This window comes from Phaethon aethereus, assembly GCF_964289735.1.
Source record: "Phaethon aethereus genome assembly, chromosome: 1".
NCBI classification, from domain to species: Eukaryota; Metazoa; Chordata; class Aves; order Phaethontiformes; family Phaethontidae; genus Phaethon; species Phaethon aethereus.
The window spans coordinates 55,875,100-56,163,457 of NC_138575.1; the positions used below are offsets into that span (position 1 = coordinate 55,875,100).

Here is a 288,358-nt window from a genome sequence, read left to right on the forward strand (position 1 = left end):
AAGCCTTCCTAATTTGAGAATAATGAAGACCGAAGGGTTCACATCCCGCAGGCCAGTCAAGCAAGAGGGCAGCCCAAGATAGTAGAGGTTGAGGAGGACACTAATATGTTTTAATTGCTTGCTAAAATTTTGCTTGTCCTCCTGGGACAGAAAGGGGCCCTCTTGCTCTGTGAATTTCACTGACAGCACATGACTGAGTGGTTTCATCCCCAACACAGGAGAACGTGGCATCTGGCACAGGACCTTTACTGGAGCAACCGTATTTCTGCATGCCTTGGGATTAATGTTGAAAAGATCTGAGTAGATGGTGCTCATGGAGCTGGAAGGCAGTGCACCCAGTTGCAATGAGGGAAGGAGTTGGGAAACCTGCCCACTCCTGGTGGGTTGAGTCCATTTGCCAGCGTTTTCTGAGGGACACCCCAAAGAGGTGGTGCACTCAGCAGAGGAGAGCAGCAGAAGAGAGCTGGTCCCCAGGGCAGGTGCAGAAGCAAAGCTCCTTCTCAGCTACAGCTGCACTGACTGTGCTGTGGGGAGTGTCAGGAATTAGGTCCTGAAGGACGGCAGAGTGGTCGTGTTTTGGGACAGGCGTGCAGGGATCTACTTGCTGTATTGAAGGCAATGATGTCAGCCACGACACTCGTAAGTACCTTTGAATCTAGCTACATTTTTTTCCCCAAACACACATTATTTTCTGACTCCTTTTGCTGCATATTGATCTGCCATTGAGTACAGGCTGCCAAGAGATGCCTCAGACAGTAGAGCTCATTACACTTCATTCTGCTCCCATTTTACATCACTCAGCCCTCCCCTCCTTTGTGCCTGACATTTTCAGCTACCCAGAAGCAGAGAACTTGGCCCAGAAGGGAATCCAAATCCCACCTCTCTCCTCAGGGCCTGGCACTCGGTGCAACTCACCCGTAAGGGAGGCATTTATCCCCCAATCATCCCTGCCATCTTACCTGAAACACAAGCAGTGGGCCTTAGTTGACCTACCCATAGCTGTCTTCCAGTGAATATGTCTATGGGTCCAGACTCCCAGCAGAGACCTGCCCAGGCAGTGAGTTTGGTGGGAGATTTGTCTGGGACAAAAGAGGTATCTATTTGGAGGTGGTGTAAATACTTCTCTAGAGTCCATTGACTGGACTGAGTCTAGATGCCAGTGAAAACCTAAGGATATAGCTGAGATTTCAATCCCTAAAGCTTAGGTGAGCCCCTACACACACACAGATGTGTGTGTATATATATATATACACACACATATATACACACACACTCACATATATACACACACACCAGCACCAATCATCTGGACAATTATCAAGAGAAATGCTCATCCAAGGGCAATTGTGCCCCGGACACTGGCTTTAGGACAGAATAGCTTATGTTTGAGAAACACCTCCTGCTGTGCCATGACCAAGGAAAGAGGCTTGGAGATGCCCGCTGTTAGACACCTAATGTTAGGGAGGTGCATCCCCACCTACATGGCAAGAGTAGCAGACCCTGGATGGAGCAGTGAATACCTCTTTTCTACCACTGTCTTCCTCTGTGTTTAAAGGCTTTTCTGTAAACCTTGGCTCTTCAAAGAACCAAAGGAGTCAGTGAGTGCTGATAACATCAGAATAAACCTATACGTGTCAAGCTTGAGTATCATAAGACTAGTGATAATGTGATTATTTCCCCCCATACTTTTACTTATTTTTTCATAGTTAGTCCCGGGACACCAGATTCTGGCTGAGGTGAAGTAAAAAAAACTCTACAGAGGAAAATGAATCAATCTCTTTGCAGTCCCAGCCTCTTGTTGTGCATCTGGGAGATTCAGAGAGAGAACTCAATTTTTTTGGTCATTATCTCATTCACTGATAGCATCTCCAGACTTCTTTAAAATCATCCGCTTCAGCTAAAGTGCTGTCAGTGAGCCATTTGAAAACTTCTGGTTGGATTTTATTTTAGTGAAATTCATAGAAATAAAAAACTCCTGAGAAGTATTTTTCCACTGCTTGAATACTTTTTTACTCCCTTTTGATGATTCTCTTCGTTTTTCACTCACATACTCCATTTAGTTTCCTGTTTCAATTGTTTTTACTCGATTAGCAGTTTTTAAGTGTGCAGCGTGTCCAAAAGGTGAATATTTTCAAACCTGAAACTAAATTGGCAGACATTTCTTTTTGCAAAACAGAACTTGTCAATTAGCAATTTCAGTAACAAAAGAAGGAGGAAATGCTATGAACGGTACTGAAGAGGTAGAAAATCTTCCTGTTTTGAAAAGGTAAAAGCATGAAACTGAAACTTTCAAACTCTTCACATTTCCCCTGCAGCTCCAGCCAAGACTTAGTTCTGGCTAGCAAGAGAAGTCTGGTGAAATACCCCCCTTCCTTTGGCAGATGAACCTGGGGCAAGAGCTAAAGTTTGAACAACCTATACAATATGTCAGGTATGTGTTGGAAGTTAGCCAGTTTTGATGACAGTGTCCTGCATTTGAGTGAGAATTAATGCAACTCTGTCCCAGACCTGGAAAAGAGATTTTTATTCTCTTAACAAAAAAATATCAGGTGCTGCTGGAATTGGCCCAAAACAATCACCTTTCATTTTTGCACTAAGCCACAGTAAAAAAAAAAAACCTACACCAAAAAATTGATTCTCCATCAAAACGGTGCTGTTTTGAACTCTGAAATCCAATGGTGAGTCCCTTTGCCTTGGTAGATAAAGCACATAGGTTGAGACTGAAAAATAAAACCCCGATATCCATCTTTTTTGTGGTTTTTTTTTTTCCTTCTGGTATCACTAAGGTCACTATTGCATTGGTGAATTTTGAGGTTGGGAAGAACCACTGTCACAAGACCATCCACATGAGCAGCTGAGTCATTTCACTGCAGCAAGCCCAGTGACTTACAGCTGATAAGGGACGTACCGCAAGGGACGCAGAGCTATGACAGTGGAGGCCCGGAGCTGATGTACCCTGCTGCACCCCCCAGAAAGGCACCCAGTTGGGTCTTAGGTAACGTCCCACTTCCTCTGGTGATGAATGGCAGTGCTGACATTACCCACTGTCCCTCCAGCTTCATATCAAAACTGAGTATTAAGCCTTTCAGTCTCTCCTGTGCTATTATTGACTTACCTTTCAGAGTTAGTGCTTAACATCGATTTTTAGGATTCTCAATAAACACATATTTATGTGTTTATGTATCTAAAATCTACTTTTACATCTACTAGCCAGAGATTTTCTTTCCCTGGCTCATAATCTTGCTCCCTTAACAATTATCTGCATTTACTAATGTTTAATTTCTGTCAGCTGTTATGATCTTCCTTGGCTGAACACTGCTTTTCCTATTCTGAATCTGGCTTGCTGCATCTGAGTGTTTCTGCTGTGTTCCATCCTTTTAATTGCACCCCACAGGTAGTCTAGCATCCTCTGACTAGCTCAGCTAGTCCAATTTCTTTATTTTTAGCTCCCCTAAAAATAACTGACTGCCCTCTCACCATTAAAGGTGACCCACTGGTCCGTGTTTCCAAAACCTGTCACTTCTTAGCACTTCTTTATAAATACCCTCTTTGGCCTTTTCCGCTGGATGGTCCACGGTAACCTCTGCAAAGATGAACTTCTTCCCTCAACCTCCCTGTAGTCTTGGGGGTCATGACTAATGGCTGGTGCCAAGATGAATTGACATCATTGGAGACTTCCCTACCACCTTTGTCCTCTTCTATAGCCCAAATCTGGGCTTTGTTTTATGAAGAAAATGTGCCAATGCCTTCATGCTTGCAGGCCTGACAGGAGCAATTCAAGACAGCTCCAAAATCCCACCGGCTGTTCAGCAGTGTTATCAGCAGCTTCATAGTGGCCTTCAGCATGCAGCCCTCGACAGTTTCCAAGCGACGTAAGGGGAGACTGAACCCATGGAGACAGTCTCCCATCTATGCCTCTGCCTCAGTATGTGCTTGTGCTTCTTGAATGTGAACCATGCCGGAAGCTATTTCTTCATCCACTCTTCCCATGTAACCCCAAGACACTAGCCTCAGCACACATCTACTAGTGAACACTAGGGCAAGAGCTCCTCTCACCTAGAATTGTGTACTCCTAATTTCAACTCATCCCCATTTTGCGTTTATAAAGCATCATACATGCAGCAAAATTGCCAGGCATTCTCCAAGTTAAGAACAAAATGAACAAAGACAACCAAGAAAATGTTCTGATTATGGGTTCCAATTTTTTTTTAACCCTGATATTCTGTGTTAGGTTTCTTTATTTTTGAATATAAAGTGACAGAAATAATTTGTTGTTAGAAAAGAGAAAGTATCTTTGACTATTTACAGGTTTTGTACATCACAAAGGTTTTCATGTTTTTGTTGATTTTTCTTCTTTTTTTTTCCCTCCACATCCTTTAAACAATGTTGAACTGGAAATCTCAACAGTTCACAAAAGCCCTCTTCCCCAAAAAACAAACCCCAATGAGAAACAAGAGAAATCAAAGGGGAGAAAATCAATTCCCTTCATAGTTGTCCAGGAAATCCATTTGCTTAAATATATATATTTATATATTTGTATATATTATTTTTTCTAGTTCAAACACCAAAATTCAAGAGAGAAAGGAAAAAACCAAACCAAAACAAGTGTCTTCCCTGCCCCCCTCCAGAATCTGTTGATCCCTGCTTGTCCAAAATCAGAAAGAGTTATTTACAGAAAGAAGAACCGGAGGGGGGTGAGGGTGTAGGGAAGAGGAGGATGAAGTCATGACTGGTGGAGGAAAGATAGTAGGATTAGGGCCTCAGAGAGATGAGGCAAGCCTGAGTTCAACTGCTTGAAGACTGAGTTCGTCTTCCCTTAGGAAGACACTACACTGGGGAAGTATCCACAGTGTCCCCTTGCCCCCGTGGTCAGTGCAAGGGTGCTGCCTTTCTGGGTCCCTGTCTCAGCCCCACACCAGGTGCTCTTCTCGTGGCTCTTCTCCCCTGCACTCTGCAGTGGTCCTCCCCATGCCAACCAGCCCTGAACATCCCCAGCAAAAAGTACTACAGGGAGCAGAGCAGAGTCTCCACTGCAGCCAGCTGAGCCCCTTCATGAGGATCATTGCCAAGGTAACCAGGCCGTGACTGGCAGCAATGGTTGTTGGCCGTTCACTCCCACTGGCTCCTTTTGCTTTTCACCCCTTTCACTCCAAGCCTAAAGTCACTGAGCACGCAACTAAACTGCCTGTTCATGGGAGCCTGACCCCAGGGCCACAGCATTAAATGAAATGCATCCTGTTGCCAGCTATCCTTGGCATCCTCTTCTTCTCTTTCATGGCTGCAGGGTATTGGCAAGCAACAGGCGCTAAGGAAAGACTTCTCTGCAGAAAATCCACCTCTCATCCCTGTTCTTCCTTCCCTCGCTGCCATATCCTGACTTCAGCTGCAACCTGCTAGAAAAGTTCTGCCAGACAAGTCAAATATTACATAGCACAAAATGAAGTTTATGTTGCAGATGTGAGCCTGAAGTTTAAACGTTTTGTGTGCATTATAACGTATTAATCAGGAAACACTATGTAAATGTGTGTAAATGCAAACCACGATCTTAAATCAGTTTTGCATAATGCAAGTAAACAAATTAATCTCCCAATACACTTGTAAATGTTAATAAAAACTTGACATTAACCATTAAGTTTAGATAATGTTACTGGATGAGAAAGCAGTGTTGTATGTCACATGTGCCTTTGAAATGCAAATGAGTAAAATTTACATGTCCAAGACATGCATGTTCTTGAGAACTCAAATTGCTCTTTGCTGCAAGTCATGTAAGCTCCACTTTTTCCATCTGCAATTTCTTTTTAAAACATTGCCTCCTCCCATGACTAAACCATGCAAAATTAAATGTAAGGAACCATTGAATATTTGAAGAGTGGCAGTGCCTTAAGCAGGAGTATGCATAACTTAAAGGGGTACTGGCAAGTCAGACCTAAAATTTTGGAGCAATTATGAGGCTGTAACTTGAATTAAGCTGAACTATAACCCTAGGAAAACTGGTTTTATCATCCTAGCCTTTTGAGGACAAAAGGAATCTAGATCAGCCTCCATCCAGTTGCATGTTTGTTTGCACTCCCAAGCATCCTGCAAGGTTTGGAAGCAAAGCCCAAGAAGAACCTGGCCAGGAAGTTCAGTTACTATTCACAGACCAGGATGTTTTGGATGAACTTCATCAAGAGATGCCAAGTTGGATGAACACTTTGCCTGGTACAAAAAGGTTCTTGATGAAGCCTCTCTGATGTGACAGCCTGAGGTGTTACTGCACACTGGTGGAACCGTAAAAGGAAATAATTTTCTATACAATGTTTTGACAGCCTCCCTGTAAAGGCTGAAAGTTTGTAGCAGCCTGACAAAAGCAGCAGAGGGATGCTCAAGACTACTTGTGAGGAGTACAGTAAGACCTTGATGTACAAGTTTCCAAGGAAGGGAAATTAGTTATATTTTGAATTCTAGTAGAGCCTCCATGGTCAGCTCAGAGGATTCATGGCAGAGCCGCGGCAGAGACTGAACCCCATGCACTGCGTGCATCCTAAGAGAGCCTGTAGAGCCCAGCACCTCTCTGGATCAGGCCCATACGTGCACTTCCTCATGGTACCTGCAAAAGTAGAACTAATTAAAAATGCACAGAGAAAACTACCACAATTTGTGGTTCAGGTTCTCTTTGTCCAAGGCTGGGATGAAGTATAGCATCCTCAAGGCTTTGCCCAATGGAAGAAGTGAAATAAAGCTGGACAACCAGAGCACTGTCAGAAGATTTCTCACCAAATTCACCTGAAGCAGAAGGTGATTGCCCTGGGCATAGCTTTGCAAATAGCTGTCATACCTTCATCACCTCCAGAGGGGGAAGAAGAAGACATCCCACCAGATACTGAAGTGTTGACAGGCAAGTCTGGGGTCTGGTGGCCTGCTCCTGTATGGATCACAGCTTCGCCTCCTCACCATTCCCCCACCTGTGTAGGAAATTCTCATGCCCTTACCAGGTGGGGGAGCTCAACTGGATGACGTTTGCACAGTGCTGCAGAGAGGGGAGTGTTTCTTTCTCAAATCTCAAAAAAATAACAGGCTGAGACCCTGACTGGCCCTTCAGTTTGAGGTCCCAACATCCCAAATCATGTCTCCCAGCACAAGCTTCCTGCACTACTTCTGACCACATCCCAGAGAGATTCCTGCACTGCTTTCTCCAAACAGCAAACACGAACACAACATTTTTGCATATGAAAATGACGTATTTTCTTTTCCTCTGCCCCCTGGCTTTACCACAAGTTCAAATCACAAGCCACACCAAGTCACCTAGCTTATCATATGTCTGGATGTCTCAATTATTTCCCCTATAAAGTGTACATCTCATTTAATCTCAAGAAAATTGAGATGTGCATGCAAGATTTTTTTATTATTTGCATTACATAAACTATGGCATCTGTCAGTTTATTTGTTAATGTAAATGCTGATATTAACGTATTTCAGTTTAGCATCAAAAGTAATTTTCAAGAGTAGTTGGTAGTTGAGATTACTATCACAATATCTAAGGCTCAGGAGAGTTCAGCTAGTTTACCTCACTAATAAATACTCCAGCCCCTTCATAAAGATATTTTTTAAAAGAATAAACATTCCCAGATTTTGTAGTGGAAATTTCTAAAATCACCTGAGCATCTAAGCCCTATTGGCTTTCAGTGAGATGGGGTTTGTTTTAATAAATCTCTCAGGCGCTCCTAAAAATCCTTGCCTACTTGAGGTAAATATGGCACAAGCATTAACTAAAAATTAATGCTTCCCAGCACTCGGTGTTGCCAGCCCCCAGGCACCCCCAGCTATCCAGGATGTGTAGTAGGGTGACTTGAATAGAGCCATGGAAGAACCAAGCGCCTCAGACTCTGAACTCATGGCTCATCCCTTTCTCAAGGTGGCAGAGAAAGTTGCCCTGCCCTTTCTAGCAGAAGCTATGCTGTACCCTCAGAAAAAGGATGTAGAAACACACCCAGAGGCTGTATCTGGGCACTAGCCAAAGATCCATCTTATTCTACCACTGCAAAACAATACTCTACAGGCAGAGACAATAGTCTGAGTGTCAAGTGAGGGAAGAACCTTCTCTTTCCTCTTTTTCAGGAAATTTCCCCCTGGGAGCAGGGGAAATAGACAAGGAGAAAGCCAATACCTTCTTTTCTGCTTAGATGCTAGTCTACACACCAATCTTGAAAGAGTGGCGAGTGTGTGGTGTTTGTCACTTAGCATTCCAGTGCGTGTCCCCTCTGCTAACAGCTCAGCAGCCAACGAGCGATCGCTTACCCAAAGCTTAACCTTGCGGCTGGCAGGCCTCGGTCTCTTGCCTCCTCGGCAAGGATAACTAATCAGAGAGCCACAGACAGGTCCAAAACGTCATGCTTCTCCAATTTTAATCTAACGCCTCAGATAAGAAAGTGGCCATGATGTCCTTACTCTCTGCTTATAAAGAAGGGCAAGGTTAGCAGGGACAGCAAACCGGGCTGCCACTGCAGCACAGAGCGAGCCCTGGAACGGCTTAGAGAGGAAGGAGAACATCTGAACGGTTAGTCCCTAAGCAATATGAAGTTGCAAAGCTAGTAGAAGTGGTTGGTTCATTACAACTAGCTCTCTGGTCCCAAATGGGATGCTTTAACCTGTGTCTTAGCACAGCAAGGTTCAGCTCCCAGTGCTGGAAAAGGAGCATCTGTGTGCAGAAAAGGGCCACCAGAGCCAGTGGAAGTGCATTTATCACTTGGAAAAGTCCCTACCTGTGGGAGGCCAAAGAGGAGCCTTGAAATTCTTTACTCCAAGAAATGAAGAACATCAGCTAATATCCTGCAGGTACAGGATATGCATCTTTGCAGATGCCTTTTCTGTAACTACAATCCTAGTCCCTTGTTCAAAAATTGAAAAGCCACATTGAATAGCTCCTCTTCACTGACAGAATCTTGGCTTCCTGATGGACCATGCAAATCATCTGTGAGGGCAAACAAACCCAACAACACTCACGTTAACAAAGACACAGAGGTGTTTCAAGGAAAGCATCTAGGGCTTGTGTGCTCAAAAACTCCAGACTCCTGCCCTTGTTGTACATGTGTACTGGAAGGACTTCCGCCAGACCTTGAAAGATCTAAGATCTGAGCAGTGAGGTGCAGAGACAAGGTGGGCAAAATGCAAGCTGTTCCACTTTGTCATTACGCCCGCTGGGTCTGAGGAAAGACATGAACTTTCCGCTTCACCCCAGGGAAGGTGAGTGAACACGGAGGCTAGAGTAGAAGAATGGCCCCTGGCTGAACTTCCAGCTAGCATAACACATGGCTAGAGCCCCAGTTCCAGGCTCTGAGATATTATGCTTGGAAATCTGAATTTTCAGAGCATTTGCCAAGTTTCTGCTGTAGCTCTCTTCCCCTCTACTTCCAGAGAGTTGCTTTCAAAATCTATTCCACTCAGACCCACATTTCTACACCAAGTTTTTCCTCCTCCTAACACCCTGTGTGGCAAATTTATCTATTCTTCTCCACTATACTCATTCCTCTGCAGGCATTTCCTGAAGAGAGGCAAAGCCCCCAGAGCTGAGGTTTTCACTGTGACTTTTCCTTCCTGGAGGCAGCACTTGCGCTGTAAGGTCAGATGCCTGGGCTCTGATGTGCACCACGCACTTTCAGCACTGAAAGTGTCCCTGCAGGTGCTCAGTCCCTTGCCCTGTCCCCTGCCTTACGTCCTCCATGGGGCATCCTGCTGCCCAGGGAAGAGAAAGAGAGACCACCTCTCAGATGGAGGAGACAAGACCTGGGAGTCATAAAGTCACACTGCTGCTGTTGCTCCATGCCACGTTCTCTAGCTGGTGAGCACACGCTGCGCACCAGCACAGCATTACATGGCCACCCACACATCACCCTCTCCCTGATTCCCCTTTTCCTACACTTCCCTGCTGCTGCTGCCTTGATCCCTGACTCAGCTAAGTGGACGCATATAAATAAGAGGCTGCTGGTAGAGCACCAGTCACAGGGTGATTGTCCAGGCTAAAGACAAGAGGCTCCTTGTGATTCTCCATATTGTCTTTGCGGGAGCAAATGCCAGGCAATAACATAAACATAGAGCTAACCCACAATGGTCACAGATGTAAGATACTATGTTGTTTGTAAGGAAGGCAGCTGGAATATCCAAGTCACTGGAGGAAAGTAAAGTAAACAATACCCCTAAGTTGTGTGTAATGACTTCTCAGCCCTCATGGTTCGTTGAAGGACATAGAATGGTGCTATCTTCCTCCCATAAGGGAGCAAGGGCCCCTTTTCTTAACGTGCAAGGACAGGAGGCCACAGAGGCATACTGTTCCTCACAGCAAGACAACCTTGCTGACAAGATTTGATGGTGAGAGGAATGGACTAGGAGACAGAAAAAGTGGGAAGAACAGTAAACAACCAGATACTTGCTGGAGGAACAACCTAGATTTATAACTAATAATGACAAAAGCTTCACAAGGAAGAAGAAAGTCCCTTTCTTCTTCCCTGTAGGAGTCAAAAAGCAAAACCAGATAGTGCATGGGATAGGGATTGGCAACAGGCAGAAACAATCTCACTCAGACCTAGATAAGCCAAGAAGTTGCTTCAGGATTTGGTCTCTCTTACACTAAAAGGACTCTCCCTCTCTTTTCTCCACCAAGAGGCAATGTTCCCATGGATCCTCCTTCACACCTGTATCTGGGGCTCAAAATTCAAGAACCCACCAAAAAAGTTGGTCTACACCACTGCTGCCTCCAGGTCCTCCCTGTCCACTCCACCCAAGTCTATTCTGACTTGAGCAGAAGACAGTATTTTGACCCGCGGTTCTTTTTCTGCACACTGCCAGAGAAGTCTAGGCTGATCTTGAATCTTTACTGATTTTCATTCTTCTTGGTCAATGCTGAACCCGTATTTTAAGGCACATGTGCTATCTGCCTCCTCCTTTTTAGCCTACCATGTAGAAGACACTCAGACAGCAAGGACAGAAGCAACAGGGAAGGTCCCCTGCTAGAAGATGGGACAGTGTTTTAATGATCACGTGGGAGATGACAGCATGAGGGAGGGAAGATGAAATGCATATGCCGGAGGTCTGATTCACTCAGGCACAAGGAATATTTTCAAGACAGAACAGACAGAGCAACCTACCAACTTCCCTGTGACAGTCCAGAAATCATAATCTCCTGTCCTCTGATAATTCAAGGGTGCAACACCTTGATCCACAGCAGGGTGGGATGGGTGCTACTACCTTCTCAGAGGCAATCTAGCACTCCAGTACCTAGTGTCAGAGCCACCAAAGGAGCAAAGAGCACTGACACTCCACTTCCTTCAGGGGAGCAGAGAATTGCCACCGTCATTTCTCAGAAGGACTGGAGTGCTGAGATGACATACTATTTTGTCTGGAACTGGGAGAGGCAGTCTGCTTCCTTTAAGAAACCTGTCATTTTCTTGTTTTGTTTTTTTTTAAAGGAATGAAGAGTGGTGCCAACGTAACCTGCAAAAGCACACTACCTTGTTCCCTTACTCAGGAGGAGAAGTGAAGAGACCCTGGTTTAACTCCTGTTCCTCACGTAACAAAAAACAACTTTGTCAGACCTTTGTTACCAAAATGTCTTTGTTACCAAATGTCTTACCTCCTTCACATCTGCCTCCCCAGTACCGCAGCCTCAACTGCTCAGAAATCATAAATCAAGCAGAAAAAATTCATGATCACTGTTAACACTCAAAAGCAATTCATGGCCATTTTCAATTTTCCTTTTGTTTTTTGAGTCTTTGGGGTTCATTCTGTTCTTATTTTCAAGATTTTCCCCGCAGCAATCAGAGATAAAAACATCTTTTCATATAAAATATGAGTTGTGTTTTTTTCTTTTTTCTTTTTTCATAATCACAAGAGTCCAGTTACCAAGATTGAAGGAGAACATCATGTATTGTGAAACAGTAAAAGCCATGGCAGTAGCATCCCTCTCTCATACACCACTGCTTCTCTCTTCCTCCTTTTCCCTCAATGACTAAACAAAAACACCCTCTGCACAGCTTTTATTCTTGATCATTTTATTTTGGTGGTTTTCATGCTACATAAAAATTAGTTTTTATATCAAAAAATTATTCACAATATTTCCAAAATAGTTCAAGGTTTTTTTTTTCCTTTTTGTGTTTTTTAAATATTTTTTAATGTATTTTTATTTCTTTTTTTTTTACTGCAGCTAGGGTTACAAAACATCCCATTTCCTCTCGCCACCACCAATTCGCTGTCGGTTCCCTTTTACATTTGCATATGTAAAAAAAAAAAAAAGGAACAAAACTCTTTTTATCATTTACTTGAGAAATAAAAAGTCATTTGGCACTCATGTCTCTGTGGCTCTGATTTTCACCAGTGGAGTGGCTGGAGGTGGGCATGTGCATGTGGGTGTGTGTGCGCGCGCGCGCACGTATGTGCCTGCATAAAGGGGATGAGAAGGAGGCAAAATTTAGGCAAAGATGGTCTCAGAAGTGGATAGGATATATCTGCTGTGTGCAACAGCCTGATGGGTGGCCAGGTTCACCGCAAGATACCAACAGCTCAAGAGAAGAGGAGGTAGCAGTGTTGGGCAGTAGAAGACTTACACTAGAGGTGAGTATTTCTTTTTCTTTTGGTTGATAGACTGAGCTCATCAAACGTGCTCTCCAAAGTAAATGTACATTAGTTAGAAAGCAAATACAGCTGAAGATGACCTGTGCCAGCTCTAGAGATGCTACCTCCCCCAACCCTAGTAGACATGGCAGTCCTCCACTACTGCTCCCAGCCATTTCCAAGTGCCAAAGGATGAAGGTGCTGGGCTTTCCCTTAGGTGTCATGACATCAAGAGCTGGCCAGCTACTCATGCACCACCTTTAACCCCTACTTCATGGTCTGTGAGACTCTGCTCAGCCTTGAATGACGTTGTCTGAGTTGAGGATCAGCCCTACCCACTTACAAATAGCTAAGGAGAGGTGAGGCTGAACCCCTCTGGCCTGTTTAGGGTCATTCACTTGTCCCTGTTGCAGACCTATGCACCCCACTCCTGCTCCAGCGTGGGAAGGGCTGTGCAGAGGTCGGTGAGCCATCTTTCCCTGCCTGCCTCCCTCCAGCCTGACCCAAGATCCACAGAAGCCAGAGGATGATCTCCTGTGGATGCTCATTCCCTTTAGGTCAGGCTCCTCAGCAGCCACAGGGTCCTTGTCCCAGGAATGGCTGTGGAAACCACCAAAAAGGGCCTTGCTCCCTCCTCACCCAGGCAATCCTGCATAGCTTCAGAAGGGCAGGACCCAGGGGTCAGACACCCTCCCTGCCTGCTACCCACCTTGCAGCAGCCTTTGGGGCGACAGCCAAAGCTTGCTGGAGAAACTTTTTTTTTTAAGAGAAAAAAAAAGAAAAAGAAACAAAGGAAGGAAAGGAGAGGGAGTACCAAAAAAACCAACCCCCAAACCCACCTGTGCAACAGTTAAATAGTTTGCCTTCCGTGACTCCGCAGGGAAGTCAGTGGAAAGCTACTTCCCGAAAGGCTGCTGCCTCCTCTATATACCACCCCTCACCTCCAATTACAGATGGTGCTTTGGTCACTGGCAAAGAGATGTTTCAAGATAGCCCTGCCATTCAGGAAAAATACGTACAAAGGAAAAACCCCAAACACAGCTGAACCATACAAACAATAACTGCACAGAACTGAGGTCTCGGAAAGTTGTATTGCTGAAAACACCTCCCTGCTCCCACTAAAAGGACTGCATAAACAAAGAAATGAACAAAAGAAATCAACAGCTAATCAACAAACTTTTTTTTTTTCCCCATGTTAGAATTTTTGAAAATGCAAAGCTAAAAAGAGCAGTTTGCTGCATTTCTGACCACATGTGAGAGAGAGCCTGCTCCAAAGATAAGAAAAGCAACCAGACAGGCAAAGAGGCCTCCAAAGCTAGCAGCTTTCTGTGCTAACCTCCACACTAACCGCTGTCTAGTGGGAAGGTCATTTCCTACAGCACCTCTTGAAGGCTCCATCTTGCTAGGAGCTTTTAGGTGTATAGCATGTTGATTATAGTAATAATACTTAAAATACACACACACACGTGTACACGCACTCACACACATGTATCTTCTCTTAGATAAAAGACAAGCCTGGCAGAGCACAGGATACAATTTGATGGAGAGGAAAGAGCGGCTGAACATGGAATAAAGCGGAGGAGGTGGACGGATGTGGTCTGGCAGAAGGAGTCACCGGAGGCCACAGATTATTCCGTTATATTTTATATATAAACAAAAAGAAGCCATCAAAGAGGCCTGGTGACACCAGCACTAAACAGCTGGTGTGTAGATTATGAGGGTCCTAGCCCCGAAATGTTGCTCCTTCCTTATCTGACTAGTCATGGCATCTCTTCATCGGGTCCTGATTGTCTTTTCTGGCTGCTGACAGAAGACAGCAATATCTTGTTCAGCAGTTTGGCCAGTTAAAGTGCTGTGCCAGTTGGCACTGTAGGGCCTTCGCAGCAGGTCATCCTCTCTGGTGCTAGCAGTGTAGCGACGTCTCCTGGAAATGAATGGGATGAAGAACGGCTGCAGAAAGCTCATTCCCTCCCACCCTCTCTAGTTACTGTCCCCTCTGAAAAAACTGAACCTGTCCAGAGCTTGGGATTTGCAAGCTCCCTACCCAGCTCCAAGCAGCAATGGTGAGGTTCTTTCTTCCAACTAGCAGGAACGGGAGATAAATCCACCACAGCTCAGCTTTTGCCTGTGTCTGTCTGACACAAGAGCAAGAAAGGACAGGCTAGTGCTCGCTTGCAAGTGGAATTTCAGCGCTTGCATTCCCCTAGGAGGCAGCAAAAAGAATAGCAAGGGAGCCTCTTCCTCCAGTCACAGGACAGCTTGGCCAGATCTGTCCCAAAAGACCTTACCGGGTCCGTGCGTGACTGTCTTCCTGCTCCACCTGCCAGTTAAGGCCGAAGTAGGTAATGAGTGTGGCACAGTGGTTTGAAAATGTGGCACAGCGGATTCAGCACAGAAGTGAATGAATGCATGGAATGGGTTTCTGGTGCTGTATTCAACCCATCTCCAGGAGGAGCCTCTGTCCCAGCCTTGTCACTGGTTCAGAGCTGGTCCCCCCGAGTCCAAACAAAGCAGCTGTGCCAGGGCCTACCAGGTAGGCAAGAGCAACAACAGGGTTGCCAAGGTACCTAAAGGTACTCGTCACCTGGCTTTAGCAGCATACAGCTTCAAACCCTTTTCTCTCAGCTCAAACGCATGCGTTCAAACACCTAAGCACACATACAGACTGTAGTGCCGCACATACAGACGTGTGCAGGCTGCATAAATACACATACCAATATGAACCCACCCCTGCCCCCCACAAGTAACACGTGCAAGAAATACAGACAAGTAGCAGTAGGCATGCAACATACACATGGTGATCCCGAGCGGAGGGAACCCCTCCAAGCTATGTTCAAGCACGGTGAGCTCCTGGGAGATGAATCCTGGCAAAACGCATTGCGGGAGGAGGCCCACACAAGCAAGAGAACCCACAAAAGGCACGCTAGGCATCTAAACCCCTAAGCAGCTGTTCCAAAAGCTCCTTGAATTTCACAGGAGTTCAGCTGCCTGTGTTGATGGATCTAGTACCAAGGCCTGGAAGGAAAGCAGAGGGAGAAAGCACAAAACTCTCACCTTAGCCCCTTGACTGATGTTTGTCTGTTCAGGGGCAAGTGTAATCTTTCTCCAGCTGACATGGGAGTTAGCAGCCAGTGCCCGTGGGCCCAGATAGAAGTCTCATGAGATGGATGCATTCTCTCTGGACACCCTGCAGATGTTGCAGGTATGTCATGCTTATGGCACATTGAATAAGCAAGGGAAACACAGCAAGGAGCCTGGTGACGCTCAGAAAGGTAACTCACTATTTTGGCCAAAAGCTAATCTATGGGATGTACTCCCAAGGAAATGCCTGCCATACAGGCACATCATTGGGGTAGCACCAAATGGGCCAGCACTTTCTGACTTCACTTATGTTTAATATTCTGCCAGGAGTCACTCGAATGCACAAACATACGCCTCCTCCCAGACTGACAGGTATTTGCAGCCATGTAGTCACAAGTACACAGGCCACTGTTGACCATGCTGGGACAGCCACGCCAAGGTCATAGCAAGGGTAGATGAGAGGGATGTCTACCCTGCTCACGCCTTTAAGCAGAGCTCCATTCCCATCTAGCTGTAGCGGTTTCTCCCACTCAAAAATCAGAGATGCAGGCCTGCAATGGCAGGTTGAGCAAGAGTTAGCTGCAGCTGGCAGAAGACTGCTATTCTGGATAACTTCTGGTCATGCTGACCCTTTCCATTGCTCCCTGCACTGGCCATATGCTTTCATACAGTACAAGTCAAACCCCCAGAGACCATGACACATGGCATGACACATGCACACACACAGAGGCTGACTGGACCTTTTTCAGACTGTGACCAGCAGACTCAGATGTCTTCAGGGATGATCAGCCAGTGCCGTGGTTGTGGAGGATGGAGGGTTGATGGATGTTCATTAAGGAACAATGCAAGTTGTCCAAAAGGTGGTGTCTTGGCATCTGCCTAGAGCCCTACCAGTTTCACATTGGCTCTGTCTCGGCTTATTCATCACGTCACACGCTGTCACTCTCCTCCCTTACTGACATGACACTAGACCACAAACCCTAGGCAGATAGAGCCAAGCACCAGCTTATATTGACTTGTCACACAGAAAGGGACCAAATACTACCAGTCATCCACTCCCAGGTTTGCAACACAGCAGAACATCTTGTAGGTGTTTACAAGCCTATGGCCTCTAGGCAATAAAAGAAGGTAGCCCTGTGCTCCTAAAAGATAGCATGCTTCTCTCCAGCAGTCTTGCTTTATTCACATAGAATAAAAGCAAAGAAACTCTACTGACCCTGACATGGGTCAACCTGGAGTGGATAAAAACTGTATCTGCCCCTGCTCTAAATTCACCAGTCAGCCATCAACGACAGAAATTATGTTCTTTCTCTCGGCTTTCTCAGAAAAGACAATTTCACTGCTTCCTTGCACTGGCTAATTTGCCAGACTGATCATTTCTTATTTCTTGAGTGGGCAAGAGCAGAACAGCACCTCAGTGAAAGTGACAGAGAAGTCAAAAATAGCTACCAGATATCATCTTCTAAAAATCTGGTCAGGGCTAGAATTTTCCAGGAGAGGAGAAGTAGAGGTCTGCCCTTCACTCATCTTCTGCACAGCATTGCACAGTCTGATGAAGACAACAGAGCAACACGACAGTAATAAGAGGAGCAGAGTGGGCAAACAGCCAGCATAAGGCATTCTGAGGGTAGATATGAAATTGAAGAATCAGTGTGAGTAAGATGGGAAGTAAGTATAAGAGGCCAGGGGGATGAGGCAGTAAACTGCTGGAAACATCAAAACACGTGAAAATTATGTTCTGCTTAGAGGAAGGACAGAGAGGGTCTAAAAGAGAGGAAGCAAACTGGACAAGAATGGCACAGAGGGTCTGAGACCACGCCACCTCCCCTCCTACTGGAAGGCCACACAAAGAGGGAGATGGATGAGTTGGTCAGGAGATAAAGGCCCAGAGAGAGATCCCTGTAATCCACAGTAACAAATGTACTCTGCTGACATCCCAGGAAGAAGACAACGGGGACCAAGGAAGAGAAAGTAATCAAAGAGCAAAGCACAAAGAGAAGAAAACAGCCCTGTGCCTCACACAAACAGTCCCTAGCAATCAACACGGCTTTTATTACAGGAAATTATTAACACCCTCTGCTACCCACCACCCCTCACCAATCCCAAACCTCCCCTGTTTGGGGACCCTTTCTTGGCACACACATATAACATCCAGATAAACTTTCCGAACCAGCAAAAGCAACCACTGAAACAACTTCAAACACCACAGACCAATAAAACCACAATTTTGAAGTTAACTTTCCCAACCCCCCCCATGCCATTATTTAATAAGGAAATACTGTACAGATATAAAACCCACCCTTTTCCCAACCTGAATATAATTGCTTGAGTTAGTTTCTGTACATATATACACACATATTTACACAGTAATGCTGCAGTCAAGAAAGCAGATGATGTAAAAGTCACAAAGTGAATACATAAATTAAATAACTACCAGCAGAACATTAGGAAAGATCACGTTGTTCCTACTTGGCAAAAATGCATCGTGGGACAGAGTCATTAAGCATACTGCAATGTACCGTTGCGTGTGTCTGTGTGTGCGTGTGCGCGTGCGCGCGTACAGCCACGCAGGCCTCACAGCTTCCTGCTGTGTGGGGTTTGTTCATGTGTGTTTCACTTCCCCAGTACGCCTCGTATGTGTGCGCGTGCCCAGAGGAATCCCTGTCCCACCGCGTGGAATTTTTTTCTGACCTGTTGGAGCGTGTAGCGGTGCTTGCTGTGAACCTTGCATGGCAGGAGGCCAGCTGGCCAAGAGATCTGTAACTACCAACACATCACAGAGATCCTCCGTTACCTCAGCACCCAGGGGACTCTACCCTTGGCGTCAGCAGACGTGAGTCCTGCTCTCTGCGATACGGTTTCGCTGCCATTTCCTATACACAAGCAGATTCATGCTGTGTCAGTTTTGTTGTCAGCAATGACAGAAGGGTGCCAGAATTCACTCAAATGGCATGGCTAGGAGAGGAATCTGGGAATGCTCAAGAGATGAAGAAAGAACTCAAAGCCAATTGCAAAGTGGTTTTTGTTGTTGCTGTTGTTGCCGTTCTAATGGCAGACACCCAGGTCTGTCCGCAGTCAGCCCCAGGGAGGTCCGGAGAGCCTGTGATGAAGATGAAGCAATAGTATTCGTATTGCCAGTGAGACAGTCCAGCGCCCCAGTTTGCCTTGGAGGGGAGAGGAGGGAGGGAGCCACAGGGAAGCATAGGTGAGTGAATGCAGCGAGGGTCTATGGCTTGGAAATCTATTTGGCTGCAAATTGAAAATAAGCCCTTGTGGGGACAACGATCAGGTCCCACTAGTTACTATCTCAATGTGCCCTGCAGCATCCAGCAGCATGGTAGGTGTGTTCCAGGTGGACACGCCAGGTGTGTTCAGCAGCAGGGAAGCACTTATGGGAAAGACTGGGTACAGGATGGGGATCGTGGCTTGGAGTCCGTCCCCGTTTGTTGCCAGCAATCCAGTTCCTTTCTCGCACACAGCTCCCAGGGGCTCCTGTGGTGAGCCAGGCATATGCCATGGAGAGGCAGCGTAATTGGACGCTACTCTTTGCCAGCTTGGACTGAGCAGGAAGGGTGAAGTGTAATTCCTTAGAGCAATGGTGCAGAAAGACAGCACAAAGTCCTTTCATCAACACTTACCATCTTTATCCCCTCCCCTTTTGTTTTTTCTTTTTGGCAATCAAAAATACGTGGGGAAGTGCAACCTCCCACCCTTCTCCATGGGAAGGGCTTATCAAAGGTTGCTTGACTGGAGTGGAGGATGTGTGAAAGGCCCAAGTCTGATCATTGGCTGTGTTCCCAGGCTTGCTCCCATCTGTTGATAAGCAATGGAGGTGGGAGGATATGCCACATTTGATAGAAAGCTCTAAAGCAAACACTTGCCTATAAAGATCCCTGAGGTATCTCTGATCACTCTAACCTTTCACCACCATCATATTAATTCTCTGTCTCCCCCTCTCTCTTTTGCTGGCAAAGTTGCTGTGAGAAACAACCCTGATTAGAAGGTACAAAGGAGTTTTACTCAAGATAGATGCTACCGTCTTCTTGGACTGAGGAGCTCAACATCAGCATGTGTTGCTGAAGAAGTCAGAAGCAAAGAGGCCCATCCTGGCAACTCTTAACTCCTCCACCAAATCCTTCAGGACATCACAAAGGAACCTTCCTCGCCCCCATGCACTGGAAATTGAAATACCAATTCCCTACAGGAAAGTTCATACTTGCATATTGCTGAGCATTTTGAACCCACTTGGGCTTTTGCCTGGGGAGCTCTGACAACGCATGCTGGATTTCAGAGAGAAATGGATGTGTTTTTGCTGAGGAGGTGGGGCCGGTGTGCTTCATTGTCTCAACTGACAACAAGTCCTGACTGCAGCTTTTCTTTCCTATTCATGATGTGACACAGCAAGTTCTGATATTGCCCTCACTGGGAGTCATGATGGGAGACAGAGAACTACTACACCAGCCTGTGTTGTGTTGCGCTATGGTAAAAAGCTGGTGCGAATACTCCAAGAAAGTTTGGGATGTGGAGATCCATGACTGCAAGTTCTACCTGCCAGCTGCTTTCCACTGTGCATGGCACATTTCTGATATTTTTTGAATATTTCCTCCATCTTCTTCATACACATCCTCCTTCAGCTGAGTATATACACTCCAGTACCACTTCAGAAGAACATGGCTCATGAAAATACCTCTCAGAGAGCCATGCCTGGGGCTAGAGTGAAGAGGCAAATGTCAGAAACATTGCCAAAGGAGCCTAATCTTTCCCGGGAGGCTGGCTGCAAATATACAGTAGAGGTCACCAAACTGTAGAGGACGCAATGGTTTTTGCTTGGTATTCTTGTGTGCAGAAACCTTCAAAGAGGGGAAATGTTCCCAGCCACTGCCCCAGAAAATACTGGTGTTTCTACAGAAGAAAGAGAGAAATGGCAAGGGAGGGGATGTGGAGTTTTGTCAGGCTCTGGTATGAAATCCCATTCTTTTCTGGACAGGTAATAAACAGCACATGGGTGGTTTTCTAGTATAGACAACACCTGCTGCTAATATTACCTGATTGATTCACTTGAATACCTAGAATGAAAATACACCAAATCTAAAATTCTAAATATATAATCAGAGTTTAATAACATCATTGATTTATTTTCTGGGTTATGAAATACACCCTCCCACCTCCCACTCCCTCCCCTTCTTCTCTGTCCCAAAACTTGTTGACCTGTCAGAACTAAAATAAACAACGCAACCAGAAAAGATCACTTAAAGGAGAAAGGATCAACCTGATGGACACGTGGCCTAATCTGTTACGGGAGAAGGCAAAATACCAGGCTCCTGTGGTTAGACCAGTGGTTCAGTCCAGAATTTCCAGTTCTTCTTTTCTGGTTGCCCTAGAGCATTCATTTGAGTGGTTTGTGGCACAGTTAATATTTGCAGAGCACTCGGAGTGTTAACAGTGCTACAACAGTATCAACAGTAGATAATGATTTTGGCAAACTATCATTTGCCGATCAGTGGAACAAGAGACAGAGCAGTTCGGAGAAAATACGAACCAACTTTCACCCCGGAACACAAAAATCAGAACCTTTAAGAAGAGATTTGAAAAAAGTTCCGTTAACTTCTTTTTGGTTTGTTTTCGGCTTAATTTCCCTGCAGAGCCACCCTTCAAGTTTCCTCGTTCCAGGTGGGGAGGGACAGAAAAGTACCGAGATAACCGCCAAAGAGATTAGCTGCCCTCGCCAGCTGTCAAGCTCCCCCCCCAAGCCCTTAGGAAATACCAGAAATTATCATGAGCTTTCCCAGGTCCAAGATTTCTAAACCAAAGTAGCATCGGAGAAGTCTCTTAATGTCAAAGTGATGGTCCAACCTGAGCGGCCAACTTGATGGTTCACCCCACCGCTATCAAGACAGTGTAGTGCCTTGAGGCCCAAACTCCACAGAGAGATGCTGGTACAGAGAGTTTATATGCAAAAAGGAATTGGGGGTGTTCCCATCAAAACATGAAACCCTGCTGGCAAGGCTTGAAGTGACGTTCCGGCGTCTTCCATTCATGAAGATAAAGGTGACAGGGCAATACGGGGGGCCTCAGGGGGACACAACACACATGGCGCTCGCGCTCTCTCTCGCTCGCTCTCTCTCCCTCATTCATACGGCCTCGACCCGCGTAAACCGCTTCCAAAAACGCAGCCTGAAAAGTCGTAGAAAACAAACAGAACGGAAGCAAACTTCCCCTCCCTCCCACCCCACGACCTGAATATTCACGAGAAGAGAAACACCAATTTATACAAAAACGCAATAAAAAAGAAATATTTACAAATGAAAGGAACGCCTTCTCGGTGGCTGCTGTCAGAGGTGTCTGACAAGCTGCCGTGTGTTCTGGATTGCAGATCGCTCTGTTAATTTGTTTGGTTTCTTTTTTTTTTTTTTTTCTTTTTTCTTTTTCTTTTGTCCTTGTAATGAGAGAAGAGGGAAATAATATGAAGTTCCCTTACCCCAAAGACTAAGGGGTGGCATTACAAAGACTCTCCCCCTCTTTTCTCCTTAATTTCCTCAGTGAAATATAAGAAAATATTCCCCTCACCAACCCTGCCACCCTATCCTCACACTCTTTGACTTTACAGGCAAATCCCACCCTCCCTCTGCCCCAGTTCTAAAAAATAAATAAAATAAATAGGTAAATAAATAAAAGGCCTTCTGTTGGCTTAAAAAGAGAAAGGTAAGATAAAATCAACCAGGGTGCGATGAGGAATGTGAGAGAGATGGCCTTCAGCTCCAAGAAATGTGGCTCATAAAGAGGGGGTTGCCATCTCCTTCCAGAGTCAGTCCTCAGCAGTGTCCCCATGCCCTCAGCACAGGGCTCTCTCAACCCTTCGCCTGGAGAGCCACGGTCATCGAGACACCGGGACAGACCCAGGATAAGCAGGAGAGCCTTTGCCATGTCCCTCAGGACAGGAGAGGTCGGCCCACACCCCCACCTCAGGAGAAAGAAAACACATGAAAGGGGAGTTCAGCTTCTCACTCCTACCATTGCTCCCTTTCCTTTAGTTTAACTTGCATCTAAAATGATACAATGGAAAGAAAAAAACACTCTTATCGATACTAGGTGCACCAGGAAAGCTGTCACTACAACTACAGGGATGGGAAACCCTAGGCTATTCCAGCTTTGCACCTGTGCTAGTATCTCTCTCACACACAGAGGCACACATACATCTACACACGCATTTCAGCCTTGCACGTCTTGTCTTCAACCCTTGGTACAAGTTTCTGTGCTCTCTGGCATTTATTCAAGCACACCCCTTCCCGGGAAGACAAGCCATGTACTTCCCCTGTACATTCAATAGTAAATATACATATGTATTTCCCATGGGTGCACACACCCTCCTCCCATTTCCACATGTGCAAGGAGGCATTGAAACAGTCCACCGGCACCACCGCCACCACACGCACACTTTCATGGCATTTTTTTTCCTCTCCGGCACCATGCCAGCGCTGGCAGACGGCACCCTATTCTTTTTGTTCCAACCTGCTAGCCAAATGGTAGGGAGGGCAGAAGGATGAAAACCCTTTTTCCCTGCCCTCCTCGCTGAAAGGACATGCCAAAACAGACTTGGTGTCCCCTGAAGTGACAGTGACAAAACTCCCCACCCTTCCCTACTCTTTAGCTCTGTTCCACTGTGTTTGTTATCCAGACACCTTATAGGATCATGGGTTTATTTTGCTTTCTCCACAGATATTTCAAGTATAAAGCTATCGTATATACTCGCGTATAGGCTAACCCATACTATACACTTCTCCCACCCTTGAAGTATGTCACAACTAGTGAGCAACTCACAGCTAATGACCCAACCCTGCGCCCCCTTCCCCAAACTCCCCTCATTCAGTGCAAACCAGCATCCTCTGTCAGAGATCCCAGCAGCCTCCCTGACGCCATGGTTGCTTTCCCAAACTCAGACCCCACTTCCTTTCCATCTCTCCTACTGGTCTGCTACAGATTCAACAGCTGCAATAGCCATAGTGAAACCACTAGCCAGACCTGCACACAAGCTTTCTCTCCCTCTCCCCACAACCCAGCACACAATTCAAAATTTTAGCGTAAAATTTCTCAGCATATACGCAAATATATATATATATTTCAGCCCTAAACCCCCATAGTCTTCACAAAATAATGTAACGAGAACCTCAGTATAGCTAACATATAAGTGCATCATCAAGTTAGTTGTGTTATTCCCCCTTCACTTTCTCCACATCTTCAAACACTACTCTTTTCTAGGCAGTTTTAGGAAGAGTTGCCTGAGCAAGCATATTTTCCTGCATGTCCATTACACTGCTTCTGCTGTCTCCTCCTGCCACACACACGTGTGTGTGCACATGCCTTTCTCTGCTGGGAGCCAGCAAAAGTGAAATGCTAGAGTCACTGCCGCTCCCCCTCAGCCCACCCCTTCCCTGCTTTTTTCTCTGCTTCCTGAAATCACAAGCAAGGATATCCAACTCCGATGTCACTGTAAAGTGCAATGGCCAGGAATGGAGGAGAATGGGAGGAGCGAGAACATGGAAAAAGAGTTAAAAGGGGAGGGGTGGGAAAGAGGAGGAGGAAGAGGGGAAACCAAAGAGGTGGCACTTGTCACCAGTGCTGCACTACTCAGAACTCCAGTATCCCACAAACTAAGGACAACCCAGGAGAGTAGCCGATGGGATTGATCCCACCCGACCCTCCCACCCTCCACATATACCCCCAGTCCCTCCCCGTGCTCTTCCCCTCTCACTCAAACGTCAGACTCAATACTGGAGAGTTTCTCATAAACATGCCCGTTGCTGGAGCCATTGAAAGCCCTGGGGTTTTTGTTGTTAGGCACACAGGGGTTGGACTGGTTCCCTATACAGATGTCCTTCTGGAAACGGGCTGGCACAGCCCCATGAAGGGCTGAGACCACCGGCTTGTTGGTGGTGACGATGGCTCGGAAGTCTGGCCTGGCTTTGGGCCCTCCTGCCACCACAGGCTGCCTGAAGAAATAAGATTTGCTGCCGTGGAGCAAGCATTGGTCATCCCCAAAAGTGGGGATGAAAGGGTTTTGGGTGACCCGGTCGGGGTAGAGCGACTTGCTGAGCATGTAGCCCCCGCTGCTGCCGGGGTTGTTGTGGTGGTGGTAGCTGGTGGCGGGCACTGAGGACTTGTTGTTGGCAAAGGTGGTCTCACTGGCTGGCATCTCAAACATGTGGGCGTAGGGGCTCCCCTCCAAAAAGCGGCCCTTGTCCTTGAGGCTGACGCTGCGGGGGGCCAGGGCTGAGTCGTCCTTCTGCAGGTCCACAAAGGTGTCATAGGAGTGCTGCCGGCGGAGCTTGTTGCGGTTCTTCTTCTGCACCTTGGAGGCAGAATTGGAAGGGCTCTGAGGATATTTGGAGGAGGAGGTGGCACTGGTGGCCACGGGCACGGGGGCAGGCGGCTGATCCAGCTCTTGGAGCGAGTTGTCCTCACTGATGTCGTACAGGTTGCCTGCTTTCTTGCAGGCCTCACAGCGGATGCAGGCCTGGCGGGTGGAGTTCTGCCCCACCACCGATGGCGTGTAGTTGTGCAGCTTAGAAGGGCAACCGCGACAGAAATTAGCCCCTGGCCGGTCCTCCCAGTCTAAGTTGGTCAGGTTCTTCTCCCACGGCGCTGGGACCCCGCTCACAACGCCATGCTTGTGCTCGTTGCCTCCACCAAACTCGCCCGAGCCATGCTTGTGGTGGGCCCTGTTAGTGCAGGATCCACCCCCTCCTCCTCCTGTGTCACGCTTGAACTCATCTCCCCGCTCTTTGTAGATATCCGTCAGGTCCACGTGTTCCCAGTGCGGTGAATTCTCCTTGGCCCGAAATTGGTCCAGGTAGAAGTCCCGTAGCCCTTCCTTGTCCCTGAAGTAGCGCTTGTGGTCAGGTGAGCGGGGTGGGCGTCGGCGGTAGGCCAGCTCTATCTCGTCAAACTCCCGTCGGGACTTGGCAGAGGCCGGGCGCTTCTTCAGGCTGTCCTTGTATTGCTGCTTCCTCCGCTTGGCTGCATTGCCCTCAATGTTGCCATAGGTGACCGTGTGAGTGGAAATGTCAGAGACGTCTGAGCGGATCAGGTCGTCATGGGCCCCACTGCCCCCGTAGCGGTCACTCTTGAAGGAGAACTTGCCGTAAAGGTCACCCAGCTGGCTGTGCTTGGCAGGGGGTAACCCCAGGTCCAAGGGCTTCTTCCCGATGGACCGTGACTGGGCATTGAAGGGCGGGTTGTCACAGTCGTATAGCCCGTCAATGGAGCTGGTGCTGCCAATGCTGTGGGGGCGGTGGTGGTGGTGGTAGTGGTCCTGATACACATTGCTGTCCTTCAGCTGGAGGTTGCCAAAGGTCCTTTCCACCTCACTAATATAGTCACTAAAGAGGTTCTCCTCGCAGGGGGGGTTGTTGTAGGACTTGCAGTCTGAGTGGGTGAAGCTGCGGCGGTGCTCAGAGATATCGTAGACCGATGACTCACGGCGGATAAAGTCCAGGGCACTCTGCGGTGAGCCATTGACCCCTGACAGGTTGGCCATGTTCTTGGCTGTCCGAAGCAGGCGGAGGATGTTGGAATGGGTGTTGTTCATAGTCGCCGTGGGGGAGTTCATTGCTGACTGGCGTTCCTCAATGGCCACGCCATGGATGCAGCTGTAGATACCCTGAAATGAGAGAAAGCAGGAAGGTGAGTGGTCCTGCAAAGAATACATGAAAGGGTACCTGGACTGGGAAGCATCCTGTGCAGCAACAGCGTGTTCCTGTAGGACAGCAAGGCCTGTCACAGCCTTCCATCATGAAGCACAATCAAATCAAATTAAATCAGACCCGCTCTACCAACCCTTGCTGTTCTGCCCCTCTTTCTTGCCCTTCACATTTTTTTCCTTCCCCTCATTCCTCTTTCTCTGATTTGCTTCATGTCATATCTGTAGGATGCAGGAAGAACTGCTTGCAGCTGTAAGAATTACTCAAATCTAGTAGGTGTAACATGGAACTGAAAATGGGGAAAATAATTTCCTTGGGAACAAAAGCATCAAGACAAATGATTCTGTGTGGATGAGAGGAAGAAAGTCTGTTTCGGCCCTTGAAATTCATCTGGACATCAGTGAATCAACAAGATACGAGCCATCTTAAAAAGGGAACAACTTCATTTGTCATAAACTTAGCTACATTAATCACCAGTACAGATTAGAAAAGGAAACAGAGAAAGAGCAGGACTGCCAAAGAGGTATTTAGGTCTTTTGCATCTGGTTGAGTGAGGTACAATAGAATTTTTAATTGCATTCTGTTAAATTTAACAGTGATAACAGGCTCCAAATTGACAACCCTGAAAGCAAATGTCCTCTGTTCAACCTCAAATCAGACAGAAGAAGTGTCCAATTCCTCCACATTCCCTGCTAGCTTGTTTCATCCATGACATGGGCTGTTTTCAAGGGCTACCCCTAGGAGCAGAAGGGGCCCATTTATTCCCTGGCCTGCCAAATGGTGCCTGCTGACTAATGTCAACTGTGAAATGGACACCATCACAGCATGTTACCATGGTTTCTCAGCAGCTAGCAGATGATTAACACTTTTCAGACTTTTCACCAACCTGGCCCAGGTCTAACAGATAACCCCAGAATGAAAGAATCTGCACTTATTGAAAGGATCACAAAACACAATCCCCCATCTCATCTCCAGACTAAGCCAGGTCAGAAACTAACAATATAGAAGAGAGGCTGTGCCCCTGCATTCAAAAGGCTTTGTCATTTCTCCTCAACAATATGTTATGTAGCAATTATATACTCCTTGAACAATCAAAGTTAATTCAGTTACATCGGACACTGAGATGAAAAATGCCGAGATTTGACCTCACTTCGGAATGGATCAGGAGATCAGGAATGGCTTGAAAGAAGGGAAAAAAGCTCCAAATGGGACACTGCTAGCTACACTAATAGCATAAAGATGACTCAGAAATTACTAGAATCTGCTTTAAATGTAAATATTATACCCTAAGGCAGATTTGCATAAAGCAATTGCTAAGTTCATGTGGTCGTCCTCTCTGGAAAGATTTCTGCATGGTTTATGGCATGGCTTTTGGTTAGAGACTTCTGACTGTCCATGATAGCACATTTCTAGTTAACATAAGGTCAGCTGAACAGCTGCAATATAGAGGACAATGAAAAACTCCTGAATTTCTAATCATGTTATCCACCATTACTTGACTTATTGTCCCCAAATTTGGCCTCCTCACAACTCATTTGGAGGAGCAGACAGTTACAGTTAACTTCTCTTTATACTACATTTTAATTTCCACGTGAAATTTCTATTTCCATGACCATAATCCAGCAGAGACCAGAGATGTCACAGAAAAACATTAGGTGCTCTTGCAACATTAATGGTGAAAAGATGCTAGCCTTTATCCTGCAGACCACCATTCCATGCCACCTGTGTGTTAGACAGTCTTGGTAGCTTTCCCCATCTCCAGCACCTAGGACTGTCTGAATAAATCCTCTGTTCCTCCCCGCTAGCTAGTGGCACTCACCCTGCTGATGGAGAAGACCACACCAGGCTTGCCAGAGCAGACGCCCATGAAGCAGTGGCGGAATTGCCAGTAGAAGAGATGCTCACAGATGAAGGTGATGAGGCTGAGGGCCATGGCTGCTCCCAGCATGTAGAAGACACCTGCCATGTTATCTATATCCAGCTGGCTGCTCATAACCTCGTTCTTCTCATTGTGACAAATGCCAGTGAGCCACAGTGCTTCCAGTTCCTCCATCTCCCCTAGAAAGACAGAGAAGGAAAGATACAGGTTAGACAGCCCTGCAATGGCTGAAGAGCTCAAGCTGGGGCAGACTGAAAGCAAGAAGCTGATCTAAGGTCATTTGTAGTGGCCATACTCTTTTTCCACATCTATTACATCCATGAAATATCCTGACTGCCCTTCTGATAGGGGCAGGTGCAATTTGTCACAGGGAAGGCAACAGGATTTCTCCACAGCTCGATATTAGCCACAAAAAGCTGTACCACAGGACACAGCTATAACACTTGCCAAATGTCTACAGTGAAAATGTTGTCCACCAGATGACTGAAGATCTGGCCTCACAAACTGCCACTTTCATATCAGGTCAATGAAGGGAAAAATCAGGGACTGATACTGATGACACAAAAATGTGTCACTTCTAAACATTGTATGTTTCCAGCTCAAAATTAAAAATGTTGATTTTAAAAAATCAAAATGTTTTATTTTGAATTTGTTTCCATCATATCCATAGCTCATTAAAACAAGGTGCAATGTTCCCTAAAATATTTGTGCATTTTTACCTTCCCTTCAATTTTGTCCAAATTCAACACTTCCAAGTCCTTTGACCAATCAAAAATATTACTAAATTCTATCAGCTAGGAACAAATGTTCTGTAGTCTAATTTTATACCCCACTTACTCCCATTACAGTATTTTCATAAGGGGAGAGAGAGAGATAAACACATACATACACTGAGACATTCAGAAACAAACTAATTTTGCAGGTTGGCAATTCTTTTCATGCTGTTAGGAAAGTTAGTTTTTCACATTTTCCAACTCCAGTCCAGTGACGGGGAAAAAAAATCCGTATATTTATGTGTCACCATAGCATAGTCTTTAAAGCTTTACGGAGAACTTATGTGTTTTTCTGAAAAAATACATATTAGGCTGTTTAGGAGACAGAACACACTATCTGTCAGGTGGCCAATTTTCTGCTGAAGTCTCTCAGAGCTATGTTCTTTCTATATTTATTATACCATATGTTATTTTCAGTTTTCAGAAAAAAAGAAATACTTATAAAGAAAATAACCTGTGAATCTTATTTATTCAAAAAAAGGACATGGCAAGATGTAATATGGAATGGAAAGGAAAGCCAGGAAAATATTTTTTAAGAAGGAATTCCTTATCCCACAAATAATTTTTTTTTAATAATAGCAATTTCTCTTTAAAAGATGAGATGAAGTAAGTAACTATAATGTTCTGATTAGAAACTGACTCCAAAATATGCTTATAAGTCTTAAGTCCTTCCTTGGTTTTTTTGAGGTTTTGGAAGATCTGAGTTAACTCTTTCATCCAGAAGTATTTATCCTTTAATTTTGTAAACTCTGCATGTCTTGATCCTGTCTAGAACTATAAAGCATGGGGTGACCACGAAATGTCCAGTATAATTAATGGGTTTGGTCATGGCAAAACCTTAAAGGTAGTGAAAAGTTCACAACAGAAATCTTGTTTTTACAAGACATTCTTCGCACAAGATATTTTCAAGCACACAGCTGAGTTGGTTCTATGAGACCCTTAGTTTGACATTGCTTTTGATGATACTGATACCCTGCATCAACAATGTAAAAGGAGTGACATCCTCACATTTTTGGTGTAATGCCTCTAACAAACCCGTGTTAATAATTTCCTATTCTCAATTCAATTCTGAAGCATCAGAGCCAGGAACTTCTATTTCTTACATGCACAACTTGGTATTTCTTAGGAAAACTCCAACTCCTCTTTTTCTTGTTGCTTACCATCTCCAAAAAGCTGCAGAATGGCAAGATCAACCTGGCGTTTCCAGCCTGAGTCCTTCTGGATAGCAATGCCATAGCCGGTGGAGGCAAACACTTTACCACTCCCAATCGTCACCAGTTTGCAGCCTTCATCTCTGCCAGCCATGTAGTTTAGCACTGCTGCATCATAAATGAAAGCATCCAACTTCCTGCACAGGTGCAAGAAACAAGAGGGGTATAGTACAGAAAAGATAGAATCTGTATGAGTTCAAAAGTGTTCTCTGGTAATTAAGGCAGAAACAAACCTCTTTCAGATAGACTACAATAGGTTGCATCTTTACCTTCATCAGAGTGCACTAAAGTCCGAGCCTAGAACCTGTTTACAGATGAAGCTAGATTATAAATTTTTATGATATAGATTATATTTGACATATAAATGTTGATTTCTTTCTGACTCTTTGCTACTCATAATTTCTGATCTGAAAGAAAATTTGGAATACAAACATACTGCAACTAAAGATGAATGAAGAGGAATTCAAGGGGATCTATAGTCCTAAGAATAGTTTATATTTCTGTACTGCCTTTCATCTCAAAGGAACCTAAAATACTTTATAAAATGTATCAATACTAGATAGCAAAGTAGGGGTTGGATTAAGGAAAAGATTATCTCAGATTCAAACTGCTGGCATGACTTAGCTGAGCAAAATGTAATTTTTTCAAATTAGATATAGTCAGGACATCATGTTTAACTCCTCGGTTACTGTGAAAAGCACTACTGGATCTTTACCAATGTCAAGTGGCCACGATAGCAGCTTTATGGTTCACCATGCTGAGTAGCTCTTTGGTAAAGAGTGCTTAGCTGAAAACCACAAGAATAATTCTGTTTCAACACAGAGAAATCCCCATTATGGCATTATGGGCTGGGATGGGTAGACAGCACAACAGACTGATGAGAGCTTTCCTCTCACTACAACAAATTGATTGGGGTGTGGAGGGCAGTCTCAGGGGGCTGCATCTTCTATATAACCAAAGACTGCCGATGAGTAAATCCTCCCACTAGATCTGAAATGAAGCACTTTCGGATAAAAGATGAAAGACCTTCCACCTTGCACATTCTCACACCCACACTATCGTTTCAATCCACCTCCTGCACATATATTTCCACTATGGTGACTATCTCAGTTCAAGTGTGTATCTGTGGGGAAGTCTGTCCAAGGGTGGATATGAAGCCAGGATGACATCTACCGCAAGTGATGAGCTCTGTTTCACCATATATTTCCAGGACAGAGCATATTTATTTCCTGGATGATGACTCTCCTGGCAAATGTACGTTCCCAGGATGGCATCCAACAATGGTACAATCATTTATAATGGGCTGTGTGCCTCTGAACCTGGCAAACAGGTTTAGGAATATTTAGTCAATCTGGTAATTAAATTGGCTGAACATCTTCATTCGTGCTTTGGAATGAACTTTCTCATAAGAGTGCAACATAAGTGTAAGCAAGAATGTTTTTTTTCACTGGGGCTAGGCTCTGACAACCAAAATGGTCAGCTCTGGGAAAAGGTCTTTAATTATAAAGGACAAAGGCTTGCAAAATGGTGTTTTAAGTTAGCTCCTTTACAGATTCACTGCTATTAAAATAGGATGAGCTGTTCAAACATACTTCTTGCTAATGATTTTTCCCACGTTTCCCAAATTACCCAAGGAAATGCTCCCGTTTTATATACTTCCTTATTATTCAAACAACATTTTGTTCAGCTCTTGATACTAAAATATTCCAGAGAGAAGGGCTACTTCCAAACTATTTGCTTCAATCACACCTTCCATTACACTATATTAGCTAGTGATACACTGGGGTGGGATTAGTCTGACAAGGATTGTTTCAGCTTCCTGATTAACATAATCTTTTATACACAGAAGGAGGGAAAACAAAGGAATTTCCAGAGGACAGTATAAATGCTCTGAAAAAAACTTCATCCACAGAGGTCTGTGAGCTTTTCCTGTGTATGCATATGTCCTGGTTTCAGCCAGGGTAGAGTTAATTTTCTTCATAGAAGCTAGCGTGAGGCTATGTTTTGGATTTGGGATGAGAAAATGTTGATAACGTGCTGATGTTTTGAGTTGTTGCTAAGTACTCAAGGACAGTCCAGCTTCTCATGCTGGCCTGCAGCGAGCAGGCTGGGGGTGCACGGGAAGCTGGGAGGGGACACAGCTGGGACAGCTGACCCAGGCTGGCCAAAGAGATATTCCATACCATATAACGTCATGCTCAGTATATAAAGCTGGGACAAAGAAGAAGGAAGGGGTGGAGGGACGTTTGGAGTTATGGCGTCTGTCTTCCCAAGAAACCATTACGCGTGACGGAGCCCTGCTTCCCTGGAGATGGCTGAACACCTGCCTGCCCACGGGGAGTGGTGAACAAATTCCTTGTTTTGCTTTGCTTGCGTGAGCGGCTTTTGCTTTACTTATTAAACTGTCTTTATCTCAAACCATGAGTTTCCTCACTTTTACTCTTCCGATTCTCTCCCCTGTCCCACCGTGGGGGAGTGAGCGAGCGGCTGCGTGGTGCTTAGTTGCTGGCTGGGGCTAAACCACGACAGCATAGGGACTCAACAGCATGAAACATCTTGATGAAGCAAGGTCTTTGGACTAATATACACAAGGCTAACATACACAAGGATACAGAAGACCCTCTTATTTAAAAAATAGCTTATAAACACAGCAAAACCAGAAACTCCTATAGACATGTCAATAGAAAAACCTGGCTAAGAGAACCACAGAATTATTCTCCTGTTCTGTGTGTGGTCTTGCTATACTTTTAACCATGGAATGATAATGGCGGCTCATTTTCCAAACCCCGCAAAGGATTTTCCAGACAAGCATGCAAAGAAGTCAGGTTTCTGTGGTGAGTAAGTGTGGAAGAAGAAAGCCTCACCCAGTCTTCAGCGAGAACAGTGCATCATCCACCCCCCTCTGATTGAACTTCACCATGTAGCTGTGCATTTCAGGGTAGTTGTTGCGAATGTTCCTTTCTGTGCTGCCATTGGGAACTGTCCCGAAGCGGAAAGGAGGTGAGAAGTCATTGGGTTTCTGGAACTGGAGAGAGACAGAAAAAGAACATTTCTCACAATCTTTCAGCAAGAAGCAGTCATCTGAATGGGAGAACACACTCTCCTCGGAAGGTAGTTCTCATTTTATTTTACTATCGTGTAGAAAACATTATTAAGAAGATATTATATTCCACTGTTTTCAAACACAAACATCTCCTGTTAGTGCCTAAGAACCTTGAAGAGAAGCCAATCAACCTGGTATTTTTTGCCACTCTGGATTAAGTGCATAAAATAGCCAGTGATCAAAGATTAAAAGGAGGTTAGATAAAAGGAAAAAGGAAAGGGAAAAGGTAACAGCAGCTTTGGAACACAGTCAAGGAAAGATGTTCAATAAAATCTATGTGCATTTTATCCACAAAGTGTCATTTAGTTTCTAAGAAGTATCTTTTTCAGCTCTGTGGATGCTTTTGCACTTCCTGATTCTGACTGAAGTAGAGAAGTAATTAACAAGGAGAGATGCCTCTCAGAACACCCACTTCACCAAACGAATGATCAGCTTTCAAACTTTTGGGCGAATGTCCCAAATGAAATGCTATTAGTGGCAGCAAGTCACTAGTAACGTTTGATGCCCAGAACAGAGCTGGCAAAATACTCCAAACCTTTTGCTGCTCACAAGAAATACATTCATCATAACATTCCCCTACGGCTGCAAGACTGTGAGATTTTCTATGTCAGTTGCTTAACTCAAGTCATAATCAATGCTCTCTGGGGTTTTATGAGCAGTAAAATTTAGACTGTCAATTATCAAGACTGCTTAAAACCCCTAGAACCATCAGACGGGAAGGAGCACAGAATTGTAAGCCAGGAACTGAATAAGTAGTAAAGATGCAAAGGTAGGTTAGATGGAGGGAAGCCCCCTCCTCTCTTGATATATGAAGCAGTAGCTTGCCTGGTGCTAATTCTTGACTCCCAGCTGTGACTGTATATTTGGATGATCCCGAGAAGCATGCTAAGAACATGCTAACGGTCAGATCAAACCCATTTAACAGCAACAGTTCAGCTGGTACATGAATATATGCAGTCATGTACTTCCACCTTCTATAGTGGAAATGTGGCTGCAGTCTATAGCTATAGCTTAAAAAACATGCAGATGAGCCTTGTTTTTGAGTTCTGCTCAAAGCCAGTTTGGAACCTGGTCAACTCAGCTGAGGAGGCCAAAGCCACTAAAGCAGTATATCTCATTCACAACACCTCAGCAATAAGGCCAACCAAGAGCTGTGTCTGTGGGTAGATGAATGCACCGTTCACATCACCTGTTCCCGTGTACCAGCCAATTCATCCGGCTGTGCAAGCAATCATCTCTCCAGTTTGGATGGCGAGATGGGCTGGCTTGTATGTGCACACATGAGCGTGTGAGAGAGAGCATGTCCTACTGCTTTAAGCAAATAGAAAATATCAGGGCTGTTTTTTGAAACACAGCTTGGCACATCACCAGAAAAAAGCGGTTTCACATAGCATAAAACAGGCAGTAAGGTGGCTCTTAGAACCTTGTCACACCCCCTAGGGATGAAGACAAACTCGTAGCTATCAAAACCTGTAATGAAAGCAAACTTTGATGGGAGAAAAATCACTGCAGCATGCTAAAATTATTCTTTTTTACCAAGCTGATTATAGCAGCAGCTTAGGGGACCCATCACAAGAAAGGCATTGCCATACCAAGTACAACAGAACACAGTCTCTCCCCCAACATGCTAAAACAGGAGTTTGCAAAGTGGGCAACTTGCTTCCCCAGAGGCTGCAGAACCCAGCCTTGAGGCAGATAGGGCACGCCCCATCCCTACAGAGACCCCCCAGCAGAGTAACGTCAGCAGGGCAGGCAGCAGGCAGGGCTGACCAACATTGGTGTGACCTCAGCTTCAGCATGCCCTTTGGAGGGGCAGCAGCTATGAGAGCCTCTCTCTGGGCCCAAAGAGTGTTAAGAGAAAAAGAAGCCCCATCCAATGTCCATTTTATACATTCACCTTCCATTCCCAGTGATACAATCTCTAGTTTTGTCTGCTTCCATCACCGTGCCTATGAACTGGAGTAAGAAGTATTATAGAGTCAGGCAGGGCTGTGATAAGGGAAACAATCCCACCCCTGAACTATCCTTTGTCACACCTGTGTTCAAGGGCCCATATTAGCAGCCAGAGGTGGAAGGGCCCATATTTAATTTTTAACCTCTTGGGCAAAGAATAACTAAATGAAAACATTCCTTTTGAAGGAAATTACTATTTTTGGCAACTGGAAAAGCATGTTTCTAGAGAAGGAAGCCAGGCTGATGGCTTCTACAAAACCACATACCGCGCATTCACTCATCATCCCTTACCCCCTGGTCATTCCTCAGTCAGAACAGATCTGAAAATGCACATTATTCTCCACACATCCATATGCACACACACTTCAGTCATAGCCTGGTGGACAATGAGACAGGAAACAGCCTGTGAGACCCATACCAGAGATCTTTAGCTTGAATGCCTAAGAGGAATGCACATCACCAGCCACCTGGTTTGGTGTTTGCAAAGCTGAAAGCAATTGATGCCCATCTCACTCTACAGTCCACGGAGCCAGAGATAAGCAGTTAACTTCTCCACACTTAAGAAGTAATAGTGGTATAGGCATGCAGCTTTCTGGCAGGAGATGGCAGCTGAAAAATCCCCGTTTGTTGCTCAGCAGTAGGTGGGCATAGCTCAGTCCAGGAATGGAGGGATCTCCAAAGAGCTCTCCAGAGCCAAAAACTGATGCATATTTCTGAGCTCACTTCTGCCCCACACAGCTCATACTGAAGGAGCAAGGAGACATAAAAGCCCTTCCAGAAAATATAGGGGACAGATGGGGAAGGAGTGTGTCCTCTCCTGGCAACATCATGGAGGAACAAATAATTGTTTAGGTTGGAAAAGACCTTTAAGATCATCAAGTCCAACTGTTAACCTACCACTACCAAGTCCACCACTAAACCATGTCCCTAAGCACCACATCTACACATCTTTTAAATACCTCCAGGAATGGTGACTCAAGCACGGCCCTGGGCAGCCTGTTCCAGTGCTTGATAACCCTTTCAGTGAATAAATTTCTCCTAATATCCAATTGAAACTTCCCCTGGTGCAACTTGAGGCCATTTCCTCTCATCCTATCACTTGTCACTTGGGAGGAGAGACTGACAACCACCTTGCCACAACCCGCTTTCAGGTAATTGTAGAGAGCGATAAGGTCTCCCTTTTCTCCAGACTAAATGACCCCATTTCCCTCAGACGCTCCTCATCAGACTTGTGCTCTAAATCCTTCACCAGCTTCGTTGCCCTTCTTTGGAAACACTCCAGCAACTCAATGTCCTTCTTGTAGTGAGGGGCCCCAAACTGAACACGGTATTCAAGGTGTGGCCTCACCAGTGCTGAGTACAGGGGGACAATCACTTCCCTGCTCCGGCTGGCCATACTATTTCTGATAGAGGCCTAGATGCTGTTGGCCGCCTTGGCCACCTGGGCACACTGCTGGCTCATGTTCAGACAGCTGTCAACCAGCACCCCCAGGTCCTTTTCCACCAGGCAGCTTTCCAGCCACTCTTCCCCAAGCCTGTAGTGTTGCATGGGGTTGCTGTGACCCAAGTGCAGGACTCAGCACTTGGCCTTGTTGAACCTCATACACCTGGCCTTGGTCCATCAATCCAGCCTGTCCAGATCCCTCTGTAGAGCCTTCCTACCCTCACACAGATCAACACTCCCACTCAACTTGGTGTTGCCTGCAAACTTACTGAGGGTGCACTCGATCCCCTCGTCCAGATCATTGATAAAGATATTAAACAGAACCGCCCCCAGTTTGGAGCCCTGGGGAACACCACTTGTGACTGGCTGCTAATTCCATTTAACTCCATTCACTACACCTCTTTGGGCCATCCAGCCAGTTTTTTTACCCAGCGAAGAGTACGCCTATCCAAGCCATGAGCAGCCACCTTCTCGGGGAGAATGCTGTGGGAAACAGTGTCAAAAACATGTGTGGAGGGAAGTTAATGGACACTGTTGTCAAAGAGTTCAGTAAGGATGGCCACTTGTTTGGCTTCTCCCAAGGGCTGGGAGAGTGGGCCTGGATGAGAAGTGCTAGCCTCAGGGAAGCAGGGCACTTTGGCAGGCTGGTCTAGAAGGAGCCTGAGAGACATGAGACAGGAGCTGAGGCACAATGCAGGAGCCATTACATGGAGGCAGCCTGTGCAGAAGTAATCTCAATGCCTCAGTAAATATCGACAAAGGAATTAACCACAGGTATTGACAGAAAGGGTCAGAATTTAGATTAATGAGAGAACTCTCCCATCATTTAATGTAAATGTTTCTCCTGCCAGAACCCTAAGTCACAACTACTCCACCCCAGGCATCTGCAAAGAGGGGTCCTGTGAAGCTCTGGCAAGAAATGTGGTCATAACAGGGGAGGGGAAGATAAGCAACTGCACCAGTTGCTGAGCAAACCCAGCTGCAGAGAGTCATAGGGAATGGCAAACAGGGCTGTACAGGGTCCACAACTGTAGGAGCTCCATCTCACACCTCCCTGCAGCAGGAGTCCTGTCCTGCTGCCCAAGTCTACCTACCTTGAGGGGTGACTGCTTGGTAGGGAACCCACAGGGCTCAGCTGCAGCCCTGTACCCAAATTGTCTGGGGCAGAGGTGTACCGCACCTGCAGCCTCCCGCTCGCTCATTGTGGGGCCTTGGTCATGAGATGCTCCACTTGTAGCCAAGGTGATGTGACACACTCTCACCCATGAGCGAAATCTCTTACAGAGCTGGCTTCACATCAAATGGTGGTGGTGGGGGGGTGGATACTAGAGATGAGAGTGGGAAGCAGACACCAAGCGTGCCTGAAGTGCTGGGGTAGCTTTGGGACATGAGACATCCGTGTTGAGAGCCCAGCGGCTGCCTACCTCTTCAACCCCTCACTCCACAAATTGAAATCAAGAAGCATTAAGTCCAAATCAGACCATGGCTTTGGGAAAGTAACCTCTCGGAGCCAGCGAGCAGAAAGCCTCCTGCTCTGGAGAGCGATAAACACGCAGGCTGGGGGCTATTAGCACATTCAGAGTGGAGAGTCCCTTTCCTGCTCCCCCCCGCAACTCGCCACGAGAGCTGTCGGCAGCAGCAGAGAAAGAAGGTTTAAGTGACTTGTCTGGCAGAGCTGTTTCATTAGCAATTTGGAGCCGTGCTGTGCAGAAAGCAGCATTGTTCTCAGACGTTCGAATATCAATCTGCATAATGAAACAGGTGATAGGAGCTCTTCCCATTCAGGCAGCCTCAACTGCAGGGGATTCAGAGATGAGGGGAAGGGGTTATGTCTAATTGGCCACAATTAATTTGATGAGAATTTTTTTTTTCAATATATTGCCTATCACCAAATGGTTCCTACAGAAAAGCACATTTGCACTTATTTATCTGCCTGATGTAGGCCCTGTTTACACTTGTAAAGTGTTTGCCAATAGCATTGAAAGCAGTTTCCCAAACTCAGCAAGCTCCCACAACAAAAAGGCTCTTTTTTACCAGTCGATCTACTTTTATACAGCTATAAAAAAAAATAATCCCCTGCTGCATAACATAATGAGCTGGCAAAACTTGGTGTCTGGGTGTGTGTATGTGTGTAGTGCCTTACCCTTACACAGCTTCTCTGGGAGGTCTCCTTTCACTTTGTAAGGCCCAGACCCTTAGTTTAAATTTTCTACTACAGGAAGTTCCACACCTCTGACCCACCAAAATACCTACCACCCTAATTTTCTGTTATCTTCACCATGGACAGGGAAATCGGAATAGTGTTTTCTTCTCTGAAGGTGCATTTCATGTTTTTGAAGACCGTTGAGCTGTTTCTTCTCCATATTCTTACATTGGGACTAAAGAGGCACAGTTTCCTCAGTCTTTCTTTGCAAGCTGTATTATCTAGACCTGCAACCATTCTTGCTACTGTCCTTTGGTTGCATCCAGTAGGTCTTTCCATGACTTGCGTTTGGTTGGTGGACATGTTCTCCACCTCCACTGTACCAAGAACAATCTGACCAGGACCCCAAGATGCTGAGAGCTTTTTTACACTAAAAAAGCAAGACAATAAAAGCATTGGTAGCAAGAGTTAATGCTCATTATTACTCTTCTCAGAGCCTCTCTATGTTATACCCTTTTCCCTCTGTCCTTTAGTCTTGTCATCTGCAGCTTGCAAGTTCTTCAAAGCTGTAACTCTGTCCTGATCTGCATTCAGGTGGTGACCAGTTTGTTTCTGGAATGTCAATCAATCATCACTGCCAGTACCATCTTCAGGGCTTTTACTGTATTCTTTTCTTTATCCAGCTTGATCGTGCACATAGGCACATCCACACAACTGTGCCCCATCACCTGTCCTGGTAGAGAAAGCGCTCTACAGATTCCCAGCATAGACCCTGCTCTATTGGTATGTTGGTGTGGGGCACTTTTACATTGCTACAATAGCATCCCAGCTATGAGTGTGCCAGCCCAACAGCGTAGGCAGAAAATCATACTGCAAACCTAAATCATAGCACTGGTACAATAATCCGTGAGGAGAGCAGACTAAAGAGACTGCTGCATATTCCTCTACTACTCATGAATCTCTTGTGCAGATACTTCTGAAGATTCATTCTTAAAACATTCCTTCTCCCCTCTGTACATTTGACATTACAGACATTTTTTTACTCCCAAGGTGGAACTCACAGCCATTTCTAAGTGACTATAGTTTTCAGATCCTCCTTTTACCCTAGGTCCAGTTTCCTCTCTCCTTCTGCATTCCCTCACAATATCACCCTCCACCTCCTCAGCAGCAGCTGGGACTCCTCACAGCTCAGAATCCAGCTGCCACATCAACTCTTCCTGATTGTTGGGCCCAGCCACAGAAATCAGCCCTAAGATTGCAGTTGCAAAAACCTATTTTCTCATCTTTAGCAGTCAAACAATACATTCCTTTATTTATAAATATAAAAAAATTAAAAAGGGAATGAACAGCATCAAATCCAGTATAAGTCAGTTTTGGGAGGGCATAAAAATACCTTGTGATCCCTCAGACTTTGACTTTGTGGTTTATCTTATTCAATACCTGGTGATGTTTCAAATTATCTGGTCTTGCTTTGCATAGTGCTTTCACTTATTAATTCCTCTAGATAAGTCTGAGAAAGGAGTTATCAGTTAGTGCAGATGACTGCAGCAAAGTTGGCAAAGAATTAGATTAAAGTCACTTTTAAAGGAAGATGTAGGGTGGGTCAGACCCACAAACAAGAAGGAAAATATGAATGTCTGGTGGTGAAATAGGGACACGTGTGGGTCAGGGAAGAGAATGGAGCAACCTAGGGACAATGCGGGGGGGGGGGGGGCAGTTTAAAGCAAAAGAAAGGAGTTCAAATATAGTAACTTTAAAAATAGTTGCCCTTGTAAAATAACTGAGATGAAAGCAGAGATCCAATTGGTGGAAGAAGCCACCATCACATGCAGTTATTGCCAGAGCAATGCACACAGCAGGATTGTGCAGCCTCTTTGCAAGCTGGATTGCTATCTGCAGACTTGCTCTGTGCTGCTTCTGCACAGAGCACAAGACTGAAAACCTTGGGCAGCGCAGCCATCGCCCTGAACAGATGACATTTCAGGGGTCCCATGTCTTCCATAGCCAGACCTACACGTGCATACTGGGACCACACTGCCTTTCTGCTGACACAGGCGTTATGGATACAACAGACCTGTGGGGCCACTCTAGGATCAAGCCATCGCACGTGGACACAGTCCATCCACCACAAATAAACCAGGTGTCTTCTGGCTCTGCCAAGTGTGTGAGCGTTATGCAGACTCTGTGCAGCTCCTCCACCTAAAAGGTAACACTAAGGCTTTAAAACTTCCTCAGGACACATTACACAGGCTATAGGCTTCAAGACACTGTTAGGTGTCCCTCAGGCTTGACCAGAGAACAATATCTGTTGTGGAATCACTGAGCTTCACCAGTCAGAGCTGAAAGCTCCTTCCACAGCTCTAATATTCGTAGGTGTGGTATCAGATTAGCACAGTGACATCTATTGCAATTAAGTGGGCTATGGGATCTTAGCCACAGTACACTTAACTTTTGCTTGCATGCATGTAGGGGATTGAGACCATCTGTTTATTCCAGTATCAAATCACGCCATGTATTCCACCCTTGGAAGTCAGTTTCCTTGGAAGCTAAACACAATGGGGCAAAAGGCACCTAATGAATAACCCCAGGCAAGCACAAAACAGAAATTAGTGAGGCAGAAAGATCCTGGTTAGTACCATCATGTTAATATCATCAGAAGTTTAGATGCTCATTCAGAGGGAGACAATTAACTGATGAAAAAGTCCTTGAGAGGTGGCAGCTAAGTACAGAGGAGTTTGAAATCTTCTTTGCACATGAGACAGCTGGTTAACAAATTGTGAAACACTCTGAGAAATTCAGAGGATGTAGTTTGGTGGGGGAGCAATTCCATTTTTCATCCGTTTTCATGACGAAAGGCAGGTCAGAGCCTCCTATCTTCTGAGCACTAATAGTAGCCAACCTGCTTCAGCACCTTGTATGTGGATACCAACACTGGGCAGTAGGGTGAAACCCTGTGTGCAAGTCCAGCAAACCTCCCAAAGACTTCACTGGGGCCAGAATTTTCATCCAACTAATTAGAAAAGCCTACTCATCACATTAGTGTATTTTCTTAAGCACCTCTGTAGGCAGGGAGGCAAAGGAAAAAGCAGGGCACTTGAGGCAGGGCAGCTGGGGCATCCCGGCACCATCCCAGAGGTGGGAGATAACACCTTCCTTTAGCCTTCTGCAGAAAGCTGCCTCCCAGCTGCAAGCGGACGACAGCAGAGAGATTAAAGCCATGTCACTCCCTTGTGAGTCCCGGGGCACGGGAGCAGGTCCACCTGAGGCAAGCAAGCCTGCTGGGCCACCAAGACTCAGGGAAAGTTTGACCTTGAATAGCCAAAGGCCTGGGAGAAGCAGGGCTCCTTTCCACCAGGTGAAGTAAAAATGCCTGGGAAGATACAACCTGCCAAATATTTATCAAGTATATGTATGTACATATAACTTCAAATGTCATAGTCACTAGGCATAAGCAATGAAGGGGCGGGGGGGGTGCCTGTTGTATTTTTTTTTAATCATGCAGACCTCATCCTCCCATCCCCTCCCCACCAGCAGTTCAGCTCTGATCATTCACACGAAGGAGGCCAGCTCTCACCTCTCAGGCTGCCAAATCCTGGCGGCAGGGCCATTGTCTTTTATTTGACTGCGGAGTGCCAAGTACATTTATGGCACCGTATAAATAATAAATAAAAATATTCATTGCTTCCCTCTCCGCTGACTTATGCTGGTGCGAGAAGCAGGACAATCCTTTGCTCTCCCCCTCCCTCCCCCCCTTACGTAACTCCCAAGACAGCTTTTTCCAGACTGCCAAACAATTAGCACAGAAGCGATCAAATTTGCCCAGAGCATCCAAAGGGTTAGCTCCAAGAGACGACTTAAAAGGCATTTGAAGAAGAAGAGTCAGGGCAGTGGCCGAGGCCTGGGAGAGGTCGGAGCGGCGCGGGGGGGCAACGAGAAGCTCTTCCAGCGGCTCCCACCCATGCCGCCGGCAAAGCCCAAGGGGCTGTGCTTCTCTACGGTCTGACCTTGAGTATCCCTTCCCCTTGTACCTTACCTGCCTAAGTTCCCCAAAAAACTGCATTTTAACTGGCATTAATCCTGAAGAGTTCCATTACAAGTTTTTACTGCCGTTAAATCCCTCCAGATCAACAGAAAAGAGAGAATCCGGAGAGACTGAGTCAAGGCTAAAGCGTATCGCAGCCTCCTCACCGCTCTGCGCTACGCAGCGCCGAGCTTACAAAAGGAGGGAGGATGACAAAGAAACTAGGACTGAAGCAGGGGGGAGAAAAAGTATGCTTGAAAACCCACTGACTTTAAACATTTATAGCCTTAAAACTACTGAATCACTTTTTAGCACACAGGCACAGAGGTTTGTTCCAAGGATCTCAGAAAGCATAAAAATCGTGCCAATCCAAAGAATGCAGAATGACTAAACCTATGATAAATGTACCCATCTACAACTGTAAAAAATTATCTGAGACCATATTTATGTACACAATAAATGTAAGTCACCAGCTAAAAAGATCTATCACTAAATACGATATGCTGCAGCTATTTTAATAGCTATTTATTAATATGAAGACTTTAGCATAATATGTAATTACACAGATATATACTGCACTATTATAGAATTTGTAAATAGCTCATACTATAGTAACTGATGATTTACAAAGAGCTGCAGAGAAATCATCATATTTTAAGCCATAAAATTTCAGACTATCCAAGCACTGAGTTTTCTACACTTCACTATGAACCAATGTTTGTTACATTAAGCACTAGTCTGTACCACTGATGTTATATATAAAGATCATATTTAAGCAAAAGACTGAACACAGTTCAACTTATTGACGGGAAAATGTCCCCCCAGAGAAGCACTGTGGAAATAAATTCAACTCTACCCCATGACATAAGGTTAGGGGGTTTGGGGACTTCCTTATTTTTTTGTTTTTTGGTCAAGTAAGGTGCATCAGACTCTAAGCATTTTAAAAAAGGTTCTGATTTATCACAAGAGGACAGAGTTGGAAGTGGCACGGTCTTACTTCTGTCTAGCTAACTCATATCTCCACAAAGGTCTCCTGACAACAAAAGTCATACTGCTGTTGAAAGGACTGCATATTTTCTGCTTTTGGACACCGCCACATAAAACTTCCTTTGTATCGTGCAGAAATGTGTAAAAGTACCACAAATGTCTGTTAATAGTAAAAGTGCAATCCCATGGAAGGTCTGTTCTGCCTCCAAGCCATCTGGTTAGACAATCTTCCCCTTAGAGGCCTTGCAAGGTACAAGACTGACCCCCACTTTTGGTCCCCTTGGAAAATTTCTAGCTGACAGATACACCCGCTCTGTGTTTGTCCTAGACTTCTCCAGAACAGGTATTTGTTGTACAAAAGCTGCAAACTCAGAAAAGCATTTAACTTCAATCATGTGAATAATAGCCCATTGACTTTAATGTCGCCACTCATGAGCACAAAGTTAAGCACATGCTTAAGTGTTCTGCATATCTGGGACCCTTGTATAATTTAGATTTAATGTGCCGCAGAGTACAATGTGGGAAATAATTCATTTTTCAGTCTCATGGCCAAGCATCTATTACTGCAGAAATACAGCAGATCCTTTTTTGCAGGTTTTTCAGTGAGACTTTTGCTTTGTGTCAACCTGAAATGTTTCATTCACCTCAGAATACTGTGTGTTGTTTTGTCTTCCAATTATCTCCTTCTGTCCCTTGTTACAGAAAAAAATCTTTATTTTCCTTTTTTTTTAAATGTAGGTCAATTTTCTGAGTAGCGCCTTTAGAAAATGACAAGTCAAAAGTACATGTCAGAAATATCAAAGTATTTTGTTTCAAGTGTACTAGAATGAGCTACTTTGGCAAATACCAGATTTTCCCTTTGCCTTCTTATGCTCTCCCCGGACTTTTTTCCAGTAAAAATATTGTCCAGTTTTAACTGCAAAACTTATTTTTTTTGAAAAAAAGCATATCTGTTGAAAAAAATAGCTGACCTATGCTGCATAGAAACAGGCCTTTTGTCTCAACATTTCATTAACATCTTAAAAAGCAAATAAGTCAAATACGTGTGAAATTTCAGCAATCTATATTAATTTGCAGGCATGCAGAAATCTGTTTCTCTCCTTTCTATGTCAATTACAAAATTACCATTTTGATACTTTATTAGCTTCTTTGGCATTTCCAACTAATTTATAGGCATGGATACTATTTTTTTTATCATTATTATTATTAACCTACTGCATTCTGAATTATTTTATTTAAATGCCCTGCTGGCTGTCCACATTTGCTTTTATCCTGTTACCACTGTATATGAATGGAAATTACGTATAGCTATTAGATTATTTCACACATTAGTTCATTTTATATAATCTTTCCTGTATTTACTGCCTTCGTTAGACTGAAACACCGCAGGCACTTGTGTCTCTAACGCGTCTGAAGCTCTCCGGTTATTGGAAATAGGGCTGTACCTCCCGACTACAGTCAAGATGAAATCCAGACCCAGAGCCGACTGCAGCGTTCCACGACAGGCCGCCTTACCCGCGGGGCTTTCGCAGGGGCTCGGGGCCATCGCAGCCCCCCAGATGGACCCCGGAGGGACGCAGCCTGGCGGCTCTACCCTGCCTGGGACCACATCCCGCCGCCCCACCGCGCCCGCTGCGGGTGCCGGCCTGGCACCCGTGCGGGAGGAGAGCGGCTCGGCGTGCCGTGAGCGCAGGGAGCTGGAAGGGAGATGCTGTCAGAGCAGCTCGTTGCCTGCGGGACTCGCGGGGCCAGCGCTGCTCTCGGGGAGGTGCGGGTTCATCCTCCCTCAAACTGCTCGCGGCTGCACCGGCGTTAAGAGCCGCAGCTTGAGGTACGACCTAGCAGCTGCAAGGGCGAACATGAGGTGGGTTCCGGAGCCAGCTCTGGCAGCAGTTTTGGGCCAGCTGAGCACAAAGGGGTGGCACTCAGCAGGATGAGCGTCGCCTGGGCCAGAGAGAGAGCGGCAGAGGTCCCTGGGCTGGGTGCAGGGAGCCTCCAGCCACCCTCAGCCCAGCATACTGCCCTGGCACAGAGGTGTCTGCTCCAGCCCAGCTCAGCCAGGCCTGCTAAAGCGTCCACACAGCACAGCAGGGACATGGCATTAGGAAGCCAATGCTGGGGCACAGCCAAGACACCGTCCAAGTCCTTAGACAGCTGGAGCGGTTCGGCCTGCTTTTGTGGGGAAGCGGCCGGTCAGCAGCCGCAGGCACCTCTCGGAGTGGCTGTTCCCAGGCAAGGCCGAAGGCAGAGGGTCCAAAGAGACCCTCAGGGTGGCTGTCACAGGGTGTTGCCAGCCTGACCTTGACAAGCATCCTCCAGCCAGGCACAGTAATGGATTTTGTGAGTGCATCTGGCATTTTGGCTGCTGTACACACCTTCCCCAGGTACTGTCATGCTATACAGGCATTTGCAAGCAGATCTGGGTCTAGGCAAGTAGGAACAGTACCCCTTAAAATAACCAGTCCTCTGCCTGTAGGATTACACCTTCTGCTGACTCCTTGTGCTGGACCCAGCTGCCCTTGCCAGCTGATGTAGCGGGCCAGGAGGTTGATCTGCCTCCCTTCTGCTGTGGACAGCAGATCACTCCCTGGAGATAAAAGAGACTGGAAGCTACCGTTGTTCCTCTTGGCCACCTGGCATTGGTCGGTGACTGCCTACTCTGAAAATCTGAACCGGCTAATTTAATGTAAGGAGGCGGGAAAAGAGAGGAAGAGCACAGGACACTTCCATCTCCCCTGCACGTGGCTGCAACCCTGCATCCTGGCCACGCAGTGCATTGAGGGGGTGAGCGAACTGCAAGCAGTATGTGGGCTTTGGAAGAGGGAAAAGAGGCGATTCAGAAGATTGAATTCTTCCCAAACCAGGGCATCGTGAAGCAGCATGACAGATGCCTGGATGGCTGCTCTTAAATTCTGCAGGGCCCTCTGCACATCCAGAGAGTGGAAATCCATGAGCCCAGTAGATCAAACTCATTCACTCAAATCTTTTGGATTGTGATATTCCCACCTGTCTCTATTCTCCAGAGGCAGCAGTTGGCCTTCAGTTTTTACCAGCCAATTTTCATCTGATTCCAGATGCTCTGGTAGATCATAATTTTATCCAAATGTTGCACTTGCACTAGCAGCTGTGTTTGAGGCATACTGCAATAATCTGAATATGTACTGTGTCCTTTGTCTTCCCCAAGAAACAAAGCACATAGTCTTTAGGATAGCAAAAACAAACACAGGTATGTTGGCAAAGAAAAGTAGAAGAAAATGACATCAAGCCAATACACACAGGCGGCCCTACAGCGAAATTGACTAAAATACACCCAGAGACCTGTATCCAAAGGCTCTATGAAGCTCCAGGAGTCACCGCTTTCAATTGATATTTCATGCACATATCTCTGCAGGTATGAAGAATATCTTGAAAAACATGAGAATGAAAGCGTGGAGCTCTTCATGAGCCTCGGCACAGCCTGAAACAATAGATCATAGGTATGAACTATCCCATTTAGCTCAGACAGTTGAAAACCTAATGATGACAAACTAATGTTAACGCTGATAGGGCTGGCTGGTTTTGAACAGCGCCTTTCAGTCTGAGGGAGTCCACAGCTTCTAAGGAGCCTCCGCAACAACCTCCACCTGGCAGAAAAGCATCCTCCCCCCCTCCCCAATACAGCACATTGCAAATGTGGAGACAGCATGAAACAAATTGAGGTAGAAATTAAAACAAATAACAGGAGCACTTTTGCACGGATTGTATTATTCAGTGTCGTATTTCATGCCAGGAAAAAACAACAAAAGGGAAAAAAAAGCTCTTAAAAATTAATTCGCCACAGAATTTCCAGCCTGCTGCACAGGACACTGTATACACAGGGGGCCTGGCCACAATTTATTTCTAGACTATCATGGGGGACACAAGAGACAGTAATGATAACCAGCCCAGCAGTACAAACTGACACTTGCAGTCCTCTTCTTTCTGCTATCCCGAATAGCAGTTTGTGTGACTATTGCTATTTGGTTGCCCTACAATGGCAGGACCCCTTAAGCAGCCCCAGTGACTGAGTTAACAAATTCAGCATGGGCAGTCGAGCCTCACAACACTCAATTCCTTGTGAGTAATCTTTCCACGAAACAAAAATAAAGCTGTGTGCAAAGCTTCAGACCCTCATGCACCAAACAGTGTTACCCTGCATGCATGAGTGATCTCCTCAGTGTGCAGAGCCCAGCAAAAGCAAATGCTCTGTGAGGACAAAATGCAGCACATGTAAACAAGGCAGCAAAGCACACTCTGAACAGGAAATTATTTCTTGTGCTAAGCTTCCGAAGGCCTCGAAAAAATGACAGTATAACTTCAAATGCAAACAATAGTAAATCATCAAAGTCACTCTGATTTACTCCCACGGGCAGAACCTTTCCCTCTAATAAACTAACAGATCATATTTGCTAGCCTAATGGCCAGCGTTCCCGCACCGACAATTATTTCATTCTGAAAATACAGGTTACATATCCATTATACACATCATCTCCAAAGCTCCATTAATTCATTTCTTGCTGAAAATCAAGGTGTGGTTTGGGATCATGCAAGCAAGCACAGTTCAGTTCTGTTTCTAATTCATTCTTGAAGTGCTTAAAACATGTAAAAATGCAACTGAATACCAACAAAGAGCAATTGTGGTATTTAAGCTAGGGACTAAAGATATGATGTGACGCTGAAAAAAACCTGAACACCTTCCCAGTAAAAGCAAAGAAGAGAGGGTAGAGCAGCCTCTTCTGTGGAAAAGGCTGCTTTGGGGGTTTGGTTGGATCCATTACCTTTTTGTCGCTCAAGCCAGACACCTGGTCCACGTATTCCTCTTGGATCATGAAGGCAGCCAGGTTGGCAGTGTAGCTGGCCAGAAAGATGACAGCAAAGAAGGCCCACACCGACACCATGATCTTGCTAGTGGTACCCTTGGGATTCTGCACTGGCACAGAGTTGTTGAACACCAGCCCCCACAGCAACCAGATAGCTTTGCCAATGGTGAAAGAGGGACCTCCGGGCTCTGGAGTGATGGAGAAACATCATCCCACAGTGAGCATCTCAGAGTAAGTGGTCTGCATTTCTATTCACATACACATCTTGACTTCAGAGTTAAAAGCAGTATCTATTCTCACATGCGAGATCAATGACCGCAGCTGCGGTCCCCTATGTTCATGGCACCATAATTCAGCAAAGTACGACCCTGAAAAATTATTTTTTTAAAATGTCCTCAGGCTTCCATATTTATTCTGTCTCAAAGATTTCCACTGAAACCTTATACAACGGCTTTTTTTGTATCTGATTGGAGCAGCTAAAAGCCCAAACATTACATTTTGGTTCAAGTGTTGTCACCATAAATAGAGTTTGCTCAGAAAAATTCTATCCTCGTTTCTAGCAATACAACAGCGATGTTGTCCTTGAACTCCCAGCATACACCTGTGAAAAACATGGTCTTCACTGTACTTGTATCGGTGCAAGGAAGAGCACCATCTGAAAAAACAAGGCTCTACAAATACCTCTGCAAGAGGGTTTTATTACTCAATCTGCTGCAGACACACAAGCCAGAGAAGAACACAGATCCCTCTCCCCATGTTCGGTGCCTAAAGTACGTAACAAGTGACATAAACTCTGGTCTATCTCAGGAAAATAGCAGCTCTGCCCCAGACAGTCAAGGAGCAGATCCAGTGTTTTAAAAGCTGCTATTTTCCCCTTATGCAATTTTCAGCATGGAAGCTCCCTCATACCCCAAAAGCCATGTGTGCTCATGAAACACTGAGCCTGAGAACTTGTGAAATCCTGCCTGTCTCCCAGCAGTCTCATATCCCTGGCATATGCTGGGTCCCTTAGTGGGACCAAAACTTGCTCAGCTTGAGCACAAAGAGGAGCTGTCAGGGAGACTGCAGATAGAATTACTCCAAGGATCCTGCTTCAGACACGAAGAAGACCCTCTTAGGACAAGAGCCCTCTGGCACAGTTCAAGGGTCTGTCACTTTTCCAATGGTGCCAACCGGGTTCTGCAGCCTTTTGGGTTAGCATCCCATGTTTTATCTTCTCCCTTGGGTAGGCTGACTGGTGCCTAGTGCTGCTGCCAGTGGTTAAGGTTGGCTCCAGCAGAGGAACAAAAGGAAAGAAAACTTTGACACTCCTCTCCAAAGCCCTGAGCCAGGAATAACATAGATCATCTGAAAGCACTAACTGTGTTACTCTAAATACAAATGAAAGGTACAAGGGACTCATTTTGCACCCTGGGAACAGCACACCAAGTTCAAAGCAAAATCATCACCTGGCAAAACTGGAGTCTCTAGATGCCAGGGAGACAAAGTTGCTGTAAGAAGCATAGTTTGGCAGTCCTTGTCTTTTTACATGCTGAAGTAGTAGCTTTATATCCCTCTGTACGTAATAAGCCCCAAGACACACAGGTGCAAGGCCTACATCACCCCATGTGCCTTCACAGTTACTTTGTCAGCCACAAACCAAGACAGCAATGGGAGCCTCCAATCCAAACCAGGGACCCAGAATCCTTCTGAGGTCTCCAACTCTGAGTGCCCCAAAACCAACCCAACATCATTTAGGGGCTAGATGAGGGCATGCCCACCTGACCCTGGAAAGAAAATCTCGGTGTCCATAAAGAGAAAATGAAGGTGTGGGAGGCAGGGGTATGCTGTCGTAGACTAGTTCAAATGCAGCTAAGGTAACATTAGCCAGAGCGTTCATTACCAAACAAGCATTGCAGTCTCTGCAGCAGATTTCTCCATCTTCATGTTATATCTGTCGGGGATAATATCTGCCTGATCATGCAGCACTGTTCATAATTACTCAGAAATACTGGTACTTGCAGCTGCAGTTCAGCTAACTTAATACCTGTGCAACTGCACACCTGTACTAAGAACTGCTTCCAGTTCCACAGCTGTATTAATATCTCTCCAGAGAGAGTCACAGATTTAACAGTATTTACTTGTGTCCACAGATCCATGTGGTTATGATCAGCTGCCATAAAGGCCTTCCACAGGTCCCTGTTAAGAGAGAAGTTCTCCACTTCCCCATATATGTGGTTCTGCCTGCATTCTTATTAACACTTTTTTTTCCACTCCCCTCTAATTTGATGGCATAAATTCACTCAAAGCACTAGACTGGGGAGCAAATGAGTGCATTTTCCAATAGCTGTCTCTCTCCCATTATTCTGAACAGACCAATAAACCCAGAAAGGTTTGAAGGGATGATTCAATATGGGGTGAAGATATGGAGATGACAGAAGGCTCAACTTTCTAACTGCCTTCATGCCAACAAGGCAAAAAAGGTTGTCTCTTAGGCTGTCTGTCCACCCTCTTTTCAGGCTGTCTTCTGAAGACCAGAACCACAGAGATGGGTCACTAACTTGTTCCTATCTTTCCTGCTGCCCTTGCAAAATAATCCATCACTCACTCCCGGGAGAATGAGCTTTCCACTTTCTCAGTTGGCCTTAGCAAGCTAGAGAGCCAAGTGGGGGATGGGCATGCCCAGGTGACAGGAATCTGGAGGACATAACACTACACTGGGAGGCCAGCAGAGCGGCTTGCTCTCCAGGGAGACATAGCACTGACCGGATAGATTGACAGCACTGAGCCCTCTGATTGCCTCAGAGCATGCAGCACTGTGGGCACTGCCTGCACTGGCTACCAGGACCCAGTTTCCCTCAATGAGAAACAAGTTGGAGCTGGTGCGTGCTTTAGAGATGAAAGGCGACACAGCTCTGTCTCCCGAGCCAAGCAAATTATCCATTCTACACATCTGCTCTCTTCAGAGCCTTTTTTCTGCCTCCATCCCTGCCCTCTTCTGAATGCAGAGCTCAGGGTGGGCTAGATCCATATCATGTTCAAGGCAAAGGAAACACCGTGATGAAGGAACCGGGATTGAAAGCAAGAGAGGATCATGGCAAGGCGGGACCCCCCTTACCTCTGCCATCAGCAAGGCACCGATTATAGCCCACAGGGCTGAAGTACTCAAAGACAAAGACGGCCACCGCAGAGATGATAAGCAGCATCACAAACATCATCACCCATACGTCAGCACTGAAAGGCTCTGGAGAGGAAGAGAAAACCATGGTGAAAGACCTGATACACCACCTCACCCCTCCCTCATCTCCTTTGCTCTCCAGAGCACCCCAGTGAGAGCTTGGGGCAAACTGGGCTGGGAAAAACCAGAAGTTACAACAAAGCCTTCGACTTGAGTCTGAAAAACTTCTTGAACTGGGATACATGTAGTTTCTGTCACAGTAATGACTGCATTCCTTCTTACTGTTACATTTGTGACACACGGCTCCATCTGGAACTACATGCAGCCATTGTGGCATGCATTGATAAAATAAAATGCATTGATAAAAGATTGTTTCCAGGAAGTTCTCCAGCACCATCTGGAGAGAGTGGGGAAAATCAAGCAGAACTGGCAGAGTTTCAGACAAGCATCCAACTTTCAAGATGCTATTGAGCCAAAAAGCATCTCCACATTTCTGAGGTTCAGACATAATGATAGTAGTTTTTTCAGCTGCTCCATTCCTGTAGCAATGGGAATGCTGGCTCATTCTAGAAATGTTAGCATTCATATCCTGCACTGGATCTCTGCCAGGTTTTCTCCTTCTCCAAGCCTGAGCAGATAAAGATGGGACTGAACCAGATCAAAGAAACTTAGAACTTTGCTCCAGACTATAGCTAATATTGCAGCCTCAGATGAATTGCAATTTAACATTTTGGAGTTAACTTTATCATTGCTTTTACATACCACAGCAATATTGGTGGGCTTGGCTAAAGGCAAAAACTCCTGAAGAGGTAGTAGTCATGAAACTCCTACTTAAAGAGGTTTGGAAAAATTTCTTTACCCATAGAAAGTTATTTCTGTTTGTAAATGTTGTCAGGATGCTGGCAGAGAGCAGACAGTAATTATATAACTCATATATTGTGTTTCCTGCATCATAAAGCATTTTATAAAGCCAAATAGTAGATACTAGGAAGGCATGGGTGTCTTGGGGAAATGCAGTATTATTTCTGCATTCTCTGATCACCCTCCACCATCAAAGGACATTAGAAATCACTTTATTGGAAAACACGGTGTCAGCGCAGAACTGATGGCTCAGCTCTTCTTGAAAAAGCTCTATTAGATCTCTTAACTTCTACCAGTTACTCTGTCAAGGGAGGGTCAAATTAATACCTTTTTTACAAACCGTGTCTCTCAAAGTGCAACAGTTTCTCGCTAAGTGTTATCACTAAGTGCTATGGCATACCAGCTATAAGGTTTGAATCAATTTTCTTCTGGCCTACACTCCTTGAACATGCTATTAATTGAGTCACTGAGAAACCACATGCTGCAGAGTAGGTGACAACTCTGAGTGAGGCCATTCTTTGCTGGGATTTGGCATACAATTGCTGAGAAATGTCTTGGGACTCCTCAGCAGTGCCTGTTTGCATTTGCCTGAATTTTGCTTGCTTGGGATTTAGAACTAAAACATCACAGTTTATTTTTATATGCCTGTACCACAGGTACTCCCAAAAAGGGACCTTCAGGCTAAGAATCACAAGCAACCTTCACCTACTTTTTGAGGAACACTGGGTGAAGCTTTAATTTTAGATTAAAATGATACCTAAGAAGGCAGAAGGTGAGACAGTTCCATTGCTACGTGACACCATGACGCTGATTCCCGTCTCAATGAAGGGCACAGAGAAATCCACCACTTCTGAACGTTCCTCATTAATGGTGAGGGATCCCACAGCCATATAGGCCCGTTTGGTGACGACCTGAAGGAAGGAAAGGAAGAGATCATACACAGACCCGAGGCACCTCTCAAACACCGCAGCCAAGACCCTTCTCACGTTCCTGCCTTTCCACAGTCCTTTTATTCCTGTAATCCCATTCCCTATATTGTTTCTATCATCTCTCCTTCCTAATCTTTCATCAGGACACCTTCTTCTTTCAGGAAATCTATAGACATTAATCTTCCCCTCAAAGCTGGTATATGTATAAAAAATAAATCCGCAGAGGTTTTAGGATAAACACATCATCCACTGAGAAGACGTCTTATCTCATTTTTCTGTCCTTGCTTTCTCCTCCCTCTAACACTGCAAAGTCTTATTTCATTCTTTATGCACCTTATATACCATCTAAGTATAATCTAGGTTGCAGCCTCTGTGGTGCATGGATATCACCCTCTTTCTTTGACTGTGAAGGCCAAATTTATGACACTATAGAGAATAATAATTAATCATCGAACAGGAAAGGTAGTCATGGTCAGAGTGTCAGAGCAGATTAATTCACTCAATGCCCAGAAAGAATCCAGACCAATCATTTCTACAGAGTCACCTCCGTCCCTGCCCCAGAAGGGGATCTAACAATGACGGGAGACCAGACCTGACCCATGTCACCCAGCCCGGGGATGAAGCCCACCATGCCCTCCTTTTGCTGCTGACCTCTCCAATCATTCCATTCCACGTCCCATTGATCTTTTTCCCGTGCTTGCCGTTAGTCACCAAGTAGAGGTCATAGGTGAACTTGACAGACTTTGAGATTTTCTTGAGGATGTCAATGCAGAAACCCTTGCAACATTTCTTCATGTAATCTGGCTCCTCATCAGTTTTGTTCCTGAATCATCACAACAATAATGGGTTAAAAGACTGGGGAAAACTCCCTTGATTCTCTTCTGTTGTCAGTATGCAATCCCCCTCCCACAATATAATGTGAAGAATTTCACTCGTGCTATCCGTGCTGGAGGGTGAAGGGACACACTATGATGATTTGCCCAAAGGGGCCAGTCATGAATGGACACAGGCCAGGCTGGGCAAACAGGTGACTTTTCTAAAAAGGATTATCAGGGTGTGATGATATTGGCCCAACAGACTCTCTACATTCTGCTGAGAAGGGAGAGCCCAATAGGAGGAGAAAAACCTAGGGGTGCATACTCGGTCACTATGCGTTTTTGGCACGGGACTGTGTTCCTCATGCAGGTGCCACTTAGAGGGTCCACATTCTCCACAATGACGAACGGTGCCTCTTCCAAGGTCACAATACTCAGGTGATCGTCTTCACGTTCCTCAGAGTCGGGATACAGCTCAAAGCGGGGCCACACATAATACTTCATCTGCAACTTTTTTTCCTTCCATTTGCCCACCTGTGGAGACACAAACCACAGAAGATAGACATATAGCTGCCCCATCCCTCTGCATCAACCACAGCTCCCACAGGCCTTGGCAGGAGGACCACTCTGGAGTACCCAAGCTCACGGCTCATGTAAGATGAGGACATTTCTGGGGAGAAGGCTCTGAGTAAGTGGGTTCAAACCAGGGGGAAGTGGAGGACAAGAAAGGTGTCTGGGTTGTCTCATCTCTGTGATGGTCTCACCCTCTGGGAGAGTGAGTGGATTACCAGGGGAATACCATAACCATGGTGTCTCATCATAACCACGATGTCTTTCAACTTTCTCAGCCAAACAACAGGAACAGAGCTTGTTGCCTCCTGAGATGTTGACTTCAGCCTACTAGCCACAATAAAAATGGGTTTTCTCCTGCGAAAAAAGAGGAGAAATATATACAAATGCTGAAACGAATGTAATTTTGAAACAGAGAAATTGAAATAATATTTTCACTTGAAAAAGTCAAAACAGAACTTCTTTATGTTTTGAAAATTTTGTCTTCATTTGTTTTCAGTGAAATTCATCAAAAAGATTCATTTTAGCCAAACTTGATTTTGTCCAGAAATAACTCCTCCTTCTGGAAAAAGGTTGCCCATTCCTAGTCAGGATTGAGTTCATCCAAGAGACAGGCAACTGAAGAGGGAAATGTTCTGCATTTTCAGGAGTGTCTTCACAGGAGAACATAAACAGAGATGCTTGCTAACAGTAGTTCTTGCTATGTCTTGCTAAGGCCTTACTGAAGTACCTGCTTTTGTCCTTTCACAATGACTTTGTTACATACCTTAGCTGGAAAGAAGGAATTGCTTTGTGTTTCTGACACAATAAAAATAAAATCAAAAAGCATCTATGATTTTTTAATCTTGCTATTTTTCCATATGTATATATTGCAATTTTAGATCTTTTAATTTCCCATTTCTTAAGCCAACAAAGATCATATCTTCAGCAGTCAGAAAAGGTGGGGGGGAACTCAGTTGCCTTATACCTACTGCCACAAATAAGAGTTGTTTTGAAGCCACTCCAGTCCCTGAAGAGATAATAGGTGTAGCACATCCACTGCCCATGGTAGACCATTACTTGCAAAAATCCCAGGAAAAGAAAAAACCTGAACATCAACTATGCTTTCAACTATCAAAGTCTTGCCTTATTCTCAATTCCCCCCATCACCGTTGACACTAATTAACACCTTGGCTGGCAGCTGAAGCTGAGAGGGCAAGAAATTAAATGGGCTTTAGAAGTTCCTGCATGATCCTCAAGGACAGCCCTCCAGGCCAGGGTTGAGACACGTTGACTTGATGGCCAGGGCAGCGTGGGTGTGTGGGAAGCTCGCACAACTGCTCTTAGTGGTGTACCTGCTTGGTGGGTAAACAGAAAAGCTTAATTCCACTGCAATCCAACACCCCTCCCACCACCTCCAAATTTCAGTCATTTATGTATTTAAATGACAGGACAGGAGGGAGAAGCACTTATTAGAGGCTCATTAGGTGCCAGCAGTTATTCTGTGAAACTCAAAGCCCAGCTGGGGTTTGGCATTTGAGAGCAGCTAGAATTCACATAAAACACTTGTCACCTTCAAAACAAAAAAACAAACGCTTCATCTGGCCATGAAAGAAAAATCCACTCTGGGGGCTTGAAGAGGGGGGAGAGGAAAGAAGGCAGAAGAAATCAGCCAGAGACAGCAGCCGCCCCATCCATCCCTGCAGCATGAACACAGCACCCCCGTGAGGGCAAGGCAGTGCGTTTTGTAAGAAGGGTGTGAAGTGGCTGGGAAGCTGGTCTTACCTTCCCAAGGTAAAAAGAACTTACCACCAGCAACTGGTAAAAAATGCCAAGGAGAGCTTGCCCCTAATGTTCTCTCCACCCATGGAGTCACACTGTTTGGACCAGCAAGTGGGGTACACAGCTATTTTTCTTCTGTCTCTCTCTTTATTTTGTTGTTGTTGGTTTTTTTTATTGTTGTTGTTACTTGAGTGGGCGGGGAGGAGTTGTTTTAATTTTTAAATACACTTTGAGCAGTAGGTGAAAGCTGGCAGCCTGGTAGCTAGCCCCGGGAACTAGTGTTGGCCGGTGGCCCGTTTTGTCCACAAAAGACAGGTAATGTTGTCTAGGGCAGCAGATGGCCTGTACTCATGCTAATATCTAAGCCAGGATGAGGAGAGTCCATTTCTGAGGGAATAAAGAGCATATACTCACATGCTCACCCAGGGTCTGCTCAACCCTGGACTTCCCACTCGTTGACCAAGCAGGTCAATTCATCATCATCTGCGCCAGAGATTTCTGCAGTGCAACTTTAGCCCTCAAGTAACTGAGCTCAAATCCCCAAAACCAGTTCAGTGAAGCAACCAGACAAACAGAGTAACTGCACATACGGGGCTCAGCAAGGACCAGTGATTAAGATGCTGCACAGAACAGCCCAGACTTCAGCTCAGTAACATTAACTTATCACAGGAATAAGTGGTTGATGAAAGAGACATCTTGCAGTATCTCAGCAGCACTTAGATATCACAGTAATAGGCATGATACAAACCCCTAAGTGATAAATTAGATCAGATAGGCAAACCCAACTTGTAATTACCCAGAAGTTCTCTGGGACAGAAAGGGGAGTTCATAAGGCTGTCTGCCAGGCACGTTTCACAGTATTGTACTACACGGACAACATTATGAAATTAGGATAACAATGACAGTCTTGCCACAGCCTCCTGTGCACTGAAGAACCTAACCTGCAAATACAATAGTACACATCCTTTCCTTATTATCCCAATAAAATTGTTATAAATTGTCCAAAAAGGAGGAAAAACAGGATGTAAGGGAATGTTCTGACATAAATTTTCAAATTAACTATGGAGTGTCTCAAGAATACGTGCAAATACTATGTTTCATTGCTAACCTGAATGATCAGGCATGTCATATACTTGCAGACATGTACAGATATGAATAAGCAAAGTCAGAAAAGCTTTGTGAATTAAGAGGGGGCAGACTTCTTTACATGCTCATGCATGCAAGGGTCAAATGCATGTGCATGTAGTTAGAGTGGGCTTAAGCAACCTGTGGGCAAGGACAGTGAGGATAATAAGAAACACCACATGTGCAGAGGATGGAGACATTGTAAGAGAGAGAAAACACAAATGTGCATTGTATGCTAGATAATCTGCCATGAAAGGGAAGGAGCAATTCACTGTGGGGACAGAGGTTAGCCACAACAGAATTAAATGTCACAGATTTGTCTAGGTAATGATCCCTGCTCTTAAAGAATATAACCTGCCAAGCTGTGCAGAGCAGAGCAAGGCACTTCTGAAGTATCAGGGTATTTGGTATTAACAGCTTGTGAACTGTTATTACTTAGATTTTGCTCAGTGCTTGCCTCAGCAAAAACAGGAAAAATAAACCGTCCCAGACATCCTACATATTTGTCACCCTGCAGTTTCAAGACCCACTGGGCGTTCTCAATCAGAGTCTAGTCATTCAGACTCCCACCAGGAGCCCTGGAGGGACGTAGAATCACAGCAAAAGTAAGGGTGCCAGGGATCTTTAAAACCCCCTTTCTAATAGTATTCTCCAATCCCTAGGTATGTTCCTGCATGCCAGGGCAGGGCTCCTAAGAGCCAGAATTTCACCTTAACTTCCCCTTGCTCTGTCTGTACCACATCTGAACTTATCAAGAAAAGAAAGTCACTTCTGTTTGGGCATGAATTTGGAGGTGTTGACGGCAGGGAGCAGCTACCTTTTACCTTAAATATAAGATCCCACTTTGCATAACAAGCTGATGGAAGTAGAAGTCCAATACCTTTGCAAAGAAAGAAAGTGAGGGCTACTGTAAAAAAAAAGTCAACCATATATGCTATTGGTTTGTCTCAGTATATAAGCTATCCCATGCAGACAAAAGGCAAGATTGCCTATGCAAGGGGAAAATAAGTGAGAGCCTTCCGAAAGCCTTCCAGCAGGCTGGCAAATTGCCTTAACCGCGGTATAATGCAGACAGAATAAAAGTGTTCTGCAGTATGTTAATGCGCATCTTTAATGAAAGGTGTATCATATTAGCTCCCTGAAACTAATCCTTAACAGAGGCTTTTCTCTCCTTCCAAGGGAAGCTAAGGCTTGTGACAGCCATTTGTGGCAGATGTTTGTCTAACCTGTCCTCACACTGACAGAGAGCCCACGGTCTCTGTGGGCAGTCTATTCCAGTGCTTAACTATCCTTCCCATTAAAAGTTTTTTTTTTCCTGATATCTAACCTAAATCTTCTTGCTGCAATTTATACCAGGAGAGTATATTTCCTTATTCTTCTAAATGTGCTCTTTTCAGTGTTACCAGGTCAGTAAGATATTTATAACACAGAGGAGTTGGTAGTCTCATTCAATGGATATGCTACAGTGGCAAAAGCAACTGCCCGTGCAGATGACCAGCACCCGGTCTCACCATTTACAAAATCCTCACCTGGATGGATAGTACGGATAAGTACAAGCTACTCCCATGAACTTCCAAAATTGTCTGTTCTAGCCAGGGCAGAAGCCAATCTCGGAGGTCCTCATAGTATGTGCCAAGGCAGGACTTCAAAATACAAGAGCATCTGGAGAAACCTCTAGCTAATGTCAACAGATGGAAAACCAAAACCTCCTAGAAATCTGGCTTTCAAGGACTACGTAGCAGAATGCAATTCTGGATAAAAACAGAAATGTTCAGATACACTTCTTAGGCAAGAAAATGCCATCTCAGAGGCACTGTATTCATATTTGGGGTGAAGGTTCAGGGGAAAGCCTGAACCTTCAGGTACTTTTTTTTCAACAGGCTGCAGAAGAACTATGTCTGGGCAAAGTCTTCAGATAGTTTTTATTTCATTCAGGCTCCAATTTGCACTATGCCTTGCACCACTCTCTTTTCATTTAAAATCTTCTCTCGCTTCCTGCCACTCCTGAAAAGCGAAAGGAACAAAAGAAATTTGGTTTCCTTTGCAGAACAAAAGAAAGACCATTCCAAACTCACTTGGGACTTGAACTGCTTTCTGCATTTCTCCAAAAGTACAATGTTTCCTCCCTTATTACGTTGGGTTTTTTTCCAGGAGCTGAGGGGCTTGTTCATTCCAGTGGAGAAGGCAACATCACAGAGCATGGGTTAGGAGGCAGAAATTCCCTATTCCACCAGGGACCTCTGGAATCTGATTTGCACCCTTGTGCCTCCACTCCACATTGTGTAAAATGGAGACAATGGTCTGTTTTCACCTCTGGAGTGCACTGGGTAGATAAATGCAGAAAAGGCCAGGAGGCTCACAAATAGATACACACATATGTCTAGAGCAAGATGAACGAACATACACAGCATGTATTTGTGGATGGTGTAAATGTGAAAAAATCCTGTCTTTTATCTTTGCTGTCAGACAGTTAACTGGAAAAAGCTTATGTAACTTCTACACCTGATTTTAATGCATGAAAAAGGGAAGATCAAATATAGAGAAGGTAAAGGTAGGATGTTGGGCAGCAGGCAGAAAATAGCAGTGTTATTGGTAATATAGCTGATGGAAAAGCATACCTTACCCCTCTGGGAAGCAGAGAGAGTCCAGAGAGAAATGAGAGTCTTGTCAGTACAGTTTGTACAGATCCTGAATGAGGACATGGGAAAACCAGAATAACTGGGCAGGACCTGAAAAGGGCTACTGTAGGAATAATAGAAACACCATAGAAATAGCAGTTTTAACTGGGACACTGCCAATGGAAGTATGCACTGCTCAGGGTACATAAAAGTAAAGGTAAACCTGGCGGATGCTTTTGTAACCTTAATGCTGCAATTAGTTGTGAAGAAATAAAGCATGCATAAATAAAGTGTAATCATTTGGAATTGAGATAGTTTTTGGAAGGCTGGTGCAAGATATTCCACCAGGTCTTAACTACAGAGATCTACTGTAGCTCCACAGGCTTGGCTTTCAGTCTGGATAGAGAGGTCATTACTGTTATTAAAGAGAAATTATATCCGGAACTAAATTATTATGGGAAACTTTAGCTTCGTAGAGATAAGGTGGAGAACAAATGCAAATTTAGCAGCAGCACCTTGATGTCTTTTTTTTCTGTATCTGATAGTTGACACATTTCTTCACCCCAAAATTACTCAACAGGCAATAGGTCATGCTGTTTTACACTCACTTTGGGCAAAGCAGTGAGGAACCTTACAGAAAAGCTAGTTATCAGAAATAACCTTGGATTGAGCGATTAGGGGAACAGAGAGCCTGCCTTAAAGGAGGAGATTAAAAAGCTTGTTTAACCTAGATAAATGAAAGCCAAGAGGGGATATGACGGCTCTGTATAAATAAAGGGGGGACAGATACACAAGGGAGGAAGAAAAGGTTTTTTTAAGCAGAAAAAAAAAAGTTGGTACAAGAACAACTGGTTGTGAGGAAATTGCCTTGAAAAAAAATATGGATTTTAACTATCAGAGGAGGGACGTTCTGGAATAGCTGCCCAAAAGGAGCTGTGAAAACAAATAAAATAGGGTTAGGAAGAAGCACAACTGGTTTGTATAGGGCTATATGATGTTGCCTAGAGCAGCAGGGATGGAGCCAGATGAGCCTTTCCAGTCCAGTGGCCTTAAGTAAGCAGAAGCAAGAGGATGAATTTCTTTGTGGAAAAGCTTTTCTCCTTGACTTTTCAGCCTGCAGATGTCAAGACTCAGTCTTAATCATTACACCCCTGTCCTACAGGTAACCTACATGAACACAAAGACTTGTTAATTGTTATCTCTACCTCCTAGGCTCATACTTCCCTCATTCAGCAGCAAAACCTTCTCCAGTGCCCTGAGAATAGAACATTCCTCTTAGCCTTCAGCCAAGCTGGTTAAGTCATGACACTCACACTTACAGTTCTGACATCACAGCCATTACCAAATGTATAATTCCTGTGATGCTACAGGTCTGTATCCTCACATAGATTGGTTTACAGCAGGTGGGGAAGAGATGCCACGGAGAGCAAAAATCTCATGTTTACAGACACTTAGGGTGATTAATTAGCCACATCAGCCAAAGCAGACAAGAAATGGTTGTGAATGCTCCACATGCAAAATTAATTAACACAGAAACAACACTCCTTCCTGAACTTCAAGTTCACCTTCCACAACCACCTGGGGAAGGATGCTTTCTTCACTGCACCTGCAGAAGCAGGAATTGCTTCTAACAGCCTTTCAGTTAAACAGGTAGGCTGCAGGAGATAGTGGAATTTTCTTCCCTCTATATTTATATAGCACCTAGCATATACCAGAGAGAAGCTCAGCTTAGAATACAGACAGGGTGAAGTACTTGCTCTTGCTTTACACCTCATTCAGGGAATAAAAGCTCTTTGCAGAAACACAGTCCCCCAGCTCACTGAGGTCTGGCATTTACACAGCTCTTGCCATTTTTGCTGAAACATTTCCTTCCTGGTGCATTTATATGCTTTTTGCAGTTGCTGAGGTTCTGTCCCCTGCCATGATTAGCTTGAGAAGGTTAATGAGATATACTTTGACCACTTCTGACTTCTGCAAAGTCAGTGAACCATGGAGCTCCACTGGTGTCACAGAAAGGTCAGAGCTGTGAGAATGCAAAGTGTTTGCCTTGGTAAATCATTCCTCCAAATCAGAAGGTAGCAAGAGATCATTACAGGCATAAAACCAGCTGGGATCACCTGATAGCTCACTCTGGAAGATGGTGGTGTTCTTGGTGGTGATGTTAACTTGGTAGCCCAGGAAGTGGTTCATCCAGGCAAGGCTGGGTCATGCAGGAGCAGCATGGTTTCCAGGGGGACATACTTGTTCAAGGTCCTCAGTGCAGCCTGATGTACACCAAACCATGATTTATGGAAATGCAGACTGCAATCAGCACAGGCACAATTAGGAGACATGAGGGGAGAGGTTAGAGGAAGCTGTTCATGGTGGTGTGGGCTGTGATCTGAGTAGGCTGGAGATGTAACTCAGCAAAGCCATAGCTTCTGGCGGGGGGCAAATCAGGTGTTAGGATTTTGGAAGAAGAATTAGAAAAAAATTTGTATCTTATCATACACTGCAGACTGACTGTTCCATCCAACCTAACCCACCTCTAGCTAACAGGCAGTGACAGCACCTGACTCAGGCTCTTCAGTAAAGTTGCATCCTTAGAGCCATTGCACCGTTCTGAAATGACTCTGTGAGGAGAGGGGAGCTTAATATAATGTCCTGCCCTCCAGCAACATCAGTCTATTCTGAATCTGGTCTGAGAAATAGAATATAAATCCAGGGAGCTTATATTGCCCCTATCCTTGCTCATCTAAGGTGAAAGGTTTCATCTTGAGCATCTCTACTGCTCTCCTCTGCAGAACCGTGGGGCAGGCGCACATGTAGCAGGGATACTGGTAAGGTAGCATGTTTTGTGTCACAGGGGGCTTAGGAATCACAAACATGTAAAGAAAAATGTGTTTTTATGTGCACATATAGGCATCTAAATGCTTTATGAAAGCATTTCGCGGTCTCTAGGAGTGCATCCGCATTGTGCAGGTGTGTGTCTGTATCCAGTACGTGTCCATGCATGTAATGCCCTGTCTAACGATTTTTCCCCTTGGTTTTCCCTGTTGAGTGCTGGGCTTGGGTTTGCATTTTGCTGAGCTTTCATTTCTTTCACTCAGACTTTTTTTTCCCCCTAGAACACGTTAGCGGGAGGGATGGGCTTGCCAATTCATACTGCAGTCTGGGAGATGGTTTAGAGTTTCGGCTGGTAAATGGGTCCTGTACAGCGGTGTACAGAACCCTGACGTGTGTTCCCCTGTGCAGTAACACCTACTCCTTACGCAGGGCGCATAACTCTCCCGGCATCCCTTGGGACCTGAGGCTGAAGGAATGTTTAAAAATGCAGATCCAGAGGAAGGCCAAAAATGTTTCCTTGTGCTGAGAAAAGCTGAATGTCGAAGCAGACCCCGGCAGGCTTAGGAGAGGAGGCAACACAAAGAGAGGCGGTGGGTTGCCTAAACCTCACTGGTTTCTGAGCTGCGCAAGCACGACCAAAGGCACCGCTTAGAAAAGCATCTCCGAGAATATCAGAGAGATCCTTTCACTTTCCCCCGGGGGATGTCGCAGCGGGTGAAACATCCCCAGTACACCAGCCAGAGCCCCTGCCACCTGCACGGCAGCCCCCCACCGCCCCGGCGCAGAGGTGCACGCTTGCCGAGAGGCACTGGCGGCACGGCGGCGGGCACACCCCGCCACAGACAGACGCAGTGTGCTCAGCTCTTCTCTCGCTGGTGAAAAGGGGAGGAACACGCCTCCTCCAGAGGAATTACTGCACGTGTTGGGAGCAAGATTTCGGGGAAGGCAGTCACAGAGCTGCATGCTCTTGTTCCTTTCTTCTCCCACCACAACGAGATCTGGGCAGGCAATTGCAAGTGCTGTCCCCACCCGTCGCACACCTTTGCCCAGATCCTGGCCCTGGATTCACACTGGCATAGCCACCGCCAGCCCCACCGCCTCCGCACCTTCAAGGTGCACAGCTGCATCCCCCCCCAAGCTGGCACATGGCAGAGGGCCTCGTGCACTGCACCGCGGCTATCCCAAGGGGTAGCCAACCGAGCCACTGCTCCAAGTTGTCACCAGATCTCCAAACTGAGTACAAACACCAGCTCCGCTCTGCACCCTGGCTCTCTGCCAGGTCTCTTCACTTGGCTTCGCAAAGGGGCCAGACGGTAAGCAAAACTGTGGGATAGGGGCACCCAGGGACACCCTTGCTGCATTCCCTCTAACCCGTGTGTGGTTAAGGGGGCTGCTCTCTGGCATCCCTGCACCTTTTCTTATCCACAGTCTCCCTTGACTGTCTCTGTGGAGAAGGCATGGAGATAACCTCATGCCCCGACTCAGTTTTCCCCTCCCTCCTCCTTTCTTTTATTCACTCAGGTGCTCCCCAACAAACAGGGAACAGGGGATGGGTGCTGGGGAAGCAGAAGCAGCAGACAGCCTCTGCCTCACTTGTGTGAGCAGAAAGGGACAGTGGTCCCTCATGCCCCGGCTCACCAGCACCCCACATCCCGCCCACCCATGGTCCTGCCTCCCGTCACTGGTGTGCACCCATGGACATGGTCCCCACTGCACAGACTGTCTCCTCACTGCTGTCTCCATCATGTCTTCAGTCTGCTGCCCTGCTGACCCCGTGCCAGGACCGGCCACAGGAGTGAGACCACTGCAAGCGGTGGAGAAACCCGCACGGACGGGGGAATAACTTATGGTGTGATTTCCCCTCCATCTCAGCTCCGACTGACTTAGAGCAGAGCTGGGTGGCTTGTCCCCAACCCAACACTGCCCAAATAATAGCCTCACCTCTCTCCTGAAATTAAGTGCTGGTCCAAACGGCAGCAGTGTCAGCGCTGCGTGCCTCCGCCAGCAGCGAGCATTGCCAGGGTACTTCTGTCCATGCTGCTGCAGACCAACTCATCATACGGTGGGGCTGCCAGGCTGCCCGGAGCTGGGGTGGGCTGTACGCCCCAGCTGGAGACTCCTGCCTTAGGAGCTCATGCTCCAGCCTCTCTAGTGGATGAGAGCTCCAGAAAGAGAGCCCATGAGCTTCAGGACCCCCACCTGACCCACTGCTACAGCCAAGCACTGCGCTTTACTTGAAAACCATGGCACTCTGCAGTGAGAGCTCTGTGAGCAGCAGGGAGCGGCTCTGCCGGAGGTTTTGCTCCTTTCCCATCCCATACACAGGCGCAGACACACACACACAGAGGTACCCCCAGCAGCAGTTATGCTAAGCTGATCTGGGCTTGGAGTCCAGGCAGAACTGCCAAGGGCCCAGCAGAGGCCATCTGGGCTGCAAGTCATCTCCATGCAAAAGGAGCACAATCAGACCTGAGTACGGATAGAGAGAGAGGTAACCTTGAAATCAGCGATTTGGGAAGGAGAGAGGAAGCTATGTATTTGCCAACCCCAGCTAGCAAAGAAGGGTTAAGCCAAGGACGGCTTTCTTGGGAGTATGGCCTTAGGGAGATAAAATCCTCCCCTTCTCTCAGCCCTGATGGACGTTGGGCGCACCTATTTTTCAAAGATTTGTCTGCCATTTTATGCCTAAACATGTCAACACAAAGCAGATCTTGTGCCATTCCCTTTCTGCAGCCTAAAAGTAGGCAGTCTTGGAGACATAAGATGAAGCTAAGGCTCTCAGCAGGTTGCAAAAGGTCTTTTGTGGCATATGTAAGTCCACATGTGGAATGATTTCTTGCAGTCTGGAATTAGCTGAATGACTTCATGAGTGTATTTAAATGTGTGTGTACTGTGTAGTTACCTCTATTATAAAGGGAATAAGTAGTAAGCCTGTAATTAGGTTCTCTGACACTTGCCATTACAAGACTCTTCAGGCAGGTTTGGTGAGAAAGCCAACATCTCTATGTTTTGCAACAGGCGTTTGAAAGTCAGCAGGGAAAAAACCCTGAGGCTAAGGACATGAATTTTACTTTGGCCCATCAAATTTCATTCACTCTTAACTGCATTATAAACTGTTAAATAATCATAATTTCTTTTCTGTCCCTTTCTTGCAGAAATCCTGGCAGACAGCCCAAACAGCATCTGAGCATAAACATTTCAAGAGCTAAGCCCATCAATCCAGTAAATCAGTGGGGCCATCCCCACCAGTACCACAGCCAGTACAAGGAACACCTCAGCTTCTGCAGAGCAATGGAAAGGCAAAAGCTTGATCAGACTGACTACAAAATGTGGACAAGCCACCCAGGTTCTCCTCTATCTTTTAAATGGGCCCCACTGTGAAAAGGTCACTTGCACTCCACTAGGATGCAGAAGAAAGGCAAACCAGTTTGAGCTGTCATGACTGCCCATGGAACAAGTACAGGTTAGTCACTGGGTTGAGCAGTCAGACTTGGTGCTGAAGGCTCAGCATGCATGAGAATGAACAATATATTTCTACAGAAAAGATATTGGGTTTTCCCCTTAAAAACAAAACATACACACACACAAAAACATAAGTACAGTACACTAAAGGAACTTTATTTAGGTTGAAATATTAGGAAATGGCAGGTTTACGGTTTCCTTTTCAGCCTTTCTTCCATCCCACTTGTGTGTGCACATTTTTGTTCAAGTTTTAATTAATGAGTACCTGCAACTCTCTCCATGGGGTCCCTGCTTCAATCCTTGTACTGCAAAGAAACTTGAAGGAGCAGAATTAAGGTGGCCTGGGAAACAAGACTGGCATTTCCTAGCTTGACTTCACAAGCTAAAAATGAAATCACTGTTCTTTTATTTTCTGTATGCAATTGCTTATACAGCTTGAATGTGCATGAGCTCTTACAAAACCAATAAATGGGCCAAGAAAGTATCAGTGAAGATGGAAAAAGAGCTATCCATGAATCACCAAGCATTGGCAGAGGAGAGAAGAATAAAGAAACGGCGATGGACAGCAAACCAATCAACCAATGTAGAGATTATGCAATCCCATTTTATGACGAAAGAAACAGCACTGACCTTGCCAAGGCGTTGAACAAGGCAAAGTAGAAGCCAGATTGGAAGGGAGCATTGGAGAGAGGTGGAAGAGGGTGAAGCTGGCAGGTCCTTCGTGGCCGTGGTGCCCAGAAGATGAGGAAAGGAAGGCACTAATCAGGCAGATTATGCTGCAGGCAGGTTTCTCACATTGCAGCAATATCCTTGCAACAGGCTCAGGGAGAGAGAGGGCTGGTGTGCACAGAAGGTATGGACAGGACCAAGCTGGTCTGGTCTCTGTAATCTTAGAGTAGAAGCACAAGGGTGGGGGTAGATGGCATGGGGACACCAAGCCAGTTACAGTCTAGATGCTGTCTAGCCATGTTAGCCCAGCAGGGCTAAGCTGAGAGCCGAGGCGGCTTGCCAGGCTCACGCAGCTGCCTTGCACCACGCCGTGCTGCTGCGTCCCCGTGGCGCTGCGCTGCACGGTGTGGATTTACCATCACAAGCCTATGTCAGCACGGGCAACGCGTAGCTGGGTTTCACAGGGAAAATGCCCTAAGCAGCTGCAGCAGCTGTGCAGAGAGCAGATGCTTTCTCCCCAAATGCCCGGGAGTGAAGGGACCCAAGTGCTGGCTGTAATCTTGTCCTGTGCTTACTCTGTGACCTTAAGCAAGCCACTGAAGCTTTCTGAAGCTCAGTTTTCCCTCTATAAAAGGCTCTTAATAATCCATCCCACCTTGCAAGGGGGGTGAACAGGGACCTAACAGCTGGGAGCAAATGACAGAAGTCAGTAATGGTAAGGAGATGCCTCAGCTCATCCATTCCAGAGGAGATCGTGCAGCTCAGGGCTGCACCTACAGCGCCCTCACACCCCACGTCAGAGGAAGGAGCTTCACCATAGAAGTGCGACGGTTACTGCAGAGCGGCCACGCGCGCCAGCAGTCAGCAATGGAGATCGTGCTGATTAATGATGGAGTGGCAGCACCACAGGCATGTGGATCGACAGCTGTAAGAGGAACGGCAGGACTTTATACGGTACTCACTAAGGACTAGTTTGGGATCAGGAGATTAGCTAAAGCTCAAGAGCACATTCTTGGGTTCTCTCCAGCTGCTCTGGAAGCTGAAGTGGCACAAGTGACCAGGCAGCTGTCTTTTCTGGCTCTCTGAAGATACCTTTGCTGGAAGACGAAGCACAGTGATGCTCGAGCTGGCACAGCGGTGCTCAGCCCTGCCCCTTCCAGCCTTCAGGAAGCAGACCCACCTCACCTCCCATGTTCAACATAAAGCTCAATCAGCTGAGGCCCCAGGCCACAGCTCTCCCTCGTGGCTCTGAAGCAACCTCTCTTCCACCCCAGGACCCCATGAAGTAGGTCTCCATACACTGCGGAGATGTGGAGATGTGTTTGGGAGGGAGGCTGCAACGCCCTCGGAGGGCAGGATCATTTCTCCTGTCCTGCCCTTCTCAGATCCCTCCTCCAAAGACTCTCCTCAGCTGCATCTGAGAGCTGTGGCTAACCAACATGGTGCTGTCTTGCACAAGGAAATGGACGGAGCTTCTAAGACCTGAACAGGAGAAAGAGCCTTGGAGAAGGACCAACTGATCAGCAGTCCTCAGTGATGAGACAGTCACTGTGGGGGGTGGCCTGCCAGGTGCAGAGCAGTCCCACGGCCAGCCCAAGGCACATACAAGTGCAAATTTGCCTCAGTGCCAACTTTAGCCCTGCTTGCTTTTCTGCTCTTCCAAGAATAGCCAGTAAGCCAGGCCTTACCCTTCTTGCGACAGAAAAGATCATGCTTACGACTGAACATTTATCCCTTCCAGTCTACTGATTATTTCACCAGGCAACCTTAACATTCCATTAATATCAGTCTTTGTGGAGCTAAATATATACACTAAGCACATATACAAATACATATAAATACGTCTCTATCTAGCAGAGGATCCAATTAAGTGAATATGTTACGCCTTAGCAATTAATGAATTCAACAAGCTGAGTTGCCTCTTGCATATGATTAAAGTTCAAGCAATATCAATTACAACAGCAAAAAGATTCCAGATTTTCCTACGTGCTATCTACAAAGAGATTGTTAACACTTAAATCGATGGGCAAATTCAAGTGTGCTTGCAAACCTTGGGAAACTCATCTTCCCAATGACATACAGCCTGTCCTTCAACTCATGGTAGCCTGTTCTTGCCTGCAGTATCTCAGACCATTCCTGACTTCTCATATATCTTTCTGCAGCATTTTCTGGATGGCAGGTCTGTAAAAATACTGGTGGTGTATAGGTCAAAAGAAAATTCCACAACTGAACAGAGCTAGCTCTCTAAACACTTGACTGGTGCAAATGCTTTCTTTGTATTCAGTTGACAATTTTTTGTTTGCATTTATATGTGTGTAAGTGTGCGTTTGTGTGCACACATGTGTGTGTGTTCTTTTGTACATTAATCTTTTTCCAGGACAAGGCTTTTTCATGCAGTTTCTGCCTCTCAGCAATAGACAAAACCAAGCCCTCCAGGGACTGCTCGTTCCCTCCTTCTCTCACAGTACCCCTCCTCTGTGTTCATAAGACATTCCCCAGGGGCAAGTTCTACATAAATAAATATTTACGTAGCCACTAAACCACACGGAAGATGCAGAAAAGCACACGAGGGACTTGGCTGCACTATTCAGGGCACAGAGGGGAAAGAACAGAGGCATGGCTTGGAGGGTTGGGAAAAGACAAATGGTGATGAGATTCTGAACTGGAAACACAGCCGTCCCCTTCTCTTCCCTGACCCAGCCGGCACAGCAGGTTGGTTTTCACCCTGAGACCAGAGCTGATATAATACAAGTCTGTGTTAATACAGCTGCACAAATCCAAAAAACAAGAATGTGCCTTATTAGGAGGCTAGTAGAGGAAAGAGCCTTTGACTGAGACACCAAAGACACAGCTAAATAACTGTACTTCTAATGTTGAGTCTTTTTTATTTTAGCTGTTCCATTTTTCTCCTCGTTTGTTGTCACACTCCAGAAAGAGGCCTTGAATACCCAGGAGCAAGTTGGAGGCTCCTTTCTGGGCACTGGTTGGGTCTGGCGCAGACAGAGGCCAGTCCTGGTTGCCGCTGAGCTGGGTATGAGGAGGGACAGCTGGCCACCCTCCAAAACCCTGCAGCCACTCGCCCACCGCCATCCCTGCTATGTGGGTCAGCAGAGGCTGCTAAATCGATGGTTCCTTCCAGGCTCACCAGCTTGTGGATCCTATACCCATGCAGAATTATTTGTGTCTACACCCCACAGCACTACAGATTTCACAATTCTCCATGAGATATCCAAGAATAAAGTTTGGATCTTTTCTAGACTACTTGAGAAACACTGGTTTGAAAGTGGGTATTATAGGGAATAGGGTATAAAATTGGCCACTTACACCTCAAACTACCATCTTCCATGGGTGACATAAGTAATAGCCATATAAAATATGCCATACCCCAGGAAACCACACACCATTTGTATGCTTCCCAACATATCCAGAAGAGCTAAAAAGCCCTTAGAAAATCCAGTCAAGAGCCAGTTTCTTGTAGAGCTCTGGGAGCACACTCTGGCATACACACAGAGCCCACAGCAGGCACCAGCAGACTTGAAGGACCACTTGTATGGTCAGAGTAGGACATTTTTTGCACACTGGCATGCAGCTGTCAGAGGATGATGCTTCAGAGAGATTTGGAAATCTTTCCTTCAGGAGTATGTCCTAGATTTTTCACTTCCCCAGAGAGCTGAAAAGGTCAAGAAAGGCTCCCTTTCAGGTTCATTAGTTTTATTTTCTCCTCTAGGTACAAAGATGCTGGCTGCTATTTGAGTTGTGGTAGGGAGCAAGCCGTCAATAAGAGCTTTGGGTCCAAAGTGAATGCAACCAGCCAAAGCCGATTCGTCCCTCTGTTTCAGCAATTTCTGCAGGTTTTCTTCTGCCTCAGCAGAGTGTTTTTATCACCATTTCACCCTGCTCCACATCAGTGTCCTTTGGGGAAGGGAGACACTTTGGGGAAGAAGTTCCTTATTGATAATGAGAAAATAACGTACCCACTCTGCATATAGACATCAAAAAATGCAGCCTTTGCACATACACAAACAAGTGTGCTCAACAGGAATGAGAGGGGATGGTTTCTTACCTGAACCCTGTGCAATAGGCATAAAGAAATGTACATCCTTCCCTAGGCAGCCTTCTTGCATCACAGGGAAAAGCGACCTGCCTCTCAGAAATTTGGAGAGTGAGAAGAGCCAGCAGTATCCACCAGAGCAGTAGGTGGAGGTGGCCTGTCAGTGTGGTGTGTACCACTGAACATGAGAGACTGGCCCATTCCTTCCATCCATTCCCACTTCTCTGTAAGCAGAGTGGAAAATGAAAACACCCTTACTACAAATAGTCATCCAGATGTCAAAGCATAACTGCATTTGCGCAGTTGGGATCCCTTGGGATTTTTCACCCCACACAGCCGTCACAGCTGATGATTCCCCAAAGTGGCTGCTGCATTGTCAGGCTCCTTGCAGTTTGCTTTCTCTGTGGCATCAAGCCCTTTCCACCCATCACCTTCTCCCTGTCTGTGATTACCACTGCCTGTCAGCACTGCAGTAAATATGTGTATATTTCTCTCCTAAAAAATGCAGACTTTCTGATCAGAGCAGACACTAATGTAGAGAACAAACAGGACTTTTTGACAGGCTCACCTGCTCCACTTACTATGCATGAAATTACCTGCGTCTAAGAACTTTTTTCTGCTTCCTGCAGGAGGTTATTGCACTTCTACAACTGTGACATTGTAAAGCTGCTGTTATATGTGCCCATGATCTTACAGGTTAGGAAAAAGTCAGGTATCATATGAGAACTGAACAAGATATCTCCAAAAAACACAAGTCCGATGACATACAGCAAGCAGCGCAGCAGGACTGAGTGAAGGAGAGCTCTGTGCTCCAACTCCTGGGCGTAGGTAAGCAAACTACTGCCGGAAAGACTGGCTTTTTGGGGAGGAACACAGCCAGGTTCCTGACTCCACTTTGTCATCAGCAATGCAGGTCTGAGGTATGGGATTAGGACCCAGGTCTGTTGACCTTCATGGACTATCATGGTCCTGCTCTCTGCCTTACTCTAACGTCTTTTCACTTTGGCTGTGACAACGCCTCTCAGACCTCCACCCCCTGCACATCCATTCAAAAGGCTATTTCAGAGATCATTTCCCTGATACCATTTTTCCCCTTTCTTTTCAGTCTTCCTGTGCCTCCCTTCTTAGCTGCCTCTTTTCCAAGCCACTTGATGCCTCTAATCCCTCAGTCAGTAAGAAAATGTGAATGCTGACCTGCTCCACTTTCTTCAGCAGCTTTTCGGAGACCCACGTAGCTTTCTTCAGTTTTGGCCTTCTTCTTGAGAGAGGTCCCATGAATACCAGTGATGTCAAACCTTCACCCATTTTCCCCTCATATTCCCCTAGCATGTCAGTGTAAAAATATTCACTGCCATCAGTGGATAAAACATGCCACCTCTTTACAGACGTTCCTTAAAGCAGCAAGAAAATCCTGGATATTTACTACTGTTCTTAACTTGCCTGTGTTCCCTGTGCATTGACTCTCTCACCTGTCTACATGACCACGTTTTATCAGCGGATACTTACACAGTAAGTGTTTAGTGGCTACAGCCATCATCTTGGTCTCTCTGTGCAGCTCCCAGCACAATGGGGCACTGGTTAATGGCAGGCCTTTTCAGAGACTACAGTAATACAAATAATGAAAATAACCATAAGCTTGTTCTGCACAGTTCATGAATCAAACTAACCAGGGCTGCTTTTTTGCAAGACAGAGAATGATAGCCATATTGCAACCTGAGTGCTATTCATTACAGTCTTTGTCTCTCTAATTACCCCTCCATTTTCACCTGTTCCCTAAACTGCCAGTTAGAATGGCTTTGCACTGACGAACAGCTGCTGCGTCTGGTCCCAAGGAGGTACGGCTGCATCTCTGCAGCGGGCAAAGTGATCTCTGCGAACGGAGCTCATTCAGGGGAACCCAGGGACCCCCAGGCGAAGGGAAAGTAGGTCTGCAGTGTCACAGATTTGCCTCTGCCTGACCACCGCAAGATCATAGAGATGTGCAAAGTCTGTCCTGAATTTATATGTCATTTATATATTTAATTGCAAATGAAAAAATGGCAGAAACTCAAGAAATGAACCTCTATTTTCTTCCATTCATACCTCAAAAGCCTCTCTCCCCCCTGTCCCAGCACCAAAAACACCCTTTAAGACACTAGCTGCTCACTCCATGTATTTGACAGACTCTGATTAAACTCCCAGATAATAACCTTGCAAGGCAGAGCCAAACTTGCATCAGTACACGGTGTTCTCATCATTGGCTCCCAAAAATAGTTCCTTGCCAATAAAAGTCAATCAGCTCAGGCTTTGCCAACCTGCACTTCTACTGTCCCCCCCATTCCAGGGGCTGCTGACACAACTTGTCCCCTCCAGAAGGGCTGTGAGGCTCTAAATACAGCCAAGAGTTGTGTATTGGTTGCTGAAAATACCTCAGGTTTGTAATAGTAATGTAAACCAGGCGTCCACGGGTCCTCCCTGTCTCCACTCCCTGGTATAAGGGAGGTTTGGGAGTCCCGGACTGCAATAGCGGCAAGACAGCATTCATGGACTTTGGTCTACATCCTCCACAACCTCCTAAGACCTAGTGGCAATGATCATCCTGGGATAGGTATTTTAGCTTTGTCTCAACAACGCCTGTTGCAAGGACTCAGCGCAACAGGCTGCAAAGAGGGAGCAGAGGGTGGGGAACATGCAGTTTGATTGCATGTTGTATAATTGATTTCAGACAAGCAGACCTAAAGGGATTTGGAAGGAAGACAACAGGGAGGACAAGAGAATGTCCCAGGACAGAAGCAAACAGAAAAGCGGGCTCTTAATATGCAAGGATGGAGTGCCGCACTGTCAACAGGCCAAACCAAGCCCAAGAATGGGTCATTTTTGGGACAGAAACCACTCCATTATGCCTCAGTACTGCTCATTTTTGATACCTACTTTGCAAAAGTTTACCCCTGACGTCAAGCAGTGAACCTGCTCTGAAGTCAATGGAATTGCAGCCACTTATGCCAGAGGTGAATTTGGCTTCCAAAGGACTTTTCTATGCAATGATTTAGATAATGACCCTTCAAAGCTTATGTTGCAGCCATAGCATGAGAGAAGGAGAAAAAGGGCCAAAAAAAGCTGCAACAGAATGGCCATCTGTCATACTCAGGTCTAGAGCTCAGCTAAGCCAGGATGGCATTAAATAAGGGCAAGAAAGAATGGAAGTTAATAAGCACCCCTGCAGGAAATCTTACCCCCATCTAACAGTATGAAACAGTACAGATGTGTTAATACAGGCGCCTTCATGCAAATTGCATCTCAGAATATTTTGCAAAGTTAAATACAAGACAGCAAATGGCATGCAGCATAAAGAATAGCTGGTGCACTGAGCAATCAAGAGGCAGTGCAAATGGCCATATAATTTCGCCTTTTAAAAGCAACAGCATAAAAGCTCATTCATCCATAAAAATGCTGCGTTTCTGTTTTCTGCCTTCCTAGGAGCTTTCTTGCCTGCCCACTTTATCGCCAACTAAAGACTTCAGATCTTCTCAAAAGAGTAAGAACAAACACCCCTCCTTCCATGCCCAAATATTGCCTCCGCATTTCAAGGCTGTCTTATATAGCTCCTAAGTATTACCAGGCAGGGCTAGTCAAAGAGTTCACAGGGCCTCAGACTCATAATATATTTTAAAAGTACTGCACATGATAATAGGCTATGAATATACCCAACAAAAAAAAAGTTGGGTATATTCATAGCCTATTATCATCATTCATAGCCTAAGATGTCAAAGCATTATGTGGTGAATACATTTGGAATTTGAAAATTAGGAATGAATGGGATACAGTTTCAGGTATGGAAGGATAAATTCATTTCCCAGTTCCTTTGAGAAGGCAAAATCTGTCATTCTAGCATCCAATAAAATCTAGACATCATTTTAAACACCATGAGATTCAGCCTTCAAACTCTCTTCAGCCATGATGTCCACAAGAACTGCCAGCCCATCTTACAACAGCTAGTCAGACAGCAAGTTACAAGCACCATTGTGTATGCTATAATAATACATGTATTCCACTTCCTGATTGCCCCCAGGATCTCCCACTTTCGCCATATGCATGTTTCGTTTATCTACTCATAGTGTGCAACGTATTCTTTAAACACTTTGAGAGACTGACCTCTGGAAAGTGTTTTTGCGGTGCCTAATACAAGACACCAAAATACTAACATGAAAGATGAGAGAGTTGAGATCTGGAAGTCCAAGGGAATTACAGTAGCCCAGACGGAAGAGGACAGAAGACATGTACAAGAAGCCCAGGAGAGTAAAAATATCACAGACAAGCTAAATCACTGTGGATGTACACTGGTGATAGATAGGTAGATAGACAGACAGACACAGACAGATATATATATATACAGAAGAGGTAGATGAAAGAAAAAGGCAAGGTCAGTGACAAGGCCAAGTAAGGCAACAAAGAGCAAAGCCTGGCTTAAAGAAAGAAAGAAGTAGAAGAGATAATATGAAGCCTTTATCCCTCTTCCAGGGTTACAGATGCTGTACAGAAGATGGCCTGACAACCTTTCAACCTCACCTTGAAGACATCAGCTGACATGCAGTACACATTGTGAATGGTTCTAACAACTCTTGGGCCCAGGCAGCCCCTTAGCATAGGTGCACCTATTTGTTTCAAGTAGGAGAGATTCCTCATGAGCCCTGCTCACTTGTCCATTTCCACCTTCTTTCCTGTGACAGCCTCCAGTGCCACTGTGTTGACCATGGTCCAAAGGAACTGTTCAAACAGACAGGAACCACACGAACTTCCAACCACACAAATGCCATCATAGATATGCTTCCTCCATCAGGGACCAGATAAGAGCACTGACAGTCACTGATGCTGTCACTTAGTACTGTCAAAAGAATTGCTGCAAATGGGAAAGCTTTGAGATTCAGAGTTTGTTGCCTGTTGTCCACTCTCTTCCCCTTTCTCCCCAGTCCTCTAAGTTTACAAGTAAACAATCCCAATTCATCAAATCACTGCTTGTATGTCTTATTTTCTACACCCCTGATTATTCTCATTGCTTCCCCCAGCCTCGTTCCAGTTTGTCCAGATCTTTCTTGAAGTGCTATCCACAGAACTGCATAGAGTTTTTCATCCTTACTATCACCCAGCAGAGCACAGAGATTACATCATGCGCCTTGCAGGCTAAACTCCTATTTATACATCCAAGTACAGCATTTGCCTCCTTCTCAACAACACACAATCATGTTCAGCTTGTGATCCTCTTTTATCCTCCCCCCAATCCTTTTCTGCAGAACTGTGATCTAGTTGATCTTTCTCTGCACTGTATTTATGTAGCCCATTATTCCTGCCAAGGTACAATAGTTTGTACTTGTCTCTATTGAATTACATCCCACTTTTTCAGAGTGTATCTCCAATTTGCCAAGATCATTATGAATTCTAACCCTGTTCTCCAACAAATTCACAGTCCCCCCAGCTTGCTGTCATCTTCAAATTTGATATGCAAATTCTCCATCCATCACCAAAGCTGTTAAAGAAAACATTGAACTGAACTGAGCACAGCAGAGACCCTCACAGAACCTCAGTCCATGCTCTCTTCTATTTTGACATTCTTATTCATTTGGCGTGCATTTGTTATTAGCTCTCCTCTAGACCTTGCTCCTCTAGATTGCTAACACAGTGTGATGAGAGAGATGGTAAAAACCTTACTGGAGTCAAAGCAGATGAAACCTTCAGTTTCACCTCTGTCCACAATGCCTGTTACCCTGTCACAGAAAGATATTAGATTGGTCTGACATGACTTGTTCTCAACAAATCCCTGTGGACTTTTACACATCTCCTTGTTATTGTTCAGGTGCTGACAAGGATTTTGGTTGATAATTCATTTCATATTTTTCCTGACGATCAGGGTAAAGCAACAGTGATTCCATAAATCTGTAATTCCCAAGCTTCTTTCACCTCTGCCCCCCCCTGCTCTTTTTTTAAAGACAGGCATTCATGTTTCTCCAGTATCTGGCAGATACTTCCTAGGTCAGCTTTACAGGTACAGATCCAATACAGTGCATTCACAGAACACCCTTTACATAAATTTTCTGTGGAAAAAGGGGCAGGATGGGTATGTAATGTGTTGTTGCAACAGGAGAAAGGAGTTTGTTACCTTGTCTTGGGAATCACACACCCTTGCCCTTGTGCAAGTCTCCCTTGTCACGCTGACAGCAGAATAGGGAGTGGTATTAACATGCACCAGACCTCCTGTCCTGCAGCACATCCTACCATTTCATCCGTTGACAGCAATCAGCAATTCATCCAGTGCACCCTAGACCCCATCCGTAGCACTTGAACTATTTTAGTCCTTCCTCCCACTCCACACTTAATTTTGTCAGTATGCCTCTGTCCTGCTCAGCAGCATCCCCAGCTACTCACATCCTGCTTACCCTATCCCACCCATGTGCTCAGCAGGGACTGATGTTAAGCCAATGGCTTGCACCTTCCCTGACATGACAGTTCTCACTCACTCTTCCTCCTTCTCCAGCTCTTCTGAGACATTTCAACCCTGACTTCCCGCTCCCTCCTGCACCCACAGCTGTGTCAGTGCATTTTCCACCTCAATAAAGAGCAGTTAATCCCAGGCAGGCAACAAGTTGTATAATGTTTCAAGATGATAATCCAGGCCACGGAAACCCAGGAGATGACCTGAGGCCTGCTGCACTTGTTTCACTTGTAGCAGAGGATGGGCTGGACAACAGTGGTCAGGAAGCAACCCATTGGAGGAAGAAGGAGTCTGAACTGGTGCCAAGTGGAATTCAACAGCTGTGTGCTGGGAGAAGGCACAAGCTCTAGGCTGGAAGAAGTCAAGCAGCTGAGACCATCGGAGAAAGGAAGATCCTCTATAATTACCAGGAGAACAATTAACTGGTATCCTAGGGAAATGGTGCTGTTCCAGGGATGAGCTCTGATGGGCAAAATAGCTTTTTCATGTACTAAATACCATGTACACTCTTCCGTGCAGACAAGGACCCAGGTGCTCATCAATTATTGAGCTTGCTTGAAAAGGCATTTAGAGGAGCGCACAAGACACCAGTCTGTAGCTCTACCTCAGTCCCAGCTGGGCTGCTCTTAGAAACCCAGCCAGTGAGAAGGGAAGAGAAAGAGAAGGGGGAGGGGCGGGGGGGGAGAGAAGTAGAGAGAGAGAAAAGGGAAGAATCTAGTAGAGCCTTCCCCTTGCCAAAGGAAATCATGCACGGTACAAGAAACTCGGTACTCCTTTGCTGCCTTGTAGTATCATTCCTGTAGTATCACGCTCTTCCTTCATACTTTCTGGGATGAAAACAGCATCTCCTTTTTTCCTCAGAGTGCAGCCCATACCTTCTGAGGCCAGGTACTAGACTGCAGAGAAGACCTTGGTTTGGAGTCAGGTCAAAGCAAGAACACACTGTTGCCCCAGCAGCACTGTTACCACATCCTGACCACTTTACTGCCCCGACCTCAATGGATTTTACAGCTTCATTAGGAGTTGCCATGTTTACCCAGTTCAATGGACTATGAAACATCCTAGGCTCTTCTGTGTCAACTCCCATTTAGGGAAAGATAGGCTAGATACAACTATAGCAGACAATACAAGATGTCTGGAGAGTCAAATTGCTTACAATCCAGGAAAGTCAGTCAGTCATATTGTTTTAATCCAGAGTCTTTAAAAGGTAGCTACAAGTTTCATTTTCTCATTAGTGTCTCCATTTAGAATCATACGTACACAGTTTTGGGACCTAGGAAATACTTTTCCCCACACTGGAGCATCACGTTATGGAACTTGCTGTCATAGCGCAACAGTGGGGGACATGGCTTGATGCCAATGAAGAAAGGACCGAGCATTCCCAGGATCAGGAACCATTCCCAAAGTTGCAATGGCAATGATTAGAAAGAAGCAAAGACGAAGAAACTTTGAGTTATGGGAGTGGTAAAAATTCTTTTGATATGGGTTATCAGTCAAGACTGAAAGAAGCAAAGGTGGCATTAGGCAGTGCACATACACACATAGAGAAAGAGGCAGTGCTCCACACACACTGCAAGGACCGGTATCTCTAACTCACACGTAGAAATACATGCAGGATCAGTACACTTCCATATGTACCCTGTTAAGCACAAGTACCCATATGCACATCTACAGCTTTCTGCAGACACCAACCACCACTTACCTGTCCCCCTCATAGAATAACATGTGCCAAGTTTTGTCTGCCCTGCAGGCACCTCACTGAAGTGTGCATCTCCTGGAAATACTGGGGAAACAGGACTAGATTCCCACCCAGTACAAATCACTGCCTGTTCACAGCCATGTTGAGGATTGTTTCTGGGCTTACATTTGGTGTATTGGTGCAGCAGCAGGCAAAAACCAGAGGCTAGCCTGGATGGTGAGAAGTGTCAAGTAGGACACAAGATTGCTGCATCGGGATTTTCACACCTGGCATTTTGTCTGCCTGAGATCATTGGCCATTGAACATAAGTCCTAGACAGCAGCTAAAACAAGATGGTAAAGAGCGTGGAAAAAAACATCACCCCAAAACTAAAAACTTGTGTTATTTTCCCTAAAGGCATAATACTGATGGGGAGACTAGCCCATGTAATTATGTTTAAGCCGTCCTGCAAGCAAATCTGCCTCTGCTGACTGCCCTGGCCTAAGGGAAACTCTGAAAGAACAAAGCTTTCAACACAAAATTCTGCCAGAAAAGTGCTTGTCTCTAGCACAAGTTTTCTTTTTTTTCTGGCACCCCATGGGACCACACACTTAAAATATCCGAGGGAAGAGGCCTTGTCCAAATCACTGGACACTTAAATGACACCACCAGCATTTTTAACTGTTCTCAGCACCTGTGGAGGAGTCTGGAATGACAGCCTAGAGATCAAATTCACTTTGCTCTCCAGAGAGCATAAGCAAAAGCAGTCCTACCTTTTTACTGAGAAAATGGGACATTATGTCTTGAGCCACTCTGAAGTCTCCCACACCACTTACCGCCAATATTAAAACACAATGAACTCATAACCTGCTGTGGAGATGCTGCACTCCTAGCCACGGACAGAAAAGCCTGTAGCATAAAGCAGAGGCTTCTTAGCAGCTGCAGGAAAAAAAAAGCTATTTCTAATCACCAGTGAAAGCCCCGTGACCAACGTTCACCATGAAGTTGAGTGGCAGAGGCACTGGACTGAAGGAGAGCTTTTAGGATTTAACACGTTCTTTCAAAAAGAACTTCTTCCTCTCACCCCTTTCTCTTGCCGCAGTTTAATTCAGCTGCCGTTCCCCCAAGTGCCTCTTTCTCAGCAGCCAGGAAAGCTGGCTTCGGGGCCCGCTGTGAAGGGGAAGGAAGCGAAATTGTCACAAGGACAGCTCCACCTCTCCTCCCTCAGCTTCTCATGGGGAGTTTGTGCAGGGGTTAAAGATGAAGGAGAAGTGAATTGGTCTAGACCACATGCCACCCACCACAGACTGCAGGGGCAGGTAGTACCAGAAGGACCTACAGCATTCAAGCATCACCTTTGCAGAGGCAGCTGCACCTTACAATGTTGCATTAAAAATTGCTGCAGCAAAACGCGTAATAAGCAAAGGACAATTGCCCAAGGCCACAGGTCAGAAGATCATTGATATGCAGCATGGCTTCAGGACAGAGAATTACGAAATGTCAAGACTTTCCTTTTCTCAAGTAAATAAATTTGCTGGGAATGGGGGTACAGAGGAAATTGTCATTCTTGAACAATAAGTCTTGAACTGATTTATGCCAGAAATATACCCCTTTGTAAACTATATTGTCAAAAGACTGAGGGTGGAGATCAAAGTAAATAAAATTTTGTCTCCTTCAGGTGGATTTAGAAAAGGGATCATCAAAGAACGTTTTAGTGAACTGCATCAAAACAGTTTAGGGATTTCCTCTGGCTGTGGCAAACTGCAAGATGTAAGGGACATAGTTGTGAGCTTTGGTCTGAACTCTTCTTCCACACTCATGGCTACCTAACTGCAAGTATCTCCAGATGACCATGATATCAATGGGAAGGAAAGTGTTGTCTCCACAATGTGAAGCACCCCTTTCAACAAGTGCTGACAAAAGCAGTCTGTGTAGATCAGTCCACCCACAGGCCAGAAGGTTCCTCTTTCTGCTGGTGCAGCTGCAGAAAGAGGAAACTCGACCTCATGCGTTGCTGCAGCGCAAGGGCTTGAGGAGCTCCCCAGGCTGCTGTGCTGCTGCTCCCTTATCAATCAAGTCCCATTTCCTGGGACTTCTCCTGGAACAACCTGTCCACAGCCCATCAGTCATCTTGCTAAGGAAATTAGAGGCATTGCCCTAACCCAGATGAAGGCCACTTTTTCTGATTGATCCCCCATCTCTTGACTTCTTGATTAACAAAGGAGTGAACAAATCCCTCAACTTTGATCTGTCACTTTGTACATTCCACATTTCACTGTTCCCTACCTCCCTGCATCCCCTCCAGTTGAAGTGTGTCTCCCCTGTTCACTGCCCTACGTCCCATTCCTCAGGATTTCTGGTGCTAGCTGTGTGTAAGTGAGAGATCCTGTGAGAACACTTTCTCCAGAAGAGAAGCCAGAGAAAGAAAGACAAATAGTTTATTAGCCAACAAGAAGGCTCCAGACACCACAGACGTAAGATTTGCCAAACCTCATAAGATCATTGGTTTTATTTATTTCCCGTTCCGTATTGTGTATTATTTCAATCTCTCCAAGTGCAATAGCAATAAAATTGAAAAACATCCATGGAAACACTTCCAATTAACACAAGGTCAGAAAATGACATTAGAGACCTCCACAGCCCATAAAGAAGAAACACACCCAACACCTCCCTGTACTACCATTCTCCTCAGAAAGAGCCTCAGCAAACAGGCAGGCAGTGCAACTTCTCTTAAAGGTCAGCAACCTTTGCCTGCTTTTTACCAAGGGTGTGGAAGAAAGTATCAATGTCTAGCACCCTGTGCCAAGATCAGACCGCTGGTAAATCACATATACAAAACTACAGATTTTTTGCTCAATTAATCTAGCTAATTTCAATCCAGGCTGAAGCATAAAGCTACAAAATACTGAGGATGCAAAGCCACAGAGGGCTCAGGACCTTCAGCTGCACCAGGAACACAAAAGAAGGTAGAGCCACCACTGAAAAAGTGATATACTGTAGGGTCAGTGCCTGAGCATTACTCAATGAAATGGCTTAACCTCACTATGACTTCGGCACAGGCTCCTGTACAGTGCTCTGTGGCACCCAGTAGCAAGACAGATAATGACTGCAACAAGAAGGGCACAAAACTCAACAAATAAATTCAAAACAAAGATGTTTTTAAACAGCTACCATGCTATTTCTTGTCCATATGTTCAACACAAAATAGATGGGACACTCTGGTAACTGGAGTCAGCCATCCAGCTCCTTTCATAGGTAAATTGGAACATTCTCTAGTGCTTTCCTGAGCCCTTGTGGCCTCTTCCAGCCAAGCCTCAGCCTCCAAAACTACCAGAAAGTTGCCCCTCACATGGAGGTCTTATGCTTCAGACGAAGAGCCCTTGTGTAGATAAGCGATTACTTCAAACTACCTTGTAGCTGACGGGAGCAGAACAGAGGTGTTGATAGAAGGTGTGTGTCTGACTCAGCAACTGAACCCTTGGTTATTACAACCTTCACAGCTTCCTTGTTCCCAAGCCTAGGCTGAAACAGGTGAAGAAAATCAGAGGTCTTCAGATCTGCTTCTGCACAGGCAACTCTGCAACCATCTTGCCCTGCAAGGCAGCCCTTGGGAGAGCTCATCTGCTTTGGAAGACAGATGCTTGCAGTGTCCCTTAGACACAGAAGGCTGGTAACCTGTCTCCTCCTCTTTCTACAGAGGTCAGGGTGATGTCAGAAAATCCTTGAAGCCAGTTCCAGTTTCCAGTGCTGCCAGTATTGTGCTGCAGACAGATAGTTGACTGGCCACGTGGCAGCATTCAGTTCACTGCTCTGCAAAGTGCTGCAGATAAGGATGACCAGTAGCAGCAAAATTCTAAGCACAAATAACCTTGGTTTAGTCTCTTCCCCAAAATAAGAGTTTGTAATCAAGGATGCAGTCAATCTGCTTTCAACACAGACCTCATAATAGTTACTCATTTTAACCCTTCCCCTTCCAGTCCCTTCTCCCTTTTCTTGGCTATCTTCATGTTCTGGCTTTGCTGAGCTTTGCACCACTGTTCTGTCCAGCACTGTCCGGAAGGGACAATGTTGGGAGAGCATGAAAAGACTTCCTGGGCATGTGTACCTTGCACGAAGAACCAGGCAAGGAGTGCCATCCCAATCCACCAGAGGACAAAGATTCTGCTCAGGCCCCAGAAAGAGAGGCTGGATCAGGAGCTGCATACCAATTTTACAGCATCGCTGTAACTCAGAATAGTCTGGTTTCCGGCAGCAAAGCAGCTTCTGGAGTAAGGATGTGGGAGAGAGAGAGGCTGCAAGGCAGCAATGAAGAGGCACAAGCTTTGCATAACACTATTGAGGATGGTGTCTAGGTGGCCTGTGAGAGAAGCCTTTCAATAATAGAACATCTCTCTTTTCCTTTAATTTTTAGAAACCATTTTGCGAAGTTGCGATGCTGTCTAAATATTTATCGTTAATTCTTATACCTCGTTCCAATAATTTCTATGTTTTTCCTGCCACACAGCTGTGTCCATGCTCACCATACCTTTCATAAACCCTCAACAGGGAAAGAGATTGCAGCTTCAGATTTGTCCAGGATCTCGACCTTGAACTGGTATCCATCCCTAGCTGTTTCCTCAGAGATCAAGGTTCGGTTATTCCCTCAGCATCTGCACAGCTTTGCATTTATCATTGCAGAACCTTCTGGAGCAGAGAGAAATGGTAATTTCCTCTGAAGGAGGTACACTGGCTAAGAGTATGTTCTTTTTTTAATACCAGAATCATCTGGTTTGTGTTTCTGGCTTCCTGAAACACACAGAAATATCCATTTGAATATAAATGAGAGGAGGTCCCTGACATTGCTTCTTTTGCTGAAAATTTCAAAACAATATTCAAAAATTTGAGAATAAAAAACCAAAACCAGTTTGGATCCATTTGTAGCAATAAAAGATTCTGGGGTGTCTCTTTTCAAATGTCTCAGCCTTCTCACAAAAAGTTGGAGTATCACAAGAAAAACAAGCACCTCATATGAAAAATGTGTTTCAACTGAAAAACTGATTTTCTACCAAAAAACCTTTCAGAGGATTTTCTGCAAGTTAACTCAGTGCGAGCTGCTTTGAGGCAGAGTCACTCAAACAGATATGTTTGTATATGTAGGCCGCTTTCCCAAGGCCTGCACTTAAGTATTGTAACACATCAGCATCAACGGCCCTTCAGATTACATAACACTGAGACAAGCCCCAATGAGCATGATAGACAAATGAGTCTTAACCAGTGCTTCTTCCAGGATAACAGTCACACTTTCATAATATAAATATCTTCTCTATATCCCTTTTGGTGCATTTCTCTAAATGAAACGATACTAAGACCTTGCCTTCAGGGGACAATTTACCCATAGAAGCTATATCAATTGACAAGTCTTCAGCTTGTAGTCTTATGCTGACCTTCCATCATCCCTTTAGAAAACCCCCACTGCCTTTCACTTCACCTCTGCACAGATGTAATTGTTTCGGAGCTGGCAACTGAGGTGGGACACAGCACCCAGCATAAGGGCAGAAAGGTAGCACACATCATCTTAGGGGTTTGAGACATGGGCTTCATCTTCACCTTGCATCCTTGTCTATCATCTGCTGTGACCATAGCTGTATTGTAGGCCAAATCAAATAGCAACCCCCCATAACATCCTTCTCCTGCTGCTGGGGTCTACAGAAAGGTTCAATAGTGCCCAAGGCTTCCTCTCCTAGGTGCCACCAGCCTGATGCTAGAACTGACATCTAATGTCCTCAAATTCTATTTTTGCCCACTGCTCCCCAGTTCTGCCCTCCATGGTTCCCACGGTGCCCCTTCACATGTGCCACTTAGTCTCTGAGGGCTTCTCCTAAACCATGTTCTCACCACCACACAGGTCTCCTACTTGGCCCTTGAGCTTCTTCTAAAAGCCCCCTCGCAGTGCCTTCTCTGCTGCAGCAGCCCCCAGGGAATGTGCTCACCTGGGGGACAGGTCATCGCTGCAGCTGGCTCTGTGCTGCCAGGAGGAGTCTTGGCTGTGGACACATACAGCCTACGCAGGACCTCTGGACTGCAGTGCCAACAGAGCGACAGCACTTCTGCAGCAGAGAGGAGTCGTTGCTGGGATCCAGGCTTGTCCTCGCTTGAGCCCACTGAGGTTGGACTTTTCCTCCCTCTGTATCAGGGGAAGCAAACGTGCTTTTGATCAGGGGTCTGGCTTTCAGCCACTCTGAATTGCCTCCTGGATCAGTCAGTCTCACCACTGGTCAAAGGTCCAACATTATAAATTTTGCCTCCCTTTCCCCTGTGGTCCCAAGCTCTGAGCCTGCTCAGCAAAAGTGGGGCCAAGCAGCACCTCAGCTGCCAGTGAGGCTTTGTGCTAAGGTCCCCCTTGTCCTGTAAGTCTACGCTCGGAAGCCCTGTCTTCCTCAGATTCCCTCACCATCCTCCACATCCTTCTCCCATAGCCAATGCAACAGAAAAGACAAAGGTCCCCCTTTCTGGAGCAGGACTTGAAAACATCTAATCCTCTGCTCACATCTCCTTCATTTCAGATCTTAACTGAAATCATAGGGGACTTTTTTCTCCCTTACCTACTCCTCTCACTGCCCTCTATCAGAATTATTCAGCTCTCTGAAGCACTACCAGATACTATGTAGGAAAGACATAGCAGAAGAAATTAAATGGTATTGTTAGGTATCTATAATTACCCCAAGTCATTTTTTCCACAGTGCAGCAATTTTGAATCTCTCACAGCACTCTCTTTGGAAACCAGATGTTGACCATGTCAGCTGTGTACTAAGAATGCATTTTCATGAGTTGCGTTTCTTGGAGTTTGCAAAGCGACGTTGGTGGCAGAGGGGGATGCTCCCAGAAAATTCCAACCGTGCAGGCACAGAGTGGGCAGCGCAGAGACCCGCCGGGCTCCTCAGGGCATGGGGGGCTTCTCAGCCCTCTCCCTCTGTCATGGCACATACTGGGCCCCCTCCCCTCAAGCAGAAAGCAAAGGAAATTTCTTCCATGCTCCTGCTTGTAGTAGGGCGGACAGGGTGGCTGCGGGGACAGCGTATCTGGGAGAGTGAGGATTTCCCCTGGGGATGCTGTGCTGCTCGCCCTCCAGAGCAACACACAGACAGACATGGAACAATGAAAACTAAAAATTTGGTGGATGTCTCTCTGGTCAGTTCCTCTCCACCTCCCTCCCATTTGGTCTGTCCCATCCATAGTCAACAGCCGCAGCAGCCAGGCTCTCAACATGTTCATAAGACAACTGTTTTGCATCTTCTAAAAGAACCCACTGATCCCTGATATTCAATCTAAATGCACCTTTGCTCTACCTCCTGCCTCCCCATTACCCTTTAATTACACTCACTTGGATTGTCCTAAAGAAGTCCTTCATTCCCTTATTGATTATTCCCTTCAAACACTTGCAGAAAATTATCGTACTCCCTGTCTGGCAAAAATACATACTTGGGAAAATCTACCCTCAGCAACCAGGCAAGGGTCCAGTAAGACACGGGCTACCCAAAGAAAGAGGTTTTAAGTAATGTTCAAGTAAAATTGCACGGTAAACCCTGGGAATACTTCAGGGTGTTTATTTGAGACAGGGGACTTCTTAATGGGGAAAGTCCTTACTGCAGATTTCACTAGACTGTACTCTTTTAATCTTTATTTGTAAGACAGTGTCTCCATTAGTCCCGGCCTGGAGCAAGGTGTCTGAGCAATGAGCAGGAAAATACATACACACACAGGACTTATTCTGGGACGAAAAACCGGAGGCAGAGCACGGGTGAGAACAACTATTCAAATATAGACACACACAGCTCTCTATGGGTCTGTTCCTCAGCCATCCTGAACGCCAAGACCTCAAATAGAAGCCATCTGTAAGAAAAGGGACAAGGCATGAAGCTAGTGGAAACTACAAACGCAGGCTGATCTATACAGAGAAGCTCAAGGAAAGCAGCTGTCCACAGGTAGCCCCTGTCAGAGGCAGAAAAGCTACAGAAATTAGATGCTGCCATAATCCCAGCAGTCTTTACAAAGCAAACACAATTAAATGCAGCGATACAAAGAACTCTGGCCCCAGTGAAAATGAGCACACATCTAAGAAGGAAAGCAAATAGCTCCCACTTCTAAAAAAGAACAAAAGTAAAGCACTGGCCTGAAAGTGACCTGAGCAATCCTGAATTCTTAAAACACCCTGGTGATGCTTAGAGCAAACAGTTAAACTCGGCATGCAGGAGCTGATCTCAGGCAGCAGACCACAGAAAAAGGGACTCTTTCTATTATTCCCAGATCTCCCAGCTTGGACGGTGAGACTGTCGTATGACGCTGCTTAGGCTGGAAAACTTGCAGCACACCTCTGCTGTCCAGTGCTGCACCCAGGATAAGTTCATTTACCAGAAAACACTATTTCTTCTCAAAAACTACAGGATCACATAGTACCAGGGTGGATCTACTGGGAGAACAAAAAGGATGTGCCGCACCTATTAGCATTAACATTGCAGTGGGCACCCCATGTCATGTGGTGGGTGGCAAGCTGCCCTGCTGAACAGTTTCCCCAGTCTCGTAAGGGCCAGCCCTGCATGCTCCAACACTGACCAAAATGGTGTTCTGATTAAGCTGTGCAGAAGATGGTTTTTCAAAGCAAGGCCTGAGCAATACAGAAAAAAAAAAGTAAATAATTAAAGGTATTGCTTCAATCTAAACCCAGGTTTGTTTGCTTTTTTGAATTTTCCATTAATCAAACTCATCCATTCAACATACACAAAAAAGTAATGTTCTTTATCAGACATGATTAATAAAAGTGATGGAACTTTGGATCCAAACATCTGCAAAGACATTCAAGCACCCATGACAAAAGAATTTCAGCTAAAAAATAAAAAAATAAATTAAAAAATCCCGGTCCCAAGGGCTAAACCTCTCTCCTGAGAGGTGACAGAGACCACAGTTTAAAACTCCATTCTGAGTCAGGCGGAAGGGATTTGAGTGCAGTTGTCCCATTGCCTAGGAGCCTGTCCTCACCGTCTGGCTAGCAAGGCTCTGGGATTGGGGGGGAAGATGCTGCCATCTCCTCCTCCATGTTGCCTCTGTGAATGGTATCTAAAGGCTTTTGTTAGTATACATGAAAACACCAAAATGTCAGTTTTCATTTACAGCAATAAAACTTCCAAAATAAATCCTCCATATCTGACCAAAATTAATGAATATTTTAGTTGATCCCGAACTATGTTTTTTCACAGACTCGTTTGTTCCTCCCACCATATTTCTGAGGCTCGGGCATTACCATCTCCAAAGGGAAGGACACGGGCCTTATGACTCCTGATCTTTAACGATCTGTGTCGTTTTACCCCAAAACAGACTTTGGGAAGAAAACTGGCCAGAGTCCAATTAAAAATTCCTCACCCCCTTCCGTCTGAGACTCCTCTTTCTTACGCTACACGGCTGTGCAGGGCTGTTTTGCATCATTAAACAGCCTAACCCCATTCCACCACATGAGCGGCTGAACGTTACTCATAGTGAAATGTTGCCTGTATGTTAATTTTGCAAAGTGCTTAGGATCCTTCTCGAAGGAAGGAACAATAGCAATGTAAGTCATTATCGTGTACAGGAATGGAGGAAATAAACCTAAGGGATACAAGCAGCAGAAACTGTCACACAAAATGCAGACTAAGTCGAAAGCTTAAACAGGAGCAAGAAAAAGGCTGCCAAACAATCTTCCAGGCTTGGCATGGTGGGAGACATTGCAGAATGCAGCTAGCCCAGCAGAAAGAAATTAAATAAGCCTGGCAAACTGCTGACTCAGCAGAAGACAGCACAACCCCCAGCACATTTCAGAAATAAACCCAGGTCAGTAAATGCCAGAGCCTTTCGCAAGGAAGAAAGGCCAAAGGATAGTGACAGAAACTCAGGCACCACTACGAAGCAATGAAAGAGAGAGTGCCGGGATCTAAAGGCAGCCCGAAAAAATTACAGACTCGGGGAAAACACAGCTCAGGCAGAGGGAAAACAAATGACGCTGAACATATTGTATGCTCAAATCGATGACACTAAACGCATGCCAGAGTTCATGAGCAGTGAGAGTAACTCAAGCACACAGTAGTTCCAGTGATAACCACGGTTTTAACACTGAGATACCTTTGAAAAGCAGCAGAGAAGTTAACACATAACAGTGCAGAGAAACCCACAGGGGAAAAGACTGTCCTGGTCTAGTAAAAAATACTGACAAGATGCAGGTCAGCATCAAGCCAAGTCAACCATGCACAATCAGGATTCAAACCTAAAGCAAGGAGCATGTGAGAACCAAGCACAGAAACGCTGGCCAGAACCAACACCAGAGGAGAGAAACCAAGACAAAGACACAACAAACAAGCTATTCCTTACTGAAAAAAAGTCTGGGAAATTTTGTATTAAGAAAAATTATTTCAAATGCATTCAGATGCGAATGTGGCCAGACTGCTACTCCAGGAAAAGCAAACTGACAAAACCCTGGCAAAAAAAAAAAAAAAAAAAAACACGGGGGGAACAGGAAGAGAAAGAAAAACAAAACCAAAAGAAAAAGGCAAAAGAAAGAAAAACACAGGGTCCTATGAACATGCAGATGAGGGCACAGCAGCACCTCCCTCCTCTCAAGCCCCATGGAAGGAAAACAGAGCCTCCAGTTAATAACGTTCAGGAAATGTAAAAATAGGAAAAGCAAAGGATTCACAGGCCAAGCAAAGACGTTGTCGACATGAGACAGAGTCTCAAGCAAATGCAACCGAACAGATGAAAACACACCCTCAGGCACGTTCACTCACTGTGAGCCTCCTTCAGCAGACGCTATGCTAGCACTTTCTCCAGGCTCAGTTTGGTTGGCTGCTTCCTCTCTGCCCTCATCTCTCCCTGAATTTCAAATCTTAGAGCCACCCAAATTCCCATGCTTTCCTCATCTCTCTTTTCGTTGCATAGGCTGGCCATCAAAAGCAATGGGAAATAAATGCCTCTTCCAATGGCACTGGGGCAGCCTGTGTGGTTTCTGGCTGCCGGAGTCCCTGAAGTGATTTCCAGCATGTGGCTGGGGACAAAGCAGTGGAAAGTGAAGTTTGCTGTGCTGTGTATCCACCCGGTGTTACAGGACACACAACCTGCCTGGGCCACTCCTGAGCGAAGTACAGCTGAAGCAGTTACTGTTGGGCTGATAAATAGTCAGTTCACTCGTAAATGGACTTCAGGGAAAAAGTCATTCTTGTGCTTAGATTGAAATTAGAGAAGAGTTTTGGCCTGAAGAGGGGGCAGGGGAGAGGATTCTTAGAGTGCAGGCATATATCATTTAGACTTTCCACAAGACATCCTTTGCTTTAAAATGGCAATGCACAAAATGAAAGCTTTAGAAAATTTCATTCTCACATGACATTTTTATGTCAAAACTGATCTATGTTACAAAATGTTTTTACTACATTTAAATGACCTGAATTTCTTTCTTCAGGTCAAAAAAACATTTTGTGTGGACTCAAAAAGAAATATGAATTTGTTTTCATTCACCAAAAAATACAAAACAACAGCTATGTTTCTTTCTTCCATTTCTAACCAAATCAAACCCCCCTTCCTTTTCTTTTGAGGATTTTGTGGGCTGATCAGGGATGACAGGATGGATCCTTGATACTGTATTGTGATAGGAGTATTTAATTACTGTTACCCATGCTTGAAAGCTCATCTTCCCACAGCAGCTCAGCTGTCACCTGAATTAAGATATGGATGTTTATTGTCAACATGCTGGGATAACACATTCCCACAGTCAATGAAATGCTCATGATGAAAGGGACACAGCAACATCTGACATGCCATGGAAACCTCCAAGCTGGTGGCAAGCAGGAGGTTTTTTGACCAGAAGCAATGTGGCCCTGGCACTAGTGCAGCGTCCCTGCAATGAGAGGTGGTGCTGCATCGCAAGACGTAGCCTTACCACAGGTCTTTTTTGCCTCTCTGTAAAGTTAGGATTATCCTCTCAGATGTTAAGAAGACCAGCAATTTTCCAGCAGCACTGGGTATTTTTGAGTTGCTGCACCTTCCCAGCTGCAGCTCTCCAAGCATGCAAAAGCACTGCTTTTTCCCATCTGCCCTGCACGCTCTCGATGAGGCCCTCACAAGCTTGCACAAAGCCAGTTATAATTCTCCGCTGCCTATCAAAGCCTTCACAAGAGTTAGGCAGTTGGTGTGTAAAGCCTGCTGCCTACCATGCTGACTAATGTTGTCTGATTGTTCCCTTGTACTCCCCCGTTGGTCCATCTGTACCCATCTGCTGCCTTTTGTCTTCTAATTAAAGTGTAACCACTTTGGGGTAGGAGCTAGGAGCCACTTTTCTGGTTAGCATTCACACGGCTCCCTGCAGAGCAGAGTCCCAAGTCCGTAAGTGGGTGCTGGGTTCAGCTGTGATGATGCACAAAGGTGACAGCATGTACATGAGGCAAGGGGAACAGTGATCCCTCTCACAAATGTGACAGCATGTACATGAGGCAAGGGGAACAGTGATCCCTCTCACTGTGTGGCACGGGCGAGTCAGCTGGAAGAAAGCCCCAGACTAGAGCTCTCATCCAGAACGCAACCAAGGCAAGAGCAGTCTTCACCCGTGGCTGGGTGGTGGCACCACGTTTGTAGGCTGGGCACAGTCCCGAGGGTAGCCCTGTCCGAGGAGTCAGGTTGGCAACCTCAGTAGAGGTCAGAGGGCTACTATCACCCTCATCAGCTACACCAGCACAGAAATGGTAGGAGGCATTCTAACTACAGCCTGGGCTTAATAAAGATCTCCAGATTTTCCAATATCTGATTTGCATTAGAGGACAAGGTCTCTCTAAGAAGCTGTCATTGTTTCAATGTAAGAATTCCCTCTGGTAGCCAAGGAGTAGGGCCTGATGGAGAAGAGCCAGAATATTTTTCTGCAGGCTCATGAATCATACAAATACACTCCAAAATTCAAGCAAACAAAGTCAGGAACTGCTTCAGTGAGAGGCAAAGAGAGCAAACCGCTTATACTGACATGATATACGGTGGTTAGGAGGAGACACCCAGCTAGTGTCCTCTTTGGTCAAAGAGATGGACTATCTCATTATTGCAGGATGCAGTAATCTAATCTAATGGTCTGATACCATCAGTCAGCAAAGATACCATTTGATCAGCATGTCCACAAGATTTACGTAGGAGACTTTTTCAGAAAGATTGTTCTATTTATCGCCTGATAAGGGAAGCTTTGTGTGGCACTTGCATCTGCCCTTCTCCTTAGGAGTCAGTGTAAGATCAACATGGCCATAATTAGCCACAAATACATACAGTTACATCCTGGACAACTGTGAGAAGCCAGGCCAAATCCTGACAGTGGATGCAGCATAGGTGCACAACTAAAGCCATATGGTTGTCTGATTGAATCAGGGTCATCAACAGAGCCATCAGATGTGACCTAGATCAGGTATCTAAGGGACACTCACTTGGGAGTGGCGTATCCATAAAATATGTATTATTTGATGCAAATCTGTTATCTAATGAGAAGCAAGGGATTCAGGAAATTATGGTCTCTCAAAAGGAATGTCCAGAAAGAACACTTTACAAATGGGGGGGGGGGGGGGGGCGGAGAAATGCATTTACAGACTCCCATTCTAATTTCATCCATATGTGCTTAAATCCAGAATGGTTCTTCTGCCCTAAATGAAGATATATCCTTCTAAAAACTGGTTCTATGGGAACAGAATCAGTCACTAACTCTGAGTAAGTTTAAACAAACTCCTATGCCATTTCTCCTCAGGGACAATGAGTCATAAATCCCCATGTACAACAGGGAAATTAGCAAAACAAGACTGATTGGCAAAAACAATCCAATCTTTTCTCACCATAAAAGGAGCCGGTGGGATAAAAAACATTTCCTCTCTGAAGTCCCTGGACATGCTGTCAAGGTGCCAAAACTCTACACACAGAGCAGAATCTGACCAAAGGCAATAAATTCCACTCCAGGGATGCAAGCATACCTGTGCATGTATGTGTAAGTCATCAGAAAGGCTTGCTCAGGTGAGCACCAGACCACACAAGGAAGAAACTGTCTCAAACAATCTAGTCATCTTTCCAAAGGCAGGGGAGGAACTTCAGAGAAGATGCTTGGGTTTGTACGGCTTCAGATTTCACCTCACAACCTGACATTCTTGTTCCTCTCTTAAAGAACCTTCTTCAGAAAATTAATTAAATAAATAAATCTAAATTCTTCCTCCTGCTGGCAAACATAACAGGTACATGATTCATATTGGTACTTATGGAGTGGCCAGTACCACACAGACCCTTACTAAAAGCCAAGAACACTGATCAGATTTTCAGTCTTTTTCTCCCCTCCCCTGTTATTTCTGCCACTGGGACATTGAAGCACACAAAGAAGTGACAGCAAATATTTCTTTTAATACACAGAAAGACTTGAGACCAGGCCTGAAGGCTGCATCATTATCAAAAGCTACAGCCCCTTCAGTGTCTCTGTGGTGTTCATCAGCTCTCCAAAGCTGCAGACTGCAGGAGGTGACAAGTGCCTCCGTAAGGGCTTTTGTTTGCAGCCATCTACAATAGCCTTCCTGTGCCAACTGCCTGCTCAGACAAAAGGTGCATGGTAGAAGCTTGCAAAAATTATGTCCTCACTGGACCAGGCTTGAAGTTTTCGCTGATCAGCTTGTCCATAACCCAGTTTTTCTTTCCTATCAAATAAACGATCTCTTGTGAGACACTCTTCAGGTTCATCTTGTTCATCTAATCACAGAAATGTAGGCTGGCAGAGAACCACAAGAGATCACTTACTGAATCCACCAGTTCTGAGGCAGGCCAAGATAGATTTAGACCCCATGCTGCTGGATATTTTTCTATGTGTCGTCCAGCAAATGAGCCTCACCATGTCTCACCATGCTAACAATTAGATAGCTCCCTACACATCTAACCAAAATCTTTCTGCTTGAAAATTTAGCAAGTTTTCTTCTTCTTTCTGCTTAGTGTGGACATGAAAAGCAACTGAACATAATGTCTTTTTTTCAACAATGATTTACATGTCCGAAGCCTTCTCTTTTTCCCCTTTCTCTTTTTTTAGATAAAACAAACCTTGTTTTTCTACTTTTCTTTTCTAAATCCTTCTTTCCTTTCTGTAGCTCCTTCCCACATCCCAAGGGAACCTTTCCAAGCACAGATGGGCATGACACTGCTCTGTCCCAAGCAGGGGACAGCGTCACACAAGTTTGCTAACTCACCTTATGTGGACTACGATCGAGGCTGAATACACCTCTGGAAAGCCCATGCAGCAGAGAGTAGTGGGACCATTTTTCACCCTATTTCAGCATTAGGGAGTCCTGGAAGTCTACAGTCACTGAGGCAGCTGACAGCATGTCACCGCAAATGGCCCCATTCCCAGGGACCATTAATGTGTGCAGTGGTGTAGGGGAACAGGCTAAGAGCAGCCTGCCCGCGAATTTGTAATCACGGCCACACCGATGGCTAGAGGAAGCAGAACAGATGCTAATTGATTTTCAACAGTTCAAAAGTCAAACACTGATAATTACAGGAGCAGCAGCAGGCAAACATTTTATCTGCTGAGGGAGGTGAGAGTTGATAGGGGCAGAGGATTAGCACATGCAGCAGGGAGAGTGAATCTTTCAACATAAGTTTCCCATCATCTTTCCTCCTCTAAGATGGCTTGTAGTGGCACCCTGACCAAACCCATCACCTGGGGCTTTGGTCGTCCAGCCAGGAGCAGGAATTATTGCAGCATGTGTGGTAAGAGATGCCCCAGGGAGCCTGCAACCAAAGGGCTCTGTGGGGTGGCACGAGAGGTTACTGTCATGAGCTGCGTGGAAAGGTGCTCTGAATTCCCAGTGACTCACCTAAGGGAAGAGGCAGAGAAGCATCAGCAGAAGGGAGAGGCTGAGAACAACCTAGTGATAGAATTAATGCAAAACTCACTAGAAATTGAAGAAATTAAAGAGAAAGATTCCCAAAGAGGGCCTCAGAGATAGTAACATTTGTGTCATCCCCAGGTTTGCTGGGGGAAAGTGAGGCAGCAGACAGGAGGAGCTGGGAGCTAATGGGACAGGACTGCTGTGCCCTGCCTCAGCAGGGAACGTGGACGTGAACAAGTGCTGGAGAGACGTGCTTGCCAGCTCTCACAAAGCGATCGTGAACCCAGAAATAAGTCCTCATGATATGTGCGATGATAGCAGAGCAGAGGAGAAGGGCAATCAGTAAAGCAAAGAAAAAGCCTGGGTAAAAACTCATCCCACACAAAACATCACAACCCACAGACACAAAACCTAGTGTACCACCGATCCTTGTCTCACCTTGCGAGACCTCTGACCACAGCTTATCACTGCATTGAGGCAGGGCCCTTCATGGGACGTAAGGGTGGACCTCCTTCACCACCTCCATCTACATACCTGCCCCTCTATGACACAATAGGGGGATCTGGGCACCCGAAACACACCTAGGCTGACTGGCCAGTGAAGTAAAGAGCTCTACTAACTAGCTAATTAAAAGGTAGTGAGGAAAGGCATGTAGCCTTCTGCCCCTAAGGAGCACAGAACAGAGAAGTGAATGAAATGCAGCACATTTGCTTATCACAAAAGGAATCATTACTCTTGGCTACAAGAGCAGAGCTCAGATTACTGCCCCTTTCCAGAAACTGGTTGCTCTACATGCTCTTTGATGACTGTCAGCCCTATGAGGCTTCAGTCTGTCTGAAGGATGCAGGAGGAGATTTATCATCATCAGTCTGGGGACAGTTGTAGCTCTTCTGGAAAATTAATTCCTGTTCTGAAATAACTGGTGAGGTTTTGAAGATATTTCTTCCCAAATTGGGATGAAAAAATCAAAATCACAAAAAATTTCACAGACCTGAAAACCTGAAACAGTTCAGTCCCTGTCTGCATCTTTGCTGCGCAGAAAGTGGAAGGCTTCACACCTGTTTTAAAACATTTCTTTATATATATATACACCCCATGAGATGTAGTCCTCACAATCTGTTTGCCATCTTTCAAGAATCAACTGCACCAAGCTGTACAGAGCAGCAAACTGTGTCACTAAATCCAGAGGAGAGTAATAAAAATGATCAGAAGACTAGAAAACATGACCCACCAAGAGAGAATGAACAAATTCTTGTTTAATCTACAGCAGAGATGACTGGGAGACAACTTGATAGAAGCCTTCAAACATACACAGGGAAGATAAAAAGAGGAAAAGAATAAACAATTCTCTATGTCCACTAGGGAGATGCCAAGCAGTAATGGGCTTAAACTGCAGTCAGGGAAATCTAGGTTAGACATTAGAAAAACTTTCCAGAGTAAGGAGAAAGAAGCCATGGAAGAGAGTGCCTCAGGATTTCATGGAGTTTCTAGCATCTAAGGACTCTCAGAACAGGTGAGACAAACATCTGTCTGGAATAATTTCATTCTAGTTGATCCGTCTCTTGGGCAAAGGGAAGGGACTAAATGACCTCTTGATGTTCCTTCCAGGCACAGCATCTGATTATGGATAAAAGTGTGCAGCAATGTAATTAAAGACTGAGCTATAGTGAACACAGACAAGTGGACTGAATCAGTGTTTCCCATGGAGCCTTTCATCTCTCGTCTCCTCCTGCCCGAGTGTTTGACTTGGAAGCTCTCCTGCTCTTTGCGCAGTTTCTTCTATATATTGCCTAGATGTTGCCAGGACAAAGCACCTTGCTAATTTAGCAAAAATTAGTGAGAGTTTGGATGATTTTACACTGCAAAGCAATGCACTTACAAAGGTATTGGGATTGTGTGCTAGTAATATATGAATAATTTATGGCTTGTATTGTGGCATTGCCTGGGAGCTGCTGTTAACGGGCAGCACTCTGCTTTGCCTGACTCTCTGCAAACACGGAACAAAATTATGACCTTTGCCACAAAGAGCTCTGCTTCACCCTTGTATTTTAATGTTTGCATTTCTGCTGAATGGAGAAAACTAAGAAAAAGAGTATGAGTTTTCAGGTGTGAAAGGTGTTTGTCTGTGATCAGAGTATGCTGGAGGTGACTTCTGTGTTTTCGAGGAAGAACCTGCCAGTATAAAATCCAAACAGCTCGGAGTTTCATTATAATAATCTGATCTTCCCACTGAGCAAGACACCCACTTCAAGGTAAAACATTTGTGTTCAGGAAGCACTATGGGCTTTTCATACCACTAATACCATACTTCATCATAGTCTCATTTCAGTCCAGCCTCAGCTCCTATGAAATGAAAAACTGGTCTGGTTTAATGGACACCAAGTAGTCCCCACAGAAGCAAGGCTCAGGCAGGTCCCAGGTCTAACCCCAACACTCCAGCTCACCATCATCCCTTCCACTAATTATCTGGTTCATCTGAGAGACCACAGATATGCTCTCAGAGACTGATCAGCCCCTCTTACCACTCATGGAAGTCCCCCAAGATCTTACTGAGGGTGCAACAGGGTAATTAATGTGACAAGCAGAATCAAAACAGGACTGCATTTAATTGTGCCTCCCCAGAGCCTGCAAAGCATTCCAGCAACAGATTCCCCACAGCCAGCCCTGCTAACAATCCCTAGCAGGATTCATGCTGCTACTGCCTCTTTTTCCTGCTCTGACGATTGACTTCTCTGTGAGAACAGATTTGGTGCCAGCTAGGAACAAATCCTCCTGGACTTTGCCTGGTGGGCTTTAGTGAAGTTGTGTGATGGACAGAGCCTGACACGAGGTCTCTGCAGCCTCTGCCTTGCTTGCCCACTCCCTGTTCAGTATCCAGCCAGCCTGCCTCCAGACACATCCAAGAGTTGTCCACACATGCTGATGCCATACCACACGTTTCCTCACACTCCTCTCCCACTGAGACCTCTGCTGACTCTCCCAGACCATGCACTCTCATCTGGTCTGCACAGTGCCAAGACCATGAGGTAGACAGGTCTTCCTGGAAACCAGGCACAAACTCCTGCAACTACTGAGAGACCTTAGTGCCTCCCAGGAACTAATGCAATGGCTCTTCTGCCTCCTTCAAAAGTTGTTCCTCCAGCCCTTTTCTGAATGCACTTCTGACAGCTCCCTATTTCATTCTCATTTCCCCATGAATTTCTTGCTGGCTTTGGCCCTGCAGGCCACTTGCAAGTCCATGCAGAGAGCAAGCAGCCAAGGAGAGGCGGCTTTCTATGCCTGGTAGGGCAAAGGGGCATTTTTCTAAGCCACACACATGATCACATCCACACCAAGCTCTGCTTCATATCTATTGAGTGCTCTGCTGAATATCCTTGCTTTCACTCTGACTTCTCACCCCCATACCTTTTTTATATTTTATTTTCTTAGCCCTCAAACTACCCCCTCTACTTCAATTCAAACCCTTTGGGAATTTGTTCTGAGCCTGGGCCACTGACATTTATGTGGGAGGTGAAATGAACCAAAGCTTTGCACTAAAACAAATCCACACCATTTCTAAAATGGTGCTGTGGGTTACATGCAAATTATTCAGAAATATGCAAATTCGGATCTTTGAACAAAACTTGATATGATTTCATGTACACATCGTACTTAATGCACCATCCCATTGCAAATGACACTGGCCAGATATATCAAGCACAGTTAACACTGGCATTTATTACTAAGTGTGGCTGTAGCTCAATCACAGTCATTTAGCATACAGAAATTCGCTGCCTCCAAGCCATGCAGAGAAATATTTTCTGTCTCTGCCATTGAAACCCATGGCACAGAGGAGGCCTCTTCTCTGAAAGGCAGGAAAACTTATGTTTAGAGGTTACAGAAGGGAAGCTGATGAATTTTTTATGCACACTAATGGAAGAATGTAATGGCATCCTGCATGGAGAAGACAGCAGCCTGGGTATTGGAGATACCAGCGGCCCAGGATGCAAGCAGGAGACTGCCAGCCCTTGATAAGAAGTACAGAAAGGTGGGGGGGATTATTTGCCTGGAGCCCTCCTCCATCCTCCTCCCTGACGCAGTTTGAGAATTACCAAACATGTCCTACCCTTTCCCACTTCCTCTCCTTGGTCAGAAGGATGATCACCAGCTTGGGATGCATCTGGTATCCGTCTTCACTGAATGACAAATTCCTGCCTTCAAAGGTGACATTGATCAGGTACCTGAAGGAGAGAGAAAAGAGCAAGGAGAGTGTTAACGTTTGGGAACCGAACCCAAAATGGAAGCCTGCTTCCCCCGGGCAGCTCACAGCAGGACGGTAGGAGCTCAGTGCAAAGAGTGGAAATTCTAAGAGGAAGCGGGTAGGAGAAACAGGACAAGTACTCCAGCAATTGGTACAGTCAGGCAAGGCAAGGCAATTGCCTCTGTTTTGTGACTGGGATAGGGAAGCGATGTCTCTCCCAAGGGGATTTCACCTGCCATTTGAGGACAGCGATGGCCTACAGGTGAAGCCTCCCCCCAGCCCAAACGTCGAGGCAACAATAATGGAAGCCGCAGAGAGCAGAGTAAGGAGCTGTGCACCTGAGAGAAGCTCCATCCCCATCAGAGCCAGCACGCCTCGCGGGACCCAAAGCAATCATCTGAAGCAGCTTAGGAACAGGGACAGTGGATATTGAAATAGCCCAGTGAAAGTCCTTATCCCTAGGGACGGAGTCATGCCTTAGACCCGGCAAGATCAAACTAAAGGGTGATCAGCCCTGCAAATCCCCGCAGCCAACATTAATGATTCTCTTTGTCTGGAAAGGCCCCGTCAATTCTGCACAAGGCAACCCCCTCTGGGGCATCTCATGTCAGCTGTACAAATGGACTATTAAACAGTCCGGGCTTCAGTCTTATTTATCCTAAGGCCTCTTCACTCAGCTCTGGCAGCGGGGAAGACCTTTAAGTGGACCGAGATTACAGCTACACTCATTTCAAGGCCTTTGCTGCATCATGAGAGCATGTTAAAGTGGTGTTGCTGTAAATGAGAATCAGGTCTACTGTTTTCTTAACTGTCAGACCATCCAGAATGACACTGTGGTGAAGAGGAGGGGGCAAATACACATTTCACAGTTCAGTGGCTTATATGACATCTCCGCGGCACTCCCCTGTTCATATATTTCACTTCAGTTCACAATCCTGTTGCATGAAGTAGATTTTGCCTTTATACACCTGCTTTCTCACCAGTAGCATCACGTCACTGTGAGAGGCAGAGGTGACCAAGCTGCCTGCAGGGCTAGCCCCAGGACTCTGCCCTCCCATGCTTTGCCCAGTTCTATAAATTACACAAGCAATATTTCCATTACAGACATGAGAGGTTCTTCTGCTCTATTACACCATGACACCGGGAAACATTTCCTGATATTCAGCTTCAGTTTGTTGCTTCCGAACTTGATTTGAACCAATTTCAAGAAAAAAAGAAAAAAAAAAAAATCTGTTCTTTCAGTGGGTTCCCACTTTCCCACTATCCGCACACAGAGAACTCCCTACTAATTTAATAAAAGCATTGGTAACAGGGAAACTTCTTCAAACAAATAAAAAAGCAGGTAATGATTTTAGCTTCTTCCTTTTCCCAAACTTTTCTGTCCTAACTCCATTAATCAACAAAACTCATCTACTAACTCCCCACTACCAAGTGCAATCAGCAATCATGTTTACTTCTAAAGGAAATGCTATACTTGCTCCATGTTGTGACCTTCAGGGGACATACACAGCATAGGAAACACAGCCATAAGGGAGCCCAGCGTGAAACATTTGCGACAGGATGTCTTTCAAAGGCAGACTATTCGTTCTTTTCCAAAAGCTGGACCCATTCAGCACCCAAACACTGAGAGAACCCCAAAACATCAGCCACATGGAAAATCTTAACCACACGATTGTTTGTAATGGTGTAAAACATCCCACGTCAGGACCACACATGCTTTTTTTCTGGCATTTCCCTCCCATCCGTTTGCATTACTCTGGTACTGAGGAATGCTAGGCACAGACCATCGCTGGCTATGTGCAGCCTACCAGACCTACATAAGGCTCTGGTGGTAGGAAAGACCTTCCAGTGTACCAAGATTACAGCTAGACCCATTTCATTACTTGTCTGCACTGGCCACCAGAGTAAAGACAAAGCAAGGCTCGAAGAAGATGAGGATGCTGTTAGCCTGATGGGAGCTGCAGTTTTATATGTCAGTAGTTAGAAAGCAGTGCCAATATCTAATTAAACAAACAGCAATATTAAACAGTTCTCAGCCCGCTTTCCCTTCCCACCCAAGAACGATGCCACTATAGGAGTCTCCCTTGCACAGCCTGACAAGAAGAGTTCACAGAAAGCAGCAACAGATATGACACAAGAGGGTGTCATTTCTGTTCGTTTTCCACCAGAAAGATTAAAACCACTAATAATAATCAAGGAGGGATCATCAGCGACTCCAATCCTTGGAGCTGCCTTGAGATTTACACTTAAAGCGGCACTAAAATCCCTTGCTTCGCACCTTAATGACTGAAATTAGTCTCCAAATTTGGCACAATAACTCTTCAGAGGGTTTTCTCTCGAACCCATTAGCAACACGTTTACAAAAGTTTGCAGGAGGAGTGCAGAAGCAGCGGCTCCCTCCGCAGCTTTCCCCGCACTCCTGTGGCTCGCTGGGTCCCGTCACTGAGGCGGGGATGCAGGGCGAGAGGGGCACACGGGGAGCTGCGGGGCTTGCTCGGGTGCGCCGAGCAAGGGGACACCCGCACGACAAAAGCACCAGGGCTTGAAGGGCTCCCCGGCAGGCCAAATCGGCGGCGTGCTGCCAGGCAGCCGCACTCGAGCGGCTCTGCCCTCCATCACTGCCGCAGCAAGAGTCGTCCCCTTCGGCAGCAGCGCTGCCCTGGCACAGCAGCACCGCTGCTGCCGTGCTCTGGCCGGGGGGATTTGTCTCCTCCCTACAGCCCACGCACACTCCAGTCCCCAAACAGGCGGCCGGGGGGCTGGGACACCCTGGCACATCTGCACTGAGCCCCGACCTGAACAGGAGCGCGGCACGAGGGCAGCAGGCTGTGCGCGCAGGCGGGGTAGCCCAAGGTGAAACTGTGCCTGTAAAGGGCTTAATCCATGATCCCCTGGATGTTTTGGTCTCCAAGACGGGGGGAGAAAGAGAAAAGGGGTGTGGGGGGCAGACAGGGGCGATTTAATTTAATTTGCCAGAAACACGTTTCAGCGAGGAATTTTGCTTGTCTGGGTATTTCTGAAGCGGCTCGATACAAGCGCAGAAGGGTCGAGCTCTTTGCCAGCCTGGTGGAGATGCAGCGGCTGCAATGCTCAAACTTAGCCGGGTGGGAGCAAAACACACGCGACACTGTGGAAACACTCTGACATTGTGATCCCTGTGGTATGGACGAGCAGGCAGGAATAAAGAAGGAAGGGACATGTCCTTGGGCACTGTCCTGGTTTCAGCTGGGATAGAGTTGGTTTTTCTTCCCGATAGCTGGTATAGTGCTGTGTTTTGGATTTGTTATGAGAATAATGTTGATAAAACACTAATGTTTTTAGTTGTTGCTAAGTAGTTGTAGTGTTTGTACTAACTCAGGGACTTTTCAGCTTCCCATGCTCTGCCCGCAGGGAGGTGCACAAGAAGCTGGGAGCGGGCACAGCCAGGACAGCTGACCCAGCCTGGCCAAAGGGATATTCCATACCATATAACGCCAGGCTCAGTACATCAACTGGACTTGGCCGGGGGGTGGGAATCACTGCTGGGGTACATTGCTTACCAGGTGGTGAGCAATTGCTGCATTGCATATCACTTGTTCTTGTACATTCCTTTATCAGCAATATTATTATTATTGTTATCATTGTTGTTTCCTCTTCTTTTGCTGTCCTATTAAGCTGGTTTTATCTCAACCCACAAGTGTTTTTCCCAATTCTGTCCCCTGTCCCACCCCGGGAGGACGAGGTGAGCAAATGGCTGCGTGGTGCTTAGCTGCTGGCTGGGGTTAAACCACGGCAGGCACAAAGCAAATCAGGCTTGGGGGGACCCGACTCCCCATCCTGTGCTCTGGCCATTAGGTAATATCACCGGCCCTAGATGTGAGGTTGTCAGCCCTGCAAGCTAATGGAAAGTGTTTCAAAGGCTGGTTGGCTTAGGAAATAGAGCATTAAAACCACATCAGATGGCCAATTTAGGACCAGCAGAGAGATGATGACATTTTAAATGGTTTCAGCCAGTGATGGAGAAAGCCTGGAGAGGCAAATGTGGCAGGCGGAGGGGGCTTGGGGGGAGACAGGGAAGGTGTTAACAAAATTTTTCTCTGCCTAGAGACAGCTCTGAAGGAGATGCATTTGAAATCAGCACTAACCACTCCTGCCTACAGTGCCTTGCCGGGAATCAGCTCCTCCTGAACCTGTTGACTGGGTGGGCAAATTTGGACATTGCCTCGGTTCAGTCTATCGCACTCCCCACCTCACACGTGTGCACACACACGCACAGTGCCCCGTGCCCTGTCAGTGCTTGTTACGCTCCAATGAGACAAGCAGGCTCTCTGAAACGGCATGATTATCCTGGCATCGACTGCTCCCCTGAATAAGGCAGGCCATATAAATGAAACAGCCTCTCCACCATCAGCGTTTGGGAGTTATCTCAACAGTCCAGCACACAAGGGAAAAACAGGATGTAGGTGGAGGCTGGGTAAAGAAAGGCTATGGGATACCTCTGCCAGAGATGATTTGCAGGGTAAAAGGCAGGTGGAGTGTGATGCAGGATGAGGGGATGGGGATGCAGACCATTATCAGACTCTTTGGAAGCTCACTGTAACGTGAAACACTGAGGCCAAACATGACAGCAGCGAGGTGAAGGCAATGAAAGGCCTTTACCCTGTGGAATCTGCATGGTGAAATAGCCTTCTTTTTTTCCCACTAGAAACAGCATTAAAATCCCACCAGCCAGAGGTACCAGGGACAGGCATAGCTGCTTGCCCAGACCCACTTCATGGCCAGGAAAGAGCAAAGTCGAGCGCGTTACTGCATTTCAGCACAAGTGCCTGCAGCTCCAAACCATGTTCCCTCTCCCAGCACCAGCAAGACCCACCCAGCCTAGGTTGATGCAAACAGCCCTGGCATCAGTCATGCCCTGCAGCAGTCATGCCCCCCATGCCTGCTCCTGGATGAGGATGGACAGAACAGTGGGTGGACTCAAAGGACAGGGAAAAGGGAGTTTAGGACCAGTGTATTTATCTACAAATGGGAGTTCTGACCTTCAGGTGGCAAGTGATTGACAAATAAAGATTTAACCAGCAACTAACTATGCTGTTCATAGCTTCTGCTCTCGTCTGAGAGACCGAAATAGTGTACATTTTTCTTAACGAGAAAACTGCAACTGATTCCTTTGACTTCTGATTTAAACCTCCATTCTCCAAAGCCACGGAAAGCTTAAAATAATACAGATATTTTTTCTCCATACCATTGCTCGACATTTCCATGGCTGCCTCTGCCTCAGAGGACAGCCTATACATGCACAACAGCCATTCAGACCCAGCTGTGAGTGCGTGAGGTCTCTTGAGATAAGGCAGTCTCCACAGGATATCAAACCCAATTGCTCACCCCCAAAAAAGTGAGGATGGGCTCCGCCTGGGCTTCATCAAACTTCCCGGTGGCTGGTACTGACCCCGGCGGAGCCTTTCAGCAGCTCTCCCATGGCTCACTGCCCTGCGCTGCCTCAGCCTCCTGCCCTGCCTCCCGCTGCTGCCGTTGCGGTGCCAGTGGCTTGTGGAGTTGGGGAAGGCAGGCACATCTGGCTGCGTCTGCGTAACATCTGTCCGGTGTCAGGTACGATTTACAGCGAAAGGATTCCACGAGAAGGACACGAGTGCAGCTGATTTTACATAACAAGGGGCACGGGCTCTGTTCTTTCTGTTACCATGAAGAACAAAACCAAAACAAGATAGGACAAACAATAGAAGCAACCATTGACTAGGAAAACTAAATCTCAAAGGAACGGTATCTCAGTCTTCTGCATTTGCTCCTTTCACTGTCAGTCTTACCACTGAATCTGGGGAAGTACACTGCAAGAAAGACAGCAAGTGTAGAAAAGAGACCAACCAAATTCCAAACTGTGCAGGCATCCCGCACAAGAAAATCTGCCCAGGCTACAGCCATTTTATACCACGGGGAGCCAACCTGACCAGCAGGCTTAGCGAAACACCCAGAGCTCGAGACTGTTTTCATTAAGCAAAGGGGTTAGGAGAGTATCTAGATGAGGAAATATCCCTCAGGCTACAAGATAACAGAGATAAGAGATTAATTTGGTTTCTCCCTGCTGTCCACACTTTTTTAAAAGACAAGAGGGCAGATACTGGGCTGGAATAAATAGGTGGTATTCAGCTGAAATCTATAGAGTGATACTGTTTGATCTGCTGAGATTCTGGCCCCTCACCTCTCGGAAGATGAACTTCCTTGGTGTTTGACCCTGACCTGTGAAATATCCATTTCTGGTGGAAGACAAATTTCTACTGATCTGTCCTTGCTGTTTCTCTATCATATTCAGCAAAGTTTTTTTGAAAACAATGTACGTGTGTGCTGAGGCTTCCAAGTGACAGCTCCTATATATGGTCGAAGGACAAATCTTTTCCATCACTCCCTCTCTTAATCATAAAAAAAAGGTACTTCCACTTTATTTCCCATTTCTCCTATTTATCTACCATGAATTTGTCATTTCAGAAAGACTCTGAGCTGACAGTTCCTGGGGACTGAGAATATATCTACCCTTAGAGTATGCAGGGAGCCAGAGCAATGGCAGGGCTGCTTTCCTACATGCATTGCTTGATCCTAATGAGACGGGACCATTCCTGAGAACAAGCAGCGAAGCTCACTTTCCACAGCGTGTGCAGTCCCCAGCCTCCCTCCTGAAAATGTGAGAAGAAACTCAAGCACTGCAGCACCAGGTTTTGCAGCACACAAAGATGTCTGTCAGGGAGTGGATAGAAGGGGGGACTCATCGCGCGGGGTCACCGAATTACCCCACAACAGGTACGTGGGGTCAGCTCCAACCTGGGGCAGTAATGGCACCTAGGTGAAAGGCGGCTTCTCCAACTGCTTAGCGAGCTCCAGAGTTTCCACGATAACTTTTTCTTGCATGTACCTAATACCATCTAGGACCTGATCTCCATTTGCTTTTCATCCTATGCAGTCATTGGCTTTGACAGAAAGGGGGAAAGAGGTGCTGCCATTCAGATCTGGTGGCATTTTGCACTCCCTTTTGCCAGGGTGCTGCTGGCAGTACCAAGGCCAGACTGAGAGCACTAGGTCACTTGGAGGAAACACAGGTATATATTAGGACGAGGTGACCCTTTATGGAAAAAAGGGCAGGATAAATCTTCATTTTGCCCCATCTGCTATGTCCGTCACAGCAGTATCTTGAAAACCCAACCAAAGCCAAATTTTTCTCATACACACCCTGACTGACCTATTTTCACAAATGCCAGAGCCGGGAAAAATTACCTACCAAAACCACTTTTTTAAATGGGAAAGGGGGATAAGAACTTGGCAACAACATTTTCTCATGAGGGGGTGAACATTTTGTCAGAAAGGAAGAACGATAAGATCTGAAAACTGTAATGACATTGGACAGAAAATGAACCTTCTGGCACAGTCATGCTCCCACACAGTCTGGTCTGTTGTGTGACACCTTCTGCCCTTTCTTTTACGGACAAGAGCCCCAGTTAAAATACATCTGTATTGTACCACCCTGAAAGAGTCCGACGAGGAACAGCGGAAGGGATATCATTGGAGATTTAGTCCATCCAAGTTTCATGAAGGAGAAGGAGGAATATAAAATCCCCATGCTCCTAATCACAAGAGGCAGCAAATAGAATTTCCATGTCAAAATATTCCATTTTAAACACCAAATATTTGTTTTACAACTTTTCTCCAAAAATTATCTTTTTTGCTGAGAAAATGACACAGTCCTAAGTAGCTTGAGAATATACCTCTGCACCTTCTGGCCTCACTGGGAATAGAACAGACAAGGAAAAGTGTTTTAAGAACATACTCTTGTTAAAGCTGGAAATATCTATGAATCTCATAGGAAATCAGTCCATTCTCAGAATTCTTTTTTTAATCCAAAAGCTCTGATAAAAACAAATGCACTTCTGAATTGACTCTCCAAACCTTTAAGTAATAGGAAATAGCTAATAGAAAAATAGCTTTAAGTTTAGAATTGTTACAGTGACTGGATAAAATAAAACCTAAATGTTCAGTCCAAAATTGGAGCAAGCTGCAAAGCTTTACTGAGTTAATAAATTCCTGCCAATTACTTTTTTAAAGTATTAGTTTTTATTGCTATGTCTTTCCAGCCTTCCTTATTCATTAGGAACATATCACTTTACTCCAAAGTAAAACTAGTCTTCAAGGTATTTCTCCCATTTGAAAGGACTAAAAATCTGCTTACATGGGGCAGTAAAAGCATGGAAAATTACATGTGTCAGAACAGCTGACAATGGGTCATAATTATGTCTTGGCATCCACCTAACAGGTCACTGATGGAAGCCATGCCACTAGGAACAGGCAAATACTGAAAGGTTAAGCAATGTCCTTCAGATCTGTTTATCTGTCTTGGGGCACATTGATAGGACAAGCAGTCACAGAACAGAAGTCAAGTGAGGCTCTTCACCATGATTTTTCACCCAGGATGATGTTTTTCAAGCTCTATCAATTTGCAGAGCTGTAAAAAATATTCCAGTTGAACTACTGTCCCCATACAGTGAATTTAATCCCACTGACACCAGCCTTACTTTTCGTAATCATTTTTGCACGTCCCTTTGAAATCTCCCGTGGACCTACATTGCTGTGGACCACAGCTTAAAACAACTGGCCAAGTAGATATGCATGTCAACAGCCCCTTTGGTCTTCTGAAGGTGGCTGGTGTGTTGGGAGTCAACCATCAGGGCATCTCAGTATTTACTCAGAGCTCATTCCTGTTTCTGCCCGGGGATTCAAGACCAGCAAGCAGGTGAGCACATCAATCTTCCTCTAGAGCTTTCAGGACTTTCTTGCTTGTGGAAAACCACTCAAATCTGCCAGAAAGGTCCCTCTTACCACTGCCAGAAGCCAAACAAGGCTAAACTAGCTGGAGAGATTGAAATAAATCCTTTCATTACGTTCGCTGAAACAGCAGACTACCTTAACTTTTTTGACCCACCAAGAAACCACAAGCGATTCGGGGGTTATTCAACGTTTATCAAGTGTTGAAAGCATTCCTGCATTTGCAAGGGCAGCGAATTCACAGTGCTCGCAGGAGCAGAGCCATCGCCCGCAAGGAGACTCGGTCCGAAGGAGTGACTGGGTTTTCCTGGGTCTGTAGCGGTTCGGCCAAGATGGCACCCCATCACTTTCTTCCCTATCACACCTCCCGGGGGAATCGATTCAAACAAACAAACAAACAAACAAACAATCACTCCTGTCAGGAACTGTGTGGGGGTCTGGAGGCTGCTCCTCCTTTGCCAGAGGAGCCGCTCGCTGCTGTGCTCCCTCTCCCTTCTCCCTCTTTCTCTCCCTCCGTGGGTTGACGTTTCCATGGAAACGTGTTCTTTAGTGCCGCTGAAATTACATTGCATTTTAAGCATTAACCCTTCCTTGGGCTGAGGAAGGTCTCAGAACAATTAGTGTTCGGTTTTTTTTTTTTTTTTTCCTCCTCCCGTTTAAACTTCCTTGTGATTTTTTTTCCTTGCAGCATTAGGAAAGCCTTGTTCTTCCCAAGACCTCCCAGCTAGCATTTGTCTGACAAGGGCTGCAGGATGCATCACCAGTGGGGTTGTGTCAAATTTAGGATTTTTTTTTTTCTTTTTTTTTTTTCCTACATGAAACCATTAACACATTTCTCTCCACACCACATGCAAACAGGGAAAATGCTGCAGTAGCAAAGAAAGTGAAGAGTGAGATAGAAGGAGAAGGAAGCAAGCCACGAGCTGGCACATGTGGAGAACGTGGCTTCAGTTAAACCAGAGCTGTATTCACAGCTCCCCTCTTAGCCCCGCACTCAGGAGCAGCTTCTTCATCGCAAGTGCCACAACTGCAGACCTCACCGCTCCCCCCTGAGCCTGCCTTCTCTTCCTCTTCACAACCATGCCTGTAATTAGCCACCCTTGCCTTCACTTGCAGTTAGCACTCCCAATGCTACTGTAACACTTGCTGCCATCAGCACCCTCCTCACCACCAGCACCCTTCCCCGTGCCACTGCTTCTCCACCCAAACTGCCACCTCTGCCCACTTCCCCTTGGCTCTCTCCTGCCAGCCACCACCTCCATCAGCACTTTCAACGCAGCCCTTGCTGCGGCACTGCTGCCTTCAGCCAGCTCAACTGTATGACCACTGTCACTTTCTGTGCTCCCACTGTGGGCCAACAAGGCTCTGAAAGCCAAGATGTCCCCATCCGGGTGCTCCCTGGACCCCAGGTCCCAACTCAAAAATTACTCTGCAAATCCTCAACCCCCAGCCTTTGCTTATCCCACCCCGGTCACAGCCGTAACCCCTCTGTGCTCTTCTTCCACTGACATCATCCCTTTTTCAAACACTGGGAAAATATAAAAGGGAGATAAATACCAAGACTCTCCTTCCAGTCTTACACCTGGGTTCCTACACTCAGGCATGCCTCCTTTCTGCCCCAAAGTCGCATGACTTGACAGCTTGCAAACCCCTTTCATTACCTCTACCTGCATAGCTACAGAGTCCATATTCCCTTGCAACGTCTATTTTGGGTTTCCCAACACTTACTGAACGCTTCAAGCATATCTCACCATTCTCAACTCTTGCCCCAAAAGTCAGAGTGTGAAGCCTCCTGCTTTGAGCTGGGTGCATATGTAGTGCTGTGAGGATGGATCAGTGTGGGAGGAAGACACTATTCTGAAATGAATGATAAATATGGATAATAAACTCAACCTAAGTCTTTTCTGCCTGTCTCTAGTGGGTTCCCAATATGGGAGATAGATAGAAATATCATGGCTACATTTTGAACACGGCTGGGAACACTGCCAAAGTCCTACTCAGAGTTCACACGTTTACATCATTTATATCACATCCGACTTGTGCCTTGTATTATTAACTTTGTAGAGTGTTTTGTGATGTAGTTTGTAGTCCAGGATCTATTAAATAAAGTTACATACCCTCTCTCTCTCCCCCTTTTGGTAAAAGAGAGGGTCATGTCTGGGGCTACACAAGGTCTTGCTAAGCACAAGGAGGTTACGCTTACAATATGGTTAGCACACTCCTGGATTCTCACACAGTACTCTGGAAAACCTTTTGGGATCCATTCCTGGGGCCTGAAAGGTGCAAAAAGAAGGGAAATATTTGCCTTCTGGTCAACAATTCAACTCATAGACCAGATTCGTAGCGACTGAAGATTTTTTTCTCTGCTGATGCACGTTCAGGAGCTTCTGTGAAACATACAGATGGGGTCCACCTTACAGGTGCCCACCATGACACTGTGACGACTCAGGCTTCTTCCTCAGCAGTGTCAGAAAAGGGGTCAAAGACAGAAGGAGACAAACAGCCCAGGGCATGGGACTGAAGAAATTATGTTCATCTGGAACAGAGTAAAGGCATATCGGCAAGGAAAGGGGTAGAGCGTTGCTGACAGATCAGGCTTTTTGCTTTCTACAGGACAGACCACAGCCTGTGGCAGCTGAAAACCCATCACCTTCCAGGAATCCATGCAAAAGAAGAGGAGCTACAGTGACCCAGCACTGTGACTTTATGGTTTTGTAAATCGGTAATTTTTCCAACAGCCTGAAAAGACTCCAGGTTATACTCCATCACCTACTCCACATGCCCAATTTAGACTCTGTGACTATTACGGCATCTGGGCCAGGCGAGCAGCAAGTGACTCAGATGCCTGGTGCACACAGGCAATGGGGAGCGGTAGCCACAATGCATAGGTTAGGTGTCTGCAGCAGGTCGCCTGAATGTAGTTGTCTGTATAATAAAGAAACAAAACGTGCATCCTCAATGTTTCCTGAACAAGAAAAGAGAGAGAAAGAGCCAACTTCAGCCTCTGTTGTTGCATCTCCAGTGAAGTAAATGTGCCCTTTTACTCTAGAGCTGCATTTGATCTTGAATTACTCCTCTGCTTCTTCTCTGGGAAAAGGTCAGTTTAAAGAAGCCTCAGGCATGATGCTAACATGGCATCCAATAAAAGACTCTCAGGAGGTCTGAAATAAGTACAAGGTCCAAATTTGGGATATATTGTTTGAATCCTTTCTCTTCTCCCTCCTGAACAGTCAGAGTGGGAAATCTCCCAAGAATAATTCTTTGCTCAGGAGACTTCCAGGACTCCTTGGACCTAGAAATACCATGAATAAGGTTTTCCAACATGCATCCGAGGATCCCAGGCCACAGTGCCCACTGTGGGAAGCCTGAACACAGCACAGATGGAAACAGGAGTGAGAAAACATGTTGGGAGTGAGACCAGAACATTTCCATGGAGAATGCAGCAGAGGGTCAATTCCCACATCTAGTACCATACCACAGCTCCCTCCAGTTCCATCAGCCTTGCTACCTGGAGCAGCAAAGCTATCAGAGTACCCCAGTGCTTTTCAGAGATACCTAGGCAAGTTTGTTTAATTTGAGCAGAAACTTAACTGATTTCAGCTTCAATTGGTGCTTAAGCTAACAAACATAACCCACAAACCTCACACAAAAGTCCTGACAGAGTGTGGACGTACCCTGGAAGCTTGGGGTTTCACATGAGCACCAGGTGGGATAATGCAGGCTCTAGTTCTGGTCTCATTCAGTACCGTCGGCTGCATCATTTCTGCAGCTCTTGCTGTGCCCATATTGTGGCAGTGTATGAGTTGTCTGCACCCTTTTCTGTTGGCAGCAGTCACTATGATCGCTTCAGAAAAAGCAGCCTCCAGAGGAGGCACCTTTCAGAAATCTCTCACTCCTTTTTCTCCAACATGTCTTGGGTGCTTAAACGTCATTGATTCAGATTTCAGACTCCAAACAACATGGTCCCTTCAAAAAAACAGTCGTAACCTCCAGTGTCATGTAAACGCTTCTCAAAGCCATAACCTTGCTGGGGTACCCATCAGCCGGAGCTTCCCTCTGCAGCTTCCGACCACCCTCCATCCAGGAGGATGGATGACCTCCAACTCCAAGACAGAGACTTACCCAGCGACAAGGTTTCGAAGAGGCAGACGGAGCCTCTGCTACCCACACATTAAACTGAAAAGAAAACTTTTAACACCAAAAAAAAAAAAAAAAACACCCCACAAGGGGCAGGGGGGATCTGAAATTCTTTGTGGATTACGACTTCTCCATGGCAACAGGCTTGAGAAACAGGAGGGCTGGGGAGGGGGGCGAGGAGAGGGAGAGGAAAGGAAGGCAAAGCGCTGGGGAGGGAGTGTGCAGCACTGGTACATTGCCATGGAAACCCTCTTGCATCGGCAGCCAACTGCCAAAGTCAGTCAGGATCCCAGATATGGGCTTGGAGGGGAGCCCGGAAGGGGCTGGGAGGGTGGGAGCCATCACCTGGCCAGTCCCAAGGGTACCCCATCCCTGTGAACCCCAGCCCCGCTCCTCTCCCCCTTCCCCACCAGCCATGACACTCCTGGTGCCCTCGCCTCTGTCAGACAGAGCCAAATTTGGCCCAGCTGAAGAGTGGGAGGAAATACGGATCAGCAAACGAAACAACTGGGGCGGGCGGGAAGGAGCGAGGCAGAGAGGGATAATTTTTCTGATAGTCGTTGGTTTGCTTTCCACCTTTCTGGATCGATTTGGACCACACAGATGTATTTGTTTTCACACCCCAGATGGCTGTAGAAAGAGGATGTCACTCCTAATCACTGAAATCGAGATGGAAATGTTACTTTCCTGCAAACTTAGCTACTGAGGCAAGAAAAAGGGCTGTGTCTGACTAAAAGTTGCCAGGTCCACGTTTGCATAGGACCACATCCCTTTTGACTTTCTCTATCCCACTCAGTACAGCAAATGTCCCAACCTATCTCTAAGACATGACAGATGCCACCATGTTGTGGCCAAGTGAAAAATTAGAGGAGATTCTGTTAATGGAAATGAAGCACACTGTGAAAATGAGTTAATACTGCCTTCTAACCCTCTTCTGCAATGCTCAGTGAAATGAACGATCAGCCATTCACACCCCTTTTTACACTGTATTTCATCAGAAGCCTTTTGCTGCCATAAGAAGTACTCAAAGACAGATTTTGGAGAAAGAGCTTAAAAAGGGATGGCAACTTCTGTGAACCCTTTCTAGTATTTATAGTTGTACCCCTAGGATGGTAAGGGATGGATGAGTCGTTTCAGGCTGCAGACGGCTGCAGACGGCAGGAAGGAATTGACTCCTACTCCAACCACACAACTGGCTAAGCAAATTGTGGAGGAAGATTCCCTTCTCCTGAAGCATCTGTTATCACCCATCTGATTGCACAATGAATCAGTAGTATGAGGACAGGCTGCTGTGAGGGTGGGGGAAGAGGGAGAGAAAGACTGCAAATCAGACAGTTATAAAGCAAGGAGATGCCAGTTTCCACTTTGTCACAGGAAAGGATACGGACCAAACAGAAAGGGCCTGGTTTGTACACTTTTAAGCTATGTGTTTGGATTATGACTGATAGTAAAGCTCCAGTGAAGTAGCTTAACTTCTAATGCAACAGTAGCTTGGTTTTCCCACATATCTTTCAGAGCAGGGGATCCCAAAATGCTCTGCAGTCTGACCATTCATCTCTCTAAATCACCTGCACTAATGAAATAAAGCTGCCAGTCTGCACTGACAGTGCTACAGCAGAAGCAAAATCCTTACCCTCTGTGCTGCCAACCACAGCTCTGCTGGACCACCAAGTGATTCATCTGCACTGCTCTGCTTATTACTGCAATTGGAGCACAAGCCCAGCCCACCAGACCACTTCAAAGATATTCTCACCGCTGGTCATGTTACCTGGGATAAAGGGAATGAGCACGGACGGTGGCAGAATTTTTCCGAACTTTCCTGATGAGGGAAGAGCAGCTGACTGACCCTTTTGAGCTCCGTAACTTTCTAGGTGTCTGGTACAAAGCTACCACAATGATGCCTTCATAAGGTCAGCATCAGCGTGAAAATTGTCAATATTGTCCCAGGCTCTTACCTAAACTGTTGGTGGGACCTGAAACCAGTCTGCATTCTGGAGGAAGAGAAAAGAAATTATAACAATGACCTGTTATGGACTTAAGTAGTAAACTGGTCAATGTGGAAAAAAGCACGGGATTAGTATTTTTCACATGGGCTTTGCTTGGACAACCACCAATAAATCAAGTCCAGCTCAGTGCTGATTCCCAAATCTATATTGAGAAGATCCTGGTAACCCTGTTCAGTTGGGACCAGCTTCAAACAGGTGAGCTTACAAGGGATGTTTCTATTCAGGCTGAGCCCATTTAAAAGCATAAAGTAAGGTAATGGGTGCCATTCTGTAGACCAACATGAGGGATGATATTGGGGCAAGGTACTAGGCCCAGATGAGTTCAAGTTTGGGTCACAGCTAGCTGTGAGGTGTGGTCTGGTGTGGAGTATGGTATCATGTGCCCATGGGCAGGAGAAAGCTGAGAGGGCTCCCTCTCTGCCTTAATTCTGACCCACTAGTTGAGACAACACTGTGATCCCTACCCAAAGGACACAAGTTCCCTTCTCCAGCAAAGCTGCATCTTCAACTTCATCCAAGGTGAGGGCAGTACTCAAAGGGCACTGCTCTCCTGAGAGGACAGTTCTCAGCCCAGAACCCTTCACTGTGCATACAACAACTAACCACGCACGAATGAAAGGAGCCAATCCCAAATATTTTCCTCCTGACCTCACCATTGCAATTACTCTTAGCACACTGCAATACAGGATGCATGAGTCAAAAGGGGAAAGAACAATGTCTTGTGGCCCAAAGTCTGGTTGCAGAGACCACCTACTTCTGCGCTCAGCGGGGGTCTCACAGCCAGCTCACCCCCAGTTATTTACTAGTCAGAGACAGTGCCAAACAGGAGCCTGCCCCTGGAAGCTGGACTCCTGTGGGCTACTTTGTGCCTGGCACTTAACTTTTCTTATCCCTGTATCTCCCGCAGCTGTATCTGCCTTCACAGAAATAGATAGGCTATTAAATATGGACTTGTATCACTTACGAGAGCTTTGCTGGCCCATTTGTGAAATTGCTGTCTGTCTGTTGAAGGCGTGTGCAAGAGACGTTCTCTTCCCCTACCCCCTCCTCATCCTCCATTGACGGATTGGGTCTGTCAGCTTGTCAGCTCTCATTGGGCACTGTTTGACATCAGTCCACATCAGGGCAGTGAAAATCTGTTTGCAGTCAGCTCTTCCAATAGCTCCTGTGGAAGAGGGGAGGCTGACCCACTCCAAAATACGCTGCCTCAGCTGGCTACAAAACGGCCACGGATGATAGTGGTGTTAGAAAACAGCTTGAGCCAAAGTGGCAACGCTACAGGTTTCTTTAGGGTCTGCTGGGCAGGGCAGGGGGGAGGCTGAGCGCTGCATTGGGGACCTCATGGCTCCTGGATCCCAGGCACAGACATTGCCACCAAGGCCAGTAGCCAGTGACTGAAGAAGAGGAAGTTTGCGTGTTGGAGGTTGTGCAGGGACGTAGCTTGGTGGCATGTGCCCTGGAATAATGTTCTGAGCATCCCTGGCCCCTCAAGTTGTAAATGTCATCTGTCAATCCCAGGCTCAGTCCTTCTGGAGCAGTTCTGACAGGGGTAGCTGAGAAGGGCCATCAGAGGCTAGCTAGGCCTGCAGTGCCTCCAGAGGGTCAATTGCCATGGTACATCAAATAGCCAGTCACTCAAAATAGGGTTTCTTGACCCTACTTCTTAATGTCTAAAAAAATTACACTGTTTGCTATCACTGAGAATCCTTCTCAGAGTCTTTACAGAAAGCCAGAATCAAGGCTATTGTGGCTATCACAGTGTCTTGGAAGGAAAATATTAAATGATTAGGAACATTGAGGTTGCCATCATGACCCTCTCCTCTCCGATTCATTTTATTCTGACATGGGAAAAAACATGTGAGCATAGCTGGGTTTCTAGGAAGGAGCTGAGGTACTATGATGGATGGTTCAGAGCTTAAGACCGAGTGCAGCCCACAGAGATTCTTAAAGGGAACCATTGTGATAGGGAAAGAGGGAACTATGCTGAAAAATTCATGTATGGGTCCAGTTTCAGCCTTGCAGTTCCACTTCCAGCTGCAAGCCTTTATTTAGCAAACACTCACTCCAAAAACATAAAGACTTTGACCCCATTTGGCATTTCAACCCTTGATTGGCAAAACACTTAAACAGATGAGCTCTTCAAATTGTAATTTTGTGCTTTCCTGCAAAGTAAGGTATGTTTAGGCTGTGAAAGGAGAAACACTCAATTGGATTTCTGTGCCTAGACTACAAGATTCCAGATACTGTCCAGTCCCACCATGCCATGCACTGTGAGACAAGCAAATAAAAACACACCTCAGGATGAAAATATCACTACAGCAAACCAGATTTTTAGAGTTATAAAGAAATTCAGGTTAGAAGGGACCTCTGGAAGCAATCTGGTACAGCCCTCCACTCAAAGGAGGACCAGCTTAGGTAATTTTTTCACATCCATTTTCCAATGAAATAACCAAACATCAAACTATCATCATTAACTTACTTGTCATCTATTGTTTCATGTCACAGTCACCCGTTCTTACACACCTACACAACAAAAACACATGGAGTTTTTTAGCTCCAACTTCAAACAAGTGTGAATAGAAGCCACTGGTCTTTCCAGCTATTCTAATAAATAATGTAATAAAAAACAACTAAACAAACAAAACCACTAAATCACCCTGAGTCAGGTTTGATGGGAAGGGAGCAGGAAGGAGGCTGGACCAACAAAGGAAAGAGTGAAGGGGAAAAAAATGTCACTGTAGAAAGGGGTGGATGGAGAGGTGGAATGTTGTGGCAAGGGGAACCTTTGGAACTGTTTTAGCAGTAGTGAGAAACATGAAAAAACCTACAAGCAAGGTTTAGTTTTTCTGACTTTCCCAGCCCAACACCTCAGAGCCAATGCATGTGGACAGTTGAGCTAAGTAGCCATGTTTTAGGTACCGAAGGGAGCCTCCTTGCTTTCAGAGTCTCCTTCCTCAGAGCCTCAGTGGGTTCCAGCTGCCCGTTGGGGTCCCTGACCACAGTATCTGCTCTCCCACCACTTCAGTCAGGAGCTACCCTAGGTGTAGGCAGAGGGATCCACGGCAGAAACGGCCCAGCTGAACAGCTATAAGGGTGAAAGCAAGCTGATGATGACATTGGAGAGGCAGCTGCAGTTCCCTTCCTTGTACCAGGACACACAGTAGAAAACAAAAAGAGATGAAAGTCCCAGGGTGAGCGGTAAGCATATGGCCAGGCTGAGTCACTTAAAAATGAGCCTGTTCACCTCACAGCCCTGCCCTGTGAATGAGTTTCATCATTATCTATGACAATGGTGACAGAGGATTCCCACCCTGGAACAGAGCTATGAGAGCATCTGCAACTCCCTCCCATCACTGCCCAAATGAATTTCTTCCTGTCTCTGCAGAGTTGATGCATGAGCCTTTATTGCTCCTACCAAGCCCTGTGTAATAGCTGGGGCTAGTCCTATTCAGAAAGCTGGCTAATCCATTCTGGTATCTTTTTAAGCTATTTGCCATAATATTCCCTTAAAGCAGCTATTTCCATACTTTAATTAGACACTGTATTTTTAAGTCTTCTCCTTTTAGCCTTTTATCTTTCACGCATTTTCCATTTGCTGTGTCTTAACCTCAGGAAATACTATTTGTTCTTGGAATACTGAAGAAGATATGGGAGGGTCAAGTAAGGAAGTCTCAAGAAATTAGTACTGAGGTGGAAGAAATATAAGCAAACTCAAAGATAAAGGTGGAGGCAGCTGAAGGACTGGGAGATGCATGTGAAAGAATCAATGCTTTGAGAGGACCCTGCAAAAGGCATCATCATGGGGTGGGGGTGAAAATAAGTGAGAGAAAGGACGCATCTCTTGGTGCATGCTCTAATCAGTGACACTTTACAGGGAGACATTTTCCCACTGCACCCACGGCAGTCCTGGGCTAGGCTTGGCAGAGGTGTATCCTTGCCAACTCCCTTTAAAAACACAGCCCTCTTACCCATGAATTTTTGTGTTCTTCTAGAATCATCAGCGTGGCAGCTGACTACCTGAAGGAATTTACTATAAACCACAAACCTGGAGAGTTTGCTTTTTACTCCTACCTCTCAGTCATTGATGATGATGTTAAATACAAGGAGCTGGCGTGGGGTGGGAGAGGGCTGTGAGCTCCCATGCACAAGGCAGGGTATCCCAGCTCTGACTGGCTCTTCAGGGGTGTACAGCGTGCCTGAAGAGCCAGCTTGCTATTTCAGACAAGAGCTTCAGGCAACAGTAAGCCCTGCAGCGAAGGGCTCAGCACTCACTTGGGACTAAAAACAGAGCACTTCTTATTAAGGAGGCTGATGTAAAGCCCAGAGCAGGGGGGCGGGGAGGATGATGTGCGAAGGGAGGACATGTGATGATATTCATTCAGTAAAAGAAAACCAACGGCTAAAGAACGAGCAAGGTTAATATCAGCTGCTTTTCCTGCCCTAGAGTCTCGTGGTGCTTGGAAGCCCAATTTTCTGGGGTGTTTTATTCACACACACACACCCCCCTGCCCCCGGAAACATGCACCACACACCCCATCAGTCTCAGCCTCCCATAGCTGGAAAGAGGCGCAGATATCCAAACCATAAACTAAAGAGAAGAGCTCTGCAGGGAGAAGTGCTTAACTCAGATCAGGACTGATCCTAGCCCAGAAATCATCACCTGCTACAGCTCCAGGGCTGGAGGCAGCTTTCCTGATGCCAATCATCTCCAGCCCCCAAGTAAGCACACAGCCACCCACTGCAAATTGAAAGAAGCCACAGTTCCCATGGGAAGCACATGCAGGGTGGGAAACACTCACATCTTCCCGTACCTATCTGTCTTCATTACTCCCCCTCTACCCTTCCGGCTTTCCCACTCTGTCTCGGTGCTAGAGGCTCTCCCACTACAACCACCACTGTCGTTCAAGAGACTGCAGGCGGCACAGCCTCTGGCTCCCATGGTCCAGCACAGCAACCTCACCCACAGCAAGGGCCAAAAGGAGAACTCTCTCCAGGTCAGGACAGCTGCAAATCCCCAGCCTCCACCCTGTGTAGCTCTAGGTCTGGTCACTGCTGGTCCTTTGGCTCCAGCATGCATGCTGAGAGCTATCCTTACTGCTTTCTGCCTGGTTTATGCCCCAGTTTCCAGATGCTTCTCATCATAAATTGGTCCTGCTCTGCCTTCCGCTCTGCCTCCCCTCTCCCCAAGGCACAGTGTCGCCTCTTGGCACGGTGGCACATGGTCCAGAATCCAGGATCACTGCTAACCACATCTGAAAGGAAGAATCAATGGAGGAAACAAGAAAGTTCATTTTAGCTTCAAGTGACAGGCAGGGAGAGCTAACGAAGACAAAGCAGCAAAGGTGGCAAAGCAAGACACATGGACAGACAAGGAAGATGGCACAAATTCATATTTTCTATTACACAGATGTAAATGGATTTGTTGCCCTGGACCAATTTACAATAGCTGGAAACTGGTCGACAAATCCCCGAAGGGAATTAGGATGCTGTAGTGTCTTAGAGAGCTGAAAAGGTGGATTCAATGCTGAGCTATTGCTCACTGGGAGTCCTAGATTCACAGCCAAATCAAAATACTGGTCTCAGTATTTTCTTCACACCATGACCAGAAGGACAGAAGAAATCTCCTCCACAGACCACTTTCCTCCTGCCACCTGACTCAGCCACATGCATAACAAACTAATAGTTCAGTCATGCATGTTCGCCACACTCTCACTGCAGCCCACACGCTCACCCACCTGCTGCCAGAATAGGCACCCCCTCCCATTGCCAGAGTCGGTCAGGCATGTTTCTTCTCCCACTCACGCAGTCCCACTCAGCTCCATCCACACCCCGACTCGGTCTGCCTCTAACAGTTACCTCCAGCTCTGGGAAGGAGCGCTGCAGATTTGCATCCCAGCCTTCCCTCTAACTGCTCATCCCTTGCATCACAGAACGCGCCCTGAGCTGGAATGAAATGTCGCCCTTTGCGTATCTGTACTTACTTACACTTACTGCCCATGCTGGCTGCCTAAGGGATGGGAAGGAGGCAGGAGGGTATTAACAAGTTCTTTAACAAGATACCTCTTAGAAATAGAATAGCTGCTGCTATCTGCACCACTATCTTTCGCTTGAGTGAAAACCAGGCAACAGACCCGGTCAGGATTCTAGTCCTGGCTATTTTTCTATGTCCACATGGTGCTATATGGAACACCAGGAATTTGGGCTCAGCTGCTGGCCCACTATTTCTAAAAGCTAGTCCTCCCACACTAGGTTCAAGTTTTACAAGGTGTGTGACAGAAAATGTCTTCAGACACTCCTGAGAGCTCAAGAGAAGGTGATGCTCTTGTGGAGACAGAGCCTTTTACAATTCACGTCCATTCTTCCACATCGTTATTCACAGGCCTTTGGATGCACATGTCCTCTGCTCTCTCCACTGCCTCCCTCAAGTCAGTCACCAAGATCTTCCTTTCCCCTCCAAAGACCCCCACTAGTTAAAGCACAGGGACCTCAAGTCATAAATGCCTGACTGTTCAGATAAGGATGTCAACCAACGTCTCCCTGGGAAGGCCTCCTAAATGTGAAGTTGTCATATATACTGATATAGAAGAATTTCTCTAAATCCCTTCTTCTGAAGTAATTTTATATCATGGAAAATACTTAGATCTTCTTCGAAGCCTGAGTCTGTGGTATCCGAGCAGAGTACCCTCACAGTGGGGTATAGTGGCAGCTCCAGTCTGGCTAAGTATAGATGTAACTGTACTGATAATGAAATACATGTGCCACCGGTACAGCAATAGCTCCTTGAGGTCACAGAAGTACCAAGTAGGATTTCTTTCGTAATGTAAGTATTTTGTGTGCATAAATAATACCAGTCAGTAAGACCAAATGAATCTTTTCTCCCCCAAGCTCTTCCATCATTCTCCACTGGTACGTAGCCCAGGCTACTTGGGAATGTGAGAGAAAAAAAAAAACAAAAAACCAACAAATGGCTCCAACCTCTTTTCCCTTGATGCTGGTTCATGAGTGTTATGCTGAGGAACTAGAACTACATCCTTTTACTTATGCCAGCTCACTGAGTTTCCCTCTCCACCGCTAAAGCCATAGAGCCAGACTCTCTCTCAGCTATGCAGGTAAACCACAGTCTCTCCGCCTAGTTTTCCTTTGCTGCCCAGTTCTTCTGAGGTACTCAGTCTTCCTCATTTTGGACTCTGGTATTTATCACAGGTTAACGTGCTTTGGTGAAGGCAATATCAGACTTATACCATGCTAATTAAGGGTAGAGCCTGAGTCTGTCTCCACTAAGACAGGTTTGCTGTAGAACTGCACAGGGAATTGTACTTCACAGGGCAAACAGATTCTGTGTCCCTAAAGGATCCCGCCTGAGACAGAAACTGTGCTTCCAATTCATCTGATTGCTATAGTTAAATGTTCATACCACTCCATTACACACATCTTAATTAATCCACTGATTGTTCCCAGATTAGGATACCCTCTCCTAGAAAACATTAGTTTATTAACCCCAGTCACTCCTTCTAAAGTAGTCCCAGAACAGAACATTGCCTACCCACTAAATGCCAGGGTATTCAGAATGTTCTGATTTACCAAGAGGCATTGCAAAATCTCTCAGAAGTATTTGAGTGGAGGAATAACACACAGGCTCTTTCAGAAGCATCATTAAAACCAGACAAACCTTTCAATCCATTTAGCGAAGTGCCTGAAGGTTGCCTTTTCAGAGAGGGGAAACAGAAGTAAATACAGCACACTGAAATTGAATACTCGCAGTGCCACAGGCACCGGCCCTCTTACACATCATTTGAGACGCTGATGTTTTTTCCTGTTTCCTCTTTTTCTTCAGTCTATACTCAGTACATTTCAGGCTCATGTGAGGACGCATCATAATAGCCCTGGAGATTTTTATTTATCCCTGAGAAAGGCATAAAGTGGGCAGCAGCCAGGGAAGTTCCCTCCACTGTCTGCTGAATGCCAGCCAGGAAGGATCACTTACCTGCCAGGAGAAGGCAGCGCGTAATTCAGCCCCACTCAAGCTCCTGACACTTCTGCTGTGCACAACTCACGGGAACTATCTGAGAACTATCTCAGAAGGGTATTGGCTCAGGAGAGAGATAATATCAGCTCTGAACTGGACTGAGCCACCTTGTTCATCTCACAAGTCCCACCACATTGCCATTAGTGGGCATAAATATTTAGTCAAGGCTAGAGGTGGGGTTCAAGGCTATGCCACCCATTCCAAAATTCCCTCCCAGAGCAGAGAATGCCTGTCCTGGAGTCCACAGAAGTGATGCTTTCCACTGGGCTTTCTCCAAGGAGAGGCCAAGGGAGGATGCATCAAGTGTCAGAAGATGCTTGGCTGTTGAAACAAATGGCCAGATCTCTCTCAGCATCCTGATCCCAAACTTGTCCCCTCTTCCAGCGTGCCATACCCCGTAGCACACCATAGCCAGAGCTCTCAGCTGGAGCCTGTGCCACTGGGCTCCTGGAAACTTTGTACAACAAGTGAGGAAAAACAGTAGCTCTGGCATTGTTTTCTTCTCACCAAGGCTTCCCATGTTTGGGGACGATTCATGAGCTGGACGGGTTAACACGCTTTGGTGAAGGCAAGACTGGAAATCACAGCCCCATAGCTGAACACCCATGGCTGAAGCAAGGAGGGAGGGACAGAAGCAGGAGAAAGAGAAAAACGGCCTATGGAGGATTGGATTTTTTCCACTCTTTTGCTTGTTTGTTCTAACTGCTTGGCTGGTTGGTTTTAGTTCCACGCTGGGGACTGGCACTGATTTTCTTTCATTGTGTGACATGCATTTTTAAATGAGTATTAAAGGTGTTGAAAGCCTGGGGTAGGCACTTTTTTTTTTTTTTTAAAGAAACCTTGTTTTTAATTCAAACTGAAAAAAAACAAATTGTTACTCTGTTTGCTGACTGAGCTCCAGGTTTAAGCCCTTATGAGGACATGTTCAGCCAGTAAGCAGACCTTCCCTGAACTCCTAAAAATGCTCCAGGAAGCCCATGGGCAGAGGTGAGGTCTGCATTGCTGGGGCTGGTATCATTGTCTCTTCAGCCTGCACTCTGCTTCCTACCATAAAGCCTTCCTTACAGATTTCTCTGTCAAATGTTATCTTTCAGATTGACATTTTCCATATCAGATGCTTTTGCCAGGTTTGATATTTGAGGAAAACAGTGGTCCATTCATTTCCGGACAGAGGCTAGAGGAAAGAAGCTATTTTACCAAAGTTAAGAAAAAAATAGTGACCTTTTGAAAAAGCTCCAGCAAGTTCCCTGCTTTCAAGGGACTTGAATTTTGATGAGAGGTGAAAGAAAAGGTTCCTTTCATGTCACATGCTGATTTTTGCCAGTCAGTTTGTGAAAACCTAGACTAGCCATAAGCCTTTGGAAAAACTGCAGTTTACACTTGTTCAACAGACAATTATTAGAGCTTTAAAAAAACCCAAAACTTTCTAAAATCCTCTCCTCACTGAGCCTTCTGAAATCTAAGGGACTTTCTCTACACATGAACTCAAGGAAGGTCTATGTCTGCACTGTGGAAGCAAGAGGAGGACTGTACCTCCTGGGTTTGCATCTCCCCGATCCTGCCCGCTCCCTGCACACAGGGATTGCTGGAAGAGGAGGCTGGCTAATTCCAATGCAGTAGGAAAGAGCCAGGAAGGTGATCAGGATACACTGACTGGGACACTGGAACAAGCATGGGGCTGAAATGCTACATGGGAGAAGAAAACTGGGAGGTGTGACACCTAGACCATTTGGGCAAAGAGACTGGGACTTGTTTGGGCTGAGGGGAAGGGAAGACAGATGGGAAAAGGAGCCAGAATGTGGGGTAAGTGGAAATAGATGAAAACAAAAGGCACAAGTCCAGAAGTGGAAGATGGATTTTCCTAGATCCAGGGTCTGGAGCTTAGATGAGACATCTGTGAGGCAGATCCTAGCTTTTCTAGGTAAGAACCAGCCTAGGACAAGGAGCCAGAAGGGCAGAAGAGATAAGGCAAGCTAGAGGAGATAAGACAGAGGAGGTCAGCAGTGGGAGAGAAAATCTGAAAAGTTCATAGCCACTAAACCATGCACTTTGTCTAATGAATAAGCCCAGACTTTGCCAAAGTCAAGCACTGCAAAATGGGGAAATGCCAGCATTACATTTATTCAAGCAACCTGAATGCAGGCCATTTTGCATAACGACTACGAATCAGTCCTGAATGACATAATCAATGACAATTTTTCTTGCAGGACCCCTGTCTCATTCAATGCACCACATGGACTGAACTGGAAATCAAACTTAGCTGTTTGGGAAGACGGCAGTAATCAAGGGAGAGGTAGAGAATGGCTGGAATAAACAAGACGATCATATAGGTGAGCCAAATGAAAGCTGTACTGTAGGGCTGGATTTGTCTGCACAAGGGTCATGGTGATACCAGAAGGAAGGGGAAAGGGGGAAAGGGGGAAGAAGGGAAAAGGGAAAGGGGGAAAGGGGGAAGAAGGGGAAAGAGGAGGGAGAGGGAGAGGGAGAGGGAGAGGGAGAGGGAGAGGGAGAGGGAGAGGGAGAGGGAGAGGGAGAGGGAGAGGGAGAGGGAGAGGGAGAGGGAGAGGGAGAGGGAGAGGGAGAGGGAGAGGGAGAGGGAGAGGGAGAGGGAGAGGGGAAGAAAGAGAAGAGAAGAGAAGAGAAGAGAAGAGAAGAGAAGAGAAGAGAAGAGAAGAGAAGAGAAGAGAAGAGAAGAGAAGAGAAGAGAAGAGAAGAGAAGAGAAGAGAAGAGAAGAGAAGAGAAGAGAAGAGAAGAGAAGAGAAGAGAAGAGAAGAGAGAAGAGAAGGAAAAGGGAAAGGAAAGGAGAAAGGGGAAAGGAAAAGGAAAAAAGAGAAAAGGAAAAAAGAGAAAAGGAAAAAAGGAAAAAAGAGAAAAGGAAAAAAGGAAAAAAGAGAAAAGGAAAAAAGGAAAAAAGAGAAAAGGAAAAAAGGAAAAAAGGAAAAAAGGAAAAAAGGAAAAAAGGAAAAAAGAGAAAAGGAAAAAAGAGAAAAGGAAAAAGGAAAAAAGAGAAAAGGAAAAAAGGAAAAAGAGAAAAGGAAAAAAGGAAAAAAGGAAAAAGGAAAAAAGGAAAAAGGAAAAAAGGAAAAAAGGAAAAAAGGAAAAAAGGAAAAAAGAGAAAAGGAAAAAAGAGAAAAGGAAAAAAGGAAAAAAGAGAAAAGGAAAAAAGGAAAAAAGAGAAAAGGAAAAAAGGAAAAAAGGAAAAAAGAAAAAGAAAAAAGAAAAAGAAAAAAGGAAAAGGAAAAAAGGAAAAAAGGAAAAGGAAGAAGGAAAAGGAAGAAGGAAAAGGAAGAAGGAAAAGGAAGAAGGAAAAGGAAGAAGGAAAAGGAAGAAGGAAAAGGAAGAAGGAAAAGGAAGAAGGAAAAGGAAGAAGGAAAAGGAAAAGAAGGAAAAGGAAAAGAAGGAAAAGGAAAAGAAGGAAAAGGAAAAGAAGGAAAAGGAAAAGAAGGAAAAGGAAAAGAAGGAAAAGGAAAAGGAGAAAGGGAAAAGGAAAAGGAGAAAAGGAAAAGGAAAAGGAAAAGGAGAAAAGGAAAAGGAAAAGGAGAAAAGGAAAAGGAGAAAAGGAAAAGGAAAAGGAAAAGGAGAAAAGGAAAAGGAAAAGGAAAAGGAAAAGGAAAAGGAAAAGGGAAAAGGAAAAGGGGAAAAGGAAAAGGGGAAAAGGAAAAGGGAAAAGGAAAAGGGGAAAAGGAAAAGGGGAAAAGGAAAAGGGGAAAAGGAAAAGGGGAAAAGGAAAAGGGGAAAAGGAAAAGGAAAAGGGGAAAAGAAAAGGGGAAAGGAAAAGGGGAAAAGGAAAAGGGGAAAAGGAAAAGGGGAAAAGGAAAAGGGGAAAAGGAAAAGGGGAAAAGGAAAAGGGGAAAAGGAAAAGGAAAAGGAATTTTAGTTGGAAGGGACCTACAATAATCATCTAGTCCAGCTGCCTGACCACTTCAGGGCTGACCAACAGCTAAAGCATCTTATTAAAGGCATTGTCCAAATGCTTCTTAAACGCTGACAGGCTTGGGGCATCAACCACCTCTCTAAGAAGCCTATTCCAGTGTTGGACCACCCTCTTGGTGAAGAAATGCTTCCTAATGTCCAGACTAAACCTCCACTGGCACAGCTTTGAACCATTCCCACACATCCTATCACTGGACACCAGGGAGAAGAGGTCAGTAAAATCTCTTAAACCAGATTCTTTGCAAGCAGTCACTAAATCTATGCGCCTCATTTTGTGGATGTTTGACAGAAGCTGGACAAACCCTCTGCCTCCTTTTTTGGTCTGGTGGCAATTCCAAACAAAATTAAGTACTGTACTGAGAACCCAATTTTGGCAAATCAATAAGTATAAAGTTTTGACTTTGTTGAAACAAAACATATAGCTCAGCCTGCCCTCTTTTGAATCTGAACATTTTCAAACATCTTTTTTCAAATAAAAGGAAGATAGATATTGAAATTATAAATTAATATGAATAAGAAATTAAATGTTTCATCTAAAATATATTGAAAGAAATAATTCAAATTAAAATTAAAAAAAGGGAAACAGTTTGGAGACTGCGTCCAAGATGAGTTCTGCAAAACAAACAATTAAACAGGATACAAACAAACAGCCCATGTAACTTGCATGTCACCAAATCTCCATTTCTATATTAATAAAAAAAATCAATGAAAAATGGTGCCCAGTCCTAGTTAAGATTTGGCAGGGCGCAATTCAAGGAATTGCTGAGTTGAAGTCAACGAGAAATTGCTTTGAACACAGAAAGCATTCTGTAATGATCAGTACTTCGAATAACGAGATTCTAGGTGTCTCAGATGGGCCATGAAAAATGAATAGACATTTTCAACCTTAATCTTGCTGCACCTTAGCTCTCTGCCTATACAACGGATTTACATTAAAAATCAGCAGCTTGTGTGCTCTCATCTCACAGGAGTAGGGTGAAAAAGCATGAACTTCATGACGTACTGAGATACTGCCCTAACATGTGCCACAGATAACACCTCGAGACGAAAAATCCTCTCTTCTCAGCAGCCTGTGAAAGCAGGCACAATACAAAGCTTAAGGCTACACATTAAATAAGGCGAAGAAAACAAAATACTGAATCACTGCTCAGCTGGGAAATGTCACTCATTCTGCATACAGAATCAGGCGAGGGTCTTGTCTTGAAAGATGGTATGCAGTGTTGAAACCATTGCTCTATAATGAATAGACACAAGAGTGCCAAATTAAGATTGCAGACTTAATTCTGGCATTTGCTTCTGTTTGAAGTGCTTGCCTTTGCAACCTAAATAATATTCGTCTGACACAGTTGTGCGTACGTAATATATGAAAGGCTCTTGGCTCGGGGGCCTTGGACTTCACAGAACATTGCGGCCAGGCCCCATGAGTTTTCCTCCCCAGTTGTTTTGCTTCCAGCTCACACCAGTTTTGCAGCACTGTATTAGAGCCTGACTTTTCCCGTCTCCTCCTTTACCGCACACCCTTCCTCAGACCTGCTTTCTCACCTCCAGGCACCCACCCAGCCAGCTCCCCTGCACTGACTTTCATTGCCGCATTGTTAATTATTTGCTTGGGCAATCATGATCGTAGGACTCAAAGCACAGACAGAGGTCTCGCTACGTTAGATGTAAAGCAGCAAATACAGTAGTTAGAGGTTTCCTAATTTCAGGGCAGAATTGCAATAGTGTTGGCTTTCTGCATCCTTCCCGGACCTGGTCCATGCTGCAGAGGTACTTGCCTCGATCACTTGCTCCTTTGCAACCTTCCACCCAGTAACTGTAGCGGTGGGAGGCAGAAAGAAAATCCTTGACTCATCACATCTGTCCTTAATTGCAGTTCTCATGCTCCTTCTAGGCCCAGATTCCCTCACATTTGCATGGCTGTATAGCTTCTGTGGTCTTATACTCTTTATCCATATCTCTTTACTTGAACAGAAGCTGAACCATCCCCTACTACTCACCGGAAGAAGACAAAAACTCTGGAATCTTCTGTTGAGGTAAAACCCCTTTCAGAGAACTTCTGGTATGGTTTTGTTCATCCTGCAAATTTTGTCCAAAGCCTTATGTAAAGACCATGCAGGCAACATGTTTGCATCAAATGAAACAAAGGCACCATACTAGGGTGGGAGTAGGGGCTGATGTTTAAAAAAAAGTTCTATGCAGAGGGAAAAATAATTTGGAAATTGCCAAAATGCAACTATTTTAAAAATCAATTTTTTAAAAGAGTTTAGGGCTTCTTTTAATTTTGAACTTTTTTTTTTTTCCTACTAAGAATATGTTTCAGAAGTTGGAAATATCAAAACAATAGAAAAAGACCAACCCAGTCCAAAACATGGATAATCCTTTTCTCCCTGGCATCACGACACCAGTCAGTGCAAGATTCCTCCTTTTCTGACATCCCTTGTCCTTTCCTATTGTAAATTACTGTCCTCCTCCTCTTTCTTATTCCCTCTCTCCCTTCCTCCCTCTCTCCTGGCTCTCTCCTCTGGCTTTCCCTAGTGAACAGTGAGCTGCAAGAAGCATTCCTGGGCTAGAAATTAACATATTAATGAAGAAAGAGCCTTGAAGAAGAGTTGAGAGATGGGGAGAAAACAGAGAGATGAGGCAGACAGAACAAAATAACAAAGAGAAGATATAATGAAGAAGGGACACAGAGCCAAAGCACAAAGGCAGAAAAAAAAGCCTTTCTCAGGAACTTGTGTTACTTCAAACACTGCCATGGGAAGAAAAGATGAAAGAGAGGAAAGAAAGGGGGTGGGGAAAATGGGGTGGTTCTTCTGTTTTAAACCAAACCTTAATATTTCTATAGAAAAGAATCACCTGTTGAGGGAAGGATGAGAAAGATGGAGGATGGGAGCAAGGGAAGGACACGGAGACACACAAAAGGGACATGACAGGTAACAAGAGCAATGGGTTCATCCCTGGCTGTTTGCAAATGACCACAAGCATGGATAGACCAGTGCAATCTTAGAGCTTTGCCTATGGGTTATTGCCTACCCTGCAACTCTCTTATTCTCTCCTTCCACAATGTACTTCTGCAAGCCTGCCCCAAAATTATGACGAAAAAGAAGAAAATGTCAATTAGCAAAGATTACTGTTGATCTGGCAAGCTCACAAGACTCCCACTCCCAACCCCTCTCAGCACTCTCTCAGGCAAACAGTGGTAAACCCATTAGGGTCAGTGAGTTGAGGAAGAAGTAAAAAATTACTAGTTCAAACATCTAAGTACTTGCCCAATCATCTGTTTCTCTACTTGACTACCCAACATTTACATCCTTGGTCAGATGCACTGCAGAAGAACATACTGTGAATACTGCGGAAGAGTATATGCTAAATTTGCTTTTGCACCCACTGGCCAGAACACGCCCACCACTCCCATGCCTGCTAACAAGACAAGAGGGCAAAGAAAGGATTCCTGGCCTGAAGAAGGAACATAAAGAAACTTCATTTGTCGTGGTGAAATACAGAGCAGACACTGCAAAACCAAGAGACATAAGGACTTGACTAGGAAAACAAGCTTTTTGGCATAGGCCTACATCAGCAAAGGTGTGAGCTGTTACCAGAGGGCCATTCCTGTAAAACAGACCTCCCTCAGTTTATCGCCATTTTTCACAGTCCCACCAACACGTGCCACTGCAGAAGAACTTGTTCCACAGCTTCCTGGTCATACCAAACCACTACTACACTGACAGCACCCTCAACACTCCGAGTGCTGAGGGCTCGTGGTCTTCTGCAGCACGCTCCTGGAGGCGTAATGATGGGGTAGATAGCCACAGGCACAATAGCGTTTGTCTCCTTGACCAGTCCCACATCTCCTTTCTTCTGTAATGGTGAGGGGAGTGGACCAAAGACTGTTTCTCACTCAGCCATCTTCAAACGAGACCCTTAGGTGCTACCACACAGCTTTCTTTTCTGAGGCGTAAAAAAATTTCCAGCATGAGCCTCTGTCACAAATGTGACAGATTTACATGGCGCCAACAGGAGGCTGCAGCAATTCGCTGGCGTAGGAGTCCCCACTGCCCGTCTTCGGCAGAACGGCTACAGCCAAGGTCACCGCATCCATGCAACCCTCTGGCTCTCAGTGCTGCTGTTCCGAGCAGTGGCAACTGAAAAGGTAAGCTATGAGCTACAAGGAGGAATAAAGATCAGTGCCACTCACAGCCCTCCCACTTGGGGAGCTGGCTGTGTGCTGAGCTCGGCAGTAGCCTGCATGCCCTTCACAGCGAGTGCTGTAAAACCAAGCCCAGTGATGCTTTTTATTTCCCCAAGTGCTCCTCCTTCTGCAAAGCATCCCCACGCTCCTTCACTGCCTTTCTGCCAGTGCCCTTCTCCGGGGACCTCCTTCCGTGCTGTCGACCGATGGCTGCGACAGAGGTTTCAGAGCTGCCGCAGCTGAGCACCAAGAGGCAGGATCCCTTCTCTGGGCTTTGTGAGGATCCAGAAGTGGGTGGCAAAAAGGGAGGAAACCAGCAACAGTGCAAACCAGCCTGATCCCCAACGGAAGGTGGCAGATGGCTCTCACCTGAGCAGCTCTCCACTCACCTGTGGCTAACCCTCCCCCTAATGACTACCTCCGTACTGGCTCACACGGTACTTCCAGTGCCACCCACTGTTGGCAGGGCCATGCTCTTCTCATTTGGCTCCCCTACTCTGCCAAACTTTCCTGTTAAAGCAACTTCATGGGACTATAATAAACTATCCCAAATCAATTTCACAGCATTGCTAAGCTTGTGCCTTCATCAATTCAAACCTGAGCTTTCCATGAAAAATTGCTGGGAGAAAAAAATACAAATCAGTAAACTAGGTAAACTTCTCACTCCAGCCAGTCGAACTGGGGTCTTTTCCAGAACTAGCATCTTTCCATAGCGACTAGAGAAACTGTGACTTGGCACCAACTCCAAGGTACTTGTTTCATCTGACCAGTAGTCTCACACGGGCAAAAAGCAAGACCTCCTCCTCCTCACAGCTACATTAAAACCAAAAGATATCTGCAAGTAGAGCTCCTCCAGTATCTCATCTACACGCCTTCAAGGAAAGGGAAAGAAAAGGAGACAAGGGCAGCAGAACATGCAGAAGCCTGAAAGATCAGTCCTGCTGCACCTCCAGGATCTGGGCAAGTCAAATGCTGAGAAGCCCAGCAACCCACGTTCCCCCCCAGAACAGTTATTTGACAGAAATACATACTAGACGTACTGAAGAGCAGTTGCTAGATGTTAGGATTTATTCAGAGGCTGTAAGCACCTGTACCTCGCACCTCAAAGTTTTCACAGTCCCTTGGTGATGCTGGAGAGCATTTCATCATGGCTTAAGTACCAGCTCTTCTAAGCTCTCACCATGCCACACATCACCACTCAGATGCAGAAGGGCAGTGTCAGCATCTTTGAGAAGAGGGTGGAAAGCATTTCTTGCAGCAGTCTGTGTTTGAGGTATCTCATGTCACTCACAGGGCTTAATCTGCCAGTGACGCATTATTTTGAAGGGGAAGAAAGCAATGAAAAACATCTTTTTGGGGGGACCATCATTTATTTATGACATTAGCTATGTAGCTGCATCCTCCCAGAAATTCATTTCAGTCAACCCTTTTGCTCCGCATCCTGTCCTGGTTATCACTTGTCTATACCCAGCGGCAGGTACCCAGCAGCCTTGTTGGACGTCTCGCTCTGCCCAAGGCTGAGTTTCCAGGGGAAATAATCAGGCAGATAATCAGCGTACAATCTAGGTATCTCTGCCCAAAACATTTCATGGTCTTGTGATGAAGGAGGTCTCTGAAAGCAGTTATCATCTGCTGGTGAAGTCTGCACGCTGGAAAAGCTGCCAACCTCCTTCCTGAAACCACTTCTGAAACTGCTGGCTGGCTGTTCACACAGGCACACAAGAGGCATGTGTGGCACTGCTGCTAATCTCTTGCACTTATTAAACAGCCCCAATGTCTTGGCGAAAATCCACCTCTAGCAATTTCACTCTGCCAGCTGAAACTCCTCGTGCAGCTCCAGTGAGGTGTGGTATTCATCTCCGCTTCATACTACGTGCTGTTAAACAGTTGCTCTATTTCACCCCAGAGATGGCTGAATTTTAGCGGTGAATTAAGCCATCCCTTTCTACTTTGTAAAGTGCTTTGGAATTGCAGATAAAATATACTACAGCCTGTCATAAATAAACGTAAGATGCTGACACTGCTACTGGAGGTAGCCATCTTGCTGAAAAATGATTTCATTTGTGACACTAATAATACCGGAAAGAATGCTGGGCAAGACACAGAAAACTCATTTCCATCTTGTTTTAATACAGCTTCAAAAACCGGAAAAAAAGTCAATGTCGAGTCAGCATTTGTGCATTTTCAACCACTGTCAGGCCACAGAGATTCATGGGTTTTCAGTCCAGTATGGCAGCCCTCTTCCACCCTGGCCACACCATCAGTGGGTGAACTCTTATCTGATTACCTGCCATCTCGCCAGATCCTTAACAAAGGGCAACCCTAAGTTCACAAAACCAGTTTTTCAAGCATTTCTCGTGGTGTATTACTGCAGAGGGGAGCTCTAATCACCTTAACAATCTTTACTCAATCAAGACAGGGGTGTAGACCTGTTCAGTGTGATACAACAAGCTCAGAAATCTCTCCACAGAGGTGGAAAAGAGCTTTCTTTTGTAGGAAGACAGCTGACAGCATTCAGTCTGATTGATCATTTCAAGGGCACTATGGTTAGATTTTAATATTCATTTTATATCAAGGTGTTTGCAGGCTTGAGTAGGGACATTTTTATTACTTACATCAGGCGAGAATATGCTGTGGGAATGATAGAGCAGGTAGTGGACTGGACAAGCTGTCAGGTCTCTGCCATTTCTGTTTTCTTTGTTACAATTTCACTCACATTTAAGCATTTTAAATACCACATTTCTAGATTATCTTTCTTACAAATACTTCAAGAAATATAGTGCACAGTGAACGTACAATACCAAAAAAAAAGTGACATTAAGGTAACATACACCACCTTCAAATATTCATGGTCTATTCAAAATGAAATTTTCTAACCTTAATAAAGCAGGAATCCCTCGTCTAACACTGCAAACTAATTTTTGAAGTGAAGCTAGCTTTGAGTTATTTGTCCACATCAACAGAAACTTCACCGATGGATAATTATTTGAAAGCAGAACAAATGCATTCATTTCACACTCTCATAACTCAAAATTGGATGAACAGGGTTGTTTGCTCAGATTTTTCTAAAATGTTCACCTTTAGACTGAGTGAAAATAAAATTTCCAACATGAAACAAAATGTACTTTAAAAATTACAGCTACTTGAAAATAGGCCAGTGGAGAGGTCTGTGAGCTGCAGAGGGAGGTCTGGATTCTGCACACATAACAGGTGTTCAAAGCCAGTTTGGTTTGGTCCCTTTGAGCTAAGTATTCAGCTGCCCCACAGATACGCAGATCCACATTTTCCCAAAATTTGGATGCAAGTCTTGAGTGCACCCTTAGAGCAATGATTTTGAGAGGAATTTCATCAGCAGCATCTGAGTCAGGAGCACTCTAAGCCTCGATTCAGCAAAGCACTTAACCGTGAGCCTTGTGCACAACGATTTCTTAGACGAAACATATATGGCAAAGACCACTGAACAGCAGGTGCCTCTGGAGGGGAACAGACCAGCTGTTTGACAGGGCTCAGCTCCATCACCCAAGGGTGTAGGACAGAAAGGGGAAAAAAATATCCCACCAAAAGTTAAACCGCAGGAGTGGCATTAAGACTGCAGAAAGTCGCAAAAAAAAAAAAAATCTCATCCCGGACGCGCCAGGGTTAATGCCTCAACTCTCTGCCAAGGAAGGCCACCTGATTTTTTTAATTTTTTTTTAATATCCCTTTTACTCATTAATTTCTGTTAACAGTGAACGCTGTCGCGGCCCCCCCACCCCCCGGGAGGGAGCCACTAGGCGGCGAGCTGGGCTGGTGTCTTGTCAACCCGCATCGTGAATCCAAATTGCATCAAAGAGAAGAGAAGAGAAGAGAAAGCTGCTCCACAGTTGCACAGGGAGCCATAGCAACGCGACAGTTCCTATTTTTAAAAACTTGAAAGATAGTAAGAACATTAAGTCTGAGGGGAGAAAGGGAAAAAAAAAACCACAAAAACCCACAAATCAACCCAACCATGTTTCTATGAGAAAGGAAAAAAAAAATGCACACGTTCCTTACAGGCTCTCGTGATCAAACTGGATATGGCTAGCCATGGATTTGCAGGTGTGCAAGTCAGAAAATATCCACTGCCTCAACAAGCTAGTACCTGAAGAGAAGAGTCTATTTCTCACCTTCCCTCTGCTGACCTGCTAACGCAAGTTTTCCAGTTCCCTGGGGCACTTCAAAACCCAGAGAATCCCAATTGCCTTTTGTGATTGGGGGAAGATGCCACTGTAGCTGATGCTAAACCATAGCCAGAGCTGGGTTTGCAGTTTCGCACTGATTCTTTTTCAGCTCCACTGTAGAGGAAGGATTTTGATTCGCTTTTCATGAAAAACCGAGAGAGCCTGAATGCACAGGTTAAAGCATATTGTCACCAGCAAGTGAAGTTGCCACGGTATTAGCGCTAATTGGACTTGGCTGCAGAGCAGGAGATGTCTCAGTGGGCTGGAAGCAGAACATGGACATTTTCCCATCTGGAAACTGATGGTGCATACCAAAATTCATTCCCAGCTGGTGAATTTTGGAGGCCTTTCTGAAGGGGTCTGTCCTCTAATCAAAAGATAACCCTTGCCAAAAACCCATCACTTCACTTGAACCCTCCCATCCTATTTTCATTGCAAAGAGGATGAAAAATCCAGCTGTCCACACAGAACAAGAGCCTCCTCTCCCCCACAAACAAAGCCCTGCTCTGCAGGACCAAGGCATCCTGCGGCACCTGCTGAGGAAACGAACATTTTTGCTGTCCCCCGCATCATATACTCCCTTTGAGAAACCAGGGGTCCGCAGTACCCGGCCGGCGTGCTGAGCTGGTTTCATGCTAGTCCTTCCGCTGCAAGACAGCCCTGCCTCCCGCTGCCCAAGCGGCACCGCTCAAGGGCCGGGCAAAGCCAAGAGGCCAGGCAGGCACAGACCGTGCCCCGGGGGGGGCGGGGGGGGTGGGGTGTCAAGAGCATGTTACAGAGCTGGCCCCGGCATCCCCCTTCAGGGGACATAAAAGGAGTAAGAGAAAGCCATCCCTGCCCCCGAGATGTGGTGGCACATGGACAAATGCTCCCCCCCACCCACCGCCCACCTCCCGGGCAGGGTGACTAACCGGTAGCCCCGGGGTTACAAACCTGGCGCTTTTCACCAGCACTGAACAACCGCAGCAGGGAGCAACACGCACAGGACAAATGAAACGCAACAAGAGATGCAAGCGGGGGGGGGGGGGGGGGGGAGCAAGCACTGGCGGTACGCAAGCCGCAGAGAGCGAGGCGATGAACAGCAGGGGATGCGGGGAGGCAGGGAGACCCCGAAGGGGGCAGGAGGTGTGGGCCAGCCCCGGCCTCCAGCAGCTGCCGGAGCCGTGACAGGAACACGCAGGTTTCAGCATCAGGGAGCTCTTAACCCGTCCGCAGCGCTCGCGCCACGTGCGCCAGCCAGCACCAGCCTGACGGCGGCCGGACACACCAACCAGCGGGAACACAACGAGCTGCTAACAAGACGCTGGCTTAAAAGGTCAAAAGTTACATATGCTCCCTCACTCTCTAAATCTCTGAAAAGGGCAATTTCTGCATCCGTGGGAACGTGCCATTTATACCTTCTCTGCCCTCCTCCCCAGAGCAGCAAGTCCCAGCACCTCCCATCACTGGAGCAGCACTGGGTTTAAGGGCTGGAGCCAGGCTTCTCAGCCGGCTGCCAAGCAGGTAGATGCGGCCCCACCAAGGCCAGTGAGACCTTAGTGCTGGCCAGTGCTCCTCTCTCTTAGTAAAAAGTTAACTCGACCGTTCTATGAATGGAGAAAGGACAACACAGATGGTCTTGTCTCCGATCCTGCTCTCTACTCTCTTGGTGTGCTGTGTGAAGGTGTGTGGCTCACTTGGCTAGGAGACAACACAGAGTGGCTCCATGACAGTACCTGCAAATGACAGATGATGATCCCTGTGTCCAACGTGGTAGGCAATAGCTGCCATGACTGTAGAGGAGAGAACAGGAGGCTGAGTTGGGAGAGGCCCAGGAAACAAGGAAAGGTGCTGGCTGGGCACTGTTCTTGGCACTGACCTGGAGAAAGCAGGTCCAGGATGCTATGGGCATGGTGCTGCTCCCAGGTATCAGGGTTGCACAACACCCTGAAGGGGCACTGCACCTTTCCAGGGATACATATAGCCCCTATGGTCTTGAGTCTCCAGGGAAGCAATATATTTGTGCAATCCTATTGCATGTACTTCCTCTGCTCACTGACTCGCTGTTCAGCTGCCTAAAACTGCAGTTTCCACTAGAGGAATGTGGCCATGTGAGCACAGAACTTGCTCTGGCTGTTCCATGGAAAACAGTTTCCAACCATTCATCAAGGGCTCTTTTGCATTGCTTAACTGATTGACATGGAAAGCTCCAGATGAAAGTTAGTATTTCGCCCAAAGTGCAAATATCATGTCCAAACAATGCATCAAGCCAGCTTGCCAGCAGTTTTCATATTTGAGGAATCTGAGGTGCAGAACTGAACCTACCTTTGTTCTCCTCTTAATGTATTTCTTTGCAAAGGCAGTATAATTCCACATTTGTATTTTCATTCCAAAGCAAATGCTTCACTGCACTTTTTATTAAAATGAAATCTGGTGTGTGCAGCCTGGTGTTAAATGAGAGACTATTAAAGCCAATCAGTGGAGAACTCATTAGTAACCCTACAACAACAAACCAGTAGTTATGGCCCAGCATTCACAAGCAGCCATGACAACCAGTAGGAAGAACCCAGGTCTCATTGAAGGCTATAACAAAAACACAGCTTTGTAGCCCAACGACTGTGAATACCCATACAAAACGGCTGAGGTTCTATTCCTCAAATATGTGCCAGAAATCATAGTCTCTTCTCATGACTCATCCCTGAATTCCACTCCCAAGAATGCTCATGTCATTTAGTTATTTCTTCCAATTTCTAAAATGTAATGAGAAGCACCAATCCTGAGCTCAAGGAAATCTGTCCCATCAATTAAAATAACAAAATAAGCAGAAGGCTGCCTATAAACACATCCAGCTCTGCCCACTCACTCCTCAACAGCCATGGTGAAGGGAGAATAGATGATCTTTGCAGAATGCCTAGAAGGTTAGCAACTGTCCTTGGAAGGGCCAAGAGGGAAGAACTCCACATTTGGGCATCTCACCAGAAGAAAATCCTGTTAGAAACTCCTTCCCAACCTTTGTAATCTCATCTGGTAGAAGACAGCAGAGAGTGCTGGTGGTTTGCTGTGTGCCCAGGAGAAGACCAGTGATCGAGAGAACTATAAACTTGGTAGACTGGAATATTCAAACCAGATTTCTCTCTGGGACAATGAAGGAATAAATGAACAGGTAATTATTACAAACAAAACAGGGAATTAAAGAATGTAATTGAACTGGAAAACAGCATTTGGATATGTGGACTCCAAATGATCACCTAAGCGTATTATCAGCATAAATTGAGATAAAACCCTCACTAGAGGAAAACTTCAAGAATCGTTCAAAAAGAAAACTAACAATTCTTGTAGAACAAACCTTTCTCTAAGTATTATTTTCCTACTAGTTAGTGGAGTTATCTCACCAGTGGGCTCATTTCTAGGACAAAATCTGCAATGGTCAATGGTTGTGATCATACTTCTTCAGTGCCAGTCTAATACAAAGGAGAACTGGTTTCAAGATGGGCAAGAAACAGTTGCTATGAGACTATTATTAATATGAGAAGGTGCAGACCAAACACCTACATGGGCAAGAAATGGCATTTAGATAACAGTCCGTCTTGTTTCTTTTTGTGCTTGCAGCCAAACTTCAAACAAAACTTTGTTAGCACAAGCTATTGCAAAAATGAACAAGTGTCAACATAAGAAGGGGGAATGACATGAAGAAACTGAACTTTCTTTCTAAATCTGAGCAACATTCAGTTCATTTTCTCCTTACTCCATTATATACCCAGATCAACCACCAACTGAGGCCATGTTGAGCAAGACCATTTGATTTTAGCTGCATTCAGAACCACCGCACTTTCAGAAAAAGAAAAAAAAAAAACCAAAAACCTAAGAAATGGTCAGAGTTCAAAGGCAGATCTTGGGAAATGACTAATTCACAGTCTCAGTGTATAATGTGCCCCAGCTGAACTAAATTACACATTTTTTTAGTTGGATGTGTCACTCTCCGAATAATAAAATAGGAAAATTCCTTTATCACACTGCCTCCCAGCTACAGATTTGAAGCAAATTGGACCACTTTGGATTAGCTTCAAGAGTTTCTGAAACACCAGCTACACAGTGATGTATTATCCGAGGTCACATACACTTTGCAGTCTCCCCAGACATCAAGCCCACATACATACATTTCTCTATTCTGTGTAGGCATGCGGAGGGGGAACTGTAAGTTGCAGATGGCTGAATATAGTATTGCTGAGTCCAGGGCAAGACTAAAATTAGTTTTCCAGAACCTTCAGTCCAGTCCAAAGTGAGCCAGACCATGTCCCAGACATGCAGGTATTGCTGCTGCCAAGTGCGGACAACGCACAACAGCTGTGGGATCTTAGCAGGTGGAAGGGGTTAGGGAAGGTATGAAGCAGCCAGGTCTGCAGAATCTGCAATAGCCCAGATAGACAAAGCATTTCAGGAGAGATTTAGAGACCTCAGATAGACAAAATATATCAGGAGGGGTTTAAAGCTTAGCACATAGTAAATTCCGGCAAGTTCAACAGGACTTGAAGGTATGAACAGAGACTACAGCCATTAATCTCTGTGGGCTTTGGTTCAGTGAGGTGAACTCATAACTTCATGTCTGCTTCTTCCCACATCTTGTCCCCCTCCTCTACCTTTCCTCCTGCTCAGACTCCAGGCTGCGAGGCTGAGCTTGAAGCTATCACGTTTCTGTTGAACTTCGGATTTGTAAAAGCAATGGCTTATTTCAGACACCACTAGCTTTTATACATCAAAAGGCGCCCAGAAGTAATTTCACTTAAACAGAAAGCTAAGCAAGTCAAACTTTTTAACCACTTCACTTGGACGTACAGAGACGGTGGAGGCATTTGGGGGTGGGAGGGAGCAAAAACCGCAGACGGGCAGAGCACAGGCCGGCACCGTGCGAGGCAAAGCGAGTATTTGCACTGTGGTCACAGAAGCAACTGCAACACAGTGTAATTATTCCTGAGCTAGCTCAGGTGCCTGCAGCAATCTAGGCAGTGGCAGAACGGAGCTTGGCATGGGCTAATTGACTCTGCTTCTCAGCAAGACTGGTGTCGGTACCCAAACTAAGCTGGGTATATCTACATGTACCTGCAGGCGTCCCCGTGAATGCTGTACCCACAGCAGACAAGAGAGAAGGAACAGCATGATTCGCGCCATGAAGGTGAGAAGAAAGCTAGCATCTTCAGAAGTGACAAGAACTGCTTTCATGTGGGGTGCCCAGGCTTCAGGGCGTATCTTCACTGCACAACAATACTGTCCTATCCAGAGACTCGAGAGCCCCTGACGACGGGCTACTTCCATACAGTGCGAGGACATCCTGTGCAGAGAGAGTGTGTTGGGCCCTCCAAGCAGCGTGGCTGTATGGGTATTACGTTATGCACAGGCTAATACTGTGTCAACAGAACTAATTAGCAGGTCTCCGCAGAACACTGCGTCACATAGCAGGTGACAGTGTTGCTTTCTAGCTAAATGCTGAAAAGACACAATACAGCTCCCCCAAAAATCCCTGTTCATTTGGAAAGGTAGAACAACAGCCTGCCTTGATGCTACTTCTGATAACTTTGTGTACACTAAATACATTTCCCCTGCTTAATCATTCCAGGGATGACTCAAAAGAGCAGCAGAAAACACCCTTTACCCCTAAGCCTAGCTGGGAAGGAAAAGGATAAAAGCTTTGGGCACCTTCAGTGATTCCAAGACTTGCAGACAGCAAAAAGCCAGTAGGGGGAAGAGAAAGTAAAGGCAGTAAGACCTGGTAATATGCCAATGGATCATAGAGACAAAGGGAAAATAGCAGATAGCATTATGGATAATGCAATGGGTCAAAGAATGGACTTTTCTTTCAGTCATCAACTTTAAGGCAAAGCAAAATCTGCTTCCTTGTCCATCAGTCCCTCTATCTGCCTAGTACAGTTGGCAGTGAGGGGTCACAGCACACAAACCAATCCATCACATTTACACTGTGCCATGATTCATCAGGACAAATGAACAAAGATGCTAAGCTCTGTGTGGCTGCCTCTCCTGATGGCTACTGCATGGATTCCCCTTGTCCTACCACAAAGAGACCAACCTGCCCAAGGATTTTATGTGTAAAATATAAAATATATTTTATATGTAAAATAAAAAAAATTTATATGGAGAATGACAGCTGAGCAGGTCAGAGGGCATCTGGCTAATTGCAGATCCCATGTCTAATTATCTGGTTTGCTTAGTGACATACTAAAACTCCAGCTAGGACAAAAAGGAAGATCTAGTAATCAGAGTGCTGTTCTAGAGGTTGTTCTACCACAGGCTTCCTCTATGACCTTAAACAGGCATCTTAGCACTGTTTCGTAACAAAATCTGCATCTAGATCAAGAAAGATGTATATTCAAATAGGTTTTCCCTATTTTTAAATGCTCTTTCCCATCTAGAAAAACATGCCGTTCTGATGGAGGTGCCTCAAGTCTCTGCATAATGTGCACAAGAGAATAGGACTCAAAACATCCAGCAGACAATAGCCAACAAGGTGCCAGTGAGCAGGGTGATAGCACAAGTCCTCCTCTTTAAGGTAAACTGGATCCTTAAGACAGCCAAGTGCTTTAAAGGCTTCCAGTATAAAGCAGGAGCTGAGCAAACCTGTTGACTAGAACTCTTTTTGCAGCTCTAGTTCTCTACACCTCTCTGCACTTCCTTCTCTCCTGTAATTCAGGGCTAATGGATGGCAGAAGGGTGCTTGGTCCTCAGACAGCAGGTGCCATGAAACTATTCCAGGCGGGTTATACAACCATCACCTATAAAGGACACCCATTCATATACTGCTGGTGCCTGGAACAGAACCTGGTACCTTCTAGATTTCAATACAAACATCCCAACTGCTTGCAGCAAGAACCCATGTGAGAGTTACAGACCCATTCATGCAAAGACACTCCAAGAAGTTCAGCACCGTTATAAAAGCAAAATTCTGTGCATCAAGCGGCACACTCCAGTTTTTGCACTATGCCTTCGTTGTTCCTTTTCCTCATGCTGGCTTACCCCCTGTGTTGTTTGAAGGCTTTCTAAGTGGATCACAGTACAGGCACTCATGACACACAGCCATGTGGGTCCCACCATCAGCACACCTTCACTTGCCCAGGTTCTGGCCAACACTGTCCGCTTTCCCAAAGCACCACGTGCCCTAGCAGAATTATTCTGGTCTCAGAGGCCCTCTCTGACCCCTCTTTTGTAAGGCTGGCCCAGCCCCTTCCCTTACCTGTTGAGCATGTTGGACTGGTAAATCCTTTTCTCCTGGGTGTTGTAACAGCTGCTTTTGGGCTCAGGGATGAAGCTGTGTTCAGACAGCATATCAGAAGCAGCCGTGGTGATTATGGCTATTCCATCCCTCACTCTGGCAGGAAGACCATAGTCCCATTCATCATATGAGACAGAGATGAGCCCAGTGGGGAACTCGGATGGCACTGTGTCTGTATCCCCTGCCACCAGGCTGGGCACAATCCACGTGTAACCATAGCCCGTCAGACCCACAGAGTTGGCCACCTCAAAAATGTAGGTGGCCTCTTCCTTTGTGCAGTAGAGGAGGATGACAGGGCTTTGGAGCTTCTTGAGCTGGTTCTGGATCTTTGAGTCCCCATCGTCCAGGGACATGTCCAACAGGAGGACCTCCTCCAGTTCCCAACCCACAAAGCTGTGCTCAATGGTACTGCGGATCTTGTTCACAAAGTCCTGGTAACCAGGGAAGTAAGTAGTGACAATGGAGAAGATGTACCAGTCATATTCTTCCATGATGTTCAGCATGACAGAGGCTTGCTGTTCTATTGATGGGCCAAACTGGAAGAACATGGATGACTCATCCTAGAATAGGAAGTCAAAGAGAGGAAGAGAGAGAAAAAGAAAAGAAGAATAGGTCAAAGGAAATAAACAACATTCCTAGTCAACCCATTGAGCATGGAGGTGGAGGCAAGCAGTCAGAATCTTAGACTTCATGTCTTGGCCAGGCTTAAGGATTTTTAACTTTTAAAAATTTCAAATTTAAGTGAAGAAAGTGGGAAGGAAGTAAAAGCCTTTTTATGACCAGCTGTCCTTACTTTATTTTTAAAGGCAAGTTGCTGAAATTACTTAAGGATTTCAAACATTAGGCATGATTTTAACAGACAGGGAACGAGTGGTACGCAAGTGAGGACAGAAAAAGAGAATATGTACAAAGTATTCCACGGCTGCAGAAATTAAGAGCTTTAATCATGGGATTATCATAACCTTATATGGTAGTATAAGCAGGATACACAACAGCTTTGATATTGATTTAGTTTGGGACAGTCACTCTAGTCTGAGTATACAGACTGAAGTACAACTAGAGTAAGCAAAACCATTGGACACAAATAGCTCTGAGAACCTCCACTGCAAGCTCCTCTCAAAGCAAGCAGTAGCACAGAGTGCTACAGCTGTGAAGGCTCAGTCTCAGAACAACGTAAAACATATTAAATGGAAAAAATAAAATTATAAACTATCATGGGGGTTTTTTATACCATATTTTAGAGAAATGTCAGCTCAATATTTCTCTTGGTATTGCTTTCATATCCTTCTGCCATACGACATTCATCTTTGCAAGAATCAGAATTTGTACCATTTTATAACCTCCAAGACTCCAAGGGAGTTTTGTACAGATCTCAGCTATCCAATGGTATAGTGCAAGCCTTTTTCATCCTGGGATTTCACAAGATACCAGGCTTTCAATTTGTGACAGATTCAGTAAAATCCAGATCCTTGCTATTGCCCAGTTCACAATGGAAAGGAATGGAAAAAGCATCTGCCAGTATGTTCTCTTATGAATTGATCTTCTATCTTTTAAAATAAGCTGCAAACTCCCACTGACTTCTGTAGAGTAGGATTAGATCACAATCAAAAAAAAAAAAAAGGCAAAATTAAATGATATCTCTCTGCAGAGATTCCCATTCCAATAAGAAAGTTCTCCAAATCCAATGACCACTTTTAGGAATGAGATAACAGCCCCAGCTTCTTTCAATAAGCCAGAAGAGCTGAACCAGAGATACAAAAGGAGGTAGTCAAGAGTTTTAGACCTGGGGAAACTCACTGTGCAAATGCCTCAAGACATGACCTCAAGATATTCACACTTAGAAGAGCTTTCTACGAAATTCACTCTCCTACAGCCTGGCAGGTAAAGCTGTTTTTCAGCAGGGATGCCAGTTAATCATCCATCCATCCATCCATCCATCCATCCATCCATCCATCCATCCATCCCTTCTTTAGTCATGGTTTAGATTACCTATAGCCATTTTCTCTATTGGCAAAATATGCAACTCTAGGAAAAAAAAAGCTCTGATCCTGCATCCAGCCTTAAGGTGTTTGTTTCTCTTTCCTGAACTCCCTGTGGGTCATGTCCTACATGAAAGAGTCCTTGCTCCCAAGATCCCCATGCCCCTCCTATGAGGTTTCGTGATTAAACTCTGTTCGCTTCCTCCACACAGGTCACCACCCACTTGTGAAAGCACCCTTAGGGCTGCTCTTTGCTCACTGGAAAAATAAATGTACACAAAAAGAAAAAGGAAAAGAAGGCAGCAACAACTTGGAGACAAGTTAAAAAAACAGGAGCAGCAACTGAGCCTCTCAATCATTCTTTCTGCCACCATAAATCACCCCTTTCTCCCAGAACTATGCTCAGGAAAAGAGCTTCCTCTTTCAGTAAAAAGATACTTTTTGTCTTTAAAGCTTACGGAGAAAATCAGGACAGCCTGAGTTTAACCAGGATATTAGTTTAGTAATATAGAATAGTAATAGTTTAACCAGGAAAGATTAAACACAGCCTCTGCCAGAGTTTGGAGAAAGCCTAAACAAGCATCTCCAATACACTTCATTGCACGGTGCCTTTGAAAGCCACTTGTAGCAAACTGAACGCTAAAGTGCAAAGACTCAGCCTACTGTAACATGAAAAGGCAAGGCAGCTACAGAGATGAATAGTATTTATTTTTATATTAAATTCAACAAAAGCTTTTCTGTACTTATGCATAAGAACCTCTGAACTGACTGCTAATTTCCGCAGTTTCTAGCAGAGAGTCTAAGATCTGAAGGACCTGGCTATTGAATTACAGGAACATTTGACACACAGTGTCTTGAAGTCTTGTCTGAAAAAATAATGGGTGTTTTCCTCAGTGACAAGTAGGGGATGGGAGATGGTAAATCCACTAGCATTTCAAGGCTGCAGGAGTTAGTAGGCATGATGGTGAGGTGCGGGAGGTGCTGCCCTCCCCCTGATTTTAAACATGGTCAGATGCTCCAGCTCAAGTGCCCACTGACAGTTTGTTCCACAGGAGTGCACAGCCCCACTGTGGAAGAGAATTCAGCCCCAAAGACTCAGGGGGAAAATTCAGAGATCCTCACTGACCAGAGTGTATCAGAGTATCAAAAATCAATACAACAAATAGATGGCTTTATCGCAACCTAGCTAAACAATTCCTCTCCACCGAGAAATGTAAACACCCCTCCTTAAATCAAACAGCACAGACCACTCGGCTGTGCATGTAATAATTGCTCTTGAGCAATTGCTTGCATTTTTATTATAGAAACAGCAAGAAGCAGCAACTTCTATTCAAAATGCGAGCATTAAGGAGGTGCAAGGCAGCCGAGCTTTTGGCTTGCCAAGATGTCTCTTGGCACTTGATTACCTCAATATTTGGGCTAGCCAAATGTTCTTCATTCCCTAACCAACTCAGCACTCAGCAAAGAGAAGGAAGAGTGAGGAAGGACGGACAACAGTGTAGAAGAAAGTGTCCCTCTCATAATGAATGAGGAGAATTGCTGCTAGAGCTGGATGGGAATCTCAGTGAGTGCCTTTTGGGGGACAAAAAGCAACCTAATAAAAATGCCCAAAAGACACAATTTCCTTCCTGTCCTATTTTTGACCACACCTGATGGAAAGTCAGGGAAAAAGAGAAGGAGCTGAACCGACAGGGAACCACAGGGCTATCAGAGCAGGAATTTGACATAACTGTGTGTTACAGTGAAAGCTTTTAAATCAGGAGATAGATGTGAGGGGTTTTTACCATTTTTACACACCCCATAGAATTATTATTGCTTTATTATAGTCTAAAAGCAAAAAGGAGTATTTTACCCCTTCAGACATTAAAGGTTTTTACAGTACATTACAAACTCCTATTCTTCTCCTGCAGAAATATCACAGTCTCCACCTCCCTTTTTCACCTTGGAACAGCCAAAACATGGTTCTACATTGCCGCTGGGAGACAGATTTAAGTTTGGGATAGGGACAGGTTGAGTTTGAAGCAGAAGTCGTCCCTTACATTGCACATCATCCAGGTGGAGTGCAATCCCCTGGCTACAAGAAAAAGCTTGTCTTTATCCTACAGTCCTTTCACCTGCAAGCTCAGGCTTTCCACAGCTAACTGCTGCAAGAGACAGCAAGATGCTGCAGGGTGTCCCTCGCCCAGTCCGAAAGAGTAGAGACTCCACTGCAGGATCTCAGCACCTCCGGAGATCCTAGTACTCCCACACCACCACCCTGCAAGGTCAAGGGATCTGTAGTTTGCGGAGCTGAGCTGGAGGTGGAGCCCATCAATTGACACAGCACCATTCCCCAGCTGACAGATGGCTTCCCACAGAAAATCTGCTCCGCGCGTACTGCTGCTGGGACAAGTATTGCCTTCTCCTCCTGCACGTTTAACCCCTCAGATAAGGAGGCTGGATCGCACATGGTGAAGGTGCAAAAGCACTCACCGTGAAGCCTCCTCTTGGCGACTGGTGGCTGATGAGTTCCCAGGTGGATGGAAGAGGGTTTGCAGAGGTGGCACAAGGTTCAGAGAGTATTATTGCCACCCCTTTTAAGTTGCCCGGTGCCTTCTGTCCCTCAAGGGCAGGCCCATGCAGATATTGCAGGAAGGCCAGGTCTAACCCATACCTCACTCAAGATGCAGACCCTTGGCAAGGCTGCAGGTGACTGTCCAAGGAGCCCTCCTGCAGCTGCACCATTTGAAACCAATCACTGCCATTTAACGAACCATTTACCTCAGATGTGGCAGGAGAGGTCCCCAGGGTGTTTTTCTCACAAATTCCTTCCTAACAGCCTCTCTGGATTCCCCAGGCAGGCAAAAGCAATTACTGCCTTACAAACAACATCTTACTATCCACAGCAAAACTGCTTCTCAGCATGGGGCAGACTAGAGAACATCCCTACAGCAGAGGCATGCAAGATCCCCAAAACTGGTTGCAGTGGGCCAGTCATCTTGAAGAACTAGAGAGCCTTCCACTGAGCCATAGCGTAACTTCTGACTTGGGGAGCAAGGAGATCAGCATGTTACGTTTCCTCCATGCAGTCCATCTGAATGTGCTCTGGTTCTGTGCGCCATGTTGGGGTGGCTGGGCCATGAACAGATTTTTGCTGCTGGTGGCAAGTTCCTTTAGCTCCAGTCCTAGTGCCAGACCCCACAAGGGCCAGGTGTGTTAGGTGATGCCCAAGGAATTTGAGTGAGGAGCAAGGCAAGAGCACGTGTTTGCTTCTTGGATTTGGAAAAATAAACCACGTTTTTACAGAATGCCCTAGGCTGCTGTCTCCACACAGGTGCAGGAGAAATACAATTTGAGCTGCTCTGGGAGTAGCCCCTTTTTATTAGGCTTTTGGGAACATCAGTGTATCTAACCCCATTTGCTGCTTCATTAAGCTACCTGTGCAGCCATAATTTAACAACTGGGGTCTGCCCTTCCCTTCCTTTCCAGTTTGCAAAGGGGATCCTATAAGGTCCTAATGACTCAGGCCACCATCACTTTCCAAAACCCTCTTCTCATTTTCCTGATTTAGAAGAAAAGCTGTTTGTGTGTCTTTAGTACAGTCTTGATTTGCAAAATTCCTCTATGACCTACAGACAAATCACACAGGGCTGCCTCTTGTTTAGACTTCGGTCCTGCATACCACACATTTTGTGGGGGCAAAAAGGAGTGAGCAAGGACCAAATAACTTCTGGGTAATCATAGACCTGAATTTTCCTACCTATGTATTTCTTTTCTTCAAAATTGAGACACCACTGTGTACCTGTTTGTCACAGTCTTGGTAGGATACCTGATTCACTGGGAGTTTTATTGCTCATGATGGAAAATGCTGCAACAGTTCAAAGTCTTATAATTAAATTTTCTATATTTCTGAGTCCTGTTTGTTATAACAGATCTGACAGGAAATCAGGATCTTTGTTGCTTAAGTGTTCATTTACTCCTGTTTATTCTCACCACAAATGCATCACTGCCTCAGGCTAGCCTGCCGTCAGGAGCTTCTGCCTGTTTGTTTCTTCTCCCCACATTTAATTTTTTTATTTAGTTTTCAACAACTCAATACAATAAAACTCTGTTTTTAATGTTACGTGCTGCATCATCCTGTGCAAGTCCTTTCCTTGAGTGCTTGCAGTAGGGACTATGAGAACACAGTGACACTACAATGTCCTCGTGGTGGGATGGGCATCTAGAACAGCATCTCAGCATCTCTCACACACATACATGCTCACATTTCCACAAATATACATATTCACAGCAAAACCTACTCAAAGTAAGGTTGGAGCACATTGGACACTGTCATTTCTTAATGACTGTCTGCCTAGTTTGTACTATTTAGTAGGATTTCAAAACTTTCCTGTCTTACTGGAACAGGTTCCCTGGGTTATTACTGATTTTGGCTTGCACAGCAGATGGAGCAGACAACCTCCTGCAGGCCTTTCCCAGTGCTCTGATTCACTGATGAGTGGATTGTTCTTGGTGAAAACCCTTCGAGCTGCCCTGGGAACGTGTCGTCAGTGGGAAGTTCAAATTCATTAGATGCAGAAACATGGTTTACCTAGCAGTATCACTGACCAGTTCCCTCCCTCGTTCTCATAATAACTACTGAACACACTGGCCTTACTGGACAGACAGATACATACGTAGCTCCGGGATGATGGTTACAGAGAAGTGATTACAGAAATTGGTGGATGAATGAAAGGGAGAGACCCAGTTCAGTGTCCCCACCGATGGGAAGGCAAGCAGGATATGCTGTGATAAATTAGTGGAGGAGAGCGTGTTGCTGTCCTTCTGGTCCCCGCTAGGGAGGGCATACAAGTAGCCAGGAAAGAAGGTCTGTGGCAATTAGGAGAATGGTTGTTGGCTCTCTAGGTCTTCTCTAGAAGCCAGGATCCCTGGTGGCTATTGAGAGCAATTGCGATAAGGAATCTCGAGTTGCAAGTGCAGGTCAATTTTGTTACCCTGGTAAATGGTAACAAATGTACCAATATTCACATGTATAATGACATTAACTATACACATAAATGTCATCATATACACAGATCCCAATCTTGGCTTGGACATTAATCTCTCTGTAGCAGTGGAAACGAACCTGCTGCAGAGCCCTAGCCCCAGGGCAACTGTGCAAGTGCTCCAGCACCAAGGAGTTCCCCAGCTGCAAAAAAAGGTCTCTGATTAAAGATGACTCAAGGGATGAAAACAGCTAAGTGATTTCCACTTTCCACTTAAGGGTCTACAGGAATAATTCATTCAAAACATTTTGCAACAGAGGGAACACAAGATACCCTGGATTCTGTAGTCTTGATCTTGGGATTGTTTCACTCCATACCACATGCAGTTAATAAAAAAGAGGAGAGAGTCAAACATACCAGGGCCATCGTCTGATGTATACACTTCAGAGGAAAACCTCAAAAGTTGTTTGGCTAAGGAGAGGGTGCACCATTTGTGAATTTTATACACAATCACTGGTCAAAGCAGGGTAGTATGTGATGGTATGCCATACCAGCTTCTCAGAGCATCACATATGGATGCCAGCACTTTTCCACAGAGGGGAAATGGCAGTTAGCAAGCTGCCAGGATAAACAGTTTCCACACCAGGCTTGTTGCATTTCCATTTTCACCTCCGTATGTGTGTGTTTCCTTGTTCGATGATCTTACATGGATGGATTAAACCACTGGTCACTCTGGGTAGATTCCACCCACCATGTGCCATGTTATACCACCCTGGCAATCTGGACAGCCCAGGCCTAGCCCCCCTGTCCCAGCTCAGACGAGACCACTAGGTTGGCTTAATATTCTGACGTTGCCAGCCCAAAACAGTTAGAGGAAAGTCAGACTGCCCCATTACTCATCCATCCAATTACATCATGGCATTTGCCTGGGGTTTCTTTTCTGGCTGTCTTACCCTCCAAACTAAGGACTGAATTTTGACTGTAAGCTGAATGGGATGTCATTGGTATAGCCATATTAATCAATAGCAGCCATAAAACTACCCAGCACTCTTAAAAAACTCCAGTCACAGTATTTGGCAAGATGTCATTGAATAAATTTTGCAATTCAACTATCCAGGGTGAAATACTATTTCTTTTTATCATTTCTAAATTAACTGCTCATCCATTTCATCAAGTATGCCTTTGGTCTCTTATTATGAGCAAACCTTATTATAAGCTGAACCTCCAAAGGTTCACAGAGTCTATTTAGATAAGCCCTGGAAGTTCAGCATTGAATCCAGTGCCCTCTGAGCCTCTCAGGAGTTGAAGATCTCCCTGCACTGTGGCCCAGCCGTGGACGAGTCAGAGTGTGCCTGTGAGGGCCTCCATTCCCCTTCTGTCTCATGAAGTAGTGATACCCCTTTTCTCTCAAATTCTGCATTGCTTATATAAGCATTAACCTCTGCAGGCGAGGCTGTTAGTTGCTTTGTGTCCTAACACAGGGCACCTGCAGTCTTGATGATGCCAGGGTCTACTCAGCCTTTATGGACAGAGTGAAGTTGGCTGTGCCTATACTCTGAGCTGGCTGGACCACAGCAGAAGCAAAGTAGTCAATTTAAGGTAATATTGTGCCAGGACTTAATCTTTTCTTAGAGGCTGGCCTTATTAACCAGTTGAGATAATTTTCAATGCATTGATATAGCTTACATACCCTTTGGATCAGAGCTGGCTTGCCTCAGAGTGCAAGTGAGCGAGCAGCTGAAGGCAAAGCCTATGTAGATGTGTCCTTCACTTCCCTTAAGGCAAGGAGCAGTAAAAGGCTTCAGCCTCAACCATTCAGTCCAGCAGTAAATAGGCAATTCTCTTACTCAAAAACAAACAAACAAACAAAAACCACCAAAAAAACCCAGACCAACAAACCAAAAAAACACACTTAAAATGGGAAAGCTCTCTAGCAAGGGGACAAAACCATGAGCTGAGATCTGACTAGATTACACAGACTCCAGATTTCCCACTGCCCCATACATGGGTGCCTCTTCTCTAAGAGGGTCATAACAGATGCTCTGAGTTAAAACAAAAAAAAGGAATAAAAAGGTCCGTCCCCGATGGCTTCAGTCCCAGCTCAGCAGTGGAGTTTCCCTGTCAGCCATGCACAGGAAGGGCCCCCACTGCTCCCCGCCACGCTGCGTGGGCTGCAGCGCGGCCCGACAGTGTCGGGGCTGCGAAGGCTGGGGATGGGCATTGCTACCCTCACCCCAAAAAGGGACTCATGCCCCGACAGCCTGCTGGGACTGCAGAGATGCTCAGGAAGAGGAGAGGGGCTGACAGACCACCAGCCGGGAACTCTTCTGCCGGGTAACTAGGGGCAGGCAGGAGTCGAGATTTCCCCTCCTCCTGCCCACCCAGGCGTCCTTCTCCAGGCCTGGCTCCTGACTGCCTCTGTGCTCCTCGGCGCTGCTTTGCCCTGCGGTGTGGGAGGAAGCTGTGGAGTGTATGTGCCGCTGTCGTTGCTTCTCTGCCTTCATGCACCTCTCTTACCTGGGGATTCAGTCCCACAAATACAGCCAGGTTTGCTCGGTTAGCCCAGGTTGCTGGCTTCTCGCCATGAGGCAACCCCAAAATTCAGAAAGAAGTGATCCCACCTTTTCTTCTCCTAAGCCTGGGAGTAAGCATTCAGCCATTTCATACTCACAGCTTTCTGAGACCATGAGGATCCATGCTGCCCTTCACTGGCACCCTCCAAATCAGATCCCATCACTTTGGAAAGGAGGTGCTGCTTGCTCAGAGCACACCTCCTCCTTGCCCTGAGCTCTCCCAAACCTGACTCACCCAAGCTCGCTCCAACCTGAGTTTTACTGCATGGGCTGGGACAGGAGCCATGTCGAACCCTCGCTGTGCACCAGGCAAGAAGGCAGCTCTGTATGGTACATTTTAAGAGGGGTTTTACCACCTTCCTTATGCTGCCATGATGGTATAAAAGAGCCCAGGCACAAAATGAAGAAACAGTACCCTGGTCCACTTCTGTTTGGAGATGCTGCTGGCAAGTAGCTGCCTCATTAGCACATAACATGTATGTCTGCACCAGGCAATGGGAGGCACAGAAATTGTGAGCTGGCCCTAAGGCATCCATGCATTAGCACTGTGTGGGAACTCCAGCTCAGGTCCAGTAGAGCTGCCATGCCAGGAGAGTGAACTAGTTCAAATCCTGCAAATCCTGGTCTGCACTGCCATAGCGACACTCCTTCTGGTTTCAGATCTAATTGAGGACCCTCCAAGCCTAAGGAGAAGAACCAGAGGTGGATTCCTGAACCATTGGACCTTGACTCTGGATTCACCCTCTGCTTTGGAAAGCAACTCTATCACTGTGTTACAAGAGTCCTTGGCTGAAACAAGCAATAAGGATTTCAATATGCAACCTCATTTGTCATGGTTGAAGGCCTGATACCCATCAGAGCTGGCTTTGGCCATAGCTAGCTAGCTCTTGTGCTTCAGGATGGATGAAATCATGGCAGCACCTACCTTCTGTCTACCCAGCACTCCTTCCTAATCAACCAATGAGCAGTGCCTCTGTCGGGAAGCTGCTGTCACGCCTGTCTTACTCATCTAATTGATTAACAAAGTTTTAAATGATTATTGATTCTCCTCTGCCCCACTGTGGAGACTCTGAGACCAATAAAGCACATGGAGTTATTTACACAGATATTAGAAAGGAAAGAAGCTCCCTCCTCAAATGTTCTTCTTCCGCTCCCATCTATTAAGACTCAGAAACTCAACAGGAGGTTTCCTACAGCTTTACAGACAAAAATACTCACAAATGTATGAAGTCCCCTGCACGCACACATGCCCATCCAAACATTTGCAGGATGTTCTGCCAAATCCACACCTGCTGAATTATCACTTCCTATTATTTTGTATAGGGATCATAGCTCTTTAGTTCCTTTTCTTTGCCCTGATGATTAACAGCCATTTGCCATACCCCTTGCTGCTATGAGACTGAGGCAGAAATTCTGTCAAACCTCCTATTCAAGGAAAAGCCATTTCTGAACTCCAATAAATTGGAAGTTGTTCTTAGTAAAAGACTGGACCACAGGAGACTTGCAGAGCTAGAGCTTGCAATCTCCCCACCAGAAACAGCTCACATTCATGGTTGCTACAGTGATTGGTGCTGTAAGGACCATTATAACCATCTCCATGATCTAAGGACATGAATGTTTACACTCCTCAGGGTTTGATGAAGAGGAGTTGGGAGAGGGAATCAGTCCATCTGACTTTGCAATAAGGGTGCTATGAGTTTCAGTTCTGTACTTCTTTCTGCTTGGGCAATGAAAGTCAACGAGCCCATTTCTAGGCAGCTTAACTTTGTGCTGGAGCACACATAATTGAATTCACTGTTTTTTCTATACTTACCTGCACAGTAATAGAAGGTGCCATCTATATATTCAATATGCCCTTGACATAACTTAAAAGCAGCAGCATAATAAATAAGATGCTCTTTTTGTACTTGAATTCAAATTTCTCTATCTATATTAGGCTTTGTACTTTTTTAAACAAAACCCAAAGCTGGAACTGAACTGCCATATCTTTTTCAAGATCACACACGCATATGAGGCACTGAAATTTCTGTCGAGGATTGGCACAGCAGAGAAAGGGATTGATGGAGCAGTAAAAGAATTTGTCTCTGCTGGCCGTTAATAATAAGAGTAACAAAAGCATCTGAAAGAATAAAAGCCAGGGTGAGGCATGTAAGGTATAGAAATAGCTCTTTGACTGACTCAAAGGCAAAGCCGATGCATCGTGTTTTCCTGCATCTCCCGTTGTCTGTCCTCTTTCTTAACAACACACTCCAGCACAACGGGGGAGTGGGAAGTAAATGGAAGCATCAGTAGGAGCTACAGCAAGCCAGGGAAAAAACAAGCTATTCAGTCTGAGCATTGCCTGGCCAGGGCCCAGGACAATAGATGAGCAAATAAAAATATGAGAGGGGAAAGTAAAAGTCATGTCCAGGACTGCACCTCCTGCAAGGGAAGAGCCATTGGCTGTGATGCTTTGTCTTTCCCTTCCACTTTGTATCACTCTCTCTCATTTCTTGTCTTCCTGTACACAGCTGCATCCAGGTTCTTCAGTGCATGCAGGTGTACATATATACACATGCAGGAAGGCTCAAGATAGGCAAAGTGCCTCATCTCCAATATGCCAGCTCCACTCCATCTCAGGCTGGCAGCACTTGAAGTGGATTATTTCACAATGATCCCTATGAAATGAGGTGACGGTGCAGTCCAGCCTTACTGAAGATTAGTGTCTCCATCACCACACATGCGTTCAGAGCTAATTAAGCCTCTGGTTAGTGCTCTCAGAAAGAAGCCAAGGATTGCACAGGCTGCTTCACTACACAGACCTGGCCACAGCCCGGAGGAGGAGAGCCTGCATGCCTTCAAATTGTGGGTGAAAGCATTGGAGACATGGTTTTAACATGGTTTTGGGTTTTTTTATTCTAGCTGACAAAGTACAGTCCTCCAGGACACATCTTTCGTGGAGGCAAGTAGTCATCTAATTAATATACACCAAAATGATCAGGGTTAAAAAAAACCCCAAAAACATAACAAATTGTCTTTCCTTTAGGCAGGTCAGAAGAAGCAATACTTGTGGGAAGGGAATAGCCACAGAACGGTTTATTTATGGGTGCAGCTAAGCAATTCTGGAAGCTGAGACAAAGTCATCGTTCTGGTCATCTAGCTTTTTTGCTAGTAGGAAGAAGTGCCTTTTCTCCTTTTCATGCAAAACCTCTGAATATCTGCCTCCTGAGAAGTACTGAGCTGAAAAATCTTTTCTTCAAGTCTGGTGGCTAGTGCAAGAAGCTCAAACTTTTCATTATCTCAATGGGTGCAGGATGTGTACATTCCTACACTACGCATCCATCTGCACTGCGTAGGAGCCTGCAGCAGTCGCTGTGCACCCTTTATCTCAGAGGATGTTCTCCTCTTTGTGCTATTAGTAGAAGAAACAGCATTTAAGAACTATGTACGTTCATCATCTTGGCATCAGCGGTCTTCAAGGCATGCAGCCTTGCAGAGTGGGCATGCTTGCTGAATGAAGCACACTGCATGGGAGATATCAACCCAGTGCTCTACAGCTCATTTGGTGTCCAGCTGCTCTCGTTATGTCACCCAGTAATTTCTAAGGGCTGACAGTAGATCTCTTTCTCCTTTCACTCATCAGGCCAATCCCACTAACTTCAAAGTCACACCATACTGTCTAGGTGGAAGTGAGAATGTGGTCAGGCTCCTTCTGCATTCAGCAGGAGGCTATGAACACAACCTCTCTATTCATTAGTGGGAAAACACAGCCTTTACAGATATCCCTCACTGGCCTTCCTTCACATGGAATCTCTCTTTATAATGTAGCTCTAGGATATCCAAGGAAGGAAAAATATGCAATATTTTTACAGATTTGCATGTTGTAAAATGCACATACTCTATCCATACATAAAGGGCTGAGGATCCTAAATCCCCTTTTTTACAAGGAGCTTTCTGAGGGCCATAAGTTCCCCTTTCAGCTGTCTGCTGTTGGGGACTTTGTACAGCCCATTGATAATTCTATTTCAATTTCACTGCTATGCAACAAGCAAATTGTTGGGTCCCCAGAAGAATTTCACTTCACTCCATAAGCACCAGCACGCCTTTTTCAGCAGAGATTAATCATACATGCCCTCCCGGCCCTGGACTCAACCCTTCTCAGGACTCCTCTAAACAGGGCAGTTTACTTCCTTACACAAGGTCAATTGTGTGTCTTGGACTTCAACGAAGGAATCCCTTGGTCCTCTGGGCACACTGACAGCAACATCTTAACAGTGCACAGCGATGCTGCCCAACAGTTTACAGACTAAACTAAAGAAAAACACCATTGCACATGGAAGCAGCAGGAGGACTTTAATCAGGCTGGTCATAATCCCTCCTGCTGGGATGTGGACAGTAGACATAAACTGGTCCCATTCCTGGTGAGTCTTGGTAGGGGATTTTTCAGGACTGTAAGTGGGCAACACCTTCCATCCTACAGCTTGCACCAAACCACCTCCTGAGAGTTTAACAGCATCTTGCAGTCTTTATGGACTCAGAAGGGAAATTACTGCCTCTTGAAGTGCCAAGAGCTTTTGCTACGGCTTCTAGGTTTTACCTGAAGTGCTCCCCTCCAGGTATTGAATGCGCTAGGTATTTCAGCTGAAAAGATTTTCATTTAGCAAATTTTTCTTCTCAGCGGATGTACTCAATGCAGAGGGAATACAACGGACAAGATCTCTTTGCTTACCCATATCTTCATTAGCTTGTTTTAAGCACATTGTATGATTGCTTCAACTTCCCGACATCAGCCTTCTCACATCTCCAGGCATCTCAAAACCATGCCTAGATTGTGGAATGCTACAGCCCCACATCAGAAATGCCAGAGCTAACCTGGACAACACAGTAAGCCCACAAGGCACAGCAACACCTTGCAGAAGTATTAGCTTGGATCCCTGAAGCTGAAGAGTGGTTTCAGTACAGTCCCTGAGCTAAATTTGCGATGACACAATTGTACCTGCTGGGTGCTACCTAAAGGTCTACAAACTGCCATGCAGCTATTACCTCCCCAAGACTCACTCCTTTCCTGAAGTGTGCGGACACCCCAATAGCTCAGGGTGCTTCCCCCTGCAGCTGCCATGGGAGACTTACCCTTGCTGCCTGCTCCTCGGGCTCCCTTTGCCCACACCACCTCAGCAGAGGTTGTTCTCCACTCCCCAGGGCCAAGGGAACATCTTAACCCTTTTCTCTCAGGCCCACCTTGGACCCTTCTCCAACCCCAGCCCCACAGTGTCTCTCAGCGTCAGCTCCCCTTCCACCCGCTGGGCACAGGGCTGCGTGACCGGCCAGGACGGGGGCAGCGGGAGGTGAGACCAAAAGGACAGCAGACGGTGGGTTCACGTCCACATACGCACGCATCCCGATTAAGGATCCAGCTTTGTTTCCATGGCAACGTGCAGAGCCGCGGCAGCGTGGTCCCTTCCTGCGTCGGCGGCAGCCACGCTCCGCACGGCTAAAACCTCCTGGCGCTGCCAGCCACCGCCGGGGCCTGCCAGCAGTGACCCCTTACGCGCTTTCCGAAGCCCGGCAGATTAGGGCTCACAGATTTCCCGCTCGTCATGTGCCGTCCAGAAATAGGCAAATAAGGACGTGCCAACTGACAGCAGGGGCAGAAATAACACCACCCATCACGGTCGAAGCTGTAAACTCCTTAGAAGAGCATTAAGGAAAAATGTGTTTTCTTTCCTGAAAGCTGGCAATGACAATTAATGGAGTGCAGCTGAGGGAATTAAAAGAATATAATTTTTCCTACACGCGGGTAGCTCCTTAGCCCATGGCCAAGCCACCAGTGCTCCCCTGGATCTACTGCCAAACACCACTTGCAACCAAATCCAACTCCACCTTTCAGGACAGGTTGTCCCATGCAGCCCACCTTCCCACGGGGCCCTACTAATACTCCTTCCAAACAAGGATAAGCCCGGTCTGTTCCACCACACCACTCAGCCCCTGCAGCGGGGAGGTGAAACACAAGAAGACAGCCAAGATGCTGGGTCAGGGAGCTCGCACCCTTCTCAGCACCTCTCCAGGGAGCAAGGAGAAGCGTGTTACGCATGGCCAGGTGTTTCTTCAGGCCTCCTGCAGTCAGAAAAGCTACTTGCCGGCTTAGAGCTGAATCACGGGCAGGACTGAAGTGCTCATGATTTCTTGACCATTTCTACTACATGTCTTAAGGCTTGTCTGCTGAGGAACGATTGGGAAAATTAATCCAAATTAACTAAAGTTGTGAGTTTAGCATGAATTCATTAAATCACATTAGCCCTGAATGGACACAGTTCTTCCAAATTAAAGCAATCCTTAGAAGAAAATTGAACTAAACTGAATTAAGGTCCTTTTAATTCTGAAGAACAGAGTGCCTACATGGGGTCTGATGTAATTAAGAAACAGCAGTCTGGAAGGGATGTTCCAGCCCCAGTCTCCCAGACAGCCTCTCCACATCAGTCTTTTCAGGAACATATCATGCTCTCACTGAAGAAGGGCTAGGTTTGTTTTCCTTTTTCTTTTGCTTTTCCTGTGCAGTTTGGAAGCTGGGGCAGAACTTCACTGCACTGATGACTTTCTGCCGAAGCCTGTTCCTGGCCAGTTGATTCCTAGTTGCTCTTTACCTTGGAGAGCTCTCCTTCTGCCACCGTATTTTCCCTTCACTCTTGTTTTAATGGAGGGCAGCCTTCTATATTCTCTCAGACTGCATTTTGCCAGGTTAGATAAGCTATGCTGTCTTAGTCTCCCCTTGTAAAACATGTTCTCCCTTCTCTCTTCCAACCAGATACTTTTCTGACTCTCTTTTGCTTTAATTGGGATAACTGGAATTATACGCAGAATTGTACACAGAGGAAATTACAGTAGAGCCATTTACAATGATACTGATGCTTCCCTGGCTTGGCAGGGAATATCCAGCCTGGCACCTAGGAACATAATTGCCTTTTATGCTGATGCCTCATATCGAAGGCTCAGTCATCACATGAGTAAATAATACTCCCACTTTTTCTCTTTCATTTGCTTCCAACTGATAATCCCATTGTTTTTAGGGTCATTTAGTATGAGTAACAAAGAATCTTCCCATACAGGCCAGCAGACTGTGCAAAGTCACCCAGACCAGCTAGAAGAAACAGAAATATGTTAGTGCTGCACTCTCCAAACAATTTCTGCTGCTCAAGTCCTGCAGATCTAGTGTGGGTTCCACCATGTGGCTCCAAAACATGTGCTGTAGACCTCTCCTTGGACTTCACACCGATGCATTTCACTCTGTTTCTATACCACAGTCCTCAAGACTGTCCAGTTCTTCTTGCTTGTTCCCTGTTCCACTCTGCATTGATCACGCTACTCCCACCTGTGCACAAATATCCTCATGAACATGATCCTTCACACTCCTACACCATAAACCAGAGCCAGACATTTGGAAACATTTAAAATTCTGTGGTTTAGAAAGTTTCAGATTAGCTACACTACACTTCATCTCATTTCTGAGGTGGGAGCAAGGGAGACGGGTTAGAGAAGGATAAGTAATGGAATCGAGGCAATCACATCTCCCATTCCGACAAGCAGTACCCTTTGCAGGGGTGAGCACATTTACAGCAAGTGTCACAGGAATACAGCCAGATAAAAAAAAGAAAGCAGCCTTCATACAATATATATCCAGGCTGGGGACTATATTACTACAGAAAATCATTGTACTGAGCACCAGAAAGAGGCAAAGAGGTAAATTATTAGTTTCTGATTCAACACTCCATTATTGCCATTCAAGATGCCATTTACAGGGGACCAGGTTACTTTGCTGTAAAATTAGACTTTTGTCCTTGTAATTTAGGCCCTTTAACAATATTCATTCACATTTTTTATGCAAAATTGTTTAGACCTGGCTTGTCTGTGTGTGTTTTCTGTCAGTGCTCCTGTATGGAAGTTTTACCTGCATATTCATGTATGGAAATGAGCAAAAATTTGCAGAAGTGTACATCTTCCATGTTCATATGCAAGTATTCAAGCCAGAAGTGCTTGTGTGCTCATTCAACAAGGGAATAGAAACAATACCAAATAGAGCTCTCTGACCAACCATAATTAAGTAATGCAGCCTGTATCAATCCATAGAGTAAATATTTTCCAAGAAGTTCACTGAATAAATTCAAATAAATTTTGAGAAAATTATGATCTGCACAATTGATATTCCATGAGCAGAAAAAGAAGCTAAATTCACTGAATAAATTATGTGTTGTGAATTAGTCCCCCAGCTCTAGCAATTACTATAGCTGGATTATTAAAGCGGATGGATAATTTAGCATCAGTAGTACTATTTTTTGTTCTGGGTACTCAGATAATAATACTTAGTTTTTCTACAGCACTGCTCAAAATAAATTAAATGACAGTGTCCCCCCCTTTTTTTTTTTTTACAGAGAAAGAAAGTAGAGAAACAACCTTGCTGGTGTTGGCATTTACCAAACTTCCTGGTGGGCACCAGCTCATCAGATGGGTGGAAATAAAACCCAGGTCCCTGAACAGCCAGCTCAATCCTCCCTCTAACAAACCACAGCACAAGAACTAGTTAGAATGTGATCCCTCATGGACATCCCTCATCCCTCTTTACGAGGAGATGGCTACATTCGGCATGCAGGAGGAGTAGGGATCCTATCAGCCTAAAGCAACAGGCAGCAGTTATAGTTTGAAAGTGTCTCACCACATTTAATGGGCTAGTGAGCACTAGATTTGCCCTTTTAGAACGGGTCCTTTGGGAAAACCCATTATTAACTGTGGTCTCTTCTGTAGTGTCACCAAACTGTGATGTTCAGCAAACCATGCTCCAGTCTGAGGGGTAAATTAGTTATTCGGAGAGCCAGAAATGAGACTGAAATCAGCCCATTACCACAAAATAATCCGGGAAGTCATCTGCAGGGTCTTTGCCCAGCTCCCTCTTGTTGAGGAGTTAACCTCTCCGAAACGCCTCTTGCAGGAAGACAAAGCGTGGAGGAGGTCGGAGCTGCCCACTGCCTCCCAGGGGGGCTTTCCTGGAGCGGGGGTAAGAGACTGGCCCAAACCGGGGCAAATGGGAGAGCAGCTGCAGGGCAGCTTCCCTCCTGCCGGTACCTGGGATGGCAACCCGGAGAAGAATTTCGCGCTGCAAAAATCACCAGTTTGGCACCTCGCGCCAGCCTCAGAGCTATTCTGGTTAAAAGAAACAAGGCAATTTCCTGATAATTTCACTAAAAAGAAAACCCTGAGCCCCCCCGGCCCTCATTTAAAGCCATGGGTTAGCGCTCGTCCATTCCTCCCTTCCCCAGGTGCTGTGCTGCTGCCACACGCGAGATTAACAAGGAGGTTATATTTAAACTTCCAAGAGGAGCTGCTGTGCGATTATGGGTCTATTTAAAATCCTCCGGGCAGCTGCAGTACATAATAACAAGTCAGCGGGAGGGAGAGCGAGGGAGAGGGGAAGGAGGAGAGGGAAAAGAGGGGGGCTGAGAACGTCACGGATTGTCTCCGAAAAATTGATTGCCAGAAGATGGCAGGGGGTACAGTCAAGTTAAAGATGCCCCCCGCGGGGAGTGAAAGGGAGAGGGGGGACGTACGAGAGAGGTGCCAGCGCCGGAGGAGCACGGTGAAGGTGAGAGGACTGGAGAGGCCGGGGTGGAAAGCTGCCAGACCTGAAACCTCACTGCCTCGGGCAAGGACGTCATTCCCTTAAACCTGCTCCACTCGCTCCGGAGGGCTCTGTCACACGCCACTGGGTGCCTGTCCAGGCTTCCTCAGATCACAGGTGTTTGAATGAGTAAATGGCTATTATTAGACTGTCCTCTCCAGCCTGCCCACACACACGCCTCACCCTTAGGCCAGCACAAAACCACCCCCAAGAAAACACCCCCCCAGAGCTTCACTCAGTCCTAAGATTTGCTATATCCCTTGGGAATCTGTTCCCCTGTCTAAACTGCTCCTAAAGAAGGGTTTCCTCACAAGACCAAAGCAGGGACCCAGCTCTTCCCAGCCTCACCATAAATCACGTTTTCTGGTTTTTTTCCCAACCCTCTCACCAGCTGCCTCCACCATCCTCTGTCACCAGGGAAGGGACAAGATGGGCTGAGGCCCCCTAGGTGCTCACCGATGAACAAACTTCAGCTCACTATGACATCAGAGTTCAGTGACATCATGTCTGGCAGGGTCCCGTGGGCAACTCTGGGGTAGGTGAGGCAGCAGCATGGCTGGGCAGGTGGAAGACAGCCAGGTCCCAGCGCTGCAGGAGGCTGTGCTGGAGGTACCAGCTCTGGCTGAGCTGAGGAAAGGGGCCCTCAGCGCTCCACATCACTGAAGGATGAAGGCTAATTCATTCTTAATTGCAGGAGTGAGACCTTTCAGCCACAGGTGTGTTTCAGATAAGTCCCACCCCAACACACAAGCTCTCATCTAACAATTTCCTTTTGGTGGTATCATAGCCTCCTGCCTGCCTGCCCTCTCCTAGTCAAATTTTCATGTCCTTTCAAAGACTTGCTGCAATCCAGCCAAGATGACTGCATCTCAGTGCTGACTGAAGCCTTTGTGATGCAGTCTATAAAACACTTTGGGAGCTTTCCAGAGGAAAGATGCTCGAGAAACATCAGTCATAGCAGTCCACACACCTTCCCTGATACTGTCCTTTGTGATCCTTTCCTACTCCTCTCTTCTTTCTTCCCCATCCTCCAGTCCCCACATTTTTCAGTACTGGAGAGTGGTGCTACCAGGCAGGGAAGGAGTGTCTCTCCAGCATGAGATTTGCCTCAATTTCCATCAGCAACCGAGAAGAGGGGAAAAAAATGTCCAAATTAAGCTGCTTGATTACTGAAATTAATCTTGTCATTTAGCATCCCCATTCCACAGAACGGGGCCTTTGATTAGGCTCCTTGTTTCAGAATATTACAAGCAGACGTTTATTAAGCAGAAGGCAATTCCTCTGCAGGGGAAGAGGGGCAGCTAATTCCCAAGGGAAGGCTGCTTTCGGGATGGGAGACAGCCCCAGCTTTGCCCGCACCCCTGGCAAGCGAGGGGGTGCTGCTTTGACAACACAGACAGGGTCCTCCAAGGATTCTCCAAGATCCTGCCCCCAACATATGACTAAGGCCCATCCTGTTGTTACTGTCATAGGCTTAGTATTTATAAGGCTGACAGCTCTCGCAGCAAGTTATCGCTTATTATTACCGTCATCCTGACAGCCCTCAAAGGTTGTGAGGTGCTGTGTCCCCCCTGCCTGGCTCTCTCTGAGCGCAAAGGAAAGGCAGCCAGATGGGGAGCACTCCCCAAGGCGACTGGCGGAGTCAGTGGACCTGCACGTGGGACCTTCGGCACCCGTACTTCCCTCCCCGCGTCCGCTCCAGCTCTGCGTGGCTTCACAAACGTCACAGCTGTGACCACACATCCGTGCCATCGCGGGCAGCTCTGTGCTTTTCCACTCCATAGGGCACATGCTCAGAAACCAGTGCCTCACCATAGGCATGGACTGCACTCACTGACCCGATGCGGTGTGCCATACTTGCTGGGATGGCCATGGGAGAGCTCGGAGAGGGCAGTGGGGTGCCCCAGGGATGCTCTCACAACACCCAGGGAGTTTCAGAGCCCACCTTCTCCTAAGGAGGTGCCATCCAGGAGCTCTGGAGTCCAAAACTGGCATGGCTGGTAGAGAAGTGGGATGAGAGAGGGTAGGAGGTTGCCTCCTATGGCTTCTTCTGACTCTGTCCCCCGCCCTCCAGCCAAAGGGTGCTTGGACACGGTTACTGGCATAGGGGTATATTCACCAGCATCCCACGCAAATCACTGGCAAACTCTAAGTAGGCTAAACTGATTGCTGGGTTTCAAGCTACACTGGTCAAAGTCAGCCAGCACTGAAAGGTTGTAAAATCAAAGATTGACCTTTACACTATCTTCCTTTTCCTTCCTGTGCAAGGGATGTTTTTGGTACTGCAGGCCTAATGCTCCCAGTATTGCTACTTAAAACAACTGTATTCCAGTCTCTGTGTGCTACCATGTCATAGCGCCCGTGCTCCATCCTGCAGGAGAAATACAGATCAGAGGGAACATGAGGGTGAGGCCTGTATAAGCTTTTAAGTACAACTTTTTACAGATTGTTGATCTAGAAGCAGGCAAAATTTGGCAGTTTTCTAACCACCTTCATCAGAGGGCCTCAAACTACTTTCCAAACATTAACTAGATAAGTTTCACAGTAGCCTAAACCCTCCAAGTACTTGCTTGCACTCGCCGCTGAAGTCAAACTTGCCCAGCCTATGGGGAAGTATCATTATCATCTCTGTTCTACAGATGGGGAAATTGAGGCATGGGGAACCCAAATGACTCAGAGAAGGTCATGAAGATGAGACAAGAGCAGGAGAGCTTTTCTTGCTTTTGGTCTTCCTTAGCCCCCTGCATCCCCGCTCTTTGCAATACAACCGCTCAGCTTCCAGACGGCATTCAGGAGCCCACATATAACAGCAGATCAAAGATCCTCAAGCTGATCAAACTTGTTTGAACCTCCAAAACTATTCTGAGGGGCCCAGATGGAGGTGGGGACACAGGTGTGTAACAAGCTCTAATTTTAGCTGATTTGGACTTGCTCGTCCTTTCCTGCCCCAGGGTGGCGGGCAGGGCGTCCAGGCTGGAGGAGAAACCGCGCTCCGATGAGGCATCTACAGGTCTGGTGCAGTTTTGTTTGTGGGTTTGCTGCTTCTTGGGTACCAGGGCTGCGTGAGGCATTGAAATTCCACCCTGAGCAGCAGTGAGCAGCAGAACCTGGTTTCCATAGCACTGCCATGGAAACAGCGCTCTGCGAATCTGTGCCTTCGGGCCTCTCTGCGGCTGAAGCATCTCTCTGCTCCTCCCCAGCACCCACCTCCACACTACAAGCCCCCAGACCTCCTTGTATGTCTCCAATGATTAAAGGGTGCGGTACATAGGAAAAGTAGGACCCTGTTTGGCTCCTCCCTGGATCATAACGTCTAGAAGTGTCTTTTGAAGAGAAATACTAATAGCATACTTCCTTCCCCCCTCTTCCACACATATAAGTAGTAAAACGTACAGTAAGAATTCCTCAACTTGAAATTGCACAAGTAAAATTTTGTGTGGTAATATATTAAGGTGCAAACCCAATAATCTCATGCAATGGGTTCTTTTATCTTCCTTTGTCTGCCCAGAACACCAGCTTCCAAAAGCGAAGGATTTAATTAACTGTTAGAATGTAGAACAGGCTCCCCTTAATCTTCTCTTCTGTTTTGGGGGTTTTTTTGCTTCCCATCCTGTGGCTCATACTAAAAAAGCTCATGGCAAAGGCTCCATAAAATGGAAGGAGAAGTCAGACCATAGGTGTATGCAATTCCATATTATTTCCTCCCTGCATCCACTTGGGGAAGTGCACACTACAACACACATGGAGCTGCCATTCCAACATCACAAAAAAATACAGCCTATGAACTACAAGCCATCTCCACTGACCAGAAGGCAAAAAAGGCCAAAAGTACACCCAGCAGCCTGATAGGTCAGTCCATAACAGCCTTGGTCATCATGAGGAGTTTAAGTGGTAGTGCTTAGACCCTCCACCCTAGGAACAGGACAGGAAATTGAAGGCCTAAATTTCAGAAGGACAGTGCCAGAGAAGCAAGTGAGAGTCAAGAGCTAACTGACAGGGAGCAAAAGGCAAAAGCTTCTTCTTATGACTCTCCACCATGGGTCTTGAGGGAAGAACCTTATCCAGAGTAAGAGAGAAATCTAGTCTCTTTTCTTTACCGACACCATGCTCTCTGGTACGATTATGGAAAAGGATATTGTGTTACCAGGATAGGCCAGAAAATTTAGTTCCAAGTGGGCTGGAAATCACCTGTAGCCAACGACACAGAGCTGCTTTCTGTACTGTCAAAAATGGCAGCTCTCATCTGACATGCATGGAGCAAAGCAAGCCCCTGGATGGGAGAGGGATCGGTTCTAACTGGCTTAGGTCAGAGTCCATCAAGGGCACAGACCCTCACATCTTCCTTTCCCAAGCAAGTGTCAGAATAACAGCAATCAACAAATATCAACATAATACCAAATTTTGCATATTTATAACCTGTCCACTGCCTACTCAAACAGGCAAATTGCATTACTGTCTGAGCCAACCTGTGCTGTCACGTGAACCAGCTCTTCTCCACATGCGGAGCAGTGTTGAGTCTATCAATCATATCGTGACCAGGGCCACATCTCTCTCACCTGCTGTGGCTGTAACTCATCTGAAGCCTTGCTGAGCAAAATGACTGATTTGTTGCATTCCCTTATGGAGCGTGAAGATCACCTGTCTTCCATCATATGCGTCCACCTGACCTGACAGTCTCCTACAACAACAGAGTATTTTCCTGTGTTGCCTGGCCCACCTCTAGCTTTTCTTCTCCAGCATGTATGTGCATAATACCATTTCACGCAGAAAAGAAGCTTCTCAGACCCCAAATGCTTTGAGCTTTCTGGGTTGCCTTACTTGCCCCTTCGTATAACTAGCAACAAATCTCGAAGTAACTTTGACCCCAGTTCTGGACTCCAGTTTTTTGTTGAACAAAAAGCCTGCAGAAGCCAACTCTCGCTCCGTTGATGCCATGCCATGATTTAAAAGAGCTTAATACAGATCAAACTATAACCCCCATCCTTCACACTCTGTTCTTTATTATTTTAATGAGGTTTTTGACCCATCTGTTAAACTAGCAGTTACACGTCAAAATCCATGCAAACTACTTAAAATTCATGCCTACTAAACTGGCCTATAGTCAGATGTTACTAAGTCAGGTGCACCATGTCTGGAAAAACAAATTTGATATGCATGATCACCTACTTAGCTGGAGTGTCTTCTAACAAGGTTAACTCGAGGAAGTAAGAATAATAGCTTAGGACAAGTACATACTGAATTGTTTTATTTTTGGTGGGTTTTTTTGCAGGCAGCAAGAAAAGATCAGTGGTGACTTTGCTGCAAGGGGCCAGTTTTCCTTGTACCACTAACTCTTTCACTTGATACAGTCTACATTTTTCGTATGCATGTGAAAAAGCTTTGACAGCCTCTTCAACACCACTGCTCTTCTGAGCTCAGGATAAAACCTCTTTGGCCCCTCTCAAGTTCCTTTTAAATCCCTAAATTACCTTCATATAATCTTCAGTCTCTCATCTTGTATTCACTGGGCATATTTGCACAAAAGTGCTGTCAAGACCAAGGATGAAACTAAATGAGGCACTGATTTTTCTTACAATGATCATGATACTTTCTCCTTGTCTGTGGCCCAGTATTGGAAATACTGTGCATCACAAATCTTCAAAGTATGTAATTTATACTACATTGGTACTAGTTCCTCACAAAGTTTCTCAGATCATCTGATAATAGCTTTATGGAGTTTTAATGCAGCTCAAAATCTCCACTAGCTAAACATTCATGCCCTCAGTATCAGAATTCCTCCCCTTCCAGTAGCAGGAACCGATCTATTTTTATACATTTATTTACTCTTTTAGATTCTATGTGTCCAGCTTTACACACTTCATCACCTGATGATTTCCAGAGGAATAAAGTCTTTGATTTACTCTAATCTCCACTTATGACCAAGAGGGAATTTTCTAGGGTCATGAAGCATGGGCTGACTTGACTCCTACCACTCTACCCTAGAGCCAGGCAGTTTTCCTCACCTCAGGAAAATATGCTCAAATGGTACCTTGAGGAGACCTCAGCTTAGCTGATTTTGAACCTTACAATGACAGTATTATGGACCATTCTTTCTTAAGTTTGTTGGACTTTTAGACATATTTTTAATTCAGCCACTTCTGCAAAAGACCAACTCACGCTCATAGATCCTCAGTGTCCCTACTTTATCACTTCCTTCCACTAGTTTGTCTTTCAAGGCTAATGTCATTTTTTTCTGGCATCAGACTAACATACTATGCAACTTCACTTCAAGAAATATCCCACTTGCTTTGACGTTGACAACAAAATCATCTGCTATTGCAAAACTGTCCTTTGCAGCTACAAAGAGCTGCCCAGTTCTAATGATGATGTTGGCATCTTCTTTAACTCTATTGGGAATGCATTTGCAAAGTAAACCACAGCACTGCAGTTCTTAAACCCTTTTCTCAAATGTCATCACTGTGTTGGTTATTGCTGTTTGCTGCAACATCAGTAGCTCCCTGTGTCATTCTTGGTGGACACTGACTTTGAAGCAGGAAGGTGGCCAGAATGTTTTTTGCAGATTTCTCCTTTTGCAGCATATCAGGTTCCTCACCAAATCCACGCACTGTCTGGACTCAGTGATTCCTCCCCTCAGGAAATTCAGAGTACTCTTCCAATGTTTACCATGGAAGGTCTTGTGCTCCTGTTCACTCTCTGGTCACCCTCACTGAGTTTTGTCTTCTCCTACCACCATCCAGTCTTTTATCAGGGACTGGTTTAACCTCTCAGAAGTGCCAGATGGGGTCTTCATCCTTTCCACTTTCACAAGCCCTTTCAAGTTTTTTATCTTCTTTTCAATAGTCTAGTTCTAAAAAAAAGACAGGCTGAATTTGCACTGACAGCAGGATTGCTCCATTTATATGCTCCCATTCCAAATGAAACATCATATGGCTGAAATCCCCTGAGAACAGCCCATGCTCCCAGTTACCCACACTTTTCATTTTGCTTGCAGGTTTAGGGTCGGTTACCATGCAAGTGTTCCCTTGCATCACTTGCATTTCCAGGGAGACTCAGCTCTGTCAAGGCTTTTGTCTGCCCTGTTCTTCTACTCAGCATGTTTTCTTAGCTCATTTTACTCCTGATGCCATATGCTTTCCAGCTCAGAGCCAAGGAGCCAGCTTCATCCAGCATCCATCCACAGGCTGCTCCAAAGGAGTAAGGAGAGCATCCCTGTAACACAACAGCTGGCTACAGTTGGCTCCTGCCAAAGCATCTTAAAGTTGCATGTCCCCACAAGCCCTGAAGAACGTGTCCTCCGTGCAAGGGCTTGCTCAGGCAGCTCAGAAATGACTAGTCAAAAGTCACTTAAAATGAAGCACACTTAACAAATCAACATTACCCTTATGTGCAGGATTTGGCCATGCATGACCTGTTTTAGAATACATTTCTGGTGATGGCCAAGCCTTTCTTGGAAAGGCCAAGTGATCACTTCAGTTTCCAAGGGCTTCTGGTCATGCAGAAACACAAGCAGATGCTATTGGTGAGTGACTGGCCATCCTCATTACAAACTTTGGAAGCAGATTCAGTCACCCATGCACGGCTGCAGAATGGACTCTCTTTAGCAGGCACGTCTGGCTCAGCTATTTCATGAGCCATACCCCTCACAGAGCTGTCATTTCTGCACCCCCATATTCCCTGGATATTATCCATAGCAATGTAGTTTGGACTGATGTTGCTTTGCAGGATGACCAAGAAGATCCGCAAAGGTCACCCTGCTCACAGTCACACAATGCGTCAAATTGCAGATAAGTCCAATTGCAGAAGGTAAAATTATAAGCACACTGGACAATCACCATACAGAGTCCAAAAAAAGCACCTCTCATACCCACCGTGCTACTTATCAGGACTTGGAGAGAAGAACACAGACCTATATGTGAAAAGGATATAACTCTTTCATAAGTGTAGTTTAGATATACTAGGCCCAGACAGCAGCATGTCATAGCAAAGTCAAAAAGCATCTTTTTTTTACCTAGACTCTCCCAAAGATATACTTGCAGGCACAAGTATGCAGACCAGAAATCTTGGACTCGCACAAGCTCCCACTGAACACAAGCAGAATAAGATGTTACGCGAGACGTCAGCACTGAGCACCGAGCACAGCCCCTCTCTGACATACCATGCGTGTGTCCTCAGAATGGAAATCTCTTGCTTCTCTGCCCATCCTGCCTCCCCAACCCATCTGCCTTCCGCAGATCTCTGACAGCTTCAGCTCGATGTCCCCTCACTGCTCCTATCAAACACAGCCTCTCCCTCCCCAGTTTTGCTGTCACAGACTGTATCATCCTGCACTTACAAATCCCCACTGCCCCATCTCCTCCCCTCTCTCCCCCTACAAGTCCCACAGGCCACCACTGCCCCTCAGAAGAAGTGATACGGGTCCCCAGCAAGGGGGTGCAATGGAGGCAGAGGGGTCTGAGACAAGCCCCAGACCAAAAGGAGGACTCCCAGCAGAGAAAGAAGCGCCATGGGAACCATCCATAATATTTTTCTGCCACTCTCCTCCACCCCCCATGCTCTCTGTAGGTAGCCAGCTCTTCCCCTTTGCCCCATCCTACTCTATACCTCACGCCTAAACATGTCCTCAAGGTGGGGAAGCATCTGTGCAGTGGGTGGTGATGGAAGGGGACTGAGGCCAAGAAGGCTGCAGACTACCAGAATTGAGTGAGAGTTCCACTAGCGATGGGCTCTGTGTATTTTAGGCTTTTGCTGATGAGAAAGGAACCTCAGAGCAGCTTGAGGGGCACTTCAGCAGAGGATTTTGTCTGAAGGGGCACATGTGGGTAATTGTGCTGCTTGAGCTGGTGAGAAAAAAGAATTGCTGTTCTGTTTGTAGTTGGAGGGTAAAAGGTTCTCCCATTATCATGTACAAAAAGTCAAATACTTGGCACAATTTATGAAAAAGAAATACCTGAAAAACTCCATTTCAGGACATGACAAAAACATTACTTTATTTAGCCTGTCATCTATTCCGCTGGCAGGCGAGGGATCTGGAAGAGCTGCACAGTCTCTCTGCAGACCGACCAACTTGCCCCGTTTCCATCCACAGTTGTGACAGGCCTGACACATTCCCAGGGGACTTTTCAATGCTGTAGAACCAACATTTTCCAGCAGAGAATTGTTCCACTGGAAAACCTTTCAGCCAGCTCTACTATACATTCACAAACATTTTGTATACACCAGATGCTCAGCGTATATTCATACACTATTCACATTCTATAATCTCCAGATACTTTAAGTGCCTGTCCCCAAAGAAAGAACAAAGTAAAAGAGGCCCCTTAAAATGCCGATCGCAGTTAAAATGACAAATGGTCAGTACGAGATTTCGCAAGAGGAACTCACAGGTGGACTCTAATTTTCACTCTTTCCCTTCATCCAAAGGCTCTGCTAACCAGCCCCTCCTCATTTTAGCTTAGCAGCGTTTCGCTGCGTTGGGCTCTGATCCCACTGCTGACTGCACAGCAGTTCCTGCCATGGCTGTGTAGAGCCCCACTGGAGTCCATAAGGATCTGCTGAGGAGCTGGAGACACACGCGCTGTATCAGCACGCAGAATCCAAGCGTGCCGTCCCTGTACATTTTCTGCCGCACAGAAGCGTGTGGATATTGCACACACATACTGGATTGCAGTCTCAACTTCATCTTTTTTTGAAAGCTCTCCTCAGCCCCATGAGCTCTCTCCTGTGGGACTCCATGGCTGGGAAAATTAAAATTCTGTTTCCTTCAAATGCTACATCTCTGTTTTTCCTAGAGGCAGCTACAGTTCTTTCTCTGTGATCTGAAATTGCAGCAATAATTATATTTCCTATTTTGTTCACTGTAGTTGACTGTTTTGGCAGTCATCCTGTAGCAGTAATCCACACATAAAGAGTCATCTTGCATTTTTCAATCCAATTTAAAGGGAATTGTTTCTCAAGGAAAGCAAGGGGGTGAAAATGTTCCCTTCTGGCAAAAACTTCAAGTACTTGGGTATTACATGCAAGAATTTTACCTACCCGTCTTATTCATCATTGCATTTTACAAGTACTGATTTAAATTCTTTGCACTTTTAGGGAGGCCTGAGAGTTTATTCATGTTGCTTTTCCTTTAGTCCTCCCTCCATTCTCCCAGCCACTCAGAGAGAGAACTTCAGTTCCCTCTTTCCAGATGATGCTCAGAGCACCGAGTGCTCTTGTTTTGTTCTTGTTTTGTTCTGCGGCTATTTGATTGTTCTAGACCGGGGGAAAGGATGCAGTAGAAATGAAGGCAGGGATGCAGTAGGAGGCAAGGGAATAATTATTTATTCTTGCCATCAGCTCATTCTCTTGGTTTGATTTACACAAGTTGCCCCAAAGTTTTCCTTCTAATTATTTTTGCTGAAATACCCAGAAGCCTTTAATAATGGCATTTACATGTATAATGTAGCATTATTAATGTTAAACAAAACCTTTGAAATCCTCTCCATTCTGCAAGCCCCGTACCCTTTCAGAACGAATTATTTTCACAGTAACCTCTCCCAGACACACACCCCCCCCCTCCACACCACTATTTTGTTAAGTCCAGATACTTTTTCCTGTTCCCCATTCATTTTCAATCTTAATATTCTCTAAGTCATGAAGACACAAGATGAGCACAACAGTGAAGATGCTGGGGCCAGAAACAGTTAGGGTCAGGGCAGACATAAAATAAGATGACTGGAAATTCAGCCTTTAAATCTTGCACATTCCAACTGCTGAAGCTATCTCTGCATTCGAGACGGGGCAAGCACCTGAAATAATAGCATCACAAGAAAGACAAGTTTCAGGATATCTAAGGAACAACTAGAAGAAGAAAGTACTAAAAGTTTAGGAAGCAGAATTGATGTTTGGGAAGCATCCTGCCTCCACATCCCAGCACATCCAAGTCTTCAGCCGTCTTTCCAGCTTGCACCACCAAAACCTGCTCATCACCTGAGGAAGCTTCAGATACATCTGTTGCAATTACAGGAAGTCTTAGGAGCTTTTCTCTGTTCTTTTTAATTGTTGTTTTAATTGGCTTTTCCCTCACCCAGGCATGCAATGATTCAGGCGTCAGTTGTTCCTACAAGACCTCTGCTGCATCCCCCGCTGTGACCCAGCTGCTGGCCTGCTCAGCAAACCAAGCTCGCTCCAAGCCATGGCCCACGCCTTGCTCTCGGCGAGCGGGGACCTGGTCGAGTGTCCCCGTGCGGCTGGGCAGGCAGCGCCGGCGTGCCACAGGCAGGGGCTGGCAGTAACGTCAGGGCACGGCCACAGCAGCGATTCAGGACACCGCAGCTTCCTGGGGCCACAGGATCTGCTCCGGGGTCAGAGAGTGCTAAACACCTGCCCGCTCAGCATCACAGCCCAAAAGCTTGTGGTGTGCTTGCTAGAGGGGAGCAGGAAAGGGACAAAAACCTATTAGATAAATGCCAATATCAACTGAAATCACAGGGAAAAAATTAGTCACAAAGAGGTTTTGTACCATAAGGGCAATTCTAGAAAGTTTCTGCACCTCAAACTCACGTATCACTTCTGGGGCACCTTAGTGCCACTTCACGGCATCACAGAAACATTGGCAGGATGGGGACTTGAAGGATCCCCTCGCCATGAGACCATCACCAACACTAGATACAATCAGCTGTGGCTGACCTTGGGGCCCTTGTTCTAGCTCTGCACTACCCTCTTTCTGAAAATTTTTTTCCTGATGTCCAAGGAGCTACCATGGCCTCTCATTACACCATCTGGCACTACCAGAAACAGTTTGGCTCCATCATCTTTGTAACTGCCCTTCAAACAGTGATGGGCACCTACTCCTCTCACCTACATCTCAGAGGGCAGAGCCAAAAAAAATCCCTTGGGACAGCACAGGGCATGTGGTGTCTGTGTCAGGGCAAGCTCAGTTAGACACTGCAAGTAATACCCACGATCTACAGATCTTCCGTGTTCCCACTGGAGAGTGTCTGTTGAATTCCTTCCCCAAAGGAATGCAGAAGAGGCAAAAAAGGTATGAGGATGGATGACACAACTGGAAAAGTCTTCCTGAGAATCAACTAAACAAATCAGAGTTCTACTGCAGAAAATTGACAGCTAGGGGGGAATATTGTAAGGACTTCTAAGATCAGGGGCTAGATAGAGAAGGTGAAGAGGGAATAACTGTTAGCTACTTTTTTTCCAGTAAAAGAATGAGGGGAAATCAAACAAGAATGCCAGGTGGCAAGTTTCCAACAAAGAAGAAGTTCTTCACCCCATGAGCAGTTAAGTGGTGAAACTCCTTGTCTCCTGGATGCTAAAAATGTGTATGGGTTCACAAATGCCAAGAATTTGCATGTGGGTAAGTGTATGGAAGAAAATCCCATCCAGCGCTACTAAATACAAAGATACACTGACTAGCTCAGACACTCCCGAGCCATAACTCACAGGATACTTGGAGAATGTTCCGAGGAAGTATCACTAACTGATCCTCCATGAGTTGCTGTTGGATGCAAAATACTGGGCTAAATCAGCTTTTGATCTAAACCAGTTCATACAAAGTTACAAAAAGGTTTCTAAATTAACATTTACTGGACAACTTTAAGTCTACTAGGACAGTATAGCAAAGTCCCTACCACTATAAGTCAAATGATTTTACAGTTCTACCTCCCCTCTTTTTATTTAAATACTGCATCATTAAACAGAATCAAGACTTTTGGCTTCCTGGAGAAACGGAGTGTGCCTGATCACCCCATCAGTTCAGCGGGACATTACTGCTGTCCCACAGCAGCCAAAGGTGCAGAACCTGGGATTGAGCCCAGGGACTTCAGCCGTGGCACATCACTCTGCTACACTCTTTACTTCACAGCCAACTACCCCCAGCTTCAGAGCATCTTTTATGAAAAACACCAACGCCGAACCATGGCCAGGGTGGAACAGGCTTTGATGCCAATCACCCTCTCAATCAAAATTTACACCTTCATCTCCACGCCAAACATTCACAATCCTTTTTTTTTTTTGCCCTCCTCTGATTTTCTGCCCTCTGCTATACATGAAAGTCCCAAAATATACCACAAGGTTAAAAACTGGTCTTGGGGTAGTAATCCATTTGGCCAGGGGAAGAATGCAACCTCGTCACATCACCTTTTCATTTCTGCCCTGATGGGTAGAACATGCTGGACCACACTGCGCTGCCACGCATCACCCCACACTGCCGTGATGACACTCCTCTGGGGCAGCAGCTCTGCTCCCAGCCCCTGACGATACTCAGCCACCTGGACCTGCCCACTGCGGGCATGCCTCCATTTCGGCAAGTTTCTGGTGCTGCCTGTGCCAAGTCCTTTCTCCTCCTACTCCGCTGGGTGGGAGGCATACCCCAGGAAGGCAGTTTGGCTGGGGCATCCCTGTGTCAGACGAATCCCAGCTGCCACAGGGGCCCCGGGAGTCTGTCAGCAGCCAGATTAAACTGAGGTGGGTCTGACTCACACCAAAACCCAAGCCAGCCAGGGGAACATACGGGTGCAGAAGTGGTGTAAAGCCCCTTGCCTGCTAGAGCGCAGTGACACGTACCAGGCACAGCGCAGCGTTGCCAGGGGCCGAGGCCCAGCGGCACAACGCCCCGAGGAGACAGACGACTCCTGTGGTCTCGCTGCAGGTGCCTGCCCCATAGAGGATGGGACCTGGGGGATCCAAGGCTGTCCGACAGATTTGTGCACGCCAGCACGTTTATGTTCACCCCAGGTTTATTCCACTAGCTTTTCTAGCCCTAAGACATATTTTAAGCTAAGCAGCACCCAGCACTCCAGCACCCAGGCCGAGACGAGGCAATGGCGTACCGAGCCGGGAATCGGCACGCCAGGGACACACGCTGCCATCCCCGCTAACCTCGCCGCCTCTACACCTCTCCGACCCCTCCTCACCCTGATCCTGCGGCGGGTGGGTCAAAGAGCAGAAAGTTGGTCCTCATGGAGCCGGCACGCACCAAGCAGGCACAGGCTTCGGAGGAATTAATTCAGACGGGCAAAGTCTGATCCCTTTCAGGGAGCGTGCGAGGGAGGAGGCAGCGCTCAGCGCTTCAGACATCAAGGGAGCGTAAGAGAAAAAGAGATGAGAGAAAGCCTCACATAGAAAAAGGCAGCAGGAAAAATGTCCTAATTTGGAGAGACAGGCCTCATTGCCATGGCAACCCAGAATCGCCCCAGAGCGGCCAGATCTGACTTTGTATGCGGTGTTAAACAATTCAACCATTAAGGGAAAATATTAAGGGGAAAAAAATAAAGGGGCTGTAGAAGGGAAAGTATTTGGCAACAAAGAGTTTTCCTCTGGGGGCACTCGGTCAACTGAAGTGAACCTTTTGAGTCTTAAGTTGTATTTTTTTCCCCCACCATCTTTAGGTGCAGACACATTTTTGTGCTTTTCCTTCATTTCTAGAGAATGAGTCACTCCTTCCTTGCTGCACTGCCTTCCCTCCCCAGCCTGGTGCTTCACCAGCAGCAGGGCCAGATCCTGCCTCCTGGGCAACAGAGGGAGAAAGGGCAACTGGAGCCCCCGTTCCTTTCCTTAAAGACCCCTACAAAGACCTCCCAGGACAAGGCAGAAACTGAGAACACATAGCAAACCACATGGGGACAGTGCAGTGTGGCAGCACATGTCACCAAGGAGGTGGCCACACAATACAGGGTGACAGTAGCCACCAGCATCTCCAGCCTCTGGCCCGTGGCCTTGAGGAGGCATGTATGGGATGTTTGCAAGAGAGCTGAGGGCTGCTGAGCACATCTGGCCATGGGGTAAGCCAGAGAAGCGGTGGGAGAGATAGGCTCCATAGGAGTCACACAATGCACGTATCACTGGCTGAGAGAGGAAGATGCATCCCTGCGGTCATTAATTAATTATGTGATCTCATCCTGAGACCTTTCTGCCTGCTTTAATCTATGAATTACTCTGAACATCATATCAACTCTCCTGTTCCCACACTCTCTCCTCCTTCTACCCTCTTTCTTGGGGTACCCTAAGCCCTTCCTCCGCACTGCTGCCTCTTGTCGAACACCCCTATTCAGCAGGTCTCCTCATCTTTTCCTTACCCCTGGCACAGTTCTGGCACCTTTTCTCAGCCCCCACGAGAAGTACCACCCATTCTGCAGGGGCTACCCCTCCAGGGGTGCTAGCACATGGAGGTGGACCAGTATGAAGGCCAGGTGAGCAGCAAGGAAGTAATATCAGATATGACTTTATTCTCTGGAGTTTCCCTCCTTCTAACTGAAGGAACAAATCCCAGGGGATGAGTTCCCAGAGGACTATCCCGTACAGATTCCTTAAGTGCAAGGAAGTAAATTGATTGTCACAACAAGATCTTTGTCACCTCGTGTCTAACCTACTCCTGTCAGCTCATTTCCCTATCCAATTTATTTAACAAATGACAGCAAAACATTTGGCCAAAAGGATTCTTTGATAGTAGGGATGCATGCAGCATGGCGGAGGACAGGACATGATTCTACACAGGCATGGTTACACAGCAACACAGCCACACGTCTTCCACATGCTATTACCCATTCCCATACAAAACCACTTCTCCCTGGCTACAGAAACCCAAACACATCAAGCAAGAAAATCCTTTTTCCTAGTATTGCAGTCTAGACTAGACCAGGAGAGGGGGAAATAGAAAAACTAAACTCACTCCTCTACTACCAAACAGAAAAAGCCATCAATGTATGATTTGAGAGATTTGTGTATTTTATAGCAGCGGCACAGCAGGAGCTACTGGCTGGCTACTGGCACTCTGGAAGCACAAAATGCCTCCCCACAGCTTCTGTTGTATATTACTGAGTGTTATTACAGCCATGTCTCAAGACATAGAGCAACACACTGCTGGAGCAGTACAGTGACCAGCGAGCGACACTGTCGGACAGAAATGTGGCCCTAAGCACAGCAGGAGACAAATACCACTCACAACCTCCGTTTCTTCTCCCAGTGGTCAGTATCACAGCATGCTTTTTCCAGCCCGTTTCGCCTCTGGTGAGAAAGCTGCCAGCCACAACTTCAGTTTGTAACAGTTAAGCAGACGAAACTTAAAATCCACATGTCTGCACAAAATCTTCCAAGGGAGCTCAGGCAAGGGCAGAGGGACCGGACAGAGAGAAGGGCTGTGACAAGCTGTGGTGAAGGTGAGCCCATGGCCTCACACCAGGACATGGAGACAGCACAGGTTAACAGCAGCATGGCTCATTGGGGGAGAACGGACCATGGGCACAAGGAATGGCGCAGCCCAGTGAGGTCTCCAGCCATTCCCCAAATGAAGCTGTTCCACCATCTGCAGGCGAGCACACTTTGGCATTAAACATTTTGCATGAAGGCCTAATTAATGGAGCACAAAGTGACTTATTAAATATAAATTAAGGAACCAACTGACTAGCAAAAAAAATTACATCTCTGGCTAGGTAATGGCTGTATCGAACATTTGGATGTGCTCAAAGCCCAGCAAAACTTACCTGGCAGATTCTAAATACGAAGTAGTTTACCACAAGATAGACAGAGACTTTTAAAACAAAGGAGAGGGAGGCCACATGAGTGTGAGGAGTCTGTCAGATGACCAAAACTAGAAGAAAGAGAAGGCTGGCTGGTTTATCCTCTGTCCAGTTCCTCCCTATCTCCTTCCACCCCAGCAGTGCTGTCTCCTGCAGGCATGCACATACTATAAAACCTTGTCAGTCCCATTATAAATGATTTTGGTGTTCAGACTGCAACCGCAGGAGATTAGCCCATAGACCCAAGGAGGACTCCCTGCTCAGAGACATGTCCAAAGTTTGCTGTGCATCTCCCTGCCCGGCATTTCATCTCATTATGCCTTTCAGGCCTGCCTGTCTTTCCCCCTCCCAGGGGTTCAGCCCTTTCAGCACATCCCCTCCTCTAGATCAAGGGATACATATTTCCCTATTTCCACCTTGAGGTTGGCTCCTTCTCAAGGCATCCACTGGGTAGAGCATGCCTTGATCTCCTTCAGTGCCACCTGAGAAACCCATCCACCACAGTTTGCTGTAGCCTTGCCACAAGACTAAGAATAAGGATAGACAGAAAGCTCAGCCAGCTGAAAGGCAGAAAAAAGTGGGGCAGAAAACAGATGTCTGCTTGTCAGTTATGAAGACAACTGAGGTGCAATTCACATTTTAAGTGCAATTTTTAAGTCTCTGCATTGAAAATATAGTTAAAGGTACATGCCCTCCTCCTCCACAGAGGATACTAACGGAATAATCCAATTACTGCTGCTGTCATCAGGCTAATTTCTTTTCTCAAGAGGTCTGTTTTTGGATAGAAATATTAAAAGCTCCAAGCCTCGCGCCATGTTCTCCTTCAAAAGCTAACCGACAGGAGCACGCGACACCGAGCCTGTTCATGACTATGTCTCACTTGCCGCCGTGATCCAAGCCACCGCGGTGCGGTAGCGTGAGTCACAGAGCGCACACACGTGTGCCCAGCACAAGTGTGAACCGAACGGCCAGCCCCGAGAGACAGCGCCGCGCGCGTTACGTGCTCGCCTATGCGAAACGCAGAGCGGGACCGCGCTGGGGTGAATCGGAGTGAGTCACCCTGGGAGCACGCGGCAGGGAGGGCGAGCGCGCTGCAAGCCTGTTTGGGACACGCTGTGCACGGGTCACCTGTGCAGAAATCACAACTCCCAAGACACTCCGACGCAGGGCTTTGCCTACCTTCTGTGTACATTTTTAGCTCGTTTTCCTTAGGAAACGAAGCTCTTGCAAACCCGGTGTGTGTGTGTGTTTGTGCGTACGTGACTCAGGCTTCCCAGTAACTCTTGAACCTGCTGGCCACTTTCCACCTGATTTGACAAAGGGGCAGAGGCCTCAAGGAGAATTAAATTCTTACAGTGCTGTACAAAATACAGCCTGCAACTGCATGCAGCCCCAAAGCTTTTGTCTGGCCCCACAGCAGCGCGTGTCATTCGGCCGCTCACAGTTGAAGTCTCACTAGGCAATCAAATAAACTCCATCCTGACCTGGCAGCATGCCTGTAGTGGGCAGCCCCCGGGGCACCTCAGCACACCTCGCTTTTGCCCAGCCAGCGGGTATAAAAGACACGGCGGAAACTGGGAGAAAAGCAATAGGAGACCTGAGGAAAATGGGATTACTGTAGGCAGATGGTGCAGCCGGCTGCTGAGAAATTGAAGCTGCTGTGGGCACACCCACTTATTTGGGCCAGACATCTGGTTGAAACAGGGTGGTAGGTGGAGAAATGAGATCCTTTTAATGGCCCTGGTCTTCACCACTGGGCGAAGGATCAGTTCAGCTCTTCTGAAGTCTCTTCACCCAGCTCAGATTCTCTCCTCTGTGGACTCTCTGGTGTCTACTAAAGGCTAAGCTCACATTACAGTCTTAGTATATAATTCAGTTAAAGAGTCAATTAACCATGAGATGTGAATTCAGTGAAAACAGGATTCATTCATTTGGGAGCTGACAAAATTACTTGTTCCATTGCCCTTCCACTCACTCTGTCTTCTCAACAAGCTGTTCCAATGTCAGGTCATAAAATTCACTTTCAAGTGTTCCAGAACGGCGTGGGGGGGAGCGGAAGAAAAACGTCTAGTGGGGATTGCAAAAGCAATGAGGAGCTCTGGGTGTCCATTCAGAGACACAACATGAAAGGCCCAACTTTCAGAAGGTAGAGATGCCCAGCATTTTTTCAAATTTGGGCTGCTCTAACCTGTCTCATGCTGGATGTCAGGGAAAAAAAGGCACCTATAATCACTGTTCACACTCAAAACACTTTAGGCTACTTCTTTGATTGCCGTCGCTTCCTGGGAGGTGGGCAGAGCCCATCCAGATACCAGGCGTCCTGCGCCCGGCAGCTTGGCAGGCAGTGCCGCGTGGAAAAGGCGCTTCGCTCCACCAGCCCAGATGCCACCTGTTCGCAACCCTCCTGCCGCCCACCCAGCCCTGCCGCGCCGAGGAACAGGCTGAGCCTGGCCCGCAGCCCGGGCCGTGAAGGAGCCCAAATGGTGCCAGGCAACTTGGAGGCACAGAAGGCAAGCGGTTCTGAGAGATGCTGTCTCCATACACCGTTAGCTGACAAATGCACCATTATCCAACAGGAGCCTCTCTCTCCACTTCCCGAGCGACTGACTCCTTTGTTAAGAATCCATTGACCCCTCCTTTTTATCTACAGTACCTTCAGAAGAGGATCATCTTCCTTAAGTTCTGCTGAGCTCACTAGGTGGTTCTTCGTCTTTTTTTTTTTTTTAACTGTCTCTAGTAGATAACTAAAAGGTATTGATAACCATTACCTCAGTGCATCCCCTGAAGGAAAGCACATGCTCTCCTCTCTCAACCTCCTTCCATGCTGCTCCCCAGCAAGCCTTCATGAACTGGAAGTGATGGAAACACTGTATTTCCAATGAGGGGAATCTCAGCAAGAGGAGGCCATCACCTTCGGAAGAAAAACTCATTTATTTCAAAAGGGTCAAAGCTACCTGGGGCCACTTGCAAGGAAGAACATTTCTGGTGATAGCAATTTTACCTCGCACTCAGCCCCATGCAGGGTGTGTGAACTCTGTGATTCGGCAGGCTTAAATAGAAGTTAAGACAATAAATCTCTCCCAGATCTCTGACCCTTGATAAATGTGAAGAGCTGGTTAATGCAACACACCAAGCATTGAAACTTCAGCTCAAGTAGGTTTGTGTTGGAGGGAGTCCCCATCAGCTGAGAGCCACGAACCCTCACCACACACCACATCCTCACGGGCAGCTCTGCCCCATGCATCGCCCCTGGCCATGTCCCCGTGGGCTCAGCAGTCTCATCCCTTAGCCCAAGGGGAGTAACCAGCGATGTGCAAGGCTGTCACAAACCTTTCCCCAAGTTTCGCCTCCCCTTACCCACCCGACCATGACGTGGTATAGAGATTGCTGGATTGTGTTAGGCTGCAGTGAGAGGATCACCAGCTTGTCAAGCTGGTGATGTGGAGAGTGGTATTAACTGAGTAATTAAATCATTTCTGTAATTACTTTCACACAGCTATAAATAATGTAAGCCCACACGTTCTCTCTGGAAGCCACAATAGCGACAGGGGAGAGGGATGCAAATGAAAAAGGAGAAATAATAATAATAAAAACACTTAACATTTATACAGCACACTGCATTTTCAAAGCACAGTGCAAACAATAATTAAGAAATGGGTAGAGTGACAGACACGAGAGGGTGAGAGGAAGGGAAGCGGGAGAAACGAGAGGAGGGGAAGGGAGGCAGGCGTGGAGCGGGACAGGAGACCCAGCAAGGCTGGCAGCCCGCTGGCAGGGCCACGCCACATGGCTCCTCACCTCCGAACGGCTGCCGCAAGCCGGGGGGTAGGGACACAGCTCTGCCTCCGCAGAAAGCAAGCAGCAAAGCAATCACCCGGCTGGGAGCCGGGACAAAGCACAGTGCTGCAAGAGCACACACCCGGAGGAGCCAGCAGCTCCATCGCAGAGCATCCTTCTAATGGCTTCTGCCCGTCCTCTCCAGCGCAGAGGCTCGGCGGTGACCACGTGGCCCCCAGCCAGGCAGCCAGCGGAGGCTGCGGGACACTCGCCCCCTCCTCCCGAGGAGCTCGTCCCTCTCCCCACCAGGCCTGGGACCCGGCACGGGGCATGCTGGCTAAGGCGGGACATGGCCGAGCCAGCCCCGGGCATGCTTTGGGAGACCCGCTGGCCTTTCCCCAGTGGGCTGCACTGATGCCAGTGTCCCCGTTCCCCCGCCCCGAGGAGCCATTTCTGACTCCGTGGCTCAGCGCAGAGCGGGGAGGGAATATTTCTGTCCGGCTGGAGGGTGAGGCAGCACTCACAGGGAAAGCATCACTGCCTGACCCCACGGCCCTGTGCCCTGCCCAGGCCCACTCCCCTCACCCAGTTTCCACCCAGCAGCTTTCCAGCCCCGTTTCACACCCCGCGCCTGGCTTGCGCAGCGGTTCTGCCATCCCTGCTCCCCAGCTCTCGCTCCCGTGGCACGCCAGGCAGCGTCGCCCGGGCAGGCACGTCTCCTCCTCTTCCCTCTCCCCCTCTGCCTTTTCCTATGCCTCATCTCCTGCTTCCCACCCTCTTCCAGCCCCCCTGCCCTTCTTTCAGGAACTCTTCCAGATGCTCCTCCTCCGCACTGGCTAATCACGCCCTCCATGCCCCCCCACCTCTCCCGTGCCCCAGCCCAGACCCCCCACTGCACCGTCCATTTCTCCCAGTTGGATCCCACTGGCACCCCACAGAAGAGCCCCGGCCCCAGCATGGCCTGTGCAGGGTCCGAGTGCAGTTTTGAAGCACGGATTGCAAGGACGAGATCTTTTTTTTAGAGATACATGGCAAACATCTAAAAAGACCCTGTTGCCTATATGCAGCTTCCCACTCTTATAACGAGGCCAAACTTGGGGCAGCCTATGTGGTGGTAGCAAAAGAACATTTCTGGTTAAAAGTCCTCCCCTGCAAGACACCCTCCCCAGACCTGGGCCCTTACTCTGAGGACCACTGGTGGTCCCGCAGAACCTTCGGAGGAAAACATGCCCGTGCCTGCCACACGGGTAAATCGCGTACCTGCCTGTGCCACGTTTTCAAAGCAAGAGAGCTGTTTTGTTTTCCAAATAAATAGCGAAGTAAATCAATCATCTTGAGGCATACATCTGGCATAGGAAACTTTGCTCAAACAGTCATAGTCTGGCAAAGTTACAGGAAACCCCCAAGAGGACCTTATAATGGGGAATGCTGGCCAAGCTTACAATAGACGGCACCATCAGCCCCGCATGCAATAAGCTCTCCTGCATGCCGCAGCTATTCAGCCACCTCTAATGGGCGTTACAGCTTCTCCTCCTGGAGTCCAGATTTTCGTATCAAGCATTGTATTTACTTCCGCTAGAAAAATCCATTAATTGCTCCCTAGCAATTCAGTAGCCTTTGCCTTTTGTAGGGCTCAAAGCACTTTGCAAAAAAGTTGTTACGATCTTCTTGCAAAGGGCAAATTGCTGTAGACAGGAGTTGGGCAATTGTCTTAAAGTCATGTTTTACAGCAGAGCTGCAGTGAGGACTCAGGTCTACCAGACCTGCTTGATTCTGCTGGCACCCTTTAGATCAGTCCTCCTCACTATGCGTGCCTGCCTTTTTTGCTTTTTTCCTGCCCGCCTTTAGACTCAACATGTCCTTCATTCTTTCTTTCCCCCTTCCTCTGAAACATACGTTTATTGTTATTATCAGGAACCTCATAGATACAGAGCTAGAAGCTATTGCCAAAGCACAGACAAAAATTGCCTCGACAAAGTCTTTAGCGTATTTTTTTTTAGTCACTCTCAGGATTTACTTCAATCAAGCCCTCTTTTTTTTTTTTTTCCTTCCCCCATCCCTCTCTCTCATCTTGTTCATCCTCTTTCTCCTCCACTCTAGCTGTATTACACATTCTAGAGCATTTGGCTCAGTCCTTGTTGAAAACAGCTGAAGCAACATGATTTCCACACTCTTCCCTAAGGAGACTAGAGCACATCCTAATAAAACTCATTGTCTGAACTTTTTTCTTGATACGCATAGATATCATTTAATATTACCGTTTAACATATCATAATATATCATTTAATACCTTTTCTTGACTTTATCCTGTCGTTTCTACTTCTACTTCTGGCAGCTACACCAAGCATTATTTTCTCTAATCTTAGTCTACCTCTATTCACTGCTTATATAAATCATACCCTGACTCATTGTTCGGCCAATCTACAATACGCACTTACAGCTGTTTCAGTCTTTCTTCATATATCTGTTCCTCCACACCCTTAACAGAGTCACAGACTACAATTATTTCTTTTTCTGTACCCTGTTTTTTTTCCAGCCTGTGTATGTGTAATTCCCTTAACTTCCTTCATAATCCATCCCCTCCAAACTTAGTTAATGAGGCAAATAAAAGGCAAAGAGAATAAGAGATTCCCCGGAAAGAATTGTTTCTCTCTGTCCTGCGGTTACTGGGGAATGACATGCGGATCTAAAGCAGCAGCATCGAGCAATTTCACACTCCACGTTTTCAATTTCATTTTGAGGCCAGTTTAGGGTAGGGACAAATTTGAGTGTAATTAATTTAGATTTTGTGAGACAAGTAACCGCTTGGGGTTGTAATAAAGGACTGCCTGCTCCAGAATGAAGAAACTAATCTCCTTGTCCGGCTGGGGATGGCACAAATTGATTTAATACTTTTGTGTTGGGTTCTTTGTTTTGAAGAAAGGAGTTATAATAATGATTACAAATAACTATGGGTCAGATCTCATCAAGCTCCCAGATTTTCTTTAGATAAGTGCTCATAGATCTGGATATCTACCCAAACATCATCAGTGTGAAAGTCAGGGATAGAAATCTAGCAAGAAAGAACTTTTTCACAAAAGCCCCACTACTTGCCAGGTCCAAACTGGGTGAAAATCAACATTTTCCTCACAGGTATTTTGATACTTCTATTTCCAGGTAGATAAAGGCAACACCGCATTTAAACATTAGTAGTAAAGAGATTAATTCAGCTTCTCTTTCCCTCAGGTAGGTTGCAGCGGTTGCGTTCAGAGCTAGGCAAGGAAAGGTCTTGTCACTCGAAAGAAAACATCACTATAACAACAGAAGAAAACTAACACTCAGTACTCCTGGAAGAAGAATTCTATGACCCAAAATAAAGCAGCTTATAAATAGCTACAAAAGGCTGATGTAGAGGAATCAAACTTCAGTTTTGCTTGGCATTTGTTGTCTGGGACAACTTCTGCCGAGGGATGGCACCCGTGCCTCCATATAGGCTTCTCCTTCAGCATCCTACCACTGCCCCAGCACTGCCGCTACCCAAAAGCACCCCAGGGTGCCTTGGCAGGGTATGAGCCTCAGCAGGGTCCCTCCAGGTCTTCCCCTCCCCAATCCTATGATACTCAAGTGAAGAAGGTGCTTTCAGGCTTCAGGTGTCCAAGGCTCTGCATTTCCAAGGCTCAGGGCAGATATGAAGTGCATCCAGTAGGGGGGAAAAAGTGATGGGGAAATTTCAGGGAAAGTTACATTTCCATAATTGTTTTTTTTATAAAAAGGGGATTTCTTGTTGTTTTTTTAAGTGACCAAAAAAAAAAAAAGAAAAAAATCAAACTCCATATTTTTTTTCTTGTGACTCTTGAAAATAACAGTCAAAAAAGTGAAGGCCTTGAAATGGAGTCCCTCCCAAGCAAACAGGAGATAAAGTAGAGGGAAACATTAAAAGTTTTAAAGGACACTATTTTAATAAGGTATTTAATAAAAGAAACAATACATTTCTTTGAAAGGTCATGTTTTTATTTAAATAATATTGATGAGAATACTTGAGCTCTTGTTTAGAAAACGAGAGTTAACATTGAAGGATTTAATGGCCGGAGGGAGAGGTTAAAGCTCTTAAAAGTTCATTTCCAGGTTTCCTAATATCTGAGGGATTTTAAGTGCTGTAGTTTGTTTGTAAAGTAATAAAAATTGTTCTAGGGAAATTCTCAGATGTTAATTAAACTCCACAGAAATATGCTACCTATATTCCCTTTCTTTATATGAAAAAATGTAATTTTGTATGGTCAGATTAGACACAGATGTAAACATAAATTACAGCTCCACCTGGCCTGTTATTACATGTGTATACTCAAGGGAAAAACAACACAGGCATACAATACTGGCTTTTGTTCTCTATATCTCTGTGACCTACCTTTCTTCTACCTCCCCAACTTTTGCAGCAGACTTGTAGTTTGAGGCCACAAAATATTTAGTTCATTATTTGTAAGCTACACAAAGCTTTCATTTGGCAGCAAAAGGAAACAAAATACCAAAAGCAAAAGAAGCGTGTTAATCATGTCCTCAATAAAATTACTAAAAGCTTGAAGGGAAACTGCTGGGGTTTTAATTTTAACTTTAAAAAAAAAAAATCAAACTCATGTTTGCTGATCACTATATTAGTCTAAGAAGCATTTAAACTATTACTATCATCAAATGCAGTTTCAGAGAAATGAAAATGCTTTCCGAAATTACATGAACTGCATATAATTTTGCTTTGGAGGGAAAAGAGGGATAGAAATCTTCTAACAACATTCAGCTATACTCTTTCAATGTTTGCAGATCAAAGTGTGTCTTATTTTCTCCCCGCCTTCTAAGCAGTATTTTGTTTGGAATTTATTTCACTTAAGTTCATATAATCCATTCAAAGGGAACTTTTGGGTTTGTTTTTTTTTTTACTGAATTTCCTTCACACAAAGGCTCTAAAAATTTCAGATGTCATCCCTAATGGAAATGAAACAAATGTACATAAAAAAAAAAAATGAGGTTTCCATTCCCCATGCATCTCTATTATTTAACCTTTGGAAACCTAAGAGTGAAAGTGCTTTCCTTTTAATTACAGATGTTCTGCTTTTAGCAGCACTGTCCCAGTGTCTTTGACTTTGCCCTGGTTTCAGTGCATATCTAGGTGCTCAGCTTATCCAACTAGTTTTGACTTCGCGATACCTGCAGCATCATTTTTCTCCCGTCTGACAGGCAGCTAGTTTTCTTCCCTGGTGCTTTACACCTATTGACCCAGTTTGGACTTGGTCCCCACTGAAATACCAAATACCATTCTTGCAGCAGCAGCATGGCCCAGGCATGGAGCAATCACAGCAACCTTCAGCATTGAAAGGGAAAGAGACAACATGTCTTGGAAACCTTGGCAGAAAACAAAAAAAGGGGACATGGATTTATGAAGTGGGGATGAAAAGGCGGAGGAGAAATTTCAGCTTTGGTGTGAATGGGGAAAAAAGAGCAAGGGAGTAGAGGGAATAGCAGTCAGAAAGTCAGCTCTATGCTGTGTGAGAAAAGGAAGGAGAAGCTGGCCTAGAAAGGAACACAGATTTTAGATTTCAGGTTAGTTTCATGCAGTTTTTATACAGATTTTATTATGGGCACAGCCCAATTTAATGGATCATTCTTCTTATCATTTTATTTCCATCATTATGGCTACTCTCCATGGCCAAGCCCTGGAGAAAATAGCAAGGGATGGAGAGACAGAGGAGAATGATTTTCAGCTGAGAAAACATAATCATCCCCTTCTTCCAATATTTTTCCTGGGTGCTGCCTGTGCATCATTGTGTTACTGTAAAGCTACAGAGGACAAGAAGCTTTGGCAAAATAATGTGACTGTGGAGAAATAGTGAGGGACAGTTGCACCAAAAATTATGGTCAGTCACCAGCTATGCTTACAAGAGAACCCAAGGCATTTTCTGCTCTTACCTTTTCTGCTTTCATTATCACCAAGTTGACTTTCTCTGTTATTTAAAAAAAAAAAAAAAAAAAAGTCTATCATTACAAAGCAGAACAGTCAGCCAAATGGTGTGGTCATTTTTTAGGCAAGAAGATAAATCTTTTCCAACACAGTAAGTGTCCAAAATTTGAACAATTCCCTCATCTCTTGATACCTATAAATGTACATTGTTATTGTTTTTTCCTTTTCTGTGACTGCTCCTTTACCTCCTAGTTATGGGCAGAAGGAATAGTAGGTAATATTGAAAATATAATGAAGAAAAGCCCAGTCCAGATTTCCAGTCTCAGGTCTGCAAACACAAGATACTGGTTTGCGTGCTTATCCGAAATGAAGCTTGGTTTGCAGCCTTGAAGGTTTCCTTCCACCATCAGTCTCCTAACACAGAACATCCTCATCTGTCAGCTATTTCCACACTGTGACAGGTTTGGATTTCTGCTTTCAAAACAACTGGGGAGAAAGGAGAAATTATTTTAAACACTGGAATGGGAGCAGATATGCTCACTGGTCCCCGAGTGCATTGCAGTCTTCTGGACAGCGCAAGCCAACGCTTACGATCAGGCCACACACAGCCATAAAAAGAAAGATCAGTGCGGCAACTTCAGGCAAACTGAAGAGATCAGAGAGCTTCAACAAGCAGAGTTCTTGGATCACAAGAACCTAGCATTGGTGGCGTTGCACGTTTCTCTCCTCTCCGTCTATTCCAGATTAAACACAGAACAGCTGCCATACTATTCCCTTGCTCATCGGGGTCCAGGTGAGAAGATGCTATTGTCCTAGTCCCTTTTCAAGGTCTCAGCACCAAAACAAGGACCAGGCAGTTCCCTGCAGGGCTGAAAGAGCACAGCCACCCTTCTGCCCTGCCCCACAGCTGCAGGGCTTGCTCCCCCGAGAGGAGCTAATGCAAGCAGCTACTGGACCTCCTCAGCCACCACTCCCGGGCCACCCGGCCCTGGCAAAACAACTGCTGCCGTTCCTGCGGTTCGGCATCACTGCTGGCACGCTTGTCAGAGGCTAAAGGGACTGAACCAGCTACGACGAGACTTTCCCTCGGCAAAGCGGTATCTTCAGAGCTCAAGCGAGGCACATCATGTGTCTGTGCTTCGCCGTTTTCCTGGAACTAAACCCAGATCATGGTGTGCGCACAGATCATCTGGTCATTTTCTTCTGATGCCAAATGAGGCAGAGATTAAATGTAACTCTCTGTAACAGCTAAACAGGTGGGATTAGAGACACGAGCACCGAGGAGAGAAACAGCAAAAACATATGCAAATGACTATATACTTATTTTTCAGAGGAAAAAGGGAAAACACTGGTAAACCAAGCAAAAATAAACATTATCTACAAAAATCTAATCAAATGCAGTGTTAATGAGCATGAGTTTGAACAAACCAATACGGAAACGCGGTTGTTACATTTACAGCAACACACCTCCGCCTGCTACGTCACACCACGGGCAGGATTCACGGCATTTAACCTGAGTCGGGGTACAGCCCTCGCCAGTAAGCAGCGGGGAGGCACGGGACTGCGGCACAGGCATTTCACCGCACCCTGGGGTGGGTGGGGTGAATTGTCCTCCGGTGGGGGCTCCTTCCCCACAGGTTGTGACAGTGCCTAGACCTGCAGCTGGCAGCTAGCAAACTTCCAGATGCATATTAACTGAGGTGAAGCCAACCTATGGTGCACAGTATACAATATTTCTCTCTGTGTGTGTATATATATATATATGAGAAAAGAAAATTCAGGCTTGAAGTCCTCTCTTTTTTTCTTTTTTTCTTCGTGTCTCAATTTGCCAGCTTCACAGTATATTACAAAGTCCTTTTTACACATGGACCCAAATTTCCTCCCAGATACACTTATTAAACGTTCATTGAAGGTGAAACAGAATTTCACATGCTACTCCAGGGAAGGCGGTTGAACTGAGGAGGTTTTTTTTGCATTAACTGCCAGAGAAGAGGGGCTTATCTGTCACACCAAGGCGTTAGTGGTTTGTAGTATTCTTTAGATTTGCGTTGGTGCTGCTGATCACAAACACGCAGGGAGCATAACGAAGCTATAAGTGCAGGTCTGAACCTGTGAAATGCTGAGCAAGTTCAATCACAGCTGACTGCTGTGGGCGTTGAGGGGTTGCTGAAAGAAGCAATCCATGCTTGCAGGATCAAACCCCAGCCATGCAACTCATCTGCAAAGAATGTGACTACGAGTCACTAAAAGCAAAGCCTCTGTTAAGGATCTCTGTGGAAAACAGATTGTTTAAGGACTGACCAGGCTGACCAGTATTTTTAGTAGAATATCAATGTATTTACTCTCTACCATATTTTAATTCAATTCATCAAATAAATATTATCCATTAAAGATTATGCACCTGTGACTCAGAAGCTGCAAAGATCAGTCTTTTTCAATTTATGTTTAAAAGAAATCTTGGCCTTTCCTAAAACTGCAGATCTTTGTATGTAACCTGCTTTTCCTGTCTGAAAAACTACCAAAAAAAAGAGAGTTTGATAAAACAGAGGTCTCCATTCATAAGGCTTCCACCTTTGAGCTCCCCGTGGGCTGCCTGCCCACCAGAAAGCTCTTTAGAAATGAGCCGGTGGGGTACACAGGGCCATCACAGGAGATGCTGCCTTCCCAAGGAGAGACTAGAGATAGGTAGAAAGAAAAATCTTTGCAAAGTTCAATAGGCCCAATTCCTCTTTGAATTACAGCAGCATAAATCTGATCTAATCCTGCCAAAGGCAATGGGGCTATGCTGGATTTACACTGCGGGAATCTGAAATCAGAATTTGGCCTGCCATGTTCAAAGTCACAAGGAGCTCTTCCCAGTGCTTAGGAGGTCTGGCATCAGTAACACTTATGCTTGTTCAAAGAGAATGTAAAATACCACTGTAAGTGTGAAATGCAGCACTCGAGTAATGCTTCAGACCTGTTTTGCACAGACATTGATAACCATGCAATGCAGCAGGCAGGAGAGCATCGAGATGCGGCATTGTTGCCTAACTGCCCTCCAAGACAGAAAAGCTTCATTCTGGGTGGAATGGGGCAGAATGACTTTATCACATGTGCAACTATTTGAGTAGAGAGTGAAAAAAAATGCCTGTGATTATTTTATTCAATGACTACTTTAGTTTCAAAGGCTGATATGAGAAAACAACACTGCATATTAACTGTATGTTATTTGGCAACTGAACGGTTGGTCAGAGTGAGAAAATAATTTGTCATTAATTTACTCCCATCTACTCACCTATGATAACCTGCACTAGATTATTTATTTACAGGGTAAACAAAACAGAAAGTGATTTCTTAGCCCACTAGATTTCTTTCTGAGGGAAAGCTGCCACAGTGACCAGCTCAGTTCTCTCCCTTCCTTCAATGAGACCTGATTCTGCCTAGTTAAATGTCTCAGATTTGCTTAAGAGTGACCTGTAAAAGAAAAATGCTGTTGGCTTGTGTCCCTGTTTACTTCTTTGTGATGCACAAAGTAGGGTTAAGAGGGTCTTCTCAATAAAAGGGTTGTCCCCAACTCTCTCTGGCACTGAGCCTGGAGGGAAAAGAGCAGCCCACTTCTCTTGGATATTTCCACTGGCCCACAGCAGCTGAGAGGCCACTGTTAGCCACACCAGCTGGCCAAATGCATGCTCCGGAGTGAATTGCTGGGTCCCCTGTTCCTCCCAGGAGGGAAGATTTGTATCAGGTCCCGCTGTACCACATAGAGGCTCCCCTAAACTGAGAGTTATCAGTTGGGCAAAGATGCTGCTCTCTCTGCAGCTTGCCCTGTTCATAAGCAGTAGCAGGAAGGATTGTTTGTGTACTAATTCCCTAGAAGACTGTCTGAGGCCTTGGAAAACAGTGAAATGTGAGTGATATGAACGAATTAAGTAGTACAGTGGAAACAAGATGGACTTAGCTGGACTGGTTCAGACTGGTTAGTTGCTTTAGCTAACACCTATTTAACTTCAGGAGCTAATGAACACTTCTGAGAGATGATGCCTTTATTAAAGATTCAATTATTTTCCAATTAAGATGTAAGAGCTGTATTAAATGTCCCTGAAAATACCACAATGTCCTCCTGCTGCATGCAGAAAAAACCCAAGCTAGGATCCTCGGTTCTTCTAAAGTAAAACACAGGCAAAAATAAAACCTTTTTAAAAAAATCACAGTTGTCAGGGGCTCTTTACCCTTCTCAAGGAGGAAGAAAAGGGCTGATTCTTTTGCAGCTTTCTTCTACCTGCTCCTTTCCCTCCTCGGTTTTTCTCTGTTGCAGATAATTCCACATGATTAATAGGCTCTTCTCAGCAGTGCTACACACAGTTAGTGCTTTTAATCTCTCTTTGAATCTGAGACTCTCTAATCCCCCAACCCTTCGTCCCCATGAGACTACACCTGAGGATCACCAAATAAGATATTTCTTTCTGTTTCAAGTTTCGATCTACAGGCCTGCGATAGAAGGAAACTCAAATTTACCTTATCTGCCATGATCATGGAGGAGCCTCCATGGATGCCCAGGATGGGAGTGAGAGTCTGGGCAGAGATGAAGTCCAGGATCTGGGCAATGGCTTCCTGGTCTGTATCATCAGCGAATACCACCCCTTGAATCTTCCGGTCTGACATGAGGTCACAGATGCGTGTGATGATGCTCTTGGGATCTGTCTCATTCATGGCCACCAGCTCCACCCGAGGCACCACTGAGAGGTGGTGGAAGTCATCTTTCTCGTGGGCATCTTTGATGGCCACTTCGTCTGAGGTCCCCACCAGGATAACCGCAATGCCAATGCTCGGGTGGCTTTTCTGGGCATGGGCCCCGCTCCCTGTTGTCGCGAGGACTGCCAGCACCAGCCAAAACCTTGGAGAGTAGCACTCCACCCTGGGCCTCATCTTCGGCTCTTACACTCCCTGAGCAAGGAAGCAAAAAAAGGAAAGAGGGAAGGTTAGAGAAAGGGAAAGTGATTAATTGACAAGTCAATCATGCACTCAACCTTCAAGGCAGATCCACTGATATTCCTCAGCCACGAGCTCTCCTCCCACCAGTCGCTTCTTGCCTGATGCCCAACTCTTTGGCTACATTCAGGGCTCTGTTGAAGTCGGGGGGTGGGGAGGTGTCAGGCCAGTCCAGCCTCTACTGCAGAATTTGGAGTCACTTCAGAGAACAACTGTCAGCAGAAGATGGGATGATGTCATCTCTGAGGTCCCATGTCACTCTGAGACCCAAGTCAAATGTGATAGAGAATTGTCCTTTGATGGTTGATTGATTGTCTTTGTGAAACTAATTGCTTATGTGGAGCCCATGTCCGAGTGTTTACCCTCAACACAAAGGAATTACTGGTGCTTGTAATCGGTTTGGCCTTCTGCTGGAGGTATAGGCAGGGAGGCTGAAGGGACGAGGATAAGGACTCCCTTTTGCTTTCTCAGCACAGACCCTCCAGAATAAAGTGAGGACAAATGGGCAAGGGCATTGGATGTATATGTCTGTGTGTATCCATTGCATACAACCTTCCTACCACCAGGACACACACGGCTCCAGTCTGTAGTACAGGCAGCCATATGTCTTTCACTCATACAAGGTTCATTTCTTTTTAAATAGCAAGGAATACAAAATTTCATGGTGGTCGTGGCCAAAACTAGATCAGTGTAGTGTGGGGAAGACATTCCCTCCAAGCCCATATGGCAGCTACTTTTGCCCAGAAGCAGAAAGACCCACATTGCTTACAAAGGCTCACCCTCAGCTACTACAGCCAGGGATGTTACACCAATCTTTTCTCTGAACATGTCCACTTTATTTTGTAATCATAACAGTAGAAATGGAAAAACTCGATAAGGTTGTCTCTTGGGCCCCTGCCCGAGCAGGACTGCTCTCTGCAGGATTGTTCCTCGCTCGCTCTTTATTTCAGTCTCGTTTTAATAATAGTTCACATTTCCACAGCACTTCTCATCCTCAAGGCGCTTTACAAACTCTAACAAATTAATCCTCGCAGCACCTATGCAGTGTAAATATCAGAACCCCTCCCTGGTCCGGGGACAACAATAGAGCAGCGTCCCCACAGCTGCCCACCACCCCTGTGGGAGGCAGCACTGCTCGGTGTGCCAACCCAGGGCCATGCTGCTGTCTCAAGAAGATTTCAGGCATTTCAAACTAAAGATGACTTTCTCTCAGCACAAAAGGTCCTGCTCAGCTCTTTATGCCCCTAAGTCTGTTCTTCGGCAGCTAAGCACACTTGGAATAAATACACCAGCCCTGCACTTCTTTGCACTACACCTCTGGTCTTGAGGGTCCAGGAATGGGACACTTCCATACTGTCCACTGCTACATATGCTTCTATCAAATGAACAGAAAGCCAGCGGCAGCAGGAACAAGGCTGGCAAGACTTTGGGGAGGCTGGAAGTCCACAAAACAGCATTACCTGGCACCAGCCACCCATAGGGAAAGGGTGCAAGGGGCCCCACCTTGCCCTGCCCAGGAAAATGTGTAGGCTCAGCACATGCTCCCTCATTGCTATGCTAAGCAGAGAGGATGTATCCTGGATTTATTGTACCAGATAAATAAGCAGATAATAAAATAGATCATAAATATGCACCGGAGGAACCAAATCCACTTAGGAAGCTGAAAGGGACCAACGAGTGCGAAGCGCCAATCGATTCTAAACTCTCTGACGGATCCACTTTCTGAGACATGCTCACAAGGAGAACCAAGAGACTTTGAGAGTTTGGCAAAATGAACAGCTAACTTCATTCCGGCAGGACTGTTATCCTCCAATTACGACTCACTAAATTAGATTCCTTCACAGTGAAATGCAGTCCCCACTCCTGCAATGCTTTATTAACTTTAATGCACTCTATATGCTCTCTGTCTCTCACTCTCTTGCTCACTCACTTTAATGCTATATTTGTTCTCTTTAAAATATGTCTCCTGCGATCCCTCTGCATAGTCTCACACAGTATATTATGCTTGGTTAGGCAATGGCTAGCTGTGATGCCCAGGGACCAGAGTGTAGTTTCTTCCCAGCCCTTCTCCCACAAGGAATACTTTACAGGGCCTTCCAACCCCGGGCTCGGATAAGCAGCGATGCAGGAGCTATGCAGGCAATTGTGGTAGCTGTCTGCCTTCACGCCCAAACACAGACCTCTCCCACTGGAAAAAATGCCGGCCAAGAAACCCATTCCCTTCTCTTTGCCTGCATCAAAGCCAATAAATCTTCAGCATCTTCCTCCAAGCAGCAGAAAAAAGCCTAAGATCCTGAAGAGCACTTAGGTGCCAATCTGCTGGGTGTCTAGCTCATGGGATGTGCCCCTAAGGGAGATTTTTCCGTTCAGCACAAGATGATGGGATTCCTTCTACAGGCTTTGGCCAGATATGCAGGGAGCAGCTAGGGCTAGGAAGATGCTAATGTGAAGAGGAGGTCGTCAGTGCCTCAAAAGACAACCTGGGATCTCCAATTTTGATACTCAGCCATAAGCCCTCTCCTGGTTCGGGCAGAGCAATCCTTAGGTAGTCTGCAGTATACTACCCGAAACACCTCTCCCTCCACCTCTTGCTCACTCAGAACACTTCTGTCATGGTCACGATGTTTTTCAGGTGCTCCATGGGCAGTCTGCATGCCAGGGACCAGTGTCCTCCTGAATGAACAGCAGGTGCCAGGTCCAGGCTGGGCTGCCTGGTAGGATGGGACCCAGGAATGTGATAAGGCAGAGGAACTCCAGTAAATTACACCTGACCCAGGGCTGGCAGCACCCCATTAGCTGAGGAATGGCCTCCACCGTTCAGCCCCGGCACACTCCCACCAGGCAGCAGCAGGTTCACAGCACAGAGATCAGCTGCTCAAAGACTGCAAAAGGGGTGCTCACGGTGCTTACAGTCCCTTCCCTACCCTCCTTGGGGGTGACTTTTGTTCACAAGCAGCAGCCACTATCCACACTTCTGCTCAGATGCAAGTGCTGGCTATTGGAGAAACAGGCAGATGTTCCAGCACCAACCCCACCTCTCTTTCCTCCTCCGGTCTGGCTCACTACAAGCCCCTTTTGTAATGGCACACCTTCAGGAGAGGCACAGATGAACCAGCACAGACTTCTTATCAGATTAAGGTGACCCCAGACCTATTGTGAAAATGTGTTTCTGCATACACGGCAGCAAGTTTTATCCATTAATTTTTACACTGTTCAAATGCAAAAGTGTGAGGCACCCAATCAAGGAAGCACTGGAGGCAGCCTGTGGACCTCCTCCCAAGTTGTGTTCTTTTTCCCTGGGAACATATGCAAATACACATGAAGAAATTCACATGCACCTGACAACGCTGCAGTTGTAAAACAGGGCATTTGCCCTTAGTTGTTTCAAGTAACTCTAATATTGCTAGTGTCTAATTTCACCAGTCAAGAATGCTTTTAAAAATGTGCCATTATATTTTATTACAAAGTGTTTTACATGAGCAGGTTTTTCCCTTGGTGGTTGCGGGGGGCAACACAGCATTTGGAGTCTTTTCTGTGATTTTGCCACTCAAAAACAATTTAGTAAATCCCAAACTCGTCTGGCAAGTAAAATCCTTTACACATCACTCCACACTATTATATTGTCCCTTACTCCCTGGAATATAATATATGACAGAGCCATTAGACAAAGTGGTTTTACAGACGTATCTATATTTAGGTATAAACATGCCTGTAAAACCATTATAACTCTATAATCTCGTTTTACTTACCAATAAAGCATATCCACTGCTGCATTAATCTACAACATCTACTTAGTGCTGCAGAGCAATGTTACACAATCACCGTTAAAACGGGAAGGGAAAGCTAACTTCTCCAATTGAAAATGCAAGAGGAATGTAGGTAGTCAGACAGTAATTATTCAGACTGGAACTTGGCCAGAACCAAAGGTTAGATTGCTTAAAAATATCATGAGAACCTTACTTGACACAGCATTTTTATGTGGATCAGATCTAAGATACGTATTAATAGAAAATTATTAGGCTGCACAGGCAAAATACAGCTCAGCATTTAGAGATATTTCTGGATGATATTTCAAAATAGAGAAAGTACACAAATAGGTCACTGTGCATTCAACCAGGCTAACTGTAAATAAAGCACTACTCGGGCTGCGTACAGCAAAGCTAGGCAATCTTCGGGTCAGGTAAAGAAACTGAGGCAGGACACGGGCTGATCCCAGGAGTTTGGGGGCAGTTGTGTCACAGGCCAATGCTGGTACCTCCTTCTGCTGCAGCTGTGCCAGCTTGCACAGTAACCTCTTGGGAGGGTATTTGCAGGCCCCCAAAACCCCATCTCCAAGCTCAAGGCAGCAAGAGAAAAGGAAGCCCTGTAATACTGCAGTCCCAGACAAAAAGCTGCCTTGAAGGCAGATTTCCTAACTAGGAGGAAGGCAATGCTTGGGACAGGAGGCTGAACCAGCAAAGGGAACCTCGCAGGGACATTGGCTCCATTTTGGAGGAGAGCATTACCTGTCTTCAGCCTCTCCCACCTGTACTACCCTGGAGGGCCATGGGGAAGTTCATACTCCAGTGCTTTCTGGGCTCTGCTCACTGGGAGCTCTGATGAGGTCCCAGCACCGGTTGGGGGACTTCAAGAGACAGAATCTAAATTCAACAAGGTCATTTTGCATCTGTGCCAACTGCAATGCTAATTCCCAGCCCTGCTCTCATCCCTGATCCCTAGCCCAGTTCCAGGACTCACCACCACCCTCAGCCCCACTACTACCTACAGACAGATGTCCTGCCAGCCCCAGTGTCAGCCATCAGTGTTACCATACCCTTCAGCATTTGCTCATCTTTGACAGCATCTTAATTCACACTGGCTTCATCTCTCAGACAGTTTGAGCAGTATCAGACAACAGATCAAAAAGCAGTCCTTGTGTTTCAGGCCTTAGTTGGGGGTAGGAAGAAATCCATCTCACCTATGAGATACTCTACAAAGCTGGAAGGTGCTTTGTTCCTGGTATCCCAACACACCACCAGGAAAGAGCAAATGCAGTAGAAGAAGCTGTAGGGAAGTTAACATTGCCATAGACATGCTACTGGGCTGTCTGCCAAAGAAAAACCTGTATGTCCAGACCAAAGAACACCACTATTTCTGTATTTACCAACTGCAGAAGGCTGGTGCATATTTAATCTTTCTGTCTACCACCTGCCTTACAGGTAAACTGCAGGAGCCAAGAAGACCTGTGTGGAGAAAGGGACAGGACTGATCGCAACCCCATAAACTGTTACTCCTAAGAGCTGGGGCTTAAGGCTGTAAATCATGCCTTAATTTACACCCAAGTTTCTCCAACTCCCTGATTTTTGGCAACCCAGTTTCAGCCTAGGAGAGCTTCCTATTCTCAAGGTTAGTGCTGTTGCCTCAGTCTAGACACGCTGCATACTGTATAACTCTGAAGATGCATTCCTCATGGTCCAACTGCTTTAACCATTGTCTTACCACACCTTCAGCCCAGGCTATTTGTACACTGATAACACTTGTGCTGCTGCTCCCCATATTACTGCTTACCAGGTAGGTGACATAAGTGCCCATAAATCTTCTGGCTCACAGCCCTGTTGTTGCAGAAATTTCATAAACAGAGAAAAAGAAAAGAGGGATGGATGTGGGGTACGATGGATGCGTCTTGGAAGCGCCTGCACACTTCAGGTGCTGATAAACAGAATGAATGATGCTGCAGGAAAGTCTCCATACATTCAAAGTAGGAAGATGGCAGAGACTAGAGACATTGGAAAGTGCTGTGCGCAGTGATGAATGCAAGAGCAATCCAGCACCTGGACCAAAGTGGTTCATTACAGTCGTTCTAAGTCAACACCCCACCAAGGGCATTTCAGTAGTTTTAGATGAAAACTGGTGCAGTTTAGTTTATTTTAATCAGCTTTTAACATCACTTATATTTCCTTCTGATATATAAACATTTCTATGACAGTGGTAGAAACATTTCTCCAAGGCATTTTGGGCAGGTCTGCCTTCCACTCTTCACAACCACACCCTCCCCCTGCAACATGTACCTTTGTCCTTGCCTGCAATGCCCCACAGACTGATTTCTATCTAATCTAATTTATAAAATGCTTCTTCTTTTCTCTTATTTCCCCCAAGTCAGCCCTTTTCTTTTGGGGAATGCATCACACACCCCCAACCAAAGCCTTCAAAGCCCTTGGAGCTCTCGTTACTTCACTGTTAGCTTTCCTTTCATGGACACTGGGAGGAAAGTAGCACATACGCTTACTTCTATTCTCTATTTGTTTCAAGCTGTTCTTTCTTCACTAAACCAGGTACAAACTCATCCCTAACTTGGGCAGCGTCATACTCATCCCATATATTACATACTCATTCCTTCCCATCTCTGACAGCTAGTTCACCTCTGTCTATTCAACAGGTCTACCCAAGAATAAGGTGAAAGTGCTTCCCCTTTTTCTGCCCCATGCAAAGGAGAAGAGCAATTTTCTCCCTACACTTAAGGCAGTACAAAGAATGCTTTGATCATCAATTAGACCCATATCATTCCCAACAGATGAAGAACTATGTCTCATTATTGTAAGCTTGCCCAAGGGTAAGTTCCTAGTGTCCTTCCCACTTCCTCCCACCCACACATATTTTACATATCACTGGTGGTAGCTGATACAGCCACAGCCTGCGAGCTTCTGTTGAGACCAACACCAAGTGATTCACAGAAATTACAATTTAAAATCCTCTGCTTAATAGTCTTGCCCTTCCCCCAGTCACTTCAGGATTGCTGTCTACGGCATCTGCTTTAGCACACTACCTGCTCTGAAACGATTCAAACAATAAGATTACCACTGCTAGGAGACAGGTCCAAGGCTCACATTTAGAAACGTTTCCCTAAACTCAGCCTAAATTTTCCCTTTGCTCAGCTGTCCTGTTACTTTAATAATATATCCTTCATTCAGTCTGAACAATTTCTCCCTCTCGACTCACCGTTTCCACCCTGAAAACGCTTGTAGATGGTTATCTGATCACCCCTTGGGACTTCCTCTGCTGCAGCAGAAGTTCAGCTGTGCTCATCCCTCCTCGTAAGCCGAGTCCCCTCGGGTCCTCGGCACGATGAGCGAGGGAGGATGAAGGCAACGGCTGGGCAAGAGAGAGCAGGACTGAGTCTGACCTGCTTAGCCGGGCTGGCACACACGTGCAGAGCTGCGGGAGTCAGTGTCACACACACAAAAGCCATTAAGCGAGACAGCAGGTCAGTCTGGCATTGCCCAGTGCCAACTTCTAAATGCCAGGGCATAGAGGCTTGGCACGGCCATTGCTCTCTGCGAGCCTGGCTTGAGGAGTCGGGCTGGAGCCACTGTTCCCCTGCCAGGATCTCACTTGCCCCCAGCATCCCACTTGGATGAGTTTAGAGGGATGAGACAGGCCCTCCCTGCCAGAGACGGAAATATCCTCACCACCTGGAGGGTTCAGTTTGCCACAGCTGTCGTGCCGTGCATGCTCCCTTTGAAACAAGGGTTTCAAAGCTTACGAGACGTGCACCATTTCCCACTTCCAACTGTCGTCTGCCCCGTCTCGGAACCAGATTCGGGCGCAGAGCGAGATCATCCAAAGCAAGAGACGTGTCGCTGCGTGCGTGTGGCTCCCCCAAAGGGATTTCGGCATGGTTGAAAGCAGCTTTGCCTCCTGGAGTGCAAGACTAGGTTTAGACAGACAGCAGGACGCTGCACCCAGAAGAACACTCCTTTTGCCAATTAAATCAAACTGGAACAATTCAGTAATCCATGCTGCAATCCTTTCCTTCCTTTCTTAATACTTCACTTCCAGTTTTCATTTCCAAGCAGGAATCAACAGCACATTAATAGCATAAAGACATTAAAGACTGCAATTTCCAAAAGCTAGGCATTTCAATACCTCCAATCCATCAATATCCATGAGAAACACACGTTTAACTTCACTTGAATGGTTTGGAGAAGCACATCCTCGGCATTTCCCATTATTTGCTGTAATAATTTGATGTTTTCTACACAGCCTTAATCAACTCTGCATTTTGTGCATTGGCAGATTGTTATATTGAATTTCAAAATTTTAAAAGTGAGGAGAATTTTTATTTCCAAGGGTGGAAGGACTTCCCCATTCCCTAGGCTCTCTCATGCACCTCACCCAGTACCTGTTCTTTTCCTGCGTCATGTCCTTAAAGGGAAAACACAGAACAGGCAGGCAGAGTCTACACTGTCTCCTGAAGGCAGCTGCCAAACACCACGCCAGTGCTGAAATCCCATGGGTTACTCAAAGTCTCACATCAAGAGACAGTCTTAAGTTCTTTTGATGCCAGACGTAAACACCACAAAAGCCAAATCACAAAGGTTTCTTAAAACATACCATAAGTGAGGGAAAAAAAAATATTATTTTTCCTTTTTTAGGCAGAAATTGTGTGATTCCTTCTTCTAGAATACTGAGAATCCCAAAAAGGGCATCTGAACTAGAGGGAGACCACCTTAAACTACACCTGCATTTTGGATACAGCCACCCAGTTTGCTGCCAATCTTCCCAGATATAATGTATGACATGAGATAAAGCTTTAAAACACAAACCTGCCCATCCCTTAGGAAAGCTTGTCATGGGTGCATGTTTCAGTCTTGCAGCCCATGCAGCAAGGGCAAAGTAGGAGAAACTCGTTGCACTGCCTCTGCTCATTGTGGCACCATTATAGCAAATCCTGAAAAGCCCTAAGCAGAGTGCCAGAGCTCACCAGATCTGCTCAAGCCCTCTTAAAGGTGTTACAGACAGCAGAAATGGCAGAGAAGGCTGCTTGACACCTGAAACACCAAGGTGTGAGGGGAGGCAAAGAAGCCACGAAGTGGAGGCAGCAGGGTGGAGAGGGGGAGACGCGCCCTGTGAGCTGGTCCAGGGCAAAGCCGCAGCGCTACGGGCACTGATGGGCCACATTTTGCAAACTGCCAGCATCCCTCAGGAGTCTTGGGACCTCTTGATTTCCACCGGTATGCAGCATTTTGGAAAACGGGGTTTCGTCACCAAGGGACCCCGTGAGAATGCCAGCCTTGCTCGTGAAATGAGACAGGGAACTAATGTGGAAGCGAGAGGGACCAAGAGGTGTTTTTGGCATGCCACAGCCATTGGAGCCAAGAGGGGTCAAAAGCTGGCTCTGCTCAGGCCACTGGAAAGGACGGATGAGTACCCAGAAAACCTTACCGTGAGTCTCCTTCCTTGTAATTGCCTGTCCCTTGTCCCTTTCCTTTCCTCACTCTGGTCCTTGATAAAGGACTTTTATGTTCCTGTTATCGCTACTTATAGAAAAGCAAAACAAAATCTACCTAGAAGTACTACCCCACGTGTGACACCAAAGAGAGTGCCATTCAAGATGTTTGGAGTTGTACACTCCCAACCCAGAAGCATCCCAAAAAACATTCCTTTAGAAAAACTTGATCCTTACAATAAATACTAAAGCCAGGATGAAGGGAGAATTGTCAACTGCAATTCAGGAATTTTTTTGGTGGTCTCATTTTTCATTTCTCATTTAAAGTACTTTTGGATCTCAAGCGATGAAGGCTACAGGAGCTGAGATTATTCTTATTACTTTCCATTGCACTTCCCCGAAGGCAGAAATGCCTTCTTGTGAGATCATACCCAACATTACTCACAGGATCCCAAGAGAGTGTACTAAAACCTGTATGTCCAAGATCTTCAGGACAGTAAATCCTAGTTTGGCTAGGAACAGAGAGAAAGGAATTGCTCTAATATCATAAATAGTTGTTGGCTTCCAAGCAAAATCCCTGATATTCAATATTGACTTTGACACATTGAGTCAAACTGCAAAATACTGCTGATCAGTAGTTACTGATAAAACAACATGTTGTCAGCAAATGCCGGTTTGTTAAGCCTATTCTCATTAAAATATCTCAGCTCGTGACACATTTTCACCTACTCCACAGCAGCTTCCTTGCTGGCAAGGAAGAGCAAGAGTAATGCAGAGCTTTGGAGAACAAGACGGAGGCGCAGTGGGCAGCCAGCCTCCAGGGTATGGGCTGGAGGTGCAGCTCTTCCGAGCACCAGGCTCCATCCATCTGACAGCTTGAATCCAGACCTAGAAATCGGTTTCATCAAGAGATCTGCCCTGTGGGTCTGCCACAGATACAGGGAATCTAGTTCCAGCAGCTCTTGGAGAGTGGAAATGTAAAGTCCAGCTCCATCTTAATTCACTTGCAGAAACTCAAAATACAGGATATCCTAGCTGTGGGTCTCAGAAGTGGAGACCCTTGGACCCTGTGTTTAAACAGATCTGGAGAAGATCGCCAGACCAGAGGCACCAGGCTTTTATAGCGTAGCCAGAAAGTCCTGGGAGCTCTGGTTCCCTCTAAACAAAAATCCTGGTTTTACACCAGGGGACTTGGAGACCCCAAGAGTCCTGTCTGGGGCTATGGTGTCAAAGGTGCCAGAAATCTGGGATTTGTAGAGAAGTCCTCAGATGTAATTCAGAGGGCCACAGCCTGAGGCCAGGCCATTACTGAAAGTGCCCCAGAGCTGCAAACCCTACAAGCCCTGGGAGCCAGGAGAGGAAACAAATAGCTTTGACAGTTTCACCGCAGTTACTAGTCCCTTTTATTGGTTCCTCTGAACTTGTAGTTTCCCCAATATTTCCAGATTGCAGAGAGAGGGGGAGAACTTTGCCATTAAGTTCAGACTAAAACTAAATTTCTACCTCTGAATGTCCCCCTGCCTGGAAAACCTCTGGCTGCAGCCTGATGCCCTGTAATTCTGTTGGGCTTCGCAAACACCGCTGTGCTGTGCCTGTGGAGCACCCCAGTGATACCAGTGGCGACACAAGGGGTTTGGAGGGCTACTGGTAGCCACAGGGTATGCGTTGTCATTGTCGAGTTTACAGAGAGCAACTGCTCTGCTTTGTGGGTTATTTTGTTGAACAGAGACAGTTCTTAAGGACTGGGGTAGTCCTGGAGTCAAAGATGTCGTAGTCCACCCCAACTCAAATTCTTCCAGTTCCCATCATTTCCTGAGGCACACTAGCATAGAACAATGTTGAAAGACTAGTACATTCCCACTCCAGAACTAAGTATGAAGTAAAATGAGGGCATGTATGTGTATTTTTATTTATTTATATACATACTACATATATGTATATAAACATCTATATTTGTTGGTCATTATTATTTATTTTTATATATATAATTAGCATATATGCACTCCATCTTATCTTGGACCAGCAGATAGGGTTGCATTTCTTTGAAGGAGGAAAGCAGCTGGGAGAAGGAGCTCTTTGCAGGATGGCCAGTTACCCCTTTACTGCCAGACCTTAAATGCCACCAGTTCCTAAAGGCACTAAATCCCTATATTCCTGAAAACAGGAAAACTCAAAAGCAGCCTTGTGAAGAAGAAAAAAAAAAAAAAAAAAAGAAAAGAAAAAAAAAGGTGGAGACAACATTCAGGTTGCATCCCTTCTACATCTAAGCTGGTCCTTGCGGGAACCCACCCTTGCTGCCACACCAGGGCTCAGCCCCTGGCACAGAGCAGCTGCTCCCCCTCCTGAGAGTCATTTCTGGGGTGGAGGCAGAGGCAGCACTCAGCCAGGAGGTGGGGGTTTAATGGATATGGCGTGAAGGCTGTTTTCACACTGCCCATCCTGAAGTGCTAGAGTAACGCTGAGATGCCAGCTCTGTTTTTGTGAAGGGCTTTTGTACAATCCTGAGGCTATAGTGCCATACAACCATCCAGCTAATGCATTCAGTTAGCAACAGGCTGGAGCCTCTAGCTAGGTCTCACCTTTGTTTGTATATGACAGTACCAATATTGATATCCTGATCAGCCAAAGATTATACACTGCAAATATCACTTGGCCCCTACAGTGAAGCAGAGAAAGCAAACCAGGTTGCTTATATGAATTGCCTCTCCAAACTTTGCCTCATGCGCACCACTCACCCTGAAGCTTCTGGGGCTACGCTCACTTTGGGGTTCCCTTGTTTCTCCTTCTCATTGCAGCTTTGACACTTCACCAGGCCAGGTCCAGGCCACAGGGCTGTACCGCAGCCCCATATGGTCACCAGTTTCAATTGAAAAAAAAAAAAAAAAAAAAAATATCAGCCCTTAGATACCATGGTGGCTTCTGGCAGAGCCTCTCTGACATACCTCCTCCTTTGGTGTCCTGTCAGGATGACACAGGGACAGGACCTTGTTTCCAAGCCAGGAGGCATTTTTGTATGTAGCTGCATCAGTTGTTATATATATATATATATGAAGATGCCCAAGTACAGTAAAGCTCCCGGAGGCTTTGCACTGTGCGTTTCCACTACCCCTGTGCCAGAGGGGTGTAAAGCCCCTCTGATCTGATGTGGCAGCATTTTAAACCCGCTTTGCACGGGTGTTAACACCTTTGTGAGGCACTGGATGCCACGGGAGGGGGCTCATGATCTATAAAGACAGCACACATCCATAGAGCAGCCTCTTGCCACGCTCCCCGTGATATTTGTCTCAGGAGAGAAAGGGAAAAGCTGGAACAAACAAGCCATGTATGCATTATCACCTGGCTCTGGGATCCCTTTCCTCTTGTTTGTACTTTTATCTTCTGAGCCTGCAAAGCTTCAGGGACCGCAAAGCACCTCCCTGACTATATCCCTAGCACAGCCCTGTCACCGCCCCATCCAGAGGCCAGGGATACTTCAGCAAGACTAAAAGCAATACCCATTTATCACTCCTCCTTTCCTAATTAAAGCAATCAGAGGACATACCAGACCATGGCTGAGCTCCTGGCCCTGCAGCTGAGGTGAGATGGTGGGCAAGCTGTGCAGCCCCTCTGGCTGATTCATTTAGCCCGGCTGGCCTGGCATGCAGCTAAGGGACCGTCCTCTCCGGATCCATCTGTTGTACAGCTTTCCCCACTGCTAAAAATTTTAATTTACTTATAAAAACAATTGCCTAAAAGCATACATACAAAGAAACAAAAAAAAGTCAGGTGTCCTGACATTAGGGAAAGAAAAAGCACTCAGAAAAAGCACAAATTCCCCAAGGGAGGTGCTCAGGCATGAGTTACTCTCAGGATGATATGTGTGGGGAAATAAGCCACCAGAGGCAGGGGAATGGACTGAAGGGGCACAGAGCAATGAAGAAGGGAGGGGAAAAATTAAAAAAAAAAAAAAAAAGAGAAAGAAATAAAACAAGAAATTAAGCAGGCTGGTTTGCCCATCACTAGTTATCATGCTTGACAGAATTTACAGGTGTCTTCCACTCCTCTCTACTGAAGCAGCTTCCTAGATGTCCTAGTACCTGCTTCAAACCATCTGGCCTGCCATAGCCCATCCCACCAGACTCCCAGCCAAAAAGGCTTCAGTGCCTTTTGTGGCAGAGCAAAAGAAGGAGCCATCTTGTCTACCCACTGTGACCTGACTCCACTCCACCTAAAGGGCCCCCACTTCTCTCATAAGCAAAAATAATCTCATGCACAAGCACACACATCCCAGCTTTCAAAGCAATGCACCTCCCCAGCCATCCTTTGGCAGCCGCCATGAGGAGACAGTCCTCGTCTCCCTCACGTCCTCAAGCCCACAGTGGTGCAACAGCAGTGGTGGTGTGAACAGAGGACATGTCCCATACCAACAGAAATGTGAAAAAGAAGATGGTATTTCACCAACTTGATAGCTTCGGACTTGTCACAGCAGGGAGAGAAACCCGCTTGGAAAACCTGACCCTGGCACTAATCGACATCTCCTGGGCTGGTAGTGCAGGACCGCTGGAGCAGTTGGGGCTGAGTACGAGATGCGAGACAACAGAAATGCAGAGCAGCAATCACACAGGGTGAACATGGAGGCAGTGAGAACCACGGGACTCCCTCCGGGGCTGGAACGACACGTTCGGGCGGGCAGCATGCCTCGAGCAAGAGCAGAGGAAAACATGCACATACCAAACAGTCCAGGGAACAGAGTCATGAAGAGTCAACCCATCTGACCACAGCTTAGAATGAACAGTATCAAATCATTGCAAGCAATGAGTGAAAGGAGAAAAGCAAGCTCTTAGAGAAGGCTCTGCAGCATAAAACATCCAGTGCACCAGCCTGCTTATGGAGCTCGCTAGCCCAGGAGACTTTACCCTCCCCAACCCGGTGTCAGCCCAAAGCCACTGCTGATGCCAGTGATCATTCTTGTTTCACACAGCCCCTCTAAAGGGCCATATCCTTAGACATCATGCCTGAAAACCCAGATGATCACCAGGCAGCTGTATGTTTTACAAGTGAAACCTGCTGCTGTCCAACACTCTGAGGGAAGTGCAGGAAGATCCTTGCCCCTTCTGCACTGCTTGCTGTGTCCCAGGAGACAACCCTCTGGCAGTACAGAAAATACCGTCACATATTGAAACCTCGCCTAGAGGTACACCTTTTTTTTCTCTCCCCACATTCATTGGATTTTTGTTTTTGATGGGCCTCATCCCAGCACTGGGGATATCAGCCAGCTGTGTGGGCACAGCTGACACAGAAGTCTGCTGCAAGCCCACAACTGGTGGGAAAAGGGGACCCCATGGGGATGGATGTGACCATCCATCAGCTGGATGACTAAGCTGATGCACTCTTCTAAAAAAGTTTTGGCCAAAAACAAACTAAAAGGAAAAATGTTGCCCCATAGTCATAGTCCCAGAGCAGCTGTTGCATGTGCCAAGAGCAAGACAGTGCCTGCAGACAGATGAGCAGCATCATGAAGAGGGATGATAGAGATGCTTTCCCTTTCCTTGAACTCAAGGTGCTTCCCTGAGTCAAGGGGTACCCTCTCCCCAAAGAGGCCATCAGCCTGCACCCTCCTCTAGTTTCACAAGCTTTTCTGAGAAGGTAGGAGTGCTCAGTTAGATGCAACCAGTGCCTCCACTCCTCCATCACAGGCTGACGTCCATTCCCAGTGCAATATACACAACCGCACACCAGTGAACAATGATCAGAGAAAGAGGGGAAAAGCTAAGGGGAAGGAAACAGCAGGGCAGAGAAAGTCAGGACAAGAACAAAAGCGAAAAGCGAGAGGGACTTTGAAAAGAGGAGACAAGGATGGGAGAGAGAGTTACTTTGCAAGCGGTAGCTAAAAATCTCCCAACGTTTACAGCAAATGATGCATGAAATACACTGTCAGGAATGTGATGCCCAGAACCTATTGCTGCTAAATATTTAATCTGATTGGCAGGGAGGCTTTAAAACCTCAGTGTGTGGATCTCGGGCTTCTACAGAGCAACAGGTAAAGTAAATACATCAACATGTAGTGATTCACGGTGGGTGCCATCAGCCTTTCCAACCTGCAGCACTGCACAGGAAAAAAAAGTTGTCAATGGGTATTAGCAACAGCAGACACGGGCTACAGGAAAGACACAGCTTATGTACTTTGGCTCCCATTGCAAGCTAGGAACAAGTGCAAGGTGGATATGCCGAGTATCTTCTTCAGAAATGACACCGCAGTGCTGCAAGGATCTCGTGCGACGCAGCGCACGCCTCTCGAGCGCTACGAAGCCACGTAGAACTGTAGGACATCGAGGCTGCAGCTCTCATGGCCCACAGCTCCTTACATGTAACCCCTGAGGCCAGCCTGCAAGCAGACCAAAGGCTGCCTCTAGCAATCTGCTTCGACCGTCTGTCAAGCACGAAGCAGGTCAGAATGTCCGGTATACGTGCCTCCGAATGCCAGCAGACGACAGCGCAGCGGGGCTGGCTAGGTGCGTGCGGCTATGCAGCCCTTTGGGGTCGGAAGCCTCATTAGCCGGTGCTGCGGCATACCGAGGGGGCGGCAGGACAGCCAGCTGCTAGCAGGGGCACGCACGTGCGCGTGTCTGCGCGTCCAGCGCGGGCTCCCGCGTCGCTGACTCTGCCCACACAACCTTCAGGATGGCTGCTGTCCGTGTCAGCGCCAGTGTCCCTAAGCCAGCATCCAAGCTGAGCCTCTGCTCCCAAACACCCACTTCTTGGGAAAAGGGGACCCCATGGGGATGGATGTGACCATCCATCAGCTGGATGACTAAGCTGATGCACTCTTCTTGGAGCTTTGCAAAGGAGAAGGATTATGTTTAGGTAAAGCTTTTGCAGTTTCAAACTACAACTGCATTCTGACTCCGAGGCAAACCTGGCCACTCGGAGATACTCTGGGGAAAGAAACAGGCTTTCTTCTTAAATAATTTTGTATTGTTCAAATCAACTTATTTCTAGAATGAAGGTGTTTGGGGGGTTTATTTATTTATTTAGGTATAATGTAACATTTTAAATTCTCCAAAGCTAACTTAAAGGTAGAAATATTCTGCTCTGCTGTAGAGAGCTCCAGACCAAGCTCCTCACCATCATCCAACACACCAGCAACAGGAGTGCAGTTCTTCCTAAGGACTCAAGAGGTCCAGGGCACAGGGTTGACTCACTGCGCTGGCACTGACAAGTCATAAACTGCATGAGCCCATTGGCTGCCTTCCAAAAATGAATAAATAGAAAGATAACTAAATAGATAAGTGGAAAGTCATGACAGAAATGCAGGGAAAACTGACATGCCTCATACTTGTTTCACAGAGGACATGGGATTTGACTGTATCCAAAATCCCGTATCATGCAGGACATCCGCAAATCCAACACTGGCTGCAGAGCCTTGGAAGTTTGGGATGAGGGCTTCACAGGTAACACAGCGCTGAGCAATGAGTTCTTCTCTAGCCATAGATCTTGCAGGACTGGAGCCCAATCAAAGACTGGTATTCACCAGCATAAATCTCCCATCATATCACCCTTTCTGTATTTCTGGCTGCTTCCCTGTCCCTGTCATAGCTGTTCAAGGAGCTGAATTCATCAGAATATGCTTTATGAAGTGTTTTTCTGCTCTGTACGATGCTTTTGCTTTATTTCTTTCAGTAAGTGCCAAACCACTGAAGAATGCCAAGGGTAAAACTCTGAAAGTCAAGACCAAGTAAAGAGCAAGTATTTTTCTATGGCATCATCAGCTGAAAAGTCTCAGGGCACCTCACAAACACAAAAGAAAGTGTGACTTTTGAATACAGCTGTATGGTGTGCATGTCCATCATCCCAGCTCACCGATGAACAGGCATGCTGAGCGACTTGCTCATGGGCTCTGACAAACCCTGCTACTGTTTCAGACTTGCCATGCTCATGAGAAGGTACTGCCTGTAGGTGGCAAGGGAGGAGACGTGTGCCTGCGTTTCAGCCACTCCAGTCGACAGCCTGAGACACTACCCTCAACCAGCAACGACGGTGGGTTTGCCAGACCACTGAACTGCTGCAGGAACAAACTGCCAGGGCAGGGAAGTGAAACGACTTTACTGACCACAGCTCTTCATTAACTGAGTAAGAGCCAATGCATGGAAAAGTCAGATATGGGACCCTGCTGACCTGCCTCCTATCTTTACCACAAGACTGGTCTTTCCTGTAGCCCGGGGCAGCACAGCCCCTCTTGCCTGCAGTGCTTCAGACTTTGCCTTAAAAAGTGCTCTTCCGAGTTACAGCAAGAACCTGTGTCTCTGATCCTGGACTCCTATCACTCTTTGAATTCCCTCTTAAAACTACCCAGGAACTAGCTGTGCCACTGGGACACAGCCACTGTCATACAGTGAGCTAAGCTGAAGCATTTATTTTTACAAACAACCCTCCAAACAGGTAACACAAAAGAATAAATTTAGGAAGCTCTTCACATCAGGCTCACCAGAGCCATTTACCCAGAGAGACTGGAGCCACCAGCTGAGATACTGCACAGGGGCATGGCTCTGTTTCTTATCCTCACCTCATTTCACTTGGAAGCGTACTCAGTCTTAAAAGCAGATCAGGAAATTAGTATTTCCAGGTACGGAATATACTCCTAGCATCTGAAAATGGATTTTAAATGAAAGAAGTCCAGTACAACTGGATGAGAAACACTGTGATAAGAGCTCTTACTTCATGAAATTTTCCCATGCTTGTCAAAACGAGGAGATACAGTACTGCACAGAGACTTTTTTTTTTTAAAGCTAATTAAGCTATTTCATACCTCAGAAAAGATTCACATCAAAGGGGGAAAAGAAACCCGAGTTGTTCCAGCAGAGTGTGGATTTAGTTCCTCATTGCATTTTTTTTTTTTTTTTTTTAAGAAGTGTGCATTTCATCTGTAGTCCCTCCATTGCAAAAGGCAGCATTCAAACAGATCCATAATCAAAGAAGAAAACATAATTAAACAGAAACATTAACAAACACATCCCAAACAACTATCCTGCAAGGAAAAAGCACCACAGCACTGGCTCATTTACAAACTCAACAGCCTTTTAAAGACAATGAAGTCATATGAAATCTTGCTGAAACAAGACCGGTTTCCTGATGCCTGTGTTGTCCCCTGATAAGTAGGTGTCTAATGTCGTCCCTGGGTATCTATACTCATTGCAATTCCTCCACCCCCTCCCTAGCCTCCTTGTCACCCAACATTTAAGCTTCTCCTTCCTATGGACCCCGATTTTCCCAGCTTCAACTAAGGGCCCACTTTCTTCCAGATCTGCCCTTAGTGATTAAAGAGAATAATTGGCCCCTGTTCTCTCTCTGTAACAGTGCTTTACAGATTTGCAGGCAGTTCGGTTTCCACCCACAGTTATCTTTCCTCTAGACTGGTCGTGCCTGGCTCTCTTAACAGTACACGCTATGTCCTGTAAGAAATGTTATCTACCCCGTCCCCTTGCTTGCCCCCCGCCCCCGCCTGCAAACTATGTTTTTAAAAACACCACACCCCGACATGGTGTGCAACACTGCACAATCACAGCCAAAAGGACAGGGGAGAAATGATCTAAGAGTCCTGCAAATCAGAGGGGGAGGACTCCTGCGGGAACACCGCATCCTTCCCCTCCTCTCCTGGAGAATTTTGGACACTCCTTGTAGCAAAGCTCCCAGGGCTACATTTGTTCAGAGACTGCCATCGCTTCCCCAGGAAAGGTACTTCAGCCTCTGCTACGCTTCACAGCGGGAACCGTGCTGTCTATGCAGCGCTTCCTTCCGTTCGGTTTGCTGCTGCTGTTTGGTTACAGCTACTTCTCCTTCGGGTCTGGTTAGGCTCCTGCAGAACCCCACTGTCAGCGCAGACCGGGCATCCAACCCACCACCACTCCAACAGCGCTAAACAACTCCCCGCTCTCCTTCTCTCTCCTCGGTGTTTACATTCTTAAGCACACACTTGAAGGCAGTCATCACATTTGTCTTTTAATTGTCATTTGGCCAAGCTAAATGTAATTAGTTACTTTAATATTCCCTCTTAGATCAATCCCTCCAGCATCTTAATCATTTTTTGTTGCTCCACTGAATTTGTTCTAATTTGCTGCCATCTTTGGGGCACCGAGTTCTCCAGAAATGAACTCAATAGCCAAGGTACACTCAGACCAGGCACATGAAGAAAACATGACTAGAAACACGCAGAAAACATTTCCTTGCTCCAAGACGCAGTAGTTCTGTTTATGCAATCCAGAAATCACATCAGCTTCTTTGCTGCCGCATTGTATTGCGAGCCCATCTCTCATTTGCTAACCGGTGTAACCCCCGCGTCATTTCTGACATTACTGCTTTTCAGGGGTGTACCTCTCATCTCTGCTTTCTTTGAGTGCAGTCTGATTTTAACTCCTGCTATTCAATTTATTATCCACTCTGCTAATCCCCAAATCCTATTCTGAGGTATGACTGCTTAGCCAGCTAGATCTCAAATCTCTCTGATTTCCAATGGAAATACTCTCACAAAGCAAAAGGCATGGGGTTTGTCAGAGTAAAGTCAAGGCACGTCCCTGAATTCACAAGACAATATGGATTTTTCACACACCTGTGCCCAGCATCAGTCCCTCACCAAAAACTGCCAAAGCGTTTTCAAATGCTGCAGTTTGGCTTTAGCGGTGTACCAACGTTACGCTGCTGTGCGACAACTTTGCGTCAGGCCCTGCTGCGGTCAGAAAAAGCAGTGGCTCCTGGAGACCCATGCATGGCCCTGTGAGAACTACTGGGAGCACTGGGCAAGTGCCGATTAAGCATCGCCCAGGTGTACTGCTGCTAGGGTACATTTCTGTACACCGCCTTTCGCTGTACTCTTTTTTCCTCAAAGTGGGCATGGCACCTTCCTAGTTGCCTGCGCATCATCTTCCTCCAGATGGTGGTGTCAAAGGCCCCCCTCCTCCTTCATCCCAAAGTGGGAGGGGGGGCTTCTTCAGACCCTTTCTGTAAGGCATCACATTGGTGCAAAGCACCCCAGACTCTGCCCAAGCACCAGGCAGTCACAGATGTCCGAAGGTCCCGACCTTCATGCAAAGAAGGTTTTTTTAGGATGCAGAAGAAAAAACCCTTCTCCCTCCTCCAAACCTCATCCCTCTGAAATTTCCTCCAAAACTCTTCCCCTGCCCCTCCGCTCCTCACAGCTCCCCTACAGACACCAGAGCATCCAACAGCTCCCAAACTAGTTCAAAGGCACTGGGACAGGGGGGCTTTGCCCCCCAGCCACACCCATCACTAGCAGGGCTGCCCTGACCCCGAGCTGGGAGCGATGGCATGAAGTCCAGTTGGGCTTGTCCAGCCTGGAGGAGGTGGGAAGAGGATGGAGGAGCAAGGAGAAGGTGAGGTGCCTCAGGTCACAGGTGAATGGAGAGCTAGCCCTGGGCAGCATTGATGCATCGCCTCCATAGTTGTTCAGCTCTGTGGAGGAAGAGCTGCTCAGCCCAGTCCTGCTTCCACTAGCCACAAGGCCACCATCAGCTCAGCAGTGTCAAAATGAAGTGGGTCGGGGCTCCTTGCCTCTGTGCCTCTGGCTGTGCCCTCTGCTCTGGCCCCCAGGTGAAGGGGGCACATCTACCCACACCCAGCAGCCTGTAGCACCAGTTTCTCCCTAGAAAACACGGAAAATAAAGCACTGGCTACTCCCTCCCACCCTCTCCCGTGCATGTGTTCTGCTAGTGCCGGTAAATTTACGAGTCAGCGCTCTCAGTCCCTCATGGTCCAGGCTTTCCCAGGACCAGAATGCAATTTACTGCTAGTGAAAGCCCAACGAGGTGACCCTCCTGCCACCACCTATTCTCATGGCCCATGTCAGCCCAATTCCTCCTCGTCAGCAGCAAGAGAAGGTCTTCTGCTTAACTTTCCACTCTTGTGTGCCAACAGAAAAAAGTGAGGGAAAAGGCCTAACACAAGTCACTTGAAAAGCCGCAATGTGTGTGAATTGCCTAGACTTATGACAGTGTTTAGTGCCACCACAAAGATCCTCACTACAAATTAACAGGATCACAGAATCACCCAGAATCACAGAATCATTAAGGTTAGAAAAGACATTTAAGATCATCAAGTCCAAATCAGTTTCAGCAGAGGGAAACAAAGTGGACCGAATGAAAGTACAAAACTGCAGAGTAGCCACCCTTTGGATGTTCAGAAAACGTGACATGGTGCAGACGCACACGACATTTCTCCCACCTCTACGCTTTGCACTTATTTGAAGCCCATGGGTCCTCCTCGCAGGAGACTAGTCCGCAAGATCTTGGGATGCTTTTAGCCTGAAAAGAAAGGCCAGACCTATGCATACAAGGGCACTCCAGCCAAACCACCTGACCACATCTCCTGGCACAGACCAAGGATGGGCATTTTCTGCCAAATGCTGACCAGCATATACTACACCAGCTTAGCCAGGATGGAGAAGGTCAGCTTGACTTCAGCCAACTGGGAGCTGACAGTGGCCAAGAAAAATCTCAGCGTGGCTTTTAACCATCTTGCACTAGCAAGCAATGAGACAATTCTCAATTACATCTTCTCCAAGCCCTCCAGTTTTGCACCAAGGAACACCACCCATTCAGCGCACTGCAAGTCATGCTCAAGGTTGTATGGCTGTCCCCAGCATGTTCTTCTATTTACTGGTATGAATGTATAATGTTTCGTTTCCAGTTACATTAAGAAGCACAGCTTAACCCGCTGCTTCTAAGTGAAATCTGTCTTCTCTTTACATTGCTACGCTGATCTTTCGTTGACCAGACTGTCTCCAGATGCTTTTATCAAAGTCCTGTATTTCTTCAGCTGGTGCGATAAAGGTGGCATTTCGGTAAAGCCAAGGTTCAAGTTAAGTCTTCTGCATACAAACTTCTCTAAACCCCAAGCTTCACCTGAAGAAGGTGTATATTTGTCATATCCAGGAGAAGCATTGGACCAAACACTATCTTTCTGCCATCTCCATTAAGTTCGCTAAATATTTAGACAACCTATAATAAAGGAGATAAGGAGTTTTAAAGGAAATTTAGGTCTTTAACTCTTTCGTTTTTCTCTCCCTCTGGATCTCTGATAGCAAAAAAGTTTTATGATTTTTCCATCAAGTTTTGTCCTGCAACTTTTAAACTATTGTTTTATATTACTCCTTCAAAGTCATTCAGATTATGAGAAAATACCATTAAATTCCTTTAAAAGTCTCAAATTCTGTTCAAATGGAAATTTCAGCTATGCCAAATACAGCCATTTTAAGCAGTTCTTACCAGAAAGTCATTGATTTTTCTCCTCCAGGCACTGTCCATGAGGATTTGGGGGAGGAAACTCGACACAACTTAATCTGGTCCCAAAACTAAATGTCAACCAGATTCTATACTTATTGCTGTTTTATACTGCGGGAAAAGCAATACATTAGATGATCAAGAAAATACCTGAAAACTTATACAGCAAAAGAAATGGAAAACAGTCATGACTGTTTTCCAAATGTTGATGAATTTGTTGGTATCCTTAAAATCACATAATTTAGTGCTTGAAAAACAAGGAAAGCATTGAATACGAAGACAAAAAATAACACCCATTGTATGCAGCTAACATCATGGTTTTATGCAGCGTTCATTGCAGGCATCAAAATAGGAACCTAGACAGTACCTCAATAGCTCTAAGATGTTCCTCAGATGACAAAGGTGAACAAGTTCATACATGATAATACTTCGAAATGAAGCTGATTCAAAGAAGTATTGCAAGCCCTTGTATCTTGTGCCACAGAGCAGATATCCAGAGTCAATCCAATTGACAGCAAATGCCAAGATTCTGTCTGACCTCAAAGGGACAGCGGATCTGGCCTCTGTGCTGTAGCTGAACCCTTGTGTAAGTACACATCGCAATTTGTCCCACCACAGTTGCTGAACTACAGTATCACAGAAGACCGTCCTGTGAGAGAAGACACACAGATTTCTGTATTACCCTGTGCACTTAAAATGGACACAGTTCAACTGCTGGGGCAAACACTCCCTCTAATTCTCAGTTTTGTTTGATTTTTACGCTTCATCATGCAAGCAATATTTTCTTGTGAACCATCTTCCTTGGTGGAAATGGGTGATGCTTCTAAATGCATGCAGACAAAGATGTACAAAGACATATAATTAAATGTCATTCTTACACCAGCTCCCTCCTAGGACACAGCAGTTATAGAAGAAGAAAGATCTGGCCACCTCTCCTTCTCCTTCCTGCGGCATCCTCAGGGACAGTTCTCTATGGGGTGCCAAGGACCAACCCTATGATACCTGGTCATGTCAAGGGACCTCATGCGCCAACTTGACACACTCTGGCTTGAACTTAAGATCTGAGATGTCCTGAGATCGTGGCTGGGCTGAGCTATACGGACATTGCTGTTTCTTGCACATTTAAATCATGTTTGGAAACCATTTACATCAGACCCAGACTAGGCGATCTCCAGGCCTTCATGTTCAAAAAGAGATGAACTGTCAGGTAGCCAGTTTTCTTAACAGTGGAAAAATACACAAGACAGAGGACCACAGATTAGGAGACTTTGGATTCCTCCTCGGTCATGACTGTTTTCCAAACTGAGTGGTGAAAGAGGGATGGATAATTTAATACAACTCTTGTCTCTTCCAGCCCCCAACCCTGTACATTCTTAACATGCATACACACAGAACAAGAGAGAGACTTAAAACCGTTTAGGAAGCTCACCTATAAAGGCTGCCTTTGTAGTCAATAGTGATTAGCTTCTCCAGAGGGCAAGCTAGGGCACATCCATGGGGCTCCTGCTCTACACTGCCCTTCAAAGGACCCCCTCTTTCTCCACTGACTCCCTGGAGATCCTCTGGAAACAAGTCTCCCACAGCTCCTGTTAGCTTCTGGAAACACTCCCCTTTCCATATAAAAGTCAAACATCTTTCCAAGCTTATAAAAGCAAATGTATAATGAACAACGAGAGGGGATATACCAAGGGATACAAACTGCAGGAATGAAAATCCCAAGTGATTTTAAAGATCTGGAGACAACTTCAAAGAGCTACCTACACATTATAGGAAATGATAAAAATTTTCACTGAAGCAATAACTCTGGTTTCCTGTCACAGAGACTCTGCAGTTCTCATCCCTCAACCTTTGTTTAAGAGCATTTGCTTGAGGATCAGGTCTTTGTTGCCTGGGAATTCACTTCCTCCTGTCACTTTTTCTCCCACCTGGAGTCAGCACTGGAGCTGGATGCTAAATGAAATATTTTGTTGTCACTGGGAAATACAAATGCATCCAAAGCAGAACAGGGACAAACCTTTACTACCTAATTTGGAGGGAGAATTAGCTCCCATGTCTCCCATACGTCAGAGGACTCCACAGCCTCTGGGCTATGCTTCTGGAGCCTGCTTCTCCATCTCTTTCACACTGAAGTTATTTTCCCTTTTATATAAGTAATTACTTTATATCAGGCCAAAGAAACAAACTACCTCCACAGGCCAGTAGTTAGAGCACTCCCTCTCCAGCACAATGAATAGGCATTTATATAAATCAGAACAGCTCCAACTGGAAAAGCTCCAACTGAGAAAGCATTACTGCAGAGGACCCAGTAGTCTGGGCCCTCATGTTGGCTAGAACAGCCTCGGGGACAAGTCCCCACTCCAAAGCATGCAGAATAGGAATGCATCACCCAAAACCCAGTTACTTTTCTGCTTATCAGTCTGGTGGCTATTCTGGGCTTTTGTCTGCTTTTTCGTGAAACACATCACATGTTGTAATTAACTTCAATGCAGAACTAGCAAAATCTACATTTTTTTTTTTTTTTGTGGGGCAGTAAACCCATTTTCTAGACACGTTCACTCTGTTACAAACTTCTCCTATCAAAAACCTTAATCACCATATCTCACGTCAAAAGCTGAAGTCAAGGAACTCTCCCACAAGCTGTGAGCAAGGAACATGATTTCACCTCAATGTCCTAACAAAAAAAAGTGTAAGGGTATTAAGGCGAGGTAGGTCATTAACCAACAATCATCTCCTATTGTGTAGAAAAAAAAACATTGCACAGAAAGGGCTGCTCATGTAAAATACCCGCTGTGGGCACCCAGCTTCTGCTTCAGAGAGCGCCGAGGCACAGGCGCTCAGCTCTCTCAAAGTTCTCCGAGCCTTGAAGTTCAGAGGGCCTTTTAGCCCCTTTACTCCCCACTGAAATGGTGCAAATTAGAAGTGGATAAAGCATGATCCTTACAGCTATCTCTCAATCCCTAGTTTGAAAGTTTGCAAACTTTCAAACCAGGGATTCAAAAGAAAGCTTTCTGTAAGAGTGACTGTATCTTCTTCCAAGGCAGCCATCCCACAGCTATCCTATTTTTCTAAGCTACTTAGTTTTTATCTCCTCCTGTTTAGAGTACAGGCCCCCCATCATGTAATGAAACGATTGCAATGACTTTTCTGAGATGCCGTTTATGCTTTTGTGGCATTTACCACTTCGTTACTTCCAGATGGAGCCTTAAAAGCTTCCTCCCAGAATACTCAAACACGTGGTACCTCAGACCCCATCCAAGCTGCTTTTATGCTTTGACTTTCAACGTTTCAGGACACTATCTTTGCAATGTTAATTATATATAACATTCACCTTTTCAGTAATAAATTAGAGGGTAATTTCAAGTTGCACCAAAAAAGTGGAGAGCTGAAGAGGAGAGACTACGAGAACAGATTATGTCACTGTGTCGCTTTCATTAGACTCTCCCTTGGGGATTGTCAGCCTCTGATGTTTCAGCTTGCCTCTGCTGAAACACGTCTGACACGAGGGAATCTCCCCCGAGATGCTTAGGCCACTGACTACAGCAGCCAGCAATAACAGAGAATTACAGAGGAGGAGGGAGAGGGGTGCAGCGACGTGCAGATCCCTCCCGCATGCCTTCCACGCACGCGTAAGCCTACGTGCCAGTAGCTGCGAGCCAGTGCATTTTTGTGCATTCCCTCTGCCACAATGCACTTCAAATGCATTTCTCAGCAGAGCCCTGTGACAGAAATTCCCCAGCAATCCAGTCATGTGCAACTAATTAACACCCCGCTTTACCTGGCACAAAGAGATTCACAGCAGTGACCCTTTCTCCACCCTCCTCCTTGGGGCAGCTGGCAGCATCTCTACACCTTTCCACACAGCAGCGGAGCCACTCTCCTCACTGTGCGGGCTTCACATGCACCTGCCCCCAGATGCTGTGAAGATTTAGGATTGCCCTTGGAACCAGAGCCGGCTTTAAGCTCCTAGCAGACCTTCTGCGATTCATTTCCAGGCAGTATTCGTTTAAGGCCTCCACCTTCCACATTCCAAACCTCCGCTGTGTATCCCCAGGACCTCATTCCCAGCTGGGGATGCTGGAGTAACAGAGGTCCCATGTGGCAGAGGGAAACCACAGTCCCTTGCTATGGCAGACTACAATCTCTCACCTACCCAGATCCCCCCGTACCCTGTTCCTGGCCCACAGCCGGAGATAACACACAGCTGCTGCTGTCTTCAGCTATCATTAGGCTATTATGCCTATCACCTGAAAACAATTTTCTGTTCATTAGGCAATCAGCTGTGATGTAGGACATGGCATTTGTGCTAGTAAATTATCAGCGGGTTCATGACACCAAATCTTATATGTCTCAGCTGGCTCCCAGTAACTCGCTCACCTTCTAGTCTATTTCGAAATAGTGAATTTAATAAGCTTTACATTTGTTTATTTTTGCAAAACCCTCCAAGTTCTTCAGAGGTCGTACATGCAAGAAGCTACATCCACATGAAAGAGTTGGGCATATTAGCTCCTCAACAGACCACAGCAACCCTAACTAAGACATTAGGAGAAGAGGTGAAATAAAAATGTTAAATCTAAGTATAATTAAAAAAGAGAGCTTATCATGTCATTCCGTCCATTTGAGTTTGAGTTTGTCCTGGACACCTGTATAGGAAAACTCCTCCTTTTCTTACAAAAAACACCAGAGGTCAGGAGTACACACTTGTTGCTCTGCTAAAAAATAGTGTACTCCACTAGCAAGGTTGTACCAGAGTCCCGGCTTCTGCTGATGCACAGGAGGATATACACTGGCATAGGCTTTAGGCCACACAGCACGTTCCCAACGCTGGCCAAACTCACAGTCTCAAAATGGCTCTTTCAGCCCTCTCAGTTGCCAGAAGCGGAATCTCTACGGACTCAAAGTAGGGAGACTGCTCTCTGAACCCACTAGCAGAGCTGCCCATCCAAACCCCAACCATGCACAGGAAGCTCCTCAAACTCAGAGCCCTGCTAGCACTAGGAACTGCTAGTTTGAGGCTGGCTAGTGAAGTGATGATTCTCAGAAACCATGATGCTAGTGGCTCCCCAAATCCCATTTTATCTTCTGGCAGCAGCAAAAGTGAGTAAACAGAAGGCACCTTTACGCTGTAGCTCATCTTACAAGACAGAAGAATGACATCATGAAATAGCAAGGTGTGTATTTTCACATAGTTCAGTATGTGATGATACACGTCACCTCCCCTTGAAGTATCAGGTTTTGGCACACTAGCTATTCGGATGCTGTGATAGTGTAAAACCTTGAAAGCGATGGCTACAGATGGGTGAAGCTTCTTAATGAAAGGCACACGGTCTCAATCTAGAACAGCTCAACTTACCCCAGGATTCAAGAACAGCGCCTGCAAATCCTAAAGCATCGTTCACATGGGACAGGTTTGTAAGTCTCTTTCTTACACACAGATCTCTGTACTGAAACTCTAGCCATCTCCCAGGACAGGACGCGCTGCCACAATGTACCAGAGGTTTTGAAAACCAGACATCTTTGGGCAGCTCCCAATATGCTCAAGCTCTGCTACCAGTCAACACCATCATGTTAACTCCTACAGGTACCAGGAGAGATTTGGAGTGCAGGGCCAAACCCACCCAGGTGGGGAGGGTTTCCTCCCATGGGACAGTCAGTCCCTCTCTCCTGCACACAGAACAGATTGACCTCATTACGTTTCTTCCAAAGTTGTTTGGTTAGGCATGCAAATATCATGATCCATGGTTCACTGGAGACAGACTTTATTAGATACGAAATCCTGATAGTTCAGCACCTACATCTAGCTTTAAATAGCTTCAGTCACAGCCGTTCTGCCACGTTTATCAGCATCTTCTACTGTCACTAAACCATTATTGCAGTAAACATTTAATTTGATGTTTAATCTGTATCCTCTCTGCTTCATCTTAAACTCATTTATTTCCTGATTTGTCCTTGGTGACTAATGAGAATAATTGGCCCCTGTCCTCTTTCTGTAACAGTCTTTTATGTATTTGCAGACAGTTAGGTATCCACCCACAGCTGTCTTTTCTCCAGACTGAGCTTGCCTGGCTCTCCCAACCTTTCTTTACGGGTCTTGTTTTCTCCGATCTGTGATCATTGTCTTTGTTCACTCCCCCACGCTCTACCCAGTCCTTCCCTCTCTTAGAAGTGCAGCCCCCAAACAGAATGCAGTTATCTAAGCAGGGCTTAACCACATCTGTAAATAGGTGTCAGACATATCATTTCACCATTTTGAACAAACGACGGTTGCATACAGAGCTCACACATGGGCTGGACAGCAGGTCCAGTAGAGGATGGTGGCCGCCAGAGTGATTCATTTCTTGATCAGTGGTTCAAATTCAGACTAGGAGTGTAGTAAGCAAGAACTGTTCCCATTTCACAACTAGATAGCTACACACGGACGAAGTAGTGTAGACTGACTGCTACCTTGAGAAGTAACTCGCGAGTTTTTTACATGAAGAGTTAACTGGACGTGAGCTCCCAGGTGCCTAGCATGCCAGAGGTGAGCAGGAGAGACAGAATAATGTCCCATGGATTATTCAGGTCAGATAAACTAGTAGCTCCACACCTGTTTTGGTGGATGAGCAATCAGCAGAGACAAGCCACCAAACAGAGCATGATGACCAAATTCCCATTTTTCCCCTAAAAGTGCTTCTTCCCTGTAAATGTTTCAGCACAGCCAAGCATACCAATATTAATGACACTGTATTTGCTCTGGGAATACAGAAACATCTTCAGTATTTAGAGCAACCTAACATTTTACCTGAGCCACTTCCAGTGACTCTTTTCAGTTTTGAACCTTCCTTGTGGATGGGGTTAGAGGCATACGGAATGAATACTGCAGAGGTCTCAGCTTAGTATCGCTTTCACTTTGAGCCAGTAACTGCACTCTCATTTGTAATTTCTCTTCTTCCCCAGATACTTAATCAATCCATCTATATTGGTGGCTCTCAAACTTGGCCTTTGATTGCTTGTGTTAGAAGGGAAAAGAGCCACCCTACTTTACAGTCTGCAAATACCCTCTGTATTAGGATGTATCAGTTGACAGTGAGTCTCAGAACATGTACCCTTTCCCTCTCCCCATTTTCAGTGGCCCTGAGTACAGAAAAAGCAGTATTTTTGTTCCACTCACATTAAGCATATTCAGTGTATGTGTAAAAATTAAAGAAGAAGCCAGTCCCTCCTCCTGGCCAGAGCCAGAGTTCTCTCCTGCTTCTAAGAAAACACTAAACAAAATGCAGCCTTGCCTCGAGAGGGCCAAATTAGCCATGGTTTGAACTGACTTGATCGCAGCACAGTTTGCACACTGCCTAGTGCCACGCATTTGTTTCTGAGTGCATAGTGAGGTTTTTTTCTCTGCAGTTGACCTCAGGCGCATGAAGGTACGCTGCCTGGTTTGCACAGATCACCACCGTGCACTTGGTTAACTTTTACACACACCAGTTCACACACCCATGCACGATTCTAGCTGGGAGCTGGTGGTTTGCAGCTTAAGGAAGCCATGAGTCCTTGAACTATAAAGGGTACGTTCATCTGGACTTTTTTTTTCCCCAACATGAAAGGTAGCTTCGACATTTAACCCAGCTGAGTCAGTCTCTGTTTCCCAGGCAGTTAGCACCATAGCACTGATTTTGCCAGAGCAAGCGCCAGTCCATACCTTCCAGGAACCTCCCCTCCTGTCTTCAGATGAACAGACAAGCAAGACGGGTAAGTCAGAGGGATGGTGGAGCCCCCTTCATGGCTGGAGAAATGGTCTTTTTAGTTCCTGTTATGACGCACTTAGCTGAAGCAGAAACTCAGAGGAAGGGACAAGGCAATGGTAGCAGGAGGGCCATGCTTAGCTTTAAATATCTTATGTTCCTCTGATTCCCCTTCCGCATATTCCAGTGCTGCAATCTTCAGACTGCCATTTCATCTTATGCAGGAAGGCACCCAGGGCAGTAGCTAGTCCGTCTGACTGTGGCAAAGCAACAAAATGAGTAAGTTGATTCACCGTGGTTTAAAGAATTCTTGTGGACGGGTGGGTGGAGGACAGATCAGGGTAATAGCAGATAACGTATCAGCCATGTTTCTCCCAACCACTCCCTGCTTTTCTATCAAGTATAAATATATCTCAAAGAAGGCTAATCACTGAATTGCAAAAGAGTCCGCCAGCCCCAGAGCCCAAATGTCAGGCAGAGTGGATACTACCAGCATCCCATTGTAGATGAGGCAAACACATTACATGAAGACATGTCTCTCAAAAAGATCATCTAGTCAATCTCTCCCATCAGCTAATCCTCTTTTTTGGTGATAAATTGCAGCTTATACAAACAAAAGGAAAGAAAAAAATTTAAAAAAATTTTAAAAACACTGCTTATTCTCCAGCTGCAAGATAACTCTCTTTCCCCACTGCCCACCAAGCCATGCTGAGAAGTAATGCACAGGCAGAGTAGAGCTGTGGCTTCCCTAAAGGCCAAGAAATTTAAACCTCTAGGCACCAGCCCTCAGTCTGGACTATCTCACAGGCAGCTTTTGCGCATCCTAAGGAGCAAAAGACAGGAGCAGGGAATGGAGCCCATTGCAGAGACAAGCAGTGCTGTCTGTACAGCACTCCCATCCTCTGCCAGCTTGGGGGAATGAGAAAACAGCACTGGGAATCAAATCCAGACCTCCCACATGGTACTGCAGAGACACTGATTCCCAGTGCCAGCCCAGGCAATGCGAGTCCGGCGTGGGAATCCAAGCGCAGCTCCATGTGCTAGCGCAGAATGGCTCCGTCACCGGAGCCGGGGTCCTCCTGCCCTCTTCCAAACCAAGCACAAGGAACAGCTCTAGCTGAGCTCCAAAGGCAGATGAAACACAGAAATTAATGCCACCACCTCTTCCCCCTGTAGGTGAGGGTTTGGGGATAGGGTGCTGGTTCATAGGTTGACAGGGGTTTTATACAGGAGCAGCTGAAAATCCAAAATGAGAATAAAACTAATCAAAGCCTAAATTACTGGATGGAGATGGAGGATTGGGATTTTTGCCCCTGCTCTGTATTTTTCACCTCCTCACAATCTCTTTGGGCTCTTATGCACACAGGTAACAATGTAAAACTCAGCCATCAACTCAAGTATCCTGAGAACCCTGCCCAGACCAGGATGGCTGGGGGCTGCTCCAGACACTTTCCTTTGCCCAGCTATGGTCTCAGTGGCCAAGGGATCGCAAGAGGCACCAGGACTGGCGCAGGCTGAGCCGGCTGGTGCAGCAGGTATGTGACACCAGATCAGAGCCCAGGGTCCTCGGGAAGAGGAGTAGCTGCTTTTCCCTGCTGACATCAGCCTCTGTACCAAAGGCAGAGACAAAGGGAAGCTGAAGGAGGTTTCACACCCCCCCAGGCTGCTCCCCCACACCACCCTCAACCTTCCCCATCCTGTCCCAACCCTCTGAGATCCCCACCCAAGACTGGGAAACACGCTGGTGTGGTGGGGGACCAGAGAAAACCGGGATGTGTGGCGGTGACATGAGCTGCTGCTTTTGGGGCGGCGTGGGTGGGTGCTTGAAAAATCACCCATACCCAACACCTCCCCTCTTACAGAGCACCCTGTGCACATGCACACACTGCTGCTCTCCCCAGAGCTGCAGTTGAGGCACATCAGGTCACCCCACGCGCCCAGGTGCCATGCATCTGCTCTGCTCCCCAAGGTCTTGGGCAGTTGGGGCCACAATGAGACCCCATGAGCTGAGAGTGCTGCATACCCAGCCCTCCCAGCCTACCCGAGTGGCAGCTCAGGAGGGACCAGCTGCCTCCCTGTGGGTAGATGTGCTTGATGGTTTGTGGGGTATATTAGAGGGCACCTCCGTTTGCCCATGCTGGAGCTGGCAGGGAAGGCAAGGAAAAGTCCCAGGTAAAGGTAGCAGCGAGAGAGACTGGGAGGTAAAGGCAGGATGAGGATGTGGGCCCATGCTCCCTGCCCCCACGGCTGAGCATCAAAACTGCAAGACCCCCTCCCCAGCTCCCATCCACCCTGCTCTACCTCTGCCCAAACCTGGCCCAGGTGACAGCTGGGAAGGGCCATGGCGGGGATGTGGCACCCACTCGGGCCCACTGCCCTGCAGGCAGGGCTGGTGGCTGTGGCGGGCACTGGGGGGGCAGCACTGGGCACCGCTCTCCAGGGGGCACAGGGCCCAGCCCGGCTGCCGGGGGCTGCCTCCCTTGCTGGACACCCGAGGCAACTCTCCCCGCTCCCTTCCCTCCGACCTGCCTGCGAAACCCGGGGCGGGGTCAGCGGGGCAGCGGCTGAGGCGGGCTCGCCCAGCATCTGCCCTCCTCTCCTCTTGCCCTGCTCCTTGAGGGGAGGGGGTGCCTCCCACCCAAATCCTGCTGCCGCCCCTCCGGGGGCTGTGCTTTTAGGAGGTCCCACGGGGAAATGAGACCCGAGGGAGGTGGCTATAACCTCCTCGTCCCGGGCAGTGCTGGGGACCCGGGTGGACCCGGGAGCTGCGGGGCCTGAGAAATTCCTCCCGAAAACGGGAGAGAGGCTCCCACACGCCCTCCTCTCCACACAGGTAAACTTTCTACTCCCACTCGCGGAGGAAACGGGAGGGAGGGAGGGTTCTGGCAGGGAGGATCCAGGCGCGGATAAACCCTGGGAAGCCTTAGATATTTATAGAAGCACAGCCAGAATATGGTAGGAAAGGTGGCTCCCAACCCCTGGTCCGGGAACCGCTCCCGGTTTTTAACAATAACCCGACAAAACCCCCTTAGAAATGCGGGGGAGAGCCACGGGAAGGATCAAGGCGAGGGAGGAGTGGGAGAGACGCGCCCCCGCCGCAGGATGCTCCGGGGACCCCCCACCGCCCCGGCCCGCCCCACTGCAGGGCTGGGGGGCCGCCCCCTCCCTCCTCCTGCTGTGGGGTGAGCCCACTGCTTTCTGTGGCCTCCCCCCACCCACAGCCAGGCCTCCGGTCTGCTGGAGGGACGAGAGGCAGGGGGAGGTGGGTCGTGGGGAGCCCAGGCGGGGGCTGACGGCGAGGGGAAGGGTGGTGGGGGTCCGCCCCGGGGGGTGGGGGGTTGCAGCAGCTCGCCCGTGCCCCCCTGCCTCTTTTTCGGCGTGGGGGCGCGCAGCCCCACGCGTGCCGGGCGAAGCGGCGCGGCGGGCACGGGCTGAGGCTTAAAATAACCCCGAGACGTTCAACACCTTGTGCCCGGCGCTCCCGCACCCCCCGGCGCTCCGCTCCCTTTGTCTTGCCACCATCTTACGGAAAGACTCACATGTCACGTTACGGCCGGGAGGCACCGGTGTCTCTCGCGTATCTACAGCCGAGCGGCACGATAGCCATTTTGCCTCCCTCCCACGCGGGCTGGGGAAGGGGCTGCCTGCGTGGGGACGCGGGGTGGAAGACGCGGGGGTCGGGAGAAGAAGGGGCCACGATGCCCGCTGACAGCACCGAGGGGGACGAGGATAAATTAAAACCCGTGAAGTTGGCTGGATAGAGCGCCTCGTAGGTTCAGGTTAAGTGTCCTGACGTGCTTGAACTTAAAATAGCCCCTCACCTCCACGCCAGCAGGCGCGCTCCCCCCGCGTGGGGCGGGCTCCTGCCGCGGTGCCGGGGGCGGCCCGGCCCCCGCCTTAGGCCGCTCACGATCGAGAGGACGGCGTGGGTTTTAAGTAATGCACCACCCCCCTCGGCAACAAGCAGGTTTCTACGTACTGGTTATTCCTAATGAGCTCTATTTTCACATCAAAGCGTGACAAGGAGCCGCTGGAGCCGTGAAAAGAAAGAGGCAATTTGCGGATGGATGGATGGATGGATGGATGGATGGATGGATGGATGGATGGATGGATGGATGGATGGATGGATGGATGGAAGTTATCTTCGTTTTCACCCCTTTCCAAAGCCGTGTTCCTCATCCCGTGTCTGCCCCAACCCCACCTGCCCACTCCCCAAAAAAATCCCAAGGGACTTTTCCCCCGATTCACGACACAGTAGGTAACTCAAAGCATCCTTCTCGCCTTCTCTTCATGTCCTATTTGATGAGCCAAGAGGGAAAGAGGGAATCAACATGTCTGGTGAATGTTTCCTCTTTTTTTTTTTTTTTCCTTCTGTATCTGCTTCTAGGAGCAGCATCCACAAACCTTTTGTTTTACCGTGTGTGGTCTTCCATGGGCAAACCCATGTTACCAAAATGAGCTGCCAGCAAAAACAGAGAAGCAGGAAATTCCCTACCTTGGTTTGTAGAAGCGGAACCTCTAGACGGACAGATCAAGGGAGAGAGCATGTTGGGAATGTCCAGTCTCCTCTTCTTGCTTGCATATCCACATAAGAAGAATAAGGGTCGGGGGGCAAACGTGGCGGAATGAGTTAAAAAAAAAATCCTGTTTGGCTGTAAAAAAAAATAGAGGATTCTTTGTGGCAATCTTGCGTCTTGAAGCGGTGCGAATTCAAAAGCCGAAGAGAATCACTTCAGAGAATATTCAGCGCGATTTGTGAGGATCGTCAAATGCAGGTTCCAGAGTAAGCATTCCTTTCGCCTTTTTAATGATTATTCTTATAATTATTCTCTTTTTTTTTTTTTTTTTTCCCTGGAGCCCTAGTGGAGGAGGTTGTATTTAAAACAACTGGAGGTCGGTGCTGTTCTTCTGTGAAGCATGATTATCCTCAAAGCGTCCCCTTCCTGAAGGGAAAAATAAGCATCAATTTTGCATTAGAGGGGTCTGAAGGGGATAAAAACTGCTCCCCAACAAAGACATTAATATATTGAGAAGAAAGGGAGGCAAAACGCATTTCCCAACAGTGCACACAAGCGGAATAAAAAAAAAAATAGAAATAAAATTGAAAAAAAAACAGCTGGCACGAGTCTATAAATAATTCAGATACGGGCTGACTACACCATTCCCGGGATAGGCATGCACACAAGACGGGAAAGCGGGCGCGATGTGAATCGCGGAGAGAAAGCGAGCCCCCCCCACCCTCCCCCGCGGCCCCCTCCCCACGCACGCACGGCATTTCGCCCACCCCCGGGCCCAGCCCCCGGAGGGCCGGCGAGGGCCGTGCCCACCCCTCTGCAGTGCTGCCGCTCCGGCTCGGTGGGCAGCGTGGGGCGCGCTCCGCGGAGCCGGGCGGACACACGCGCAACACGCACTGCCACGGGGGGGGCCGTTTCACCTGCGACGTGGACGGTTTGCACTACGTGCCACCCCCCCACCGCCCCGCGGGGACAGCCCTGGGGTCTCTCGGGTTGGGCTTTTTGTTGTTGGGGGTTTTTTCCGAGGAGGGTGGGTTAGGGCTGGGGGTGTCCCCCCACGCACCACCTCCAGCAGACGCGGGCAGGGTTTACAGCTATGCGGGCGTTTATTTAATTAACTCGCCGGTATTTTTTGGTTTTTTCCCCTCCCATCTCGTACGGAAAACAATTCACGCTTAACAGCTGTCATAAAATACAGACCCATGTACATACCAGCAAATCCTGCTCCGAGCACTCGGGCTGCTCCGAGCAGCTACCGCCCCCCTCTCCCCCTGCAAGGCTGACCCACCTCAGGCATGCTCAACTTCTTCGGTCTCCGGTACCGCCAGGGCAGGAGATACGGGGCGGGGAAGGGGAAGTGTTCAGAGCATCACCCTAAAAATACATCTAGGGGGGAAAAAAAAAATTCCTCTGCAATGTAAAAGCTCTGAGAATGCTTCCCGGGGAGGGAGAAAGCACGGGAAGGTGAACTAATAAAGCAGCTTAATGATTAATAATAATAAAATATACATGCGGAAAATGGTGGGAAGGGGGGGGTGGGAAATCAAGGCTCGGGGGGCGAGGGAGCTTTGCCAGAGAGCAGTGGGGAAAACGGGGGGAGAAGAGGAGGAGGGGGAGGAGGAGAAGAGACCGTGGAGGGAACGGGAGACCAACCCCTCCCCGCCGCCGGAGGGGGCAGGTCGCAGCCTCCGAGGCCCGGCGGGGGCGAAGGGGGAGCCCGGGCCCGGGTGCCGATCCGCGGGCGGCACCGGGGCCTGCAGCCGGGCCGGGGCCGGGGCCGGGGCCGAGCCGCAGCCGCCGGGACCAGCTCCGCGCCGCTCCGCGTGGAACGCCCGGGGCTCCGTGGGTCCGGCCCCAGGGACCGAGCCGCGGGGAGTGGCTGCTGGCGTCCCGCGTGGTTGGAAGCGATGGAGAGAAGGAATGCTTTAAAAAAAAAATTAACAATAACCATAAAATAGTAATAATAAGAAGAAAGGAACAGGCGCCCAGCCAGCAGGCAGGCAGCGGAATTGGATCTGCACGAAAAGAAAGGAGTGAGAGCAGAGATAACGCTAATATCCAAATTGGATACTCCACAATTAAGCCCGGTGCTTTAATTGCTATTCTCAGAGTCCCCTGGAAGCTGAGCAACATGAAATCAGCCTGAACGGAAAGCAACGTGCGTTTGCGCACTCCCCCCTGCCCGCGCTGCCCTGCTGGCGGCTGCCTGTGCTCTTGCTTCCCGGGGTGCTCTCGGCCTCACCCCTGCAGTGCGACCCGCGCTGTGGTCAGGGGTCCGTCCTCTGTCCCCTCTCACGGTTTAGCTCTGGGTGGCCTGAGCAGAGCAGAGCGCGCCCACCTGCTCCCCGCAGAACTGCAAAATGGCCCTGGGGGAAGCCTGCCCCAAACCAGGGCAAGCTGGAGAGGACGAGGCAGAGCCCCTCCAAGTAGATGTGCCAAGTGCACCTTTCAGGACATGTAGTTGCCCCAGGGTCGCAAACGTCCGCCTTGCCACTGGCTGGGTCTTGGTAGGAGGTTTGGAAGGGCTCAGCCAGGCCTTGGTGACACCCTAGAGACCAGAGCAGCGAGGAACACCCTCCCCATGCTGCCCTGCCAGCTACGCTCCAGGCGGAAATCAAACCCCAGGCCCAGCACCACGTGCTCTGCTTCAGTGCTGATGGGGGCCACGTTGTCCCGCCTTTGCATCCCTCTCACCAAAAACACCCTCCAAGGGAAACACAGTAGCCTCTACCTACCTAGGCATGCTCCGTGTCCAGGAGCGTGAGGAAGTCACCCTTCAAAAGACAGGCAAGAAGGGCTGGATCTCACAGGCCGAAGAGTTGTGCTCCGGCGAGCAGCCAAGCACTCAGTGCTGGCCCTTTGTTGCAGGTGTGTGTCTGCAGGGCAAAACATGGATATAAGGAAAAAGTCCACACTAGCATGGCTGCAGTTCCTGAGGCAGAAAAAGCCTCCAGAAAGCACTACAGCAGGCTCAGTCCCTGGGTCCTGCCAGTTGGTACCTCAGAGTCCATCCACGTGGTTCAAACTGGGTTTGCTGGTCTGTAGGGGAGGTTATGGATGGCAACGTGGCTGCAGCATGCACGTATCAACATGCCATCTGGAGCTTGAATGAGTTGCTGTGTCCATGTACGCTGGGTGTATAGTGGTATTTTTCTTGTAGCTGCAGTGACCACAAGCAATACCAATCTGTGCTTGAGCTCTTTGCCAAAAGCAGACACCAAGCTTTTAATTTCGACAGTCAGGATCTTCCTGAGGGTGCTGGTAAGGTCTGTTCTGTTAGAAAGATTTTCCTAACATTTTTAGGCATGCTTAAAAAAAGTGACTATGATCTTTTTCATTCTAATTTCAGTAAAAATGAAAGACATATTAGCCAAAGCCTGAAGTAATCTGAAATTATCTCAGAACAGTTGGAGAAAAAAAATGTAGAGTGATACTTACATACAGAAGTTGCTAATAGCTGAAGAGATTAGTCATTTGACTTTCCCATTCCTTTCACTGATAATAGTGATACAAGAATAGCAGATAGGATTTGGCCAAGGGATGTTTTTCCTTTTTGTATGGCAAGAAGGGATAAACTAGGACTATGCAGGTCCTCCAGTATTCTTCGAGATGAAACAAGTGGAGGAGCTTGACAAAAAGGAGAGGAAATGGGTCTCATCCAGCATGTTCCTTAGACACACAAAATGGAGGGTTAAGAAGTATCTTAGGAATAATTTCTGAAGAGAGGCCTATCAATCAGAAGAGAACAGCTGCAATTACTTTAAGCAAGTCAGCAATATTTAAGGTTATCATTCTCTGTGACCTTAAGACGAAGGAATTCATCAACCACAAGTTTTCTTTCTAAAACTATAGAACTCTGCAGGTACATGGTACATGGCAGTCTGTGCTATGTCTCGCTTTTACGGATAAGGCAGGTTGCCTTTCTAGTCAACAGGTGTATATGTACATATTGTGTAAACATTATACATACATATATGTATAATATGCCCTTAAATAAATCATAAGGGCCAAGATCTGAGGCCTGAGTGTCTGATACGATGCCTTTTTTAGAGAAAGGTGATCCACTCCCCTTGACCAAAGAAATCAGGCTCACTTACAAGTTCAAAATTGGGCACATAAAAATGCCAGTTGCTTCAGAATTATCTTCTTCCTGAGATCTGCACAGCGTCTAACCCCCAAATTACTTTTACATTAAGATGTAATATTTGTTGTAAATAATGGGTGTGGAGGTAATCTCCAAATAAAAATTGTTATGAAATCCCCAGCAGCATTGTGCTTTGACAGGGTGTACTCTCACTAGCTGGGCTTGGTTTTATTTTTTCTCCAATCAACTAAAATGAATGAACTGTATAAAATGAAACAAATAGCATCTCTGACGGGAAACTGGTTTTTCAAACATCTCTTCAATTCAAAAACACTTAAATGTTATTTGTAAGACAAATTGAGGGATTTATTTTAAATGTGTCCATGCTTACTATAAATTAAGGGCCATATTATTCTTGTCCTGCCTAAGATAAAAGAATGTGGATGAAAGTTCTTATATCAAAAGCAGCTAGGGCTGGATGTGGCAGTGACAGTGTTGAGGAGGATGCAGAGCAGCAGAGCCATTCTGCCACCACAGAACAGCATCTGCCAGCACTGACAGATAGAGATACTACACTATCTTTAATGCTTAGTAAATACCCCTCTGACTTCATAAAATCAGAGCCCACTTCCAGTGCAGTATGCCCCTAGATAAACGGGGTCTGCAGCTAAGGAAAAAGAATGGCAGTTCATAAGTCATCTGCACAAACACAGGTGCAGTTGCATCAGTGTAAGAAAAGCCATGTCTATGAAGAGCAATGCCTTAAAATCAATTAAATGGATTGATTGCTCTGGGTAATTCACACCCTAAAAAGTTTTTTCATAATAGCATTCCTTTGGGTGTTTGCATATGGGCTGCAGAGAGTGATAACCAAGTCTCCAACTGCTTTTATACGGTGGTCTGCGCCCTGCTCCACTCAGCCAATCTGATAATAAAGTGGCCAAATACCTCTGTGCCCATGTCCCAGATCTTCCCACTGTCTGAGACACTGCGGGAAGTCCTGGTGTTCAGGTACGAGGCCGATGACATTTTTGGAAGATCACCATAATGTTGGCCACACAGGTCCACAAGCAAGCATGTCATGTCATGCTGCATAAAAAACAGCATAAGGAAGTTTTGACAGATAATTAAAGAGAAAGCAAACAGAGAAAGAAGCACACAAACCTGACAGTGTCACAACCACCTGGCTGAAGGACTTAGCAGAATTTTGCCATGAAACTTTCCATCCTCTCTTTTGCACGTGACTCAGGACCAAGAGATGCTAGAGCAGGGCTGAGGCAGATGCCACTGGGGGGGGTTCTAGTCAGTCTGTTGTGAAGACACCTGGGCACAAGGAGACCGCTCACTTTGCTATCTCAGAGGATGCTCATCCTGCCAGCAGCCCTGCAGAAGAGAATCGTGAGCACTGTTGCATTTGCTTTGAAGTGATATACATGTCTCTCAGCTGTCACACCAGGACACTTAGCTGAGTGCTCATCATTTTACATCGCAATAATTGCAGCATCCCCTACTGTCTCTGACATGGTCAGTCTGTCCCCAGAAATCCTAAACAACTAGCGGACTGTTTTTTTGTCAGGCAGATTCAAAAAAAGTGCAAAGTAGATTAAAGGAGAAATAGCTTTCTCTGTGTCTTTATAGACTTGTTTTATTCTTTCGAGTGTGGAACATCAGGCTCACTGAAATCAGTTTTCCTGAATGGTCATTTATATGTGAAATACATACACATTAAACTAAGGAACTGTGGAGATCTTTCTTTCAAATGGAAATATGTTATTTTTAAACTGCAAAAGCACAGACAAGATTTCAAACTGACACTGTCACTTTTTTAAGATGGTATATGGCTCCTCTACCTATAGAACACTCAGACTGAAGAACCTATCTGTCAAAAGCCACCACATCTAATAATAAATAGTAATTATCATCAGACGCTGTACTGTATATCATCAAAGCACGGTACAAACATTAGCCATATATGCCGTTTCTTTTCATGTGCCATTCAGAAGCATGAAGGAAAGGTCAAAGCACTGCCTTGCACCACTCCGAGAAAGAAGCCTCTCTCCTCCACCTCTAGGGTGCAAAGATCATTCCAGTGGCTGGAGATTTTGTCCCACCTCGCTGGTCTTAACAAGGTATGGTTTCCTGACACACTTGAATGAATGAGAAACCGTAGCCCTCCAGGCAGTCATCTCCATCCTGTTCCAACCCTAACGAGACAAACAGATTATCTGGGGTTTTTTTCTAAAATCAAGTTTCCGCTTGATGAAAACCTTATTGGTTCTCTCCAGATTTAAGTGATGACACTCTTTCTTCTCTTTACTGGGGGAGCTGCAAAATGGATTAGGCAGATTGCCTTCATGCTTTAAAGGAAACTGGAAAACCGCTTTCAGTAAGAGATAAGGTGTAGCTTTTGCCAGCTTATCGTGATGAAAAGCTAAAAAAGAGTCTCTTCAAGAAAGTGCCTGCATTCACCTATTCTCTGTACAGGGCATACAGCAGCCAGGAAAATCGCCCTTATGTCTGAAAGCCGTCTTCAATGTTCTAGCAGAGGATCCATCAGAGCATTCAAAACTAAATTAAAATCCCAAGGAGGAATAGGGGATTTAATTCTAGGATTAAGCTTTGAAGTTGCTCCCAGGAAATAAATTATTATTGGATGAGAACCAACACACCAATTATCTAGTTTACTGCTCATGCTACTGAGAGCTGCTGCACACACCCTGAGGGATCAGATACTGCAGCTCTACCTAGACAGTCTCGTCTTTAACACAATATCCACATAAAGGAAAAAGCTCAACTAGTCACATTCCAAGAAACTTTGCTTCCCAGCTCCCAATATTAACAGGAAAACTGTTCACTACAAGAACATAGGGCAGTAAGGTTCAGTCACTTAAACTCCTTGCTTTTCACTTTTACCTTGCTTTGTTGTAGATAATAGAATAGTTAATAACATGCCACTTCTTTGCTCTGTATGTTATAGTCAGGTCAAAGTACTAGAGTATCAGTGCTACCATAAATAAGCACGTTTATTTTTCTTACACAGAAGGCCTACACGCTAGTTAAGTAGCAGGCAAGCCCTACTCCATCCAAATGGCGTCTAGACGAAGCAGTAGGACATATCCAGCTTTTCCACAGATTTCTTCAGCCTACCCAGAACAGCTCACCTTCGCTTATGCAGTCTCAAATCCTTAATGCTTGTTCAATGGGACATTACTACAACATGAACCACCTCCTGTGGAAGGACTAAGTAAAGTTAAATAGCTCCAAGACTGATAAAAATGTCTGGAGCAAGGAGGAGTATAGACATCAGAGCTGATATTTCACTTAAACCAAATGCTACCAGTTAATCAGTGCTATTATAAACTCACTTAGAACACTAAGTTACTGCGGATAAAAAATACATCCTTCCTTCTGAAAAATATATGTGTCACCACTGAGGCAAATGCTGGCAGCTGCAGTATACACAAATATTTGGTTTTCTCCCAAATAATGTGTTTTTTATTTAAACACCTTATGACCTCAAAATACTGCCACCAAAGCATCACTACTTTTTTCCTCCCAAACACACAGTTCATATTTTTTCTCCGTGGATTCCTTTCAGTCCTCAACACGGGGAAACGATGTACGCAAAGCAAAGACGAAGTCCCACCCACCTGCCATGTCCCCCTTCACCTGCAAGCTCTGTCAGAACTTTTGATACCATTTAATACAGACACGTACATACGGATTGGGGCATATCCAGCGAGTGGATTCACTTTAATGGCAACGTGGCAAAGCAGAGGCACTGGTTAGTGTCACCAGCCAAGCTCCCTGCTGGCTCAGCAGTTCTGACGATCCCCATCGCTCACGACCTCCTAACAGACCCAGCTTTTTTCTGAAAAGTTCGGTGTGGGTAGCAGCACTGAGTCTCTGTTCCTCTCATTCCTCCTTCAGGTGAAGCAGATGGTATTGCAAATAACTCGCCGAGCGGATATGGGGGGAGGAATGGCAGTGAAGGAAAATATTATTCATAATGACAAGGATCCTGAACAAGGAGCTGCATGATGTTAGAAAAGCGGATCACTTTTCTAACACAGAGATGTGGGTCTGAAAAAGCATTCTTTGAAACAGAAGTAAGGATGATTTCACCACCGAGCCAAGAGCCTGTGAGCTGGGGATGCTCCCACAGGGTTTGGGTTAGGTGCTCACTCCAGCATTTATTCTACATTTATATTGACCATCTAATTTAAGACAAATGTTTTCTGTAGACACATTTTAAAGTGAAAAATTATCTCAGCATGCAGCTGTGGTCCCTGAGATAGCTTCTTACCCAGGGGCAAACAGAAGAGAGATGTTAATGAGCTTAAAAGTAGCTCTGAAAACCACTGTGTCCATAGTCAGTTGAGAGCCAGCAGGATCAGGTTCACCTGCTCCTGTGCCCATTTGTTCAGTGGTCTCATTAACTGGAAAGGTCAAAAAGCATGTGCTAAACCTTGAATATTCACAGAGCGGAGAGAGAATATCTACCCCCAGCAACTGAGGTTATCATGCTGCCCCATCTTATCATGCTGCCCCGTCACCACCACACCTTCCTGAAAAAAGATACCTACCCTTGGCAAATTACTTTATGCAGATGGAGATAGATTTCCTTTGCCTGAGCTCTTTCCAAGTGAGCCGGCTGACCAGTTCCGCCCTCTGGCTGGAAGAAGCATTAAGATTTCTGTCAGATTGGTCTATATTCTAACGAAAACTGCCACCTTCTTCTCTCCTTTAGTTAGACATCCTCTTACTTAGACATCTAGGAAGAGGTAATAAGCAAAATACCTCTGGTACACCTCAGCTGCCTCTTTTAATCTACCATCAGATTGAAATGGAGGACATTTACCTCAACTGCTTGGAAGCCCAGCAGCCCATTTTTCTCTCATCTTAGATCTGATTCAAACTCAAGCCTCAGCATCTGGGTTGCATTCACTAATCACAGATTGTCTCATGCTCTGACTTTTTTATTTGCCATTATCATCTGTAAACCTGATCCCAAGACCAGGCCTTACTCAAATATGAGTTCTCTTTCACCTCCATAGTGATTATGAAGTCAACAGAGTGAGGTCTGGCTTCAGCTGACCAGCCTCCTGCAAGCCTGCAAGTGTGCCCTCTCCCAGACATGTTACTGCCAGGACCCAAGTGCTGATGGTGTTTCTATGGCCTGGCAGTGGGAAAATGGAAAGTATGAACTCTTCCCATGCACGGAGTATGCCTTTTCTTCACCCCTTCCCAAGCACTGAATTCAGAAAAGCATACACTGCTCTGTCCCTCTCCCCTCATCATCTTTAGAAAATGTCCACCTAGAGCTTTGGCCACACCCTGGAAGCTTTGCCAGTCCAAGGAGAGAGTCCTGCATTAGAGCAAGGCAACATTTATTTGGAAGGACAGCTCAAAGTGGCTCACAGTGAAAATTTTGGCTTCTTCTGGCCCTCGTAAACAGGTTTGCCTGAGAAAGGGGAAATCTGTGATTATATTATGAGCTCTTTTCATGCCATTCCCCTGTATTTATGCTGTTGTGTTGTTTGGTTTTATGACAAGGCCATTTGTCCTTTGTTGTGCCCTTTAGATGCAAGTACATAAAGCTCCTGTGGAGCCGTGGCTTGTTCCCCTGGCAAAAGAGCAGCTGGGCATCTCTGCTCCAGCCCCGATGTCAGTCAGGAGTCGGTACTCTGGGCTTGCCGTGCTACCAGGCTTTCTCGTGCTGACAAAGAGTGAGCCTGCAGGCTGTTATGTCCTTGCTGGTCATGTCCTTATTCTAGGTCAAGGATGGCCATGTGTTTTCATGCTACCTGAAGGAATTGTACATTTTTTCTTGTGAACTGATCTGTGTCTCTCTCATAACTCAACTTCCATAGGGCCCCATCTTCTTGCTTTTGCCAGCTAACAGCTGTGTTATTGGAGCACAGCCTCTGCAGAGGACACTGTCTCAGTGGCACGGATGGCACAAGGGACAGTCCATGACCTAATGAAGGAAAAGCACAGGGAAAAGGGGATATCATTAATGCCACTTTTCCCAACATATTTTTGTCTTCAGGACCATCAGAGGAGGTCTCTGTCTCAGTTATATTGTTCCTTGTGGCACCTCAGGGGATGCAGAGAGAGGAAGAGAGATGCTGGGAGAGGGTAATGAGAATGGTGGGAGGGAGCAGTATTTGGCCAAGCCATGAATTGTCAATTATAACTATGAATTAGTTTATTACATTCCTTTCTGCCATGGACATATATATTACCAAGAGGAGCCTTTACCTACCAGGAGTCACTCAAGGCTGGTGGCTCTGTTGGGCTGAGAAAAAGCATATTTGACTGCAGCAAATGCAGCGTTGATAGAATAGCTCCTTGTTGGCCTTGCTGTCTTGTGTTATCCAGAACAGGCTACAGAAATGTCAGCAAACTTCGGGATTCTGTTACAGATAACTGGCTGAACATGCACATTATGTCAATTCAGTAGGAACTGAAGGCCTAGTGCAATGTCTGTAATGGCCAGGCATGTTTGGAAAGAAATGTAAGAATTAAGGTAAGCTGCATCATGTGGAATGCAGGTTGGGGGTAGTGTGCTACAAAAGTTCCTGTCCACAGGCAGAAAAAAGCCTGACCTGGCCATGATGACCAAAACAACTTCTGAAGATGCAGGCATCCAACACACATCCAACATTACCTGCGCTAATGCCCACAGAGTGGATCAAACATCCTACTCAACCATCCATCAGTCCCTATGTTATAATGGCATAGGACCCCTTTTTGTTAATTCAGTGAACCATCACCTCAGGTTGACAGTTCATAGAGCCACAGGTCCAGCAGCTGGAGAACCCCTTTTGAGTAAAACTGATAGTGCTCCCTCTGGGACACTACAAGGTGTGCAGTGCTATGGGGTACATCATGAAGGGATAAAAAATGTACACCATGACAGCGCCTACCACTCCTGTGACAACCTAGTGATGAACTGTGCCTCAAACTAGTCTGCTACCCATCCACAGAAGCTGATAGCTGTCCCTCTGCACCCTTGGCCTTAAAGGCTGTACACTGACAGTGTGAGATACGTGCAAGCTCACAGCACAGCATGTCAGAAGATCTTCAGATGTATACAAGTCCCCTGTACTTGCTGCCGCTGACCTTCCTAGAGGCAGAGAACAGCATGGTCCCATGGAGTGTTGGTCCCTGCCTCCCAGAACTGATGCTCTACGGCAGAGAGTCAGGGATCAGCCAGTCAGTTGCAGTCAGGCAAAAATCTACGTATCTCCCCAAAAACGATAAGGCCAGAACTGCTTTTTCTGTTTCCAGATATACTGGGTCCCAGAGTTGAGGATAGATCTGACTCTGGAAAAGGCCTTGCTCCTGGTCCAGGTCCTCACCAGAAGAAAAGGCAGCAGCCCACACACGTAGGATCACTGACAAAAGACATGCAACAGGAGAAGATGGGGGTAATACAAGGCCTGGGTGCAGGCATCCAGGCAATTCAAAGTTCAAGCTCTTCTCTGATCCTCAGGTAATTCCTACTGTGTCCCTCAATCTTTATCCCCCAAAAATGCAAACTGAGTACTTTTGCTCTCTGAGCATACTAAGGAAAGACTAAGGGACCGTAACTGCTACAGAGAAAGTTTGGCTTCAACCACCAAGCACGTAGATCTCCAAAGAAAGAGTGAGGAGGACTGCGCAAATGGCTGCAGGAATCCCCATCTGAAATGGCCATATTTGGTACAGGGCACTAGACCGTAGTGGACCATTCTGGTCCCCAGGAGCTGGAGGCAGGTTGCTGTTGAGTAGGTCTCTGCTACACATGATACCACCACTTTGCAACCTGGTGTTCTGAAAGGACACCTTTTCTGAGAGGCACTGGTGCACTTGAACACAACATTGACATGGAGCAGAGTTAGGTATCTCCTGGCTTCAGGGATGACTGGTAAGACAGCCATGAAAATTGTTAGCAAGGAAACTGGCTATTATCATCTGTTTCTACAGTACTCCAGGAAACAAGTCCTTAGGTACACCAGCTGTAAATAAATGGGCTCACACAAAAGATACTCCACGTTGTACAGAGTTTCTTTGCTTAGTGGAAACAACATGGCAAGACCACTGATACTGGCTAACTTCCTGGGCCACAGAACAGCAATACCAGGATGGTGACAGCCCCATCCCCTCCAAACTGTCAGGAGGATCTGCATTACTCTTCTGTGCAGCTACCAGCAGCTGTAGCTCATCTGAATAGAATTGAAATAACTAATCACACCATCTCAGGTAATAATGGTAGGCCTCAAGCTCTATGACTGCAAGCGTCTAGCACATGTACAAGATTATAAATGTCCCCTGGAGTTACTGCTCAAAAGAACAATTTCAGAGTTTTCATCAGAAAGGACCGGCTCCTTAAAAATCTCTTCTTTCTTTTGAAGTCCAACAGAGGTCAGAACTGCTTGGTGTCTCAGTGTGTTGCAATGAAAGCAGTGTAATCTCCTTCAAAGGGGTGAATAGGAGCAATTGGCTTCACTATTAACTGCATATCTGACTGTCATTGCATCTGTGACATTTTTGTTTTCAAATTTCTCTTGATGGCCACAAGGGTTGGAAACTGCAGAGGTGCTGTATTGACCTGAAGTGCTTGGTTCTGTGGGTGTCTTACAGCACAGTGACAGAGGAACAGCAGCCAGTCCTCACCATCAGGAAGTCACAGGATCATACAATAATTCAGGTTGGGAGGGACCTCAGGAAGCTCTAGTCCAACCTCCTGCTCAAACCAGGGTCAGCTATGAGATCAGATCAAGTTCCTCAGGGCTATAACCAGTTGGGTCTTGAAAATATCCAAGGATGGAGACCACACAGCCTCTCTGGGCAAGCTGTCCCATTGCTTTCCTGTCCTCAAGTCAGTTTCTGCAGAAGTATAGAAGTATTCTCTGCAGGGTCTTTGAGCCCAAATTTCTGAAAAAGCCTATGCTGGCTGGACAGACTACAGGCCCCATGTTTACCAGCATGCATTTACAAGGTCATGGGGAGGCATGCTCCACAGTTCTCACACACTCATGCCCTATATATCTCTTCAAAACCCCAGTCAGTATCAAGACAGGGTGCCCAGTCTCCTCATCAACTGCTCTGCCCACATCCCTGTACAGCACCAGGATGCTCACTAGCTTCCTATCCCCACCAAACCCATGAGGGACTACACACACAGCCATAACCAGACCCTGTACTTGCTCCACCACACAGTCCTGAGCAAAGCACAACCAGTGTGGGCCACCATGGTTATTGTACTTACCCTCCTCCCCTAGCTCCCCCTTCCCCTCCCAGCAGCAGTGTCCTAAAAAGTGTCCCTCCCTTGGATATTGACAGCTGAATCGTGACAACAGGGTTGCCAAGCAACATGAATCCTCTGAGCAACCAACCACAGCAGATCGCAGCAACCCATCACAGATCAATGCAAAAGCCGGTGGGCCTGCCACCATTTTGTATCTTCCATCCAGCCATAGCTAGGATCTACTCAGGTCCATCCTCTTCTCTTCCCTCATTGATCAGGAGCACTGGCCCAGGCACTTATGCCATTTGCAAAGCAACCAATATGCCCACAACTAATCAACACATACTCACAGTGCGCACAAACACAGAGGCCAAGGAAGTCCAACCAGTAACGGCCTTCGTGCAGGCACCGAGCACTTCCCTGTCTTACATGGATCATCAGTCTTCTGTCTTACCCCTTGTCTCTTCCCCGTAGCCTTGGTGGTCACATACTGCAGGTGGTCAGGACACTGCTCCACATCATCCACACAGAGCTGTCCCACCTCCAGAGAGCATGCTGAACAGCCTGGTCTGCACACATGCAGAACACCAGTGAGGGCAACTTGGGATAGCAGCCATATCTGTAAGGCCTTACACTTACCTACCCACCCCTACCTCCACCTATCCCCCATTCACTCCCTGGCCTCTCCACATCCTGACAGCTGCTGCGGGCTGTCCTCCTGTATCTCCAGAGCCAGGGCTGAGACCCGAGGAAGAGGCTTAGCACTGCTTTCAACCTAGCCCCATCTCTCTGCCTTTCCTATAATCACATTACGTAGCAAAGTTCAGCTTCCCAACATCAGAGCAAGACAAATGATCCAAGCGCCCACCACTTGCCTCATGTTTTCCTTCTCCTTAAGAAGGCTGTGGCAACAGGCTGCCTTGGGCAATCTGAGAAATCACCCCAGGAGAAGACTGAGCTCAGGGGCTCACATGCTGGCACCATCTGTCTGGTATGGGTGGCGTACAAGGGCAGCCCAGATAGCTAAAGGACCCTTTAGACATGCTGTTTTTACCAGGCATATCACCATTAGAAGCTGGAATCACCCCCATGGTTTGCTCAAAGTTGACTGTCTAAGGACAGAAGGCTTAGAGCAAGGCTCCGTCTCATTCAAGGCCACAAGCTCTAAGCACCAGGCACAGTTTTAAAAGGAGTTTTTCAGGAAGCCCACAGCAGAACCGTCTTCTCTTGGAGTTATTTGTATTTTACTTCATGTCACATCACACATAGACCAAACCCTGGGCCCCACTGCTGATATGAATTCTGGATTTGGTCTGTTCAGGCCTAGCTTACGTATATCCACCTCCATCTCCATTGGCTGTACAGACATCCCCTCGTACAGATCCATTTTAACCAAAGCAGACTGAAACGGTTCAGATTAAGTAAATCAATTCTTCCACATAAATGGGCTGCATAGACTTCATTGATAACTGGGCCATCCTGGATTAAACAAGTGCAAATTTGGGTATAGATAAGGCTTTCTTTTTCTTATTAAAATCATTAAGTAATCCAAGTTTTGATTGGCATTAACTGCATGGTAGCAAATGTGAGTCCTTGGTCCAGTCTTATAGTGTCTGTGTCTCCACCTGGCCTCAAATATAACACATGGAAGAGCGGGGCATACTCCTGATCCTGCCTTCAGAATTCATATTTAGCGGGTTCTTACCTGAACTCCAAAGGACCCAGTAAAATTGCTGCTTTTTCCATAAAAATAACTTTATGGAAGCATCTATACAACCATTCCTCATGGAAGAATTTGACCAAGGCTCACTTTAAAAGAGAAGCTATAATTTCTGAAGAAGCAGCAGTTAACCAGATCATTCTGTTCCAGTATCTCATCTATGGGCCCTGTATAAGGATGATGGTATTATCCTATTTTTCCTTCCCAGCTAGTTAATAGGAAATCCCCTTTCAAAGGCAATTTCCATTTTAAATCACCCACATTAAGAGAGACATGTTTAATACCAATAAATCTGCTTTCTTAAAAGAGACAGAGAAGCCAGGCTCATCAGCTGAACTAAATCCTCTTCCCCCACCCCCATTCCTGCCTTGCAATCTGTAGATCTTGCAGAAGGGTGATCTATGACATCTGTAGTTAGCGAGCAACACTTCTGAGCACCAAGTTGCTCCTCGCTTTGTATTCACTCCGTGTCAAACCGAGGTCACAGGGACACAAGGAGCTAAAAGACTTTTCCTGCTGCAAGGGAGCAGGAGTCTCAGCCAGAGATGATCAGAGGCTGGGTTTCCACAAACCTCCTGTTGCAGCCTCTCCCTATACCAGCCTCTCACTACAAGTCAGTGTGGGGTGAGTGCTATTTAAAGGCTCTGCAGGTGAAGTTGCTTTCGTTCCTCAAAGCTTCTTGTAGCACACCTAGGAGAACCAGCCACTGACTCCTAGAGGGTTGCCTGTGCCCAAAACACAGTCCCTGAGGGCTCCTCCTCTGCTCTGGGGGCCCTACTCCATCCTCATCATCACCACTTCCCCTCTCCAGAGGGATTTCTAGCCTCATCGCTCTTGCAGAGTATTTTACCACACCTTTGGCAGAGAAGCAGGCGGCAGCCTTTCCAAGACTCTTGTGTGCCTAAAGCAGCAGCCAGCAGTGTGGGCAATGCTAAGGCAACGCTCCATCAGAAGCCAGAGGAGGGTGACCTTGAAGGACCTCCCCAAGGTCAGGACTGCACCAGCACCAGGGCAGTGGCACAGGTATGTCACTTGTCCGCCAGGAAGAGACACAGCTGACTAAGGGGGGAGGATGGGGAGCTCTGAAACCTGAATAAACTCCCTCCTGCTTCCCACTGCTGTGGCAAGGATCAGGAGCAAAAACTACAAAGTAAGATAAGGCTTAGTTAAAAAAAAAAAAACAAACCACAAGGTGCAGCAGAAAACCTTGGCCTGGATGCCCTTAGTGCTGCCGAGAACAGACCCAAAGTCACCCGTGTGATATTCCCCTGCCTCATCATGCAGCTCCAGTAGCCAGACCTTCTGCTGGCAAGTACAGTGCTGTGTCGCTGCAATGGTCACTCCTGGGAGAGAACAGCCAGCTCCCTTCGCTGAGCTGAGATCGTCACACAGCGACAGGAATCCTGAAAACTACTTTAAAATCTTCTATCACATGTTGGAGATAGAGTATAATTAATCCTATGTTTTTCCAGTTGAAAGTCTGAACACCTTATTTGACAAAACAATTCTTTTTTGTTTGACAGCAAATGGGTCCATTTGCTCTGGACGCATCCCTGTTTGCCCACCAAGTTCACAGCTCCAGCTCTGCAAGCACCCCTATATGTAAGTATAGTTATGCATACGCATGCCAGAAAGAGCATGGCTGTCAGCGAGTACTTACCTGTGTACCTGTATAAGGTGGGGCCTGTCAGAGTGGGGGACTGAGACCAGTGACCTAGGAGGTCCCTTCAGTGGTGTCCCAACCCTGCAGCAAGACCCCTACAACCAGATCCTTCCCTTCCAGGAGCACTGCTCAAAGTCTGTTGACAGAGGAGCATTTCAAAAAGAAGCTTCTTTCCTTAAGGAGCATAAATGTAAGAACACAGGAATCTGATTTTGTGCTTTATTGTTTAAAGAACCTTGGCCTCATTTTGCTCCACGAGTCTATGGCTGACTGGGCGCCACTCAGCAGCAAGGACAGCTCTTCCACTGTGGGAAACCGCCCTGCCTTTACTGGAGCAGGAAGCCATCCTCCTCCTCCTCCCTCGCAGCACTCTTTCCAGTCTAGATAGCATGGATAATTATATCTGTTTCCGTGCTCTGCTTAACCAAAGGGGTATTTCTTGAACAATTTCATAAACACCAGCAAGAGCACTTTGCTTTCAATCTTGTGCTTATTTTCCACCTGGTACTAAGATCCATTTCTTGATCTGAGAGTGAATAAACCTTAAAAAAATAATTTAATCCTGGAGTCAATGGGGAGAAAGAGGAAGGGGAAAAACATGCGTTGGGGGAGCTTCATGGCTTATTGCTCTGCAACTTGTTATAATAGGTCATAGCAGCTAGGTTACACTACAAGACAAGGCCTATGATACGTAGACCAGGGTAGAATTTATACAACAAATTGTTCTAAATACTGCTGCTAGAAAAAAACAAGTTAAGGGAAATAAGAGGGGGAGGGAGAGCACAATCCTCATTTTTTCTTATTCTGAGATCATTTCAACCTGTTCAGTGGACAAAACATCTTGCTTGACCAAAATCTTTTTGCTTTAAAAAGGATTAATTAGTACCCTAAGTAACTTCTGCCATGCCCCAGGGTGGAGCTAGGTGTGTGCTAGAATGTTCCTATCTGTCTGTATCTGCACTGAACTGTTAAGCAGATGCTCACTGAGGAGAAAATAGACTGCAATAAACTGGCACTGACACAGATCTGAATTGCTGGAACTGCTATAGAGATAAAATTCATTTAAGAAATGTGATTTCCATTTCCATTTTCTTTAAACAAAAAGCTATCAGAACATTAAAAATATCTACTATTTCAAACAGCACACTATACACATAAGGAAGAGAGACTTCATTTTATTGATGTAAAGTGTGAATACATCACAATACTGCACGTCATGGAACAAGCAAAGTCAAGCCTCTTTTCATAGCAAGGAACAGATCCTGTCCTCATCTACAGAGCTGACCAACATTCAAGGTCTGGTCCATTTTAGAAGCCATAGTCAATGTATGGGACCTCCCATGGGCCCCAATAGGAGAACTACGCGTGGGAAAGACGAGAGCATACAGTGCGGCACACCTAAGTGAAGATCTGTATGCTATGCTGATTGTGAACTGTCCTTCCCTCCCTCAATGAATCTGCTCTTTGGTCTTACTCTCAGCACTCTATCCCAGCCACTACGCTTTTCCCAGAGCGGAGCAAGACCCTAAAACAGTCTATTCTTTGATCCTGGTGCAAATCCCTCCAAGTTCTGCCAGGCTTCTTCAACAGCGTGTAATGAGCTCCTATCCTGTGCAATGAGTAGTCATGACAAAGCCTCAAAATTACATATATAAATTAGTTTCTCCTCTCATGATCCTGAGAGGAGCAATTATTCTGCCAAATTAACCTGCCTCCAAATCAAGCCTTTGGTCCTGCACTCTAGCAAGATTTAAGAGTCTGAATTTGAAGTACCCTAAGTACTTGGATGAGATCAGAAGCAAAAGTGGAAAGCTATAATGGAGAGCTATATGCTCCTCCAATCACCTTTGTAAGCCAGGCTGACAAGTCAGTTGTTATACCAGCCTTCTAGAGATACATAAAACCTGGACAGATCCAGCGCCCTAAATGCATGCCATTATGTACCAAGAGAAAAAGTGACATGCTAGCCTAATTGGTGATCAGGTCATCTTTAACAACGTGAATGAAGATCACCATGGATACTATAAGTCGCTGCATACTTTCAACTCTAAAGTAAAACAAGAAAAATCTGAAAAGAGTTTTAAATTCCATTTTTACTGGCTCTGATCCCCCCCCACTCTGTCTTGCATATTTCTGGAAACGTTCAGCATCACAGTGTCCCAAGTCCCATCTCTTCACACTCCCTTGTACTCACTGTCACAGGGTGAGACAGATGCCTTGAACCACCCTGTTGTGGGAGAAACATGGTCCAAGGTGGAATATCTTCCATGTTGCTGCAGAAAGTTTTCAGGTCACTAGCATAAAAGGACAGCAATCCAGAATTAATAAGAACACCAAGATTGCGAGAAAATTAGTAGGAGGCTCACAGCTATACTGAGGTTTTGGTCTCCAGGAAGAAGCTAAGCAGTCATTTCCTTATAGCCATGTTCTTGTACATGAACGTTCTTGCACTGGCTTAAGGAAAGCCAAAGAAGCACCAGTTCTGCTTCCAATAATGCCTTGAAAAGTACCTGCGATGAAGAAAAGGAAAGTGCAGCATTTTGTAGAGGTTCCTGAGACAAGACCCAAGCATCTCCCAAGACCTCTACTTTCCTTCAGGCTCTCAGGAAGTGGAAAGGGTAGGCTGCTCCACAAGGAAAAGCAAGAGAAGAGAGGGACTGCAGGGCCATATTGTCACCAACGCAGGCACAGCCCCACAGCACCTGAGCAAGGCCAGTACGGCAATCATCCAATGACCACAAGCCAAGTCCAAGGTCAGTCCAGGAAGCCCAACCAGATTCATTAAGGCTGAGAGCAGACTTGCTCACTACACAGCTTAGACAGGGAGCAAGGCTGAAGCTATACAGTGCTCCCAGGCCAAGGAGCAGTGTGAGTGCATGGGTGGGGGTCCCAGGTGAGGCTGCTCAGGGCAATAACAGCCCATCAGGACAGTCAGGGTTTGAAAGCAGCTCGCTTTGGGCACTAGGCAATACTTAGTGTCTTCAGTTCCCAAGTATGGGCCATGAGTCAGCTTCCATGGCTGCTGCTCTGAGTTTTTCACCTAGCAACAAGAGAGATGGATGCATGGGGGGGTGTTAGGAGAGACATTGAAGCAAAATGAGATGAGAAAGACAGAAACTAAATTGTCAGGGAGATTAAAGGGCGGGTGCGGTGCCTGAAGGTACTTGAGTTTCTAAAGGACAAAGTTTGCAGGTAGCGGAGTCCCTTCTGCACTTCAGTCTTCCTGGGAAACCATGACCACCCCTCGTGGGGTGAGAGACACATCCATCTCTCTCTTGAGCTATGCTGCAGGTCGGTAGGCTCCTGTGCTTTGACCTGCGTGTCACATGCTCTGCACCAGCTCGGCTGTGACCAACAGGCTTTGCCGTTTGCGGTGCATGAGCTTACCCCGAACCTGCCTCTCTCCAGGCGGCACAAAGCGCTCTGTCGAAGGGTAGCCGCGAGGCAGTCCTGGCCGTGCCCGCGCAGGTACGGCAAGCGCGCACCACCGTAGCTGGTTTTCAGCTGGTTGAACCGAACCTACTGGGAGGACTGGAAGGTGTGACGCCAAACGCTGCCCACGGGAGAGCCCCTGTCGGGGGCCAGAGCCCTGTACCCTCTCCCAGGACACACTTCAGCCATCACTGCTGGTGGCAGCCTTAGGATCAGGGGGAAAGGCCAGGCTGCCCCACCGCCTCTTCCCAGAGGACAGGATGCTCTCAGAGACTTGGGGGGCAGCACTAGGGAAGGCTGTGCCTCCTCAAGCTCTAAAAAAAGGACTTTGTTCCCTTTCAGCTTTTTTTTTTTTTCCCATCTGGGCTAAATCCACTCTTAGAAAGAGATAACTCTATCTCCAGGGAAACAGGCTCTCTGCGCTCGCAGGGACTCAGCCAGCTCCCCCTCTCCTTTTGCTGTGGGGTCACTCAGCAGCAAGGCTGAGGCACGCAGACGCTGTGGGGTGTCGGGCTCGTGGGGCCACCCCAGGCCAGGAGTACTGCAAGCACAGGATGCTTCAAGGCAACATGTGCTGATCACCATGCTGGAGCCAGGGCCACCACAGGACCTTTGTGAGCCTGCCCAGCCCTGGGGAGCTCACACAGGAGCGATTACGGAGATCAGCTGTGCTCAGAAGTCTCTCATTACTGAGACTGACTCGTGCAGTCTGCTTTGAATCTTCTTCTTTTCTGCCCAAAATAGCTTCATGTTCTCAGCACCAGTTTTCTTTGCAAACTCGCTTGCTGCCCTCCCTCCCACCAGAAAGAGCCAGGCATGTCCTGCTCACCGAAGTCCTCCCCAACTGCGCTACAGCATCCCCATCCCCCTACACAATCCCCCTCCATCCTCTCCCCAGCTGGGCACTGCAAGTCCATGGGGTGCTTTGGGCAAGCTGGGGGGCAAAACAGCTGAGGGGGAGAGACGACCACATGATAACAGGCTGAGCTCATTGCAGAGCCCCACAGACCCCTTTTTCATCTTGCTTAGGCCAGCCGTCACCTCCTCTCCCTGCCTGCCCAACCTCTGGAGAAGTGACTCATGTCATGGTAGAGGAAGGTTTCACCCAGCAGTTTCTGGTTTTCCTATCTCTAGGCTCAACCCTCAGATCTGAGCCCCAAGGAAATTCCCACAGCAGCTACATTTTGGAGTGGTTATTCCCACAAGCCAAACGCCGTTTGAGAGAGCTGCTCTGCGTTAGCATCTGAGCTGGAAAGGAAGCAAGCCCACAAGGGTCTTCTGGGCTGCAGTCCCCCACCCATGGGTGGCTGTGAGACCTCTCTTATGGGCACCATCCCAGGTAACCCAGCCCTTCCCTGCTTTGGGGCTCAATTCCCAAATCTGTGACCACCGCTCCCGGGTACCTCTTCCTTGCTCAGAGGCAGAGACATCCAACGCACCCCACATCGCGTTGCAGGAGAGTTAGATCCAGGTTTCCACCCAGCCCTGCCAGCAGGCCTGCCCTGCTGGGACCCCAGCCAAAAGAAGAGTGCACATTGGCAGCGGACGCGCTGCTTTCCTGCACCCCGGACTTTCGGGCACGGCGAGGTGCAGAAGCCCAGCCCCGACACAATACCCACACAGAGTTCGTTGCAGGATCCGTGCCTTATCTTGCCTCAGCATCTGAAAGCAGACTTTGGCTAAGTCCTACATGCTGCTATTTAAAGCAAGCCAATTTGTATTCATTCTGCTTGCTACATTCACCAGTTGTTCTGAATTGTGTTTGAAGCTGAAGGGAAGAGGAAATGTACAACAAGAAAAAATTATACACTGGTAAATTTTGTTCTAATCCCTTCTCCTCCCATTATTCCTTCCCCTTTTTTGGGTTTCTTTTTTGTTTTCTGTGCTTTATGTATTATTAGCTTTAGCATAATTTTGACTGAGAAAATATGTAGCTGATAGGACGGACTAATTACACTACCTAGAAGAATTAATTACACCATCTGTGACTGACAGTGGAGCCTGACTCGTTGCTTCCTGGTAGATGGAGCTACACCACCAGCTGCCCCAAATCTTTCCCTGAAGAAGGCAAAAGAGGAATTACTGTAGGAAACATCGTTTAAAAGCCATTACTTCTCTTTTTGAGCAATTTAACATCATTGGGTGACCTAGCCTGACTGGCTGAGTCAGGGACAAGGCTTATCTGCCTCCCCTTGTGATCTAGAAAGGAAATATTTCTACACCTATCATGGCCCTCTGCTGCTAGTGATCATCTGGTTCAGTCAATCCTAGCAGCTAAAATCGGCCAGGGCCCTTGCAAGGCAAGTGGCACAGTGTGGCTCATCTCCCTATAGCTACCCTCCTCCTCTACCCCTTGGCAGCTCCTGGGAGCAGTGCCTGGACAAAGCTGCTCCTGAGCTGCAGCCTGGATTTGTCTGCAAGTTGGCACAGGCTAAATCTGTGCTGGGGGCTTCGTTAACAACATGATGGTCAGGATGATCACAGGACAGCCAGTGCCCTGGCCCTGCCGAGTCTACTCACAGAGACTCCCAAGATCAGCATTTTCTGTCATTCCCCTACTCCAGCAGAGGTGGGAGGGCAGGCTGCTCTCAGCACTCACTGTGGATGGACGAGAAACCACAACACCTTGGGGGAAGCAGAGAGTTGGAAGCAGTGAGGTTTTGCCTTGCTGGAAAGACTGCATCTCTTAGATGTTCACCCACTGAGTCCCGTCAGCCTGCTGTTGGCATGTCGTCAAGAGTGGGCTCTGGCTGCAGCCCTGAAAGGATGGTGGCAGCTTTGGTCTCTGCAGCCAGCTGAAGGTCTGTCCTGGTTCCTTTCCTGGCTTACAGTGGACCTGCTGAAGATTGTCATGGCTGAATGTGGCTGATGGAAGATCTGTTCAGATGGACAGCCTTGAATGTGTGTTTTCAGCTAAGGGAGGGGAGTGGTGCCTACATGAGTCAGGAAATTTTAAAGAGTCATGCTTTAAGGTAGTCCTTCCTGACCTTTTTGCCTCCAGATCTGTTGCAGTTCTTTTCCTCCCGCTCCTCTTTTAAGCCCACTCAACTTACACAGGATAAGCTGTTGTAGTTATGATGTTAGAGCAAACCTCTTGACTGCATAAACATATCCTCAACTAAAATTCAGGACCCCGAGCATACAGCTGTATGTATACCCCCTTGCTATTGTTTGTCAGGTGCACAGTACATGGACAAAAAAACTGGACTCCCCAGCCTTTGATCCTTAGTTTTGACCAGGGATCTGGTTTCTCTCCGTGCTGAACGAGTCAGTGCAGCAATAAGGATCATGAGGAGCCTGAGAAACCTGAATTTTTTTCTAGGTAACCAAAGAAAAGCTCAAGACATTCACTGAGACCTGATGTTTGCCCCAGGTCTTGAACAGCATTCAAACAATATTTTAGTTAAGCCTCTAGGAAACACACACTAGCAGGACACAGGTTCTGGGGAATTCCCAGGCATTCACAGGGGAGGTGAGCTTTATTTTGGACCTGATATTGGGAAAGGTCCAGGATGGTGACAAGGGACTGTCAGTGCACAAAGATGCTCTGGCCTCATCCTGTAGGCAGGGTGCCAAGAACAGCCCACAACTCTCTAAAGGGTTTTTTTTACATCATGAAATTCCTTGGCGGGGGCTGAAGTACCAAAGTACTAGTCCTGCACTGCCAAAGCAAGGACTCATGTCTGGCTCATAGTAAATATTTGTATAGATGCGTTTCACATGGGAGAAACTTCCTGAAACCATCCTTTTCTGGAAAGGAGAGGAGCTATGGAGAGCAACAAAATTTCGTGGTTTTTCTTTCTTCCTCCCCACGTAATCCTTGTGCCTCCCATTCTCATTAAAAAGAATTCTTCATCGCCAGCTTGGGAAGTGCTTTTCCCTGCAGCCTATAGCCGCTCCCGGCTCCAAGGACATGCCACCAGTTTCTCTTGGAATGACCATTTTCTGCAGCTTGCCAAGTTCTGTATATGTGGATGAAGAGTGGAAGAAGAGCGGGCTGGAGTAGAGCTGGAGAGCAGAAAGGAGACATGGCAGTGGAGGAAGAGGAACAATAAGCCAGAGAGGATCTAAGGAAAGTGTGTCTATATGAAGTAAAAGGACATCTGGTGACGGGGAACAGTCACTGGGGAACAATAGGAAAAATCTGGGGTACAACAGCGAGACAATGAGTGAGTAAAATGAGAGAGGAAAGGAGGAGCAGATGCACAGTGAAAAGACAGGGAGATGCCAGTCTGCTGTTCGTAATACTGGAAATAGTGATGGGGTGAAGGATTTGGATCCGGTACAGGATATTCATGCACACACCTTTCAAGAAGCTGTTCCTGCATTTTCAGCTGGGTATTTCTGTGACCTTGAAATGTCAATTTATTTCTTTATACCATAGCTTACTTACATGTCACTTGGAGGTAGCAATAATATTTCCATCACAAGAGCATGAGTACCCTTAAACAAAAAGCTTCAAGATCACAGGCAGAAGTGCAAAGTATTGTCACATTTAGTCGCATTTCACACACGTTTAGATGTGCTCAGATGACCACATATATCAATAACTACATGTATGTAGAGATACATATATTACAAAGATATGTATCCCTTTTTTATTTATTTAGGCCAAGCTGACATTTCATGGTTGCCTAGTTACCAGAGAACAATAATGAGAATCTGTTTAGTATATATTGCATGAAGAAGGGAAGGGAGAGGGCAGCTGGGTATCATGTCAGACACAACCACTTGTTGGGTAGATTAGCCCTTTTGGTGGGAAACATGGAGAAAGGCAGAAGAGATCACAGCTGAAAGGAGTTCAGGCAGCGAGGCAATGAGCTGCGGCGTGCCGCGTGTGTAGTCCTTAGTGTTCCCATGGCACATCCATGAGTGTGAATCAAAGCTCAGGTCACCAGGAGCCATGAAGTGTTCATTGCTTTCACGATGTATTCCAGTTCTCAAGTTAAACAGACATTAGGAATATTATAAGTGGTTACAAAATCTGTCCCTCTTTATACCAGACCTCTACTCTCCTGATACACCAGGAGGCTGTGCTGCCATTCAACGGGATCTGGACAGACTGGAGAGTTGGGCGGAGGGGAACCACATGAAATTTAACAAGGACAAGTAGACAGTTCTGCACCTGGGGAGGAACAACCCCGTGCATCAGTACAAGTTAGGGGTTGACCTGCTGGAAAGCAGCTCCATGGAGAAGGACCTTGGAGTCCTGGTAGACAATGTTATCCATGGGACAGCAATGTGCCCTGGTGGCCAAGAGGGCCAAGGGTATCCTGGGGTGCATTAAGAAGAGTGTGACCAGCAGGTTGAGGTTATCCTCCCACTCTACTCTGCGCTGGTGAGGCTTCATCTGGAGTATTGTGTCCAGTTCTGGGCTCCCCAGTTCAAGAGAGACAGGGAACTTTTGGAGAGAGTCCAACAGAGGGCTACAAGGATAATTAAGGGCCTGGAACATCTCTCAGATGAGGAAAGGCTAGGAGACCTGGGGCTGTTTAGTCGGGAGAAGAGAAGGCTGAGAAGGGGACCTTATCAATGTCTATAAATATCTGAAGGGTGGCTGTCAGGAGAATGGGGCCAGTCTTTTTTCAGTAATGCCCAGTGATAGGATGAGAGGCAATGGGCATAACCTGCAGCACAGGAAGTTCCACCTCAACATGAGGAAAAACTTCTTTACTGTGAGGGTGATGAAGCACTGGGACAGGCTGCCCAGAGAGGTTGTGGAGTCTCCTTCTCTGGAGACCTTCAAAACCTGACTGGACGCGTTCCTGTGCAACCTGCCCTAGGTGATCCTGCCTTGGCAGGGGGGTTGGACCAGATGATCTTCAGAGGTCCCTTCCAACCCCTACCATTCTGTGATTCTGTGACACCCATCCACACCAACACTTGCACCCTTGCTTCAAAACAAATGCCTCTGCTCTGTGTAAAGAAGAAGGAAGTTTTGCTGGTCAGAGCAAAAAGCAGCGCAGTAATCAAAAGCAGCAAAAAAGCACATTATGCCCTTCCAACTGCATTTATTCTCTCTAAGATTTGCTTCCACTGCAGCTCCCAACCATTTCAAAATTTGCTTGGCCTGATTTTGTGAATTCATGGAGGAGTCTTAAGTTTTAGGAACGCATCTCACTGTTTCACTTCATACTAAAGGTAGTCTGGGTAAATTCTGTTGACAGAAAACAGCTTTTCCAGATTGACATCTTCTGTTGCCAGCTTTCACACAAGCCCAGAAAGCTTAATGAGGGAGCCTGAATTCATCCCAGGACACAATGAAAGTGGTTTATGGTTCAACATTCCCTTGGGAATAGAGCTTCTGGAGTTCAATCTTCCCTGAAGGCACTTCTAACAGCAGACAAGGAGGTTAAGATAAAATTAAAGATATAGTGTATTTGCTACAATCCATATATTAAAAATAGAATTGCTAAGCTTAGAGACAGGCATACAGCAATTAAAGAAAACCAGGCTTTTGCTATAGTTAAGCTGCCAGAATTTCAGTCCCTGCTTCATCCAGTTAAAAATGGATGAACTTTTTTTTAGTTCTAGCATCAAGGAACATAGTCCTTGTATCAGGGATCCAAGTTTCAGGCAAGACTCTTGCCCTGGGTATTGCTCAGACACATACTGGATATGTTACTTGTCTTAAATAAATAGTTCCCTCATGGGGTTCCCCTGAGAGTTAAGCCTTCTTTCCATTCTCCCCAGTCTCCAAAAACTCTCTATGACTCACAACATTAATATTTAATCAAGGTATGTTAACATTTCTTCCAAATGGTTATTGACTGTCCTACCTGTAGAGACGCTGTTGTTGTCCCTTGATCATATCTAGGAACAACTCCTGACAAGATAGTGAAAAAACCTCCCTGCTGATGAAGTTAAACACCAATGTTTAATTTGACTCCAAACAAGCTGTTTACATGCTCTTAAAGAAATATTGCTAAGACTGCCAGAGCATATGTCTGGTACCGGACCCAAAGGACCACCCAGCCCAGTGCTCTGACTGCAACAGGAAACAGCAAAGGCTTAGGTAAAGATGGCACAGATATACAATATATCCTTCTCCCACTGTATTCTCACAGCAGCCAGATATCCACAGCTGAGAGTTTCCTGAGCCAAAGATCACATCTGTGTCAATGTGTTTAGTAGATCTTAATAGCCTTTTTTTTTCCATAAATGTGTCAAGATGCTTTTAGAAGAATTAATAATTTTGCCCTCCACACCATCCTGTGAATTCCACAATTTAAGCATGCACCAGATTAAAATGTTTTTGGTTCTGACTGATAAATTTACTGGGGATTCCTACTTTTCATATTAAGAGAAAACAGTCATTTCCTGCTCATCTCCCTGATCCTCCTACACCTCTGTCATGTGCTACTCAGACATCTCTTTTCCAAGCTGAAAAGTCCTAACACCCTACCAAATAAAAGGGAGGGTTTGCTGCCTTATGAGCTGAAACATTGAAAAGTGTGCAGAAGTGTAGAAAATTATATAGATGTAGGTTGAAGTAGATGTACATTATACAATTCCTGAAAATATTGATGAAAATAGCATATGCAGTCCATTATCGGCTCTTGATGAAGACTGGACCAGATAGCAACCAACCAACCTTGGGGAGAACAGTGTGCTTGAGACAAACCATTCCTGCCCCACTATTGAAGGATGTTGTTACATCAGAGCAGTAACAGCAAACATTTGTTCATAATTCAAACCAGTTCCAGCTCAGCTAAACTGATCCCAGAATCAGCTGCACTGTCACAAAGGTCAGATGTCTGCTATATTTCTATCAGGCCCATTACAAAGCCTGTTCCACGTGAGGCTGAAACCCGTTCAGCAAAAGTGGCTCTGACTGCCTCAAATCTGATCTAAATTACAGCTCCAGCAAATTCTAGATCAAGCTTAACTGAGCAGGTTTTTAAACGACCTTGAATTTTGGAGGCATATTCTCTAAGTCTGGAGTTTGTTTTTTGTCTGTATTCATGTACCCAGATAAGTACAAACTATTGCTTTTTAATCCCCTCTGCAGGACGTAAGTCCTCTTCCTGCCTCACCAACCTACCTTCCGGGCTGTGCCATAAATCATGCTGGGAGCAAAGTATACAACATATAGGAGTTAAAGAAACTACACAAGAAAGACAAAGACCTGAAAACATCCACCAGCAGATTATAACTCAACTTTATTCTGCAGCCTGTGCCCTCAAAGGTTGTGGCACTTAGAGCTGGATACTTGTGAGAGATATTGAAGTGACCCTTGACTATTACATTGCCTACCTACTTAGCAAGACTTATTTACTTCACGTTCATCATGCAATCTGAAATCATCCAATAATAACTATTCTAAAAAAGTCAACCACGTTTTCATATTTAATGTACATACTGTAGCTAAATAAAACCACTTTCGAGGGGTAAATAATTGCAGAGGAAGAGAAAAATTCAAGAGCGTAGGCTATGAAGATGCACTTTCAGCTGAAATGTTTTAAAAAGCGATTAGTTGAAGCAGAAAAGCAGGAAAACTGTTCTTATATGGCTAAATCAACACTAGAGGAGGGTTTCACACTAACTGTGGTAGATAAGTAGAAGAAAGCAAGGCAATACACATGAAGGAAGGGGTGGGAAGCAGGTTATGGTCTAATAGATATAATAGACAAGAGCAAGGAACCCGACTCAGAAAGTTCCCTCACCCTGGGTGTAGGGATAAGTCCCTTGGTCTCCTCTGTTGGACAACTTTTCCATTTGTAGCAGGGGGGTGGATCTTACAAATGGGGTATTGTAAGGATTAATAGCGTGAAGAGGTTTAGGAGTGTAAGTTCAGTACAGCCAGCCACAAGGAGTGAAAAAAACAGGAGTTGGACTCCAGAAAAGTCATTACAAGATCTTCATATTTTTTTCCTCTGGAAATGCCGCTGTGTTTGAATTCCATTTGGAGCACCCTATTCCCAGCTCCCCAGCATATAACATTCAGAGACTTCCCAGCATTCCCAAAAGCAGATGGTGACTTTGGATCATCTCTGCAGTCACTTTGGCCACTCAGCAATGCAGAAAACCCAGCTCCTCCCCACAAGTGTCAGTGGTTCCCCCTGCCCCACATACCTCCTCATCTGCAAGACCAATAGTGAATTACTCACTTCTCAGCCCCACCTCTCCTGCTGTTGTCCCGTCTCATAGGAGTTAATTCCCACTTCTCCCCCTTACTCCTTGGCACACCTCTGCCGAGATTCTTCTTTGCTCTCCTACCCCTACCACAACCTACCACGTGTGTTGTGGTGAAACAAGGTGGAATACGATGGGGTAAAACTACACAACCACAGCAGTGTTCAAGCCTTCCTGCTTCTTTCTTGCCCAGGGTAGAAAAGAGTTTGGAATCTCACTTTTTCTTTTTTCCAAGCCTGGTACTACAATGCTAAAAGTGAGTGGAGCAAAATGAAGTCAACCCATTTTCCCCAAAGGTGACAAGGGAGGAGCACTGTGCGGAACATCTGCTCCCTCCACTGTCCACTGACAGGAGGCCCACTATCCTTTCTCCCAGGTTAAAAAGTTTTCCAGTCTTTTCAGAATCTACAAAAAAACAGTAGCCACATGCTCAGTGAAACAAGGGTCATGGTTGAGAGCCGTGACCTGACTAGAGGTGTGAGGCAGCAGAGGTCCAGACCACGGAGGAACCACTGAAATAAAAAGCATGAGGTAATGAAACCACTGAAATAAATAGCATGAGGTGATGAGGAGACCTTTTCCAAACAGACCGGCCAGGTGGGCAGGCTAGGCAAGGCCAGGAAAGGGTGTGAAATAAGGAAACAATGCAAAAATCAGCTCCTGAATCACATGGGAATTGCTCCATCGGAGAGAGGGGGAGAGCAAACCTGGAGAAAGATGTTCAACGGACGAAGAGGATCTGAAGTAAAGATAAGGGCTTTCCTGGGGGTAGAATTGAGACATTGGTATGCACAGGTCACACACGTTACCCTACCTGTAATGACACCACCTCGGGGTTCGTCCCCAGAGAAACAGCCCAGCCTACATTTGGCCAGCAGTGGGACGAGCAGCGCGAGGAGACGAAGCAGGAGCTGTGCTGGTGGCTCTGCCACCGGAGACAGCTCTGGATGAGCACCTCCCTGAAAGACTGAAGGTGCTGTCTGCCAGATGGCCCCGGATTCTTCCCAAAGCTTTGGAGTTTGTCGTGATTTCCGGCTTTTTTCGGGCTATGATGTCCTACCTCATGCAAAATGAGGCTTCGTCTGCTTTAAGCAGTAGCGAGGCAGAGAGCTCGGGGAGCTCAGCACGGGAGGCTGCCGTTGCTCTCCAGCATTCCCAGGCAGCGGTAACTGCTCACGCCAAAGGCAGCCATCTCACACTGTTGTTTCCAGTGGGGATGAAGCACGTCTCCCCAGGTAGTAAGAAATCTGCCCCGTGGAGAGCAGGCTGGGTCAGGAAAACGTTCAGTTCAGGAAAAGAGACTAGAAAGCACAGAGGGGTGGTTTGTAAAGCCAGAGCGGACTAGGACCACATCTGATCTCAGGTGATGGAGCCACCACCAAAGCAACATGATGTGCAGGGGACCAGAAGTGTTAAAAAGGAAAAAGAAAGAGAGGGAGATCGAGTGGAAAAAGGAGGATGCTGCGGGGCAGAGAAAACAGCAGACGAGAAGGGAGAATGCAAGCTGGATAAACGCTATTCTATCCCCCCTCCTCACTGAGCAAAAGCACCCTGAAAGTAAGTCATTATTATCATGAACATAAAAAAATAATCCCAGTTTTGCTCTATCATCTGTCCGTTTGGTTGAGAAATGTCAGATGCTTGGGGAGGGGAGGAGGAAAGGTTGACATCAGACAACATCCATTTATAAAATTGTATCCTCCCGTTTCTCAGCAGCTGTGATCTCCAGTTAGTATCAGGGGTGAATGTGAAAAGCTAAGCCAAGGGGAGCTGGGGGTGGAGGAATTATGATTTTCAGTTCTCCCAAGCAATATTTGGCACTAGAGCCAGCACTTGATGACGAATTGACTCAGTCACTAACTCGCACAGGCTCCCTCTCTAGTAATGGACTCCTTTCTCATTAGCAAATACAATTGACAGTAAAAATAAACACGCTTGCACCCTCCTCTTCTTGTGCTCACAAGTACATCAATGAAAGGAGAGGACAGTTGCTGTTATCAGCCAGCTTGAACACGGGACAGAGCTAATAATAATATCTTACGTTTGCACAGTGTCTTTCTGTCACGATCCAAAGCGCCGGAGAGAACAAAGAGCGGTCTAGCAAGCTCTGAATGGTTTGCAGTAAGTAAATTTGAGAAAGGGCTCTCATTCTAAACTTCTCTGTTCAGTTGCTCAAAGGAGTCACATTTTAAGTTTATTCATTTTCTGCTAGCACTGACAGTGAACAATACCCAGAGTTAACAGCCTAGAAAAGAGAACAACAGAAAGCATCTAGGCTTTGTTTTGTTTGCAAAGTGAACAAAGTCCCAAACAGTTCCTTTGGTTCCGACGCGCGACGGCAGATAGTTGTACCTTGTATTCCAGCAAGCCTCAGGAAAAAACTGCAAAGCCGTTATGCCTGAGTTATCTGAGAACAAGAGGGGGAGAGAGGGAAGAAAGTATATTTGCTGCCTTTAAACAAATAATTATTATTTTGTATAACAATTTTTGCACTGAAGTGCAAGTAGTTGAGATTAACACTTTGGTGAGGAATTGTCATTACACCAGATCATAATGAAGGAAAAATTTTCATAATTTCAGAAGCATCTAGGCATTAGCAACATACACTTGCAGTAACACCAGAACATTATGCACAGAACATGCCCAGCAGTCTGCAATGGCAGATGCAGTTCTGTGCAGAAGCAAAGCCTCGACTTCCCATCAAAGATTATACATTACAAAAACTTCAGCAAAGAGCCATTATGCACATACTCCACAGTCTATGTCTGAAGACACTATTTTGAGCAAGAGCCGTATGTAAGTCTTCCAGCACACAGTGTTCTGCATGCATTATCCCACTTCACGTTACTCACTGCACATGTCCTCCTGCCTGAACTGCCAGCTGCAATCTCACCGAAAAGGGCAACAGAGTTGAACCCATTCCTCTAGTGTTTAATATCGTGGAGTCCATCCGCTTTTCTGGGATTCAGTTTCTCTCCTGGGTGGGAGGGTTTCTGGCAAGGCCCCACATTTTCCACAGCAGCAGAATTTCCTGTGGAATACATTTTATACCAGAGTATTTCTTCTTAAACTGGAGGACTGCATTCTTCAGGGAGCAACATTCTACTTCAGGATTATAAAGAAACCTCAAAATACCAAACAGATGTAATCTGATGCCACGCTGACCTCCTGAATCCATGCCCAGCATGGAAGCATCCTTTTCCATTCTCTTCCAGACAGGTTTTATGCCTGAGCCAGCTCTGTGGCTCTTCAGCACTTGTGAAAAGGCATAAAACCTTCACTTTTCCTTACAGGCATCAAATCCTAATGGAAACAAAAATATTAGCTCTGTTACATTCATCTTCATGGAGAAAACAGCTAAATGAAACTGGGATTCCTTAGCCCCAGTAGAGACAGTGGCTGATTTACCAAACCCCAAGTTACCATTGCTTCTCTCATTGCTTTCCCTGTCAAGCCAGTTCAGCAGTGACCTGCAACCAGTGCAAAAACTCATTCCATGTTGAAAACAGAGATGCCATGCAAAACAAATTCAATGTAACCCCAATATTGTTAATGAAAAGGACATAATATTAACTGAACTAGAACATTATCATTTTATGTGTAAATACATTTTCTATTTTTTTTTAGAATTCCCCTACAAATTGCAGATGCTGTGGAAGGTAGGGAGTTTTCCAGCAGCACTAAGACCCTGTCAATGGAAAAACACAAGCATTGTTTCTAGCAGCTGGGTGGCAAGACCATCTCAGACCTGGTTCCCGCAAAGAATCCAGCCTGGCCAGTTCTCCTCCGGTCACCACTTCTCTCCTCTGCTTACCCACCTACTGGCATATGTTCTTCACCAATGCTTCTAGATAGCAGTTTGTGGACATCAGCTTGTGGACTTGAAGAAAAGGGCATCAAGCTCAGATCAGCTAAACTGGCAGTAGTGAGTAGCATTAGGGGCTGGAGACTGCCAAAATGTCAGTCCCTCAGATGCTGGAGATGGTAGGAATTTCTGCATGGATGAAGGTCCTACAGGAAGTAGAGAAATGTGAAAAAGTTTCTTTAGGAAGGAGGGAGAACAGGAAGGAGACACGAGCCAATCCCCACCTTTCAGTTCAAACCATCAAGAACACATCTATTCTGCCTGAATACTCTGAGGCTGAGATGGAAAGCCATCATTTTTCCTTCCCAGTCTAACTGTGGTACCATGTTTTGCACAAAAACCCATCTGTTGTTGATGTTCAGTGTGCTCGACAGTCCTCTGTTCCCCTCCACCACAAGCTGTTGCTGTAGGGTTCAGTTCTTCTCGTCCCAAATCTCATTTGCTTTCTGCAGCCAACAAGCTGCAGCTATGAATGACTCCTAAAGAGAACAGAAGACATGCAGCTTCTGATCTTGCTGATGGAAGTATTTGCTCTGTAACCTTTATCTTTTTCTGCTAGCATACAGGAATTCCTCTGTGTACAAAGACCCCTTTATTTTTGTACCCACCTGCCCCAGATTTTTGCTCCTCCATCCTCCTGCATTGCATTCAGCACATCCTGCCTCCTGGGCCAGACCCTTCTGATAGCATCAGGTGAATAGAATAGGAGCAGCTCTATAATAGCAAATTACGTTTGTTTTAAATCTATATTTGTCATGCCAGTGTGCAACAGAGATGATTTAATTAGTCAGTGAAGCTCGCCTTTGGTATGTTTTCATGAATACAGTAAGAGTTTTGATGCATGACTTCAGGCTACTACAACAAACAAAGAAAACACACCATGAAATTAAGAAACATAATAATATACAAGAGAAGACACTTGGCTGCTATTATACATTTCACCGAGAAATAGGCCACCACCAAACCTGGATCAAGCTGCCTAAATCTGGGGACATATTTTAATTCAGATCCAAATTTTGCACTGCAGTCTTAGTTAAATCCTGGAAAGAAGTTCATCGCACGTGAGATGACTGCACAGCACCCTGTGCAGAAATGAGGAGAGAGAAGAAAGCGTGGGTGACTAAACGAATGGCCCTGATGTGACATATTAATAAAACCCCAAGGTTGTTTCATATTATTTTGATGGCAAGGGCTGCAGAAAGACTGCTGTGCCAACCAGGACAGCACCAGAACACAGCATGACCCTGTCTGTATTTCTGCCGTGCTCCCTACTATGGGTCTGTACAGCTCCAAAGTGGAGTCACACAGCTGCACAAGTGCTCACACCGCTCTTCAGAGCAGAGATATGCCCTGCTGGTGTCAGTGTTGTAGTACAGATGAGTAACATTAAGCATCAGCATCAAGAGTCAAAGCTGGACTTTCCATTGACCTCTTCTGAGCAGCTGCAAAATGGTATCCTTGGGATACCCAGACCACTTCTCAGTGAAGGAGGTCTTCAGGTCTGCCCAGGTATACCTTTGATCTAGTCCTAACTCTGTACACGTCTTGCCTGACCTTCTCTGATGAGCAGAAGTTAAATGATACATTTGACTTTGCAGGTATTTTATAAGGATTCATTATTTAACATTTACGCTTCCTTACACGCACTGCTGTGTGATGCCATTTATTATCTTTCAGTCCTTCGTTCATGTTAAGAGGAGAAATCAAACACAAACCCCCTGTTTCAGACCACCAAGAGGAAAACTATCTAGCCCAAATTTCTAGCAACTGCTTTCTATTTTATCTACCACGATTTCTAGCTGATAGACGTCCTCTCCCGGCTTTCAGAAATGCTGGTAACCTGCAACCTGAAGGAGAAGCACTACATCAGCAAGATTTACCAGGTATGGTTCTGCTGGCAAATTCCTTACAGCTTTCCTGTGCTTGCAGCACCCATTAATGTATGTCTGTCTGTGCTGCTACTGCTTCCACATAGCACAGCATGAGAAAGAAAACAGCACCTGCAAGCAGACACCTGGGCTTTGCATCCAGGTGTGAGGAGCTGGGGTTTTTTGTGTGATTCAGGTTACGAGGAAGCCACGCTTGGAGCACACAGATGAGCTGCAGTGTGGGAAGATCTTACCAAAACTGGCTCTGTCACTCCAGGGCTGAAAAGTAGATTTCATTCTCCAAGAGCTGCCAATCTAGTACTTTTTTGCTAGTGATAATATTTTCTAAGTTTAAAAATAAACTTAGTGAAGTATGTGCTACCTAACAATGTATGTCTCTTCAGTCTTGGGGAAAAAAAAATAAAAAAAAGAAAGAAAAACCAGACTGAATATCAAGCACTGCAAACCAGTATCAGGTATAACCAAATTATAGCTTAATATGTTTCAGGTATCCCACTTAGGGCTTCAGATCTTCCAAGGAAATAGGTTTTCCCCACTGAGAAATATATATGCAGTGAAATTAAAGCAACTTTAGCCCCATGTGAACAAAAAGTAGGTTGGATATCTATTTTAAATAATCACCCAAATGTTAATTTTTCATGATGGAAGGAAAACCTGAGAGGAGAGGAACATTCTCTTCTGCTAACCCTTGTGTTCACCTCCAAACTACTGTCTTGGCTACTCAAGCCTCGGTTGTAATACAGCACATGGTTGAATATGTATAACCCTGCTTTCGTCGCTATTTGCCGTCTTTAGGGACAGGGCAGGTCACCAGCGGCCTGGAGAGCCCTCTCTGAATATTTGGGGGCACCATCCAAGTGCCATCTAGCATGAGAGGAAAACGAGATGCCAGGGTGAGGGGGAGACTCCCTGCGTAAGTCCACGCGTTGATGCCCAAACCCTTCTTCCTCCTGACGTCCGTCCTCCCTCTCCCCTCCCTCGCTTGGGAGGCAGGTCCCGCGGCAGCGCTGGCATCCCGGGTGGCCGTGGGGCAGGGAGGTGGGCCCCGGCTCCGCCGGCTCCCCCCACACTGCCCTTCCACGCACGAGAGGGAAAAGAACTCCGCAGGCAAAGGAGGAAGGCAAGTGCTGCTAAGTGGCTCATTGGTTTCTATGGCAACTGGCTCCGCTCTACTCCAGCTGCTTACCCCACAGTCCCTCTGTCACCCTATTTTTAGCTGAAAAAATCAAAGAAAGAGGAAAAGTGGTGGGGGTTTGGGGAGGAGAGGTTTGGGAGACCTTCTTGGTTTTTGCAGAGAGGAGGTTAACATCGATGCAGCCCTGTCTTGCTTTTACTCACAAGTTAAATCCTCGCTGTGGAGGCTTCCTATGGGATTCCTCGGACTTGATGCACAGTCAGGTCCCGTATTTGCCAAGACCATGAAGCAGCGTGCAAGCGAGGCAGCCCAGCCATCCCCCCCGTGAGCGTGCGAAGCAGCTGGGCTGTGAATTTGACCTTGGCATTGGAACCAGAAAGAGCAAAAAGGCTTTTCTGTACTGGCGGGAAAAAAACCTCTCCTGTTCTACAACCCAACACAATAAAGAGATGGACGTCAGTATACTAATGTTTTTTTTAACTCTTTGATCTGAAAAGTTATTTCCTTTGTTAAAAAAACAGTTGAGTCTGTCCATGATCCCTCTGTCCTGCATGGTGCAAGAAGATCCTCACAACAGGTGCAACACGTTTTGCTCAAATATCTCACCAATAGGAGACACAGAACCAAGTTTACCTGGGCTGTACCAAAGCTATACTGGATTTTGGCATTGGAGACTTTGGTTGTTGAGCTGCAATATACCTGCTGGTAAACCTAGAGCAAAGATATTGTAGCCTGCAGTTTTAGTATACATAGGAGTGTACATTCACAAAACCATAGGTCCCTTAGTCTCTTCTGACTAACTACCTGCCTTTCTGAAATGGATGTACCTAAACAAGGTGAGATGCAGCTATTTTGATAGGTATTTCTAGCTTCATTCCCCTCCCTCTCCCTAGAAATTCTAGAAGTTTTATAATGAAATGTTGCAATTATCCTCAAAATAATAATCCTTGAACTTGAAACCAAGGCAGATTGATGCCATAAACATCGATATTCACTTTCTTAATTTCAACTGCCATGACATTTGATGCTTCTCTCCAAACTGTTCCTGCTAACAGGGTTGTGGAAGTCTACCTTTGTACCACGCATTTTCATTTGCTGCCATGAGAAGGGATATTGATCTGTGTATCTCAGCTCACACAGCAAGGCTTCCCATTTTGGAGCTGTGATATTGTCAGACTAAGAGGACAAGGAAAAGATCAATGATTTCTAACAATGATCACTTTTAAGAGGAAGTGCATCGGCAAAATGACTTACTAGTCCAAGTATCATATTTGCATTCTCTCCAATCAGTTCTATATTCTGGCAGGCATTAACACTCTTGATGTAGATAAAAGCAGTATATTGGGAGGGAATTGTCCACTTTAAAAATGTTATTGGCTGTGGCAATAGTGTGATGGTGTAGACTGTACAAGGCCTAAAAGAAACCACACATATACAGCAGGGCACAGCCGACAGTCTAGCAGTGTCCACACCAAACAACCTAAGAAGCGTCAGGGCACTGGGAGGGCTGGGGGCTTCCCAGAGACATCCCACCACCCCAGCCAGGGAGCAGGGCAGCCAGGGCAGACCAGGAGCAGCCCCAGCCCTGGGCAACAGATACCTCCCTGGTGCAGCGAGGCCCGCGGCAAGACAGGGCAGAGCTGTGGGAGCTGGAGAGCAGCCCTGCTGCAGCATCGCTGGGGCAGGGACTGATGGCCCTGGGGGCTGAAATGGGGTCCTGAGACAAGGGCAGAGTGTAAGGAGCCCCAGGAGATGCTGGACAGGGACAGTCAGGGCTGGTGGTGCCCTCGGAGCCCTGAAAAGAAGTTCTAGAAGGAGGCTCAAGAAACGTTTTAATCCCTAGGAATTTGGAAACTGGCTCACTCTGTAGAGCCACCAGCATTTTTTACTTTAGTTTGTGGCCTCCAGAACACTCACTGGCAACATGCCTTGTGGTTAATTTACCACTGTGTGAAGTACTGGAGTACCGCATTTGCCAATTTTTCCCTGAACAGCCCTTTGTTAGTTTCTGGAGAGACACAAAGAAAAGGTGTTCTTGACAGACCTCTTCTGATACATGTTACTTTAGGCACTTCGATCAAGTCCCTTCTGACTAAATTTCATTTCTTGAAGCCACTACCAAGCCCATCCTCACAGGGAACCTTGTAAAACCCATTACCAAAATCTTCCCTGGCAGGAAATAACACACTCACTTTATAACCCTCCTGCATCCTGCATCTCTGCACAATTTGGGGGACTGTCAGGATGAAAACCCACACAAGAAAGCAGAGGGAAGACTCAGAACTACAAATCTTCCTCTAACAACCCTGGAAAATGAGACACCCCTGTGAAAAGGACAAGGACAGCAGGAGAGGTACAGAATACCCAAGCATACAGTAAGGCCTGCTCTGCAAGGAAATTCGCTGCAGGAGGCTTCTTGCCAGCCCAGAAGAAATGCAGGGGAGAAGACATCCTTTGCAGTGAGGGTCACCGAAGGCAGAAGCAGAGGTGACCTGAAGGGAGTCAGCAAGGCATGCCTGCAAGGCAAGGAGGAAGAGAGACAGAGAGAAAATACTTGTCAGTAAGCACACGTGCAGAGCCAGGATGGACAGCAGCCTGGGCTGGGTGGTGATGGATAACCTCGTGCCCTGCCCTTTTAAAAGGGGCAGTCAAGAATGGAAGAGAAAATAATCACATGTGCATCCTCACTTGCCTCTGCGGGTTAGGTAGAAAGGTGGAAGCTCTGTGACTACCAGACAAGTGACTTTACTGAGAAACTGTGTCCCATTTGCAAAAGTGGAGGCTATGATCCTGACCTTCCTTGTAGAGCGTTTTCATATCTACAGATGGAAATCACCAGCTCTAGATGGTGGTCCGGATCATTAGTTATTCTGTTTTCTGACAAGAGGAGTGTACAAGCACTTCCAGATGAAGTGTGTGTGCACATTTAATATTAATTTATGGCAAGTAATCATGTGCAGTCTTGACTTTTTTTTCCATGTATACTAGTAACAGGAAACTTGAGCCTTTGAATGTTTATGAGAAATGAGCACACATGCAAACAATGCTGACAGAAGATTATATTCTTTAAAACCTGTCTATTTTCATTTCTTTTGCATTTCTCTGATCTCAAATCCCTCAGCCTCTGGGGGAAGCAAGATAAATCTAAAAAAAACAGACAGAGAGAAGAAGGCTTTCTCCTGGAGAGAGAAATAAACTCTTTGGAGTGTCCCATGCAGCAGTTCTTGTTCATGAGAGACACTCAAGGGAAGAAAGAAGGCCAGATGAACACCTTTTGCACCTTGTTTGTAAGGACTGCTAAGCTATTTTGTTTTAGAGAGAAGTTCCTTTGTCAGGGATAACTCCATGGCCATCAGATCTCTTTTAGCAATATCATGCATGGATGTTTATCACTTGCTCTGTTAGACCTTGTCCAAGCTTGATTCCCTTAATATCAAGAAAGAGTGACTTGTAGCATCTAGTCCGGGTGTTATGCCATTTGTGTGCTCTGGGTTCTGGGCACAGAAACATAGAGGTACTGAATCTCAAGGCTGTTCTTTCCTCATCAGTTGTTTTAATGAAGCAGAATAATTCCATTGCTCTATACAGAGGGGACAGGCAGTCTATCTCGTCCTTCTGAGGTCTGCTTGCTGGTTCATAGTTTGCAGTGGTGATCTTGAAAAAGCTGGTAATAGTTTACAACCAGGCATTCTTCGGAAAGGTGACACATCACTAAGAATTACTTGCTTAAACAGACCGCTCTCCCCATCACTCAGTGCAAAAGGCCTGTAAGCTCATTTCCACTCTACCTGGTGTCCTAAGTCCGTGTCTGTATGTTTGCAGTAAAGGAGTTCATTCAGTTTATTCGCATCCTTAAAATTCCAGCTACACCTTGGTATCCAGTGACCCTGGTTGCCTTGGCTGCAGATAGATGGCAGGGGCACGTCAGGATCTTGTGCCAGCAAAAGAAGTAGCATTCGAATGAATTAGGAAGGAGGATGCTGTGTTATACAAGACATCCAGGAAAGAAATTATGCAGGACACTAGCAACATCCTGCAAGACAAGCAGACTTCTAGGTATTGTTTCAGATACTGGCAGTGTCTGAAACACCAGAGGATGATGATGCTGTGACTGCTTTTGTGTTTCAGCATCTCCTCCAGGAGACAGCTCACAAGGTGATACAATGAAAAGCAGGAAACAGCTGGCTGGAAGTTAGGATTTCACAGCAGCAATGGTCCATAGGAGACATCCAACCAACCAGGCACAAGCGTACACTGGAAGCGTTTGAAATGCATCTTACGAGCTCAGCCCTCAAAATAGCCTTTCTGCTGGATCAGAGAAGACTCAGTTCAGAGAAGTGATGGGGTACCATACATCCTGCTGAGTCTGTCAGACACTAGACTTCTTTGAGGATATTGCTGCTCCCTCTTCTATCTCTCCTGCCCCATCCTGCACAAGCACATCTTTTGCTCCCTAAGGCCTATGTTGATGGATCCTCAAGGACTTTTCTCTCTGGTGTACTACTTCAAGACACCTTTGCAGCAAATTACATGGCATCATTCAGCAAGAGACAAAACAACCAGCTTGGGAGTGGGCTAGTGACATCATACTGCATGATTCCTAAAAAAGGGCTCTAATAATGGGGGTAATGTGAGGGACTGCCGTAACAGCAATCTGACAATTTAGTGTTGCTGTGCAACTTGGGTTGTGAACAGACTTTTGCAGTTGCTTCTTATTTGTCCGTTGAATGCTCAGTGACAGTGTCTGGCAACCTTCCCTCCTCATCACTTTACCTAAAGCAGCAAGAATTCATGTGCAGGTTTTATGCCAAGGTGCCCTCTTCCAGCCACTACTCTGAGAAGCTGAGATGCAGACACCCACAATGCTTTTTCCAATCTGAATGAGATGCCTGTTGTGCCACACAAACATGTGAACAGCTACATACATCCACATACATTTCTCTTTTCCTCTGATTTGCTGCACATCTTCCCCTTTTTCCTCCTTTCCTACCCTAAAGTCATCATATTGTCAAAGAAGAGCACTTTCTTTTCCCTTGCCATGTCGCATCTCTTGTCATGCCAGTTCACACTCTTTTCTAACTTCGCACGTGAGGTTCCTTCAGACCTTGCTATCTTTCTCCCAACTGTTTTCTCAGACTCATACAAAATGGGGATAGAGATGGCTATTGGACAGATATGGCTATTTGCTCCAACTTGTTTCATTCACCTGTCCTGATACTGCCTTGTCCTGTCTCGAAACTTTGACCAGTTTTAAAACCCTCAGGCAGTGATGCCTGCAGCCCTTTCCTTGGGACTCAGTCTGACAAAACTCAGTGGTTAGGGAAGCTGACCCGCTCACCTCCCCGGCTGAAACCTGACTACTCCTAGTGACATCTCTCTGTGCCACCCTCAAAAGCTCTCCCTTGCACGCAAGTTTCACCTGAATATCAAGGTGATGGCTATTCTGCATCACTGTTAACCACTACTCATTCTCTATAATCCTTTGTTATCACTTTACAGACAACCCTTGCAGTCCTCACTCTATTTGTTGCTTTTCTCTGAATTCCTTTGCTTTCCACAATCTGTTTTGTGGTGTTGCTTGTGTGATGTCTAATAGCCGCAGCTCGGAGTTGGCTGCATTTCAGTGGTAGGAGGGGGAACAGAGTGAACTGTGAACTGAAACTCCATATAATGTTGCTAGAGATAAGAACAAGTAAAAGAGTGCTTGCTATGCACGCTATCCCCAGAAAAATATCTTTGCAGATGTGCATTTATGCAGGCATTGTGGAGATAGGGATTACGTTATGCAGAGGGGAAGAGGAGCTGACTGACAGTAGAGATTTGCAGTCCATATTGATGTTTCACAATTGCGCATCTGTCTGCAGAACAGCCACGGAGTTCTCGAAGCCGTTGCACTAAAAAAAAAAATACGGAAAGATAAATCAATAACATCACTCACCCTTTTACCACAGCTCAAAGGGTGGAGGAGGAGAGTGTCATAACAGCTCACACTAGTGAGAAAATTTTAATCGAAACAGTCTTCAACCAGAAAATACTATTTTGATAAAATCAACATTTTTCACAAAATCATAACTATAAATGAAAAATCCTTATGGAAAAGGAGGCTCAAACAAAATTTTCAGTATTGGAAAGTTTGTCATAGGGAAAAAAATGCCAGATTTTCTTTCAAATTAAAATACTAATTTTGAAAGCAACTTTATATTTTCTTCTCATATTCTACTGCTTGTATTTTTTTTTACATTCTTCAGTTGATAATAAGACACTGATGTGTTCAATATCCTGCCTGGAATCAGGTTTCTAGGATATTAAAAACAATTGGTCCCTAACTAGTACCTAGCACATTTCTTTTTCAGAGTGTAAAAATTAAAATTGTTCCATTCAGCATAGACTAATAAAGCTGGTATCACTTTTGATAGAAAACTCATTACTTGGTAGAAAATTCACTTGTTTTGAAAATAAAATGTCACCTGTACTAAATTATATAACAGAATATTAAATTACTATATTCATGGTATGCTATGTTACTGGTAGGATTGCATAACATGCCCTCATATAAGACTTCATTTGGCATAACCTAACTCTGCATTACAACTGACATGTGAAACATTACCAATTTAATTAATTTTCAAAACAAAAGACCAGTTAGTTTTCTAAAAGTATCGAACTGAAATGTCCAAAATTTTCAGTTCTTAGGAGTACACTGAAAAGAGTATCCTTACCACGAAGAGTGACAAGAAGCTTTGAAATCATAAACTTTGAAATGTCTCTCAAAATGAACATTTCAAGTTTCATCTAGCTCTCACTTAACCTATGATTCAGTCTTTGTACTAACTCTAAATCTCCCTATTTGGAATAGTTTTAAGATTGGAGGCCTTGTTGAAAGCAATCGTCATAAATACAGCACTTCATCTTAGCTTGTTCTACCAGCATCAGTACTCACTTTCATCCCGATTTTAATACTTTTTATATGCATTCATGAGGACCTTAAAATTATCCCCACCAGGATATATAAATGAGGATTAAATTAATCAGGATAAATTAAATCAATTTTGCAACCCAACCACACCCAAAAACTAGGAAGGCTTCAATGCTCCCACCGCAGCCCTGCTCACAAAATCCTGTGGTAGGGAGGACCTGGGATGGGACAGACACTTCTCCTCCATTCCTTCGCTCATCCAATTCCACACCTAAAGAGCTTGGACTTTCCTTTCTGGCATGTGAGAGCAGCAAGAAAAGAAAAAAACCTCCCTTCTGAAAGCGCAAGTCCTCTGCTCTTTCTTCCTTCAGCGACTGAGGTAAAACCGCAGCCCAAGGCTTCCACCTAGTGACTGTTGGCAAGCTCGGCACAGCACCCCGGCTTAAAATGTGGGATGCCAAGCGGTGCCCTGAAGCTTACAGATAAAGAGCAAAAGCTGGGTTTATTTTCGAGATGGGAATATTCTCCTTACAATACAAAAACGAGTCTCTGCTCATTATGAACCACCCAAGCCTCGTATGCTGGCACCTAGAACTCAGACACTGGATTCTGGTTTACGTGTGGAGAGATTATATTTTTTTATTTCCCACCATACAGACCGTGCTAAAATCCAAGGCTTAGGAGGATGCAACACAAAAGAGGAGAAGAGAAGCTTGTTGGATTAGGTAGGACTGCTCTCCCACACTCAAGGATATCTTCTTAACTTTTCTCCGTGGTGCTGCCTTCACTCATGGTCAGCCCCCAAGAAAACTGAAGGACATTCTAACACTTCAATACCTAATAATTGAGAGACACTTAAAAGTTAGGCCTGGCCTCTAGAACAGATAGATGATATACAGGCACTTTCTTTCCACTTCTGTTTGACTCCCTCCTCCACCTTCATTTCACAGACTTGGTGGGACTTAAGGCAGAAAAAAGAATCAAGGACCCTATCACCAATTGTTTCTGCCTCTCCCTTTCTCCATCCCAAGAAAAGACAATGTGTTTGATGCTGGATTTTTATTTCCCCAAGGACAGCTAAAGCAATGCGATCTTGGTAGCTGCCAAAGCAGCACCCTTTCTGCTCATTGTCACCCTCATATACTGGCCTGATATGAAACTGTCCTCCACCTTCTCTGGTAAGTCCAGGTTTTAAAAATCTCTAGTGCAGGTGTTTCCAAGACCTTTCACAAAAGGCTGTTTCCTTCCCAGTTTTAAAATGCCTCCCTCGATCTCTTTGCTTCAGCTCCTTCTGCTCCCCTGTGCTTTGCTTTATGGAGGCTAGAGGCCATGTTCTCCCTCCAGCACCTGCTACTAGTCATTTGGGCAAGTGGGTGCATATATGTAGATCCATTCACAAGAAAACTCTGTTAAGAGGAGCGCAGAGCTTACAACGTGGCCCCAGAGCATTTTAGAATATGCAGTCACACTTGGAGACTGGAGTCACTGAAAGCCATTCAAACTCTCCAAGGCATGAAACCTAATCCAGCTGCCCCAGCGTCTCACTACCCCGCTTCTCTCGCCTACAAAAGCCTGTCTTCCTTCAGCTTCCCACCTGCCTAATCTTTTGATATGTGCATGAAATTCAGGATATGTTCTACGGGGTTTAAAGCTCACTCTGGCTGAATCTGTCTGTGTGCAATGTAAAGGTAAAAGGGAAAGGAGAAGCCACTGATGGAATGGTTGGAGCAGATACACACACATCGCCCCTTGGGGATGATGAAGGCATTCTGCAATAGAAACACTTCAGCATCCTGCTAGCATAAGACCACCAGACTCCCCTGTAGGAGCTCCACCACTGTACTGGTAGAAGCTATAGGGTAAAGACAGAGAGTATATTTTATTGACGTCACTAGCCAGCGTTATTTAGAACAGGGCTAAGCATAATTGCAAAAAGAACTGCCTCCAAGCTATTCTATTTATATTCCTACCAGAGCTACCATTGGTACAGTCATCCTGCTGCTGAAATCCTGACCCTGTCGTTGCCAGTGTAGCCACAGACCTGAGAAGATCGCTTTGGATCGTTTCAGAATTTGGCATGTCTTAATACCAGCAAAAGCAGCATTGGCAGGGGGTGGAGTGTGCTATTTGCACAGGACCTGTGTCAGGATTGGCATTCAGTGAATAGCAAGACATATGAAGGCATTTTATCCCAATATAGAGAATAACGCATCTTCCTCTGCGTTGCTGGTGGTAACTTTGGCAGTCCAAGGAACAATGGTAATTGCTTGTTACTGTGGAAACAAGACCTCCAGAAATAACACTAATGAGCCAGCAGGGTCGTGGGAGAAACACAAGCATACTGTCTCCTGCAAACACACACGATTTGGCTGCACACAAGAGATGGGGCTCTGGGGAGAGGATCAATTCATCTGAACACAACAGGCACCCAGCACAACCTCTGCTCATCCCCCATGCCAGTCTGAGCCTGCAAAGAATTTAGGTGACTTGAAAAAAAGTTCAGATAACTTAGGAAATCATCGCTTTTCAACTCCCTACCTGCCTTAAATCTGGGGGGAGTTGATCGGGAGATGGTCCCTTTGGAGGGAGACATTTTGTTGTTTGTGTAATACACCTGATAAGAAGGTGTCTCCAAAAATCTCGGGGGGGGAAACACATTCTTACAAATTTCCCTACCCAGTTCTGCAGATGCAAGGGATATGGGTAATCTAGGAGATGTGTCTATATAAGCATCAGAATGGCAAGGTCCTTTTCCTAATAACAGCGCGTTGGTGATCCACCACTCTGCCCAAAACAAGATGAAAGGAGGGAAGCATACAGCAGAAGAGGGGACAGGGGGTAGGAGACACCAGAGAGCTTATTGCAGCCTCAGCACACCATGTCTTTTTCCCCTTTCATGCTGTGTTGCCCTTGACACAGGGAGGAGAAGATGGTGTAAAGGAAGAGAGACGGTGGATGGCAACCAGCTATTGTTGTGCTCCACATTCTACTGCTTTGTAAAGTCCCCAAAATGCTGCTTTCTGCCCCCAGGCCCTACTGGCACGGTACTGTGATGAGTGGCTGCATATTTATAGTCTGCTCAGCCTCATGTGCTAGGTGCCAAGAAGGGGACCTAGCACTCAGACTGCCCTCAGGGAGACTTCCCTCTGCCTGCCAATGGCTCTGAGGCCTTTAAACTTTTTGCCAAACTTTGTAAGAGAAATGTTTTACCCTTGAGAAGAGCACATAGGAGCTGGCAGCAGAAAACAGTATATGTGGCACCTAATGTTATAGCCTCGATGCTGCACTCGGGGTGGCCTTGCGGTAGCCCCACTGCTCACTGAATACTCCTTGCCAGCCCTGAAGGAGCCAAATTATGTTCATCAACAGCTCTCTTCAACAGCTATTTCATCGATGTCAGGCAGGTCATGGGGCAAAACACAAGCTAAGAACCCTTGAGAAAGGAATTGCTGGTGTACGTCAGTCCCCCCTCAGGGCTTTACCCCTACTAGGAAGCCACATCCAGATGTACTTCCAGTGTACTCAAATATACGCAGTAACCAAGCGCTGATGGGGCCTGAGGAGAAAGTATAAACCAGCTGCTTGCTTGTTTTATAAACTTATGAGTGAGACTGCAGCACAGGTCAGCTCCTTGGTGTAACTGCTGATGCACTCTTTCCCCAGGATGCATCCAAGGCAGTAGACAGCTACCAAGGAGCAAAGATAGGTACAGAAGCCAGAGCTGGCCCAGGCCAGACAACACTTGAAATCACACCCTGCCTTAATATGGAGGAATGTCTTTGACTGCTCCCAGCCTAGAGGGGAAAGACAAGAAGGTGCAAATGTCAGTCACAGGGAGAAGAAAGAAGTGGAGGTACTTAAATGACAGGGGTTTATTTACTGATAGCTCCTGTGGTAGGCCAGGAGCTTATCAAAAAGCAAACAAACAGGTAAGGTCACCACTTTGCTTATTATTGCACTCCCTCGAATCATTTTTATTTACTGTTTATTTATTAGCTACACCAAGAAGCTTCAGCTAAAATCAAGGCACTACTGCACAGATTAGAAACATCTGCGACACCAGCGCTTGCCCCACTCTATACCCACGCAAAAAGCAAAAGGTCAAGAAGAAAGACTGTGTGTTGTCTGCAGACTGGGACCTCAGGCAGAAAGACATGAAGTGACTCAACCGTGGTTATCTCAGGAGTCAGTAGCAGAGCCAGTAGTTCACTAATAGCAACTTCACTAACAACTGCGTGGCAGTCTACAAAGCGCTTTAATCATAAACTCCTCCTTTTTCCCTGCAACCTAAAAGCCAGAAAGAGAACATGGGCAAGCAGTGGGAAATAATTTGACAAATAAAATGGGAAATAAAAATCAGAAGTTAAATGATCAGGATGGTGACATGTCCTTCAAATAATATTGCACTGACACAATATTGTGGAGGAGAGTTCTCTAAGGTTTTAATAATTTTATTTTCAGAAGTCTTAATGCACATTTGTGCCATTTTTTTCCCCTTCAAAAATACAAAAATACACCCCAACTAAAAAACAGCCGAGTCACTCTCAGACATGTACGTCAAACAAAACAGTATAGAACTATGTGTATATTGAAGCCAGTAAATGAACATCATAATCTCCAATGCTGAGCTGCTGGGACCCCAGTTCAGGATTTCTGCGTTTCCACAGCAACAGTGGGTGATGCTGCAGGCACCGGAGCAGACCATGGTCCAGCAGCTCCTGGAAAGCCGAGCTGGCTTGGAGCCTTAGCCAGGGAAGGATGGAGCCAGTTGAATAAGGGGGGAAATTGCCCTGAACACGGCTCCTTTCAAAGAAAGAAAACAAGAGTTTAAATCCATATGGCCTCCCTCTGATCTGGTTACATGAGCTGCTGCCCAGTGTGTAAGACCCTCACAGATCTTAAAGAAAGAGAGGAGAAATGAAATCAAATTTAGGTAACAATTTCTGAGGTTGCGGCCACATATTTGCCTAGAGCACCCCACCCCTCCAAATCCAGCCGGTTACCATAGTGACAAATTTCAGCTGTAGGTAAGAAGAAAATGTTTCTGTATGAAAGGCATTTTGTAGAAACATTAAAACCAAAGATTAAGTCCCATCGCACCATTTACAATCTTTGTTGCTGTATATTCACAACTAGATGAGCTTTCTCATCTCAGGAATGGTTAATCACAAAGCAAATAAGCTCCTTTTGTTTTAATTCATGTGTTCTGTTAATGGAGTTCATCTCCGTACAGTAAAATAACGTTCTCAAAATTTAGCAAAGAATGGGGGTATTCATTTGCTTCCAAACTGCATCGAAGTGCGTTATTAATACTTTTGATTCTCAGAAGATAGATCTATTTCATTGCCTGACTGTGAATTAGAAGAAAATTACCTTAAATCACGTTTGGATCCGATTCATAGCACCTTAAGCACGGAGAGTCCCCAGTGCAGCCCACATCACGAAGGCACAGCGGGGAGCCCATCGCGGCGCGTATTATAGACTTCCTCGCAGTAGCTCAGGGGAAGGTTACAGCCCAACGCTTAGGCATTCACCAGCCCTAAATCATATATCAGCTCATGAAAGCCACCACAGTAAACTCCCCCCGCTCCCATCCTGGGATCCCCAGGTAACTGGTGTCTATTGAGCTGCCATTTCCTCGGTCGTCCCAGGGTGAGCAGCTCTGCTCCTGCTGGTTTAATTTCCTCAGATTTAGCACAGCAGCAGGCGTAGGCAGTCGCACAGCCTTGGACCACACCATAGCATCACCCAAGAGCCGGGGACAGAGTGCCAGCTGCTAGAAGCTCCTGTAAGATTATTGACCTTAACCTCACTGAGGATTGGGCTTTGTGGCGTTCAACGACGCCTTCCTTTGCAAACTCTTCCTCGCCTGCTGAGTCTTACACAGACACCAACATGCCTGTGACCGCAAAACCGTTCCTCACAGGCACAGCTAACTCGCACTCTGGCTTTAGTAGGGTCAAACCAGCAGCAAGACAGTGCTCATGCTGTGGAATAACACCACGCTTTAAGCGACATAATTCCCTTTTATGGGAATTGGAAAAAATAGTGTGGGGTTGTCGCTCCCCACCACTGAGCGCAGGTCCATGATGTGATTGGCAACGGATTCCCACCCCCTTTGCCTCCAGCGCAGGAATGAAGGCTTGATCTCTCCTTCTCCCCAGGAGCCCAAGCAGCCGTGTGCTGCTTGACCATCCTGTCAGCACACACAGCCCCATCGCAAGCAGTGCGGAGCACTGCGGTGTTCTCCTTTTGCCTCAAAACCTTTCAAAAGACCTGCAACCTGAAATCTCAACGTCCTGCTTTATTTAGTCTTCAAATTGCTTTTCAGTAGTCACTGAAACGTAGTGATTACAATCCATTTATTGTGTAAGGATTTACAGTGAACTATGCCACAGTGAATTGTGCCAGGTTAATTGTGCACTGAGCTCCACAAACACACAACCAAAGAAAGGTACTCTCTGGATAATTTATTACCTCCTCTAGCCATGGGAGCAGAACGAGGGGGCAATCACTCGCCAGTAAAGCCAGCAGCAGTTCTGAGTCTTTATCACATAGTAGCAAATGTGCCCTTGTGGCTTGTGATGGGGTGAAGATCCTCGCTGCTTGTCTTTCCTCAGATTGTCATAGGACCGTGAGTTTTGTACTGGAGAGTCCAAGTTAAGCAAAGGTCTGGTCTGGTCAGAGTTTGGATGGGAACAGGACTGTGTAAACAGTCATTTCATCCACTTCAGTAGGACCAGGTGTTAAAACATGCCTCCAGACATCTCCACTCCCTGCATCCTCAGCCAGGACCAGCACTGGCTGTGCTCAACTCAGCCACCAGCCCTCCCACTGTCTGGCCAGGCTCAAGCCCACAAGTCTCTGCCCCGCACAGATCTCTGCCCCACTTCCAGAACTGATGGGTATTATCCTGGTAGCCCAAGATAGCAATTCTCCATGGGAAAATCATGTGGGAGAAGGAGGGACATCCTCTTGGGAATCCAACTTTTCCTGGTTCTGGCAGTTGTTTCCTTTCTGGTTGAAATAAAAAGCCAAGGTTCTTCCTGCTAATAGTCATTAAATAACTTTTCTCTTTTTTTTCTAGTACCATTTCAGTATTTTGATCGAGTTCCAGCTTGGTTTAATTACATACTTTCTATCTGAATTCCTGCCCAAGCTTCATTTAGAGAAATTATTCATTTCCCATCTTCAACATTATTATTATTGTGCTTATTTGCACGACGTGCTTAGCATTCATTGTACACATCTTCAGTGCTCTGATGGGCTCATCAGAGCGGTGCCGGTGGCATGGAACAGAAGAGCACTCCTCATCCGCCACCCGGAACCCTCCTCCCCATCACATACGGGCAATTTTGCACTGCTGCAGATCAGGGAATGCTCACAGTTGTATCTGAGGCATCACAAAAATATTACCAATTCCTCCTCAGGACATGCCTGGATGCTGAACCGTAACATTATTTATCTGACTACAAATAACAAGTCAAAGGGAAAAAATTTCAAACTATTCTGTTTTCCAGGACACACCTTCCCAACAGTGAAGACAAGGAAAAGTTGGGTGAGACTGGCAGAAACACATGCCCCGGGAAGAGTTTTCATGTTTGCTTGCAAAAGATTTGAACAGTCTTCATCTCACATGACCATCTCGTGTGACCTCATGCAGCGTGTGGTTTTCTGTCACATGGTAATGGATGCATACAGAGAATTGCAGTTTATGAAACTTAGTCGTGTTGAAAGTCATATTTTCCTTGCCCCCGTGATTTGTTTTCTATCCAGCTGTTTTCATCAGCTTCTCGATCTCTCTCCTGTAGCCCCCTGAGTTTTACCATACAGGATCAGAGAAAAGCACATTTTCCTTCTTCCCATTTCAGCCAGGGACTTGGTTTGAAAACCCTTGGGGCCTGGCAGAAAGACCAACGTGACAGCCATTTTGCTGGCTCACTGACAGAAGGGCAGGACCAGGACAGCCGAAATGGAGGAGTGCATAACCTCACACATGCACACACACACAGCTGTGATCGTTCCCAGCACATGAGGTCAGGCAAGCATTATTTAAAATTATAATGAATATAAAGTGGATGATCTAACACCAACTGCGTTATATACTTTTGTTGGGTAATAATATCCCCAGGACAAGAGGGAGCTTTGCATAAATGTCAGAAATGGAGCAAACACCCAGACAGCCTCTCTTCACACATCAGCTGCACTCCAGCTCTTGGGTTTTGTTTGCTTTTTGATGTGGACTCGGATCTGATTCCAAACACAGGGCATCAAAATCAAAGCAGCAGCAATATCCAGACAGGGAGCCCTGTACGAGACAGCTCCATCCATATCTGATCATAGACAGACACAGAGCAGTGATGGAGCAGAAGATGACATATCACTATACAGTTGGAAACCAGCCTCCTTCCCAATGCCAAGATAAAATCCAAAGCAGTTTCAGTGGCTTAGCCTCAGTCTGAAGGGCAAACAAATTTCAGTGAGGTGATACCTAATCCTCCGCTTCTCGCGCATGCTCCTTCCTGCACTACAGGTTACCACAATCTGTCCTGAGAAAGCAGAAAGCCCCTTAGAGGCAGGAACTTTCAGTATCTGTAATATCAAGCTGCGTTACCAGCACCTTTCCAGCCTTGCCTTGGGTTAGACACACGTTTATTCTACAGAGAACTGGAAGTGATTTAAGACATTATCATTCCTCAGATGCATGTCACGCCCAATCTCCTTGCTCCTGTCAGTAGGATCCTCACTCCCACTGCCAGGAGGACAAACGGCGCAAGTGTTCCTCATCCAGTGTCCTTCAGAGCCCATTAACTGAGCTTGAAATGCTGGGGAACGTGATCTGACATTGTACTGTAGCACCCTTCCCACCGTACAGCTCAGCTGGGGAGGCAGAAGTCTCCAGCACTGGGGGAAGCTGAACAATTGGGGATAGGAACATCTTAAACTACCTTACCTAGGCCCAGAAAAGAAAGCCTGTCCAAATCCTTAAATATCTTGCACATCTTCTAAACTCACTCAAGATTTGTCTTCTACTCAGCACATGTGAACATGTATATGCCTCACCCTGGCATTCAAATCCACGTTCCCCACGGCACACAGGTGTGAGTCTCCCCAGTTACACAATCCTGAGTAGTCACACCCAGCACAACTCTTGTGATACCTGACGGCTTTGTGAGCATTGCAGAGGCTGTAATCAGGTAACTACCTTAGAGTCTGAGATTTAATTTTTCAAAGCACATTTCTAGCTTTCGTGACAATGTGGCAAACTTGAAAGCAGACAATGAATGTTCCAACACCAGACGGCAAATAAAAATAATCCAAAATGTATTGCTTTAGGTTGGTGGTGGTTTAAGCTTGCGATTTTAAAGGCAATCACATGTTGGAGGGGAGGCTTGGCACATGATTTCTGTATGTTTGGGTTGGCGGCATTGTTTCCAATAAGCAAACATTTTGCCGTACTAAATACGTACATGTTCAGGGACCGGCTTGTTATGGGTATGTTTATGCAACATATTTCTAGTAGTCACAAGCTCATGCTGGCCCATAATACACCATGTAGACGTACCCTGCGATACCCTGAGGAAAGAGGTCTTTGTTTCACTCTCTTTGCTTGCTACTGCAGAGACTGTCCCAGCACTCAGCACAGTTTGAGAACCGACTTGTCTGTGGTTTGCTCTGAACATGTTTGGTTTTAAGGTGTCACTCTTTCTTACCCCAAGCCATTGCTACTAGGCTACATTTGCTACATTCCCTTTCCTGCCTCACGTGACTAGAGGGTTGTAGGAAGCAGAGTCAATGGTAATTTAAAACAAAAATTACACTTTGTTTTTCCAGTAGATTCTTTCCTCTGTCAGGTTGTTAAGGCTGAAGAATGCATCTCTCAACTCTCAGTGCAGTCACCTTTAGTTTGGCGGATCCATGATGCTGCCCACATCCTGCGTAACTTTCCAGTTCCCTAAACAAGGTCCTATCTAGTTTGGAGCTCATTATGGCTCTGGTTGTATTTGGCATCCTATGTACAAGCAATGAATACTCCCCTGCATGGCAGTTTCCTCCCCTTTGTGTAACCTTGTCTTTGCCATCATGGAGGTTTCCCATGGAAATGAGGGAAATTTGACATAATCTGACATAACATGGGTATGTCAGCAGGACTTCACAGTTCAGACATAGCATCACTCAATGCTCTTGTGTAGAAATTCCAACGCGGACTGGGGATGTTTAGACATATTTTTTTTTATGTTACATATTTGCTTCATTTAATTCAAGGCCTTATTCAATCCTATTAATATTGGCTTTATGAAGCATTCACACCCCCCTTTTTTTTTTTTTAAGCCCAAAGCCTACATTTGTGTCCCATGCAAAAGGCAGTTGTGCTCTACTAAGGCTGTGGCAACATGTTGGTCAAAACTAAGGAGACTCCAAGTGGGCATGCAACAAGTACTAGTAAGTAGCATGGTCAACATCAAAATTTTCATTAAAAACAGAGAAACTGTATGACTGAAATAAAGGCCTCACAAAGACGACCCAGATTTACTCCAGGCAGAAAAAGAGAAGAGGAAGAAGATATATTAAAGACGACTGTGCAGACACTTACGGCTTAAAAAGTGACCAACCACTATCCCAACCATAACCTCAGAAACAGAAAGAAACTCCTCCTTTGTGGGAAACCGGAACTCAGTTTCTGGAGGGCTTCAAAAAGTGATGGAAGAATTTCTCATCATTTCTGGAGTGGGAGCCCAAATCAAAAGTCAACAAAAGGTATGCTCTGAATGCTGGAGGCAGGGGGATCACACTTCAGATGGGACCAGGTATTTTCCAAAGGGGGAAAAGGATGAGGCACCCAGAAAAAAGAATAGCAGGAGAAACAGATGCTTAAAAAGTAAAAATGGGATTTGTGTAATACATGTCGTCGTGGTTTAACCCCAGCCAGCAATTAAGTACCACGCAGCCGCTCACTCACTCCCCCATGGTGGGATGGGGAAAGAGAATGTAAAAGTAAGAAAACTTATGGGTTGAGACAAAGACAGTTTAACAGGTAAAGCAAAAGCCACGCAAACAAGCAGAGCAAAACAAGGAATTCATTCACCACTCCCCATGGGCAGGCAGGTGTTCAGTCATCTCCAGGGAAGCAGGGCTCCATCACGCGTAACGGTTACTTGGGAAGACAAATGCCATAACCCTGAATGTCCCAACACACCTTTCTTCTTCTTCCCCCAGCTTTATATACTGAGCATGATGTCATATGGTATGGAATATCCCTTTGGCCTTTGGCCAGCCTGGGTCAGCTGTCCTGGCTGTGTCCCCTCCCAGCTCCCCGAGCACCCCCAGCCTCCTCGCTGGCAGGCCAGCTTGAGAAGCCAGACTGTCCTTGACTGCTCAGCAACAACTGAAAACATCAGCACATTATCAACATTATTTTCATCCCAAATCCAAACTCATATAGCTTCTATGAAGATAATTAACTCTATCCCAGCTGAAACCAGGACATACGTGATTGCTAAAAATCTCAGTGCAGAGGAGACAGAATGCTTGTGGAGGGGATTGCATGCCCTTCCTCAGCATAAAAGCAGCAGAGGTATTGAAAGTCAATAATGCAACCAGGTGAGAAAGGAAAAACAAGTTTGGTTGGTAAATTCTGCAGAGATACCTTCAAAGATCAGCTCAGGAGCTGTATGGGAGCTTCAGTGAAGAGCCATCCTAAAACAAAAGGAGAGCACCTGGGAGCTGCTGTTTGAAAGCAGCAGCAAGCAGACAAGGAATAAAAAGCTACCAGGATTCCCTCTAGAACTCCCTAGAAAGTTCATCCATTTTATTAAACCACAAGATCTCATGAAACCAAAGCAGCCTTGGCTCTACTTGCTGTTTCACACCACCACCCCCCCTTTTTTTTACTCCCCTTGCTCTCTTCCAAATAAACCAGCCAAAGAAAAAGCGTTTCATTTCTGAAGAGCCCTTAATCAACACCACCATTACCCCATTCCCAAGTGTGGTGATGCAGAAGCCACACGGCCACGGGGACCTGCTGAGTAAGAAGTGCTAACACACACAGGGGCAGCGGCATACAGCCCGGTGTCAGAGCAGGATCACAGGAAGACACAGGATGCTACTCTGCAGCAGATACTGGGACAACAGGACACCCGAGGCTACAGCATGTGCATTCAGAGAATCAGGGTGGGAGACACCTCTTGGCCACTACTTTAGCCTGTACAAGCGCAAATGTTAGCCATGGCCTCAGCAGTATTACCCTAACGCCCATCCCAGTTTTCGAGAACTCCACCTCTCGTCCAAATGCAAGTAGTCTACTTCTCATATCTCCAGAAAGCTTCAGCTTCTCAAAAGCTTTGTCTTGGAAGGGTCTTTATAAACACACACCATCTCTCCTCCACTGTTGCTCCTCCCATTCCAAAATAAATGTGTGTAGCTGCAGGATTTCATTTGGGGAAGAACAGAAAAGCAATTTCAAACAAAACACGTCTTTAAAACACTTCTCAGACCTGATTGCCAAGCCTCTAGCAACCAGCACAGTTGTCTATGGCTCTGATATTAGGCCATAAATTACCTAGCCAAGAGCACCACAAGCAGAAAGAGTCAAAGAAAAATAGTAATAAAAAAAATGAATGTGAAAATAAACAGTTGTCTTCCCCCACAACTAAAATGCCAGAGTAGCAAAGTTGCAGAATGACATTACATTGGGGTTTTCTAAGGGGACAGATGTGAAATTGTGTTACAAATCCAAATAGTTCTGAGTCATCAGTTCTGTTCCAGTTCAGATCAGTATTCTATAACATATTACCCGAGTGATATTGGAAATCTCAGACCAGTTCTCAAGAAAACAGCATCCTCACTGGAAATGTACCACTTCATATTGTAAGGATGAGAGGAAAACCAGCAGAAGTCCAAACGAAAACTTGCATTTTCTTATCAATAATTTTGATATTTTTAAAGGATTTTAAAAAGCATTTGTGGAAACAGCTAGACTGGCATAATTGTCTTTATGTATCAAATGCAGTTGCCAAGACAGGGACTATAATCACACCAGCTTGTTTCAATCTGTCCATGAGGCAGTATACTTAGAAACAAGGACAAAGTTCATTTTCCTCTGGCTGCAAAGATCAGATCTGTTGAGAAATGTTATCTTCCATTCAAATTAATAAGTAACTATATTAATTTTCAAGATAGGTCAAAACATAACTAAAACTAAGTCATAATCTTTTAAAACTAAGTCATAATCTTTTAAAATTCAGAAATAATTTCAGTAGGTTTCTACAGAAATATTCTATCTCAATCATTTCAATATGATACCTTCAAATTTCACTGTTTTTCATGTTCATTAGCGTAAAAACAATTGCCATTTTAACCCAAAATTGTAAACGTCTATATTTTAAAACACTGATAAATTGGGGGGAGAAGACTGACTTTTTGTAAAGCTTCAGAAGAATATAAGCCTATTGGAATCCACTCTTTTCCATTAATTCATCCAGGTATGAGAAACTGGTATCTTCCAGTGATAAACTTCCTGGCCAACGGAAAAAAAAACAACACCACTAAAGTCTCCTCACAAAATTATCATTTGTAATCAACATTTTGGATTGTCCACTGGAAACTAAGCTAAGACCCTGTTTTATAGAAACCCCAAAGCAACCATTGCCTAGTAGGAGAAAGTGGACTTTCAACTTCCGTGAACTCAGAAAGATTTTGTAGTGTCTATTCCCATCACGGTTTCCAGTCATAAGAGAGACCTTTTAAAGTTGAGGAAGCATATAGTACTACTGGACAGATCTGTTGTTTCCATTTTGTTCATCTTGCTGTTTCTCAGAGTTAAGTTTTAATTTGAATTACAGCAATTCAGAACACCCTCAAAGTTTGTGTGACCCAGTCTAGGAAGTCATTAAAAATATAAAAGCCTGAAAGTAACCTTGCTTGAGGCTAAATGCAGTTATGTGCTTAACGAGTTTATTTACATAAAAGTTGAGAGGTTTTAGGAAGAAAAAAAAAAGTCATCTGTTAACTCCAAGGTTTTGAGGGGTCTTGGTTTTGCGGGGTCTTGGTTTTGCTTTTAAGAAAACGACCAGATCGCCCATGAATTTTTAAGAGTGGCAATACCAAAGAAGATCAAGAGATGGCAGCATTGGTAAAGCAGCCCACCGCTCTGCCTCGCTCCCCTTTCTGCACTGGACCAGACTTGCTCAATACATTGCTTCATTGGTGCTAAAACCCCAACCTCAAAAAATGCTCGGATTAAGCATTACCTGAATTGCTGGCGGTTTGCAGATCTTGTTTATGTGTGGCACAAATGTGGACTGGCAAAAAAATAAGTATTAGAAAAAAGGGAGTAACTACTCTTCTTACTGGAACACCGGCCAGCTCTCGAAGACTGGAACTGCCAGCACGTTACCGTTAAACACATAATTAAGATTAGTAATTGTTTACCTTATGGTAAGCCCCAATGTACCAATCAGAACTATATCTAATTGTAGCGTTGCTGCAAAAGCATATAATAAAAGGCAGTCCCTACCAAAGAAATTGACAATGTAGATTAGGGGACACAGAATGAAAACCCACTGAATATGAGCGCAGCAGGAGTGCAAAGATAAGACAGAAAAATCATTCTACATATGCTAGTCCACCCTCATACATATGACTAGTAGCAACATGGAGATATACAGAAAAAAAAATGTATTTTATTAAAAAATCTCTAGTTATCTCTTCAGTGTGTTCAGCACTTTTTAAAATCTAGCCACCTGAGACCTATTCAGATGCATGAAAACACTTGCACAGTGCAAGCCAGTCTTTTTGATTTCAGTAGGACTTCAGCCCACCTTTAAATGTAAACATTTGGTTGGGCTGTGTCTTAGAAGATGATCTGGGGTTCAGTTTGAAGGATCATAGAATCACAGAAACTTTGGGTTGGAAGGGACATTTAAAGGTCATCTAGTCCAACCCCCCTGCAATGAGCAGGGACAGCTTCAACTAGATAAGGTTGCTCAGACCCCCATCCAACCTGACCTTGAGTATTTCCAGGATTGGGGGCATCTACCAGCGCTCCGGGCAACCTGTGCCAGTGTTTCAACACCCTCATTGTGAAAAATTTCTTCCTTGTATCTAGTCTAAATATACCCTCTCTTAGTTTAAAACCATTACCCCTTGTCTTATTGCAACAGGCCCTTCTAAAAAGTCTGCCTCCATCTTTCTTATAAGCTCCCTTTAAGTACCGGGAGGCTGCAGTAAGGTCTCCCCGGAGCCTTCTCTTCTCCAGGCTGACTGAGAAATCCCAACTCTCTCAGTCTGTCCTCATAGGAGAGGTGTTCCATCCCTTTGATAATTTTTGTGGCCCTTCTCTGGCCCCGCTCCAACAGGTCCATATCTTTCCTGTGCTGAGGGCTCCAGAGCTGGATGCAGTACTGCAGGTGGGGTCTCACAGCCAAGCACTTAAAACACGAGAGCTAGATTGAAAGAAAATAAAGCACACAACTTTCACCTCACTGCATAAACACGTGTGTTTCTCAGGTGACTGAGGTCACCATGAGACCCACTGTCAAAGACTATTGTGAAGACCACTTTGTGGTACGCAATGTATTAATGACCAGTGTTAGAAATTTAGTTAAAGAAATAGCTTTGAGGGACTTCCAGTCATCCAGCTAATGCTGTGGCCACACAGGCTGTGTATATTGTCTTTGACCCCATCGCTTAAGTGTAACACAGGCACTCAGTCAGAGAGGCTGGGAAGTCCCTTGGGACATGCTGTTTGCGTCCATGATCCATGGACAGGCACTAGGAAGGGAAACCAGTGGTCCCACTGCAGAAGAAGCCCTGGCATGTATACACAAGGGGCTAGAGGGAGAGATCAGGGGACCAGGAGCCTAAGCTGTGGGGTAGAAAGGGATGCTCTTCCTCTGCACCTCTCAGGTTGAGACTTCATGAGACATCTCAGTCAGTCTAAGAGCTTGCTGCCTCCAAAGGGGAGCTCCACTCCTTCCCACGCCCCTGCACACACCTACCCATACCCTCTATCCCCTACAGCACCCATCTGGCCCTTTGGTCGATCAGTGCAACTTGCCCAGGGGCAGAAAGCAAACCAAACACTAGATCAACAATGGTTTTCCACTATTTCAGTAAGTGTCCACCTCACTAAAGGTCACCCAAGAGCCAAGGGGACAGAAGCACACATGGGAGCAGGGGAAGGGCAAGCATGACTGCTCCTCCCAATAGCTGCAAGCTATTTGATCAGCTCCAACTATCATGTGAAACATAACTCTTAATATCTGAGGACTTTAAGCGAGACGCTTTTAAGTAACATCAGCCACAACTCTATGCTAGTGATAATATAAATTTTAGCGGTCCTATCAACCCACTTAGACTCACAATCTCATAGCAGACTTAAAATCTCATGGTACAAAAATATTCATTCTAAATATTTCTATCCTTCTTTGCATGTTCAGAAATGCTACGGACTGCTTTTCTTTTGTATGAAAAGTATATACACCCATGCTACGGTGTTTTAATAGAATGATCAGTTTCTTTTTTACCAACACCATCTAACTACATCAAATCATCTTAACAAAACATCCAACAACAACAAATCAAGGTTATGCTGTATATTCCACACACTATTATATAGCTTCCTTTCGAAGCAAGATTCATACATTCATCTTCAGAGAGAAATCTCAGAGATTCATCAAGAGGTAGAAAGTAAGCAGCCTTTGTGAGGTAACTCAGTGCAGGCTAAGTAAATTAAATCATAAATATAGTAAGTTGGTGCCCACTTTTCAAGTCTGTATTTCCCACAACTTCATCAAAAAGAAAACTAACAGCTGAAGGTTCACATTTTACATCACATTCCACAGAAGAAACATATTCAGGTCATCAGCAGACAAAGCAAACAAGAAATTTTACAGCTATGCTGTTTTGCATGTGTGTCTGTTTTTCATTTTGTGAACTGTTTCCTAATCTTGGATTAGAAAATTAGGTTTATTGTTTTCCAGAATTACTTGCTCAACAAATCCGAAGGGTGATTGCTTAAATGGTAGGGCTAAGAAATGTTTTTTCCAAATTTTGTTTGGATTTTGTTTTTCTACCATTTGTAAAATCCTAACCCTGCACTTACCTGATTGCTATAGTTGGAATTATAAACTAATTAGAGGGAAAGTTTTTAAAATATCATGTGCCGTTATCTCTGGCAAAAAGATTGCTAGGCTCATGCAAAGTTTCTTGAAATTCTGAAATCCTAATCACCCGTGTGCAACTACAGCTTTTAGATTACCTGCTTTCTCCACATCAGACACAAATTTTGTTAATAACAAAACTATCAGTGCTGTGTGCATTTCAGTATACTATGACATTGTCTGAATTCCAAGGCACTCTGAACATTTTATAATGGTATTCTCAACACCTGAGAGTATTGCTAGATGTAATTATAAATAAATATCCTGGGAATGCATGCTATATAGGCTGATTTTTCTTGATCAATGGCATTAAAGCTGTTTTAACACACAAACATGATAACCCATAACCCAAGCCACACAGTACTGGCTCCAGAACAACAAAGCAACCATTGACTGTCTCTTCTTCCACATTTCTGTTCTCCTGGAAGTATGTGAGCCTTTTAAATGATGAAAAGGCTTTTGACAGCGTATGGAGTGGCCACATAGCTGAAATACTAAACCGAGTTTTCTTTAAGAGTGTCCATTTTAATTGTCTGAGCTACTTTGCAGAAAAGCCCAAATGTTTGTGAACCTTGGTCAGATGATAAAAACCTTTAGTTTGTGGGGTTTTTTGGGTTTTTTTGTTAAGAGGGAGAGAACGGGGTTCTCTACTAGTTTTCGATAAAACAGTCTGAATGATCACCAGTTGCTCTAAAAATACCTGGTTTTATCCATATAGTAAT

The 288,358-nt window shown here is 46.1% G+C and overlaps 1 protein-coding gene across 1 annotated transcript; it reads right to left on the bottom strand.

Moving 5' to 3' along the window:
* Nucleotides 1-24,364: 24,364 nt before the first annotated feature.
* On the bottom strand, nucleotides 24,365-192,632 carry GRIN2B (glutamate ionotropic receptor NMDA type subunit 2B; the record flags this gene model as incomplete). Its single annotated transcript, XM_082010807.1, has 12 exons — nucleotides 24,365-26,320; nucleotides 28,180-28,418; nucleotides 30,173-30,360; nucleotides 33,088-33,248; nucleotides 48,671-48,900; nucleotides 51,810-51,935; nucleotides 53,488-53,641; nucleotides 54,311-54,482; nucleotides 54,800-55,008; nucleotides 99,675-99,789; nucleotides 142,322-142,920; nucleotides 192,222-192,632. The coding sequence occupies 12 exons, from the start codon at nucleotides 192,630-192,632 to the stop codon at nucleotides 24,413-24,415; spliced, it is 4,512 nt and encodes a 1,503-aa protein (XP_081866933.1). The 3' UTR covers nucleotides 24,365-24,412.
* Nucleotides 192,633-288,358: the final 95,726 nt, after the last annotated feature.